The following is a 259,173-nucleotide window of genomic DNA, read 5'->3' as shown; positions in this document are numbered from 1 at the left end:
TCACCCTTGAATGGGTTTAGAGAAATGGAAGGGCTAAGTGTAACTTTGTGTCAAAGCTCCTGAAAATTAAGGTTACTCTTCAACCTAAAGCTAGGGCCCAACAAATAGTTTCTGTAAAAAGACTTAATTTTCCATATGGCCATCCATGCAGTGTAAGGGTCCAGTGAACCTCGGAGGAAGAGACCACCAAGAGACCAACTCATGCAACAGCAAAAGGGGGTTTATTGAGGATCCAGCGCACTGGGGCTCCGTGCTCACTCAAGAAGGGAGAGCGGCCCAGAGCCCCGAGCAGGGGTTGAGCAGTGCTTAAGTACACTTTTTGGGGAGGGCGGGGGCTTTGCATACATCAGAGCAAATCATCATGAGGCACAGGAAAATCAAACAACTCTCAAACGTGATTAGCACATTCATTGGCAGGAACAGGTCGGGCAGGAGTGATAGGGCAGTCCTAAGGAGGGGGATACATTCAAACTGATTGGTTTGGGCCCTGAGATGCCTACGTGCCAAGCTGCACAGGGTCTAGGTTATTAAACAACTAAATGGTCAGGGGGAGTATCTACTGGGCAGTCCCGGGAATTGTCCTAACAGCTACAGGAATTTCAGGTTTTGAGTGTAGCATAGGAACTTAACAATACCTGGTCCTTTACATTTTAACTCAGGCTTTGCAGCTTAGAAACTTTACAATACCCAGTCTTTTACACTTTAACTTCAATTTCTTTTACTCTTTCAGCAGCTGTATCCAACATGATTCATGATATTTAGGAATAATACATGACTCCATCTTAACACCCATTTATCAACCAATACTAAGTGTTGACTTAGCACCCAAATTAAATATTGAGGTGAAAATGCTAAATTTCTGGGTCAAGAAGTATATGTATTTTCATCTTAAAACATTATAAAATCAAAGGTTTAATTATGCTATAAGGGATATAATGCTATCAGAAGACTAAAAAGAAAGGTGTAATGAGATTTTGTGGAATGTGTGACAGTAGCACTCATGAAATAACAGCCAGCTTAAAAGTGCTTCCATTGTGGGATAGAACTATTAGGATGAGATGGATTGTGGAACATGACAGATCTAAACTGCTTTACCAAAACAAAGGGACCTGGTGTGGATTAATGGGAAAGTCCATTAGTCAACTTTTTGTTACTAACAAAATACCTGAGACTATGTACAAAGAAAAGAGGTTTATTTAGCTTATGATTCTGGAAGTTCAAGAGGGAAGAGGTTAGTACTTCATGGAAAAGCAAAAATCTTATAAAGAAACAAGGAAAGAGGGAAGTGGTATAGCAAGTTACTAAAAAGTGGGAAAGCAGCATCTAAAAATAATAAATCAGGCTTTGGTATCCTGTGACCCAGAAGATCTGTTTGGTTCAGATTTCATTCTTGCAGATATTCAAGAACATTGTGCCTTGGGGCTGGGGATGTGGCTCAAGCGGTAGCAGTGCTCGCCTGGCATGCGAGCGGTTCTGGGTTCGATCCTCAGCACCACAACAAATAAAGATATTGTGTCTGCCGAAAACTAAAAAATAAATATAAAAAAAAAATAACATTGTGTCTTCCCTTAGGGAGAGCCCTCTCACCTGTGTCAAATCATGGTGGATGATAATTGTAGGGGCACATTCAGGGGCAGGCAAATACATCACCAAAAAGGAGAGCTGAGTGGAGCCTGGCTTGGCTTGAACTTTTTTTTTTTTTTTTTTTTTTGGTAATGGGGAGCAAACCACTGAGTCATATCCCCAGCCCTATTTTGTACTTAAATAGAGTCTTGCTTAACACCTTGCTTTTGCTGAGGCTAGCTTTGAACTCTTGATCCTCCTGCCTCAGCCTTCCAAGCCGCTGGAATTACAAGTGTGTGCCATTGCACCTGGCTGTCTTGGGATTTTATAATAATCCTCTGTGGAAATTACCAAAAGGTTGCATTGGAAATATCTTATTTCCTTCAGAGGCTAGCACTCCCAATGACCCAAACTTCCCTACTTTTCTCAAAGTTCTTACCATTTCCACATCACCACACTGAAACAGTTGGGGTTTCTCTAAATTTGAGAGTGACTTCTACATGCTGAGAGTAAAGGCTAAGTGGCTGCCTTCTTGGCCTGATGTGCTCCAAGCAAGCTGAGAGTAGAGACGGTGCCTGTCTAGCACAGGCTAAATAAATCTGCATATCTTCATTTTTCTGCCACTTGCCTCGCTTTGCCACCTGTTGAGAGCCATAGTTTAGTCGGAATGACGCCTGGCATTTTGCCAGAGGGAATGTTTTAAAGGTGACCCTGCTCTGGGAATAGGGCGGCTCAGGGATTAGGGCGGATCCTGCTGGGAATAGGGCGGATCCTGCTGCCTTGGGTGCCCACTACTTTGGAGTTCCCATGGAGTTCTCTCCGGGTTCTGTGAGAATTGGTGCGCGGAGCCCGGTGGAGGAAGTGTGTTCCCGGGAAGTGTGGGTAGAGTGCCGTGAGAATTCGGGAATAAAGAGCTGCTGTTTGAACCTACAAGGCTTTGTGGCGGCTCAATTATTTTGTGCCCAGCCAGACTGCGGCAGCCACCTCTTCTCTTTTAGAAGCCCTCCTTGCCCTTAGAGGATATGAAGGTGGAATGTTTAAAACAGAAAATTTCTTCTATCTTCCTTTAAATCTGCCTTTGAATATAACCTATTTTCTACCAATATTTCTGAAGCAGTGAATTGTGGAGTTTAGCTGACAATAGTGTCACCCAGTAATAGGACCAAGCATAGCATAATGGAAAAAGGACAAAATAGTTTGTGCCTGGTCACAGAGAACCCAACAGAATTACCTTATGCCCATTTCCAGGCAATCCCTTCTATAAGAGGCAAGACTGGCCTTTCTGATGTTTACGTCTATAGATTCATTTTTCCTATTGTTAAAGCAAAATTACTCACGTCTCTACTTGAAGATGATGAGGAAGACTTTATGGGGGTGGGGGACTTCTATCATGCATGGGTTTTGCAGTTGGGAAGAGAGATTGGAGTCAACTCTGAATAAAAAAAGGACAACCAAGAATTTACAACCAAGGAGCAGGGTGGGGCTTGGTAGATGGGAAACACCTAGACAAGGAACTCAAGAGGAATATAGATGAAGGCAGGCCAAGATGATAAGATATAGGTAGGGAATGAGGAATTTGATCAAGTATCAATGGAGGGAATTTTTGCTAAACTGACCCAGCAGGATTTTAGCAAACCAAAACTGGCCTAAGTGGGTCAGGAGAGACCCCAAGATGGGGACCTGAGCGCTTAGGGGCCTTAGGATGCCTTTTGCTAAAAGCAATCACTTCATTTAGGCCTGCAGGTACCCTGAGGGTAACTAAAAGCAGGATAAAGCTTGACATCTCTGCCTCATTTTGTATCAGTCTTCATTAAACTTAAACTTTGGGTTGATCTGCTAGCTCTGCACTTAGGCATGTTAATCATTTAAGGAGTGTTTATCTAAAAACTGGTAATATGAGGCTTATTAGTCCTAAATTTACCTAATCTATCTCATCCTCCTTCAAGACTGAGACAAGATTTGCAGACATTCAGCCAATTTTACAGCATCAGACCCTTCTAGGATTCACAATTGCTCCCTTCCAGGATCACAGGTCTGATAGCTAAACATCCTGAGCAACAAGTGCAAAGTGTCCCCTTTGAGTGATAGACTTCTCCAGCACCACCTCACAGATCCCAAAGTGAAATAATAATCAAACAGAGCAGTTTGACCAAAACTGTTTAATTATGTAAACCTCTCACACATATCCAATTCCCTTGAACCCCCTACCACCTTCCCAATTCTTCCACCATTTAAACCTAGCACCCCTGAAGACAGGGCTGAATCTCACTTTGTTTTCCTAATATGGCCGTATCAATTAGTTCCCTTTCCTGCTTTTCATTATTTCTTTTTCTGTTTGTTTTTGGAGCAAGTGGAGGGACCTGTTTTGTTGGGAGCCCCACAGTCAGGCCACTGGTTCAGGACTCTAGTAACATTAGGCCAAGGACAGTATATATTCTTCCAAATTTGATTGTTGGCATGTAGGGAATTTGGGAAATTCACATTGTTGCATGTATTTTAAATTTATTCTTTTTTATTGTCAAGTAGTACTCCATTATATGAATTAACTACTTTATTATATGAATTAATTATATAAATTAACACATCTCCATGGTTTAGTCTTTTATGAATAAAACTACAATAAACATTTATGTGAATGTGTATTATCATATCACATAATGTGGGTAAATACACAGAAGTTGAACCATCTACATTAAAAGGCAGGTATAAGATTATGTTTTTACTATATTGCCAGTTTTCCAAAATGATTCTATTTTACCCTCCCACCAGGACTGGAGGAGAATGCTGGTTGCTCCATGTCCTTACTAGAACTTGGTATTGGGTGTCTTTTTAATTTTGAGAATTCTTAAAATCAGGTAGTACTATCACATTTGGTTTAATTAGCATTTCCCTAATGATTGATAATGTTGAGTACATTTTTATGCAGACTGACTTTTGTTAAGTGTTAGTTCCATTCAATGCCCATTTAAAATAGATTTAGCTGTCTTTAAAATTATTGAATTGTGTAAGGGTCTGGCAAATGTCAGAGGAAGAAACCACCAAGAGACCTCGGCTCATGCAACAGCAAAAGGGGTTTATTGAGGATCCAATCCAGCATGCTGGGGCTCCGTGCTCACTCAAGAAGGGAGAGCAGCCCAGAGCCCAGAGCAGGAGTTGTGCAATGCTCAAGTACACTTTTGGGGAGGGCGGGGACTTTACATACATCACAGTCTCCTTTAACAAATCATCATACACTGCGGGAAAATCAAACAACAACTCCTAAACATGATTAGCACATTCATTGGTGGGAACAGGTTGGGCAGGAGTGATAGGTCAGTTCTAAGGCGGGAGGTACATTCAAACTGATTGGTTTAGGCCCTGCGATGTCTACATGCAAAGTCACACAGAGTCCTAGGTTATCAAACAACCAGATGGTCAGGGGAAATATTTACTGGGCGGTTCCAAGTATTGTCTTAACAGCTACAGGAATTTCAGGTTTTACATGTAGCATAGGAACTTAACAATACCTGGTCCTTTACATTTTAACTCAGGCCTTGCAGCTTAGAAACTTTACAATGCCCGGTCTTTTACACTTTAACTTCAATTTCTTTTACCCTTACATTGTTAGAGCTGTTTATATAGTTTGTGTATTATGTGTGTGTGCACCTACACCCCATGCTCCATCTATATCTTGCCTTTTCATTAAGTTACATTTGCTGAGCACAACTCTTACATTTTTTGGCTGAGGTTCTGTTGTCCTGTTGTAGTGTCACAGAGCAAAAGTTACATGTAGAGAAGACTTTCCAATGTGTCCTCTAAGGACATGAAACTAAGGAGTAGAGCAAAGCCCACTACTGGGCAGGGATTAAAATGTTAACCAAATGCACAGTAACTACCAAGCACGTGCTGATTTGTTTTAACACAGAAGTTTGTAAGTAAGATATTATCTGTATGTGTATGGAAGTGATTGTTAGTTGACAAAACTGAGGTGAAGCTTTCAAGAGTGCCCCCTCCCCCAACCTGTTGTAACTTCTGCCTGGAAGGTCGGGGAATGTGTAATTTACTGCTGGGAAAAAAAGAGAAACATGACTTATTTTGAGGGAGTCCCAGTATCCTTGGAACTTCTGATTCTTGTTGGTCAGCTGTGTTCTTGTCAGTCAGACTACATTTTGCATAAGTCCTGTGGAACTGGGTCACCTGGGACAGTGAGCAGGTTTCTAGTTTGACCTAATGGAAGAGCTTACACCAAGGCTCAGGGTCAGAACCTTCCAGGAGACTAGAAGGGAGGGTGTGCAGCCGTTCCTAGTCAAGAACTTGAGAACAGATAAGCTAAATATGCCCCGAAGCCATCAGTTAACTGAGTGCCTGAATATGACAACTTCATTAAACATGGAGCAGGAAGAAAAATGGAAGAAGGCTGGGCATGGCGGCCCACACCTGTAATCTCAGCAACTCTGTGGGCTGGGGGAGGAGAATCACATGTTCCAGGCCAGTCTCAGAAATTTAATGAGGCTCTAACTGTTATGAGGAGCCGCTTCAATTCACTCTAAGTCTGAATTTAAATCAAAGAGAGCTTCATTTACCTGGCCAGGGACTGTCACCCACCCTAGAACCTGAAGCTCTATGGGAGAACAGCAATTTTCAGGCCCGTGTCTTGAAAATTGAAGGACAAAAGCCACAGCTCAAGGACTTTTCCTGGCGTCACTCGAGTAAGCCAATCATAGAAGCTAGGGAAATAGTTAACTAGCAGGACCTTCAAGCCCTAAGCAGGACTGGAATTTTCCAGTTAGTAAGCAAGCAAGTTACAAAAGCAAAAAAAAAAAGCAATCAGCTTGCAACTCAGTTAACCGCATCTTGGGTCGGAGCAGGTGTTAGACAACTGTATCCTCAGTTCGAGCAGGTGGTTAGCAAGGACGAGAGTCTACTTCAAAGTCTTGGTCACCAAGACCACCATATCCTGGGTTGAGTACATTGTGTAGGGTACAAAGTACAGAAAATAATATAAGAAATCAGCTTTCATTTCAGTTTCTCAGAAACTGCTCTTGTAAACTTTTTTTATATAGAAGATAGCAATATAGATAAGACATTGCTTTATAATGTCTTATCTTACTTATCGAAATCTTATATATATAATCTATATATATATGTATTTACTAATCTATAACCTATAACTTATACTCTTATTGATTGTGTTTCTCAGTTCACTCCTCAACATTACCAACTTAGGGAGCTCCTGTCTCAAAATAAAAAATAAAAAAGGCTGGGGCTGCTGCTCAGTTGTAAAACACCCCTGGGTTTCATTCCCAGATACCCTCACCCGCCACATAAAATGGAACAGGGCAGGAACCTGCACCATGGGATGCCAATTTCCATTACCCTTCAAACCTATCAATTGGATCCATCAAAACAGAAAAAGGATGGGTGCATCAGCTTGGTTATCACCCAGGGGCTGTTCTGTGAGCCCAAAGTCAGGACCCATATTCCTGGGGGATTGCTATATCCCTATACCAAAAAGCTATATTTATATGGGGTGCCCCAGGCAGAGACTCAAAAAGAGGTGGTTGATCCACAAACAACCACTGAAGCACTAATAAAGACAAGGAGGCCCTTTGAGCTGTTAAAGGACAGATCCAGACCCACAGGGCTAGCACCCATGTTTAGGACAACTAGTGAGGATGGTGTCCACACCTGAAAGAAACCTGAGAAATGTGCCACACCTCCCTTGCCACACCCAGCCAGACTGAGGTCCTGCTCCCAGTCTAGAACCAGGCTGCAGGTGTCTGGTTCTAGATTTTAGAGGCCCCTCACCCTCCAGCCCTACCCTTTAGGTAGGGGGGCAATCTGAAGAACCTCTGTCCCCTATGTCTTCTGAATTCCAACAATAACATGACTTTACAACAGCCATGACAACACACTGCAGCCACCCCTCAGCGCAGCTCAGACTGCCTTAACTGCTTGATCTGAAACAGAATTAAAACCCTCAGCTGCCTCTGGTGACAACAGCAAAATGAAGGTATCTGAAAGGAAAGTGAGAAAGCAATGAAAGGAAAGTGACCACAACACTCGGAGCGACCAAGAGATCTTTATTACAGCAGTGAGAAAGAGGAGAAAAGAGAGGGGGGAGCCCAGCAGGAGAAGGTGTTTATAGCCTTTTGCTGCGCTGCCTAAATCTAACAGGGTCTCTGGGTTTGCAAGCTGCCTTGTTGGCATAAGGGGGGTTAAGTGTTCAGCCTTGAACGGTGGAGTTGAGTGTTCAGCCTTGTGGGGGGGGGGTGGGTTTGAACATTAGGACTTGAGGCAAACAGGCGATAAAGAACCAGACAGAGGGGGGTTTGAGTGCCCGGGTTATCCTGCAGCTAACATTAGCTCAGCCTGCCCTGCACCTAACATTCCTCCCTTTTTGTTTTTCTAAGTGATGTGGGGGAGGCGTGGGACCTGCCTGGGAGAGTGGAGGAATGTTCTGGGACAGGCCTGGGAACACCAGGGCAGCTAGAAATAACACCCAGTGGCTATAGACAGTTATCTCAGCAGGGGTCAAGTCCACAAAAGTTCCTTGAAGCCATAAGTCATCAATGGCATCAAACCATTCCTGAGCGGAGGAGATCCTTGGTATCAGCCACTGGTCCTGTCGTAGGGACTCTAGGAAGTATTGAAAGCGTTGTCTCCACATGGCGTCACCAGCACCTGAAGAGGATCAGAGCGAGTAAAAACAGAATGAGGATTAAAGCAAAGGTCAGTTGGGGCAGGAGTTCCACACTGGGGGGACTAACAGGGAAGAGGCCAAGGGCCATGAGGAGGTTTAAAAGGGCATAAAGTTTCAAAAATCGGGGATGACAGGCTAAGAGGTCTCTGGGTGCATTGTCTCTCATTGTCCGATGGCCGTTGTTTTGAGCTCGTGGGTTTTGGAGAACCACCTGAGCCAGCAAGGTGACCTGTCTCTGGAGGGAGGAGAGTGACTCCACCTTAGCATCTAGAGCCGCTTGAAGCTTTTTGAGAAGGTCATCTTTAGTCCAGATAGAGCGCCCTATAGCTCCTCCTGGTACTCCAGCCACTGCTACAGTTACAGCTATGGAGATTCCTATCAAAATAGGCAGAAAGGCTGCACGCTTACTGCGTGGGGAATTAGGGTGAGGGAGTAAGAGTTCAAACTCTGCGGTGGTATATAAAGTAAGTTGGGGGGTTACTTGGACAATGAAATAGGGAGCAGTTACATTGTCAGAGATGGAGGTCATTAAGGTGCCTTTACACCAAAGAAGGTCAGTCTCCAGGGTTTGTGTATTTGTTTGTAGAAGCAATGGTGTAACGTGAGCATCTGTCGTGTTGGGTGTGTGATGAAGGGCTAATGCAGAGCCATCAGGGCAAGGGAGAGGAACTGGTGTTACTGGGTGTGGGTTCCCACAAAGGGACATTTGAGGCAGGTTGCATTTTAGTGCCGGTGGAGGAGAGATCATATGAGAAGTTGAGGGGGAGTGCGGCCAGGAGGGGCCTTTCCAGGGAGGCACAAAGAAAACAGTTTTGGGGATTTAGGGTGGGGACTATCGTGTTTAGAAATGTCAGTTTGTCTTGGATGATTTTGATGCAAGTATGCATCTGAGAACCGGGTTTGGAGGGGTCTGAGGAGGAGGGACCTTGGAGTTCCTCTATCTGCCTAGTTAGGACCTTTTCAGAGTGCTATATCTGAGGTTAAGATTGTTGACCTGGATGGGGCCTGTGCTACTATGCTTCTCCCTATCCATAAATATCCAGAGGGTTTGGTCTGGTAGTTAGCCCAAAAGGCAGCGCCTGTGACTCCTGAGGCCCATCGTGGGTGGGCCGGATCATAGATTTTTAGTGCAAATGGTATTTTCACCATCTGCCCTGTGCTCTAGCCTCTTGCCAAGTCTCCTTAGGTACTATATGGAGCATACTGGTATCCTGTCATAGTGATGGATTTTACATGACCAGTAAGGACAGCCTTTATAAGTGTCTGGCCACCATTTGCAGTAATCTTGGTTCTGATCAAATAGAAAGCAGAGATGGGTCCTATTGAGGCCATTTTGTAGAACTGAGAATTTGCAAGATAAATGATAATGGGGGCAGTTGAGTTGAGGAGCATATCATAAGTGGCAATTTGTTCAGTTTTTGATATGAATCCATCCTTCCATTGATCAACTACTGTGACTCTCCATATGTAGGATCCGAAGGAAATATGGAAAAAGGAGGTATAGGCTAAGAGGAGGTGAGGGAGGTGGACCCGGATCTGGAAGTTATTCATCGCTTTGGGGGGACCTGGTGAAACAGAGTTTCAGTGGGTTGATGGGAGAAAGGCTGCAGGCATATGCTGGTGAAGAAAAAGAAGAACAGGTGTCCGCAGACTCAGGTTCAGGAACTGATGCAGGTTTTAACCTGGAAACGTGAATCCAGAGGGTTAGCTTTGTTGGAGACTCCTGAAGCCTCGTGGCAGTGGGGGTACATAGGGTAACTTGTAGGGGGCCTTCCCATTTTGGTGACAAGGGAGAACCTTGGTGTTGTGGGGGAGAGAAAAATACCCAGGCTCTTGGCATCAGGGGAAAAGAAGCATGGGACCTCTGTGGGTAAAAGAGAGAAGAGGGAAAGAGAGACTTTCTGGTAGAGTCCATGGAGAAGCTATGACACCAGAGGGAAGGGCAGGATGGCCATACATGACCTCAAATGGGGTGAGAAGGGTGGGTTTCCTTGGTAATACTCTGAGTCGAAATAAAGCAAGGGGAAGGAGTTTGGTCCAATCTAGGTGAATCTCAAGGGTAAGTTTGGTTAAAATTTCTTTTATTGTTCAGTTGGTACGCTCCACCTTTCCAGATGATTGTGGGTGATAAGGAATGTGTAGGTGCCATGGGATGTTAAGGGCTTTAGTAATATGCTGTGTAATCTGAGAAATTAATTCGGGTCTGTTGTCAGACTGAAAAGAGGTGGGTATTCCAAATCTGGGTATAATCTCAGAGACAAGGATAGAGGCGACTGTGGTAGCCACTTGTTGGCAGTGGGGAAGGCTTCAACCCATCCTGAGAAAGTATCTACTAGAATTAGTAGGTATGTAAGTTTGCAGACTGCTGGCATGTTGGTAACATCTAGCTGCCAGTCGGCTGCTGGAATGTGGCCCCGTGCTTGATGTGTGGGGAAGGTTCCAGGTTTCAAAGGAGTTTGAGGATTTGTTCTTTTACAGATGGAGCAGTTAGAAGTTAGCTGTTGCAGAAAGTGAATATCCTGGGGCTGAGTGTGAGAAACGAGCTTGTAAAAGCTCTGAGGCTTTGGGAGTTAGTGTGAAAGATGGAATAGAGGTATGAGAGCAAGGATCGGGCTGACACTGGGGATTTGGGTTGTGGGATAACAGGTGCTAGGGTACAATATGGGGCAAGGGCTGCTAGTCGGGCTTCCAGATCATCCCTTGAATTGACTCTTGTGACAGGTGAAGAGTCATGTTGGTGTGAGCGACAGTGTGTGATTCTGATTTCAGTGGGAAGGAGTGAAGCTCTAAGGAGATCAGTGATGAGCTTAGCATTGGTGATTATGGAGTCCCCAGTTGTAAGGAGTCCTCTCTCTTTCCATATGGCAGAATGAGAAAGGATTATGTGATAGACATATTTAGAGTCTATGGATAAATTTAGGGAATGGTCAGCTGTCAGGTGGAATGCCCTAGAGACAGCTATTAATTCAGCTTGCTGGTTGGTGGTATGCGGAGGCAGGGATTGTGCCTCCATTGTAGAAAATTTTGTGCCAAGTGGGTCAGTCAGGGAGATACTAGCATGATCCTGGTTGGTGATGGCCATCTAGTGTGAAGGTGCTGCCATCACCAAACCAGGTGTAAGTGGCATCAGGCAAAGGCCCTTCATGGATATGAGTGGGGCAGGGCATACGGTTTCCAAGGCAGTGGTGGGAGGAAGGTGCTTTAGTCTTGGGAAGAAGAGTGGCTAGGTTTAAGGCTGAGCAGGCCTTAAAGGAAATGGAGGGATCGTGGAGGAATGAGACCAGAGGGGAAAGGATGCGGCAAGGGGGAAGGGTCTGTAAGCCTTTGTAAGTGAGAAGATCCTCTAGAGTGTGAGGGGAAATGATAATAGTTTGTGCTCCAAAAGTCAGTTTTTTTGTTTCCTGTAGTAAAATGTGTGCTGCATCTGGAGCACGCAGGCATGGAGCCTGCCCCCTAACAGTCAGATCCAGCTGTTTGGATCCTAAGCAACAGGAGGGAGGGTGGGCCCTTTATTCTGACCTAATGCTCCAAGGGCTAAGCCTGTTTTTTCATGAACATAAAGAATAAAGGTTTGTTGGAAGTCCTGGAGATGTAGGGCTGGTGCTTCAAGGAGGGCTTGTTGTATGGAGAGAAAATGAGATTTAGGTGATGAGTGAAGGGCTCTTGTTTGGCCCCCTTGGCCATTTCATAAAATAGTTTGGCCAGGAGTGAGAAGTTGGGAATCAAGTCCTAAAATATCCTGCTAGACTCAGGAAGGATAGGATTTCCTCTTTAGTTTTTGGGATGGGGTAGTCATGAATTAGGGCCTTTCGATCTAGAGTGATTGCCTTGGAATCTTGGGAGAGTTGGACTCCAAGGTAGGAGATCTGGGGTTGTGATAATTGTACCTTTTGGGGAGACACTCAGTAACCCTTGTCAGCCAGAAAGTTAAGAAGTGTGTTGGTATCAGTCTTGGAAATATTGAGGGAGGGACTGCAGAGGAGTAAGTCATCTACATATTGGAGGAGAGTTGAAAGAGAGAGGTTGAGGCCCTTTAGATCAGCAGATAATGGCCGACCAAAGATGTGTGGGCTGTCTCTAAAGCCTTGAGGGAGAACAGTCCACGTTAATTGCTGAGATTGTTGAGTATCTGGATCTGTCCAGTTAAAGGCAAAGAGGTCTTGGGAAATTGGGGCCAAAGGAATGGTGAAAAAGGCATCCTTTAAGTCTATAACAGAAAAATAGGAAGTTGAGCCTGGAATAAGGGACAGGAGAGTATATGGGTTTGGAACTAGTGGGTGGATGGGTTTGACTGCCTCCATCACGAGATGAAGATCCTGGACCAAGCACTAAGTCCCATTGGGTTTCTTGACTGCAAGAATGGGAATGTTATATGGTGAATGTGTGGGTCTAAGAAAACCCTTTTGGAAGGCTAGAAATGATGGGTTGTAGTCCCTTTTTGACTGGACATTGGTAGGGGACATTGAGGCTTGTTTGGAATGTGCTGGATGTTTTTTAAGTGGATCTCAACTGGGGAGCATGGAGCCAAGGATGGAGTCTTGGTGTCCCAGACAAATGGGTTTACTTGATCTTGTGGAAGTGGAAGGTAATGGTTTGATGTAGCCTGTAGGGCAGCCATGGCTATAATTGAGGGGAGGGAGGATGATGAAGACAGTGGAAAGGGAATCATGGCTTAAACTTAGAAAGAATATCTCTGCCCAAAAGGGGGATGGGGCATTGGGGCATCACCAGGAAGGAGTGTGAGAATGGGTGGCCTGAAAGTAAGCAGGGTAGGGATGGGATGGTTCTGGGATATATTGTTTGTCCACCTACTCCAACAATAGGGGACTGAGAGGGAAGTAAGGATCTCCAAAACTCCTGTAAGACCGAGAATGTTGCTCCGGTGTCTATTTAAAAAGGATTTTGTGACCATCAACGGTCATTTGGACCCTGGGTTCCAGCATGGTGATCGGACTTGTTGGGACAGGAGTCTTGAGGCCCCATCAATCATCGATAGCCAGTCCCACGAGGTTATGGGGGCTCGGGCCTGGCCGTGCACCCTTTCAGGTACTGGGACAGTCTGAAGCCCAGTGGCCCATCATGGAACATTTTGGGCAGGGTCTGGTAGGTGGCCTTGGATTGGGGAAGCCCTGCTCCAATGTCCTTCTTGTCCACACTTAAAGCAGGCCCCAGGAGGTTCTGACCTCGGGGGATGGTCTCACGACATAGGAGATGAGTTTTGGGGGCCCACGGAGGGCCTGAGCCAGCATTTGGCACTTTAGGCGTTTAGCCTTTTCATCTCGGTTATGATAGACCTTGAAAGCAGTAGCAAGAATCTAGTTCTGGGGAGAGAGGGGGCCACGTTCTAATTTTTTAAGTTTGATCTGAATGTCAGGAAAACTTTGGGCAAAGAAATAAGTCATCAATAACTGTCGGCCGTCAGGGGTTTCTGGGTCCAAATTAGTGTACTGCAGGAGAGCCTTAGTTAGGCAGTCCAGAAAGGCTGATAGGTTCTCATGTTTATCTTGGATAATTTCCTGAAGTTTTTCAAAACTGACTGCTTTCTGGGATGCTCTTTTTAGGCCTGATAGAATACAAGTGGTGAAATGATCTCGGTTTGTGATGCCGTTGCTGGTGTTGTAATCCCGGGGGGATCTTGGTCTGGGACTGCTTGGGGCCCAATGAGATGTGCCGGATTGGTCTGATGGATCTCATCTGCATGAGTGTAAGCCTGTTCCCAAACCTGTCTCCACTCCTTAGGAAGTAAAGTATTGGAGAGGATCATATAGACATCATGGAAGGTGAGGCTGTAGGCTTGTGTTAAATATTGGAATTCTTTGGCATATAGGACTGGGTTGGTAGTATATAAGCCTAGTTGTTTTTCAATTTGGGAAAGGTCAGCCATAGAGAAGGGGACATATACTCTGACAATACCTTCAGTACCTGCTACCTCATGCAAGGGGGCAATGATCTGAGGAAGGGTGGTGGTTTGGGTTTTTGATCTAGTAATTGGAAGGGAGAAAGCAGGTTGTTGAGGCAGGAGTGACGGTGGAGGGGCTGGGGCAGAGGGTGAGGGTGAGGACCTATTCGAAGGAGGCTACAGGGTGGGGGTTCATCAGCAGGGTCAAAAACACTGGATGAGTCCCGAGGAGGAGAAGGTTGGGGATCTGTGGTTGGGGCGGGGGGTTGGTTTGTAAGCTAAAAGAATTTGTGAGGTTTGCAAGAGGTGCAGAGAGCAGGATTGGATCAGAGTAAGAAGAAAGCTTGAACATAAGAGATTTCTACCCATTTTTTCGAACCCTCACAGTAGTTGTAAAGATCCCTTAGAATAGAGGGATCTAAAGACCCAAATGGGGGCCATTTGCTTTGGTTGTCTAGGGGATAAGTGGGCCAAGCCTAGGTGCTATATTTGATCAGTTTTGGGAGTTTGATATCTGGTGCCAAGGAGACGGTCTTGAAGTTGTCTAAAAGGCATTGTAAGGGAGAGTCTACCAGTAGAAAGGACACATTACCCATGTAGTATAAGGGAGAGGGAAGGAACTGATTTATTGGCAAAAGGGGCGTCCCCACTAGAGCCAAAAATCAGACAGTGCCTAGTGGCAGGTTTGAGCTGCAGAGATTGGTCGTTACAGAATCCTGACAGACGAGGCTCCCGTCCTGGATGGGGCCAGAGCCATGGGAGACCTTGGCCAAGGCTTTTTGGGACCCCTCTTGGAGGGGCTGGAGTCTCCCAGGGCAGGAGAGAGGAGGGAGGAAGGGGGGAGGAAGGGGAGAGGAAGCGTATCTCTAGCGGCCGAGTCTTAAGGTGAGAGGACTTTATGAGGGCCACCGAGACCATGAAGGTCTGGGTGGGGTGTGATCTTTGGTTCCCGTTATGTGTCCCCTAAGGTTACACAGTCCTTTGAGAGTGCCCTATAAAGTCTATGCTGGGGAAGGGGAAGGGAAATAATTTTGAACCCAAGAGTCAAATCTGCCAGAGGAGGGAGTCCCTGAGGACCACCGTGGCCTTGAAAGCTGTGGTGGGGTGCTTTCCTCCCCACAGGTGGGCAGAGAGGTTTGCCGGACAATCAACGGTCAAATCCTCCTGACACCACCATTGGGTTTAGGACTCCAGGAAGGGGAAACTCACCAATCGAAGGCCGTGGTGGATGGAGTTCTGGCAGTTGAGAAAATGGGTTCAGGTTGTCCAGTGAGTGGCACTTCCGAAGGGAAAGGGACCCAAAAGTGGGTTTTCACCCACTTCCTGGGTTTTGGCACCAGATGAAAGCAAAGTGACGACACTCGGAGCGACCAAGAGATCTTAACTGAAGCAGCGAGAAAGAGGAGAAAAGAGAGAGAGGGAGCCTGGCAGGAGGAGGTTTTTATAGCCTTTCTGCTGCGCTGCCTAAATCTAACAGGGTCTCTGGGTTTGCAAGCTGCCTTGTTGGCATCTGGGGGGTTAAGTGTTCAGCCTTGAGCGGGAGGTTGACTGTTCAGCCTTGAGCAGGGGGGTGAAGCGTTCAGCCTTGAGCAGGGGGGGTTGAGCATTCGGACTTGAGGCAAACAGGCGATAAAGAACCAGACAGAGGGGGGTTTGAGTGCCCAGGTTATCCTGCAGCTAACATTCATCAACCTGCCCTGCACCTAACAAGCAAGAGATGGGGGAGCGAGAAATGAAGGACAGAGACCAGGCAGAGATCCACACGAAAGTTTATTTGTCGAAGTTGACAAACTGTATCTCTCTATAGGAGAGAGAGGCTTGAGATGCTCTGGTGTTGAGCTTTTGGGGAGTGGGGGTTTGGAGTTGTAGCTGTGGTACTACGGGATGGGCTTGGGTGCTTGCATCAGAGCTAGGCGGGTGGGAATAGCATGGCATTAGCTCTTAGGGTTATGGGACCATGGGGTAGGTCACTAATGGGGGTGGGGGGAGTTCAGGGAAAGGAAGTACAGGGAAGTGAAACTTATAAGATGGCCACTCGAATGTTAAATCAATACCCTAAAGTATCTATAATTAAAGATGGAGCTACTGAGGAGGCAGAAGGTGATGGTCTCAATAGCTAGGCACAATGGCACTCGCCTAAAATCCCAGTGACTTTGGAGCCAGAGGATCACAAATTCAAAGCCAGCCTCAGCAGCCTGGTTAGGTCCTAAGCAACTTGGCAAGATCCTAATTCAAAAAATTAAAAGGGCTGGGGATGTAGCTCACTGGTAGAATGCCCCTGGGTTCAATCCACAGTAGCAAAAAAAAAAAAAAAAAAAACAAGTGACAGTCTAAATGTTTAAAAGTGCTCTCATTCACATGTAGAATCTAAAATGGTTGGTCTCTCAGGATTCGAGAACAGAATTGTGGTCCTAGAGGGTGGGAGGGAGGCTGGTCCACTTACTAAGTTACAGGTACACAGGAAGAGTAAGTTCTGGTGTTCTGTTTATTTCTAAGATATTGGTTGTGGAACTGGTGCCCTCTAAAGCAAAGAGGGTATGTGAGAGTGACAATAGCTAACAATGATGTGTATTTCAAAATATATGAAAAAGAGGATTTTGAATATTTTCACTGCAAAGAAACGATGTTTATAGTGATGACTATGCTAATTGCCCTGATTAGATCATTACACAGTGTAAACATGTATTGAAACATTATACCGCATCTCATAAATATGTATGATTTTTATGTACCAAGCAAGAATAAAACTTTAAAAAGCTTCAAGTCAAAAGAATCTGGCCATGTCTCTGTTTGCATTACCTCTTAGAACTCGATCACATGGTAATTATTTCTAAGATGTTGGTTGTGCAACTGGTGCCCTCTAAAGCAAAGCATTGAAAGAATTATGAAACCCGAAAAATAGCATCCACAATCTTGTTAAGCCTCAGATTTTAAATTTGTGAATTCACTATTAATAATGATATGGTCTTATTGATTTGGGGACTTCTTTATGAAAATTGTTATGTGATTGAATTGGTGCTCTGTGTGGTATGGAGTAAGACAAAGAAAAGCCCCTGATATCTAAGGTCATCAGTTATGCCCGAGGACAGGCCTGCAGCTCCACAGTGCTAAAAAATAATGTTACAAGATGGAAGGGCAATCATTTAAATGAATTATCCTTAGGTACAAGTTCATATATGAGAGTGCACATATGTTTGTTACCTAAGAAAGTTGCAAAATAAATTGCAGACACCTGTAAGATTTATTAAAAATCTCAGCATGCATACTATTCATTGCCTGAAGTTCAATATTTTTGTATTATTTGCAGATTTTTTTCTTCAGAGGTGACATTTACACATAAGGAAATGTATAAATCTTAATTAAACACTCACTGAGTTTTGATAAAAGCATACATCTAAAATCCTACTAAAATATTGAACAATACTGTTCTATGAAAATATAACGTGAGCTACAAATATAATGTTAAATCTTCTAGTAGCCAAGTAAAGGGAAACTGATGAATTTTATTAACTAATATATTAGCTAAGCAAAAAAAAAAAAATATTAGCATTCAACATGTAGCCGATAGTAAAATGTTTTAATGAGACATTTTACATTTTTTCTTCTCCATGAAGGCTTCAAAACCTGGTGTGTATTTAACACTTAGAACTCATCTGCTTTCAGGCTGGTCACGTTTCAAATGCTCAGGAGGACTTGGGGCTGGCGGTCCAGTGTTGGACAGGGCAGATGTAGAATGTTGCCATTCCCTAGGGAGGGCCCTCATGCCCATTTCGGTCATTCCCCATTCCCACTGTATGCAGAGAGATTTTCATGACTCCCCCCAACCATGGTTCAGTTCTGCTTGTCCCAGCATTTCATATAAATGGAACGATACTGTACAGAGGTAGTCTTTTTGGCCTGGCTTCTTTCACTCTGCATTCTATTTCTGAAATCTGAATTTCATGTTCTTGTCTCTATCCATTTATTCTTTTTTTAATGTTAATGATTTTTTTAAATTGACATATAGTAATGGCTCATATTTATAGGGTACTGTGTGATCATTCAGTATTGGCCTATCTCATGCTATGCTGCTATTGACAATGTCTAAGAGCTCAGCTTCTTCGATGCTTGTCATGATTGGGCTTTTTAATTTGAACTCTTTTGATGAGCCTATACATTGGCATCACACGTTTCAGCATGCATTGTCCTAGTGACTCAATATATTGCATACCATTTCACATGGTTGTTGTATCTCTTTTAAGAAGGGTCTGTTCCTAAGCGTTACACTCATTTTTTTGAAAATTGGGCTGTTTGCCTTTTTATTAATGAGTTCTTTACATGTCCTAGATCCCAGCTCTTGGTTAAACATGCTTTACAAATATACTTTTCCCAAGCTGTGGTTTGCTTATTGATTTCTTCATGCTCTTTTTTGGATAACAGTGGTTTTAAATTTTGTTGAAGTCTCACTTATTAATCTTGTACATGTGTTGCATTTTGTTCCTAAGAAATCTTTGCCTACTTCTAGCTTCAAAGCTACCATAATTTTTTTTTTTTAAATGAAAGTCTCGTGAATTTGGATTCTATGACTCATTCTGGATGAATTTTTGTGTGTTATGGGAAGGGGTCCACTCCTGTCCTTTCTGTGTTCCTGCCTGCCTGCCTCTTTCTGTATGGCTATCCATCCAGTTGTTCCAGGACTATCTGTTGAAGTTTGTTTTCCTACTGGGTTGCTGTGTTGAAAATCAAATGGACGCCTATATCTGTGTGATTCTGTTTCACTGATGATCTCATGGCTATTTATTCTGAATCACAGTGTTTTAATAGCTATAATTTCGTAGTAAACCTTAAAATAATTCATTCTAAGAATGTGGCTCCTTTTTGGTAAGATTAGATATTCTAGATCCTTTGTATCTTTATATATATTTCATAATTAGTTTGTCAATTTCTACCAATAAAAACCTACTTGATGATTAGGATTGTATTGAATCAATAGATCTGCTTGTAGGGAATTAATATCCTGCCAATTCTTTTTCATCCAGAAACATGATAAAATTTATATATTTGTTTACCTATATCTTATACTCCTAGAGAAACATTTGCACTGTTTAGCATATATGTTTTGCAAATACTCTGTTAAATATAGTTGTAGATATTTTACAAGTTTTGATACTGTAGTAAATGGAAGTTTAAAAACGTATTTCCCAATTGATTTTTGCTAACATAAAAGCAAACTGATTTTTATACAGTGATCATATGTGCCATGATCTTGATACATTATCTCATTAATATGAATAGTTGAAGATGCCTGAGGGTTTTCTATACAAATAATACTACAATTAATCATACCATTTAAAAATATAGACCATTTTATAGTTTTCATATCTTTATGCCTTATATTTCTTTGTTTTGCTTCTTGGACAGGATATATGATAATAAACTGATGAATTAAAATTCACAAATTGGTTTTAAATTTTGTCAAAAATATTTTCTGTATTTATGGAAAAGATTGTGTATGCATGTATGTGTATAAATCATGTGTCTACAAATCATTATATTTAAATCATTCGTTAAAAACCTGCATAGACAAAGCACTAATGAACAAATTTAGGAAACGGTTGCTTATTCAATTTACCTTTAACCCACCACCATTCCCATGATGCCAAGCAGCTTTTGCACAAGATCATCTTGTTCCTGAGAGAGATGGGCTCAGACACAAAACTTCTGACTTTAAACTCCTGTTCTTTCAGTGGCCCCTGTGTCCTCAGACTAGTCAAACAAAGATTTTTTGTGAGAATATTTTTGGTTTTTTTTCTTTATTTTTAGGGGTTAAAATGCAACATACTCATGCTACACGACAATGAAAACTGAAGAGACAAGAGTCAATATGAACTTTTGAGATGGGAAGAAACATACATTGGCATTTTCCAGCAACATAAGATTTCTCAATTTACACAATTTGAGAAAATAGTTGGAAAGTCCCTGAAAGAAAATATGTTATTTTTAAAATTAGGTATGTATATATAAAACTGTTAAAATCCTTGAAAGGAATGCTTTAAACCCAAGTTATTTTATTTTTTAGTGTGACATATTTATGGAAAACAGTTGAAAAAAATGTCTGTCAGGGGACTCTTTAATCTCATAATATATTGACTATTTAGGCAAGTAATATCTATGTGAAAAAATGAAGGGACATCTTATTCTCATGTTACTTTTCAGCCAAATGAATTATGCGGACAACAGTTGTAAATGTCTGAAAGAAAAGATGGACATTCCTGCTTCTGAAAACCTGCATTTCCACCTGATTAGAAACACAAGATAATCAGTGAGGGACCATGGATGATCTCAGAGTATACCACAGGTCACAGTTACAGAGTAGTTGGTTTTAAACTTTGCTAAAAATATTTTACATCATTAAATGCATATTAATAAATGCACATTTAAAGCTAACTGAAGTGACTTAAATAATATGACTAAGACAGTTTGTAACAAAAATTGTTAAAGTCTATTAGTTTTTTCCCCAAGAAAAGCAAGTGAGGTAGTTTATACTGTATATACATCGTAAAGAACTGACATTCCAGTTTGTTCAAAGATCATGTTCCCAAGTGAGCTTTTACAGAATGAAGGAAACAATGAGCCAGATCTAAGAATAAGTGCTCCTAAACATTAACTTCCTGTAATTACTTTCCTGGACGATATTATTTTCCTTACTGTGTACCAAGAACATTTGGGATGGGGTGAGGGTCAGAACGGTATTTACAAGCCAGTCATCTGACTTTCCTTTGGTTTTGACTATTCTTTTTTACACACTGTTTACTGAACTTTTCTAAAAACAACTTTTGCTAAGGCAAAAGATTTTTCAATACTTAAGATGATAGGCATTTTTGAATTTAAGGATGGTTATAAGTTGGGATAAATCTGAACACATTTAGAATCTTTGTGTGAGACCTAATGTACTTTCAGTCAAAAGACATGAAAACTTCAAAATAAGACATTAAATGAATAGATCTGTGAATTCTCTATATAAACACAACAGAATTTAACTGTTCTAATGAGAGGAAATACAATGAAAAAGATCAGTTTTCAGGTATATAGATGTGTAGGGAAGCTACTGGAAGTTTCTTCCATGTGTGGGCATAAATTACTTCTATCTGATGTCTTGGGATTTGGCAATTACCTAAGGTGAAACGTTTACTTTTGTTATTTGAATTGCAAAAATGATAAAATTATTTTTCCAGACTCTGGAAATTCGTTATGTAAACTCACATACCATTAGCCATACATTGAAAACTTTGAAATGTAGGAATGAATAGAAACCACATATACGGTTTAGTTTCTAATGGTTTTCAGATAAAGAAAATAAAAATTAAAGTCAAATGAATGGATCATTGTTTCTCCTATAAAAGCATAACAAAATTCTGCAGGTTAGAAATGCAATTATCTACACGCTGAGTATAAATAATGTTTTTTGTAGACGTCAAGGCATAATGTAGCATATAAAAGATTTCTTCCATATATGCACTTTGAATGTTACAACATTATGTTTGAGACTTGATAAATAAATAACAAACGTTTTTCTGTATTTGTGATTCAGCTTTGAATCATGAGAATGTGGCTTGGGCCTTAAATCTTATTTAATCTGATACAAATCCATCAAAACCTCAATCTGAATTCTGAGTTAGAGTATGTGTCTGGGATAAATGAGAACTCTGTCCCCATTTCAGGCTTATCCCTAAGAGGACCCTATCTGCAATCTCAAGATGAAAGGCAGCACTATCCAATCCCTCAGCACATTTCAGATTTGTTCTAAATTAGAAACACGAGGACTGTGTGTTCTGGCCAATCTCGAGTCTGGAAAATAGCTCTGTGAGATCTTGATAGCGGGGGAGTTCTCAGCGCACCATCTGATCATCCGATTCTATGGCCCTATGCTAACCCACAGTGCTTAGCCATGTCTATGATTAATAAATAAAAGCAAAGTCTTTTGCAGCTTATAAAACTGGATCTAATAGTATTTTTCAGCACTCTTGGATAAAGGCAGGTCTGTGTTTTTAGGTTGTTTGATCAAAAAAGGAAATTGTTGCCTGGCATATGAGAGGATTTCATTGAGCACCATAACCATGATGAGAAAAGACTCTGTGCCTGCTGACAAAAACAAAGGCTTTTGTTTTATGCTCTTGCAGAGCAGAAGATACTCTTTGTCAAGTTGAGCTTTACAATGGGGATCTGTGCTCATAAGACAATAAACTACAAAATATTTATTTTGGAGCCAGGTGCAGTGGCACACTCCTATAATCTCAGTTATTCAGGAGGCTGAGGCAGGAGGATGGCAAGTTAGAGGCCAGCCTAGTCAACTGAGCAGAACCCTGTCTTAGGATAAAATTTAAAAAAGGGGGTGGGGGTATAGCTCAGTTGTAGAGCAAATACCTAACATGTGAGGTCCTGAGTTCAAGCCCCAGTACCAGAAATAAAAAGACAAAAAAATACCAATTTTCAATATTCAGTAACAGAGAATTGTTCATTTGCACCAGGAAGTTAAGGGTTATCAGGTAGCATGGCACAACATATTTAACACCACAGTTTTCTTTAGACCAAAGGTCCTCCTCCCCCAATTCAGAGACAAGTCAGAGCATTGATAAAATGTGTCACTTTATAAACCGATTCTCTTTGGAAAGTAGATCTAGATTATTTTGTAGGGCAGAAAGTAAGGCTATTTCTGGCATTCTCGCTTAAAAGAGGTCAATATATGTATAAACACAAATATAAAAAAGGGTCTTTTTCACTTCTTATGCTTGGTAGCATTGGCTACATCAAGAAGTGTTGCTGATCCCCAGGTACAGGACCAAGTTCATTTCTGCTGCAAAGTTGAATACTAGAAATGATTAGAGTTCTGTATTCTCCATTGACCTTTCTTCTGGAAGCATCACATCTGCTTTCCTTTTATCAAGGAAACGTGATGAAGGTCAGCTTAAGTGGTGAACCAGCTCCTCTTCCATAGTTCAAGCGGACAAAGCTGGAGATACCACTCCTTGAGAAACACAACAGGGTTATGGGAACAAACATGTCAAGGCAATCTTATTTTCCCCCACAAAATGTAGGATCTTCTTGGCATAGAACACAGAATAGCAGCCATCTTCAAAGACTCGCTTGGGGCTTAATCACCCATTCTGCATGAGGATTTACATGATATACATCCAAAATATATGCATCTGGATCCAAGCAATGCTGTCCTAAAGATAAAGAGAAAGTCAAAGAATGTTTTCAAGAGGGCAACTTCTATCTGTGTACACGCATGCACATTCATATGTGAGTAAGGTTCAAATCAGGCCAATAGTTCTCAGCCCGAAGTGTATATATTTCGAAGTTTCATAGCAATGCTTCCCTCCTCTTCCCTCCTTCCCTCCATTTCTAAGACTGAAATAATTCAAAAGGATCTCATATAGATTGTGGAGAAACAGACATACCCTCCAGAGGCACACTTTCTCTAGCTTCAACATGCACATTAGAAAAACCAGGCAAGAACTCCTTTCAGGTATAAGCTGACCATTTATATGCTAATATATATCCTCTAATGCTTTTACGGACAGTAACTTGAGAAGGGCAGAGAAGATTCAAGGCAAGCTTATTTTAGGAACTGGACATTTTGTTGCTTTGTGGAAGTCATGCCCAAAAGCAAGAGAGGAGTGGAGTGCCGGGCACTATTCTAAGGCTGGGGCAGTGCACTGGATGTTCACAAACACTTGCCCTTGGGTGCTTATGTAGCAGATAAACATGTAAAATATAAAGTCAATCCAGTGGTGATAAGAATATTAGAGGAAAACAAAGCAAGGCAGGCACAGGGAGAGGGTACAGGAGCCAGGAAGACCTCACTAGAAGAGTCACCAGCCTAGACACGGAAGAAGCGAGAGGGAGAGGAGGATGTCTGAAATGGGGCATCCTGGGTAAAGCCACAGCAAGGACAGAGTGCCAGGCAAAGTGAGCCTGGTGACTCAAGTTTGGGGGCCAAGGAAACACCTGGTCAGATGAATCAGCCCTCAGGTGTATTTAAAGCCATGAGGTGGGCTGAGAGTACTGTGTGAGAATGCTGAGGATTCTAAGGAAGTTTGTCAAAGAGAAAGAAGACTTCGGGCAGTCCAAAAGACAGAAGGGACGACTGGATCTCATGGCCTAAGAGTTCTCTGGTGGCCTTGACAAGACGGCGATTTTGGAGAAGTACTGGGGAGGTGGGGGGAGGCTTGACAGGAGTGGTTTCAAGAGAAAACAGAAGAAATAGGAGTGCAGAGGACTGACTGATGGAAGGGGTTCGCTGTACGTGGAACAGAGAAACGGGAGTGGACCCGAGGGGGGTCAAGAGAGAATTCCATAGACGTGAGAGAAATGACCGACCATTTTTTAATTCCAACAGAAACGATGCCATTGGGAAGGAAAAGTGGAAGATGCAGGATAGAACCGAGGCTGACTGGAACAAGGCCCTGACCAGACAGGACCCCCTCAGGAAAGCCAGGAGGAGGCACGCAGGCCACAAGTCAGGGCACAGACAGGTGCATGGAGCTCAGAGGACGTGGACAAAGGCACAAGGAGAAGGGATTTTCTTTGGATCCAGTCCTATCAGGGAAATCAGTAAGTGAAAGATCCTGGGCTCTGAGCTAAAATGGGAAAATTGAAGAAAAAGGGTGTCATGCTTCTTCTCTCAGTTCTCAGTGCCCTTTGTTTTGCATGAACCTCAAGAGAGACTAGACCTAAGTCTGTTCCACATCCACACTAAAATAGTCTCACTTAAATTTTAGAATACTGTAGACAGGTCATGCACCTGTTTTTTTACATACGATTAAAAAAATGAAAACTGATTTTGACTTCTTATCCAAAATAAATAGACATAACACATAAAATATACCTTTATAATAACAATATTTCTTTTAGGATAGTCAGAGAATTTAGAAGCAGAAATTATTAAAGAATGCTTACCTATATTTCCTCCAATTTCATATAATCTTTGGTTCTGAATCTTAATACACTCTGATGAACCATGACTAAAAATAGAGAAAGCAATATAATTTTAACTCTCTTTCTTGATTTGAGGTAAATTTGCATATTAGAAACATGAAAACAAACAATTCATTCTGTCTTGATGAAATAAACTCCATAAAATCATATGACAGCTAGAGTCATGACAAAAATAATTTTTTTTTCCCTTTTTGACACAGATAAAGAAGTTGAAGTCCAGATAATTTGGGATGATTCCAAACCAAGATGGCATGCTCAGTGGCCTACACCAGAGAGAGCCCATTCTAGCCACAACTGTCAGCATGCTATTAGGGAGAGAACGGATGCTGACACATCGAGGCTGGCCAGGGAGCAGCTGCGTGTTTAATAATCATTTGTTGGCCACAATTCAAAAGTCAAGTTTCATTTCTATATTTGCCCAAAATTGAATGACATTCTCTGCTCAGCCCATGTCACATTTCTACATTTTGCAAAGTAAGGTTGACTTCTTTGTAAGTCTGCCTATAATAAAAGCAAATCAGAAAAAAAACAATTGCCCAATTCAATTTTTCTATCCCAGACTTGAATGCTGGGATAGAATAGCCCAAAAGACCAGGGCTGGTCTCCATGCGCTCCAGGAACCACCTGGGGCATGGCTACTTCTGATTGCCCTCGCCTCTCTGTTGTGAGGAAGGAGGATGAGTGCCCTCTTCTATTTAATTAACTTTATTTGAGATAATTGTACATTTTCATTTAGCTGTGAAAAAAATAATAAAGACAGATCCAGTGCACCCTTTGCCCAATTTCTCCCAATAGTACCGTGTTGCAAAATTTGAGGGCAATTCCACAACCAGAATGTTGACCGTGGTTCAGTCAAAGCACAGAACATTCCCATCATCACAGGCTTCCCTCCTGTTGCCTTTTTATAGTAACATTCACTTTCCTCTCCCTATTCTACCCTATCCCCACCTCACCCCTGGCAACCACTATTCTAGTCAGCATTTCTACAAATTCACAATTTCATAAATGTTGTCCAAATGGAAATATACAGCATGAAACCTTTTTGTATTGTTTTTTTTTTTTTTTTTCCTCCCACTCGGCATAAATCCTGAGATTCACCAAGTTGTTACATTTTCCTTGCTGAGTCATATGCCCTCCCTCGTGTGCATGTATCACAATTTGTTTGGTCATCCACCTCTTGAAGGACATCTGGGTTTTATCCAGTTTTGACTATATCAGTAAATCTGCTGTAAGTATGTGTGTACAGGCTTTTGTACGAAAACAAGACTTCATTTCTTTGGGATAAATGTTCAGAAGTATAAATGCTGGATATTCAGCTGAATATTTAGTTTTATAAGAAATTGCCAAACTGTTTTATGGTGTTACTGAACTATTTTACATGCCTGCCAGCAATGTAGGGGTGATCCACTTTCTATCTTTGTCAGTATTTGGTGTTGACACTATATGTTAGCCATCTTCACAGGTATGTAAGAATGTCACTGTTGTTCTAATTTGTGAGCATCTTTTCACATGTGTATCACCTGTATGTCTCTACCATGGTTCCAGGTGTACCCAAATGCCCCTGTGTTAGAGGCTTAGTCTCCAGCGTGGTGCTATTGGGAGGTGAAGGAAACTTAAGAGGTAGGGGCTAGTGGGAGGTCCTTAGGTAATCCCTTGAAGAGATTATGGGACCCCAGTTTCTTCCTCTTCTTTTTGATTGCAGACCAACAGTTTTGCTCTGCCATTGGCCACTGATATGTGCTGTCATGGGCCTAAAAGCAATGGGGCCAATCAGTCATGGACCAGAACTTCCAAACTATGGGCCAAAAGAAACCTTTTCTTTCTGTATGTTGATTTTTCTCAGGTGTTTGTGACGGCAACAGGAAGCTGACTTCAAAATTGGTTTGATAAAATGTATGTTCATGTTTTTTCTGCCTTTTCAAATTGGATTGTTTGGGGTTTTTACTGTTTTGAGAGTTTATGTATTCTAGGTACTAGTCCTTTGTGGAATATGTAGTTTGCACATATTTTCTCCCAGTCTTTTGCATGTCTTTTCATCCTATTCCTAGGGTCTCTCAGAGAATAAGTTTTCAATTTTGATGAGGTCTAATTTATCAATTTTATTTCTTGTATATCATAGTTTTGGTGTCAAGTCTAAGAACTCTTCACAGTCCTGGGTCACAAACACTTTCTCCTATGTAATTTTTTTTTTTTGTGTGTGTGTGTGTGTGATGCTGGGGATTGAACCCAGGGACTTATGCATGCAAGGCAAGAACTCTACCAACTGAGCTATATCCCCAGCCCTCCTATGTAATTTTCTAAAAGTTTTATAATTTTACATCACATATTTAACTGATCCATTTTGAGTTAATGTTTGTATGATGGGTGAGTTTTAGTTCAAGGGTTTTTTTGTTTTGTTTTTAACTTTTGCCTATGGATGTCTAATTGTACCATTTGTTGACAAGGCAATCCTTTCTCTCTTGAGTTACATTTGTACTAGTTTCTAGAATAGTCAAATTCATAGAGACTTAAAGTAGAAGATTGGCTACCAGTGGCTAGGAGCAGAGTGTACCAGTTCAGTGGTATTAAATATATTCATAATGTTGTGCTACAACTACCATCTACAGTAATCATTTCATCATATAAAACTGAAAATCTATGTCCATTAAACAATAACTTCCCATTGCCCCCTCCCCCTAGCAACTGTGATTCTACTTTCTTTCTCTATGATTTTGAACACTAACTAGCTCATAAAAGTAAATCATATAGTCTATGTCTTTTTTATATTTATTTTTTAGTTTTAGGTGGACATAATATCTTTATTTTATTTTTATGTGGTGCTTAGGATTGAACCCACTGCTCCACACATACTAGGTGAGCACTCTACCACTGAGCCACAACCCCAGTCCCACTATATGTCTTTTTGTGACTGGCTCATTTCACTTAGCATAAGGTCCTTAAGCTTCATTCATATTGTAGTATTTGTCAAAACTTCCTTAAATTTAAGGTTATTTATATAACATCGAATAGTAAATAAAGTGCTATTTTCATCATACATCTTAAAGGGTGACTTAAACATGACTAATCACTGTTTATCTTCATTATGTGCCTTAAAGCAGATTTGTAAATTGAAGAATTGCTTTTTCCCTCCTTATGTATTGTACACTTTAGAAGGAAATCATTTTAAGTAGACCATTTTAAAGTTGTGGAATCCCATCATTTTAAAATATAATTGTCTTATATGCATTCTGTACACATATTGAATACCATATTAGATGGTATGAGCTTTGCCTCCACCATCACACAATTTAAGAAATACATGAGAAGTTGGATAGTTTATTATATTTAGCACTATTTTTTATCCATTGTGATGTTCTCCTTTCCTTTCTTATGTTTCAAGCCTTGTTATCATTTCTTTTCTGTTTAAAGAACTTTATGAGTAGGCTTGTTGAGAAAAAACTATTAAGTTTTCTTTCATTGGAGAAAGTCCATCTTTCCTCCTTTCTTGAACAATATTTTTGAATATAGAATTGAAAATTGATGGATCTTTTCTTTCAGTACTTGAAAAATGTTATTACATGTCTGACTTTCAATGGTTTTAGATGAGAAATTCACTGTGATCTGAGTTGACATCTCCCTACAAGAAATCATTTCTCTTTGATACTTTCAAGATTAACACTTGGTCTTTAATTTTTACAAGTTTAATTATGCTGTGTTGGCATGAATTTCTATAGCTTACCCTTTTGGTTCACTCAGCTTCTTGAGTATATAGGTTTATGTCTTTGCTGATTTGGGAAGCTTCCTATCATTACTCCAAATACTTTTCTGGTCTCACTTTGTGTCCTCTTCTTTTGGAATAATGACCATAGGAAATTTAGCTCTCATTATAGTCCTGGGCAGGTTCTTGGGGCTATTTTTTCCCTCAGTATATTTTCTTTTTGTTGTTCAAAATAAATATGCTTTATTGATATGTTCTTAAGTTTTCTAATTCCATCTTCTGTTACCTCACTCCACTACTGAGCCTATCCAGCATATTTTTATTTCAGTTATTGCATTTTTCAGTTCTATAATTTCCATTTGGTTCTTTATGTTACAACATCTATTTCTTTGCTCAAATTTTCTGTTTTTTCATATGTTCTAAGAGAATTCATTAATTGCTTGTTGAAGCGTTTGTGACAGTTGCTCTAAAACCCTTGTCAGATAATTCTAAAAGCTAATTGTTTAATGTTGGCATCTATTGTCTTTTCTCATTCACCTTGTGATTTCCCCTGTAGTAATGGTTTTGTATTGTATTTGGGATATTACATTGTGAAACTCTGATCTCCGTTTTCCAGTAGGCAATCTTCCTGTTGAGGTTTAGCATGGATCTAGGTGGACACATGTATGTATGGCCTCTTGCTGCGCTCCATTTGGGGTGTAGATGAGCTTCCTGCCAGGCTTTGCTGACATTAGGGCAGGAGTAAATAGACGCTGACAGACCACTTTGTTGCTGTGGTGGAGGGTGAAGCTCAGTTTGTCACAGGTGTCCAGTGACAACAAAGGAGAGGGGGTTGGAAGCAGAGTATCTGCCATTCCTATTTCTTACCACCGTTTTACCAGATGTTAGATGGAGACTCAACTTCCCACTGGGCCTGGCAGATATCAGTAGGGGCAGGAGAGAACAGGGATGCTTGACTCAACCTGTCTGGTTCCATTCTTTTGATTGGGGGTGGGGGGAAGCTCAGCTCCCCACTGGGCACTACTGACACTGAGGAAGGGAATGGAGATAACCTGCCTAGTGCTGCCTCATTGTTGTTCCTCCCTAAGACTCACTGCTGCTGCAGGGAGGTGGATGTTCGGCTTACTACAAGACCTTGATGGTGCAGACACTATCCTGAATCAGGAATTGGAATTACTCTCTGGTTCTGTTGAACAGGGGATGGGAGAGCTGTTTCCCTCTTGGTCCCACTGAAACCACAAGTGGCAGTGGTATGACTCTTCTGATGATGTTTGGTTGGAGTAGAGGAGGTATTGCCCAAAAGGCTCTCTGTGGTTAGGCACCCCATTCCAGGTCCTTTGGTTATGGGAACAAGCTCTTCTTGGAGTCCTATCAACTGCTTGAGGTGAGATCTAGGCTGCAGGCTTCTGCAGGGCCTGTCTGGCATATGTGGGAGGCAATAAGGAAGCTCTCAAAACCATGTTGTTCTTCTGGACCTCTTCTTTCCACCTTTCAGAGTCCTTCTCTGATTGCTGTGTTAGTTTAAGAGGGAGGTCCTAGGAGGAACAGCACTCCTTCCCACTTTTGGTGTATAAGCACAAGGAGGAATGAATAGAGAGAAAATAAGCCTCTGGTATAATAGACCAAATGGCATCAGTTTGCAGTTTTTAAATGGAGATATCCATAGCTCTAATGGAAGAACAGACAAGACAAGATCTTTTGAAGAAGTTGTTTCAAAGGATTTGAGTCTATTTGTAGTCATTGGTTCTCACTTGTTTTTATTAGAAACATTTTTTTTCCACAAAAAGTCTACTTGAGAGTACTGAGGCAGTTTTGTAATATATGAAAGAAAGTAGGAACCTATTGGATGCTCAAGTACCTGGAATGCTATTTCAAGTCTTTGTATGACTTCACAGGAGGTAATTCTATGGTATCTTAAGTGCCTGGAACCGCAACAGAGAGAAGTAAACATTCAGGACTCTTGTTAACTTCTGTCTACTCCTCTTCTCCTTTTTAGTATAAGCTTTTACATATATGTGTGAGTCTGTATGTGTGTGTGTGTGCAAGCATGCACATGCATACATAGAGTGCACAAGTCACAAATATGACCTGATGAATTTTCAAAGTGAGCGTACCATGAAGCCAACACCCATGTCTAAAAAAAGGATTGGAGGCCTCCCACTTTCTTTCTCATTATGCCTTTGCACTGCCACCATCCTAACTTCTAATATCACAGATGACTTTCACTGGCTAGCTACTCTTGTTTATTCTTTTAACTGAAATTTTTATTGAAATAATTATAGCTTCACATATAGTTGTAAGAAATGATGGATTCTTTGTACTCCTGCCCAGTTTTCACCAATGGTAACATTCTGCAAAACTACAATAAAGATATTAATGTTGATAAAATACATCTATCTCATTCAGATCTAGCAGCTTGACTTGTGCTCATTTTGTGTGAATTAAGTTCAATACAATGTTATAGAGGTTTGTTGACCCACCAACACCACAGTGGAGTCCAACAGCACAGTTCCAATTCCACCAGCATCCTTCATGATGCCCTTTCCCTCCTATGCCCATCTTCCTCCCACAATCATCCCAAGTTAATGGCAGCTATTAATTTATCCTCCATTTGTACAATTTTTCATTTCAAAAATGCTATATAAACGGAATCATACAACATGCACACTTTTAGAATTGGCTCTTTCTGGTCAGCACAGCTACTCCTTTGAAATATAAGTGAAATGCTTTTTAAGGATATCCATGAGTTTTAGTAGAGACCAACAAACGATATATATGCTACTTATCATTCGAAAATCTCAAGGCAAATGTTTATACTTGAGTAAGCATTCCTATACAAAAAGGATTATGATTTATGCTCTTTTATGGTTATTGATGGCAGATACCTAAATCTAAATATCATTCTTAGTCTAAAGATTATTCGTAATATATTTGTATGTTTTCAGGAAAGAAACAACTGTGATGCCCATGAGGAAGTCTAAAGTAATGATATTCCTGTAAAACTATCAAGAGAGCTACAAAACTAGCTTGCTGTATTTTTTTTCATTCTAATAAAATGTACAATTCCACTAAATAAATGAAGTGACTAAGATAAAGAGTACCTCGCAAGAATCCCATTTGTAGAATTCCTTTAAAAAACGACTTTTGTATTTGCCTTTTCTCTGCTTTTAACTTTTATAGTCTTCTGGTAAAATTCCCAAAATAACAGTTCTAATTTTTCAAAAGGCAAAGGTTATAGGTGCCTAGAAATTTACTCATCTGATGCAAATCCCTCTTCCTTGTGAAGTGACCTTCCTTCACACTCACTCACCTGTTTTCATATTGAAATTTCGCCAATATGTCTTTGGCTTTAGTTTCACTATTCAGTTGAATGGCCATGGACACTTTAGAGAGAAGAGGAGCATGGACCCTTATGACTCCTTCTGGCACGTCAGACTGTCAATGAGGGAAAATTCAGTACATTGTGTCAAATTAGGATGAATTATTAGTTCAATGACTGCATTTAAGAAACATTAATTAGAAATCAAGTAATCAGAATTAGAAATTCATGTCAATATGACCAACATTTAATCAGAATAGAGCACTGTTTTCTTTTTAACCAAGAGAATAACTAATGACCAAACTTAGTCTGGGATTTTACTTTCATTAATTACACACATAGATGTCAAAATCATGAAAAGAGGGTTGGGGCTGTAGCTCAGTGGTAGAGCACCCGCCTCACACGTGTGAGGCACTGGGTTTGATCCTCAGCACCACAGAAAAATAAAGATTATTGTGTCCAACTACAACTAAAAAAATATGAAAATAAAAATAAAACATTTTAAAAAATAATGAAAAGAGTAAAACTGGCTTTTGACAAAAAAACTAATGTTTCCATCAATGTCTTTATTGAACAATGACCTAAATAAGCCTATTTTAAGTACAATTCAACATTTAAAATACTTTAAGAAGCCAAATTTCTGAAAATTTTAGTAATAAATTCTCAAATACCCTCTTTTCTTAAGTGGCCATGAATGGCCAGCTCAAATAAAATTCTACGTGGGCACTTGAAACTAGCCTGCAAAGCATGTAGCTAACCCTGTACAGAACAGAATGTGACTATGTTGAGGAAGAAGGTGTCTTTGCTTTTGAAGGATGTGATTAGCAGATCTTGGGGCTTTCAGCTAAATGAAATATTCAAAGGGTTGTGCTGCTGTTTGATTAACAGAAATTTCTGTCTTGTCAGAGTGGAAAATTCCATTTGCTTCAAAAAATTTTTACTCTTTTAATAATTATGTAGCTGAAGAGAAATAAATTTCCACTTGCAAATCTATTCCTCGGGTAATTGTTCTAAATTTCTAACTTCTTAAAGGATGGTACTATTGATAAAAGAAAGTGCATAGGAATTGACTCATTACATACCCTAGAATAACAACATAATAGGCTGAACTATTTCCCTAGAAATCATATTTGAAGTCCCAGATCCAAGACCCTCAGAATGTGATCTTACTTGGAAATAGGGTTATTGAAGATGTAATTAGTTAAGATGAAGTCAAACTGAAGTAGGTGGGCTTGTAGTCCAATATGACTTATGTCCTTTTCAAGAGTGGAAGAGATTTGTTCCTGTTAACCCTAGCCACATCAATGTTTATACAATTCACAATAACTAAACTGGGGAACCAAACTAGGTAACCTTCAAGTAGATGAATGAATAAAGAAACTGTGTGTATAATATTACTCAGCATTAAAAGAGAATAAAATGGCATTTTCAGGTAAATGGCTGGAGTTAGAGCTAAGCAAAGTAAGCCAATCCCAAAAAAACAAAAGCCAAATATTTTCTCTGATTATATGAATACTGATCCATAATGGGGATGGAGTAGGGAGCAGGGGAGGGATGGAGCAACTTTAGATAGGGCAAAGAGGAGAGAGGGGAGGAGAGGGAGGAGGGGCATAGGAAAGATGGTGGAATGAGATGGACTTCATTACCTTAAGTACATGTATGAAGACATGAATGGTGTGACTCTACTTTGTGAACAACCAGGGACATGAAAATTTGTGCTCTATATGTGTACTATGAATTGAAATGCATTCTGCTGTCATGTATAACATATTAGAATAAATAAATAAATTTAATAGAAAAATTACCAGCTCACGTTTTAAGAATTAAAATATTTCATCCAACAGTTACAAGATACTTAATATGTTTAGACAAAAGGATATTTCTGTTGCTTAAAGACGCTTGAGTCTAAAAGAATCAAATAAACAGTCTTCAATTTTTAAATTTAAAAAAAAAGGAGTGGAAGAAAGACGGGCAAATATAGTGAGAATGCTACGTGGAGATTGAAGCAGAGATTGAAGTAGTGCATCTATGAGCTAAGAAATGCCAAGGACTGCTGGCATCACCAAAAACTAGAAAAGAGGCCTGGAACAAGACTTTCCTCACATCCCTCAGAAGAAACTGGCCTTACTGACATCTTGATTTGGACTTTTAGCCTCTAGAACTATAAGAGCATGAATTTCTATTATTTTAAGCCACCCTGTTTGTGGCACCTTATTATGGCAGACCTGGGAAACTATAACACTGGTTTTAAAAAGGGTCAGTTCTTATAACACTTTCCTAGTATTAGCAGCAAGAACTGAGGGAACATGCCAGAAAATGGATGGTGAGGGATGTGGATTTGAGAGGGGGCAGAGTCCCTGGCTCACTGCAGCCAAGACTGTACTCTTAAAATACTCCTTGATTATCTCATGTCCTTCCCCTCCCAGCTCTGCAGCCAGAAGCCTCTATAAGATAAATTTCATGCTTTGGTATTATTGGGCTTATGATCATAACAACCCCACTTCCCCTATAACTTTCAGTGGCATTCATACTTGTATATAGGATGCCTAACCACACACCTCACAATCATCAGTTAGTTGAGTCTCTGTACAACTGTTTTATGTTCCATGCCATAAATGCCAAGTTTGAAGGATAGATCATGATCAAAATTATACAAGAATGTGGTAGATGCAGCCAGATTGTATGTAGGTAGTTAATGGGGAAAAGGAAACTATTTGTTTTCTTACCATTCTTCTAGAAGAGGGTGATTTTTGTAGTACCTTTGAAGTCTTGGGGCTTGTACCCTAAAGAAAACATGGTTAGTCGTCAGGATTCATGTTGGGAAACCAAGCATGAGCTGCTTATGGAATCTGGTACAATCTTTATGGTTTTAAGTATTTATCATTTAAGTATTTATTCATATATAATGAATATGAATTTTGACCACACACTTCCCCATCTATAAATTTATACTATAAATGACTTCATTTGTGAACAATGACATAAACAAGTTTATTCACTGTCCCACAAATTGTAATATCAAAAGATTGGATACCATCTAACTAGTTGTAGTTGGACAGAATACTTTTATTTTACTTATTTATTTTTACGCGGTGCTGAGCATCAAACTCAGTTCCTTGCACATGCTAGGCGAGCACTCTACCGCTGAGCCACAACCCCCAATATTGTAAAAATAAATATTGTATTTTTAAGAGAATATTAACAAGAAAAAAGTCTACATATTCAGTACTAATGTTATTTTTTTCCTGAATATTTTAAATCAGATCAGAAGCAGTGGACACTGATACAGAAGGTCAGTTGTATTCATATTTGCTAATCTGTGCATACAGCATATGTGGAAATATACATATTTATATGCTCCTGTGTAGACATATTCTGTCATTGGTGAAATTATTTGTCTTCAGGAGGGGAAGTCAAGACTGGCTAATTTTTTTCCAGTCTTTTCTAGCTTTTGAATTTGTAATTCAGTAAAGAACTGCCTATTCAACCAAAATTAAGAATTATAAGCACAATACTGCCAGGTGGTAGCACATACTTGTAATCCAGTGGCTTAGGAGACTGAGGCAAGAGGGTCACACATTCAAAGCCAGCCTCAGCACTTAGCAAGGCCCTGCCTCAAAATAAAATATAAAAGGGCTGGGGATGTGGCTTAGTGGTTAAGTGCCCCTGGGTTCAATCCCTGACACCAAAAATAAACAATTCTCCTACACAATATATTATAATAGAGCTAAAGAAAGACCATTGCTTCCATGGTATTTATAAACTTTAAGTTCAACCTTGGTGCTACATATAACCAATCCACATATATAATCCAGACATTAAAATAACTGACATTCATATAGCAATATAAAGTTTACAAAGTGCTTTACCTATATAGTATATGACTCAAACATCGTGATAAGTCTGTAAAATAGATATTACTTTACTTCCAATTTATAAGATAAAAAAAAATTGAGGCTCAAAGAGCAAATGAAATTTCCCCAAGCTCATATAGGTAGTAACTGGCAACCAGGCCTCTGCTTCAGCTCCACATGTATCATATTTATGCCATTAATATTTTCCTGAGTAAAAAGGACAGCACAAGAAACCCTAAAGTCCACCCCTCCATAAAAAAAAATGGCAAGCACTATCAGTATCAACTTTTTCAGAACTCTGGATGCTAACCTAAAGGTTGCAACCAGGGGGTTGTCTGAATAAGAACAACAACCAAATCTCAGTAAAAAAGCAAGCTTTGTGGTGTTTCCACTTACACTCTTCCCATCCTGTCTCCCTAGCTCTGCAAAACCTTGAAGGCATCAGCCTGCGTTCCTGGTATAGGTAAGAAGGGAACAAAATGGACCTTATTCACAAAGAATCCTAAAACTTGTTTTGACCTGTCTGGGTGATCCCTGGAAGACTGGCTCAAAAGACTTGCTTTATGTCGTCTAACTTGGAACCTGACCTGTGCTAAGAAGTGTAATATTGAAAATATTTATAGGCAAATGTTGTAGTCTCAGCTGCCTGATGCAGTGGATAAGAGCTGGGAAAAACAGATAACTGAAAATCTTGGGAGTCAAGGCTGGGTACTGCATTAGGGAATAAGGGTTTGAAAACCTTTGACATTTCTAAGAATTTAAAGGGCTAAGTACTCAGCCACTACTAAGCACAGGACTGGAAAAGACCTGAAAAAGGCATAAATTCTAGGCTGATCTCCAGGTTCTGTGCAAGCAGGAGGCAGAAGGCTCAGGAAGAGTTAGAAACTGCCTGGTTGAGGAGGGAAAGGGGACCCCAACACTCACACAGCTCATCTGCAAAGACTGTGAGGATGGTTTTTTTCTAGGCATTGAACAAAGCCCCCATTAAGGCAACAGCTAACCATTAAGCTCACGGAACAGAGATTTTAGTAGCCACACAAAACAGACATTACAAACTTAGTTCAGCAAAAAAGTGACTAAACAGGTACAACAAGCAGTGGCGACCAACTCTGAATAGGGATCTGGTAGGAGGGTTCCGATTTCTAAAGTTGCCACATTATAATATTCAGAATGTTCAGTCTTCAACAAAAAGTTAGCAGACATTCAAAACAGGAAAGAAAATATGTCTTATCCACACAACTACTGAAAAAAGAAGTTTCAACTTTGTGAATATACTAAAAACCAGTGAACTTTAAATGGTTAAAATGATGAATTTAATATTGTTTGAATTTTTTATAGATTAAAATTTTTTTTCCTTCAAATGCAAGTGTTGGTTTTCCTTATATGAAATCACTTTGCTTACAATCTACAAGGGACCACAGCCCTTCATCACTATTGTGCTGTGGTGAATCAGGTAGCAATACTGCCTCCTGCTTCCTGCCTCCCGCCTCCCTGCCTCCCTACCTCCCTGCTCTTTCTCTGAACAAACATCCCTTCCTTTCTTTCTTTTCAGTGCTACCCATCTTTCCTGATGTAACTTGCACACTACTTCCTCCATCAAGTCATCCACAATTCCTCAAGCTGACGCACATATCTTTATTCTCTGCACAGTCCTGGGACATTGTCTGCACAACTGGTCTGTCACTCAGGCATATCCTGGGTATTCATGCACTTAGACACATTTGCTTCTCACATTAGATGCAAGTTCCTTAAAGATGAAGTGAGTTTCAAGTATCTGGATCCTCCTTAAGGTTGAATGAAATCAATGCTTGACATTCATGGATCACCCCCAAGTTTAACTGAAGCAATGAAGATATTTCTTCTAAAACCTGTTTCCATGACATACCTCTACACAAATAATTTTGCTACAGGAAAAATTCCTGGGAATGCAATAAATTTACCAAAAGCCATTTGATGATTATCTCTCATATAATTCCATCTCTAAAGAGATCTTTTTCCCTACTTATTTGACTTACTGGATATGGGATTGCCCTTAAATCCAGTTCACAAGGATGGAAATGTCAACTTGCAGCTTTTTTGAGATTCCTTAACTGTTCCAGTAATTCCTTAACAGAATTTTAAATTATCTTCATGAGATAGATATCTCAAGAACTTTAGTCAAAATTCAACAAAATGGAAAGGCCACAGTCATAATCACAAGACCATGTAAAATTGTTGATTCTAAATTATTAAAAAGTTACTTTGGCCTTAACTTGAGAATAAGTCTAGAAGGCGAACAGTGTGCGCTTTCCCTGTTCTCACCTCCCGTTCTATAGTCTTCCTCCGGAGCAGCTTTTTCACACTTGGGAGCTGCTTCTTTAACAGCATGGTGGCTTCATTCATCCTCCTTACTTGGGTGATTAAGAAAGATGGAACCTGGAGAAGAAAAATAGCTTGATTAGATGGAAACCACTTGAAATAAACCTCCCTCAGTTATATTAGCTTCTCCCTGTGCCACTCAGCATCTTGGAATGAGGAACTGTGGCATCTGACTTGTAAAAGGGAAATTTAAAAAATAAGAATTTCTGTTTAATAGGGAAAACATGCTAAAGAGGAGCTCTCAAAGAATGTATAGTCATCCCTCAATACACAAGGCAGGCTGACTGGTTCCTGAAACACCCTCAGATACCAAAATCTGAGGATGCTCAAGCCCCTTCTACAAATGGTCTAGTATTTGCACATGACCTATGCATATACCTCCATGTTCTTTAATACATTTCTAGATTACTTATAATACCCAGTACAATGTAAATACTATGTAAAAAGCATACTGTATACTGTATTATTGAGGGAATAATGGTAAAAAATGATCTGTGCATATTCAGTACTGATGAAAAATATTTTGGAAATATTTCCAAAATTTTTTCAGAATTTCATTCCGTGGTTGGCTGAATATGGAGCTACAGAACCTGTGGATATGGAAAGACAGCTTAAGTGGATGGCATAACAGGCATAGCTTCTATGTTCTCATATTTCCTCCTTCTAACTAAGGGGATTGCTTCATCATGGAATCCTTACATCTCCTGGTGCTGGTGGACTTTGGAGGGGAGCCTGACAGTCATCTCATTGTTACTTACCTTCCATAGAATTTTCTGGTACTTAAGCATTAGGCGGATGATGTGGGCTGCAGTGTTTGCTAACAGTAATTCTTCATAGTCAGAATGTTTGCTTCTGCTGAAGAAAAGGTTTGGTGCCATTACAGTGGAAATGTTCCACAAACTCATTCGGTTTTTTGATTCATTGGCAATCACTTTATTGAAGAATGTCATGAGGGCCTAACAAGAAATAGCATTGTGTCATACTATTGTAAACCGTCCATGGTTCCAGCGGCTGTGACCACTCATTTCTATACCCATTCACTGTGACACTGGGAAATGTCAGAAGTGTAGAATGCATAAATGTGTCATATTTCCCCTTAATCTGCTTAAAAGTTCTAAGAAGAAAATTTTATTTGATTGTTTGATAAAATAACTACATTTTAGAGAATTTATTATTTGTGGGGTCTCTATAAATTATAGCTTATATCTTCTTATTTCTTTTGTTTCAAACAATCTGACAAATATTAAAATTAAACATAAATCAGGGATAGAAAACTCTGCAGCTCAAATAAACATGAAATGCAGTCTATAGTGAAAGAAGTACTTCTTTAAAATAAACCTTTAATTTGAAGAATTACTGTTAAAAATGAGTTACTTCTTCCTTCAGAAATAAAACAAATTTAAACAATATAAATATTTCATTCATCTGCACAAATGTAAACTCAATTGAAAAAGTTTTAAAATTTTACTATTGGGTGATATTTTTCTATTGCTTTTCATTTCTGAAATCTTCAACTGCCCACAGGAAAATAATGCTTACATACAACTGTTCTAAGCAGATGAGGAGGAAGGAGGAAGAAGAAATAATTAGAAAAATCTTGTAGAGCCACCAAAGTATAGATAGATTCTCACCTTTAGAAATTCATCAAGAATAATTAGAAATTATTTTGAATCCTTATACTCCAATAAATTAGAAGATAGTGAAGGCATTGATAAATTTCTTAAGTCATATGATCTGCCCAGATTGAGTCAGGAGGATATAGACAACCTAAACAGACCAATATCAATTGAGGAAATAGAAGAAACCATCAAAAGACTACCAACTAAGAAAAGCCCAGGACCGGATGGGTATACAGCAGAGTTTTACAAAACCTTTAAAGAGGAACTAATACCAATACTTTTCAAGCTACTTCAGGAAATAGAAAAAGAGGGAGAACTTCCAAATTCATTCTATGAGGCCAACATCACCCTGATTCCTAAACCAGACAAAGACACTTCAAAGAAAGAAAACTACAGACCAATATCTCTAATGAACCTAGATGCAAAAATCCTCAATAAAATTCTGGCAAATCGGATGCAAAAACATATCAAAAAAATTGTGCACCATGATCAAGTAGGATTCATCCCTGGGATGCAAGGCTGGTTCAATATACGGAAATCAATCAATGTTATTCACCACATCAATAGACTTAAAAATAAGAACCATATGATCATCTCCATAGATGCAGAAAAAGCATTCGACAAAGTACAGCATCCCTTTATGTTCAAAACTCTAGAAAAACTAGGGATAACAGGAACATACCTCAATATTGTAAAAGCAATCTATGCTAAGCCTCAGGCTAGCATCATTCTGAATGGAGAAAAACTGAAGGCATTCCCTCTAAAATCTGGAACAAGACAGGGATGCCCTCTCTCACCACTTCTGTTCAACATAGTTCTCGAAACACTGGCCAGAGCAATTAGACGAAAGAAATTAAAGGCACAAAAATAGGAAAAGAAGAAGTTAAATTATCACTATTTGCAGGTGACATGATTCTATACCTAGCAGACCCAAAAAGGTCTACAAAGAAACTATTAGAGCTAATAAATGAATTCAGCAAAGTGGAAGGCTATAAAATCAACATGCATAAATCAAAGGCATTCCTGTATATCAGCGACAAATCCTCTGAAATGGAAATGAGGACAACCACTCCATTCACAATATCCTCAAAAAAAATAAAATACTTGGGAATCAACCTAACAAAAGAGGTGAAAGACTTATACAATGAAAACTACAGAACCCTAAAGAGAGAAATAGAAGAAGATCTTAGAAGATGGAAAAATATACCCTGTTCGTGGATAGGCAGAACTAACATGATCAAAATGGCGATATTACCAAAAGTTCTCTATAGGTTTAATGCAATCCCAATCAAAATCCCAACGGCATTTCTTGTAGAAATAGAGAAAGCAATCATGAAATTCATATGGAAAAATAAAAGACCCAGAATAGCAAAAACAATGCTAAGCAGGAAGTGTGAATCAGGCGGTATAGCGATACCAGACTTCAAACTATACTACAGAGCAATAGTAACAAAAACAGCATGGTACTGGTACCAAAACAGGCGGGTGGACCAATGGTACAGAATAGAGGACACAGAAACCAATCCACAAAACTACAACTATCTTATATTTGATAAAGGGGCTAAAAGCATGCAATGGAGGAAGGATAGCATCTTCAACAAATGGTGCTGGGAAAACTGGAAATCCATATGCAACAAAATGAAACTGAATCCCTTTCTCTCGCCATGCACAAAAGTTAATTCAAAATGGATCAAGGAGCTTGATATCAAATCAGAGACACGCCGTCTGATAGAAGAAAAAGTTGGCTACGATCTACATACTGTGGGGTCAGGCTCCAAATTCCTCAATAGGACACCCATAGCACAAAAGTTAATAACTAGAATCAACAAATGGGACTTACTCAAACTAAAAAGTTTTTTCTCAGCAAAAGAAACAATAAGAGAGGTAAATAGGGAGCCTACATCCTGGGAACAAATCTTTACTCCTCACACTTCAGATAGAGCCCTAATATCCAGAGTATACAAAGAGCTCAAAAAATTAGACAATAAGATAACAAATAACCCAATCAACAAATGGGCCAAGGACCTGAACAGACACTTCTCAGAGGAGGACATACAATCAATCAACAAGTACATGAAAAAATGCTCACCATCTCTAGCAGTCAGAGAAATGCAAATCAAAACCACCCTAAGATACCATCTCACTCCAGTAAGATTGGCAGCCATTATGAAGTCAAACAACAACAAGTGCTGGCGAGGATGTGGGGAAAAGGGTACACTTGTACATTTCTGGTGGGACTGCAAATTGGTGCAGCCAATTTGGAAAGCAGTATGGAGATTTCTTGGAAAGCTGGGAATGGAACCACCATTTGACCCAGCTATTCCCCTTCTAAGTCTATTCCCTAAAGACCTAAAAAGAGCATGCTACAGGGACACTGCTACATCGATGTTCATAGCAGCACAATTCACAATAGCAAGACTGTGGAACCAACCTAGATGCCCTTCAATAGATGAATGGATAAAAAAAATGTGGCATTTATACACAATGGAGTATTACTCTGCATTAAAAAATGACAAAATCATAGAATTTGCAGGGAAATGGACGGCATTAGAGCAGATTATGCTAAGTGAAGCTAGCCAATCCCTAAAAAACAAATGCCAAATGTCTTCTTTGATATAAGGAGAGTAACTAAGAACAGAGTAGGGACGAAGAGCATGAGAAGAAGATTAACATTAAACTGGGATGAGAGGTGGGAGGGAAAGGGAGAAAGAAGGGAAATTGCATGGAAATGGAAGGAGACCCTCAGGGTTATACAAAATTTCATACAAGAGGAAGTGAGGGTAAAGGGGAAAATAATACAAGGGGGAGAAATGAATGACAGTAGAGGGGGTAGAGAGAGAAGAGGGGAGGGGAGGGGAGGGGAGGGGGGATAGTAGAGGATAGGAAAGGCAGCAGAATACAACAGACACTAGTATGGCAATATGTAAATCAATGGATGTGTAACTGATGTGATTCTGCAATTTGTATACGGGGTAAAAATGGGAGTTCATAACCCACTTGAATCAAAGTGTATAATATGATATATCAAGAACTATGTAATGTTTTGAACAACCAACAATAAAAAATTAAAAAAAAAAGAAATTCATCAAGAAGACTGAAATCTCAAAAGGAACTAATATTTGGTTTTGCAATTTCAATTCTACTACAGATATTTGTCATGAGAAAATGCATAGCATATGGTAGTAATAATAGCTTATTATTTATGTGAATAGTTTATTATTTATCTGAAGATTAACATAGGACAGGCATTATTCTTAATGATTTATACTTATTTATATCCTTCTAAACCCTAAAAGGTTTCTATTTTACAGATGAGGAAACAGAGGTGAAGAAGGGCCCAGTGGCTTTTCCTAGCACCAATGAATTAACTAGCAGAGCCAGGATCTAAACCAAGGAAACCAGTTCTTGAGCTAGCATTCTTTTTTTTTTATATATATATATTTTAGTTGTCATGCACCTTTATTTATTTATATGTGGTGGTTAGAATGGAACCCAGTGCCTCATACACGCTAGGCAAGCGCTCTACCACTGAGCTACATACAACCCTATAGTTAGCATTCTTCCAGCTTAAATCTTAGATCCAGGCACAATTAAGAATGGAAACAAAAAACAACAACAAAAAAATGTGTGTGTGTGCGCACAAGCATATTGAGTGTGTGCGCACAAGCATGTTGAGTATGTGCATATATAACATCACCAGTTTCATGAACTTTTTGGGGGATCTTTTGTTAGAAATGTATTGGATTTCTTGACAACTGCTGCATCCTCAGTTATATGAAAGGGTAGATGACATTTTGACTCAGATATATATATATAAATAAATTTAAAAATCAACTGGGCACAGTGGTGCATGCCTGTAATCCGAGAAACTTGGGAGGCTAAAGCAGGAGGATCACAAGTTGGAAACCAGCCTCAGTAACTTAGTGAGACCCTGTCACAAAATAAAAACTAAAAGGGCTAGGGATCATTGCTCAATGGTAGAGCACCTCTTGGTCCAATCCCCAGTACCACAAAAATAAAATAAAACTATGTTTTAAAAAATTGAGTATTCAATACTTAGTCGATCATTTATTTAAATCTCCTTTTATATATACTTTTAATTTAATTTCAGTCTTTAGGTCCTAAATTTGAATATAAAATTTATATGTTAATGAACTAACTTTATAGTCAATGCCAAATATGTTTATTCAACTATTGATTCAATCAAAATAACACAGCTATAAAACTAAAGAATCCATTATGTAGAGTGTCCTTTTAAATTTCCACTTTTCTTTTTAGAGCTTGACTAATAACTTATTTGGAAACTGCCTAAAATAATTATGAACTCAGATATTGGGCACCAGATAGACTTTTGATTTCGATAAAATACGATGGTTTAGACAAACACCCAAAACAAGCTAACAAATTTCTATCTTTTAAAAAATTACTGAATTATATTAGAGACTGACATTGTTATGGTTCAGTAATCCCATCCTTATGTTGAAGATATAATCAACACATAATTGACATAAGTGTTTTTACTGTGTAGGGGGGAAAGGTCCTCACCACACAGAGAGTCTGATAAGATGTGACACAGTTTTGTTTTCAGCATATGTTTACTGGGTTCAAAATTATGGGCTTTTTCAAAGATTCCAAATACCTGTATACTTAAAACAAATCTTCTATTGTATACAGAATTACTACGGAAATGGCAAGAGAAACTTTTTCTTTTCTTTCTTTTCTTGTTTTTTTTTACCAACACACAACAAAGCAATGAATTTGAAATAAAGGGAGGGATATCTGAGATAAAGAACTATGAAATATGATTCTATCAAATGTTCTGTTATATGTTAATGAACAAATTGTTTCTTTCAGCTTCATTTTCCTAATCTGCAAAATGACCAGATTTTATCAAGTAATGTCTAAAATTCTAAACTTATTTAATTTGTATTATTTTCACACATTTTAAAACACAAAACATTTTAGAAGTTTCACTTAATCCAATGACTTCAAGTTTCCTCTCCAAAATCTACCCATTAAATTTTTTTTTTTGCCACTAAAGTGAGCAGCTGAGGAACTAACAATTACAGTCATTCATATATATATATATATATATGAGAGAGAGAGAGAGAGAGAGAGAGAGAGAGAGAGAGAGAGAATTTTTTAATATTTATTTTTTAGTTTTTCGGCGGACACAACATCTTTGTTTGTATGTGGTGCTGAGGATCGAACCCGGGCTGCACGCATGCCAGGCGAGCGCGCTACTGCTTGAGCCACATCCCCAGCACCCAGTCTTATATTTTACAGGTTATAAAATGGTCTCATTTACTTCTAACATTGTTCCATTTAAGGCTTTCATCTTTGTCTCTTCTCCTACTTCTAATACCTAGCCCAATGCCCAGCATCAAAGTAAACAATATCCCTTGAATGAATTAAATGAATGGAATTTATATGTTCAAAGAAGATTCCAGACCTTCTCTTTCCTCAGCACAGTGGCAGTGGGGCAGGGGTGTGCAAAGGCAGTCAGTTTGCAGCATGCTCAGTGGGATCTTAAGTTGTCATCAGTTTTCAACTTTTTCTAGAGGAGTCATTTCCTCTGAGCAATATGACCCCCATGACAAACCCTGAGGTCAACCCAACATACCTGGGCCGTATCCCTGTTGGCGTCAGGAAGTGCCATGACCATCAGGTGTAAGGCTTGAAACTGCACTTTGATGTGAGGCCCTCCTAACAAGAAAACAGAAATAATCACACATTTGAAACAACACTGATGTATTCTGACAGCATTTCTTGCTAACATCTGGTGGCACAGGAGGGCTCCTGACAGTTTTTAGTGGTAAGGACTCAGGTTCTGTGCTCAACAATGTAAATTTGTTCACTTGGACAGAAGCCTCCGTCTATCAACCTCCCTTCACATCCCATCATGCCACTGTAAAAGCAGGTGGCCAACCAAATACTTAAAATAATCCCAGATTTGTATAGCATCTCTATTTTCAAAGGATTTTCACAGACCTCGCCTTACTTTTATACTAAAAGTCTATTTGCTCAATTTTGCTTCTGCAAAATGAGGCAGCAAGATATAGTTATTATGAACATTTATTCTAGAACCAGATTCAAATTCAAAATTTAAAGTCTACTACTAAATCACTGTGTGAGTTTGGGCAGGTTATATAAGACCTTATTGCTTTCTTTTTATCTACAAAATGGGAATAGTCATCCTACCTACCTTACAGGACTGATGTGAGGACTAAATGAGCTGATAAATGCACAGTGTTTAAGTTAGTGCCTAAATACAATCATGGCTACATATGCATGCTCTTGTGATCAATGTCACCTGTTCTAGCTTGTACAGGGACATTTAGGGACGATGTTTGTGGTTTGCTCTTTGGAGACTGTTGAGGCATTTTATTCCTTAAAGACACAAGATGGCGCCAGAGGGTTAGCATTTATATAGAGGGAGTCCATCCACACAAGATAATCCACAAGCAGCCGTGCTGAAATTTTAAAGTACACTAGAGAATCCAGACTTTCCTTCATCTTTCTGTATTCTCCTCAAAATGGTCTCTTGGTGAGGAGTTCCTGCAGGAAAGCATTATGTTCTGGAATCCCTCAGGAGTTCTCAAGTTCAAGAGAACTTCAACTTGAGAATATTATATTCAATGGCTGAAAAGCAGGCAGTTTGTTATAAAGTTACTGAGCTTCATAGCAGTGGAAATGCTCACGTGACGAGCCACTAGGCTAGCAGAGGTTGTGAGTAAGGTAAGGATGGATGACAAGTGTATACAATCATGAACAAGGCAGCAGTGAGAGGCATGTTTATAAGGATCATACCACATGCTCTCAGCACAACCCATATGTGAAGTTTAGATATTTATGTCAAATTCATAAACAAAATATGACCTAAGTTCAGAATGTAACTGAAAACCACCAATGCACATTGACGTGAGCTTGCCTGAATAAGAACCATCAGGAGAATGTCTCTGTACAGAGCATTTAGGGACAGAGAGACATTATTTTAATACATGAACTGCAGATTGCAGACTGTCTCTAATCTTCCAATGTAATACAAAAACACCTCTGGGTGGGGTAAACAAGATGCAGATGTAGGCTTGGGAGCTCTCTATTTCCATCCATTTCAGAGAAATTATGAAGTTCTCTTTACAATTAAAAGTTTCACGTGGCAAATAATCCATTTTCATTTTACTTAGGAAGCTTGGTCCTAAACTGTTCTGTGGTTAATAGTTTTGCAGTTAATTCGTTTAATGCATCTTAGTAGAGAACATTCTTTTTCCTGAGGTCATTATTCTCCCAGAAAGTTATTAACACTTCAAGAAAGCATATGAGGCTCAATTGATGAGTTTTTTAATTGTACGGGCAATTTGGGGGCCAAGATTGAAAAGAGAAAGTAATTACACAACTGGGAAAGAATCTGTGTTCTCTGAACTTCAGTATCAAGAGGGTTGCTTAAACACGCACGCGCATGTGTTCACAATTCTCCCCTTCAGAAAATCTCGTTAAAACGAGAGCTTTCTTCAGGTGGCAAAAAGGCCATTATTTCCTGCTGCTCATAGGCCAGAACTCTGGGCTTCCTGCAGGGTTAGCTGGTATCAAATCAATCACCTGCAATATAGTATTTTTCACTTTCAAAGTCCTACAGGAAGTGTGGACTCCTTTGTAAACCTTTTCAGGATATTTTTCAAATTATCCCCCGTCAGTGAAGTGCACTGGCTGCAGTCAGAGAGGAAGCGATGATGGGAAGAGAAATTCATTTATTCATGTGCCTTTCTTAATATGATTCTCAGGATGGCTCTAAAACCTTTGGAGGTCTGAATCCTCCTTGCATAATTCATAATTCCAAATCACACAAACAAGCAAACAAAAACACAAACCCTCTGTGGCATGGTTTCTTTTGATGACTTCTTTGGCATATGAACCACAAAGCAAAGGGAAACTAATAATTTTGCAGTCCATTTTCTAGGACAGCAAACAAAAATAGGAAGTCCTGAAAAAAAATTTAAACTTAAAAATAGGAAATTCTGTTTCTGGTTTGGCTGAGTAAGCTCCTTTTACAAAAATCAACCATTCTGAATAATCTTCAGACAAAGTACAAAATCCAACTACCTGAGACAGTGGAAAGGGAACAAAAGAGGCCCGCTCAGGAGGGGCTGGGCACCTGGAAGAGGAGAGGGCACAGGGAGAGTGTCACGTGTTCCTGGCTTCTAACTTGAGGCCAGGCCATAGTCAGGGTTGTCTAGGATGGCCAAAAATGCAATAAGTAAATAAATAATCCTACTCTTTCTGACCTGAATCATAAAATAGGGTTCAAGGCAACCACAGCTCCCAGAAAGTTATGGAGCCATCATAAAAAGGAGGGATCCAGAGATGGAAGACCCTCTTTGTAGAATAAACTCCACCCACATCATTGGCTGACCCAAAAGCCACTCAGGACAGCATAGCAGAGGGTTAAATAACAGAACTGAGCCTTGCTGAGCTGCTGTCCAAAAGACACTAGCAACTAGAGTCCAGCCAAGCAAATTACCAGCTTAAAACAGCACAAACAAACAAATACTTTTTGGAGGACTACTGCAGAAACCAGTCTCCAAACACAACATTCATGATGTTCAGAAGACAATTTAAACTGACTTGACATACAGAAGTAACAGGGACATGTAATCTATTCTCAAAGGTAAAGACAGAGACCAAACCTGAGATAACCCACACAGCAGAACTAGCCGACAGGTTTTTTTCATGTGTGTTTTGTTGTAGTTGTTTTACAGTACTGAGGATCAAATCCAGGGTGCTTTACCACTGAGTGACATCTCCAGCCCTTTTTTATTTTCAGACAGGTTCTCACAAAGAGACTGAAGACTGGCCTTGAACTTGTAGTCCTCCTGCCTCAGCCTCTCCAGTTGCTGGGATTACAGGTACGTGTTACATACCCAGTCAAATAGCGGTTTTGAAGCAGCTATAAAAATTATGACCAATGAAGTGAAGGAAACGATAGGGTATCTTAGCATATGAATAAAAAATATTTAAAAAGCACCAACTGAAAATCCTAGAATTGAAAAAAAAATCCCACAATTATCTGAAATAAAAATGAAAGAATGGAAGTCACTTTTCCTTCTTTCTTAGCAATTTTTTCTTTCTAAAATACTGACTGGATCCTAGTGGGGGAAAAAAAAGGTACTGGTCACAGACTACATATGTAAATTAAAGCTTAGAAAAGGGTCGCCTTGACTCTAATAGTCTCTTATTAAAAGACACAAAGGATTATTCTGTGAATCTGGTTCAGTTAAAAATTTTAAAGATAGGAAACTTCTATTTTTTTTAGGACAAATTTTTTAGATAACTTAGGATCTATGTTATTTTGTTTCATTAATATTTTAATGACTTTATAGTTCTAGTAAACCTGCAGAAGGTTGCAGACTATCAGATATAAATATCATGTGTTAAACTCACAGAGCATTTTAAAATTTGAATTTCTGGCTGACATTTTCAAATGAAAATTTTTCCCATTAAAGCCTGAATTTGGCTCTCAGTCCTGCAGGGCAACTATTACCCAGAGCTGAGCAGCGACCAGTGTCTGTAAATGGGAAGTGTCCTCTCAGTTTGGTCATAGCCCTTTTCTGTTCATGTAGAACTACCATTTATTTAACATGCTCATATAGTCTTAGGCTTGTGACCCCTGACTTCACCATGTCAGTAGGCAAAGCCCCCAATATCTAACCCATTCCACTTTTATAAATTTTTCTGTTTTCATATCCTCTAACAATACTCAACCCTTACAACCAACCATTCAAAGTATTCCCTGACTGCCAAATACAGCCACACAGTCCAACTTTGTGCATTCTGTCAAGTACCTCATTTAAGATCTAATCTATGAGACTGTGATTTTCAGAAACACTGTGTGGTATTATGATTTTCAGAAACAAAATGTTTCACACTTGTTACATATTGCATCGTCAGACCCAGGACTTCAAATTTAAGAAGGGAGGGATCTCATGTTTTTGAAGGGCTTTTCTTGATGCTTTCATTCAATCCCCACAATAACCCTGACAAGTGATTATTATTTGCAATTTATAGGTACAGCAGTTGAAGCTCATAAAGTTTGCATGGCTAAAAGATGGTTACACAGGAATTCAAAGCTGAAGAGTCCCATCCTCCTATGAACCCCTCTGCCCTTTAAACTATCACAGAGCCCTCAAAATCATACATACCAGACTTAAACACGTTAGTATGTAAATGGATAACTGTTTACAATCAAACTTAATATTTCAACCAAGCATCATCAGGAAACAGCAAATCGACACATGTGGTCACATGTCATTAGGCACCTCTCTTCGGCTCTATCACTTTATTGACCTCATATCTTAGTCCATTCACATTTAACATCTTCTACCTACTTTCCATTAGGGTGATGAAGGCAGGTATATATTCCACAGGGAAGAGAGAGGTGGGCAGTTCTCTGAAAAATGCTTTCAACATTACTGCAGCTTCTCTATGGCACATTTTGTCCCATTTAAATTTATCAGTATTAAACTTGGCATCCAGTTCTTCACGGTATTGCTGCAAATCAAGGAAGACAGCAATGAGATTTAGTGTGTTTTTACCATCTTTTATCCCCTTTGAAAACTATCATTAATTAAATTAGTTTTGTACATAGAGTGATAAAGCACTATATACTAAGCCTTTTTTTCAACATGATTAATAGATCTGAAGTGACTGATTATGAATAAAATTTTAAAAATGTATTTGAGAATATTTAAAAAATAATGTTAATCTTGAACTAGACAAATATAAAAATTTTTTAGTTAGATCATAGTTTCCTTTCTGTGGTTTTGGCAGGAAACCACTATTCCCACATGATAAATGCACTGCTAGATTTTGACAAAGTCCCTATTCCCTTCTTTTCTTAATCCCTTCTGCCATCGTCACTTGTATTTCTAAAGTAGATCAGGAATGTGCACCTCTCAGCTAGTCCACATACAGAAGGAAAAATGTCCCAATAAAGTAACTCTGACCTCACTACACCATGCAGGCCAATGACATCTTCCTGGAGCAGTTACAGCAAAGTTTTATGCCAAGACACACACATGTCCTCCACATGTCTGCATGCCTGCCAAATCCTTCATAAGGTTTGGAGCACTGTGCAAATACTTCAAAAAACAAACAAAAAAGCACTAAGCCCTCAAAGGTTCTACTTGCCTTACAAGTTTTACATTATCAATTCATCTGATTATCAGTGCCACCGGTTCTCCATGTTTCTTTTCTAAAGTCAAACTCATCCTCTCCTGCTCCTTTGAACTACAAGGTTTACCTACTGTAACAGGCAATTAGTCTCCTGACTGACACTAACTTCTCCAAAAGGAATACTTTGAAAGAAACACTGAAAACCCTTAGAAGCCTAATTCTTCCAGCTTTGAACACACTCAGCCAAAGTCAGTTCACACATCTCACCTTTTCCTATCAAGAGCAGCTCATTAATATGCCAGGTACAGATGCTCTCATGGCTCCCAGAGTCTGTAAAATGGAGATCCTTCACATAACAAGTTACTTACAGAGATACATGGGATTGAGATCCACCCTCCAGTCCCTGCAAATGAGTCAAAGGAGATTTCTTATCCTGAAATCTAATAGGAATACTACAGCTAACCAAGTGGTCCTTTGATGATAAATACAATTATTCCAGTTGTCCTGGAATAAAGGATATCATGCAGCAGACTGGTTCTGGAAAAGAAAGATACAAGAAATCCACTCTTTGTCTTTAGGTGTCTTGTAGTACAGTGAAGGGGACCATTTCATGAACTGATAGTACTAATTCAGAATGTAAATGCTTTCATAAAGGTCACATATTGGCACCATAACAGTCATCAGAGAAAGTAAACCAAACTGCTAGGGCCAAATCTTGAGAAACCTGATAGCAGAAGAGGACACAGAAGGACATGCTGGGTAGAAAGAATAGCTCAAGCGGTGACAGGTACTCATAGAGATCCAGTGTGCATGGAGAGTTGCAGATAGGTTAATGTTGCTGGAGTAAGGAATGAACCTGGGAAGCAGCCATGGCCACTCGGAAGGGGACAGGACTGCTTCCTGCAGTCAGTGAGGCAACTTGGGACATCTCTAAGCTGGAGAATGTCAAGGTGAAATTCATTGTTGATGACATCCAGACTGAAAAAATTATTTGAGGAATGAGGGGTTTGGTACAGGTTAGGAGAAGGCAAAGGAAGTAAAGAGTCCAGTTATGAGGCCATACACCAAAGGACAATTACCAAGCAATTGTAATTAGAAAGAACAGAGGCTATTAAAGAAATGCCTAGGAGGGGAAACGTAGGCAGGTGCAAATATTGTTAAAAGAAAAAACAAGAGGAAGAGCAAGAGTTTTCCATCAGTTGCCTAGTACTCCTACTGTAATGCAAGGGGCAACTGTTCTTCAAGAACAGAACAATTCGGATTCGTTTTCCACAAATCTCTGCAAAAGGAACCCATCTAATGTGACTCTCCTAACCTGCAAGTGTTCTCAGGTCACCTAAGAGGCAATAATGCACCAAGGCCAAGGGCATTATAATAAGATCTCTGAAGTTCTTATTCCAACAACCCCACCAACTGATCTGTATGGCCTATGCTTCAAGATTCTCACTAATATGATAGGGGTATTAAAATGATCTTCCTACCTCAAATAGCCAGAACTATCTTGAATGGAAAGAACAAAGTTGGCATTACACTAACTGACTTCAAAATAACTGCAAAGCTATAGTTATTAAAACAGTACAGCAAGACAAAAGAAATCCCAAAAACAGCACAGCATTGAAATAAAATAAACATATGGACCAATGGAACAGAGAGCCTAGAAGTAAGCCACATACCTACAGCCAACTGATGATCAGCAAAGGAGCCAAGAACATGCACTGAAGAAATGACAGTCTTCTAATATATGGTGCTGGGAAAATTGGGTATCCACATGCTGAAGAATGGAATTGGATTTCTACCTTTCATCGGTTACAATAATCAACTCAAAAATGAATGAAAACTGAAATGTGAGAAACGAAACTACTGAAAGAAAGCATAGGAGAAATGCTTTGGGACACTGGAATGGGTAAGGATTTTGTGGACAAGACCCAGGAAAAAAAGCAAAAATAGACAAATGAAATTACACAAACTAATAATGCTTCTTCTCAGCAAAGGAAACAATCAACAGAGTGAAGACCACAACCTACAGAATGGGAAAAAAATATTTGAAAACTATACTTCTGACAAGGGGTTAATATTCAGAATATATTATGTAAGAAGTCTAAAGACTCATAACAAAAAACAAACAAAATCCAAGCCAATTAAAAAATGGGCAATAGACCAAAATGGACATTTCTCAAAAGAAGACATACAAATGGCCATAATATATATATTAAGAAAAAAAGTTCAATGTCACTAATCATCAGGGAAAGGCAAAAAACCATGGTGAGGTATCACCTCATTCCAATAAGAATAGCTGCTATCAAAAAGACAAAAGATAAGAAGTGATCTAGTCTGTTGGTGACACTTTCCTTTCAACAATAGAATGGAGAGAGACCCTGTGCCTAATAGAAGAAAAAGTAGGCCCCAATCTTCATCATGTTGGCTTAGGACCTGACTTTCCTAACCAGATTCCTAAAGTGCAAGAAGTAAAATTAAGAATTATTTTTTTATTCCAGTCTGGAATCAATAAATGGGATGGATTCAAACAGAAAAGCTTCTTCTTAGCAAAGGAAACAATCAATAATGTGAAGAGAGAGCCTACAGAATGGGAGAAAATCTTTACCATATGCATCTCAGATGGAGCACTAATCTCCAGGATATATAAAGAACTCAAAAAACTTACCACCAAAAAACAAATAACCCAATCAATAAATGGGCCAAGGAACTGAACAGACACTTCTCAGAAGAGATACAATCAGTCAACAAATATATGAAAAAATGTTCAACATCTCTATCAATTAGAGAAATGCAAATCAAAACTACTCTAAGATTTCATCTTACTTCAGTTAGAATGGCAATTATCAAGAAAACAAGCAACAGTAATTGTTGGCGAGGATGTGGGGAAAAACGTACACCCATACCTTCCTGGGGGGACTGCAAATTGGTGCAACCATTCTGAAAAGCAGTATGGAGATTCCTTAGCAAACATGGAATGGAACCACCATTTGACCCAGATATACCTCACCTTGGTTTATACCCAAAGGACTTAAAATAAGCATACTACAGTGACAAAGCCAAATCAATGTTTATAGCAACTCAATTCACAATAACTAAACTATGGAACCAACCTAAATGCTCTCTAACAGATGAACGGGTAAAGAAAATATGGTATATATACACAATGAAATATTACTCAGCCTTAAAGAAGAATGAAAGTATGGCATTTGCAGGTAAATGGATGGAGCTGGAGAATATCATGCTACGTGAAATAAGCCAAACCTAGAAAATCAAATGATGAATGTTTTGTTTGATAAGGGGATGTTGGATGCTGATCCCTAATGGGTGAGGGGTTGCTAAAGAAGAATGGAGAAACTCTGGATTGAGCAGAGGGGAAGGGAGGGAGTAGGGGGATGGGAAGGATTGTGGAATGAGATGGACATTATTACCCTATATAAATGTATGACTGACTGCATGACTGGTGTGACTCTGCACTTTGTACAACCAGAGGAATGAAAATTGCTCTATCTGTGTACAATGTGTCCAAATGCATTCTGCTGTCATGAATTAGAAGAAATTTTTAAAAAGAACCAAGTAGGAGGTAGTTTTAAAAAAAACAAGATAAGAGGCATTGGCAAAGACGTGAAAAGAAAGGAAACCCTCCTGCACTGTTGGTGGGAATGCAAACTAGTACAGCTGTTATGGAAAACAGTGTGGAGCTTCCTTGAAAATTTTAAAAATACAACCACCATATGATCCAGCCATCCCACTATGGGTATGTGTCCAAGGGAAAGGAAATAAGTTTTTCAAAGAGACAGTGGCAAGCCATTCATTGCAGCACTATACACAACAACCAAGAAAGGGAAACTAACTAAAGTGTCCACCGACTGATGAACGGATAAGAAAATGCAGTTCAGACCCACCATGGAATACGATTCAACCATAAAAAGAATGGTTGCTCCCTCCTCCTAGGTCTATTCCAGTCTTCAGGGTCAGTCCTACAGGAATCTATGCATATAAAGCGTGATTGTTTGGGCAACAACACCACATGATCTATTGTCTAGATGGCTAGTGTAAAATAACACCAAGAGAAAGATCGTCCTCTTCCGATTTTGACCAGAGCAGGCTAGAGGGTATATGACATTTCCACGGTAGCCCTAAATATGAAACCACATAAACCAGATGTGAGTTTACTTGGCCTCAAACAGGCAGGGAGCACCTGGAGGGTGTAGAAGTCAATTTTCCTGTCAACTGTTAATGAGACCAGAGGCAAGGGTTGGAATTCAGGTTCTTAAATCTCCTTGGAGCAGAAATACAACCTGCTAAAATTTAGTTTTCATACAAATGCCAATGACTAGCCTGCAGCCACCAGCTCAGGAAGAGAAACTAACAGGCCAGGTAATGTAACTATAGAGCATTTAGTGCTGCCAGGGAATAATGGAAATGAGTCAAAAAAAAAAAAAGAGAACCTCACATGTCAAACTGTCTGCCTTCTTCCATAAAAAAATATACTCCCCAGTGTTTGGCTCAGATTTCTGCCGTGTTTTTAAAAGAAAATCACTGAACACACCAAAGCAATAAATTGGATCCAAATGACCTGCAGCCTCCAACAGGGGAACTGGCCTTGCATTTTTGTCTCTGTTTGGCTAAAGCCTTGCAACTTCTCAAGGCTGCCTCCCTGTCAGTCTTATTAAGTGTTTAAAACACAAAGCCAGGCTGGGTGTTCAATAGTGAAGCCTCAAATAGTTGCTGTCTTTTACTGGCACAAGGTGAGGCTCATTACAGTAGAATTAAAAAAAAAAAAAAAAAAAAAAACTTTCTCCAAAGCACATTCCTAGAAAATGTAGTACAGTGGCTGAAGAAGGAAGGAAGGAAGGAAAAAAGGAAGGAAGGAAGAAAGGAAGGGAAGAAAGAGGTAGTTTGAGGTTTGAATTGAGGAGAAAGAATAAAAGCCTCTGTAGTAAGTCAAGTTTCAATGCCTTTCTAACTGCAGAACTTTCCTTTTTTTGCTCACTGGCCCAGATTCCTTTTGCATTGGTTTCTTGGAGCCTGAACCATGAAAACATCTGGATTACATTTTTCGGACTAACAAGCAGTAGAATAAATAGGCTGACACTACATAAAACCGATTAGGATAGAAAAGGGACTTTGACCTAAATGTGGTTCAGGAATGCATTTGCCTGTAAGAACACTCTGAAGGAACGATTAGCCTTTGATAAACATTTTTCAGTCAAAGACTAGCTCAAGAAAAATATCTTTTGCTATAAGGTTAAACTTGTTGCACATAAGAGATATCCTATATTTTCTTCCATTGGTTATTGAGGAAAAAGAAAAGTAGATCTTATCCATTGTGCTTCTCACAAACTCACCTGTGTATGCACGCGCGCGCGCACACACACACACACACACACACACACAGCAGCCAGAATATATGTAAACGTAGCTTTCCAATGGGAGTCTGATTTTGTTGAGGAAATTCATTTTGTTGACTTTATTTCAGGTCTCTAACTCTGCTGGTAACCACAGATTTAACCAAAACTAGTAACAGTTTCCACCTTCAGATACAGGATACATTTATTCAGAAGTGAATCTAAGAATCAGTCATTTGAGAAACAAAGGCAAGAAGTAGATGGAACTTGGAAAGCATAACCCTAAGGAGCCATTAGAAACTCACCTGCCTTCCACGTGAAGCTATATTTAGCCAACTCCAACAGGGAAGTCAAAACTCCCAATGTACTTTAATCCCTGACATCACTGTCAATGGCCTGGTACTGGGCTCAGATCTCCCTTCAAAAGAGAATTGGCCACATGCATCTGCAAAACATTCAAGCAGCTGACTCTCCAGGCGGTTGGCCCCTTCTCTGCAGGAAGCCCAGTCCATGGCGGGGCAGGGCACCTAACAGGAGGAACTGCCAGGCCTGCACTGTGGCCTGAGGCTCACCCTGCCCAATCCTGCTTCCTGCCCTCTATAAAGGATAACCTTCAGAAGCACTATCCCTTAGTACAACTCTCTTCCACTGCTAATCCCTCTTAGCATCTGCTCTCTAGAGGATCAAAAAGACATGCTATTTACTCTGTTTCCACTTAAAAAAATCTTGTAACACTTCTTTATAAAAAGTCCTGAGACTTCTGGATACAAAACAGAATTTCCCCAAACAGGTACCAAAATGAATTAATGAAGACACACCTTTCTGTTTCTATGCATTTCCTTGGAATAATTCTAACCACAACTAAATTCATTTTTGCCTTCCCCTGAGACTTTTTTCTCAGAGGTTCATTATTTAATATCCACCAACCAGGGCTGATCCCAGCACAAGGATGAATTCTTCATCGTGTGTGCCCATCAGAAGATGCAGTGGGATACTTTACTGGAAATTAATGACAAAAGCTTTTTCTTTTCAATGATTCTTCCCCTTACTCTTTTGTAGAGTTCCCACTTTTATAGAAGTAAGAAGGCAAGGTAAAAGGATGCACATGGCTTGAGGGGTGTTGTGCGTGGACACTGACATTACCATAAGTGGAACTGGGTTTTAGAACTGCAGTGTTATGACCATGGCTACAAATTTTCACAAGAAATTCAACTAAAAGGAAAACCAGTGAATGTCTCTAAGCTTAAAGTAACTGGAAATGGAAAGAAGGGCAGGCTCCCACGTTGTTGGCTTAGTGACTTTCATGACAAAAAGGAACCCAGCAAGCTGACGTGGCTAACTCAAAACAGGGATGAGCATTTTGACTTTTCAAACTGAAAATAGGCAGTGTTTTTTGATGTATTGTTTTGTTGTTACAGTTTATTATTATTAATGTTGTTTAATTTAAAAGGATCATGAAACAAACACATAATCATAGGTACCAAGGAATATTAGGAAGAGCCAAATGATCGTATCAAGTAAATAACGACATCAACAAAGACTAAATTCCCAAAGCTCCTTTGGGCTGGATCTAACTAGCTTTGATTTCTAACAAGGAACAGAAAATGTTAGGTACCTTGACTTTGGCAGTACATCCTGAAAGTCGAAAAATTCCTTCAGATTCCAGACCTGATTCCTCGACTTTCTCAAAAAACTAGAAAGCAATGATATATTACAAAAATAAGCACCTCTATAGGATTATAAACATCTGAAATAGTGATGATAGCAATAATCAACATATTGAGCATGTACATGCAACTGGTACTTGACTACTGTGTTAACTATTCTTGACCACTCTAAAAGGTCAAAATAATCCTCCAATTAGCAAATGAGCAAATGGTGATTTTGAGTCCTTACATAACTTTCCCAAGATCAAGCTCCAAGAGATGGCACTGGCTCTCCCAAGCTTTGTTTCTTAACCAGTATAATATGTTGTCACTTAACCATTTTAAGATTGAACTTCTACTATATCTCCTCTTCTGAAGACTGATCAGTGAGAAAAGATTCTAAATCTTTGTAATCACCCTGGCTAAGACCCTATGGGACTTGCAGATATCTGACCAAGAAGTTAGGGATTTCAAAGGTTAATCACTCTCATGAGTTCTCTCAGTGGTGATGGTTGCTTTAAAAAAAAAAAAAGTTATAGGATCACTACTTATTGTGTATTGCAGCTCAGATACTAATCTCAGCATTTTACATATATTACTTTATTTAATTCTGGCAATAATTATATAAGGTAGATACTATTATTTTCTTCATTTTACTACTGAGAAAACTGAGGTACAGAAAAGTGAAACTTCACACAGTGAAAGGAGAATCCAGTGTCTTTATCTCCTTTAAAGAAAGGATGGCACTTGGAACTAAAGTAGTTCTTTTAGGTACAAAGAGAAACAGATATTCAGGAAGAAAAAACCCGAGAAAGAAACGACGCTCCTATAGGAGTGAAAGAGGGCAACCTCAAATTGTCTTAAATGAGAAATACTTAACATCAACAGTAATAACATTTATTGAGTGACTAATGTGATAAAATTCCAGACTGCCTTTAACTAGCACTTCTTGAGCGCCTTTTGTTTGCTACCATTTGCTAAGTTCTGTGCTAGGTTTTTGTGCTTACATAACAACATAAATTTAAGTGTTGAGTCTTCTCAGATTTCCATGAATTTTTCTTTGAACTCTTTCCTTTACATAGAGGAAAAAGGGCATCATATAGTTTTCATTCAAAGCAGGGAAGAAAATCGTAAGAGTCACCATGAACTATGGGCCTGAATCCATACTGTGTTCCTTCTTTTCCACGCTGCTCTTGCTGGCTGTGTGATCTTGGGTAAGTTATTTCACCTTCCTATGCCTCAGTGGCCTCAATTGCAAAAAGGAGATTAACAACACTGATCTCCTTAGGTTGCTTTGGGCTGACTCAAAGGATATTATGTGGATAACAATGGTGCAGCCCTGCCGGGGAGAGGTGGTTGTAGATGGGCCCTGTGCACAGAGGTGTCACCAGTGTACTCTGGCTATCTATCTGACTGTTCCCAAACTCAAATTTAAGTCCCCAGATTTAAGAGAGAATCTCAATTTGTGGTATTGGTAGCAAAATATAGGAAGACAAGAAGAGGGATGAAGAATTGTTAGTGTGAGTAAAGTAACTATAATTCTTCAGTTTTATATATATATCATTCAAAAACATCTTAAAATTCAACAAGGTTTGTGTTGAGGGCTTGGAATTTTAATTGTGCCACTGGATGTCACTGTTGAATAAATGCATACTTAGGTAAATCAGTGTGAATTGCTGCCTATTAGACAAGAACATAACTTAAAAGTAAATCAGCTATTTAGCAAGGGTAGTTACAGCAGAGATACTTGCATAATAATCTAGAGATCAAGTATCTTCTTCTACCAAAATTCTTCTCATTGTCTAAAAGTATCCTATCTGCCCAGTCATACCTGGAAAACCACTAGAACAAGATGATTTTTAAAGTCTATTAAACTTTGTTTGAAAAATTTATAAAATGATCACATACACAGTAATTCTTAAAAATCTAGTCTATGATATATCTTAGCAAATATTCCATAAATATACTAAAATAGTAATTAATTATCAGCTTTATCTGACAGAATGAATATACACACACATACATATGGACAATTTACATTTGAAAAAATATTGGAAAAAACAAAACTGTGTCCATCCTCTGATGTTCTGTGGTCAGACAGTGTCTAACAGGCAAGGCTGCTGGTGGTGGATGTGGTTTATTCCCCAAGGGTTTAGTACTAGAAGCGTGGTCCTTAGTGTGGTGATCTTGAGGTGGAGGAACCTGTAAGAGGCAGAGCCTAGTGGGAGGTCATGACTGCCCCTCCCCCTCCCTGGCTTCTGCTCTGACCATGTGAGCTCTCCTTCTCACACACGCTGCCACCAGTGTGGTACCACCCTCCACAAGGTCAGGCAGCTCCGGGGAACTTCCCTAGAGCTGGTCTTTCAGCCTCCAAAATACTAAACTAAATAAACTTCTTTTCTTACAAGTACCCAGCTTCAGATATTTTGTTACAGTAATGGAAAGCAGATAATAGGAAGACCAACTGTTCTCAATGCTTACAGGCCATTGTGAGGCTACCTGGAACAAGTAAAAAATTGCCAAGGGTCTCATTCCTAATAGGGTTCAGTGTCTTTCAACCTAAAGGAAAATTCATTAGTGGGTTTACAAAGTCCTCAACCATAAGCACAAGGCTCTCTTCCCTCCTCATTCATTCATTTGCGTTCTACTCACTTTTTGTAATACAAGGGGAACTTTCACTTCAGGGTCTTTCTTTCTGTCATTGTCCAGGAGGACTGTAAGTGGAACTCCAAAAATCCCATTGTCTTCAATGTCACACAGTCACGAGAGAAAGAAAAATAAATAAATAAATAAAATCAGAAAAGTACTGTCTTATTCTAGCATGTCAGTATTAAAAACCAAAGCCATCTGTCTCCTAAGTTACCTCGTCCTTTTACTTTCTCTGTTTTGTTTCTTTTCAGTTGAATTCCAAATGCATCAAAAAAGGCAGTCAATTCAATCAGAGAGAGATGGCGAATTTTCTTCATGTCCTCAGCAGATAGGTCTCCTGCTTCGGTTAAGCCAAGTCTGGTTTTCTGAACAGTGAGTTTCTGAAATAACACAGTGAAGATATTTATTTTTAATGGCAAAGGAAAATTATACTTTCACTCAGATACCACCCAGACACTCTAAACCTATAGAAGAAAACATGCAAAAAGCTCTGAAGAGCATACTGCATCATAAAAATATTATGAGTATGTTTTGAGAACATTTGCAGATCACTATTATGCTAACTAGAAGCAAAACAGTAGTCTGAAGTCCATGATAACAGTGCTATCATAACTGTGGAAATGGCCCTTTAAAGGCAACATGCTGTATTGTCAAGCAACACACATGTCAAGCATCACATGGAATGTACCCACTGTGGGTCCTTAATCTGGATTACATGTGCCACACACAAGCAAAGAACACAACTAAGTGTAGCACAGGAGAGATCTGGATTTTTTTTTTTTGACAATAAATCTCCTTGATTTAGGATTCGTGTATGCTATACTGCATACTTAAAAAGAATTAATAGTCTCCTAATCAAGTTTTGCTTAAAAACCATATTTAGATGATTCCAAATTCTTAAAAAAGAAAAAATTCACAGAAAATACAACTAATCTTACTATGTCTTACTTTTGAAGACAATGATACTGTTATGTTATTCATTTCTACACTAAGAGAGGAAATACACTAAATTAATAACCACAAATCTTAATAACCTAGAAATGTTGTGAAGACTCTAAGGAGCAAGCAAAAGATCATTCATATATAACATCCACAGGTATGCTTTGCTCTCAGAAAATCTGGTATTGAAAAGTATGGTGAAGTAGAAAAATCCTACAGTTATTTAAATTATAAAGCCTCAAGAACACAGTTTCAGGTTCCCTATATTGGAGCTTTTGGGGGTTATTAAACTATATACCCATTCATTCATTCATCAACAATTTTTTCACTCGAACCCCAAGTTTATGTTTGCATGTATTTATATTGTGGTGCTGAGGGTTGAACCCAGGGCCTCATACATGCTAGGCAAGTACCACCACTTATATCCTCACCCAGAACTTCAAGCATTTAAAAGTAAAACCATATGTAGGATGTGCTTTAGGGCATATCTTGTGCTATTAGCAGTTGGTTATTTCACCTTCTTCTTGAAACCAAGGAAGGTCTGGTAGGCTTAGGAGGCTGAATCAGGAGGATCACAAGTTCAAAATCAGCCTCAGCAACTTAGCAAGATCCTGTCTTCAAATAAAATATATTAAAAAAAAAAGAGACTGGGGATGTGGCTCAGTGGTTAAGTGCCCTTGGGTTCAATTCCTGGTACAACAAAACAAAACAAAAAAGTAGTAATACATAATAACAACAATATAAATAAGAACTGCACTCATTTATTGAGCAACTACTGTGTATTAAACCCTATGTCAAGTTCTTCCTAGGGGTCTGACCTATACCCTGAATGAGCCAGACCTCAGAAAGAGACAACTTTGATGAGGAAACCTAGGAGCAATATTCTCTCTTGGAGACCCTTCTGTAACAAAAAGGAAGGACTGTCCTTGAAATCGGACTACTACATAGGCTTCCTTTTCTGTTGCATTCTGCCCTCCCTTATGAAGATTGCTTAGGGACCAGAAAGGGTTTGGAGTTTGACACATTTTAGGCTTTAAATATGTTCTTACAGGGCTTTGGGCATGTTACTTAGCCTCCCTGGGCCTCAGTGTTCTCATTTGTAAAATAGGAGTAATCAATAGGGTCCACTATACAACTAGAACACGTGGCGCAGTGTCAAGCCTGTGGAGGTTGCTCAGGGAGTCTTAGAGCGTTTCCCGTTCCTCTTCTTCTCTCCCTCATGGGCCAGTTGTCTGGGTATGGTCCAGGCTGACTGGTCCAAAAAAAATCTATTTCCAGATGACATTCCTTTAGTCCTGAAACTGCCCAAGTCCTGCTCATCATGCCTCTATCCCTGATAAAAAGAGAATATTCAGGACGCCACATCATGAACTCTTCATATAGGCATTATTTATTGAACAGTGAATACATCAATGTAATATAGCTCTGTGGTAGGTTTTCAGGATAGACCACTCTAGGTGTGTGTGTGTGTGTGTGTGTGTGTGTATGTGTTATCAGTTCTGTCTATCATGTAGTAATATAAATTCCTGAATTGGGTTTGGTAAGCTTCAGTGTCTGTCCTATGAGCTCTACTTCTTATTGTTATGACTATAACTTTCTGCTGTACTCACACCCCCTTTTTTTGTAGTTATATATGGACAGCATACCTTTATTTTATTTGCTTATTTTTAAGTGGTGCTAAGGACTGAACCCAGTACCTCACACATACTAGACAAATGCTCTGCAACACAGCTACAGCCCCAGCCCTGTGCCCCCTTGTGATATGTGATTTATAGAGATAAAAACACATATAGTTAAGGTGTGCACTGACTTATATGTGAATTAAGAATATGAAGTGCAAGAAAACTCACAAACCAGGTGAAAAATCCACTTCATCTGTGCTATAGTATGGATTTTGAATCTACCCCCAAAGTCCCATGAATTAAAGGTCCCCAGCCTGTGGTGCTATTGATGTGTGGTGGAAACAGTAGGAGGTGGAGCCTAGTGGAAGAAAAGTAGGTCATTGGGGGGAGGGTGTCCTTGAAAGGGACATTAGAGCCCTGGCCCTTGCTCTTTGATCTTTGCTTCTTGAACAGCATGGAGTGAGCAGCTCACTCTACCGTGTGCTTCTGCCACGATGGTCTGCCTACCCACAGGCCCCAAAGCAATGGGCCTTCTAACCACAAACTGAAACCTCCCAAACTGTGAGCCAAAATAAATCTTTCTTATTAAGTTGATTTGTCTCAGACATTTATCACAGTTATGGAAAGCTGACTAAAAACAACCTGTCAAGCAGTATTCAAGCATATGTATTCATAACTTTTTTCAACCCAGGACTGCTAGGTACACCCAGGCGAACTGTGCACTACATAATAAATAGTCCCCAAAATGGTGGTATGCAATGCTGAAGCCCACTCTTCCCAGTCTCCTTGAGCATATTCAGACATTAAAAAGAAAATAATCCTTGTTTGGGCTCATGGAACAGAAACAGGAAGTTACTAGAATAACCATGAAAGGTTTGACTTACAGTTAAAGCATAGTCTTCATTCTTAATCTCTGACTTCTTAGATCTATTTCTTTTTGGAGCCTCTGTAACCATTTCTGAATAAGATACTTCAAAGGACACCTCTTCAGTCTCTGCTGGAATGTCCTTTTCCAGATAATCATCTAGAGAAACAAAAGATACAGAATATTTAATATGCCACTTAATCAAGCAGTACCATGTACTGGAAAATAAGCACAAAATATTCACAAAACTACCCACAGCACATCAGTTAAGTAATGCTGTGGTGTCATCAGCTTCCACATGAACAGATTTCTATTGTTATCCAAATGAACTTTCAATATAATCTTATTTTTCAAATTTTAGACTTTTATGTCTCATGAAAGTTTTTGAGGATTAGTCCCCAAGCAGGGTATTTCTATATATTCCTGTGATATTGAAATTAAGCCCATCCAGACCCACTGTCACTTACTGGAGAGTCAGAAGCTTGAAGCAGAGGAAGAAAGAAGAGATTCTGGAATTCCTCTCTACTTTTACTTCTTCCTCTTCTTATTTTTTTTTTTAACTGTGAAATATTTGCCTCTTAAGATGTGTTCAAATTGAATTTTGACTTCACTGCAAGGTGTGTTCAGATGAAATAATCTGAATTTCTTTATTTGATGCTGGTTACCTGACTTTGTATGATACACATTAAGAAGAAGTCTGCTGAGTAATATATATATATATATATATATATATATATATATATATATATATATATATATATATATATATATATAATGCCCTACAGAATTGCTTTTCTCCAGCTAGTCTGAAAATTAGGACAGAAGATTCCTTGACCCAGAACAAAGGAATCCATAAATTATGTGAGCAATCCCATCCTCTGATTATTGATTGATTTTGGCTTGTCATCTTGTTTCACTACCTGGCAAAACTGTTTATGTGCAAAGTAATGATTTATTTGATTACAAAAAGAACTCATTCTCTTTTGCCCTCTTCTATAGACACTGACAATTTGACAAACTGGAACAAAAAGGAACAAAAGGCAGAATTAATGGAAGACCTGATTAATTTTACATTAAAATTTTACATTAAAATTTGGAAACCCAGTAAATGGGTGTGCCATGAATTTCAAAAATGACAAAGTTGTGAGTTTTTATTTGTCATATGGAGGCTTGCCCTCAAAATAGAGGTAGAAAAAATATTAAATAATACTCTAACTTCTTAAGGATAAATGGACAAAGTCTTTGGAGAGCAGCAATTAAACAGGCCAATTCCCCAAAACCAGAGGACCACTGCATACTGATGTTTCTTTTAGAGGCATAATTTGAGCTAGGTTACCATATGGCATTATATACAAATAAATAATAACAAATAAATAATTTCTGGAAATACCTTCTCCTTGATTTGTTTTGTGACAGCTTTATTGAGATACTATTCATGTGCCATGAAATACATCACTTAAAGTGTACAAACCAATGGTTTTTAGCACATTAGTGTTGGACAATCATCATCGAGTCAGTTTTGGAACATTTCATCAACTCTATTTCTTTGAATTGTGATGGGAATGCTGAAAGTACAGGCTGTTTTTAGAAGATGATTGCACATACTTCCGGAAAACTTTGAGCAATCACAAAAGTACATGGCCCTCAAGAGCCTGTTTCCATCTATCAGGTGGATTTGAGATTCCATTCTGAGCCATGTAGGGAGCCCACCTCTCAGAAAGAAAAGACCCAGATAAAAGCTACCGCTGTAATCCTGTATGTTGCTAGCTGCTCAAAAAACGTGTTCCTGAGCAGTAATTAGGGAGTCTTGGAAGTGGCCTGCTTCCTGGTTTTCCTGCAACTGCTGGGCAGAGGCCTCAAGTCAAAGACACTGCTTAAGTGAGGAGTTTCTAAATTGGTGATAATTGGCTGGTGATAGAGGAGGAAGAAACTCTGCTTCCAGCATGGCTATTAGTTTTGTCTTCTGTGACAGAATCAAGTGTTGGAAGGTGAGAGGAAAGAGAGAATACTGGAAGCAATAGAATAATAATGGGGAGAAAAACATACTTTTTTGCTTTTAAAAATTCACTACTGGGAGGAAGAGGGATGGGGAAAGTTGGTCGATGGGTACTAAGTTGCAGTCAGGAGCAGGGAGTTCTGGTGTGCTATCATATGGTAAGGTTTCTAGAAAAGATGATAATGAACTGTAAATTCCAAAAAAATTTTAAGAAAGGAGTTTGAAAGTTTTCACCACAAAGAAATGATGTTTGGGTGACAGTCTATTTAACCTGATGGAACCATTACCCCATGTATGCATATATTGAAACATCACATGGTAACCCACTAATAAGTATACTGTTTTATGTATTTATATATTGGTATAAAAATAAATGTATTAAAAGTAACAGTTAAAAAAGGAAACTCATTACTGTGTCAAGTTCCCAAACACAAGTGAGAAGACACAGCTTAAGTTCAATAGGTGATCATGTTACTCACCACTCAATGCACTATGAGCTGACTGCCCCGCATCTGCAGACCCATTGGAATGAACTGGTACATCTGGAATAGCCTCCAGTATGGACTGCTAAGCAAGGGAAAATGAGCACAGAACATTATACCACAAATATAGGCTACCCATAATTTCACTCTGACTCACGTAAGAGTTCTTTTCACACACACAAAGTTCTTGATTTCATAGCTGGTCTGCATTAATTTTCATTGTCACTGCATTCAGTTTAGATGTGTTCCATTTGGGTTTCTCAAAATGGAACAGTGTCAAGGTCAATATAAGCCTGCTTTCTTAGCTCTTCAATATTTGCTATTTAACCTTTGCTAAGATATACAAATTATAAAACTTGATGTCATACAACTTGGAAATTATTTGATTTGCTAATCTTGATGCATTTGTCTTTATTAAGTATATTACAAATATTAACAGGTTAATTCTCTCACTGCAAAACACACAGACAATAACAAAAATTAAGTATCTTTTCTAATTTTGTTTCTCTTCTTAATCAACTTAGTACTTTCTTCACTGAAATCCTGTCAAAGCATTTAACTTGGCTGCAATGTCATCAGAAGTTGAGTATCTCTTTGTTCAGGTCCAGTTGGATATGTGAAAAATTTACACAGAAATTCTAACAAATTCTATAAATTTTCATGTGAGAGTTATCTGTGAATTATGTGTGACAATGAAAATCTCCTATTTGGTCAAGAATTTTTTGTATGATATTCACACATAAAATCTGTTCTTTTTGTCCCCTAGAGCTTGATGTTGTTTCTTTTATTCTCATATTTATTTGGCAATAACTGAACATCTGTTTCATAAAAGATCCTTTATCATGTTTTCTACAAATCACACAAGGGAGTCTCAAATTCTGAGCCTGATATTCTCTTTCATTTCAAAGGAGCTTATATACTTTTAATTGTATAAATAGATTGCCAATTATTAAAACACAGGTGCCCAAATACTGTAATGAACGGGAATAAAGACAAAAAAGTCCAAAGGCTATATAAGAGCTATGTAGTTCACTGTCAGATTTGTAGTGGCTCTAAAATCTACAACATAGAATAAAGCTTATTTACTGTTATAGTTTAGATCTGGAATCTCCCCCTAAAGTCCCAAGTATTAAAGGCTTGGTCCCCAGCTTAGAGCAATTAGGGGTAGTGGAACCTTTAAGAAGTGAAGCCAAAATAGAGGGCCATAGGTCAATGGGGGAGTGCCCATGAAGGGGATATTAGGAACTTGATCCCTCCTCTTCCTCTCTTCTCTGCTTCCAGCTGCCAAGAGGGAAGTGCCTTGCTCTTCTGCGCACTCCAGCCAGGATGTGTTGCCTTGCCACAGGCCCCAAAGCACTGGGACTGACAGACTGTGGACTAAAACCTCTAAAATTGTAAGCTAAATAGACCTTTCCTCCTTCTAAGTTGATAATCTCAGGATTTTGTTGTCATAATAGAAAGCTGACTAATGTATCCACATATGAATATCCTTGAAAAGATGGGGACAACTTTTCAGTGGTTTCCTAAAGTTTTCCAACAAAGAAATGCTTTGTCAGCCTTAAAATGACTCCCTGGTGGGAGGGAAGACTCTTTGGAAAATTGAGAAACGTTTAATTTATTGATGCATTTGAGAATTTATTGAGAATTTAAAGCTGAAGGCTTAGGATGCTTAAACTCACTGAATTGTTAGTTTCTTAATCTGTGGAGAAGAGTCCATCTACTCAGTGTAATCGGCCTCTAGCCAGCCTATTGTACTGATGACTGTCTGTTCTTTGTAATATAAATTACTGTGGGGCAGAAGTTTGAGTCATAATGCCTCCTCTTGGACCACTTACAATGAGGAGGACAGAATAACACATAGGGAACACTATTAGAAGACACACAATCCACTGTTAAGAACTTATTTCTATAAAGTATAAGTATTATTGGAAAATGATTCAGAGGGAAGAGGAGCTGCCCAGAAGGTTTTTGTGGATGAAGTGGTTGAACCTGAGCTTGAACCAAGGGACAAAGAAAAGGACTTACAGAGGCAGAGGACAGGGAAAATATTCAGGCCAGAAACAGAAGAATAAATTTCAGACATGGACAAAGCTGAAGTGTTTCAGCACAAGGATCATGGAGAGCAGGGTACTCCAGGAGTTGAGTCATAGTATTAGATAAATATAAGAGAGAAATTAATCAAGAGGATCAGCTCCAATTATGGAAGGGGCTAAAAGCCAAATAGAAACCCTGGGACTTAGAATCATAAGAGTTAAAAATAAAACAGAAAAAACAAAGGAGCTCTCTGCTATTTATTTATTCATTCATTCATTCATTTTTGCACTGGGGATTGAACTTAGGGGTACTTAGCCACCGAGCCACATCCCTACCCCTTTTTCATATTTTATTTAGAGACAGGTCTTGCTAAGTTGCTTAGGGCCTTGCTAAGTTGCTGAGGCTGACTTTGAACTTACAATCCTCCTGCCTCAGTTTTCTCAGCTGCTGGGATTATAAGTGTGCACCACCACAACCAGCAGCCCTCTCCTTTTAAAATCACTCAGTGAAAATGGAGAAGGAAGATGAGCCTGCCCACAAAGGGTCCTTGAGTTTTGAAATAGGTCAAGTAGAGAGGCTAGATGCTTAGCATTTATATGGTTATCCCTCAAGATTCACGGGGGACTGGTTCCAGGAGCCCCTATGGATATAAAAAAATCGTGGATACTCAAGTCTTTTCTATAAAATAACCTACATACCTCTTTCTGTATACTTAAAATCATCTCTAGATTGCTTGTATATTTGTACTAGTACAATATAGGTGCTATGAAAACAGATGCTATGCTATATGTCTTATGGAACAATGAAAATGGAAAAACATTTGGACATGTTCAAGATAAATGCAACTTAAAAAATATATCTGATCTGCAGTTGGTGGAATCTGCTGTTACATCTATTTATTTTAATAGACGCTAGATGATCATTTGATATAATGCACACTCCATTCCAGATTAAACAATTGCAAGTTTTAAAACCAAGAAATATTTTACTTAGTGATGAGACATTAGAAGAAAAGTTCTAATTTTTTTAAGAGGTAGGCATGGCCTTTGGTGAGCTGATCTGGAAGAAAAAAATTTCTAAAGAAAAAGAAATCTTGCATGTAGATTTTTATGAGTGTGAACTCACTGTAACAGATTTTTAAAACAAACCATAGAAATAGACCCTTAAAAAAGTGGGGATTTTACTTATCTTAATAAAGGTGGCATCTCAAATATGTAAAGAAGATTACAGATTGAGGGAAAAAAAAGGTACTAGTCAAGTTGAGGCATAGTTTTGGGAAAGATAAAGTCAGATTACATACTTTATGCCATTTCATAACATAAATTCAAATAGGGCAATTCTTGGGGCCTCCTGAAGTCTTGAAGAGACAGTAAGGTGTCTTTCAGAATTCATCCTGGCAGGATAGACCCCCAACCCTTAATCCTACTTCACTCAATTACTAAAAATCCCACCATCTCAAGAGACCTGGGAGTCAAACTGGGGTGCCTGTAGTTCTTTTATAAGCAAGAACCATGTGGCTTACAAAAGTAGTTACCTCATGGTAAGAAGGCCTAGGATCCTTTCAGGACAAGTACAGTGGGGGTGAAGTCAGTATCTGAGGGCTACTCTAGCAACAAACCATTTTGTATAGCATTTCTAAATAAAGATATCCTCAGTAACAAAGAATCCAAAGTAAGTCAAGAGATTGATGCCAATGAGACAGTTTTAGGCCCAGCAGTGCTCTATTTATGTCATTATTGGTATCAAATTTGTTTTCTGAAAAACAAAAATGAAATCTGAGTGTTTAATTTGCTGTGGACAGCTCTACCTGTAAGTGCCATGCAAGATCATTTTCTTTCTTTCACATCCTCAAACTTCCAAGCACCCTATTTTAGACAATAGGTTCTCTTTCTTTTTTCCTTTTTAAATTTTCTATGTTTGTTTTATGTGTGTGTGTGTGTGACATTTTTGAAAAGCTTTTTCTTTTCTTTTTGCTTAAATTTTTTTTTGTTTTGCTTTGTAGACAATATGTTCTCAATAATGATTGTCAAATGAATGAATGAATCAATCATATGGAAAGTTAGCAGAAAAAAATGAAGAAATGGAAAAACATAACTAGCACCAGTCTTATTAGTAATAAAATTGTGGTCATATCTCCTATAGAAACTTAAAACACAAGGATTATCTGCCTCTTCTTCAGCACCCAATTATGCAATCACCCTACTCCAAGTTATGCTCAGTACATACATGGAACCACCCACCTGCAGACCTTTGTTGCTGGCTTGAACAAGACACTGAGCTTATTAAAGTCAGCTAGAGATGCAGACAGGGGTAGGACTATGTCAGGAGCTTTCAAGTTAACTGCAGGGTGCTGGATAAACACTGTAGCCTTAAAGCAAGTCTTGCATTTTATATTGGTGACTTGCAGCTATGGGAAGGATGGGCTGGAAGGGTACAAAGCTAAGGACTGGGAGATGCCTTATGTGGCTACTTCAGCAATGCAGAAAGTAGTTTCCACACTAAAGAAGTAGTTTTCACACTAAAGAAGTAGTTTTAAGAAAGGCAGAGGGTAGAAATATTCTACAGCCATTCACATGATAAATCCACAGGTCTCAGAGATGGACAGGAAAAAGTGAGAAGGCAAAGTTACAGTTGATGCAAAGGGATAATTCGTGGGCATATGGGTGCTACCAGCTAAGGTGGAAGATAAAGGATCCTGGGAAAGGGCTAGATCAGGAAGCCTCAGTTCCAGGGATACAATATAATTGTGTTAGATCTACTACCGGGAACTCCTTCTGATAGTTACCAGAGTTTGTGAATGATTTACTTTGTTTTCATTAATAAATAGGGTGAATTTGAGATGATATCTAAAATAGAGACATTCTAGTTTATTTTCATTCCAATGCAAGGTCTCACATGAGAAAAGAAAATACAAACTTTCATCTAGTAGGTCAGAAATTGTGGGTATCCTTCAGCCTATCTGTGACATAGCTTACAGAGTTACTGATTATTCATGGTAAAAACAATTCACATTATTTTATTCTTCTTAAATGGGGATATCTTGGGAGTGTGTCATGTAAGTGAATGTCAGCTATCTTGTTTTCAAAATGGGCAATGATTGACAAACTATTGCCCAAAGGAACATTTGAGGGTGTTACCTCCATCTGACTGTCATTGACTAGCTGCTACCACTGAAGAGGCCTTTCTAATGGGGTCTTTCACTGTCTTTTGAGGAGTCCATCACATCTACCCTGTCAGAGCACAAGCTCTGAGACACTGAGCAGAAGTTCTTGGTAGAGGGAACTGGAGGGGGAGTGACAAGAATTTCTAACAAATAAAAGTACACATTCTGTTACTTAAGGTCAAGTAAGATCAGGAGCCCTCAGTCACGGGGATAAAGAGAAAGAGTCTGCATGAGTGAGCCCTGAAAACTAAGGCTGGAAATGTATGCAAAATCCGAGAGTCTTCAAAATCAGGAGGAAGGTTTTAAATTTATCCTGTGGATAAAGAGACTTCTAGGTTAAGGTGGCGAAGGTAAGCCAGATCATTGAGCCTCTGGTATTTTTTTTATGTGAGGAGGACCAAAATTAACAAGTTCCACTAGGCCTGCAAAGAACACCTTTTGGTTTCTGGACACAGTGGTATTAGTTTTTGCAGTCACCTTTCATTTCATCATTCCTAAGTTTTGAGTCACGTTCCTGATTGTTACAAGGTTGGGTGGGGGGGTCTGCCAGCAGCTGTGGCTTCTTTGAAATCCTAGGTCAAGTTCTGCTTTTTAATTTGTCTTGGAGAAATCACTTCTTCTTACCTTTCTTCATTAATTGCCTAGACTTATGATTTTTGCCTTCACATGCAATTATATTAGCATGAAAGAACTTACCATGGAGCCGATCCTAGGATCTACAAAACTCCCTTCTTCATTCCGGGACCCATTGGGCAGGGTAGTACTGCTGAGAGAAGCATCATCTGGCTAAATGGAGAAATGAAAGTACCGTTCTTATTCAGGCAAATGCTTTCTAATGTGGTTGTGCATTCCACTGTATCTACATATTGAGACATGTGTGGAATATATGAATCAATGACTGCCTGGGCACTGACAGGTACAGCCTTGCTGTGAGCCATTTGAATGCCAGTCCCTCTCACAGAAACTGATCTCTGTGGCAAACAGTGCTGTTATCTGCCACAAACTTCATTTGCTTCAATACTACCTTGGTTTAATTCCAGAGAGCTAGATGATAAATTCAAAACCTTGATCTCTAGGTTCATTTGCAGCTAAGAGAGATCATGTGACTAGTGTGGCCAATAAAATGTAACAATAAACTTACCAAGAGAGCTTCTGGGAAAGCTAAGGCTTTCCTGATCAAAACCAAACCAACCAACAAACAAAAAATCTCAGCTGGTATATGCTCGTGACAGGACCACAGCCTAGAGTTGTCAGGTATTTTGTACAAATAAGGATCATAGGGATGATGATTCTGTAGATCTGGTTGTGTCTATGAGAAGAGGGCATCACATGGCTGCCCCATCAGACCTGGTCCACCTATGCTAAGTATCTCCATGGGAAGCAAAACAACTGCTTTTTTTTTTTTTATTACATGCACCCAAATGCAAACTTAATTGATCTAATACTTTTTGGTTCATTTTTGCAAATTCTATGACTGTTTTTTTTTTTTTAGTGAATAGAATTCAGTAGCAATGGTACCAACTCTTTTTTTCTTTGTCATTCATAAAGCTCGTACTGTTTTTTTTCCTGTAATGTACAATGATTATACTGAAATTAAAAGATAACATTATTTTCTTTGCCAAAGGAAACATCACAAAATTGAATATATTTGATACTTATGAAAACATACAATGTTTTCTTTTTAAATAACCGTCAATCTTCAATTCATTTGACCAATTTTCTCAACTCATTTGACCATATTTTCTCAATTCTCATATAGATGGCCTGTATTTCTTTTATAAAATGAATAAAGAACTTTTCTTTAAAGAAACAAATAAAACCCAAGACCTAGCACAAGAAATTTGAACCAAGATGGAAAACATCTACCTCCCTGTCCTCCCCATATCACTACAAATGGCAGGAAAAACATACATACATACACACACACACACACACACACACGAACAGATTTTTAACAGCACTGGATTATCAGCAGAGAATTCTGTAGCAGAAAACTTGAAGAAATTTCTGGATGTAATACAAATGGGATTAGTTTGGGAGGATAAAAACCTCTGCCTAAAAGTAGCATAAAAGAAAATTTCTCAGGACAGAAGAGAAAAATAAATAATAAAGAAGAGAACACAGGCAAATTATTAAGAAATGTTTGCAAAAACGGAAGCCACATAGACCTTCCCTTCCTTAAAAATGTAGATAATCCTTAAATATAATCCTAGGAAAATGCAAAAAAATACAATCTAAACAAAATGATCTAAGTGTTTGGGGTGGATGGGTTTCTAGTGTGGGCCCAAAGGTCTAAAGGAAAAGGAACTCCAGAAGTCACAATGAAGACATGGAGGGGAGAACAAAAGCAGAAATCAGCTTTGCCCAGAAGTAAAAAACTAAGAGTTCTTCATCTCCCTCATTGGTTTTGCAATGAGAGTGTGTAACCAATTTACCCACTCTACACACCTTAAAGTTTAGCATATTCCAATATTCACTTAGATGAACTCACAATCGACAATATTCGCATTTTGGAAAAATAAATCTACCTAACAGTACAGGAAACATCAAATAATTTCCTACACCAATCAAAAAAAAAAAAAAATCAATGAAGTCTAGCTCTGCAGAAAACTTCAGAAATTCAGAGAGCTGTTATGTCCATCTGCAAATGTGCTCAAATCTTCTGCCCTGTGGAACACCTTTCCACTGTGTTTCCTTGGATGGAATCTTTGGGTGGATCTACCACCCTCCTTTGTGACAGGGTGCTCATAGGCTAGGGAAGGGCCTGGGGAACTGAACAGGAAGAAAAACTCCTAGGACCCACAGTCTTGATCAGAAGTTCTCCATCCACTGGAGGACATTCGCTGCCACTCAATAGGAGGTGTGCAGTTTCCGGACCAGATGGTGCTTATGTTCCAGCAGATACGTCACTGTTTACATCAATACTGCTACATATTGCAAAAGCTACCATGTTCTCTCCACGGAATATTTACATTTGGAAAATCACTGGAAAACACTAAATGTTTATATCTTAGTCAATACTGAAAATACTGCAAAGAATTTTACAGGGTTGTCCGTAAAGCTTACCCATGAAGACCAAGCTTTAGTTGACAACAACCAACACACAGGATGTACATAAACTATTTTTGCTATTGTTATGTCTGCCTATAGATTATTTTAAAGATAGAATTTAGTTATTTTGGATTTACCCATAAAATTATTACTTGCTGAATTTAAGAACCAAGAATGATGAGGCTGTATTTGTGTTTATCAAAAATCTCAATTATGTGGCATCAATACCCAGGAGAAATAAAAATACACATTCTTTATATTGTATTAATGTTCATGGCAGCATTGCTTACAATAGCTCCAAACTGGAAATAATCCTAATGTCCATCAGTAGGTGAATAAATATGCCAATAGTGTCATATTGGTACAATGGATTACTATTAGTTATAATAGGACTACATAAAATATATCTTAAAATTATGATCATTAATTTAAAAAGCAGATTCAAAAGAGTATTTTATGATTCCATCTATGTGGAAGGGGAAACCAACCTAATATGTTAGGAATCACAGCAGGGTTTACCTCTAAGGGAGAGAAGGAACACTGACCAAGAGGAACACTGCTCCTAACAGAAACATCAGCACAATTTCTAGAGTTTCCTAGCTATCTTGTAAGAATAAGGGTTAACTCCACATGCTAAGGTGGCATTGTTCAAAGGAAAAGGCCAGAGGTCCATGGTAAAGTTGCCACTGCACCCTGCTCCAGCTGAACCAGCTTTGGTTTATCCACCATCGGTTTGATGGTGGGATGAAAATATTCTACATTTTGGTAGATTAACACATTTGTTAACATTAATTGAATTATGTACCAAAAGTATATGCACTTATTATGTGTAAATTATGCCTCAACATCAAAAAGCTTAAAAATTTTTGACTCTGAAAAATAATTTAATTCTTATCTTCAGAGATAAGATATCTTATCTTCAGAAATAAGATAAGTAGCTATGGGTAATCTGAAATAGAACATACTACTATAACAGTGAGTAAATCAGAGAGAAACATGTTTTTCTTAGGAAATAAGAATATGTTTGCTGATATTTACAAATAGAGTGAGGCAAGAAAAATAATAACAACCAAGAAAAATATTAAATCTAGAATATAAGGATGAAAAAAATCTAGAAGACAGAATGAACAGACATACATGAGAGAAAGTTTAGGAAATAACAATAATAATAAATTTTAATAATTCAGGCAAAGCAACAATGATGTATTCTAAAAGGATGGGACTTAGAAAATGGGGAGAAAAAAATAATTGTAGACATAATGAAAGACAATGTCTAGAAACTGAAGAAAACAATTCTCAGATGGAAAGTATCCACTGAGCGTTGATAAGAAATGAAGGAAATGAAGAACAAATCTTTGTGGAAGTTCAGAACTGCTGGTGGAAGAGGAAGCACATCCTTAACATTTTTCAAATTCATAAAATTGAAACAGTTGCAAGAGAGGGTAAACAAATAAAAATCCTAGAGAAGCTTATATAAAAAGAAACAAGGTTCCGGCAACTAAAATAAGAAAAACAGAAAACAAAAGCAAATGTCTTGTGAAAAGTGTCAAAATCTGTTAATGAAAAATAAAAGAAATTCTACTGTGCAGGTTTTCCACAGAACTAAGATTTTGTGTTAAAAATGAACAGTTAGTTGCACATGGTCCTAACAGAAACATCAGCACAGTTTCTAGAGTTTCCTAGCCATCTTGTAAGAATAAGGGTTAACTCCACATGCTAAGGTGGCACTGTGCACAGGAAAAGGCCAGAGGTCCATGGGAAAGTTGCCACTGCACCCTGCTGCAGCTGTACCAGCTTTGGTTCATCCACCATCGGTTTCTTACTTTGTGATTAAAACAAACTCCTACTTGTTTAAATCAAGGTTCCTTAGATTTTCTTTTATAGGAAGCAAACACAGATGCAACTGATGATTTTTAACAGATGGTGTGATTGTATTTTGCAGTGAATTATGAAACAATAGCAAGTGTAGCTATTTGATTTTCACTTAAGACACTGGAAATAAACAAGATTGATTACTTTGCCTTTTCAATAAACTAACATCTCCACTGAATATTTCATTTATCTTGGCTGAACATAAGGGAAATGTCTTCTTTTAACTATATAAGAAGTGATTTGTAGATGAGGTTTCGGATGCTGGCAGACTGGATTGTAAATCTTTTATAAATGCAGATTTAGGGGCATTTGTGGAAGAGTCAAGGGTCAGCCACATCTAATACATGAATAGACTACTCATTTATTTATTGTAAGTAGTTTACTTCAAAATAAATGTTGACTATAAATAAAATCATAGTCCTTTATGAGGACTCCTTTGAACACTTGTTCAAAGTTCAAAAGATTTTCTCAATAAACTTATTATCAAGATACTGCCAATATACAATTAAGTGCATATTTAAAACACAATTAAGTGAAAATTTAAACTGCAATATTTAAGGAGTACACATCATACAATCTGATAATATTTGACAAAAATTATAGTCAAGATAATAATAATGAACAAGATCTCTCCTCTCCTCCCCTCCCCCCTTCACCTTCCCCAGATCGCTGGCAATTCACTGAGCTTTCTGTCACTCTATGTTAGTTCCACTTTCTATAATTTTATATATATTGAATATTTTTTGGTCTGGCTTCCTTTACATGGCATGATTATTTTGAGGTCCATCCATGCTAAATGTAGACAGTTCATTGCTTTTTACTGCTGAGTAGTATTCCACTGTGTGGACATACTATAGTTGTTTATCCATTTACCAGTAGGTGGACATCCGGGCTGTTTTCAGTTTGGGGCTATTACAAATATAACTACATTTAAACAGTCTTTGTATGGATATGTACCACCTGCTGGTGGAAGGGTAAGTACATCCTTAACACTTTAAGAAGCTGCTAAATCATCTTTCAAAGTGGGTGAGTCACCTACATTCTCAGCGTAAAAAAGGTCCAGTTGCTCTGAATTCTTGGCACTGCTCAATGAGGTCAGTCTTTTCCATTTGAGCCATTCCACAGGGAATCTAGAGAGATCTCGCTATGGCTTTATTTGCGTTTCTATGATCATTAATGATAGTACATTTTCGTGAACTTATGGGCCATCTAGGTGCTTTCTTTGAAGAAGTGCCTGCTGCCCATTCTAAAAGGCAAGAAAAGACCTAACAAATGTTGACACTGGAAGACTTAGGGTATGTGCCTGGGAGAGAAAGTTGATTTGTTTTTAGAAGTAGATGGTTCCTGAGGTTAATTCAAGGGAACCAAGGGTTGGAAATACCAGCAAAGAGCAGATGGTGAAGCACTTTCAGTATCCAAAGGAGTTTTTATATTTTTTCTGTAAATGAGAGGGATTATAATCTGGGAAACAATGGTAGTTAGCCAGCTGACCAACCCTCCCTTCTCCTAAAACCTAACAGAAGCAACAAGATGTAGCTAAAAGACAGGAAAGAATAAGCATAGCAGCATTCATATAAGTCAGAGAGAGAGATTTCAGAAATAATGTGGATTCTTTCCCCAAATCTACCTCTTGCCTCATTAACACAAGCACAAGGATGAAGCAAATGCAGAAAATTCTGGAAATGATTACACAGTAGTATCTCCTCTGAAGCAGGAAACATAATAACTAGAGGTATGAGTAGCCACGGGTACGTTTAATCTGTGACTACCCTTTCAAACTAAAAGTCTCTGCTCAACATCATCTCTGCAGAGAAGAAAGGACCTATTGGGATTTGCCAGTTTGCTTTTTTTCTATCTGGGAAGAAGTCGGGAGAGGGGCTAAGAAGATGGAAAAATAAAAGGGAAAATAAATTACATAAACTCTAGACTGGGAGAGAAAAGATAGCTTAGGCTAGGCTACAAGTAGAAACAGATGAGAAAAATCAGTGGATGAGGGATAAATACAGCAACCTTTCCCCACTGTACTTTAATAGAGGCCTGATCATTGTCCTTGGCTGGCCTGACTTTGCCCTGCTCTGGTTAACCCCAAAGAGAAGTGGCTTTCTGGGGAAGGTGAGGGAATAGGGAAGAGAGAGGGGAACTGGACACCTCAGGTGAAGTGCTGTCCTCATAAGGGGACGGATATCTACCTGCAGCGGGGAACAAAAAGAACATGCAGAAACAAGAGCCTGTTGCAGCAGGCAGACTTGTAACTCAGTGGTACTAAGACTCCTAAGAGAATTTTTATAAATTAAAGAAAAAAAATGTAAGGACATTAACTGTATCAAAAAAGAAATGCTTTCAAATCATAGAGTTCCTCCGTGTATGTCTATTTTCATAAAATAATGGATTTATTTGTGGATTTACGTATTAAACTTGACCTTATTTGCTGCTGAATATTTTTCTTACAAATTGATCAAGGGTAGACAGATATGTTGAAAGCTGTGGTTGTCCAACCATCTTAATCACACCACAATTTTTCCAAGGCTTGCATGATTGTCTTGAAGAAATGGCTGCTTCTTTCATTCCTACTCGCAGTTCCCATTCTGTAACTTACCACAGGACCACTCATTTGGATAACTTCTGGTACCTCTTTTTCTTCCTCAGTGCCACCCAACTGAGCAGTATGGTTGTCACAAGCATCATCTGGCTAATAAAAAAAAAAAAGAAGAAGAAGAAGAAGAAGAAGAAAGAAAGTCGTTTTTATCCAGGCATTTATCTTTCCAAATGTGACAGTGCATTCCATTATGCATTCCACCAGCATTTGTATGTATCTGTGCAGTTGTGTGGAGATAGATAATGACTACCTGTGGTTTGATAATAGCACTTACCAATTTTCCCATAACCATATTGATTCTCATAAATGCCATGCACTATAATAGAATTGGTCTCAAAAATAAAGACACTGCCAACTGCCTGCCAAAATCCCCTTTTGTTTAATAACTTATGAATATCATGATTTTGTTCCATGGACAAAAAGACTTAAGTGTCATCCTGTGATGGCTACATCCAATTAGATAAGAATGAAATTCTACTTGGTAGAGCATCCAACAGTGTTTTCTTATTGGAATGGAAGAATTCAGTTGACTAGTGCTTCTTCCAGGAACATAGACAGGGAACCGAGATGCCCAGACATCCTGTCCTATAAGTAAAAGCTATTAGCCTGTATGCTAAGGGAACAGAATGAAACCATAAAAGAATTGGTAGATTCATTCTACCACAGCCATTCCAGCCTTGACCTTCCTACCTCGAACTACTTATTTTAAAATAAAAGTAAGCCTCTAATTGTCTAATGATTCACCTCACTGACTAATACCATGTGGTTTTAAAAGCAGACTTTATGGCTACATTTTGCAGTGGTTTATAAATCCATAGCAAAAAATAGTCCATCTTTTTTCTATTACGAGAGTGAAAATATATTAGAACAAGTACTTTATGAATACATAGGACTGAACTAAATATTTTATTCCCATTCACTGAATATTGGAAAAGCTCTAATTTTCATTATGCAGGAAGTGTATTTAGAAACTAGGTTTCTGATTGTGATGGACTGCACTGCAGGCCTGTGCATGAGCTCTAAGATTTAGCAGCATCTGTAATAGAGGAATTCTTCCCAATAAAATGCAAATATTACATTCCATGGTTGAAGCAACTTTTTGCAAAATTAAACATACTGGATATTACTAAAATCATGTATACATGAAACTTTAGAAGGTGTTATTTTTCATCTTGTTTCTCTGTGTTATCTAACTTTCCCCCAAAGTGCACATATTATATAAATAGAAAAGCATCTGTTTTTAGTGGCAAACAATGCTTAAGAAGAAGCAGAAGCAGTTTTGGTCAGAAGACTGAGCACATACCACCTACCCTCCTCCACCCAATCACTCATTATTAAGAAGGTGTGTATTTTGATAAGAACAGGTTCAGAATGGCACTAGAAACAACAAAGTGTTCTAATGACAGATCAGAATTTTTGTTAGAGATACCTGGAAAATCACAAGTAAATAATTTGAAAATTGTGGGGCTATTCTCAGCCTAAGAACAACATAAGGCCATATTTCTGGCATGGAGAGGACAGATCCATAGGAAACTGCAAACAACAAATAAACAGCTCAAATGAAAAATACAAAGGGCAAGGCTAGGGTAGTTTATTATAAGTATTTCTCAGGAAATGGCAGGAGAGACCTCTACCTAGCCCCCATGAATAGCTTGGAATAGCTATATATGAATTTAAGAGAAGCACTCTAAACAAAGTGTACTTTGGGGGGAAGAATTCCAGGACAGATGTTCAGACTTGGGACCAAAACAGACCTCAATATCAGGTTGCTCTGGACCTTTACGGAAGGGAGAATAAAAGGAAAACATCAATTCTGTGTGGAACAGAAAGAATTCATGAAATTATTCACCCCTCCCTTTAGGCATTCAGGTGTGTGCTTGTGCTATGGTTTGAATGGTCCCTCAAAAAAGCATGTGTTGGAAATACAATTTCCAATGTAGCAGTATTAAGAGGTAGAGCTTTAAAGAGTGGAATGGGACACAAAGGCACCTGTGAGAATGCCCTCCGACTCTTTGTCTTCCACCTTCAACTGTGGGATGATGGAGCCCAAAGGCCCTCCCTAGATGCCAGCCCAGCTCCCAAAGTTTGGAGTTTCCCCAGTTTTGGAGAATGGTAAGAAATCAATCTGTGTTGTTGATACATTACCCAGGCTGTGATATTCTATGATAGAGGAAATGGATTAAGATTGTGTGTGTGTGTGTGTGTGTGTCTACTTTTGCATGTGTGCTATCAAACTAATTCCCATTTATACACTGCACACATACTGTATTGATTTACCCAAGACCCATAGTCAGTTTTTCAAATCAACATTCAGTAAAAGAAATACAGTGTGATATATATCCTGATAGAAACAGATAGTTGAGAGAAGAAAGTTTGTAATGACTTAATATTTTCAGAAATTTGAAAGGATATTGCAATCATAAATCAGCACTGTAACAAAAAAAAGGAAATCAGTGAAAATGGAGGAGTTCTTGTGTATTAATAGTATGACTGCTGAATTAAAAATATCAAGGGGCTAAGTTATATCCATTCATGGCAAAAAAAAAATAGAAATAGGGACCCAATTTTGTGGACAAAATCTACTTGCACACAGAGAAAAAAAAGATATGGAAAAATATAAGAAACAATTTAAGAAATATGTGAGTTTAATCTAAGCAAGTAAAGGAAGAACATAAAAAATGGGAAGAAATAAGAAACAAAAGGAGGAGAATGTTCGAAATTGAAAGGAATCATTTTTAAAAACAAAAATACTTGAGTGCTGACCACGAGGAAAAACAAAAACATTTTCTATCTGGATGATATTTCAGGTCTCAGAAATAAAGCTATACCCCAAAAGCTCCCAGAACTCTAAAAAATGAAAGTAGAAAATAAATAAAGGAGTAAAACTTAACTTCTCAACAATAAGGCAAATGGGCTAATATCTAGAAACTTCTACAGGAGCCAAATTTAGGCTCTAGGATCTTGATATTCACCAATTTAGGATTTATGTTTTTTGGATCTGAAAATTTAGTATCCAGAGACATTTGCTGCCAGATATGCTCAAAAGTTAGAAGGTAAAGTCTGCTAAAATGTAATAATTTATAATACATGTGATTATGTAATTGATATTTTTATTATTCTCTGTAGTGACTTCATTATCTAGCTAGCCTTCATCATGTGCCTGTATGAAAAACCAAGACAGATGGTCCCTGATATCAATGGGTCCACTCACAATTTTTCAACTTTAGGATGGACGTGAAAGATATACATGCTTGGTAGAAACTGTACATTGAGTCTTGAATTTGGATCTTTTCCTGAGCTAACTATATGAAGTCCGAACCTCTCTCAAGGCTGGGCAGGAGTTATCCAGGGCCTGAGGGGAAACTCTCTGAGATGGAGCTCAAGATGGAACTCCTTCACTTACACCTAAGCTACAGCCAAAAGGTCAGCATGACTGGCTTGTAATGTTCAGGTTAGGTGTAATATGTGAAATTTTTTAAAAAATATTTTTAAATTGTTGATAGACCTTTATTTATTTATTTGTTTGTTTGTTTATATGTGGTGCTGAGAATTGAACCCAGTGCCTCCCACACGCCAGACAAATATACTACCATGGAGCCCCAGCCGCAGCCCTACATACCCGGGGCCTTACCCATGTTAGGTGAGCATCTTGCTACTGCACTCCACCCCAGCCCTTCAGTGCATTTGTGTGTGTGTGTGTGTGTGTGTATGTATGTGTGGTGTTGGGGATCAAACCCCCTTTGATGCATTTTTGACTTAATATTTTCAACTTATGATGGTTTTATCAGACCTAGCCCCAGGAGCCCCATCATAAGACTGGAACATCTCTCCTTGCTTTCTCATTCTAGAAACTGACCAGCAGTGCAGGGGTGAGGCTGGAATTAAAACTTAAATACTCTCTTCCATCTCAGTGAGAAGTTTATACATATATTTGGCACTATCGTTGCCCCATGACTAACCTTTCAAAGGTGACCTTCAAGGGTTTAAACAAAAGGAATAGTGAAAGACAACTGGCAGAAGAGTGTGCTGGCAGTAAGAGACTGGGACGGAAAGGGACGCTGGAGCTTTGCTGCAGTCCTGTGTCATTGTGGCTACCTTTGGGCCTTTTGGCACTTAATGATTCACTCTCTGAGATGGAGCTCAAGATGGAACCCCTTCACTTACACCAAAGCTACAGCCAAAAGGTCAGCATGACTTAGCAGGGAGGGGTGGACACAGCAGATGAAGGGCAAATGGAGGGTGGGTTAATGTCCCCATAAGACTGATAAAAAATTATTTCATGGACTTTCAGTTCAAAGGCCAGCCGTTCCCCTACTGAGTAACTGAACTACCATGTCTTGCCTTCTAACCATTATCACTGCTTTTGATTGTGCATTAAATTAATTTTTAGGCTAGAACTCAGATCATGTAGGACTTTAATTGTTGAACAAATGAACCATTAATAGCAGTTACAGCATTTGGGGATCCTGATACAACATCGAGGTCATAAACCTACTGTTGATATGAACCATAAAGCAGCTCTGCACTGTTATGCCCAGAATAACTGGTTCTGTTCACCAGTTACTCGGTCAATTAATGATTTGATAACTTTAACTTTGTTTGGGTGAATTTTATCCTTCAAACATTTGTTTAAGCTCCAAGGTCACTCAACCAAAATTTTTAACCCATAGTTTATTAGCTCTAGTAGAGATTATAAATAAATATATTCTGTGGATTAATTAATTAAGCTCCATAGAGTCTTCTCAACTTATTTTAAAATCCCTGCTTCTTCATGGGGAGGTCAATTTCATGATCACAAGTAATAGGCTTAAAACCTCAGTCACTCATACAAGTCTCTATCTAAGAAACAAATGATTTTGCCTCCTTTGCAGAGTCAGGATACTGTACCTGTTAAACAGATAGCACTGGGTAGGCAATGACTCTAATACTTTTAATGCTAGATGTTTTGGGCAAGCAGGCAGGGTTTTTGTTCCTTTTAATTTTAAAATATTTCCCTGAGTACAGACCTGTGTTGGGTTAATAATATAATTAATAAAAAATCTGGTAGTTCAAGTTAAACGTGTGCAAATTCTGTGTGCAAGGGCCATGTCTTCTCATTGTGCCGCTATTGCCTAGTGTGCTGGGCAATTACTGAGTATTCAGTAAGCACCTGCAATTGCTTCATTCTGATTAACTGACAAAGCTTATTCTGATCTTCAGTTTTTAAGGGAAGCAGAGAAAATAAAAGGCAAATGGAAGAAGTTGTATTCTCCCTCACCCAGAAATATATTTCTTTCTACTGGGAGCTCTTCAGGAAAGGGTGGTTCCCATGGCAGGCCTGAGGTGCTGTATTTACAGAGGCCTGTTTGCAAAGCTGGCTTTTGTCTAGGAACTTGTATTTCAGGAGGTTCACATCATTCCCTAAATGTCAGCACTGGCTCCATGATCCTAAGCTGTTTGAGCAAACAATACAGTTTGTGCTGATCACCTACCTGCATTCCCCCTGGGAGTCTGGAATTTTGCTATATACTAAGCCAAGGGTACATATGTGATTGGCTTCCCCAGTGAAAATCTGGGGCTCTGGGGCTCAGATGTCCTGGCAGACAGCACTTCACATCATGAAACCACGTTGCCATGGTTTGTTGCTGGAGGAAATAGTCCTATCTCCTGGGTGATTCCAATGAGAGGACTCTGGGATGCTTATACCTAATTTCCCAGGACTCTACCCAGGCACCTTCTCTTTGATGCTTTTGCATGAGTATGACTATATACTGGGTCCTATGAGTTCTAGAAAAATCATTATACCTAGAGTAGTCTTGGGAACACTCAACATAGGAGCAAACAAGGATATAAATATATATGTGATATTTATATCAATACATTTAAAAATCCAGTTTAAGCCAGGACAAGCATTGGTACATGCCTGTAATCCCAGCTACTAAGGAGACTGAGGCAGGAGGATCTCAAGTTTAAGACTAGCCTCAGCAATTAGCAGAGACCTATCTCAAAATGAATAAAAGGCTAGTGCTGTAGATAAATAGAGTGCCTCTGGGTTCAGTCTATAGTACCACAAAAAATAAACCAGTTTATAAGTGTTTCAACAGAAGCACTTATCTAATCTATCTATCTATCCACCCATGCATATGTGCATATATGTGTGTGTACATATATATAAACATACATGCATATATACATACACATATACATAATTACCCACATTGTTTTCTTCTATTTCAGATGCTCAGATCTAAAAATGATGGCAATAAATGCATTTTTCCAGCCTCTCTGCTGGTCTGTTATCCAGTTAGAAAACTGACTCTTAGAGCAAAATATAAAACATACCTTTCTAATGTAGAAGTTCCTCTCCAATATCATACTGAGAGAGAAGAAAATCTAAAAATCTACCATTTGGTTCTCTCTCGTTTGAAAGAAAGTAAAAGACGCATATGAGGATGAAAAGAGGAGAAATAAAACAAGCCCTGGCCAACGAGAGTCAGGACAGTGGGAGTCAGGCATGGAGGTTCCATACTATTCACTGCCTTGACATCTGGTAAAACCTGGAGGCCACGAATGGCTCCACAGCAAGTTCTTCTCCCTGCTCCGCTTCTGCAGGCAAGGTCCCCTCCCTGTCAATCCTCCTAATCCACGGGACCAGACAGAATTCCTGCTTATTCCTGAGTAGTGGATTCCAGTTCCCTGATGGCCTGTGGAATTCTTTCCACAAGCCAATCCATATTCCTATTGGAACCTGGGGTACCACACCCCTTGATTCTACAAAGCCTGCAGTCTCTGGTTGGTCACTTTTAAGAGCATCCCACACGTGGCCCTTTGTAGTATGCACTGGGATGGGAATATCTGTAATTAATAAACTGCTGTTGACTTCCTGTGTAGTATGTGGGGTGTTCAGCTAGCCTCATAAGTGTAGGATGGGAATGTCGTTCTGATCAGTGGGGCAAAGAGGAAAATAATCAAAACAAGGGACACAGAGAGACGTGCAGTAACAGAACCACAGAATCCAGTATGTGGATGACTCCAGGAGTGTCTATTCTCACTTGCCCCTCCTCTTGCTTCCCTAGGGGAATGAAGAAAGCAGAGAGGAGAAAATACCCCAGATCAAGTGGTCTGATTGGACACAAGGACTTTAAGCACCCGTCTACTGCGGGAATAATCCGAAACCAGAGGACACCTGCTACCATTTTCATAGAAAACATAAAGGACTCTAAAATTAATATTCTCATGAAACATTTTTTAAAAATTTAGAGATGAAATCTGCAAAATAGGATTGCTCAGGGCACCAGTGCCTCTACTTTCCCTCCAGACCTCAGCCTGCAATAGAAGAGAAGCCAGGACACTAACTAGCTACATTCAAACCACTCAGCAGAATCCTGGAAGGACCTTCAGCCAGTTGGAATTGGGACAACTGTAAGATCCAGATACATAGTCTCGTAAAATTTAATGTAATGAAATAAATCATTTAGAAATAAACATGATCACCATCCTCACTGAGTTAATGGGGTAGAGGGATTATTCTTGGAGTAGTTTTCTATACTTTTGCATCCCTCTTCCTCTGACAAAAGAGAAAGAAATAATACATGGAGCCAAAGAGAAGGAAACAAGCTGAAGTATAAGGGAGGAAAGGCATTCACTGCAACTTGTCTGCTGCTGTCAATCCAAGAGGAGGTAGATGTTGGCCCACCATGTTTTCCATGGCTCTGACCCACAGTGCACAAACTCAAAAAGAGGACCAAAATGAATTTAGCTCATAAAAGTAAAACCTTCTATTCAGATATCTTTATAGGAAGTTTGAACTCAGATTAGCATTTCTTAAAACTGTAGTAAGATGGACATTTATGGTTCAGATAAGAGGTACCCCCAAAAGCTCTCATGCTAGATGATACAGGAATGTTCAGGGGTGAAATGGTTAGACTTTGTGGAAGTTGTAACCTAATCAGTACGTTAATCCACTGATATGAATTAACTGGGTGGTAACTGAGCAGGTGGGGTGTGGCTAGATGAAGTGGGTCACTGGGGATGTGACTTTGGGGTTTTATATTTTGTCCCTGGACGAGGATCTCTCTCTTCTTCCTGGCTGGCATGAACTGAGTAGCTTTCCTCCACCATGCCCTTTCACCATAATTTTCTGCCTCACCTAGAGCCCAGAGCTATGGAGTCAGCCAGCCAAGGACTGAACCTCTTGATACTGTGAGCCAACATAAACTTTTCTTCCTTTAAGTTATTCGTGTCAGGTCTTTTGGTCACAGCAATGCAAAGCTAACTAAAACTAAGTGGTAGGCAAAGGGTGTAACTTAATGGTAAAGCACATGCTTAGCATGCATGAGGCCCTGGGTCTAGCCTGGCACCAGAACAACCCAACAAACAAAAGATACATAAAATGAACATGGTGGGTTCTAATGAAATCATATTTACTGTCTATGCTTGATAATACATTTTCCAAATTATTGATACATATTTAAGATGATCCATCACTGTTTCCCAAAAGATATTTGTACTTAAAATGACATAGCACTGCTTCCCACAAGATATTAACATAATAGAAAATAAATGAAATGATAAAATATGTCTTATGGTAAGAATTAAATTAATATTGAAAAATACATGGAAGGCAGCAAAATATTTTCTATTATGAGCTCATTTAGAGAACAAAAGTGGAGCTAACAGCCTCCTCCATGTTTTGGCCTCTGGCTGTGGCTATAATCACAGCTGTTGTCATTTTGTTATTAAAGGTAGAGGTAGTGTATATAGTTACTTGTGGATTTAACTACTTAATTATTCATGCCTGAGTTTAAAAGCCTCCTTTCTCATCATTGTTTCCAGGTAAATATGCATTTTCCATTCCAAGTTTTCCTGACTGCCTTGAAATAATTACTTTTCCTAACCTCCTTACACTCAATATTGGTTGACAAATAGCTAAATGCAATGAACACTGCATAGGCAGTAATAGCTATGACGATCTCAATTCCCCTCACTTTATCTTACCAGTTGGCTATTTCCGTAGGGGATTATTGATAGCCCTTCCTCATCCAGGGTTGCATACAAAGGAGGAGTTGGGATACAACAAATATCACTTGGCTGTTAAGAAAAATGAAAGTGCATTTTATTCAGAAATAGTCTCCTAAGTTCAAATATGCAATTAATCACATATTATGCACAACATATGTACATTCATACAGATTTTTGGATTTTTGTGTGACTGCCTATGCACTGATCATTGCATTTACCATTTGTCAGCCAATACTGAGAGCTCTCTAAATGTCAGGGACATAAGGAACCTTGTTCTCTGTACAAGATACTTTTAACTGTGGAGATCAAATCCATTCTGCCATCTTCCTTAACAGTATTCTGATTTTGTTTCAGGAAGTTATGTGTCCAAACTAAAACAAACAAAAAAAAAAACCCCAATATTTCACATACTCCTCTGTAGCTAAAGATCATGTAGTTCTGAACAATAACAGGTAACTGGAATTCTACTGAGTGGGATTTCCAGGAAAGAAGTTGCTATGGTTTAGGTATGAGGTGGATCCCCAAGGCTCCTGTGTTAACACAGGACTCTCTGAGAGCTGTAACCTAATCAGTCCATCCTAGTTCAAATGGACTAACTAGATAGTAACTATAAACAGGTAGGGCATGGCTGGAGGAGGTGGGTCACTGGGGTTGTATCCTAGAAAAGCTGTTGTTCTTGTGGCTCTTTCCCTTTCCTCTGATTTGTTGCTACCACAAACAGAACAGAAGTCTTCCACCATGCCCTTCTGCCATGATGCTCCACCTCACCTTGGGCCCAGAGCAATAAAGTTGGTCCATCATGGACTAAACCTCTGAAATTGTGAATCAAAATAAACATTTCCTCTTCTAAGCTCTTCTTGTCAGGTACTTTGATCACAGTACTAAAAAAAAGCTGACTAATATATGAGATCAGAGGGATGGAATCCATTGGTACAATTTCCAGAAACTGCCAAGAACATGCATATGTCTGGAGTGGCCCACCTAACTTGTAAGCAAAATGATGAAGGTTGCGTGCAAAAGACAAAATAGGAAGATGGAAAGAAGCTGGTTCATGTTAAGAAATATGACAATTTACCTTCAGCTTATTCTTGAGAGAAAAAAGCAATTCCCTATTTGTATGATTCTTGGGTTTTCTGTCCCATGCAGTCAATATCAATGTAAGAGATATGATCATGTTTTTATGCATATCATATGACTATATAGTCAATATAGATAGTTCTACCTTTAGATAGTTGCTTATTATGAAATTAGATACAAATGAGGTTGACTATATTTCCCAATTGAATGTGTTACTGAAAGGAACATTTAATCACATCCTCTGAATAATAGAAAATGCATTTGGGTCTGCTCATGATGAATAGGACTGTAGACCATGTGTTATGTATCCAGAGATTGATTAAGCATTTTTTATTAAATATACAATGGCTCTAATAAAACAAGTGTTAAATATTCTAGTCCCTCATTGTAAGAACTCCATTGAAAAATTAAATGTATTGGATATTTAACGAAATCAGAAAATTTATTTAGACTCCCAGAAATTGTTATGCTTTACCATACTTTCTGTTTCCAGTAAAGTTATGTATTACTTTCATGGTAAGAGGAAAAAACCCAGACTTACTCCTTGAAAAGAACAAATACTATTGAAAAACCAGTACAAGAAAATTGGACCAAGACAGCAAAATGCACATACCACTTTCTCCTTTCTTTGCAAATCACTCTTAAGTGTCAAAAGAGATATCTTTTTAAAGGAGTATATCTAAAAACCACTCAACATTTCCATTAGTAGAACAGAAATTGTTGGAAGTTCCTGGAAGATAAAATGCAGGCAAGAATGATTTGATCAAGGCAGAAGATAACTGAGCCTGAAAAAAAAGGCACAAGAGGAAAATGAGTAGAAGGTAAATGTTTATTCAGAGAAAGCTCATATCCAGAAGGAAATAAAAATATCAGAGAGGCACCTCCAACTCAGAAAATGACCAAAGGAACTGAAAAATGGTTTTCCTTCTTGGAACACTGATGGTGAATTCTCAGTGACACAATGACTGCCTTCATTGTTGGTGGAGGCTGTCCTGGTAAGGGTGTGGTAGTGGAAAACAAAAGGAAGACTGAATTACACTTCACTGGGCTTTCTAAAAGGATAAGGACAGGAGTATATAAAGGGAAGTTGGTTTATTTATTCCTGAAAAGGAAATAAATGGCAGTTCTTGGGGACTTTTGTTACTTTGGCATTGATGCCGTATTATGTCTTAAAGTGAAGTGTGATAACCGATAGATCTCACCACTAACATGGGCCCTCAATTCTACTCACAGGAGCGTTCATGGAGAAAAGAGGTCTACACAATTGTATAGAAAGCATGCAGTCTTACCTAAACAAACGGAGCAAACAATCTAGTCCTCCATTAAGAAAGACATTTACGCTGGGCAAGGTGGCTCACACCTGTAACCGCAGCGGCTCAGAGGCTGACACAGGAGGATCACAAGTTCAAAGCCAGCCTCAGCAATTTAGCAAGGCCCTAAGCAACTCAGTGAGACCCTATTTCTAAATAAAATACAAAAAAATAGGGTCAGGGATGTAGCTCAGTGGTCAAATGCACCTGAGTTCAATCCCCAGTTCCCACCCGCCACCCCCAAAAGAAAGACATCAGCACCCATAGATCAAAATCAATTAAACAATGGCAATAAGAAATAAATGCTGCTAAAACATAAATGCATCACTCTGAAGGAAACAGATATTTCAAGGAAAGGGAGAGTACTTTAGAATTAAAGGTTTAGTTATTAATACCTTCAGAGTGCTAGGAGACTATTGTAGCCAAGAAAGAGAAACAGATTGCTATAATAAAAGGAGAAAGATGGAACTTCAGTAAATTGGAAATATGAATGTTGCATTTTTTAAAAAAATTAATGAAAATCACAAGTTAATATAACCATAGCCAAATTACTAACATAATAAATGAAGAGATATCGAAGAACGCAGAACAAACCCTGGGAAAATTTAGGAAATAAAAGAGAACAATGAAGACACACAAAGGTTCCACTCAATCAATGCAAAATAAGGATATCAGAAGGAGATCACAGAGAAAGTAAAATGAATAAATACTTGTTTTAAATGTTTTAGACAAAAATATATAGAACCTAGGGGCTGGGGTTATAGCTCAGTATTTGCCTTGCATGTGTAAGGCACTGGGTTTGATCCTCAGCACCACATAAAAACAAATAAATAAAAAAGATATTGTGTCTGTCTACAACAAAAACAATATTTTTAAAAAAAGCATATAGAACCTAAAGAAAGAATCAGCTCTCAAATTGAAAGGGCACATTCCAGTACTGATTAGGAAGATTTTTTTTTAAAGGTAAAACTGGTAATATTTCAAGATTCTAATAGTAAAAATAAAATTCGAAAAGTTTCCACTCCATCAAAAGACTGAGACATTGTTCTTTGCCATAGTGATCATGCATGAGAGAAGATTATAGAAAGTATCTTTGAAATTCTGAAGGAAAGTGATTTTGAGAATGGAATTCTATGAGTAAAAGAAAAAATTAATAACTAGAGTAATCTATATATCTATTTTTCAAATTATTAAATTTATATGCTCACTGGGTCAAATTCATATATGTAAAATTAATGCAAAGTCTTATCATTCTTCACTAAGAAAGTGAAATGGGAAAATTTAGTTATATTCAATTAATGTAGGTAAATGATTCCATAGAAAGGCCATAAAGAGTAGGAAGGGGAGAGGAAGAGAAAGGAGAGGAGGAGGGCAGAGGGAGGAGATCTGGACAGAGACACAGGAAAGAGGAAGGAAGATGGAATTGTCATTTATGCTTCAATTTCAAATAGAAAACTGAAAAGGCTGAGGTCAACACTTAGAAACATCCAACTTTCTTTTACTTGCAGAAACAGATGCTGATTTTTTTAGGGAAAAAAAAAAGCAAATCTGCAAAGGTGTTATTTAGACCTTATATATTAGAATTACACAACTTTTTTCCCCCCAAAGGCTAGGTTTATATGGCTTTTTACGGTTTTAACAAGAAAAGATCTGAATTATTTTAAGCAGTCTAGACAATGTCAGGCATTTACTGACTCTCATTTCTCTGATTCCCCCATTTTCAAGTTCAGCACAAGAATTCTCTACTCCCTGGAATGGATAATATATGGTCTTTCCTCTGTTTTCAATGCCTGCCCCTCCCCCTCGTTGCCCTCCATCTTAGTTACCATTCTCAATTCATTCTAGACCTGGGGCTTTAATAACAAGAGAGAAAGGAAAGCAAACCCAAGGAAGAGCCCTGGGGCCAACCTCCCCTCCACAGATACATCAACTAGACCCTTTCTGTCCTTCCCAGAGTTGATGCTGAACAGTAGGTGGCCCAAATGTATATCAGAGAAGGAAGACTCATTTCTTTTGACACTCTGGACCCAATGAGCAATTTCCCATTTTATCTTTCTCTTCATGGAGGGTTAAAGTAAATGAAGAGGGAGGTACACAATAAAGGAACTCTATGTTACTAGAAGTCCAGAGAAAGTAAATGAATAAATACTCGTTTTAAATGTTTTAGACAAAAGTATATAGAACCTAGGGGCTGGGGTTTATAGCTCAGTCTTAGGAAACCTGAAAGGGTAGTTACACATTTCCTGAGCAACTGGAGGATTTAGGAGAAATCTACAGACCTTTTTCTATTTCATAGTTTGATAGAGTAGAACCAAAAATTTAGTCTCAAGTAGCTGGAAACAGATGTGAGAAAGGAAACATGTAAACAAAGTGTATAGGACCCTCACAACTATGATCCTGAAAGTAACTAAAAAAATGACCCAGGGAATTTTAAACATTAGGACAAACCTTTTTTTTTTTCCTTGATAGGCATCTTGGCCAGACACCTGTGTTTCAGGTTTTGGCCTCAAGTTGTAGGATCCATCTTTACTCAATTACAGACATAGAAAAATCCCACCATCCAGAAAGACATGGGTTTCAACTAAGTTGAACGTTCGGATATCACAGAACCTAGAATGCACTTACTTCAAGGTGTATCTGCTATCACAATAGACAGAAGATTCTAGAACTGTGCTGTTAAATACATAAGCTATAAGCCACAGGTGACTGTTTAGATTTAAATCAGTTAAGATTAGAAAAACTTAAAAATTCAGTTCCTTCTTTTACTCTAGCCACATTTCAGTTGCCAGTTGCCACATAGACTGGAGACTACAACAATGGATAGAGAGATATTTCTATCAATGTAGAAAGTCTAAAGGGTAGTATTATTCTAAGACACCATTACCACAAATGGAAAGGTCAACTATGCAGATGTGAGCTTCCCTGGCAACTATCCTTGATGATTAATATATGTAAGTGAGAAGATGACTTACAGACAACCTAAAGTCATTCAAATTGATGACTAAGTCTTCAAGCATGATTTCCACTAGAGATCCTTGAAGTTTTAATTTATGTCATTATTGATATTAAAACAAAACAGATGAGAAACCTAAATCAGAATGATTAACTAAACTGTCCCAGGCAACTTTTCTGTCACTGCAGAAGAATATCAAATTTCCTTTTTTCTATATACTAATTACCTCAAAAGTTCCAAGAATCTTATCTGCATAGAACCTAATATAGGACCTTATACAGAGCATGTATTAATAAAGTATTTGTTAAATCAATGAAGCAGTTACTGCAATATAACACTGCAGTGGTGCAATGAATGAATTAAATAATTGTAAGACAGAAATAGCGGGAGGAGAAAAATGACAAACTAGGAAGCAAAATCATAGCCTTGGAACTTCTAAGGGTAAGCTGGAATTTCAGTCATTTCTCATAAAACATGGGATGCTTCCTTTTTATGGTGTACTGAATCAATCTCTTGCCCACTTAACTAGTGCTGTTATCCTTCACTTTAATTTTTTTTAGTTGTAGATGGATACAATACCCTTATTCTATTTATTTATATTTTTTATGTGGTGCTGAGGATTGAACCCAGTGCCTCACATGTGCTAGGCAAGTGCTCTACCACTGAGCCCTAACCCCAGCCCCATCTTTCACTTTTTAGCCATGTTAATTTTTCTGAACATACAGTCTACTCTACCATCTTCCCCCAACTTCCATGTAAAATAACCCACCCACTTTCTCACAAAGTCTGACCACAGAATTCTCATTCAGTGCTTAGATTTAAGTAAGGCACTGTGTATCCACACATAAATACCCACTTCACTACCAAAGAAGTTACTTTCAAACTTCAACATAGAAGAAAATAAATTTGGTTTGGAGGGAGAATGAAGTTATGAGAAATGAGGAATGATCATTCAAGTTCAAATTTATAAAATGCTGCATTATGGTGTCTGTGTTAGTTTTCTCTGACAACTGATATGGAACCAGCCTTTTCTGATATTTTTTTCTCTTCTTACCATCTCCTCTTGCCGCCCATCCCCCCTCAAAATCTAAGTAACACTTTTTAAGCCATATTCATTACTTACAGGAGATTCACTAACTCCAAAGATGTCTCTGACATCCCTGACAGACTGCTTATTCTTTTTTCTCAGGGTTTGGGTATAGGTATTATATCTCTTTTTCACCGCAGCTGCTTGGGTTCGAGTCAATGTAGAGAGCAGGGCTTTCCCATCTTCCTCTTCGTTGCCTGAGATCAAAGTTGATAAACCCACATCTTGCAGCCACTCAGCTTCAAGTTCTCCTTCTGTAACACAACATGACCAAGAGGAGATTAGGACCTTTTCCATATGTGTGTAACTATAGGTCTATGGACATAAGACAATAAGAAATATCAGTAAGCAATATGAGATGTCTCATTTTATTAAAGTAATTATGGGAAAGGATTATAAGAATAAATGAAAAGTCTTAATTTTAAAATGCAATACAAAGTCCAATTATAAAATATTGTCCAGTAGAGCAAAGTTGACTGGCCAATTTAGAAAGATAATTTTCCTTGCCAGAGGGTTAAACATAAGCCATAGGTTAACTGCCAATTTCAAAAATATGATAAAATATAACTATTAAGACTAAAAAAATAACAGAAAAAGTATGGCTTAGTGGAGCACAAAGGGTTTGTAAATCACTCAAATCCAAGGACAAATCCTAGTACTACCACTGATTTTAGTAAATTGATTAAATACCTCCAGCAGTGTCCCCTCAGCAAAATGGGTGTAGTGATTGATGTTGCCTTGGGATTCATTTTCATGGGCTTAACTTCTCCATGCCACAAGCAGGGCTCAGTCACCTTGGAGAGCTTCCAGTTTTCCACCTCTTCCCAGTTCCTCCAGATACCTGCCTTGTACAACTTTTTCCTGGTTACCACCTGCCTATCGGATAACAAGATGCAACCTACTTCACTGGCCCTGCTGGCCTTACCCCGCTCACGGCCTGTGTGGAGACACCTTTCAGTGACGACCTTTCAGTCACAGCCTCAATCCATGTTGCTCTGTGCCTGCTTTTCTCAATCTACCAATAGAACTCACCCTGGAACATTCTACTTGGGTGACATCCTGGACTCCAATAAGGGCTTCAGCCCCCTGGTACCATGCTCCTTCTTTCTTGCTCCCCCTTCACTGGCTGAACATATGGGTCCTGGATGACTTCCCCTCTTCCTTTTGTCCCTGTCAGGCGTAGCCCTCTCCTCTCTAGGACCTGTTAGTAATACACTGCTTCTGTTACTTCATGTGTCTTGAGTTGCCTCTTCTGATCTCATCTGACCAACACATGCCAACCTAATTTCCTTCCCAGTCAGGGGTCTCCTGAAATGGCTATCTTGGTAGGAATAAACCGGACGCAGGTCAGACAAGAGCCACAAGGGCACCTGCCATATAAACAAGTTTCCTTTAAAAAGGTCAACTCGTCATAGTGTGGTAGAGAATCATCTCATGAATAAGCACCTTGTAAACATTTATAATCATGTGCCTTGGAGTTTCATCAGGGCAGGGCTTGATTAATAGCCACCATTTTGTGAGTGACCACAATACCAATAACAAGAGTATCAACAATGGGGACAATAATAGCAAATTAGGTAGACTTGATGATTTTTTTTAAAGCAATGCATTTATAAAGACGGCAAAGAACCTGGAATAAGATATTCAATAAGTATTTATTTTCCTATTTCTCTCCTTACTCTGAGCATGGGGCAATAATTCTACCCTTTTCAGAAGGTGATTTAAAAATGTAAGATTCATCCATGAGCATTAGCTGCTATTATAAACCAGAGGTATAGAAATGAAAGAAATTCAGGATAATGACGTCCCATAAAAGCAAATCTATTATATGCACATTTCTAGGTACCAGGCAAAACAGGCATTGCCTGAATAAAGCTTGTTTAAAGAGCAGATTAGACTGATGTGTAAACACATGTCAAAGCAGCAGTCTAGGAGTCCTGGACTCTGCGTACATGATTGCATCATTGATATATAAACAAAGTCTTCTAATGTGCTTTACAGGCCCAATTTCTTAACTAGGCAAATATTTTATTTGCTATCTTGTTTTTATTGTTTGTTTGCTTTGTAAACTGTCCCTTTAACAAAAAAAAAAAAAAATGAGGTGCATTTATGGTTAGCAGCTCTACTCTAACATAATAATCCTTTTAAATCAGTGAGTTGTGACTTGGAAGTTTCTCATAAGCCTTAGGTAAGATTTTCATTTCTGAAGACAAAAATTATACATATAGTTTAATATGAAAGCTTTAAATTGTATGTTTTCTCTTCAACTCTGTAAGGAGAGATGACACAGTAGGAGGAAGGAATAACTGGTAGGTTAGGGTTAACATAAACTCGAGGTGGAAATGGTATATGTAGAATGTTTTCCTAGGTAAGAAACATCTACAGCAGATATCAGCATGTCTCCTGCTTGCTAAATTACATACTAGGCAATCCTATTCTCATTACTCCAGTTGTTAAATGTGTAACTGCAGCCTAGAGCACGCCTTTGAATTTCAGCTCCATGTACCAACATCCCCTTGGCTGTATCAATCACAACATATTCAACACGTTCAAACCTGAACCCATCCATCATTCAACTCTAGGCCTCTTTCACTATTGCATGTTTCAATAAATAGAATTTCTATTCTAGTAATTAGGCAAATGAGTAACTTGGGAGACATTCCTGACATCTCCTTCTTTATGGACCAACTAGAGCACATAAACAAGAACCTTTTTATTTTCCTTTTTACAGTATTGAGGATAGAACCCAGGGGTACTTTACCTCTTAGAGATACCCCTACACCTCACCCCCACCACTCTTTTAAAAAAGAATTGAGATAGGGTTTCACTAAGTTTTCCAGGCTGGTTTCAAATTTTCAATCCTCTTGCCTCAACCTTTTAAGTCATTGGAGTCATAGGCATGTACCATGGCACCAGGCTTCACCAAGACCTTTTGATACTACTTCCTCATTTTATCTCAAAAGTACTTACCTTCCTTAATCTCTTCTGCCATGACCCTGGTCAAAGCAGCCATCATCTCTCATCTAGACTGCTAGGTCAGAATCTTGATAGTTCTTCCTACAGCCATTCTTGATACTCTTCCAACTTCTTTTCCATATTGTAACTAAATTAGTCCTTTCACATGTAAACAAAAATCATGCTATGACTTTTCCTTTCTTCAACGTGGTCTACAACATATAAGGCTGCTTCATTTTCTGGACACATTCATACAATCCTCTTCTAACCCTCAGCTCCCCAGAAATACCAACTACTTTAAAGTCCTCAAAAGTTCCATGTTCAATCAACAGATATATGAAAAAATGCTCATCATCTCTAGTAATTAGAGAAACGCAAATCAAAACTACTCTTAAGACTTCATCTTACTCCAGTTAGAATGGCAACTATTAAGAAGTCAAACAACAATAAGTGTTAGTGAGGGGGTAGGGGAAAAGGTATACTCATACACTGAGATGGGACTGAAAATTGGTGTAGCCAATATGGAAAACAGTATGGAGAATCCTTAGAAAACTGGGAATGAAACCACTATTTGACCCAGCTATCCCTCTCCTTAGTCTATACCCAAAGGACTTAAAAACAGCATACTACAGGGACACAGCCACATCAATGTTTATAGCAGCACAATTCACAATAGCTAAACTGTGGAGCCAACCTAGATGCCCTTCAGTAGATGAATGAATAACAAAAATATGTGGCATATATACACAATGGAATATTACTCAGCAATAAAAGAGAATAAACTCATGGCATTTGCAGGTAAATGGATGGAGCTGGAAAAGATAATGCTAAGTGAAGTTAGCCAATCCCAAGAAAACAAATGCCGAATGTTTTCTCTGATATAAGGAGGCTGATTCATAGTGGGGTAGAGAGGGGGTACATGGGAGGAATAGATGAACTATTCATAGTGGGGTGGGAGGGGAAGGGAGAAGGCATGGGATTAGAAATGATGGTGGAATGTGATGGACATCATTATCCAAAGTACATGTATAATGACACAAATTGGCGTGAATATACTTTGTATGCAACCAGAGATATGAAAAATTGTGCTCTATATTTGTAATAAGAATTGTAATGCATTCCACCATCACATATAAATAAAAAATTAATTTAAAAAAGTTCCATGCTCTATTTTGTTAGCAAGGCCTTTTGTGTGGCAGTCTACTTGACCCTTTAATCACTGGTCACTCAAACTGCCAGGTCTGTTTGTACATCTCTCCCTCAATAAAGTCTGAAGCCATCAGACAGGGCCACATCCTACTAATATCAATTCCAATACTACCATTCTTTTTTCCTTCAAGTAATCCCCTCCCCCCAATAGATCAACTTATAGTATTTCATTAATTACTTTATCTTCCCCTACATTACTAATTTCATGAGAAAGAGAAACATGTCTGTTTTGTGTATAGTCTATCACCAACACCTTTCATTCTACTTAGTACAGAGCAGGGAGACATATGTGTTGAATTAATTAAATGAAAAAATAAGTTTCTGTTGAAGAACATAACTAAAAAATATATTCTAAGAAGTCATAAAACAATGAATAAAAAATTTCAACTTTTAAAAATAAACCCAGCTGGGGCTGGGGCTGGGGATGTGGCTCAAGCGGTAGCGCTCTCACCTGGCATGCGCAGGGTGCTGGGTTCGATTCTCAGCACCACATAAAAATAAAATAAAGATGTTGTGTCCACCGAAAACTAAAAAATGAATATTAAAAAATTCTCTCTCTCTCTTTAAAACAATAAAAAAATAAACCCAGCTATCATATATATCATTCCATACTGAAAGTCCCAGCTATCATATACACCCTTCCATACTGAAATTCTATCAGCTTAGAAAGTTTGATGGAGAAACATATCAAACAAAATAAAATCTTCTAGTAAAATGGAGTAGCTTATACTGACATAATTGTATTGTATTTAACTGTTACAAATTCTGAAAAAAATACACAAAATAACTACATGAAGATACTAGAAAAGAATCAAATACAGGAACTAAAAAATACCAAATTTTTATAAAAGAAAATGTACTGGGTAGGACTTGCACTTATACTGATCTTCAGCTAGGGTCATTTTCCAATCTCTACAGTACAAGGTGACTAGAACTCAAAAGAGAAAGACACATTTTTATTTATTTGAGGAGTTACAGAATAAAGTATAGGATTACATAAACAGCTGAAAAGTGAGGAGCACATTCCTGTTAGTAGGGAACCACATAGGATAGAGTTCCAAAATCTGTGCATAAATTCTGACCAAATTCTTGACTAAACCTTGAACTAAAAAGTTGTATGGGAGACTCCAAGCATGGGGTGAAAGAGTGAGGGAAGCAGATGAAGACAAACATAACTGACCAAGATTACCCAGCCTGCACTGAGTAGGGAAGAAGAGTTAGAAGGATGAATCCAGTCAAGTTAACTGCTAGAACCAAAATGAACTTGGTTTAGAGAATATAACAGAAAACAGTCTCTGAAACATATTGATCACGTAGAACAGAATATCTCAGAAAAGCAAGCAAACAACAAAGTAGATCAATTTAACAAGAGACAGGTAGGCAATAGAAAGTAACTCTGAAGATTCTAATATTGAATAAGCACATGAAAGTAGCTCTCCTACCTATGCTCAAGGACTTAAAGGAGAAAATGCTTGTGATATGTGTGAGCAGACAGGGAAACTCAGCAAAGATCATAAAATAAATGAATTTCAAATTATGAAACTATGGTCCCTAACCACAACACAATTAACTTAAAAATAGATAACAAGATGTCTAGAAAATCCCCAGTTATTTGGAAATTAAGAAATATACAATAAAAATGAGAAAACATCTGAAACAAAACTATAATGAAAGTACAACATATTCAAAATTGGTAGGGTGCAGTGAAAGCAATGTTTACCAGAAATGTTCATACATGCTTGAAGTTGCTATCTTAAAGAGAAAAAAAAAATGAGCAAATACTCCAGTTGCCAAATGTGTAACATAATTTAGAAGAAACACAGATTTTATTAATCTTTTAATGAATCATGTAGAAAAAGCAAATAACAAAATTCAATACCCATTCATATTATTTTCAGAAAATAGGACTAGAATGCTATCTTGTAAGAGCATCGTTAAGAAGTTCACAGATACCATCATGTTTAACAGAGAATACTGAACCCTTTTCCTGTAAAGCTGGGAATACAGCAAGCATATGTGTTGCTACCACTTCTATTCAACTTGTGCTGGAATCCCTCATCAGTACAAAAAGACATGATTTTTAAAAAAAGTATAAATATTAGCTAGAAAAACAAAGTTGTTTTTCTATAAAAATCCTAAGAAATACAGAAGACAATCACTAGAATTTAGAAAGGTAATGGGATATAAAATCAAGATACAGAAGTTGTTATTTCTGTATACCTGCAGCAAAATATTGGAGAGAGAGAGAGGGAGAAGGAGAAGGAGAAAGAGAGAGACTGACTCAATTAAAAGACCCTATTTAAGAATATGAATAGGCAAGACCAAGAGAGAGTGAGAAAATATTTATAGTACATCCGTCTGGGAGACTTGTATCGAGAACATATCAAGAAGTCATGCAAATCAGTAATTTAAAAAAAGGCAGTTTTTTAAAAGAGCCAAAATATTTTTATGAAACAAGACAAATGAAAGGATAATAAGTACAGAAAAAAGTTAAACATCATTTGTTACCAGTGAAATGTAATTAGAACTATAATGAAATAGTTCCATGCATCTCCTAGAATCCCTAATATATAGAAAACTGATGACATCAAATGTTGCAAAATGTGGAAATGGAACTGTCTGTCATAAATTGCTGAAAGAGGTGTAAAATGGTAAAGTTACTTGGGAAAATTGCTGGCACTTTCTTACATAGTTTAATATATCCTATACAAAATACATGTATCTAAGAGAAATAAAAACATATGTCCACAAAAGATTTCTTACAAAATTACTCATAGAAGTCTTATTTATAATAGCCAAACTGAAACAAGAAAACCAAACCAAACCCAGAAGTCCATTTGCAGCTAAAAAGGATTTTTTAAAATGTGGTATATTGGGGCTGGAGTTGTGGCTCAGTGGTAGAGCATTGCCTAGCATGCGTGAGGCACTGGGTTCAATCCTTAGCACCACAAGGAAATAAAATAAAGGTATTGTGTCCACCTACACCTAAAAATATACATATATTTTAAAAATAAGGTACATTCATTCAATGGAATAATACTACTACAGGTGAATTGTGCCTCCAAGAAAGATATGTTGAAGCCTTAACCACCAGGGTATCAGAAAATGTGACTTTTCTTAGAAATAGTCTTTACAGATATAATTAGGATATAAATGAATGCACATATTAAAATATCATGATGTATACTATAAAATACCAAGTTTTCTGGTACTTTGTTAAGGTAGCCCTAGTAACTAATACAAACTACCCACTAATAAAAAGGAAGTAACCAGTAATACACTAGCTGAATCTTTAAAACATTATGCTCAGTGAAATTAGCCAATCCCAACAAACCAGTCATGCACAAACACAGGAACCATAGGACAGTGAATCACTAAGTGGGATAAGACTGTGACAAAGCATGAGATTTCTGGGTTGAATGAAATATTGTCTATCTTGATCCGTGTGAAGTTACAAGTGCATCCTTTTGTCAAAGCTCAATGAACCACACACTGAAGAGCTGTGAAAATACTTCAAGGACATTTGAAGTAAATATTAAACTATAAATATTAAACTCTAGTTAATACACCTGCAGTTTATAGTGGTTTAGGCTAGCAGACCTGAAAATATTTTCCATTATTCTAGGCAGGAACCAAAGAGTAAATATACAGTAGAGAGTGGGAGCCAGGTTTCTCATTATCGGAGAAGGGAGTTATGAATAAAGAAAAAGAGAAGACAGCAATAGACCCTGTGGCTCTAGATTTGAATTGGAGGTTATGACTGTGAGCTCACGGTTTGTAATTTGATCACATAGGAATTAATGTATTAAATTGACGTATTTCTGAAAATACAAAATGTCAGGAAATAAGTAAAGGGGGTAAAAATAGCCTTCCCTGATAGAGGACAGTTCCCTAGAAGAGATTCTCATGGTCTATGTGGTGAAGCTTTTTATTACTAACTGTGGGATGTATACTAATTGTGCTGCATCTCAGTGATCACTTCCTAGTGCTGAGAAAAGCAGACTTTTTAGAAAAGGGAATGAAAAATGAAAATATATATTTTTTTAACTTCAGTTTATCTTGACAGTTGTCTTGAGGCTACTCACAGGCTTATGAAAGCATTTTTAGGTGCATATTTACTAATCTAGCTTCAGTCTTTCTTGGATATTTATGTATTTACCTGGTGATTGCTAGGGCTTAGAAGAAAGGGCCTATACTTTTAATCCCAGGTAAGCAATGCAATTTTGCTTTTTGCAAACTAAGAAAAATTAGACCCTTTTTTTTTCTTTGTTTTCATGTTTTGATCTTCAACCTTCTTCGGTTTTGTTTCACTAAAAATCAGGAGGCTAAACTTGACTTTTATTTTTTGTGGAATACCAGACAATCTAATACACTAATACAAGTACTGAAAAAAAAAAGAAGAAAGAAATGATTCAAAATGAATATTTTTCTCCAAAATTATACTAGCAAATTTCCTTTCCTCTTTTCATAACTAATAGTCATGTATACAAAGTAAAAGCCATCAAAACTAGAATACTCATTCTGCTTGATGGTAAGGTACCAAATCAACAGAGAGGTACAGCATCTAAGTAGTGAAATACAAGGACTCAACTGGTTCAGCTGAGGCTCAGCCTCCTTCATGGATGAAAAGCCAATCTGAGCCAATTCAGCAGATAAAAATCAATGGGAACAGGGAACTGATATGCCAAGTTCTACTGATTTTTAAGCTACAAGTGGAGTGTCCCCTTACCATCCACAGGCTTGACCTCGGCCGGCAGCTGCTCTTCCTGCCCTCCCACGCTGTTCTCTTTAATGCTTTCTATTTCCCGCCAGAAATCCTCCATGGAGGTGCTGTCTATGGAGGCTTGTGAGTTGGAGCGGCAGAATGCAGGAGAATGTAGGGATTCATTGGAGAGCATCCTGTTGATTCTTCGGCAGCGAGGAATGGATTTTCTAAGGAAAGAATAATATTTGTAAATGCAAATTGGTGTACTTATGTTACAAAGTCACAAAAATTTAAGTTTAAATACAATTTGTGTGGAAGAGAGGGATTCCAGGTAATCATCTCCATTCAGCAGCAACCCTATTTTATTCTCAATACTTCATTATGACTCTGTGGCCATATAGGAATCAATGCCAAAATATATTTTGTGATTCTCACACTTTCATAAAATCGGAAGTTAAGCATATATATCAGTCAAAACATGTATGGAAAAGGCTCGTTTCTGTAAAGTATCTAAGACATTGATTGCAAAAGCAGTGACAAAGTACTTGTTCTCACATCCATTAGTACAAGAAATGTTGGCAAGGAGGTGAAGAAATTGGCACGTTTGTGCACTCTTGGTGTGAATGTAAAATGGTACAGCCTCTCTGGAACACACTGTGGTGTTTCTTCAAAAAATTTAAAAAGGTTATTCCATATGATCAGCAATTCCACTTCTGGATATATACCCAAAAGAATTGAAAGCAACGACTCAAAAAAGATATTTGTACAACCATGCTCACAACAGTACTATTCACAATAGTCAAAAGGTGGTACAATGCAATAGATCAGCAAATTATAGTGTACATGCACAGTAGAATATTATTCAGCTAGAAACAGGAGGAGCATTTTGACAAATGTTTTGACGTGGATGAGACTCAAGGACATTATGCTAAGTGAAGTGAGCTAGTCACAAAGGAACAAAGACTGTATGATCCTATTTGTGAGGAACCAAGAGTAGTCAAATCCATAAAGACAGAAAGTAGAATAGTGATTGTTAGGGGGTGGAAGAGGGAAAAGAACAGCAGTGTTTAATGGGTAGTGTTTCAGATCAAGATGAGAAGTGTTCTGGAGAAGGCTGGTGGTGATAGCTGCACAGCATCAGGAGTGCATCCAGTGCAGCTGAACTACACCCTTAAAATGGTAAATTATATGTTATGTCCACTTCTCATATTTTAAAGTTGAAAAAACCCACAAATCTATTACAAAAATTAACTGCTAAGATTATAAGAGAGTGAGAAAGAAGAAATAATCTGTAACATTAAGTGGAAAAACCTATGACTCAGAATGGAGACCCTTGGTCACTTGGTAAGAATAATTTCCCCACCCTAAGAATAGAGTACAGCTGTTAAGAGTGACAGTGTCGGCTCCTATGGTCACTCACTACCTGACAGTATCACTGCCAATCTAGAAGTAAAACAGCTTGAGTAACTTCATGGGGTACTCTCCTTATGGAGTTGCTGCCAGGACTAAATGAATTAGCACACGTAAAGCATTGAGAACATAAAGTTTCCAATAAATGCTTATTTTAAAAAGTAAGAGGCACATTAAGGTAGACATATGTCAAAATGTTGAAATCCTGAGAGATTATGATGAATTATATAAAAATAAAATGTTACTCTGTGATACATGATTGACAAATATTATATTTCCTAAGAGCAGAATGTCTGATTAACGGAAACACTCTGGTCCCCAGCCATGAAGACTGAGTTCAGTTGTACCTCCTGTTGTTGTTCTCACATGATTTGTTTTTGCTTGTTTAATTTTCAAATTTGGGGGCTGAGGATGTGGCTCAAGCGGTAGCGTGCTCACCTGGCATGCGTGCGGCCCGGGTTCGATCCTCAGCACCACATACAAACAAAGATGTTGTCTCCGCTGAGAACTAAACAATAAATATTTAAAAATTCTCTCTCTCTCTTTCTTTCTCTCTCTCACTCTCTCTTTAAAAAAATAATAATAATTTTCAAATTTGGTGCATTTTTGCAACTTCTTTCAAAGAATCTCTTCCTAGCTGGGTACAGCAGCTCATGCCTGTAATCCCAGCAGCTTGAGAGGTTGAGGCAGGAGGATCATGAGTTCAAAGCCAGCCTCAGCAAAAGCAAGGTGCTAAGCACCTCAGTTAGATCCTGTCTCTAAATAAAATACAAAATAGGTCTGAGGATGTGGCTCAGTGATTGAGTGCCTCTGAGTTCAATTCCCAATACCAAAAAAAAGAGAATATCCTCCAAGTTCACTTTTATTTCTGGCTGAGATTACTGCTTAACCAATGTATGGTCTGAGCTATTTCACCCTAAATAAGAAAGAGATAACTACAGCAAAGACACAGTAATGTCAACTGTGGGCATTATGACTCCCTTAAGACAAACTAAATTTTGATATGCAGACCCGCAGTGGATTATTATCAAGTGTAGTGTTGTAGTTTAGATATGACTATCACCCAAAAGTTCATGTGTTAGACAATGCAAGAAAGTTCAGTGGTGAAAGGATTAGATTATGAGAGACTTAACCTAATCAGTGGATCAATCCACTGATATGGATTAACTTGGTGGTAACTGTAGGCAGGTGAGGTGTGGCTGGAGGATGGATCGTGCACTGGGGGCCTGTCTTTGGGGTTTATCTTTTGTCCCTGCTGAGTGGAGATCAATCTCACACTCCCTGTCCCCCCTCTCCTTCCTGATTGCCATGTTCTGAGCTGCTTCCCTTTGCCAAAACCCTTTGCCATGATGTTCTCTTCCTTATGTAGGCCAAGATCTATGAAGTGAGCCCCCTGTGGACTGAACCTCGGAAACTGTGAGCCAAAATGAACTCTTCCTCCTCTAAGTTGTTCTTGTCAATTCTTCCTCCTACAGGTTGTTCTTTTTGGGTCTTATAGTCACAGCATGCAGAGGCTAACTAAACATTAAGCCATGGCCCATGGCATATGTAAAACACAGAGATATGCATGAGAGTACATAAGGAGGGAGGAAATAATGTTTCCATAAATAGGACCAAAAAATCCTATTTGCATCATATTCTCTACCCCTGGGGATCCTTCCCAGATTTCTAAATCACCTTTGGTAGAAAATTCTAGAATTTTATCATTGATCCTTTGATGTATGGTACCTGATTGTAAGTAGTTCTAGTTTTGAAGTTAATTGACAGTAACAGAGACAATTTATGTTTTTAAAATTAAAGCATTCAAGAAAAATATAAAATGTATTTTATGATAAAAAGAATTTTAGGCATCTGTATTTGATAATTTGGTGGTAAGAGATTTTTCACTGAATTCTTTATAATTGGACAAGATGGACCCATTCTAGTGGTTGAAATACATATGAAATCAACAAGATAATGAGACAGTTATTGCTCCCTGTATTATTCTTAAGGTTTTTAAGATTTTTTTTTTCCTTTTGCAACAGATGAGTGATATCAGTCATGACCAGCTGAGTAACACACTGGTTCATCTAAAACAATCCACCAAAGAATTCTTTAATTGCAATGATCAAGTATTTTTTTGGCAAAGAAGTCAGACAGCATTTTTGAGACAAGCACCCTTGGAAGAGCTTTCACTTTCTTAGTTAGGGATCCAAGTATTTCCCCTTCATCCCAGGGTGGAGAACAGGTCCTGACCTTCCACTCCCAATATATTATATAACTCTGGCCCTCAAGCCCATCCAGCCAGGAGCCTTAATCTGCAGCTTCATTCCTCACCATATTAGGAGAAAATCCAGTTTAGGCTTTATCAGCTGTTTGTATTTTTTTTTTTATTCCAAAACAATACCAGGAAAATGTTACATGGAAAATAGAATGCAACTCTGTGGCACAGCTACTTTTGTTGGGAAAACACCACTGGGTTTAAAATTAGACCTTAAGTGTATGGTAATTACTACATATTCAAAGAGGCAATTATAAAAAATGGGAAAGATATTATTACTCCATGTTTTCTTCCCTTGTCTTTTAGCTGTACCTTGTGTTATATTTTAATGGTTTCTAGAGATCTATAAATCATTGCTACCCATATTGGATTTATATTTAATAACGTCCCCAAAATGTAAAGACCTTGCAAAGTACAGTTCTCCCTCCCCCTTTATAGGCCTATGTGGTGCTTCTTCACATTTTTATACTTCCAATAATTATGGATGTTACTTTAAAATACTTTTTTTCAAAATTAAATAGTCTTGGATCGCGTGTGGAAACATGAAGCTGTTCACCTACGATCTGCGGAGCTCACATGTGCCGGGGGTGGGTCCTCGTGTCCCAGCCACCGAAGTTGGAGTCGGAATCAACCCGGTGGAGTTCAACCTCCACTACGTGGCGAGGATGATACCCATGTGGAGTGGGTGGTGCTTCTGGAGGCGTCTTATGCCTTGCACCTGGTGGAGGTGCCAAAAGAGCTGATTGAGGGCTACGTGAAGGAGGAGACATTTCTGAGAAAGATGTATCACCTGTTGCTGGAGGTGGACGTGCTGGAGGGCACACTGCAATGCCTAGAGTCTGGACGTGTGTTCCCCATCAGCCGCGGGATCCCCAACATGCTGCTGAATGAATAGGAAACCGAGACTTAACTGTGTCAGGCACCAGTTTTACGTTTTGTGACCGTGTGTATTTTTGTTACATATATTCTGTTTGCTAGTTTGGCAGTGTGTATTCCCAGTCCTTGACCCAGTGACAAACTGGCTACAGTGTTTTTGAGCTCCACAGTATATAATTTTTTTTTCCTCATTAAAGTTTCAAAACCAAAAAAAAGAAAGAAAGAAAGAAAAACAAAAATGAAACAGTCTTGTAAGTTATCCTTTTTGGTACTCTTCATTCTTTCCTGTGTGTCTGTATATCCATAATGGGTCACTTCAGCTTTGAGAACTTCCTCTAGAGTTTCCTGTCTCATTCGTTAGCATTTCCTGTACTATAGATCTGTTAGTGATATATTCCCTTAGCTTTCTTTCTGACTTTAATTTATTTTCATTTTTGGCAAATATTTTTTTACTGGCCATAGAACTCTAAGCTGGCAATGTCTGTTGTTGTTGTGTTCAAATCCTTTTAAGAAAGCCATTCGACTTTATTGGTTCTGATGAGAAGGCGTTCAATTCTTGTTGATGTTCTTCTTAAATATGAAGTCTCTTTTCTCTGGCTGTTCTCAGTGCATTTTTTCCTTTATAGTTTGTGCTGAGTAGTCTCAATATGATACGCCTAGACTAGTTTTCCTCTTCATTCTGCATGAGATTTACTTAGTTGCAATCTATAGGCTGATGTCATCCATCATTTGGGGGGGCTCTAATCCATTTCCTTTCTGATATTTCTTCTGTCCCATTCTTTCTACTCTTTCTGGAACTCTAATTACATGATGGTTAGAAATTTGATATCCAAAATGTCCTTCATTTGATATCCAAAATTTGATATCCAAAATGTCCTTCATTTTCTCCTCATTCTTTTCTCCGCTGGAATTCAGTCAAAGAATTTCTATTTTTCTGAGGGGCTGAGGGGTAGCTCAGTGGGCGAACACTTCCCAGCATGTGCTGGGCCCTAGGTTAGACTTCCAGCACTGCAAAATTTAAATAAAATAAAAAAGAATTTCTATTGCTGTTTCAAGTTCATTTTTCTATCTTCTACTTGTTAAGCCATCCAATGAATGCTTCAATTCTCATATTGTGTTTTTCATATCAGGACCATCCAATTACTTTTGAAAGACTCCATTTCTCTGTTGACATTATCAATATTTCTATCCCCTTTCATCCACCTTTTCCTCTACTTTATCTAAAACATTTGCCATTGTCATTTGAAAGTTCTTAATGCCACCCTCTGGGTTGCCAACATACTGGGTCACAGTGATTTAAAAAAAGTCAATTGTTCATGAGTCACACTTTCCTTTTTCTTCACATATCTATAACCTTACTGTCTGGCAGACATTGTTTTCAAAAGAACTCTAGAAAATTGTAGTAAATAAGGATTCCCTAAGAAAGGGCAAGCTTTTCCCCTACTTGGTAATTGGAGTGAGGGGTAGATCACTTCAGTCTAATTAAGAGTGGAGCTGGGTCTGGGATGGATTACACTTAATAGTAATTAATTTCCTCTGGTTTCAAATATGTCAAGGGGGAAATCTGTCCCATGGGTACCTTTTGCTAGGAGGGCTTTGGGTAAACACCATGGGACTATAGAACTCTCTCTGCTTTGCAGTTCAGTCTCCAGACCAACTGTGTTGCTGCTGGGTTCTTAACAAAAATCCCACTGTAGACAATTATCAGGGAGGGGGATCTAACTCTGCATCTGTGACTTCTGCAAATTTCTCTCTGTTTTGCTAAGGCAGGCAGCCATCAACAGCTCCTGGCACCTCCATGTCTCAGAAGAATCCTCCTACCTGTGTAAGGGTGACCTTCTTCCCAGCAGGGGAGAGACTCATGGAACATTCCTGCCCAGAGAGGGAGGAGACCACTGGGCTCTGCTCACCTAGAAAGAGGTCTTCTTTTCCAGGAACTCTGCTCCTTTCTACACCTTAGTATCCACAACTCTCCAATAGAGTTTTTAAGAGATGTTTTTTATATTTATCCTTTTTCTCTTTAGCTGTTGCAATGGGAACAGTAGTCTGTCCCAAACTAGAATTCTACACACTACAAATTACTCTCATATGCATCATTTGATCCTTACATTAGCCTAATGAAGTAGTCAAAGCCAGCACTATGTGTCTCATTATTCGATAAGGGAGTTACTGAGAGTAACTAGAGTAAGTAGGGGCATGGAGCTTCCATTGCAATTATAATTCATGCAAATTCTTCTCTGTGACTTCAGGGCTCAGTATGTTCTGTTTAAAACTTCAATCTCACCTTCCCTGGGAGTTAGCATTAAGCATGCTAATCTTTTCAGTTTTCTAAAAAGCCACACTCTTTCTTCCCTAAGGAAACTGGCTCTTTCAGTTCTTTTCCGCCTGGAACATTCTCCCACTGCAACAAGATGCTTCTCACCATTCAGCTCCCAACCCACATGCCGCCTCTGCAGGGCACCCTTTCCTGGCCGCCAGAATGCATCCTTCCCCCAGTTACCCACTATCTTCGCCCCGGGCTTCCTCCTCATTCATCAGCAGTAACCACTTCACTTACGGGATTTGCTTACTTCATGTTTGAGGGTCTCTTTCCACCACTAGAATATAGATAAAGCATATCTGTTTTTACCCAGTGTCTGACAAACAATAGGAATTCAGAAATACTTGCTGAAAGAGTGCCTAGGTACAAGGGAGCTAGGATATGAATTCAAACCTTTTCAATCCTGTCCAAATGGTCTCCTGGCAGTAATTTTAGTAATATTTCTCAATCTCAAAAGACAGGTAATTGTGTATCTGTTTATAATAATATGTATTTTTTTAATACCAGAGAAGGAATATTGTGTAGTGATTTAGAGTAAAATTGAAGCCAGTTGGCCCAGGTTTGAATATAGGCTCTGTGGCTTCCTAGCTTTGTAACCCTGAGCAAGCTATTGAACCTCTGTTCCTTCATTCCCCATTCTGTGAAATGGGGATATTAATTGTGTATTTTTCATGGAGTTGATACAAGGATTGAATTAATATGTGTGAAATGACTGGCACATAGTAAACCCATGGCTGGATTATTGCTATAATTTGTTAGCATGCTCAGAGAAAACAAATTAGGGTTGGGTCCTAAGAGCACGAAAATGCTGCCAGAAATGAAAAGAGACAAATAAACTATCAGAGCTCCTCTCTAACCCAATTCTATTTCCAAGTCTTATTTGCCCACTTTCCTTATCCTAAACCCAATTCTGGCCAAAGTCATCTAAGTAAAAGTCATCTCCAATGTTTCAGATAAATATTTTCTTTTCCTAACATAAGTGCTTCCTTTTTCTCTTCCTCCTTCTCCCTTCTCGGAATGTGGATAAGATGACTAGTGCTTCAGCAGTCATCTTGCAACTATGAGAGGAAACAATGAAATTATAATGATCAGCTCCAATAATACAGAGTCTCAGAAATAATACCAGATGTTGCCTATCTCTGGACTTACAGAAATGTGAGAAAAATAAATGCCTATTTTTAAAAAACATTCTAACTGTTGTTATTTTTTTTACTGTTATTTGCAGCCAAAATCTTTTTTAACTGATGTAACTGGAAGAAAAACTGTAATAAGTCATTTGGGGTAGGGTGAGATGAGACACCCACTCCACCTCACTAAGGGGAATGACCAAGTAATGACAGATGGAAAACAACCTGGCTTCTAAGCAAAGAGGGGTATGACAATGACTGTCACTTGTAAGGGTAACCAAGTTATTAGCCTAACCCTGAGTCTTGATCTGGCACTGATCAACATAGCATGGAGTTATATTCCATGTAGGCTAATTGAGAAGGAAGAGTTTCACATTTCTATCAAATTAACATATTCTAAGAGTTTTAGGAAGAATACAGCAAAACTAGAGATTTTGCCCCTTAGGAGGAGGACTGAATTTACCTTGTCATTTTGAATGATCCTTGGAGGATCTCAGCATGGATATCTAGAGAAATCACCCCCGCCATGCAGACTGCAGGGAGCCTGCCGCAGGCCTCACTCTGGAGAAGTCACTGCTCTCTGTGACAGACCTTGGGCACAGTCCCAGTTGGTTACACAGCTGTCCACCCCCTCGGTTTCCTCAGGAGGCCATTCAGATAAAGCAAGAGGACAAATGCCTTGTTTTTCATGTCTGGCTTCTCAGTAATCTTTGGATTCTAACATAATTATAAACAAGCTCAGCTTGGATGTCTTGCAAAAAGCACTTGAAAGGCAATGACTATAAAAAGCAGCTATAGTTTCAGAGTAATAAAAGCAAGAACCCAGAGAAGGTCCCGGCTTACTTTCTCAGGCTCCCTGACTCTGTCTTCTGGTATCCTCACATTCTCATTCTGCCATTCCAGTTTTCTGGTTTTCTGGCCTGCCTCACCCCACTTGGAGTAAACAGGAGAGAACCCAGGAAGCTTTTTGTCAAAGGGTAAACATCTGAGCCTCTCTGTTGGCAGTGAGGACACAGACAAAAACTCTTCAGAGACTGGGGGAGGCGTAAAACAGCAAATAACTCCAAGGTCACACAGCAGGGAATATTAGCAAGTTGGACTCAAAAAAAAAAGTAACCATGAGGTTCATATCAGCAACTCAATTCTTAGGTTTTCACATATTGCCTGAGTACAGGCACTGTGCTAGGAACAAGTGTAGTGGCCATGGCAGAAAGAACAACGTCAAACCACTACACACCAATACCCCAGGGATGCACAAGAGTGAAGAGCATGACAGAAACTGTGTGGAGGGATGGGTGGGGTGGCAGGCAACATGTTTTTCTGTACTTTAGCTGTGAACGTGGAGCCAGTCCACATGGTTGATATTGAAAGTGACCTACACTATGCTCTATCAACTTGTCTACCAAGGATATAGGAAAGGCCACTGACCAGAACCAAAAGTTGTATATTCACCACATAACTGAAATACATATCTTATGGCTGTGTGTGTAAGTATATTCGTACAGATGGAATGTTTTTAAAATGACTCGACTTAGCTTTTTGTTTGTTTTAACTTTACAATGGTATAAAAGCTACATTCAGTAAAAATCCTATTTCAGATTTTGAATTTTTATCTTTTCCTGGGCTAACCAGATATGGTGTGGTACTTTGTGCTAGGCTGTATCAGTGGTAAACTACCCCTGGGTTTAATCCCTAGTACCTAAATAAATAAATAATTATTTTTATGTGAATTATATCTCCATAAAAATATATGTGAAAAAAGTTACCTCTACTTTAATTCTTTTTGAATTGATAATTAAAATACTTTGAGATTTCAAAAAACTTCAAGGTGAGAGGGGGTAGGAGAGGGGTGTAGAGAAATGGAAATTTCCAAAAGGCCCTTGGTTTAGAAAGATTGAAAAACATTTCTGCAAAGGGCTACTGCTTGCTTTTGGCAAAGAACAGCAGTCACAAATAGGAAATGGTCTTGCTCCCTGTTTGGTTAATAATCATTTAAACTAGTGACAGCTAAGATGTCAGTTTTGCAGGCAAAGCAAATCACCAAATGTGAATGTTTTATGTTCTGGCTGTGTTAAAACTAATATGCTATTTATGAGCTTGACATACACATTGATTTTGGTGAAGCTCAGTCAATCCCACAAGTGACTCTTATCACATTATCCTCTGAGATAAATTAAAGTTATGAGCAGAGAACTAGTTCAGTGACACCTAATCATTGCTCAGAGGATATATTTTTTATCCAACTAGAGGATACTCAGGAAAGAATCTATAAAGCGGAATGTAAGCAAAAAGAAGCTTTCTCTTGCTCTTTAATAAAATTCCGTCCTTTAGCCAAGTAGCAATTATGTTTTGTGCTTCTGAAATTATACTTCACCAAGCAGTCTGGATAAATACTTTTTTTAAAGATTGTCTTTTTATTTGAAAGAAGTGACATTTTCTCTCAATGGCTTATTACCAACTGCAATGCATATCTTTATTATGCGCTTTTGAGGTGCCCGCTGCAGCTGGCACTACTCTGTATGGAGTTATCAAAATGATGAAGCTCCCTTTCTGGCATTATCCATTGATTTATTTCCTAGCTCCCTGTCTGCCTCTCTGGTGCAGTGATGTATTTGGTGGCATGCAGCCACTTCTTCCACATGTCTGGTCTCTATGGTTATCATCACCCAGTCATGAAAGCCAAATTGTGAAAACTCGGCTCTATTGTATCCTTGTATTGTTTTACCATTGTTTTATCTGTCATTCCTTTTCAGCTCCAAAAATTCAATCATAACAGGATAGAATCACAAAGAAGGCCAAGGGATCATCAGGCAGTGTCTGCGGGTATCCCAGATGGACATTCTCATACTTATGGGCTGACAGTGCCCTGCAGTCCACCTCCACGAGGCTTTCCCTGAGTGGGACTGGCCTTCTTCCTCAAGGGGCACTCAGATCAGCTCAGCTTCAAACTGTTTAGCATAAAATGCACAGGGGGATATGAGTCCAACTATTAGATTCTGGCTGGCTGAGGTGGCCATTTGAATGAACATACATCAACATTTCCTGATGTGGCTTCTTTCACAGTATCCTTTGTCCATACTCAGACTCACTCCATGATGATTTTAATTCTACAGCATCCCCTTAGGCAATAACCATTCATGTTCCATTTGTTTCCATAGTTAATCCTGAGATGGCTCCTTGCTAACATACACACAAATGGGTTTGAGTCAGAAAGCCATAAATAGGGTTTCTAATGAAGCAGAGTATCCTAGAATTAAAGCGCTAAAAGGAAATCTGAAAAATGACCAAATAGACCATCACATTTTATAGACAAGAAAAATGATGCTCAGAGAGGTTAGAGAACTAGTTCAGGATCACACAATTAAATTTTGAAAACTAGAACTACAAACTTGGTCTCTGGTTGCCTAATTCCATGCTTTCTACCCCTGATGGGCAGTTTATTTATATTTTATTCTGCATTCTCTAAAAATATTAAATCTTAACATATTTACATTAGATATTTTCTTCTTTTTTCCCTGAATGTAAAAGGTCATGATTAAACAATCAAGTTGATTATATTTGTAATCAAAAAATTTGTGGAAAGTAATGTCCTTGGTCAAAATCTTTATTAAAGAATAAAAAGAGTTACATGCAAAAGGGTCACACAAGATAAAATATTTTAAAAACAAATAAAATTCTTTAAGAATTTGGAAGTGAACTAATGAAACTGGCAAGAGTAGCAGACCAAATACACTGGATAGAGGAATTGTATCACAAAATACAGAAAGATGTCATACATTAAAAAAACAATAGCTGTGTTGAGTACAGTGGCTCATGTCTATAATCCCACTGTTCAGGAGGCTGAGACAGGAAGATTGCAACTTAAAGGCCAGCCTGGAAAATTTAGCGAGGCCCTCAGCAACTTAGTAAGACCCTGTCTGTCTCAAAATAAAAAATAAAATAGACTAGGAATATGGTTCAATGGTACAGTACCCCTGGGTTTGTTCTAAAATGCTTCTTAAAAAAAAAGAAAAAAGAAAAGATCAAAGAAAACAACAAAACCCTATGGTATAGCTGATTTAAAAGGAATAGACTAGCACAATTTGCTATTAACATTAGCCATATTTTAAATTCATTCTTTAATTGACATTTTAGAATGTATATTACTTGAAATAGTGGCAATAATTCATGTCTTCTATTTTATAGTCATTTGAGGAAGTGAGAGCTAAGATTTCTAAATAACTCAGCTTTCCTTGTGATTTGTAGAAATAGTCCCAAAGTATCATAACCAGGTTAAAATAAAATAATAAATTTTAAAATTCACATATGTATTATTGACACTTGATAATAGCAATAATCCAACTAAAAGCATTGAAATTAGTTTTCTACCCACTCTCCCCAGTTTACTCAAAACACTGCTAATCATATAAATTCCCAGAGAAAACCCTAAGAGTAGCAGTCAGAGTAATTCATGCTCTCTAAAAATGTCATAAAAATAACTATTGGAATTACAGTCCTCAAAGTTCCTCTCACAGGATGATAAAGAAAGAGACCACAGTAAACATGAATTTCATAAAGACAAGCGCTATAAGGTCCATCAAAAGAGAAATGCGTAATTTTATACTGGCTGACACTTCACACACTGGGGACTCCTGTCACAATTTCTCTAAGCTATCCCTCAGCTGAGATGAATGGCTTTGGTAGTTCAGTATTTAATCCTTGACAGCAAACAGGAAACTATAAATCCCTGATCAATAGTTCATGCCATAGGGGATGGAGAGTTATTTCTTTTCTGTCATCTTAGTTGAAGGTTTTTATTTATAAGAGGAGTAACTCAACCTGAGAAGTTTTACCTCCTTTAAAGCTTCCTGTCCACTTATTTTCTTATTTTCCAATAATGTTGTCATCTTTCTTTACCACTACCCAGAATTAACTATGATCACCAGTAATGCCTTGAATGGACTCTATTATGAGCAAATGTGTTGAGATTCATCCAATTTAAAACACACACACACACACACACACACACAAATGATGCAGAGAAATTAGGTCTTGAATTTCACTATATTTACTTTTGTTTATTTTAAAAAGATGATATCAATAAATATTTTGGTTTTGAAGAACAGATAAGTAATGTTTGAAGAGTTTCCATTTTTGTTTTCATTTTTCATTCTCAAGCTCTCCATTTAAAATAAAAATTGCCCATATTCTGCTTAACAAAATATTTGTACTTCAGTAGAATTATAAAAGGAAATGGTACTAGGGCTCATACTCGCTAATATAGGATCTCTGTATAAATTCATTAAAGACAATCCTTTCTAAAAGCATGTGATTTGGCTAGGGACCAAGAGTGATTTTCAGCCCCTATTTGTTCCCTTGCATTCTTAGTCAATAAAAAATTGGTACAATTATAGGAATTGATCCTGAAATCTAAGAAATGACTCATTGTTTCCCATTTATTTTCATTACAGGAAAATGTCTCCAGCAAAATTTTAGAATTACATGGTTAGGAGAAAAAAACATTTTCTTAAAAGATTGATACTAATTCCTTGATGAAAAACTAATAATTATGGGAAAGACTATGAATATTAGTTATGGAAATTTGAGTAACTTCAGAAAAATAATCTCTTTTATGAAATTGTTTTTAATTTTATTATCTTATACAGAAAAAAGTAATACTTAACAGAAAATTCAAAAATCAATATACTGTAATAGAAAAAAAAATGTATTGTTAACAACAATAGAAGGAAGGTAAATGAAAGCTTCCAAAATCCTCCCCACCCCTTTGTACCACTGGTTATAGTGACCATTGACAATAAAGTCCCATTGTACTTGGAAACATATTTTCATGTACTTAGAAGACACATAGTTGGTGACTTCTATGTAGCAAACTCTTAGAAAATGTTTACTGAATGAACTGAGTTCATTCATTCATTTTCAGGTCCATTTCCAATTTTGAGAAAAGTATGCATGACAATCAGCACTCCTGGTAAGGCTGGTTCAATGATAGCTCTTGTACTACCTTCCCTGCCCCAACCAGCCTTGTCGTCTCTCTAATATACCAAATTAGTTATTAATGAAGTTCATAGAAATCATATTTTAAGTGATCTATACATTTAGTCAAGGAACATTTGTTATATTAATGTATCATTAAGTGTTTTAGAAACTTGGCAAGAGGTAATCAGTAGCAGAAAGATTCAGAATCCAGGAGCATCCTTTGAATGACAGATGCTATGGGTACTTTTACGGTCCAATTGGATTAGAACTTTAATGCTGTATATGACTCAGCTAATGGAAGTTCTTTCTTGAAACAACTTCAGTGACTTGTAGTATTTATTTTGCTAATTTTTTTTTAGAAAATCTTTTAAATTGCAGATCACTGGGGCTTTCTAACAGAAATTTCTGTTCAGAGGATTTGGGGGAGTATATATATTTTTGCAAGCATTTCACCCTCTGTCTACTTCCCAAACACTCTTCACTCAATAATCTTTATGTATTAGTGTCTCTTAAAGTTCCACTCTTGGTACACTCTCCATTCTACCTGGACACTCTCTCCCAAAACCTCTTCCTACCTCTCAGTTTAGCTTTAACCTATATGCTGGTTGGACCTAGTATGAGCATAACCCAGTCCCTTGCCACAGTTAATAACCTATTCTTGACTCACTCTCAGACTCAGGTCCACAGTGTACTGGACATCTCAGTGGGGATGGCGCACTGAGACCTCAAGACAACAGTATATTGCTCCTCAAGACACACCCTGGAGACTGATGCTTGGTTCCCTGCTCCTGAGAGCATTCCTATGCTTGAAATCCTCCCTCCAGCTCCAATCTGAATTAAGATTCATTTTAGACAGTCTCTCCTGAAGGGAAGAACTCTTCAAACCCATCCTGCATTCTTCTAAACACGGGCTGATAGAATTTAGAGCATACTTCAGCCAATGCACTTACTAGTATCTCAAGAAAAATATAAAAATAATCTGTAAGTGAATGCATTAAAATACATTCAAAGATATAGGCTAAGACATTTCTTCTAGTTAACTCCAACTTTCTCAATAATCAGCTGAGATCTGGCTTGGTAGCAAAAGAGAGAACACTAGATTTCTGGAAAGTATCTACAATTTAGAATTCAATCTGTAGGTAACTTACAGGAAAAGATGCTTTAGGGAACATATGCAAAGAGAACAAAACAAATTTATTTCTGAAGAACGTTATTGACTGCAATACGATAAAGATGATGATTAGTTTAACAAATATTTATTGAGTATCCATGAATACTAGGTACAAGTTTCAAGATGCCAGACACTATTTTAGGTACAGAAAACACAGCTACAAACAAAAGGGTCTGCTGTCACTCTAATAAGGGTAAAAGGAGTCAAAACAAATACTGTATGTGGTCATGTGGGCAGATGTGTATGTTAATAACACAACAAATAAACTTCTGTTTCCATTCTCGACAGAGCCATGGGGTTCAGCATTATCATTCCACTGTAAACAACTGGAAAAATAAAGGAAGAAATTGTTTTTAACTGAGCAACAGTCAGTATAGGATAATGATTCCATGCAGAAAGGAAACATGCAGTCATCCCTTCAGTCAATGTAGCTTTCTATTTGAGGGTAATTTCCAGAACATGGGACAGAGAAGGAATTCCTGTTCAGAGCCCAGAAGTCTCACAGATGAAGGAACAGAGATCAAAGCTCAGGAAGGCTGAATCAGCTAGAATATGCTGATCAGAGCATCAGAAGGGCAAGATTGACAAGAGAAATAGCTCAAGGAACGGGTCCAATGGGTCCAATGGGGATCCCCTGGACTCTGGCTGAATACGGATCAGGGCTGCATGAGTTGAAATTTCACAAGATCAGAAAAAAAATGAACTTTTGGGAAAAGAACCAAGGAGGTATAGTAAAAATATTCTCCTGTAAGAGAATAATAATAAGTTCTCCTGCAGGAGAATAACAATTTTCATACAGGGCAAAGAATATGAATACACCAGTGTGTACACTAAAAACACAGCAGGTGGACTTCGTTTTTCAATCATGACTGAGTAACAACTCTCCCAACAGCCAGAGTAAAGAGACATGATCAACCTTAGGATTCTCATGTCTTACTAGTAAGGCAAAATTTGTACTAGCTAGAGTGTTCTCACCCACTTCCTAAAAAAACCCACAACAACTATTTGCCAAAATAAAACTATACACTGTTTAAAGAAATACAACAAAATCCAGCACACACCTGAAACTCACAAGTTCCAGAATCCAGTGAAAATCAATAGATATATGAAGAAGGAAGGAAAAAGTGAACTATAGCCAAAAGAAAAATCAGCCAATTAAAAAAAAAAAAAAACAGAAATGGGATTAACAGAAAATGTTAAGATGTATATAATAAAAATATTCAAAATACTTGAGGACTTAAAATACAACATGAACATAATGAAGACAGAAATTAAAAATTACTAAAGGTGAGATTTCCATATATGAAAGTACAAAACATAAAGTAAAACATTCATTAGGTAGAATTACCAACAGATTAGATACTGGAGAAAAAATATTAGTGAACCTAAATGCATATCAATAGAAACAATATAAACAGAAGCATACAAAGGAAATGCAGTGAAAAATAAATAAAGTCCCTGTGACCAATAGGAGGATGGCAGGAGGCCTAATAAATGTGTGAACTTCTTGCCAAGATGGAGTGAATAGGAACCAAAAACACATACATGCACATTAAATAAATGTCACAATCGCAAAATACTGAATGTCAGGAAACTAAAAACAGTGATTCTTCAGAGGCAGGAAACAAACAGGCTGAGCTCCACCATGGCCCTGGCTTAAGAAAGCTTCTGGTTCAGGAACAAGGAACCCACCGGAGGCTCCTGCTCTTGAGTTTAGGAAGCCCTGGAGCTCAGACAACAGGGTAATGGTGAGGAGAGATCCACAAAGAGAGAGAACTCCAGAGATGCTCAGAGATTCCCTTAAGTCTTCAGCAGAACACTTGAGCAAATTCCTGTATGGAAACTACCAGAGGCCAGGCAAAAAACACAGGAAGGATTAGATAACAGGATCCCAGTAATCACTGATGGCTGGGGATAGTTTGTATTCCCACCAGCCACACTAGTAAAGTTCATAATTACAGGAGCTTGGAGAGAGCAGTACTCTGTAGAGTTGTACTGGAGTGGGGAAAACTCTTCTTAGCCTAAATAATGCTCTGGTGCCACCCAACAAATTTTAAAGACAAGATATAAAAGGACCAGTTTTCAAGTGCCTGAAGAGAGCTCATAAATATTTACAAAAAATAAAAATATTCAGCCCCTAGCAAGATAAAGTTCACACTGAAGTTCAATTAAAAAATCACCAAGAATTCTTTGAAGCAGAACATGCTTTGCAATAAGGAGGAAACTCAACCAAATACAGACATTGAAATGACAAAGATGATAGAATTAATAGACAAGGACATGGAAAGAGTTATTATAACTTTGTATGTTAAAAACATAGAGGAAATACTGACATCTTAAATAAATACATGGAAGGCTTTTAAACACCCAAATAGAAAGTTGTAATTTGAGAAAATGCAAAGGCCATACATCCAGGAATTCAAAAAACTCAAAGCATAAGAAACATGAAAACACAATACCAATGCACATCACAATCATATTGTTTGGACTAGTGATAAAGAATCATAAAATCAGAGGAGAGCACAAAAACATGCACAGAGGAATAAAGAAAAGGACATCAATCCCAAAGACAACAGGACTTCTTTTAAGTGCTCAAAGTAAAAATTGTCAACCTGGAATTATATATTCAGTGCAAATACCGTTCAAATATGAAAGGGAAATAAAGTTTTTTCTAACATAAAAAAAGATATAAGATTAAGCAGATCTTCCCTATAAAGAAATGTTACAGGAAAACCTTCAAACAGAAGATAAAGGAGAACAGATATAAATATGCATCTATTTGAAGGGATGAAGATGAATGGTAACTATAAGATTGTATGTAAAAATTTTTTCTTATTAGTTAAATATCCTTAAGGGCTAATTATTTAAAACAAAAATAATAAAGATGTAGGATAATAGCAGAAAGGCTTAGAAGTAAATTTTAGAAATAAACTGTTGTCAGCTTTTGTATAGTTTTTTTAACCTTTTGAAACAGTTTAACTGTTGTACATATTTATGGAGGACAGGGTGATTTGCTTGTTTATTTTGTGATGGTGTCTTTCTATGTTGCCCTGGCTTGGAATTCCTGGATTCAAGTAATCTTCCTGCCCTTTCTGTGTGGTGGGAATACAGGTTTATAACATGGCACTCAGAATACAGTGCAACATTTTTAAATTTCATCTTTTATTGGTGCATTATAATTATACATAATAGTAGGACTCATTTTGCTGTATTTGTATATACACATAACATAATTTGATCAATCTCATTCCCTGATATCTGGCCTTTCCCTCCCTTCCTCCCCAATGATCTGTTTCAAATTGTATACATTTGATAAATATATACAATGTTTAATGATCAAATCTGAGCACCTCAGATATTTATCATTTCTTTGTGTTGGGAACATTTAAAATCCTTTCTTCTAGCTTTTTAAAAAATATATAATAAACAATTGTAGGGTGACTGCATTATAGAACACAAGAACTTAAAACCATAGATTTTACAGATATTAAAAGAACAATATTAGAATATTACAAGCAAATTTATGCCAAAAAGTTCAACAATTCAGATGTAAGGGATAAATTCCTTATAACACTCAATTATTAGAAATAGAAAAAGAAATAGAAAACTTTATCTATTAAAATTGAATTTGTAGGTAAAAACTTGGGCTCAAGGCCCTGGATTCAATCCAGAGTTAAAAACAACAACAACTAAAAAAAAAAAACAAAAAAAAAACAGCAGGAGTTTTTTCCTAGAAATTGGCAAGCTTCCTAAAGTTCATGTGGGAATGTGAAAAACCTGGAATAGCCAAAACAACTGTGAAAAAGAAGAAAGAGCACCTGTACAACCTATATTCAAATGCAGTGTGGCATTATCATCAAATAGACTCAAAGAATAGAACAGAGTCCAAAAAATATACCCACACATAATGCTGTCAATTCATTTGAAAAAAAGGTGCAAAGGCAATTCACTGGGGAAAAAATCCTTTTAATACATGGTATTGAAACAATTCAATACTCACACGCAAAAAAACAAAAACAAAATGCCCTTTATCCATACCTCAGATCATATGCAACAATAATTCAAAAAGGAATCCTAGATGTAAATATAAACACTACAATCTTATAAAACTTCAAGGGGCTGGGGTTATGGTTCAGCAGTAGAGTGCTCGCCTCGAAAGTGCAAGGCCCTGGGTTCCATCCTTAGCACCACATAAAAATAAATAAATAAATAAAGTTAAGGTATTGTGTCCAACTACAACTACAAAAAGTAAATAAAAAAAGAAAAAACCCTTCTAGAAGAAAACACGGGAAAAAATAAATATCATGTGGCAAAGATTTCAAGGATGGGACACAAGAGGCATAATCCATAAAATAAAACATTCATCATGTAGACTTAAATTCTTCTGTTCTTCTAAGGACACTCTGAAAAGATAATCCACAAACAACAAGATAACATTTGCAAATCACAAGAACTTTCGGAAACTCGATTACAAGACAATTTAATTTTTTTAATGAGCTAAAGATTTGAAGCACAAAAAAAGAAAACAATGAGGAGGTAGTGTATAAAACCAGGAACCAAAATAAGTATCACTTTCTCTAGTTATTTTCCCAAAAGAAAATGACCTGCCAAGGAATGCCACTTATCTCTGCGATTCCACTGACTTGAAGAAACGATTCATCTTAACTATTTGAATTTAAACCACTTGAGAATATAAACATATTAGATTTATTCTGACACCCTCAGTGTGTCATAGGGCCTGGCACGATGGACCTAAAATCCTTCATATAAGTAAATATTAAGTGCATTAACATGAATTAATATGTGGGTTAATATGTAAATGATTTTTAAAGTGAATTTTGTATGGAGGAAACATTACAGAAATAAATTTTGATAGGTTTAATAATTGACCATTAGTTTCCTTTTTACATCTTCCAAAACAATTTGAATTTTATTAAATAAAATAAAGATGAATCTTCTTTTTCCTTCCATATTTAATCCTTTTCCTTCAAAAGTTTCATTTTTAAAAACTTGTTTTTTAAAACATTATCTAAAGTTTATCAACTGTACTCTAGTTTCCCTTCTCTCAGAGGCCTCAAATTGTAGAAACCTGTTCCAGGCAGCACCAACTCCAAAAAGATAAGGAAGGAAGGTACGCTTCTAGGGAAGAGCAAAGGAAACAGAACACTGGGGGAAAGGAGGGGAAATACCATATAAATTTTCATAGAAATCCAGAGCCCTTAAGTTATCTCTATTGTCCCAGAGACAACTGCCAGGATCATTCCAGCCTCAAACAACATTCTCAAGGGAAGGCAGACTTGGCCATGAGAGCACCAGAAGGCAGAGATGCTTGAAGTGGCAGCCATCTTTTCTTTTCCTGTCTCAAAGAAACAGAGGACAAACTCGAAAATGCATCAAAGGGATCTAGGCTTTTTCCATTTCTGAAGTCTTGTTTCAGGTGGGGCTTCTACTGACGTCAAAGGGGTTGGGGTGGGAGTGGGGCTCTCTTCCACAAAGCAGGACAGATTTCATTTCAGATATAATTTACCACAAAAAGTGAATGTGTTACATAACACCTGAATGACGACAAACAGACAAGGAACAATTAGGCCCCTAGAGTATATTTACTTTCAATAAATATTTTTGATCAAATACATATAAATTTGCCCCTCTGGTAAGTTGTGTGGTCTGACAACCTTATTTTATTGTCATCCCCAATTCATAGAGTGCCCCACCTATCAGACACATGGCTAATGTTTCTCATTTTTTCATCGATTCTGTTCTTGTTAATTATTGTTGTTAATGATTCATGTAAACTTAGGAATCATTTTAAACTTTTCAATTATTTTGACTGAAATATAAAACCATAAATGTGTGTGTGTGTGTGTGTGTAGACACACACAAAGGAGAAAGAAAAGAAATAAGGCATTTTAAACTGATGTGGAAATTTGCTTCTTTAACTCACCAAAGTCTGGTGGAACTTTGCCAAACAGATTAATTTGCCAGTCTCACTATTTATAAGACCTCGATGATGTTGCAATTATATATATTTTTGGAAAATGACAACAAAGCTGAACTTAATGGGATTCAAAAGAAAAAAAATTAACTACAAAATAAGCGCAGTAAGCTGGTTAAGATGGTACATGCCCATAATATCAGCTACTCAGGAGGCTGAGGAAGGAGGATTGCAAGTTCAAGGCCAGCCTTGGCAACTTACCCAGACCCTATCTCAAGATAAAAAAAAAAAAAAATGCTAGGGGTATATCTCAGTGGCTGAGCATTCCTGGGCTCAATCCCCAGTAAAAGGATGGGGATATGTACAGTAAATTGATTACCAATGAGTTTCTTAGCCTGAACAATAACCTACTTTTTTTTAAAGGTTTATTTATTTATTTTTTAGACCTTTATTTTATTCATTTATTTATATGCAGTGCTGAGAATCGAACCCAATGCCTCACACATGCTAGGCAAGCGCTCTACCACTGAGCCCCAACCCCAGCCCTAACAACTACCTACGTTTTATAAAGAAAATGATTAATACTGTGAGTGGAAAAATAAATAAATAAATAGTTACTGACACAGAATGAGAAAGTCTCAGCGTCTTTGAAGGCAGTGGGTAGGAAGCTTTTAGAAAATGATTGATTGATTTATAGGGAAAGGGGAGGGACCTAGCAAGGCTGCCAGGAGACAGGAAGGTATAGATCCAAGTGTCCCAGAGGAAGTTCCATTTTTCTTAGCCAGGGATAAAGACAGGGAAGGTAAAGGTCTGACTGGAGAGATGCATGATGGAGAGTTTGTGATTCTCTGGGGGGAAAAAAAAAGTTTGCATATACGACCTGGGAGGCCTTGCATTCAATATTGAGCACTGAAAAGAAAATGTATGTATATGTACATTTTTATATTTATGGGCATGTGTGTGTGAGCCTTGATAATAATCTTTAATGAATGAATGCTCACCAGTACGGGCATCATGTCTATCACTGAATCTGCTGCTCTTGGTAGATACCCGTGTCTTACTAAGAAGTTATCAAATATTTGGAATATCATCCTTGCATGTTGCTATAGTTTTTTAAGCATATACACTCACCCTTCTTTCAGACTTCCTCCAAAATCAAAAGCCCTAGGCTTTAGATATACCAGTCTAGCCATAATTTGAATTTAGACTCCAGTGTTACCTACAAACTATTAAGGTACACCTGTTCTGCGGTTGTGTACTTCCCTTGGGATATCCCAGGCAGTGATCTGGATCCCACAAGCACTAAGGGAAGCCAAATCTCCAACTATCCAGTTATTCTTTCTGTAAATGAGAACTGGTATGTTCACTCTCATGAGGGGCTAAATCCAGTTTGTCCAACAAACTGAAAAAATCCAGCCTGCTACTGGTGTTTTGAAAAGATAGATTTATTGACATATAGTCACTTCTATTGGTATGTGTATATAGTCTATGGAGGGGCTGGGGATATGGCTTAAGCGGTAGCGTGCTCGCCTGCCATGCGTGCGGCCTGGGTTCGATCCTCAGCACCACATACAAACAAAGATGTTGTGTCTGCCGAGAACTGAAAAATAAATATTAAAAAAAATTCTCTCTCTCTCTGTCTCTCTCTCTCTCTCTCTCCTCTTTCTTTAAAAAAAAATCCTTTATAGTCTATGGATTCATTTGATACAATGACAATATTGAAGAGTTCCAAAGATCCAATGGCTAAAAAATAGAAAATATTTACAACTGTTTTTTTTTTTTTTCCTCCAGGAAAAATCTACCAACCCTTGATCTAGAGCAAAAGAATACGAGTGGGGCACAAGCAGCTGCTATGTTCCATTTAAGATACTCCAAAAGAAACCCTCTGTTGTCGCTTCGCTCCGGGCAGAAAAGGTGAATGTGTAATCAGCACTTGATTGTAAGTACCCGAGGCAAAGAAAGCTCAGTGCGCCCCGCCTTTTTTTTCTTTTTTCTTTTTTTTTTCTTCTTTTTTTTTTTTAATATTTTTTATACAGGGAGAGTTTGTGGATTGGGATCCTTGGCTGGGCTGCGGTTTCTGTGCCGAAAATCCACTCCGTGGGAGCTGCCATTTGCTTTCTGCCGGCTGTCTTGATGGCTATGGCTACATTGTTCGGCAGCCGCACCTAGAGGTTGGAGCTGGGCTGCGTGCCGAGCCCTGTCCTCCAAAGGCTGGACCACAGCCTTGAGCGCCTGGGTCGCCTGTTCGCCGCTGCACCCTCGGGCAGAGCCTGCTCTGGGGTCGTTCTGCATGCCCCTGTGAGGGGACCCGTGCTTCAGAGGAGGGAGCCAGAGAGCCGCGGCGGCAGCCGCTTGGGCCCTGGGGGCTGGGCACCGGTTCTTTGGCGCAGCTACGGTCGCAGACGAGTGCGGCGCCCCTGAGCATGGCCCCGGGGAAGAGGCGACGGCGGCAGGGTTTAATTTCTAGAAATCTGGACTGGAAACAGAAGCAGCAGTTTGTATAATCTCAAGAACTTGCTTATGCCAGGAAGCTGTAAGGGCAACATGAATATCATTGAGGAGATCTAACATGGCAGCGGGTGGGGAGAGATCAAGTCTCTGACCTCTTCAACTGCGCGGGCATAGGGAGTCGTAAATTGTCTAAATGCTGTTTGCTCAGGATCACTAGGCAATGCTGAGCTGACGTGGATCTGGGGTGTATAGTCTGGGCCCCTCAGAACACACACACCGAGCCCGGATCGGCTGCATCCAAGCTCCAGTTCGCCTGCTTCTCGTGACTCAGCACCAACAATCCCGCTGAAATAACTGGTTGGCCCTTAGGAACTTTCAGAGGTAAAAACCAACCGAGCCTTCATAGGCAGTGGCCACAGGATTGAAACGGGGATTGGGAGAGAAGTCAGGACCCACCCGTTGCACTGGTCACCCGGCAAAGGGAAAGAACGGTCACCATTTACATGTGATACCACCTTGGCAGAGAACTGACGTCACGGGCGGAGGAGATAACTGCATTGAAACCAGCGCAACAGGGCTCCCAGGAGCAGCAGACATGGCGTGTAGCCAGTATTGTGGTGAGCATCACAGGTGAGCGCGGCCTGGCTTGAGGAAACACAAGAGAAGGCCCTAGGCACTCAGGATTGGAGACCCGCCCAGTCTGTGAGGAAGAGCTGCTACACAATGATTGGTTCCCACTTAGTGAGAGGAGAAGCTTGACCCAGTGGGCACAGCTCCACCTACTGGAAGAGAAATTAATCGAACTCTATGACTGCATTTATTATTATTATTATTATTATCATTTTTTTCTTTTTCTTTCATTTTCAATTTTTTATTATTGTTGTTCTTTAACTTTTTTTAATGTTTCTAATTTTTTTTAAATTTTTTTATCATTATTATAATTTTTTTAATTTTAATTTTCATTATTTTTATTATCATTATTATTTTTGCAAAAAAAATTTTTTTTCTTTTCTTTCTTTATTTTCTAACTTTTTTGTGTGTGTTTTGTTTTTGTTTCTTTTGTCTTTTCATTTCTTTTCAATTTTCTTATTCCCCCTTCCTTGAATTCTACCTGCCTACTCTCATTCTCTTTAGTGACTTCTTCCCTTCCCTTCTAATATCTTTCCTCCCAAGCATCAAATAAATTTATAAGAGTAAACAGTAACTCAGCAGTCAAGCAGAACAAGAAGTAACATGAGCAGCATAAAAAAGCAAGGAAGAAAAGGGGTACAAACAATGAAGGACAGCCTAAATATTCAGGAGGACCTAGACTCAGCAGAAAAATGGTCATATAAAGAACTCAAGGAACACCTTAGACAGATGGAATGGAACCTTAAAGAGGACACGAGACAGCAAATCCAAACAGTGAAAGAAAACTTTGAAAATCAATTACATAAACAGATAAAAGAAGAAGTTAAGCATCTTTATCAGGAGATAGAGATTATAAAAAAAAATGAAACAATAATTCTAGACATGAAGGAAACGATAAACCAAATTAAAAACTCAATTGAGAGTATCACTAACAGAGTGGAGCAAGTAGAAGCCAGAACGTCAGATAATGAAGACAAAATATATCATCTTGAAAAGAGCCTAGCCAACTCAGAAAGGCTGGTTAAAAATCACGAGAAAAACATCCAAGAGATATGGGATAACATAAAAAAACCAAACCTACGAGTCATCGGGATAGAAGAAGGTACAGAGATTCAAACCAAGGGAATGAGTAGCCTGCTGAATGAAATAATTACAGAAAACTTTCCAGAAATAAAAAAGGGAATGGATATACAAATTTTAGATGCATACAGGACACCAAGCACACAAAATCACAGTAGACCAACGCCAAGACACATTGTTATGAAGATATCGAATATACAGAACAAAGAGAAAATATTAAAAGCTACAAGAGAAAGGAGGCAGATTACATTCAGGGGTAAACCAATAAGGTTAACAACGGATTTTTCATCACAGATGCTGAAAGCGAGAAGATCCTGGAACAACGTATTTCAAACACTGAAAGACAATGGATGCCAACCAAGAATTTTTTATCCAGCAAAATTAAGCTTCAGGTACGACAACGAAATAAAAATCTTTCATGATAAACAAAAGCTAAAAGAATTTGCAGCCAGAAAACCAGCATTGCAAAGCGTCTTGAGCAAAACATTACACGAGGAAGAAATGAAAAACAATAACCAAAACCATCAGTGGGAAGTGCCTCTATAAAAATAGAGGGCGGGGTGAAAGCTAACCATGGAGAAACAAATTAAATTAAATTAAAAAAAAAGAAGATAAATAATCAAACATGGCTGGAAGTACAAACCATACATCAATAGTAACTCTAAACGTTAATGGCTTAAACTCTCCAATAAAGCGACATAGGCTGGTAACATGGATTAAAAAAACAAATCCAACAATATGCTGCCTCCAGGAGACACATCTGATTGCAAAAGACATACACAGGCTGAAGGTGAAAGGTTGGGAAAAATATACCACGCACACGGTCCTCGTAAGCAAGCAGGGGTGGCCATCCTCATATCGAATAAAATCGACTTCAAGACTAAGTTAATCAAAAGGGATAAGGAAGGACATTATATACTGTTAAAAGGAACCATTCACCAACAAGACATAACAATTATCAATATTTATGCACCAAATAATGGTGCTGCGACGTTCATAAAACAAATTCTCCTCAAGTTCAAGAATCAAATAGACCACAACACAATAATTATGGGTGACTTCAACACACCTCTCTCACCATTTGACAGATCCTTCAAACAAAAGTTGAATAAAGAAACTATAGAACTCAATATCACAATCAACAACCTAGACTTAACTGACGTATATAGAATATATCAACCATCATCAAGTGGATATACTTTTTTCTCAGCGGCACATGGATCCTTCTCAAAAATAGACCATATATTATGCCATAGGGCAACCCTCAGTAAATATACAGGGGTGGAGATAATCCCATGCATTTTATCTGATCATAATGGAATGAAACTGGAAATCAATGATAAAAGAAGGAAGGAAAAATCCTACATCACATGGAAAATGAACAATATGTTACTGAATGATCAATGGGTTACAGAAGACATAAAGGAAGAAATCAAAAAATTCTTAGAGATAAATGAAAATACAGACACAACATATCGGAATCTATGGGACACAATGAAAGCAGTTTTAAGAGGGAAATTCATCGCCTGGAGGTCATTCCTCAAAAAAAGGAAAAACCAACAAATAAATGAGCTCACACTTCATCTCAAAGCCCTAGAAAAGGAAGAGCAAAACAACAGCAAATGTAGCAGAAGGCAAGAAATAATTAAAATCAGAGCAGAAATCAACGAAATTGAAACAAAAGAAACTATTGAAAAAATTAACAAAACTAAAAGTTGGTTCTTTGAAAAAATAAATAAGATCGACAGACCCTTAGCCATGCTAACGAAGAGAAGAAGAGAGAAAACTCAAATTACTAACATACGGGATGAAAAAGGCAATATCACAACAGACACTACAGAAATACAGAAGACAATTAGAAATTATTTTGAAAACCTATATTCCAATAAAATAGAAGATAGTGAAGACATCGATAAATTCCTTAAGTCATATGATTTGCCCAGACTGAGTCAGGAGGATACTCACAACTTAAACAGACCAATGTCAATAGATGAAATAGAAGAAGCAATCAAAAGACTTCCAACCAAGAAAAGCCCAGGACCGGATGGGTATACAGCGGAGTTTTACAAAACCTTTAAGGAAGAATTAATACCAATACTTTTCAAGCTATTTCAGGAAATAGAAAAAGAGGGAGCTCTGCCAAATTCATTCTATGAGGCCAACATCACCCTGATTCTGAAACCAGACAAAGACACCTCAAAGAAAGAAAACTACAGACCAATATCTCTGATGAACCTAGATGCAAAAATCCTCAATAAAATTCTGGCGAATCGGATACAAAGGCACATCAAAAAAATTGTGCACCATGATCAAGTAGGATTCATCCCTGGGATGCAAGGATGGTTCAATATACGGAAATCAATAAATGTTATTCACCACATCAATAGACTTAAAGATAAGAACCGTATGATCATCTCAATAGACGCAGAAAAAGCATCCGACAAAGTACAGCATCCCTTTATGTTCAAAACCTTAGAAAAACTAAGAATAACAGGAACTTACATCGACATAGTAAAAGCTATCTATGCTAAGCCTCAGGCTAGCATCATTCTCAATGGAGAAAAATTGAAGGCATTCCCCCTAAAATCTGGAACAAGACAGGGATGCCCTCTATCACCACTTCTATTCAATATAGTTCTCGAAACACTGGCCAGAGCAATTAGACAGACGAAAGAAATTAAAGGCATAAAAATAGGAAAGGAAGAACTTAAATTATCACTATTTGCAGGTGACATGATTCTATACCTAGAAGACCCAAAAGGGTCTACAAAAAAACTACCAAAACTAATAAATGAATTCTGCAAAGTGGCAGGATATAAAATCAACATGCATAAATCAAAGGCATTTCTGTATATCAGCGACAAAACTTCTGAAACGGAAATGAGGAAAAACACTCCATTCACAATATCCTCAAAAAAAAATAAAATACTTGGGAATCAACCTAACAAAAGAGGTGAAGGACTTATACAATGAAAACTACAAAACCCTAAAAAGAGAAGTAGAAGAAGATATTAGAAGATGGAAAAATATACCCTGTTCATGGATAGGCAGAACTAACATCATCAAAATGGCGATATTACCAAAAGTTCTCTATAGGTTTAATGCAATGCCAATCAAAATCCCAATGGCATTTCTTGTAGAAATAGATAAAGCAATCATGAAATTCATATGGAAAAATAAAAGACCAAGAATAGCAAAAGCAATTCTAAGCAGGAAGTGTGAATCAGGTGGTATAGCGATACCGGATTTAAAACTATATTACAGAGCAATAGTAACAAAAACAGCATGGTACTGGTACCAAAACAGGCGGGTGGACCAATGGTACAGAATAGAGGACACAGAGACTAATCCACAAAGCTACAGCTATCTTATATTTGATAAAGGAGCTAAAAGCATGCAATGGAGGAAGGATAGCTTCTTCAACAAATGGTGCTGGGAAAACTGGAAATCCATATGCAACAAAATGAAACTGAATCCCCTCCTCTCGCCATGCACAAAAGTTAACTCAAAGTGGATCAAGGAGCTAGATATCAAATCAGAGACTCTGCGTCTGATAGAAGAAAAAGTTGGCTACGATCTACATATTGTGGGGTCAGGCTCCAAATTCCTTAATAGGACACCCATAGCACAAAAGTTAATAACTAGAATCAACAAATGGGACCTACTTAAACTGAAAAGTTTTTTCTCAGCAAGAGAAACAATAAGAGAGGTAAATAGGGAGCCTACATCATGGGAACAAATTTTTACTCCTCACACTTCAGATAGAGCCCTAATATCCAGAGTATACAAAGAACTCAAAAAATTAAACAATAAGAAAACAAATAACCCAATCAACAAATGGGCCAAGGACCTGAACAGACACTTCTCAGAGGAGGACATACAATCAGTCAACAAGTACATGAAAAAATGCTCACCATCACTAGCAGTCAGAGAAATGCAAATCAAAACCACCCTAAGATACCATCTCACTCCAGTAAGATTAGCAGCCATTATGAAGTCAAACAACAACAAGTGCTGGCGAGGATGTGGGGAAAAGGGTACACTTGTACATTGCTGGTGGGACTGCAAACTGGTGAGGCCAATTTGGAAAGCAGTATGGAGATTCCTGGGAAAGCTGGGAATGGAACCACCATTTGACCCAGCTATTGCCCTTCTCGGACTATTCCCTGAAGACCTTAAAAGAGCGTACTACAGGGATACTGCTACATCGATGTTCATAGCAGCACAATTCACAACCGCTAGACTGTGGAACCAACCCAGATGCCCTTCAATAGATGAATGGATAAAAAAAATGTGGCATTTATACACCATGGAGTATTACGCAGCACTAAAAAATGACAAAATCATGGAATTTGCAGGGAAATGGATGGCACTAGAGCAGATTATGCTTAGTGAAGCTAGCCAATCCCTAAAAAACAAATACCAAATGTCTTCTTTGATATAATGAGAGCAACTAAGAACAGAGCAGGGAGGAAGAGCAGGAAGAAAAGATTAACATTAAACAGATACATGAGGTGGGAGGGAAAGGGAGAGAAAAGTGAAATTGCATGGAAATGGAAGGAGACCCTCAGGGTTATACAAAATTACATACAAGAGGAAGTGAGGGGAAAGGGAAAAATAATACAAGGGGGAGAAATGAATGACAGTAGAGGGTGTAGAGAGAGAAGATGGGAGGGGAGGGGAGGGGAGATAGTAGAGGATAGGAAAGGTAGCAGAATACAACAGTTACTAATATGGCATTATGTAAAAATGTAGATGTGTAACCGACGTGATTCTGCAATCTGTATTTGGGGTAAAATTGGGAGTTCAAAACCCACCTGAATCAAATGTATGAAATATGATATGTCAAGAGCTTTGTAATGTTTTGTACAACCAACTAAAAAAAAAAAAAAATACCCTCTGTTTTCCCCAGCCTAAGAAAACAGACAGATCCCCAAGAATCCTGGCTATTAGGATGATATTCTCCCCAGTTCTCCATCACCCATCTCACAGGCTGGGCCATCCTGAAGCTGAGATTTTATTCTCCTTTCTGAAAAGAATCACTCTGCTTTTCTTCCTCCCTGGATCTTAGGAAAGATGGGAAGCTCAATTAAAACATGCTTTTAGGGCTGAGGCTGTAGTTCAGTGGCAGAGCACTTGCTCAGCATGTGTGAGGCACTGGGTTGAATACTCAGCACTTTGTAAAAATAAAAATTAAAAAAATTATTTTAAAAAACCCATGATTTTATTTGTTTGTTTGTTTGTTTATACTCTAAGTATTGCTTCATGTAAAATTCCTTTTACCTAGAGAGAGAGAAGTACTCTAAAATCTACTCCTGGATTGAGAATGGAAAGTAAATCTAACAACCATCTATATATGAAAATAAAATTTCAGTGTTTCCATTGATTTCACCAGAAACTCTGCTTACACCTATTTAGCCTTTCTTCATGCATCTAAGGGAACACAGCAATTGAAAAATCAAATTGATCGTTGATTTTAGAATTCAGAGGCTTGTGTTCTGTTAAACAGAAAACAAGATCTAGAATTAAGGCTTTAGATCCTTAAAGTGTATCTAAAGCATTTACAAGAAAAACTGAAAACCAGTGGGAATTTTTTAAATCACAAGTTACAGAAGGCAATATACTCTAAAACAAAATTACTGGAGACTTGCTCTGTCCTCCTGCAAGGATACACCAAGGGATTACAGGGACCCTTGCCCCATTTTCCTACTACATGACGAAGGTCAGAGAGCCAATTTTACAAAGTGACAATTTCTCTAGTGTTTTTCAAGTCAGACAAAAGCATAAATCAAAAGTCACTGCAATTTACTTACTGCATTTGGAAGGAAAGAAAGATTGAAACTTTCAAGCCTAAAAAGAAAGTGAGTTTTGGGGAAGATCAAAAGAGGGTGGGGGTATTCATCAAGTTTATTGAGATATGCTGTAGAAAGTAATAGCAAACTTGGCTACAATTTTAAGAATTTTTTTCTGTGTATGTATTTTATAACACAATAAGCCTAGACTTGCATACCATACACATTTTATTAATGAGAAATACTGCTGATCTATATCTCGAAAAACAGATTAACAGTGTTTGTTCTCTAAATTTTTATTATTTTCTTACTGGAAATGAGCAGAACATTAATTTTATCATCATAAAGAATTTATAAAGTGGGCTGGGGATATAGCTCCGTTGGTAGAGTGCTTACCTTGCATGCACAAGGCCCTGGGTTCAATCCCCAGCACCACAAAAAAAAAAAAAAAAAGAAGAAGAAGAAGAATTTACGAAGTATAATCTCTCCCCTTTTCCCTTGGTATCCACTCTGTGAATGACCTAACAGAGCCTTTGGCAAGTAACCAGCACATGTTGATGAATAATAAGTCTGAGTGTAAAATTTTCCATTCATATTGTGAATTTTCTAATGTCCTTGACTCGACTTAACATTATGGGTCCCTCTGAATGAATGACAAATCTAAATCAAATCCTTAGCATATTGTAAGCCAATATTCACCCTTTCCTGATGAAAACAGAGGATGACCTACCTACCATCTTCTAAATGCCACTGTCAAGATTTCCCAATTCACAGTATCACTTCATGGTGTGAAGGTGGAAGGCAGACATTTAAATAGTTCCCTGAAAATCAGCCACAATTCTCTAGTTCTTTTTCACTCAGAACACAATCTCTAAAGTCCTCAATTTACTTCTCTTCTTTCATTCTATTTCCACATAACCCAAATTTGTCTGTGAGATGATAGGATAAAGAAGAGAAATAAACATGAAATGAAATAGAGGTATACATAGAAGAGATTCATGGCTTGAATACTTAAATAACAGTCCAAAGTAATACTGGAGGAGTAATTTCCTCTTTTTCCCCTTATTTCAAACATAAGAAGACCTTCCCCACCCTTACATGCCCATCATGGACCACAGCAATGATGAAACGCGTGCATTTATAATACTTCAAAGTTTTTCATTTTTCACTTCTTATAAATATTTTAACTGGAAAGAAAAAGGTGCTCTAGATGTTAGGTAATTTGCTAAAGGTCAAGTTGAATGGACTTTTAGGAAGAAATGTGTTACGTTTTTGTACCTATTATGATCAGTATTAATGTCACACAAAGTACCCAGAAAAATGAGGGTATGTCTTTCCAGGTCCTCATTATATTCTGCTTAATGTTTAGAATACAAGTTTGAGCCACATAAATGTGAGCATAAGGCTGGCGGCACTTTGGGGGATAGACTTCATTTGTAAGTGGGTTGGCAACTGGCCAGATGACAGCCATTACCAAGGGGAATGGGACATCCCTGTCCCTGATGGGTTCACCTAACAATCTATAGTTCAGAAAGGAAGAGACTTAAATCATTTATGCAGATACAGTGGAAAAAGTCCCTGATCCCATTCGAGAGGGAGAACTACAGACTTCGACAATGGTCATGATTACTACACCTTTATGCTATTTCCCCCACTTTTCACTTAACCAGGATTGTAAAATTGAAGAATTAAGGGGGAGCATTTGATGTAGTGAACTTGTGCTTCTCCCCCGCAGGGTGTCATTCCGTAGGGAGTGTTTTGGAATGCTGTGGGAGAGCTTTTGCATGTTGCAATGACTGGCATTTAATCAGCAGAGCCAGGAATGTTAGGAGTCCTACAGTGCAGTGGACAGTCCTGCACAAGAAACAATGGTCCTGTGTCACAAATAACTCAGATTCCTTCGAACCTTCACCATAGGTGAAAATCCTGTTGATGATGATAAACAATTGTCTGATCCTAGAGCTTGATTTGGTTTTACACATAAATACAAAGTATTTTTTAAACAAAATTTTCTAGCAACACAATCTTAGTGTAAAGTGAAGGAAAACTATACTTCGTTTTGTTCAAACATTCCCCATTCTGAAAATTCAGGTTATTTGTGGTATAGGTCATATAGACTGCACTCTTTTGATAACTATCCTCTGCATGGTAATTCTACACCTCAGAACAACTGCCTGGGGCTGGGGTTGTAGCTCAGTGGGTAGAGTGCTTGTCTAGCAAGCTTGAGGCACTAGGTTCAATCCTCAGCACCACATAAAAATAACTAAAATGAAAGTTTTGTGTCCATCTACACCTAAACAAACATTTAAAAGAAGAACAAGAGTCTGACTCTTTTGATGTGTCCTCCAGCTCATTCATATCCCAATGTTTATATCCTGAAATGCTTATTATGTAAAATATATTTTCTTGATTTTTTGCTTTTGTATTACTGCTGTGACATTAGATTAATCTTTTAAATTATGTGCATAGGCATACTCAGTAATCTTTTAATTTCATTTTGGAATGGTAGAAGAGGGCAATATGTTTGGTAGGCCTGGGAATCAGGGCTGTAGACCACTCACTCTTTTCTGAAAAATCACAATGCTATTGCCTGGTTTTCTTGACTACTCTTTCTTAGTATATTTCCCCAGCTCCTCTTATACCCAACCTTGAAAAGCATCAGAGTTACTCAGAGTTTCACCTCCCACCCACTTCTTCTTACCAACTTTTCTAACGCACTTATTTCCATAATTGTGACAAGCACGATTCACCAAACTGCTCTGAAATCTAGGCTTTGAGTTTCCCACTTCTTTCGTTGATTCTATAGCACATTTCCATTTACCTGTTATACACAACTGAATTTTCTACCAGTGCAGTATTCAAATGCAGCAAGTCTGAAACAGATCTTGTTATCTCCTATGCAAACTCTGCTCTCCCTATATTATTCTTTATTCTATGTGTGTGTCATTTACTAAGACTTCTGAATTAGAAAACTGGAATGGTTTTAAAAGACTAATTCATCACTTTTCATTCTCCTAAAGCAAATATTCACCAAATCCAACCAAACTATATCTTATCTATTTCTGAAGTCTAAAACACAAGCTTTGAACTTTCACTGAAAGATAATATAGGCCATGTATGGATTACATGCCTATAATCCCAGGGACTCAGGAAACTGAGGCAGGAGGATTTCAAGTTCGAGTCCAGCCTTAGCAACTTAGCAAGACCTTGTCGAAGAAGAAGAAAGAAGAAAGAAGAAAGAAGAAAGAAGAAGAAGAAGAAGAAGGAGAAGAAGAAAGAAAAAAAAAAAACCCAAAGGGCTGGGAATGTGGCTCAGTGATTAGGCACCTCTGGGTTCAATCCCCGATGCTAAAAAAAAAAAAAAAAAAAAAACAGTAGTAATAAAATCTTAATGTCAAATATGATTTAATTTAGTTCTACTTAAGGTAACAAAAATAATATTATACGAATTTATATACAAATTAGTTAAATAAAAGGTTATTTATGAAAATATAGAAACAAATAAGAAAAGGATGTTTTTATACGCCTCCATACAAAAATGATCTTGAAGCCATTAAACTTAGGAATAACTTTATTACAATAAAAATGGAATATCTTTATTACAATAAAAAATGTTTTTCATAGTGTTATATAAAAAATCGGGATAAACCAGGCACAAGCCTATAATCCAGGCAATTTGGGAGGCTGAAGCAGAAGGATTGCAAGTTTTAGGCCAGCCTGAGCAACTTAGTGAGACTCTGTCTCAAAATAAAAAATAAAAAGATATGGGGGATACAGCTCAGTGTTTAAGAACCCCTGGGTTCAACACCTAGCACTGCAAAAAAATAAATAAATAAATAAAAATAAAAAAAAAATATATATATATATATATATATATATGGATTTGAAATTTTCCTAAGTAAATAAAATAAACAGGGAAAAAATGGCTGTAATGAATTGTTACTGGCGGTCATCTTTGGAAAAAAAAAAGAGAGAGAGAGATTATAGACTATTTGTATTTTCCTCTTATATTTTTTGTGTTCTTACTAATTTTCACAGTGATCATGCTTTTCTCATAAGTAATTATTTAAGTCCTTCTCAAGTCCTGTTAATTGTGCCACCATCATAGTTCAGTCACCTGTCAGAATAGCCTTCTAATCCCCTTTATCTGCTTTCTGTATCTTTCTTCTCCCTTTGGACTGAAGTCAATGCTTCCATTAGACCATGAGATTAAACCTGCAGCTCTGTTGCCTGGAGTTTGCCTCCTAGCTCCCTGCTATGCAAGAGCTGTCAGAGAAAGGTCCAGTACCCCTCTCAAGTCTGTTTACTAGCCTCGTCCCTGCAATTCCTCACCAACACACACCTTCCCACCTTTGCTTCAACAAGCCATGGACTGTGGTGTTTTTCACAACTGTTTCCTTTGACAAGAATGTCCTTTTCCCTGGGCTGTCAGGACAAGTAACATACCCATCCTTTAAGACCCAATTCACATGTCATGACTTCTGCGAAGCCTTCGCTGACCATATTAAGAGCCACTCACACTGTGTTGTGGATACTCCACTTTCATACTTCTCTCTTCACAGAAGTGAGAGGTACCACAGGAATTCCTCTTACTGACTTAGTCTTCTTTGTATCCCAAGCCTTTGATGGAAAATTTGGCAAAACTCATGGAACACCTATAGAAACCCAAGCTACCAGATGAACCCACAGGGATTGAAGAACCGAGGGCACTTAACCACTGAGTCACATCCCCAGCCCTTTTTATTTTTTATTTCAAAACAGGGCCTCACTAAGTTCCTTAGGGCCTCACTAAGTTGCTGAGGCTGGCTTTGAATTTATATCCTCCTGCCTCAGCCTCTGGAGCCGATGGGATTACAGGCATGCACCACCATGCCTGGACAGATATCAGTAATTTTTAAGTTTCCCCACTATTTAGGGCCATGAAAACAGCTTCCCCACTGTTAGCTTACATGAGAATAGTTTCCGAAATTATAGACCACATCCCTGAAAAAAATAAGTATTTTCATTGATAATCTCATACTCAGAAATGAAAAGTGACAGTATAAAGGGAAAATAAATAACAGTGTTACTCAAAGAACCTTCTCCACTTATAGGGTGTCAATTTTTATTTTAGCTTCTTTTCTATTCTCAAAATACATTTTCAACACAAAATTCATATATGAATAAGTGATCAAATGCGAATATTTCAAAAATCTTAGAAAACAGGAAAAATTCTGTAGTATAAATAACTTTGTTGATAAGAAACCGAGTGAAAACTTGCTAATTTTAGGGATTTTTTTTTCCCCACAGAAAATAGCTTTATAGTTATTAATGTTAACATATTAGCAGCTATAACAAATAGCTTTAGTAGCTTTGAATGTCAGTTCTTCCTGTAGGGAGAATATGTTTCAATCCTTTTCATCAAATTTTAAGTGAAATTATGTTAAATCAACTTTCTTAAGGGATCCACCTATCAATGTCAAGGACACTGCAACAATGGTTTTTAGGAACAAAATGGCCAATGCAGTCCAACAAGGCATCCTGGTGGGTGTGTGGCAGGAAGGTTACAGTGAGGTGATGGTGGAGGTGGGGCTGGCAGATGAGAATGCAAAGTAAAATGGTTCCAACTCTCCTCCAGAGGGCCGCTTTCCTTCTTTGGTGTCACACATTATTATTCTCGGTCACATTATTCTGATCTGGGTATACATTCGTCCTTTTTTCTCTGATAAGGGAAAATTCTCTTAAATTTTTTCCTTCTGCATATGTGACAAGAAAATTTTTCAAAAACTTCTTTGCCGAAAATGTAAGAAATCAAGGGAAAGAAAATAAAATGGGGAATATGTAATATATAAGCCTATAACCCAATAGTGGCTATTGTCTATTTGCCTCTAGCTAGTATATATTAACAGCTCCGGACAGCATTACCTTGGCCACTTGATGTCAAAATACCATTTCGCTCAACTAACTTTGGCCCCTACATTTAAAAGTAAGTACCTCCCTCTCAATTTCTTCCACTTCAAACTTCTACTTATTCTGAACACTATGTATTTCCTAGGGAAATGTTTTCAAAAAAATGTTCAACCTCAACCCATATCAATTAAAATATAATTTCTATCTCTACTTAATATACACATGTATCATATATATATAACAAAAATTTCATGTAAGAGTCTCATCATATATGCTATACTTTGATCTGTTTCCTCTTCTATGCCACTTTTTCAAATGTTGATAATCAAATTGATTTCTCCAGCAACTTCTGGGTCACTGGAAAACTAAGTAAAGGCTGCAAATGTCCATCTCAGCCTAGTGCTCATATTTACATGGAAGCTCATTTATATGTGATGGATACTGTAAATGAACTCTTTTTCAGTTTCTCAACTCCACCCATTTCTTTGAATTCTCAGAACGAACTGGTTGGGTCGGTCATTTTCCACACAACAAGAATTACAACATACCCCAGGTCTAAGAATAGGGCCATCAGGGTATCAACTCCTGCAAGTATGCATAGGAGTTAATCAAAATCCTAGCTTCTCAAAAACAGAGGAAATCAGAGAGGAAGAAGCAACATATATAGTTCAATGTAGTCTTGGGCCAAGGAAGAAGGAGGTGGCAGGAGAAGGGAAACTCAAGAATCCAGAATGAAAGAAATATCTTTATTTCTCAGTTCTACTGCCAGGAAAGGTAGTGAAAGGGATCCATAATGAGTGACACACCTGGTCCTCTTGAGTGAATGGATGGAAGTTTTAATCAATATTTATAAGTTCTAAGCCAATACTTCTTTGAAAATGCCATAATGATATGAAATAGTACCCCTCCATTTCAACTTGGATAATTTAGAATCTGTGTTATGCAGGAATTTGAATAGGGGTGTTGCTTACAGGATTTTCTTCTGGGGGAAAAAAATCAATCCTTTAATTTTTTAGGCGCCAGCTGCCCACAGTCATTTGCTGCTCAGCAGCTGTCTTCATATGAACAACTTTCACTCCACAGATTGCTAAATATTCCTAGTAGAGACCTTGATATTAGTCAAAAATGACGTTAGAATGAAGTTTGAGGACAAGGAATCTGTGCTAGCCAGCTTTCCACTGCTAGGACAAAATACCCCAGGTCCTCCAATTAATAAGGAGGTAAGATAATCTTGGTAAGGTTTCAGTCCAGTTGATGGGCCCCATTGTTTTGACCTCTAGTGAGACAGAACATCATGGAGGTGGCATGTGAAAGAGCAAAGTTTCTTACCTCGTGGTAGCCTAGAAGCAAAGAGGAAGGAATGGGGGGTTCCCTTCAAAGAAATGCCTGTCCCCCCAGTAACCTATGTCTTCCAAATATGCCCCACCTCCTAAAGGTTCTACCACCTTCCAACAGCACCTTCAATACATGAGCTTTAGGGAGACATTTAAGATCCAAATCATAACATAATACGTTTACTCAAGATTTTCAAATGTGACTGAACTTAGAAAACACAACCCTTTTCAAAGGTTTTATAGAGACTTCCTCACATTCATCCAAGTAACTCTCATGTGGATAACTTTGGCCTGTGGTTCACATAATTTTGTTCCTCTCTCTGATTTAGCAGGTATTACACAGTTACTTCTGTACCTGTGCAGTACAAGTGCTCTCTGTACTGAAACTCAGTATGAACATGTCCTCACTTTTTCACTAAGATGAGCTGAGGGAAAAGTCACCTTATTCTTCTTTGTATTTCTAGTACCTACCACAGAGCCTGGAGTTTAGAATGGGTTCAATAAGTTTGTGTAATAGAAAAACAAGGAAAGAGGTGTGAGGAACCTGAGATTGGAGGCAGGGCAGGAGAAGCAAGAGAAGTTATAGGCTTTCCCCAGAAAGAGATAACATTCAGAATGGAAAGTTTAAACCTAATAAGGCTACTGCCTAATTCCACCCTGAGAAGGGAGTTGAACTCCAAAGCCATGCATCTTTATCTCTCAAGTGCATATAAATCATCTGGAAATCTGTTAAAACACAGGCTCTGATTCAAGAAGTCTGGAGCACAACCTGAGACCCGCATTTCTAACAAAGCTCCCACAGGTTACAAGGACTACTGTTCTCCAGTTCAGATATACCTCTAGTAACAAACAGCATCCAAAAGTGCCTGTGCTCTAAGTATCTAGAACTGCATGGACATGATTGGGGTCCTGGGAGCAAGTAGACAATAGACTTAAACCTGGGTTTCCCAGGAGAATTTAGTAGGAGGCTATTTAGCTCTTTTAAAATGGTGATTAGCATGAGCAGAAGCCAACAATAAAAAATTAAGTAACTTAAGGGTAGCAATTGGAAGGATGCGGCAACACAGCCCTAGTTCAGAAGACCAGAGGGACAGAGTCATCAGAATCAAAGAACTTCCCAGTAAGAAGGGGAGGAATAGGAGAGGGTCAAGTAAAAAGCTGGTCTTGGGTGTCCTGGGAAAAGGTTCTTTTTATGGAGGGAGGGTGGGGGTAAAAACACCCAGTCTCACTTTCACTCCACCCTCTGGTCTCCCAGCTAGACTCAACAAGGAACCACAGGGCAAGAGGAGGCCTGTGGATGAGCCCTGGAGAGCCAAAGGAGAGTGAAAAGTGCACTGGAGGGCACAGAGAGCAATCTAATATAGACACTTTGGACTCATTTAGCAATTCATTATTTCCTGGGGTCAAAAGTAAATGCCCTTAAGACAGAAATGGTCTGGATTTGTCTAAAAGGGTTGCAAAATTACAGCCTAGATGAGCCTGTGTTCATTTCTGCAGGCAAACTGTAGGAAGTAAAGAACCTCAAGGGGTTTGGTAAGTAGGGCTAGCTTTAAAGAACAACAAGCTGAATGCCTGAGGCAAAGGCATAAAGAAGCCATTAGAAGCCCAGCTGGGGGAAATTTAGAACCCAGAAGCCTCTACTGGATCTCCAGGAGAAAAGGCAAGCAGGTTAGGGCCAGGATGGTCAAGGAGAGAAGCAGTCACTTTGGTCTCAGAGGCACTTTGCCTGAAACCCTCTTACTCCCTTTTGCAATTTAAATGTAATATCACTGGTAGATTTCCCAGATTTGAGGAAGAAAACAACCTAAGAAACATACAAGACAGTAAGCACCATAACTGAAGAGCCAACTCCTAAAAAGATCCAACCAAAAATTAGAGAAATGTGTATGCACACACACTGTGTGTAGTAGGTATGTGTGTGTGTATATGCAAGGTGTATGTAAATGTTATATATAATTAATCCAATGATACACACACAAACACACAGAGAGTGTCATCCTCAGATGTCCACAGTGAGGGAATGACTCCAGGACCTCCTGTTGATACCAAAATTCCAGAGTTGCTCAAGTCTCCTATACTAAATAGAATAGTATTTGCAAAGAACCTCCCTTCCTTATATACTTTAAATCATTTCTAGATTACTTATAATACCTAATACAAAGTAACTGCTATGTGATAGTTGTTCTAGTATATCGTTAAGAGAAAAATGACAAAAAAGTCTGTGCCTATGTAGTAAGTGTGCAATTTTTTTTCCTGAATATTTTTAACCTCAGGTTCGTTGATCCAGGATGAGGAACCCACATAGTCAGAGGGTCATTGGTATATGTCTCAAGCAATCCTTCATTGATGCTTTAATCAGTCTTAGGAAAACATTTTAAAATGAAGATTGACATTGTGAGCATGCCTGCCGACCCAGTTACTCAGAAGGCTGAGACGGAAGGATCACTTGAGCCCAGGAGTTGAAAGCCAGCTTGGGCAACATAGTGACACTATGTCTCAATAAAGAGGGGAAAAAAATGGTTGGGGAGAATATTCAATTGGAATCTTCAACACGTTAAAAAACAGTGATGAGGGTGGGGTTGTGGCTCAGCGGTAGAGCGCACGCCTAGTATGTGCGAGGCCCTGGGTTCGATCCTCAACACCACATAAAAATAAATAAATAAATAAAATAAAGGTATTGTGTCTAACCAAAAAATAAATATTAAAAAAAAAAACCCAGTGATGAACATGCCAGGTATGGTGGCGCACTCCTGTAATCCCGCAGCATGGAGGCTGAGGCAGGAGTATTGCAAGTTCAAAGCCAGCCTCAACAACTCAGTGAGGCCCTAAGAAACTCAGTGAGACCCTGTCTCTAAATAAAACATTCTTAAAAAGGGCTGGGGATATGGCTCAGTGATTAAGCATCCCTGGGTTCAATTCCCAGTACCAAAAAAAGAAAAAACAGTGAAGATTCTTTCACCCTAAAAACTAATGCTCTCAACCCTGAAAAGAAGGTGTCCTGCTCCAAACCTGTAACAGAGGTGCTTAGCAAGCAGTCCTTGCCTAGAAAGAGGGATAGGGTCCTAAAAATGGCTGGAATTTTAAGGAAGTGAGGAATCGCTCTGGTCCTGGATGGTGGGTCACATCTGGAGGCTCTGTGCTAGGAAGACGGGGCAGGATGTTGTCAGACTTGAGTAACTCCTTTCTCCCCTTCCCTCTTCCCTGAATCCACATTCCAAGAGATAGGAGACTACCACTTGCCTCAGGGACAGGTGCTAGGAGAAAAAAACAAAAGACACAACAGCAACCACTCCAAATTCTTGGCTCCAGTTCAAATGAGAGACAAAAAGTTTTGAGAAGAGACATGAACTGGCAAAACAAGTTTTTACACCACACCACTCCAATCTGAAGACAAGGGGAAAAAATGGAGAGCAAAAGATCACTCTAAGAAATTAGAGGTCATGCTCTCAGTGCCCCACCCCCAGAATAAAGCCAGATGTATTGGGGTGAGAACTGGGGTCTTCCAGCGTGTCCCCATAAACTTCAGGAGGATATGGGAAGACAAGGAGCCTGCCTCCCTTCTTTCGAGTCGAAGGGACACACCTTGGAGACATAGCCCAAGTTGTCACAGAAGCAAGAAGAATAAGTAGGGATGGCAGCCAAAGCTAAGCTTAATGGGGTCAGGAGTTCCCTGAATTGCCTAAGGGGATGTTCATTTTAACTAAGAGGAGTCAGAGATTGATTGATTCTCAATCAGAGAGACACACCTGGCTGGAGATAAGGGTCCAGATGGCAGAGGTTGTGACAGTGTCTATCAGAAACCAGAGGAGGCTAAAGGCTCATCTGAGAACAAGGAATGGGGCAGGTGCCAAGCTCCTGGTCCCAGACACCAGCTTCTAACCCAGGGGAACTATATCCAATTCCACTGGGTCAGGACTCGGTAAAGTCAGCAAAGGGTCCTGGAGGACGTCCTCCTGGCTGCCCATATGAAAGCAATGACTTCAAGCAACAAAAAGGAGAGAGGAAGGAGGAGGATAAAGGGGGGGAAATTGTTAATATGAATTTTACCCAGAAGCAATTTCAAAAGCACTAAATTGGATGGAACTTATTGGCTTTCGGCTGTGACTAGATTAAGTTTTTCTGCAATCTGTCCAAAATGTGGACTCAGAATTAGAATATAAATTTTATTACAGAAAATAAATAAAATTACATTCTGTGACTGTGAAATTCATGTATATTACAAGACTGATTGATTTTTCTCAGCCTCCATTGCTTATGTGCTATAAGTGAATGTTCAGTTAAGGTCAAATTCTACCCAGAAGCAGCAGCCTGGTGGTCTGGCTTCTACATACAACCTGCTGATTCTGGCCAGCCATCTGGCCTTGTCACTGATCTTCCCTAAGCTCTGATTTAGAGTTGGGATGGGCCAGGCTCAACAGGGGCAGCCCTTCGTGAAAGTATGTGGGCCTACTGAAGTCCATGGCCCTGCCTGAGAGGTGAGACATGCTGCCACGCCATGAGCAGGCTCAGCATGCCTGTTCTGCCACTTGGAAAGGGTGTGACCCTTTCTGCTCACCTCTCTTTTCCAGTGTCTTATTGCGGCCAATGTATTTGCTGCAGTTTCCCAAGCCATCCCAGTTCATGGTGATCTCTCTTATATGGCTAAAGACCCTGAGGTTGAATGTTAGTGACATTTTGCATTCTCTTCTATTTATTTTTGTAGCTGGATGATTGGATTCCTGCCAGAATTTTGTTAGAAAGACACACATGGGTCAGGGTAATTTTGAAGCTATAAAGAATTGTCTGAGGCCTCTGCAACTCTTGAGGAGTAGATCTGCACAATTACCTCCTAACAATGGAGAAGATGTTTAAAACGCTCCACAAGAACAGACAGACATTTCTTCTGTCCATAAGACTGGCAATTAATTGAAATTGACCTCCACCCTAGAACCAGGGTAGACAGTCTTCATAAAAATGCTTTTTAGGAGACTGTGGAAAACTGTACTTGGGAGTAAACTTTAAAGAATCCCGATGAAAACAAAATTGAAAGCCTGGAATATAAACACAGTGCTCATATTTAGCAGGAGAAACCAAATAGATGCAATGATGAAGCTTCCTGCTAACTTGTTCTCCCCAAAGAAATGTGACAAACATATGTAATTCCTGAAACTGACTATTTTGCCCACACTATTATTCATTTCTTAAATCATGTAAATTTCATAACTCTCATCAGTAGTCCAAGAAGAACACCACTACTTATTTTGGAGAACTTTAATATCTATCTTAATATTGCAATTTGGGGTAATTTCGCAGGTAACATTATGCAGGATTGCTTTTAAATACAGTGCAAGAATATCTGGACCCAAACTAAATTGATATTTATAATATCCTAAAAAAAAAAAAGATAGGCTGGTATGCCTTTGTGATTCTATATCACAGACAATACAGACTGGTAAAATACTCAGGCAAGTATTCTTTCCAACCTAATCTGGGGAACAAAAGAAATGAAAATAGCAGAATATCTGACTTCAGGTGTTCTGACTCCTGCCTTAAGCAGCAGAGTTAGGCCAGCACTCTGCTTAAAATGTGAGATTCTGTAAGAGGAAGGGAGAGAGGGATAGCCTGACAATGTACAGTCTCCCAGATCCATTAGAACGAACTGTATTGACAGCCCAACATTCCCAAATAACAGAAAATCTGTTATTCATAGTATCATCTAGCTAGGGACTGCAGTATATTCAAGAAAGTCTCATAAAAATATTTCCAGATAGTTCTACAATCACAAAGGTATTGAAGACAGAACAAAAGGAAGGAATAGACTCTGGTCAAGATGTGTTGATGTTCAGTAATATCTGTAACCTTCCTAGTTCCCTAGATTGGGTAATATACATGCTGAACATCCTCAACAATTCCATGAGAAATCCTATAGGGACTTTTGTAGTTTCTTTTATAGAAGAGGAAACAAAGTTTTAAAGAGAATTTGACACTGGCCTGAAGAGGCATTGCTGGATAGGAAGAAAAGCTAAGATTCAAACTCACACAGCCTCAGAGCCAGGACTTTGTCACATCTTGGATATTTTCAGGCAGGCTACTTGCAGTACTTTTGCTTTTCAGGAAGTGACCACAGCCAAAAAGCTGCTTAGGGATGGGCAATACAGTTTCTTTTTGTTCATTACTGAAAGAGGGCACCACCACAGAATCAGAGAGCTCAAGCATTTTGAGGACATAGGAAGCTGCCAGTAAACTTTTCAAGACTTTTCACAAGAAATTTGAAAGCTCATTAAGGGACTTTCAGTCATTTCATATGATTTCATCACTGCACTAATTTACTTTAAAACTAGAAATGTAATGTGCCAACTTTATGAAAAAGAAGTCCCAAAGAAAAGCTGACCTGTCTAATTAAACAGTGATTTATGGAAGAGTTATCCCCATCTCTAGACTGGGAGTGCTTAGTTGATTTGTGGAGGGCAAGCCCCTCCCAAGGGTGGAGACTCATGGGAGTGATGCCGGTGAGAATCAAGTGCTAATGGCTTAGTTGCTGTTTGAGGAAACCATCCTAAAGAGTGACTGGTAATCATGTTGCTGCTTGGAAGACATCCATATCCAATTAGATCCCCTAGTGTGGCCACCCAGATCTGAACAATGCTTAGGAGAGTCAACCTCAAAATTATGGCTCTCTTGGCATTTTCCCACTTCATTTTCTTTCATTATCTTTCTATTTGCAGAAACCTCAGGCCCTCCCCATGACCTTATCTATTCCCATGAAGTCATTTACAGGCTGAGAATTCCCAAATTGTGGGCCTGATCACACTTGGGCTCTGACTCTTTAGGACATCAAATTGCCCCTCCTGGATATTCTTCACTTGAAACTCTTCTGGTCCAGAACCCACCTCCCTCCTAACTGTAATAATAACTCTCCTATTATTAACAATCATGTGGTGAGGCTTCCCTGATTGCTGAGAGGATGTTCCAAGCATGTTAGCTTGTATGAATGTTCTTGCACAATCTGCCTTAGCTTACCTTTTCACACTCATCTCTGTCTTCAACTTCAATAAAATATACTAAAACTCATCCATAATTATCTCATCATGGATCCTACAAGTAGGCTGCTAAACAGGAATTCCTGGGCACGAGATATTACAGATGTTTAGAAAAACATCTAAACATTTGATGTTAGACTGATGTGAATTGAATCACAGATATACCATTTAGTGATGGACTAATCTATGATAATGTAAGGCTCTCATCAGAACTAAATGATATGTAAGTCATCATAATCCTCTTCTTCAGATATACTTAGTCCACTATATAATATAGAGCAAATTTTCAGAGAAGAAATACTCTATACAATATATTATTGTTAGCTAATTGGTGATTGTTAGCTAATTTAAGGTTGTATCCTTTGGTCTCTAAAGCTTCTGGAATTGATAGCTGGTGAAGATGATTGTAATAGGTTTGTAACAATTAAGAATTAACCTAGCCAGGTGCAATGGTGCACACCTGTAATCCCTAGCAACTCAGGAGGCTGAGGCAGGAGGATCAGGAGTTCAAACCCAGGCTCAGCAGATTAGTTAGGCACTTAGCAATTCAGTGAGAACCTGTTTCTAAATTAAAAAAAAAAAAGGCTGGGGATGTGGCTCAGTGGTTAAGCGCCCTGGGTTCAATCCCTGGTACCAAAAAAAAAAAAAAAAAAAGAATTAATCCAATGAGGTCCTCATTGTACCTAGTTTTCTACACCACTGACTTAGTAATTAACTGAGTACAGAACTTCCTTCTAGTACATCTTAAATTACTACTTTATTTACTGTGTATTATATCTCCAAATAAGTTTGTGAGTACAGAGATTTCACTTTATTCTTTTTAACATCTCTACAACTAGCCTAAGGCAAGATTTTTAGTAGGCCTTCAATAAATACCAAGGTCTAAGTCAGATAAGCTAAACACTGCCAGTTTTCATGATAAATGTCAAAAGTTAAACACATGAGAGACAATCATGTTTTCAAGGAATAAGGATTATATTTTATAAAAGGGAAAAATCTTTTTACCATTTCTTTTGTCAAACTACACAAAGCAAAATGCAAATGAGCATGATACCATGGGCATATAAATTAAATTAAGCTTTAAGCAAGTATTTTAATTACAATATTCATACAGATTTACTCTCCTTTATCTGAAACACTTGGGACCAGAAGTGTTTTGGATTTTTCTTTTAGGATTCTGAAATATTTGCATATACATGAGAGATCTTGGAGATGAGACTCAAGCGTAAACATCAAAATTGCTTATGTTTCATATATACCATTAACTCACAGCCTAAAGGTAATGCTATACAATATTTTCAGAGCACCTGCATTTTAGCTGTAACCGTCACATGAGATCAAGTGTAGTTTTTTTCCACTTGCAGCGTCACATTGATGCTTAAGAAGTTTTGGATACTGGAATGTTTCATATTTTGGATTTTCAGAATAAAGATGCTTGACCTAATTTATCTGTTCTATTTTATCTGTTCATGATAACACCATTGGTAAAGGGTACAGCTATGATTTGCCTACAGGCTGCCCATTCCCAGAGCACTCAACCATGATACCATCATGTAGGCTCACATAAAGTAGAACACAGTAAGTGTTAAGAGCTAAGAATGTTTTAAGAATTCAAAAGAAGGAGGAAAAGTATTTCCTTCTTAGAAAGGTTCAGGATCTCAACAAGAAGGATGGGCGGGATCCTGAGGGGCAGGGATGGTGCAAACATGACACACTGCAGGCAGAGAGGTCTTGGGGCGAGCAAAACTGGGCAGTCAGGGAAAGCTGACTAAAAGTCGGCTCTTAGGTAATATGTGGGAGAGGGGAATGTTACTGAGGGGGAAAAAAAAAAGTTCTGTATTCAGTGGTTCAGTGGGGGTCTACAGGCTAGCCAAGGAGACAAAAGAATGCATTTTAAAAGAAGAGTCACCTTGCTGCATAGAAAGTGTATGAATATTAAAGGAAAGATATTGACAAGGTCCTTAGAATTTTGGAGAAAATACTAGTGGGAGAGTTAGCAAGAGAGTGCTTGGGGGAAAGGGGTGGGGTGGAATTTGAATTGACCTTTAACAGATCAGCTGACAAATCCAAAGTGGTCAAGTAACAACCCAAAAGGCAAATCTTCAGTAAACACTATGTAAGCAGATTAGGGAAAATAGTGAATCCACTTAAGGCTCAAGAATATCCAGTCATTCTCTGTAATACATTCCTTCTCAAACTGTAGCTCCTTTCCTTTATCTCACAACAGACCCCTACATACATACACACAAATACACACACACAGTGCTGAGAGCCATAGCCAAGTAGGAATGACGCATGGCATTTTTGGTTGTAAGGTGACCCCAGCAAGCCATTGAGATGATAATGATTATGTTAGATGTGCATTCAATTGGAGATTAGACCCCTGCTGTCTGCCTAGGCCTGCTACTTTGGAGCTCTCCTGGGACTCCCGGAAAGTTCCCATTGGTTGGGGAAGTTCGGTAGGAGGGAATTCCGGAGGAGGGATTTCCTTTTGGTGTGGTGTGTCCCTGGAGAAGGCCGCGTGCGTGGCATTCGCGGGAGTTTTGGAAATAAAGTTTGTTCCTGCTTGAGTGGCTCGTGATTTTGTGCCCAGCCAGACTGCGGCAACACAGCCCAAGATTCACATGTTAGTGGGAAAGAGGACTAGAGATCATATTCTCCTTCAGAAGAGTAGTCAGAGAAGGAATTAAAAATGGACTGATTGGGGAAGGTGGTGGGCAGGCCTGTAATCCCAGCAGCTCAGGAGGCTGAGGCAGGAGGATCACAGTTCAAAGCCAGCTTCAGTAAAAGCGAGGCACTAAGCAACTCAGTGAGACCCTGTCTCTAAATAAAATACAAGATAGGCCTGCGGATGTGGCTCAGTGGTTGAGGCCCCCTGAGTTCAATCCCCAGTACCCAACCCCTCCCCCCCAAAAAAAAATGGACTGAAGGGTTGACTAGCATGTGTGAGGTCCTGGGTTCCATTCCCAGAACCAAAAACACAAACAAAAACAGAGAGGTACAGAACAGTTCTGGGGAAACCAAACATGGAGGTCCAGAGGCTTCTTAGGTTTTTTCCTCCTTCCACCCTCCCTGCAATTCCTATTTCCAGCACTTCCCAAAAGTCAAGTTTAAAAACTCCTGTACCAAGTTTCCTTCTCACCCCAGCATTCTTAGCTACAATGCCACTCCTATCACTGTCACAAAAACCTAGATTTCCAGTCACACCATGTTTTGATGCCTTAGGCACTTCTTACAATTTGGAAATTACACCATTTCTCAAAAAATTCCAGGATAGGTTTGCCCAAGGCTGACTTCTGCTTTCTTCTATTCCATGGATTAGAAAGCAGTTTCAAGAGGATTGTTAATTCTTATTGGTAAAAGATAGCCATAAACTAACCTAATTAAACAAAATAGATTATTTTAGGGTTGTTGTCTTTTTTTTTAAGCTTCCAGGGATGGATCATATGATAAACCCCATAATATTTTTTAACAAAATACACAATAAGATCCATACCTACTAAATAATTCATGGTTGACAAAGCATGAAATGAAAGACAAGGTGCAATATACTGTTATTATTATAAAAGACTCTTTCAACATGAAGTCATCAGTGAGTGTCTATCTTCATTTTATCTCCTACAAAGTAACCCACTGGAATATTCATAAAGTTACTGTGGGTTCTCTCCACACTACATTGGGTAGGCAGGACTGCCATGTGGTTAGAGCTGCCACATCTCTAGCCTTCCTTCCAAGTTTACTGAAACTCTAATGGGAAGGAGATCTCCACATTGTGGAACAGAATGAAAAGCAGGGCAAAGGCCTCTCCATTATTGTCTACTTAATTTGGAAGACTCAGATAGTCAAATATCACTTTGGTACACAAATAACTGAAATACTATGCCTTCCAGCTGTCTTTCAAAGCAAAATAGATGGACCATTCCTGTCCCAAATAGTGACTTTTGCGTGGCACTAAGTTGGATTCTTGGATTCTAAACTAGTACGCTCTTCAGTCAAGCTGGGACCTGTTTGATCCCAGTTTTCCCATGTATAGTCATAAGAGAAAGGGAAAAGTTTAAATCTTTGTGTTCATTTAATCAAATATATTTTGGGAATGGAGAATTGTTCATGCTTATCTTCATAGCTAACAGAGACCGGGCCGGGCCTATTTACTCTGCTTACTTCCCAAAGTTTGTTTGGTAAATGAGCTTTGGAAACCTATCACTTATTTGTCACTAAAGTCACCTAACAATGAGTATCCATCTAATCAGTTCTTAAGTTGCTCAAACATTCCTCTCAATGGCTTATTTGAACCAGTAAATACTCTGCAGGCTTTTATATTGCTAAGAAACAATTCCCTTTTTCTCAAACCTTCCATCGGTTTAGATAAGTGCTGGGGTGATTGTTCTTGGTTCAATCTCCCATCTATGTCCAGTCTTATCATCAAGCTACACTACCTGGGGACAGCACAGTGGCTGCTCTCCTCTGTCTCCCAAGACAGTGGTAAATTGCTGCTCCGTGCCTGGACTGTAATAACACTGTACATCTTGCTTGAACTGTTTTCACCCTCTACTTTTGGAATATATCCAGGCACGGTCTATGTTTACGTCAGCAGGACCCACTCAAAACACCACTCTGGGGTTTAAAACAGGCATTAAAACACATTCCTAAGCTCACTCCACTGGAGTCAGCAGGAGGCCTTCCTGTAAATCTCGAGTTCGCTTTGTCATACTAATTATCAAGAGACATTGATTTCCTTTTAGCTCATCTCCTAGGCTATTTTGTTATTGTTATTCTTTTTTTTAATTCTGGCAGAACCTTGGCTAACAGACCCTTGCTTTACTGTGCCCAGGGTCTTCAGAATTCCTTAGCTACCTAAGCAAGCAGAAAGCTTGCAGATAAGCGTTATTCTGTTTTCCAACTGATATTTTTTTTCCTTTGGTTTGTTTGAACATAAAAAATAAAGTCCTTTATATTTTCCAATCTAAATATAAGTCTTATCATATTAAACTTGGTTTTGATTAACTCATCTGCTATTCAATTAAACACCTGGCTTGGAGTTAAACAAGGGACTTTAAAAATTCTGTCTATAAAAGCAGGCAGTAGTGGGAGGAGCCATTATATGCAGAACTGTGGGGATTATCAAAAGAAACAGTGGAAATGTCAAACTTCAAAACAAGCTCTAAATGTAATGCAAATTTGCTATTATTTAGGAAATTTAAAGTTTAAAAAAGTCACCCCAATTAGTAATAATCATCAAAGCACATGTTAAATGACTATTTTCACAAATAAGCACATCCAGCTAATGTCACATCGTGGACGTGCATCATGCTGAAAATGTATACCCTACCACAGACCTTGGCTGGTTTCATTTACACCTCCTGAAATCCGAGGTAGAACTTGGAAAAAAAAAAAAAAAGCCTTCCCTGTCTTCCATACACCAAACAATTTCATCAAGGTACAGTTCCTTACTAAACTCTAAAAAGAAGGCTTCATGGGGTCAGCATAGACTTTACTTTTTGATTATAGAATATATAAGTAAAACAATTTTAAGACAATAAAAAAACCATAAACACAGTTTTGAAAATATAAAGATAATACTACATATATAAAAATAATTCATAACACTCTGAAGCATAGGATTCAAATCTAATTTAAAGGAAATGAAACTCAAATCAACAGCAATACCACCTCTCTCAAAACTTCTCCTTTTCTCCCAAGTACAACAGACAAGACCCAGACAAGAAACAAAAGACAAATAGAAAGTCATTGACATGGAGCCCTGAGGATGACAATGCTCTGAAAATTAAACATGAAAGGTGGTAAATCCATGGAAGCCTTTCTGAGGAGAGAATGAATTCATGTTTCTCAAAGTGGAGATTAATTAAGTATGCCCTCGGTCAGGAGTACACAGGTGCCAATGAATCTGGAAGAAGGTACATAAGGGAGGAACAGGCTGAAGCCAAGGAAAGATCAGAAGAAATGGACAAATGCAGGTCACACTAATGCCGGGACATTACTCTTTCCTGCAGAGCAGCACAGAATGAGACCTCTTCCCCACTCACCTGTCCTCTGCAGGACAGGGCAGCAGCCACTTCTGGCTGGTCCCTTTTGTACGAGAGCTGAAAATAAAAAGACTTAAAAGCCTGACCAGAAAATTGCATTCATTCCATGGAAAGAGTGGAGTAACCGGATTGCGTAATACAGCTTACTTCAGTAGATGTTACTAAAATTAGATAATTATTTGGAAAGATTGGATTAGATAGTTTAAGCCCTCTAACATAAAAACAGGAACTGGAATCAAAAGATGTTTTTAAACCATTCATTTTAAGGCATCTATTAAGATCTCAGTGTAACTTGTCTTTTCAAATCAGGATTCATCTGCTTTTCTACTTTATTTGAGCTTTAGAAACTCACATCCATATCATAACAAAAATCTGCTTTTAAAGGTTAAAAAAACCACAGTTTACCATCATGTAACATGATGTGCCTGTAATCTACTAATAAAACTACAAGATCCACCAAAAAATAAATTTTTTAAAAAGCTATAACAGCAACAACAAAAGCTATAACAACCATTTGTGGTTTTCGCTTCTCTTTTAAGTAAAATAAAGAACCAGTCTGCAGAAAGAAGTCTGTCGCCCAAGTTATTGATCTAGGAAATGCTTGGAACCTTACCTTTTAGCAGGTTAAAAGTCTTGGGGATGATATTCTTAAGGGAAAAGCACAAAACATCTCTGCTAAGGTGTCTCCTCATGGCCCAGAGGCTGGGAGGCCATCTCCAGCCAGCCTTCACTGCCCCACACCCGCTGAGGGCTGTCCCAGCCTCCAGCAGGACAGTGCTGGCCACCTCCAGCCCTGCAGGGCCAGAACAAAGGGCAGTAGTTGCTAGTCTAAGTGGAGAACTAATTCCCAGTGCACGTAGCTATTTAAAGAGGTGGTGCCTGCCTGAGGGACAAATGCTGCCTCTGAGCCTTCCTGTTTGTGTCTCAGCTCAAACTTCCATCCATTTCCTAAGGAAGGCTGCACAGTGTAATCAGCCTGGAGACTTATGAAAACCCAGGCAGCGTGTGAGGCCAAGTTTTATAAGCAGTTTTCCTCTTTCTTCTATTTTCCACTAAGTAGACCTGAGGCATTATTAAAGCACTTTAAAAAGCAAAAGCAAAAACTGGATCTGTTGTGACTTGAAATTTTTCTTTTTTCCTTTTTTTTTTGTTACTGGGGATTGAACCAAGAACGCTTTACCACTGAGCTACATACCCAGCCCTCTTCATTTTTTTTTATTTTGAGACACGGGGTCTTGCTAAATTGCTGAGGGCCTCACTAAATTACTGAGGCTGGCCTTAAACTTGTGATCCTTCTGTCCAGAGCCACTGGGATTACAGGTTTGCACCTGCACTCAGCTCAATTTTTCTATTCTTGAAAGATTTATAATATGAAATAGGAAAGAATTTGTGGGTGATTAAGCCAATAGATATCAAGCAATAATACAAACAGTCAGAAGACCATAGTTTGACTAGAAAAAGCCTCTCCAGGCTGGCGTTAGCTCAGAGCTAAAGGGCTTGCCTAGCATTCCGGAGTTTCTGGGTTGAACCCCCAGTTTCATGGGGAAGAAGAGAAAAAGGTTTCCCACTGGCTAGCTCTGGGACTTCAGAAATACTCACACTCTCTTAAAGGCCTCAATTTTTTCATCTGAATAAATAGGAGGAATACAGCTACTGTGAGAGCTGTGAAGAATGACTGTAAGACCCCACACTTGATTTTAAGTACAAGCTAGATCAGTGGTAGAGCATGTGTTTAGCATGAGCAAGGTTCTGGGTTCAATTCCCAGCACTATAAAAAAAGTCGGATTGTGTTATCATTACATAGTGGTATTCAACTTCCCACTTATTAGACCTTAGTAGCTGGATAAAAAAGTTAATATAGTTCCTCTCCAAAATGATATTATGCATACACCTGTTTGCCTGTATATTGTCTGATTTCCCCAGGAGCACCTATGCTATAAGTGAGGTAGAAACCTCATTTGTTACACTGAAAAGAACTGTTCATGGCATCTATTAACATACAATAAATATTTGTTAAGAGATGAATGGATAAATGTGTAATTTCATTTTGTTTTGTTGTTTTTTTGATACCAGGGATTGAACCCAGGAGCGCTTAACCACTAAGCCACATCCCCAGTCCTTTTTTTTGTATTTTATTTAGAGACAGGGTCTAGTGGAGTTGCTTAGGGCCTCATTAAATTGCTGAGACTGGCTTTGAACTCATGATCCTTCTGCCTCAGCCTCCCAAGCCACTGTGATTAAAGATGTGCACCACTGTGCCCAGCTAAATGTGTAATTTCTTTTTTTTTTTTTTTTAAGAGAGAGAGAAAGAGAGAGAATTTTAATATTTATTTTTTAGTTTTCGGCGGACACAACATCTTTTGTTTGTATGTGGTGCTGAGGATCGAACCCGGGCCACACGCATGCCAGGCGAGCGTGCTACCGCTTGAGCCACATCCCCAGCCCTAAATGTGTAATTTCTAACAAAATCAAGCACAATGCTCTACACATAGTTAAGCCTGAAATAGAGATTAAACATCTATAATACAAAAATCCCAAATCTGAAATGTTCCAAAATCCGAAACATTTTGGGCATCACTCAAATCTCTATTCCCAATTTTGGATTTTCAGATTAGGAATGCCCAGTCAATAAAGTCTATGTCAAAATTCCAAAAATATGAAAAAGTGAATTCCCAAATCTGAAACACTTCTGGTCCCAAGCGCTCTAGATAAAGTATACTCATTCACTTGGATTAGAGAATGAATATGACTTTCTTCTATAAAGAAGAATCCCAGGGAAAATTCAATGTAATAAAATTTTAAAGTAAATTGGAGCTCTCAAAAAACAACTGCAATAAATGAGACTGCATGCTCTGTAGACTCATCCTGTTCAAACATATTTTTAAGATTAATGAACAAAGGAACTTCCCACATCATGAGTATTGGGTAGAATATTTAACATTAATTAATTCACTGAAAAAATCTTAACTTGGTTTAGAGTATACATAAAATCTTGAGCCTGCTTCTGTTAAAACACGAAATGCAACATCTTTTCTCTGTTGTCCTGAAGTGCTTGGTGGCAGTGGGACTCATTAATTTTTTTTTAAAGAGCATTACCCAGACAAGAAGGATAAAAACATATGTTCCCTTGTGGTTCTTCTGATCCAACTGCTAATGTTTACTATAACATAACGGCATGCTGGGAGACAGGATGACCTCAAGGAACTGAAACAATGCATTTAGTTTTTCACATTATTGCCCAAATTCAGTTTGGGCCGCTAGGAACTACAAATCAATTCCTGATGACTGTTCATTAATCTACTATGTGGAAGAAAGCGACCTCAATGGATATTTGTTCATTTTATCATCTTGCCCAGAAAGAAAGGATCCGAAACCTCAAAAGATCATGTGATCATAACTCCCTCCTGCATCTAAGGAGCTCTCTTGCTCTAATTGAGAAACAGAAATCTACATGTTTCTCTTCTTTTCCTTTCTAACCTATCTTAGTTCCCACTTTTTATATAGGACAAGAGCTATTCTACTGCAGATCTTTTGCAAATGTTAATAATGAAGACTAAAAATTTAAGGTTGCTTACTCTGAAAGTAGTTATTTTAGTTCCAAAATCCAAAAGATTTCCCTTATGTATAGAAACTGAACATTCTATAGGTTTTGGCCAATGAAAGTGATTCCCTGAAGAACAGAGAACAGTGGTCAAATAAAAATGGAAGTAACTGTAGCTATGGTAGAGCTCAGTGACAGAGCACTTACCTAGCCTGAGGCGTTGGGCTCCATCCCCCTGTTCCCCCAACACAAACAGAACTGACTGCCTTTAATCAGTATCTACTCTTTTTATGTTTTTCTGAATTAAACAATTCAGAGACTGGGAAAATGTTCCTCCCCAAAGCCCTCCTCCCACCTCTCCTCTCACTTAGCTGCCCAAATGCTGGAGGGATTTTTTAATTGAATAATGAAAGATTCTAAAGAAGTTCTGAAATAGAGTTTTAACAGCTTCCAGCAGGCAGGCTTCCTCACCTTACATTTAGCCTCTGGCCAGACAAATACCAGTCCACCTGGAGCTTGTGAGTTTAACTACAGAGGGTTATCAGACATGGCTTAAAGGCACACGCACATTTGACCCAGGGGAAGTAGGAGGAGTGATTGAGGGTGGAAAGGCTGTCCAGTAGGCGAGTTTTTGTTTCTGAATCTAATATAAGCACTCTTGTAAGGACCCAAAAGCTCTGACATCTTCTCCTGGGGATGTTAATGTACCGGCCAGCTATTTGTAGTTACTGCCCCAGTTATTGACAGCCTTATGGATAGCACCCTCTACTCTATTTGGTTAATAGATAAAAAGATATCTTCAAGTTACTAATCACAAGGTCTTGTTGTGCTATTTCTCTCATTATTTCAACCCATACATCTTACTTTAATAAAATTTATCTAACAGTTGCTAATTGTCTCAACACTGCTGATGTCTGTTAATAAACATTTGCCACAGAAAATATAAAAACCAATCTTGTAAGAGAAGATGATTTATAGGTACGACTAAAAGGAACAAGTATCATAGAACACATTACCCAAATCCTAGGATCCTACCTAGCAACAACAAGGTATGTATGATTCATAACTAAATTAGAATGATTTTTTCCTTATTGCCATCTGTTGTTCTATGGATGGATAGAGATTTTCTATCAGATGACTCCAGTAACTATGATTTGTGGGGAATAACATAAGTAAAACAAGGTTTCATTGGAATGCTAATCCTCTAGATAAGAAAGTATTTTGATAGCAAGTTAATTCCAAGAGGTTAGGGCTCTTTCTTTTCCAAAATAAGTAATAAAGGAGACAATATCTCTTCCTCTTTTTCTTCCTCCCAACTGGTTATGGGCAAAGAAGGGCTCTCTGCTGGATGCTATGAAGACACAAAATGTGCAGTACAGGTTTCCTCTTGTAATCAATTAAAAAACTGGTTAGATAAGCTCAGAAATCAGGATAGTAAAAAGGCAGCAAAGAGTAAAGAGGTGAAATATAACCTGATACTGGAATACAGAGCATGAAATGAAAAAGGCAGAGGCTCTAATTCTGGCTTTGCCACTGCCAAGCTGTGTGATCTTGGGCTAATTTCATAATCTCCCTAAATTTTACTTTCCTCCTGAATAAAAGAAAAGATCATTCTAGTACCTGCATCATGGGATCATGGTGAACATTAAATGAATTATGAATGCAAATCCCTTAACAGAGTGCCTGGTTTTGGAAGTCACAAATGATAACTCTCATGCAGAAGGAAAAGATTAAAGAAATAAAGTGCTATGGGTTTTCAAAGGAGAAAGAAAATGAGCTCCCACACATGAAATAAGAGATATGAAGTTTTCCAGCCTGGAAATTGCTTTGGAAGAGTGTGACTGTACAGGATATCCCTGATCTATGAAAAATGATTTGAGAAAGAGTGCCCGGAAAGAGAAGGAGCCACCTATCACCCCTTATCTCCCAGTTGTCCCACTCTCTTCCTTTCTGGGATGCCCCTACCATAGTTCTAATCTCAGCTTGAACTGATCCCACGCACAATAAATGGCCTTGGAGTCTCTTCCATCCCTCCCTCAAAACTGCTTCTTTCTGACTACCAAAGAAGGTCTCATTGGCTCTCTTAATGTCTAGGAGAAAACAATCAGAATATTCATAAAAATGGAAACTATTTCTGGCCATGATGGATTAACTAGTATAGGATTAGCATTTCCACCATAAATAACTAGAAAACTGGAGCAACTCTACCAAACACTGTTTACAGAGATTAGACAAAGAGAAGTGCAAGCTGTGATCCCAGAGAAAGGGAATGATGGAGTCCAGGCTTTTGCCTGCATGCCCCACCAGACTGGCAGGCAGTAGGAGCTCCAAGAACACTGGGTCTCACTGACTTAAGGAGAACAGAGTTCAGGGAGGCTCAGGCAGATGGGATTTTCTAGAAGTACCAGAGGGGAAGGGGCTAGGTAGACAAAGAGCTCAAGAAATCCACCTAGGGTTTTCTTGAGTTTGTTGTGGAATATTAAGTCCTACATGTGCAGGGTCAATTTCACAAAACTGGGCAAAAAAACAAATGAGGATCTCAAAGTTAAACAATTCTCAGAGCTTCTAAAAGGCAGGGAGTTGTCTGAATTTTGAGCAGTTAGACTAGAAAGTCTGTGTTGCCAGCCTTAACCTTTAGGTCACAACCCCAAATGTCTTCCACTTTTGTACAACTAAATCAATTCTTAACTAAAGGTTACTCTAGAACTTACCTAAGAAAACTTACAATGAAAGACAACAAAACTTTCTACTTGCCTTGTACCAAACAATTCCAAAATGACAGGTCTAACAATCAAAAATTACTATACATGTAAAGAAACAAGAGAATGAGACACAGAAACAGACTCAGAAATGAAAGCATGAAGGAAAATACACACAAGTACATTAAAGAGCATTCACAAATATGCTCAATTACTTGAGGATTTAAAAAAAAGATTTGGGAGGATAAGTGAAAACTATAATACATGAAATTTTCTGTAAATGAGAAAAACATCTGAAATAAAGAATTTACTAGATGCATTGTCAGCATATTTACTGGCTACAAAAGACCAAAAAAATTTTGAAGACAAAACAATATTAAAAACCACCCAAACTGAAACAAATAAAGGGGGAAAAACTGAAAAACTTGAACAGAACCCCTGTGCCCTCTGGGACAACATCAAGTGATCTAACATACATATTACTGGAGTCCTGGGATGGGACTCTATACATATTACTGGAATCCTGGGATGGGAGTTCATGTGGTGAGGGAGAGAACACTGATCTAAAGAAATAGTGGCTGAATTTTTTCCAAGTTTATTGAAAACTATAGATCACAGATTCAAGAAACTAAATGAACTCCAAAAAAGCGCTCTCGCTCTCTCTCTCTCTCTCTCTCTCTCTCACACACACACACACACACACACACACACACACACACACATACTCACACACACAGAGGCAGGCATATAATAAGTACTTGATAAAAATTGAGATAAAGAGAAAATATTAAACTAGCAGAAAGGGAAAAACAGTCATATACAGAAGAACAGTAAGAATGACTATAAATTTCTCATCAGAAAAATATAAGCAAAAAGCTTGACATCATTAAAGTGCTAAAAAACAAACAAAAAAAAAGCTCAACCTAGAATTCTATATCCAATGAAAGCATCCATCAAAAATGAAGAGTAGATAAATACTGTTTTAGAAAAACAAAAGTTCAGAGAATTCATGGAAAGCCGATCTGCACTGTAAGAAATGTTAGAGCAAGTTTTTCGAGCAGAAGGAAAATAATACCAGATAGAAATCTGGATTTATATAAAAGAATAAAAAGTATAGGAAACTAGGCTGGGGCTGGGGCTCAGTTGCAGAGTACTTGCCTGTCATGTGTGGGGCACTGGGTTAGATCCTCAGCACCACATACAAAAATAAGCAAATAAAATAAAGTCATCTATAACTACAAAACAATTTTTTAAAGTATAGGAAACTGTAAATCTGTGGACACATATACATGAAGTGATATCATTTGAAGGTGAAATATGATAAGATAAAATGACATATTGTAAACTTTGGAATGACCACTAAAAATAATAAGCAAAGAGCTGCAAGAGTGAAGAGAAAATGGAATTCTAAAACAAAACAAAATACCTCAAATAATCCAAAAAGAGACTAGATAAGAGGGAGAAAGGGGGGGAATAATAGATGGGATAAATAGAAAACATAAAAATAACAGACTAAACTCAAGCACATATGTTGTCTATATAAAACCTTTAACTCTAAAGGCATAGGTACTCTACAATAGAAATGAAAGTATGTTGTGTGCAGGTATGAATATGTTAACAAATCCTACCATTAATGTACGACTATAACGCACCAATAAAAAATGTGGAACAAAACAGAAGTCAATGTATGGCCTAAGTACATCATACAAACACTAATCATGAGAAAGCTGGGATGGCCATGTTAATTCAGACAAAACAGACTTCCATGTTAGTCTGGGGGCTATATGAAGTGGGTATTAAGACTGAATCGGTTTCAGAAGATTTACTAGGGAAAACTGTCATGAAAGACAAAATAGGGAGTAAAGTCAGGAATTGGACATGGAAAGGCCTCCAGATGTGAATGGAGAACTGACACCTGCGAATATAAATGGGGAGAAGATGATTTGAGTAGGAGGAGTCTCTATAGTGCAGGCCTCACAAAGCTCAGTCAGGCCCATGGAGAGCACCCAAGCAAAGACTGCCCTCTAAAAGTGCTGGAGACAGGCAGAAACAGCCCAGCTCTAATACCACATTGGGCTGGCGGCATCCTGGGAAGAGTACAGACTCTGTAGGAAGGCTGAGGCAGACCCCCAAATGTGAGAACTAAAGCTGGAAGCCAAGTATTCTACTTTTTGGAAAGAAAGTCTAAGCCTCATGACTCTGTGGCTGCTACAATTTCAGAACAAGGCATATGGTTAAGAACAAAGAGAAATATTTCTAAGTGATAAAATGCTAAATTCCTAAAGAGAACCCAATGACCCTAAATGTATATGTATACTGAACCACAGGTCTTCCAAATATTTAAAGCAAAATAAAGTATGCACTTTGACCACAATAAAATTAAATTTTAAGTTGACAGAACAGAAATACTCAGAAAACCCCCAAATGTTGGCAAACAACTCACTTTTAAAAAACCTGGAAGAAATCCCAAGGGAAATTAGAAAATACTTAAAACTGAATAGTAAGAAAACTACACATATCAATATATATGGGATGCAGGCAATGTAACATTTAGAAGGGATTTCATAGCAATAAAATACTTATATTAAAATGGAGAAGCTTGGGCTGGGGATGTGGCTCATGCGTGCCGCCCGGGTTCGATCCTCAGCACCACATGCAAAACAAAGATGTTGTGTCCGCCGAGAACTAAAAAATAAATATTAAAAAAAAATTCTCTCTCTCTCTCTCTCTCTCTCTCTCTCTCTCTCTCCCCTCTCTCTCTTTTTAAAAAAGAAAAAGAAAAAAAAATGGAGAAGCTGGGCGAAGTGGTACACACCTGAATCCCAGCAGCTTGGGAGACTGAGGCAGGAGGATCACAAGTCAAAGTCAACCTCAGCAAAAGTGAGGCACTAAGCAACTGAGTGAGACCCTGTCTCAAAATAAAATACAAAATAGGGCTGGGGATGTGGCTCAGTAACTGAGTGCCCCTGAGTTCAATCCCCAGTACTGCCCCCTCACACTAAGGCAGGAGGGTCACGAGTTCAAAGCCAGCCCAGGTAACATAGTGTACACTGTCTCAAAATAAGAAGTAAAAAGGGCTGGGGATGAAGCTCTGTGATAGAGCACCCTTGGATTCCATTCCCCATACCACAAAATAACAACAACAAAACCCTACAGATCAACATTGTTCAGCAAATCAAATCAGAACTAAATGATGACATTTGTGCCTAATTGCTAAAGCCTATATAGATAATTACTGTTGAGTCATATTTCTTTCTCTAATCACTGTAAGTCATCTGTTGCAGATGAAGACATATTTTTAAAATAATTTTTTACTTATATATGACAACGGAATGCATTACAATTCTTATTACACATATAGAGCACAATTTTTCATATCTCTGGTTGTATACAAAGTATATTCACACCAATTCATGTTTTCATACATGTACTAAGTGAAGTTAGCCATTCCAAAAAACCCAAATGTCAAATGTTTTCTCTGATATAAGGAGGCTAATTCATAGTGGGGTAGGGAGGGGGGAGCATAGGAGGAATAGAGGAACTCTAGATAGGGCAGAGGGGTGGGAGGCAGTGGGCATGGGGTTAGAAATGATGGTGGAATGTGAAGACTTATATTTTTATTGGTCACTTGGCTTAATTGATTTTGTTCCATCATCCCAGATGTAAAATACCTGTAAAAACTGAAATTGAGCAACAAAATATCACTTATGGTAACATTGAAATAATGTTTGAAGATTTATTATATTCACAGAATTGAAAACATGGGACTTAATGGGTCTTGGTTAAGCACACTCCAGACTACCTAAGTCAATGCAATAAAATGGCTGGTACACAGCAGCCACCTATGAATTCTAATGTTTGCACTTTTTTAGTACCTAGAACAGAGGATAACATGTAAGTGCAATTGTTTGCAGATTTGAATTGATTAAGCATGGAGACTGGATGTAGAATAACATTACAGAAGTTATGATTGATTTGAATCCTAAAGCAAGGTTAAAAACAGACTCTAACCATCTTAGTTAGTTTGCTTTGGGAATATAGCTCATCTCCAACTGGACTGCAGCCTCAAGTGGTAAGGCAGGCTTTAAGTACCTAGGAATGGGTTGTTCCATAAGGCCAGGGACAACACTGACTCTAGCTGAGGGTTTCACTGATTCTAGAGAAACCTCATTTTCCTCTGAACTCTTGTAGCACTTTAAGTCTCTTAACACATACTTTTATTATCTTGAGCTATTTTTGTAGTAATTAGGAATAGTTTAAGGACAATTTCTTTATCACATCTGTATACACAGTGGAAGTCTTGCTATTGTTTTCAATTGTCCCCCAGCATAGTTATAAACATTGCTACCACAGTGAATACATTTCCATTTGTGGATCATAACAATCACTTAGTTTTCCTTTTAAGTTGAACAATGGGGGATCATAGTAGATCTTACTTTTTTTTTTTTTTTGGTACTGAGAATTGAACCTAAGGGTGTTTTATCACTGAGCTATATCTCTAGTCCTTTTTAATTTTTTAAATTTGAGACAGGGTCTTTCTAAACTGCTTAGGGTTTCACAAAGCTACTGAGACTGGCCTCGAACTTTTGATCATCCTGCCTCAGCCTCCTCAGTCACCAGGATTACAGGCATGTACCAGCAGTCCTGGCTTTAGTAGGATCTTCTTCAGGCACATTCAGGAGATCTATCTGAATGCCCAAATTTTCCAAGATAAAAATTTTTACATGCTGATGACTATCTTACAACTTATACTTCTTTTTTGTGGTACCAGGGATTGAACCCAGGGGTACTTAACCACTGAGCCACATCCCCAGGCCTTTTTTATATTTTGAGACAGAGTCTCTCTACATTGCCTAAAGCTTCAATAAGTTGCCAAGACCAGCTTTGAACTTGTGATCCTCTGGCCTCAGCCTCCCAAGCCACTGAGATTTACAGGCATGTGCCATGGTACCCAGCTTACTTCTTTCTTAATCTAATATCACAAATTAATTGCCTTTTCAAGTTTCACACAAGTATTCTTTTTTACTTAATGAAAAAGTTACTGAAAGAAGCTTATCACTTTATTTTTTTTAATTTCACATTTGATTTGTTTATAGTGTATATATAGAGAGAGATTAACACAGAATTTGCATCCTTAGTTCTCTTTCCAAAATATTTTTTGACTGGGGAAAATTTCACTCCCTCTTAACCATTAGTCTCTTCACCTTTATTAGATATGGAAGTTTCTGCAAACTTAGGCAGAGAAACAGAAAGCTATGTTGGGATTCAGATTCCCAGCCAGTAGTCAAAGCCACTTTAAAGTTCAGTGATACCCATGAACCACCTGTTAACATATACCACACAGCGTCCATGATGGTGTATCTGCAAAATGAAAAAATAGCACATTTCATAATTTTCTAACAAATGGCAAAGTCACAATAAGTTCACAAATACCAATCTGACTTTATACACAAAGGGCATTTTAAGGGAAAAAATGGCAAAAGAGACTAATATTATTGAACATCAGGTAAAAAACAGTCCTATTTTTATACATTAGCTGTATGTCTTTATGTAAATGAGAAATCTATATTACACAACTATTCAGAAGGTAGTAATTTAATAATCCGTATCTCTGAAGATACTTTTCATATTACAGAGGCTTTCATCTCAATATCAGGTACTGTACTTGTCTTATCCAATAAAGCAAAGGCCCATATTATTTTAAACATAAAACAAAGTGAGTCTTGTATTTATAAATTGCTTTCCTTCTACAAAACTGAATACTTTGATTTCTGTATTTTCTTCTCTCTTTGGGGGCAGTACCAGAGATTGAAAACAGGATCTTGCCTATGCTAGGCAGGTGTTAAGCCAGTAAGCTACCTCCCTAGCCCTTTTATTTGTATTTCAATTTTTATTTGGAATCAGGATCTCACTAAGTTGTCCAGCCTGGCTTCAAACTCACAACTCTCCTGCTTTGGCCTCCTGAGTAGCTGGGATTACAGGTGTACACTAACATGCCCAGATAATTTCTATATTTTCTTGCTCCCTTATTTCTATTAACTGGTGATAAAAGCTATAGAGCGATAATGAAGGCAATTATTCAGTAAGCTTTACATGATGTGGATAGGGAATTCAGGGTGCCAGAGAAAGGACAAGGAGGAAGAAACAAGAGGGTGCAGCAAATTATCCCAAGTGAGTACGAATCTCTGCAGCACATGGCACACTTTGTTTTGACTCAGGCTAGTGCTGAGATATAAGAAGTGATTCCTTCATTCAACAAACATTTTTGAATGCCTGCCAGGTACCTTACCCTGTGTTGGAGATAAAAGGTATAATGGCGAGCAAAGACAGACATGTTCTCTGCCCTTATCATCAAGATTACTGTCTAAAAGATAACAAGTGCTGTTGAGGAGGTGGAGAAAAGAGAGAACGTGCACACTGGTGGTGGGAATGTAAACTAGTACAGCTGCTATGAACAAGAATGTGGAGATTCCTCAAAAAATTAAAAATATAACTACTGTAGGATCCAGCCATCCCACTTCTGGGTTTACATCCAAAGGAAATGCCATTAATTTGTCAAAGAGGTACCTCTACTTCCATGTTTACTGAGGTACTATTCACAAGTAAAGAAACAGAAACAACTGATGGGTCCATCAACTAATGAAGAAAATGTGGTTCTTATATACAATGGCGTGCTGTTCACCCGTAACAAAGAAAGAAATCCTGTCATTTGTGACAACATGGATAGAACTGGGGATCATTATGTTAAATGAAATAAGTCAGGCATAGAAAGACAAGCACTACATGTTCTCACTCACATGTGGAATATAAAGAAGTTGATCTCATAGAAGTTAAAGGAGAACAGTGGCTTCCAGAAGCCAGGGACAGAGGGAGGGATGGAGAGAGGTTGATCAGTGGGACTAAGTCATGGTTAGAAGTAGGAAGTACCGGTGTTGTGCTATTGCACTTAATGTGACTATAGATAACAATAGCAAACTGTGTATTTCAAAAAGATAGTGGAAAGGATCTTGAATGTTTTCACCTTAAAAAAATGATAAATGAGAAGACAGATATGCTTACCCTGAATGAACATTACATAACATGTACATGTATTGAAACATCACATGGTACATCATAAACATGTACTACATAAATGGGCCAAAAAATATTACTGTCTAAAGGGGACACCATTCCTGTGACTATAATTCCAAAATGGTAACATGTCATGAAAATTAAAAGCACAGCATGCAGGATGGCCTGACCGTAGGAGTGGTGGAGGCCTCCCTGAGCGGGAGCTGCTTGAGCTGGGAGTAGAGGACAGTGGTATGCAGTGACATGCAGAGGCAGGTGGCAAGGCTGACAGCCACAACAGCACAGGCAGGACAATTAGAGATGCCAGCAGTCCTGGGAAAGAGGGATATAGGGAATTTGAGTAACTTAGGAGAGGACAAGCTCACAGATGCCCCGCGCAGAGGAGGCGGAGGGGGCCAGAAGATGCCCAGCCTCGCAGCCGTGTTAAGGATCTCTTCTCTATCCGTAAACAATGGGAAGCCACTGGAAATGATTTAAGCAGAATTTTAGTACTGCCTTCTCAAACTTTTACTTATACAAAGTATATTAAGAAAAAGCATGGAAATATGAATGACAGTACTTCCATGGAGTCTCCAAATACAGTATAACATATAACATGGTCCCTTCAGATATGGTATAAATTATAATACAGTCCCTTCCAAATTGGTATAACATCTAACACAGTACCTTTCAATGTAGCATATAGTTCCTTCCAACATGGTACAATGTATAATTCCTTTTGATATGCAATAAAAACATCCTGACTTGATATGAAAACAGTCACAACTTTCCCTCATTAAACAAATATTTATTGATCTCTGATAGACATGAGTCTAGCCACTTGAGATCCTTCAGTGAACAATACAAAGACTCTTACCCTCATGAAGGTACTAGGGACCAACTGGGTAATAAATAAAATGAGCAAATCATGGAGCATTAGAGGAAATAATCGCCATGACAATAAGAAAAGGAACAGGGAGTTAAGTAGGGGAGGGAGAGAGTCAGTCAGGGACTTCAGTAGAGCTGTCATGCCTTGATTAGAAGATGAAATATGTACAGTTTTGTTTATAAAACCTTGACAATTTCTCCTCAAATAAAAGAATTCATCATTGCAGTTTCTATACACACTTCAAATTTAATGTCTGGGGCAAAAAAAATCAAAGGGAATATGAGATGTTGTTCACCTCAACACTTCTACACTTTGTCTTCTTGTGATGGTCCTTCTACTGATGAAAATGTTTTGAATATTCATTGATGATTTTATTGTGTTCCCACATGGTGATGACTTATCCAGGGACAAAACATTCCCAGAGGGACAATTGTTATAACTTCAGCTTCTTTCAGCTGGAAAATTCCCAGAGAATTTTGTTTTCAAAGTCCTTATGAGCCAGGTGTGCACCTGTAATCCCAGATACTCAGGAGGCTGAGGCAGGAGCATCCCAAGCCTAAGGCCAGCTTTAGCAACTTAGCAAGACCCTGTCTCAAAATAAAAGTTAAAGAATGGGCTGGGATGTGATTCAGTGTTAGAGTGCCCTTGAGTTCTATCCCCAGCACTGTAGGTAAAAAAAGTCCTTGTGTCATAAGAGGTACTTCATAGTACCAGAATGCAGAAGTGAGAAATGAAAGGTGAATATACATAACTAAATTTCCACTAACTAATATGCTTAATTAAAAGCCAGTTTTAATTAGGTTTTAATATAAGTATCAAGATCAAAGCCTCTTTTTTTTAATGAAAATGTCTGTAAGTAATAACTTAGCTTCTCTGACAATCAAGCAATTCCAAAATGGTTATCAGGAGCAAAACCAATAAGAAAGATTGTCAGGAGGAACTGTGCTCTGAATCCAAGCTGGCAAGTAGTTCTTGTTTAGTGAGCCCTGAACAGCCAGCTCTGACCATCAGCTGTTGAGTGCCAATGACCATTAACCCGACTATACACTGAAGGCTCTGAGTCACAGAATGACCATAGTGTTTACACTGTATTTCCACCAAGTCCTGATTTTACTGCCAATTTTCAACAGCTTAAGTTATAAACAACAATCTTTGGTAATTCTTCTGCAGGAAACAAGCAATACAGACCATGAGTGCAGATGTTATGATATAACCACATATGCATTCTACAAAGACAGAAACAACAAAAATCAAGCTTAACTATCTGTAGAGAGTCAGGCCAAACAAGTTTTTATCTTCACCGAATGGATTTTGCCTTTACTTTTGACAATGATCTTTAATATATGAAGCCATTTTCATTTTCCTCACGTGTAAGAAAGCCAAAGTGTAGTTTCCACTTTCAGAGAGCAACGTGTATAATCAAGATGTCATACTGGGCTTAAATGATGAAGACAGAACACTTCATGAATTGACTAGCTGATGAATAGTGTTCTAAGTGTCTTACAAATACTAACCTCATCCTCATTACCATATAATTATCACCATCATTTTACAAATGAGGAAATGAACAGAAAGGACCAGTAACTTGCCCAAGATGGCACAGCGACTTCTTTTATTTTTTTTCTTTACTGGGGACTGAACCCAGGGCTTAATGCATTTAGCTACATCTCCAGCCCCTTGTTATTTTATATTGAGAAAGGGTCTTGCTAAATTGCCGAGGTTGTCCTCAAACTCATGCTCTTCCAGTTTCAGTCTCCCAAGTAGCAAGAATAATAGGCACACACCACCTCACCTGCTTCACACCTAACCTTTTGAAGCCAAACAAGCTTGAAAGTAATGTATGCTAGTTACTGCCTTTGCTTTCACATGACTAGAATTTATATTTTTATAAGTCCTCTACTTCTGGGAATGATATTTTATATCTATGTGGAATTTTTTTTTTTGTGTGTGTGTGTGTCTACATGAGCATAAGCTAAATTAGAAACAACACAGCTCAGGGAAATAATAGCATGGTTCTTTTGTGACCTTTTCAGCAGCAGGTTGACTTGTGAGAACGAGAAGCCTATTTAATAACACAGTGAACTCCCAAGGATACAAGCACTTTTGCAAAAGGCATCACAATAGCAAGTGAGAAGAAGCTGTGGAATGCAGAGGTAAGCAGAGCTGAACCCAGCACAGACACCTGGCTTCCACCAGCCCAGAGGGAAAAGAAATCAATCTGGTTCTAAAAGCAAAACAAACTCCCCACATCTTGGAATTAGAAAAAGATGCTACGTTTAAGTACAGAAACTTGGTCTGTAAGCCCAACTCATAAGACAAGAAAAATCATACTCAATTGTTCTCTTTGAATAGAAGACCTGACAGGAAAATGTAATTACTGGGTGATTTTTATATGACTTGTGGGAAAAGAAAAGGAAAAAAACTGGCATTTATTAAACACCCAGGTTGGGCCAAGCACTGTGTTATGTTGTCCCCATTTCATGTTCTTAAATCTTGACTATACATTTATAAGGCATATTCTCCCCATTTCTAGAGATTAAAAGAATGAAGATTGAAAGAGGTAATATAAATTACCCAGGTAAATATGAGAAGTGGCCAGAGTGTGACATCAGAGCCATTGCACTCCAAAGATTGTGTCGCATATACCTACTGCTCTCCCATGTCAGGGGCTGTCTTTGTAACAGCTGGTCTATTTTATTTGAGAAGCCAGATTGTATCAGGTCAAAAGCTGAGCTCTGGGGTGAGACTCCCTAAATGTGAATCCTAGTTCTGATAATGACCAACTAAGCAGCCCTAGGCAAGTTGCTGGCCTCATTGGGTGTCAGTTTCCCCAGACATGGCTAATGGGACTCATCCAGAAAGATGCTGTGAATATTAAACTAGTTAATCAACATGTGAATCCTTAAGGTAATGTCTAGCACATAATCCTCAACACATGTTCTTGTTTGTACTATAATTAAGGCAATTCTCTGCTATTACATAAACAATTTAAAGCAAGTGCGGTCACCCATCACTTAATGAATATGTTCTGAGAAATGTGTAATTAGGTGATTTTGTCACGGTGCCAACATCATAAAGTATACTTACACACACTAAGATATGTATGAAATCACTTAACGGTGTAATCTTAGGTGATCTCTGTAGTAGAAGTGGTCCAACATTGACAGAAACATTGTTACTTGGCATATATTACATGCAAGTACTACAAACATATTGTGTCCCCAGCTCTTCACATAATCCTTGAACTGAAATAAATGTTCATTGTAATAGTTTCAATGTTGAAATAAATGTCTAGTCTAGAGGACTGTAAATAAACACTCTCAGGATGGTGTACATGGCCTTAAGTATATGGCCTGCCATTACTTCTCCCACATTATCTCATACTTTAGGTCTAAGATCAATGTCTCTCTTTTTTTTTAGATGTCTTAATTTTATTTATTTATTTATTTATTTATTTATTTATTTTTATTAGTTGCTCATGACAATATAATGATCTCGACATGTCATACATTTGATTCAAATGGGGTATGATTTCTCATTTTTCCAAGTGTACAGATTGCAGAATCACATTGGTTATACAGCCATGTATATACATACAGCAATACTAGTGTCTATTTTATTCTGCTGCCCTTCCTATACCCCCTCCTCACTCCTCCCCTCCCATCACCTGTCTCTACCCAATCTAATGTGACACATTTCTCTCTCTTTTTTTTTTCTCTTCCCCCTCACATCATCATACATGTATTTTGTATAACGATGAGGGTCTCCTTCCATCTTCCGTGCAATTACCCTTCTCCCTCCCATTCCCTCCCACCTCTCTTCCCATTCTCTTCCTCCCTACTCTATTTTGAGTCACCCCCCCTTATATCAGAGAAGACATTCGGCATTTGTTTTTTAGGGATTGGCTAACTTCACTTAGCATAATCTGCTCTAATGCCATCCTCCGTTTCCCTGCAAATGCCATGATAAGATCAATGTCTCTTATGGAAGGATCCCTCCCTATCACTCCATTTTAAATTATGATGACACCCTCATCTAATTCTCTGACACCTCTGATCCCCTATTACTTCAATGCCCTTATCAGAATACAACATACACTAACTAAAAATTTAATTAATCTATTTCACAGATTACCTCCCTAGAAAAAGCTTCATGATGGTAGAAATTATTGCCTGATTTCTTTTGTACACTACTGCTTTTTCCACACCAAGAACAGGGCACTTAGTAAGTAGGTTCAATACATATCTGTTAAATGATAGATAAACTGAAGTACCCCCCACCCCCGCTTTTTGGTACCAGAGATTGAATCCAGGGACATTTAACCACTAAGCCACATCCCTAGCTCTTTTTACATTTTATTTTGAAACAGGGTCTTGCTAAGTTGCTTAGGGCCTCACTAAATTGCTGTGGCTGGCTTTGAACTTATAATCCTCCTGCCTCAACCTCCCAAGCTGCTGGGATTGCATATGTGTGCTTGTACCCACCAAGCCATTAATTTATTAAAGGTCATTATTTTAATTTCAATGTTGTGTGGGTGTTTTAGTTAGCTTTTTCATGGCTGTAACCAAAATACCCAACAAGAACAACTTAGAGGAGGGAAAATTTACTTGGGACATACTATTTCAAAGATCTTGATACATATTTCACAGACTTCATTGCTCTAGGGCCAATGTAGCACAATGGTGCAGCACCACATCTGGAGGAAGCAGAGGAAAGCTACTGGGGTGATGATAGTGTCAGGAAGCAGAGAAAGAAGTGGGAGAGGGATATGAAGAGAGAAAGAGGCCTCAAGAAAAACAACATGGCCCAGTGACACCAACCTGCCTATAGTTACTAACCAGTTTGTCCATTTAAAGTGGGATAGACTGATCAGGTAATATCTCTTGTTATCTAATCATTTTACCTCTGAATATTCCTGCATTAACAGGAGCTTTTGAGCACACCTCATATCTGAACCAAAACATTCTACCCCTGGCCCCTAAAACCTCATGCCTACATCTCACAATATAAAATGCCTTAAGTAGCTGGGCATAATGGTGCATGCCTATTATCCCAGAGGCTGGGGAGGCTGAGGAAGGAGGATCCCAAGTTCAAAGCTGGTGTCATCAACTTAGCAAGGCCATAAGCAACTTGGCAAAACCCTCTATCAAAATAATAAAAAGAGCAAGGGATGTGGCCCAGTGGTTGAGCACCCTGGGTTTAATCCAACAAACAAACAAAAACAAAAAAAGAAAATAAACAAAATGCTTTTAGTTAATCTCCAAAAGATCCATAGCTTTAACAGCTAAAAGCATTAGTGAAAAGTCCAAAGTCTCATCTGAGACTCAAGACAAACACTTTGCTATGAGCCTTTAAAAAAATCAAAAGCAAATTACAGATATCCAATATATAGTGGACAGAGTAAAACAGTCCCATTCCAAAAGGGATGAATAGGAAAACAGAAAGAAGGGATGCCACCAAAACAAGACCAAAACCCAGTCAGGCAAACAGGTCCCCTAATTGCTCATAGCTCCACATAGGACACATGGTGGCAAGATGTGCTCTCGAGACCAAGGGGTTGGGCAGACGGGTTCCTTTGGCCTTGCTGGTTGCAGTGCACATGGGCCCTCTTTTAGTCTGGCTCTCTCCACAGCCAGCTTTTCTCAGCAGACAGTCTGTGTTGCCGGCATCTCTTAATCCCTGGAATCTCCATTCCAGCTTAGGCTTCAGCTTCACAGTTTCATGAATTGCCCTCTCAGGGACAGTCCACAGGAACCCCAACCCTGCCTGGCCTCCTAGGCCTTCCCTGAAATCTTGATGGAAGGCTCCATGACTTCTTCATTTTAAGGTCCTGTATTCCTGCAGACATGGACGACACCAAGGTCTGCTCCCAGCTCAAAGAATACCTGGGCATCACAGCAACAGCAGCTTCTGAGTACCTTCATGACTCAGCAGGTGAAACAACTTCCTAGGCTTCCCTGTGCAAGTAGGGTGCCCCTTTTGATCTCTTATCAAAAGGCTACACAGGAGCATATAGTGGGAGTGATCATACAAATTCCTGAGATGCCCTCCAGCCAGCTTTCCTATTGTCTCTTTGCAAAGTGCTTCAGTGGCTGGAATCTCTTCCACAAGCACATCTTCCTTGGCACCAGCTTTATGTGTACTTTTCTGGCCAAACTGCAAGTTTTTAAAATCCTTTATCTCTGTTTTCTGTACCCAATTCTCACAGCAAACTTAGCTAAAAACTTTCAGCAATATCCATGACACTAATTTAATGCTGTTCCACCTTGAATTTTCCTTCATCAGAATAATCAGTCCATCACCTTTTTTTTTTTTTTTTTTTTTTTTTTTTTGATATCAGGAATTAGACCCAGGGTGCTTAGCCACTGAGCCACATCCCCATCCTGATTTATATTTTATTTTTGAGAAGGTCTAGCTAAGTTGCTCAGAGCCTCACTAAGCTGCTGAGGCTGGCTTTGAACTTGCAATCCTCCCGGCTCAGCCCCCCAAGCCACTGAGATTACACGCATACACCACCACACCTGGCAATTAGTCCATCACTTTAAAATTTAGCTTCACACAAAACCTCAGGACATGGGCAAAATGACAAGTTCTTTACCAGAATATAACATGAGTGGTCTCTGGTCCAATTACCGACAGAGTCCTGATTTCTCTCTGAAACCTCATGAACTCAGTTTGATCTTCTGAGCTCCCACCAAAATATTGTCCATTAATCACCACTTACAACATCATAAAGCTTCTCCAGTCTGCACCCCTAAACTTTTCAAAATTCCTCCCACACAAACCAGTTCCAAATGATTCTGAACTACATCATCAAGTTAGTCACAGCAATGACCCTACTTCTCAATACCAATTTCTCTTGTAGTAAGCTTTCCCATCACTATATGATCAAAATACCCGACAAGAACAACTTGGAGGAGGGAAAGTTTATTTGGGGTTCACAGTTTCAGACGTCTTAGTCCATTGCCACAGGCCCAAGATGAAGACTCCATTGCCACAGGCCCAAGATGAAACAGCTCATCATGAAGAAAAGGGCCCAGCAGAGGAAAGCTGCTTACCGCATGGTGGGACCACCAAGTAAAGAGAGAAGAAAGAAGAGAGGAAGGGGCCATAGGAAGAATACTCCTTCCAGGTCATGTTTCCAGTGACCCACCTCTTCCAGCCATACCTCACCTGCCTAGAGTTACCACCCAGTCCATTCAAAGTAGGATAAACTGATTAGGTTAGAACTCTCATAATCTAATCATTTTTGCCTCTGAATATTCCTACATTATCAAGAGCTTTTGGGGAATACCTCATATTTAAAACATAAAAGTAAGTCTACATATTAGAAATTCATGATAATACATGATGGGAGAATAATAAAAGTTGATGTATGCATAATGATGGGGATGAGATAACTAGTGAAATATAAATTCTCCTTTTCTACTAAGCTATTAAATTTGTATGTAAATTAAACTAGAATTTCAATTCTTATATTTATTCATGGAAATTAGAGGAAGTTGTCTATATTTTATGGAAAATGAGAAGATATTCTTTCTTTCAGAAACATACATTGTAAGTAGATTCTGGTAAGTTTTCATTTTTGTCTGAAACTTAGGTTGACTCTTCATTTCATCTATGATAAATGTCCTTTATTTTTTCTTTAATCAGCAAAAGTATGTTACTATTAGTCTTTGCTTTCTTATCCTTAGTTCCTACTGGGAGCAACACATTTTCTGTGCCCTGCCCAGAAATTCCAAAAGTGAATTTAGAATGGGTACACAAAAATGCTTTGAAAGAGATGCATCCATTCCCATCCTCTATGGAAATAACGAAATCTTGCTCCTTTCCTGTATTGTTATTAATCTGGTTGTAAAAAAAAAAAGTTAGGACAGTACAGATCATCCTGCCTCAGCCTCCTGAGTCTGCGGGATTACAAGTGTGCATCGCCATGCCTGGTCAATCTTATTCTTTTACATCCATGATTAACCTAAAAGTGTATAGAATTTGATTTTATCTAATCTAAATTTCTGAAGAACAATGTCTTTATTTAAGGTTGTGATAAAACAAAGTAGCCAAGAGAGGGCCAACCTAATTACAGGGATAAAGATTGGAAATTATATATTTCTTGATAAAGATTTCTCTACTTTAATACTTTCTTTCTCTGATCCTGAATTAAACAGAACTTCAAAAACAGTGGGGAGAGAAGAGGGAGAAGATGGAGCTGCTGTACTCATGTGGGCCCTTTCACCTGGGGACCTTATACCTGGGCCCCTACCTATGGTTCTTCTCTTGTATCCTCCCTACTACAAAGCATTGCTCTGTTTTCCTTCCATACCACAGGCCAGACAGGATGGTCCCCTACAGCTCATCTTCCTCTGCACTGGAGCTGGAAGCACCCAGGAAATATTTGTAGGCCACATGCTATACTAGACACTAGCTGATAGGTGGATGGGGAAGAAAAATCCAGTTATAGACTTTATGCATCTGGAGCTTAAGAGACTAGTGGAGAAGAAAATTAAACAAGTGCTTGCAATAAAACTGGATGATGGCTATGCTATGGTAAATAAAGCTAGTATGAAGTAGAACTCTCATACTTGCATAAGAATATTCCACCTTGGCAGATGAGAACTGAAGAAAAAGAATGAGCTCATTTATACATGATCACAGTTTTTTTTCCCCCCCCAGGTTTCAGTAAATTTAGGATAATGAAACTACCTCCTTCATAAAACTGTGAGAATCAGATTGGATGACACAAGGCAACATGGTGACTAACACTTCTTTGGTGCTGTTATATTATTAGTCTCCTGGCCTAACTTGAGACTGTCCAGAAAGAATGGGACAGTCTCAAACAAGGCCTAAAGAATGACAGCGAATTCACTGCGGGTGTATCAGTCTTCTCAAGCTGCTATAACAAAATGTCACCGAGTAGGGAAATTAAGCAATAGAATCTTTTTTCTCATTGTTCTGGAAATTGAAATATAAGATCAAGGTCATCAGGGTTGGTTTAATTCTGAAGCCTCCATCTTTGGCTTGTTCTCCAGTCATCCCTCATACCTGTTTCTATCCTAATCTTCTCTCTAGGACACCAGTTCTACTGGATTAGACACCATTTACCTTAAATCTTTAAAGGTCCTATATTCAAATACAGTCATATTCTAAGGTACTGGGGTTTAAGCTTCAATATATGAATTCTGGGTGGACACCATTCAGCCCACAACAATGGGGAAGTCAGGGAAAGCCACAAAGAAGGACAACTGTGTCCAATGGAAGGTACAATATGTGAATTGAAAGAAGATTGTGAAGCTTGCTGAAGAGTGCATGAAATTAAACCCTTTACAATAACAGGAGTTGAAACTATAGAAGGGAAAGTAGATGTAAATCAAGCTATATAAGGCCTTTTATTTATTTATTTATTTGTATTTTTTTAGGGTTACACTAAACTTGCTGAGAGGCTATCATCAAACTTATGATCCTCCTCCCTCAGTTTCCCAAGAAGCTGCGATTACAGGAAGGCATCACAGTGCCTGGCTTCATGTAAGGTCTTATAAAAGAGAATAAAATATTAAGCAGTTGGAGATATTGTAAAAGAAATGGAAACCATTGTAGAATTTCAAGCAGGGTAAATGTGTCACAGGATTGAACTTGCATTTTCAAAAAATCACTCTGTCTGCATCATAGAGAATTACTGGAGCAGGGGGAGTATCTGGGAGGAATGTGAAGTAAGACAGGTAAGAAAGGATGATGGCTTGAGTCGTGCCATGGAGATCAAAGAAACCCATATAGAAAGCTAATCAATGTCTCAGTGATTGACAGGGCAGAGAAAAAATCAGAGTGAGATGTTCCCAGCATCAGGGCAGATCAAAGACAGGGAAGATGACAAAGTCAAGATCGGAACTTTTGAATTCAAGAAACACATAGAACTACCAGTATAACTCTGCATTTTGATAGCAACTACCACTTACCAAACACTTCCTAAACACCATGAAGTATGCTAATAATGCTATACATGCTTACTTGCACTTTTCCACAGGTGAGGAAGATGAACTTTAATGAGATAATATAACTTGGCCAAAGGCTCATAGATAAAAGGGGAATTTAAGTATTCCTAATAGAAAAGCCCAAGCTGAAAAACCACCAGTGCCTCAGTAGAGAATTCAAGAAGGAGGGAACACAGAAATACATATTTGGACATAATTAGGCCTTAAACAAAGCTAGTGGTAGAGCACTTTCCTAGCATGCCTGAGAAAAGAAAAACAAAAAAATAATGCTTGGCCTGCTGGCTTCACTTCCCAACTCCCCCACATACCATTGGCCCTGCTGACTCCAATCCCTGAACCTCATTCATACCCATTAGCAGATTATCAAATAGCTGGCAGGTTGGCGGTCCAAGCACAAGGCCTAGGAGCCCAGATTCATGCTGTGACCAACTGCAATAGCAAGCTCTGCTCTCTATGTAGACTCTTTCCTTTTCTTATCACCATGGGCCAGTCTCAGGATTTGTGAGATACATGTACAACATAAGTTGCACTTCCAACTTGTAATTGGGTGAGGCTCTGACTCAAGCTGGGAAACCAAAATACAATGTTTACTAATGCAATACCTTGCTGGGAAAAACAAAAATACTTTAATGTACTACATATGCAGAAAAGTGAACAGACCATAAGTGAGTAGCTTGGTGAGTTTTCAGACAAAACACATCTATGAAACAACACTGAAATTATAAAAAGAAGATCCCCCAAGTCCCTTGCATACTCTAACTGCCCCTGCCCCACCCTACCTCCAAGACACCACTATCCTAACTTCTGTTTTTGTATAGTATATGCATGGAATTGAACAATGGATGTGCCTTTTTGTGTATCTATATCTATTTAAAAGTCTGAAATGCAACTTGGAAATAAAAAGTTTGTCATAGACAAGATATAGATATAATCTTATGATCTCATTTTCCCATACTCAAGATAGAACCCTGACATACAATACCTGTACATTTATATTCTGAATTGCACCCAGGTAAAATCAGTCATGTGAAATGAATCCAGGAAAGTGCCTGGTCCATTTTGGTGCTGTGTTCTCACAGAGACTGAGTCAATGACCCAGACTAACTGAAACAAATTGTATGAATTGAGGATTAGAAGGTGCAGTAATATTAGTGGTGATGGGGTTTTAAAGGGAAAGTTCTATTGTAATAGCTACATTGGGATAAGCTTTAGATAATTAAAATTTTGAAGTTACTCTATTGCTTTATCAAAACAATCTCTTTTTCTAGTGAGACTCTATTACATTGCTAAGAAACTAATAGTTCCTTTAGTAAAGTGTTTTGAATATGGTGTAAAAAATATATAGAAATGTCAGTAGAAAAACTTTACTGAACAAAAAATTCTAAAACAATTTCCTAGAAGTCATGCGTTTAACTTTCAATATTTTACTGTTTGTTAAACTATCCAATTTTATGTGGTACTTGCTAAATTCTGAGTTTGGTTTCTTACGTGAATTCAGGAATTTCTTGGTGGGATGGGGATCATCTTATATTGAAGATAAGAAGACTTTGACAGTTCTATGATTCATATGAATTATATGATTTTTGTTTTCAACCACAGCATAAAAACCTTAAAATTAATTTTATTTGGAAAATGAAAACAATCATAGTTGCAAATCTACTGTTACCAATCTTTTGAAGTTGTTCCATGTTTCTAATGGAGAAGAAAACAAATCTATAATCATCCTGAACACATAGTCTCTCTGTGTTTAAACTTACATAGGCACAGTTGGAATGTAATTTCTTCATGGAGAAGATGTGCTTCATTATTAGCATAGTGAATTCTGTTTTTCAAAATGATTTTAATAAATTTATTTTTTCTTCCTTATACAAACCTAATGAAAACTTTTTCATCCATCTCTACAATTAATTTGAGAACATTTTCATTATCCCCCAAAACACAGGACTTCTCAGCTACTATTTCCCATCCTTCCCATTCCTGCAGTCCCAGAGCACAGTAAATTCTTTGTATGAGCTCCTTTTGTGCATGTTTGGATCATAATTTCCTCTTAAACCCCTGATATCCCTAATTACACCTCAGCATCCCTCTCTGAGAAAACAGCCAGCAATTAGTCCAGCCTTTTTGTTGAACCCAATAAGATTCTGATTCCTATCTTAATGAATTGCCTTGTCAAAGAGGAATCAACCACCTGTGACCACAATTTTGCCTGCAGGACACTAGGCCTTTAAATGTAGTGGGAAACAACTCAGGGTGAATTTAAAGTCAGATTATATTTTAGCAGAAGTCTACATCTGGGTATGAGAGCCTAGTTTCTGTTACTATTTAAGTTTTTTTCAAGGTAAGATAGGAACTTGAGTATTCAATTTAGCTACTTTTTACTTCTTGTGTTTGCAATTATAATTTTTGTGTGTGGATAAGCAGACTTCAGTTCCTTCATTCATGGAAGGCTCATGTTCCACTAGCATCTCTGACTTAGCTACAGTTGCTAGGCACAGAGGTCAAGCTCACAAGACACATTTCTAAAAATTAACCAACCAGGTTTTATACAACATGACTCTGGGTAAAATCAGTAGGATTTTTAAAAATACAGAATCATAGAAATGAAAATGTCATTGCAACATTATATACAGTTCATAAAATATTTTTTTAAATGATAAAGACTACACCTAAGCAGAAGTTTTCAATGAATAGGATGTTCTAAATGAAAAGTAGAATTCTTTATTCATTTCTAAGCACACTTATAATCCCAAAAGCTCAGGAGGCTGAGGCAAGAGGGAGTTCAAAACCAGCCTCAGAAAAAGTGAGGCACTAAACAACTCAGTGAGACTCTGACTCTAAATAAAATACAAAACAGGACTGGGGATGTGGCTCAGTGGTTGCGTGTCCCTGGTGCCTCTGAGGTTAATCCCCGTACTCACTCACCCCAAAAAATAAAATTGGAGAAAATTTTTTTGAAAAGCCCAATTTGCTCCAAATTTCCTCAGAACTCTTTAATAAAACTTTCTGAAACTTGAGTAAGTGTCTAAATGGATTTGAGATAAAAAACTAAATCCCCATCTACCAGTTTATCTGAATATGCTTCTTTGAAATTATTTGTAAAGCAGAACTGGTGAAATAAAGATTAGAAGAAAATGCAAGAAGCATTTAAAAGGAAAAATCCACTCCATACATGCTAAGTATTAAATTTAAATTGATTTTAGCCAATTGTTTTATTCAAACATACATTTTATTATGTGAAGTGAAATGAGTATGAGTTTAAAATCTCATTGATAAAAATTCATTTAATAAAGCAACAAGATCCACATTATTTTAGAACAAATCTAAAGCAACCTTGTATTCTTACCTAATTCCTAGAATAAATAACCACTATTTATTATTTCTTCTTGGATCTTTTTTGATTGAAAACCACAATTTTCATTTACCTGAGATAATAAGTAGATGGATAAAGGAAGAAAAAAAAAACACATACCATAAAACTTCACTTGTATATCTGTCTACCTACTTCTATCTTTAACTAGGTCTATCTTTAACTAGACAACCCAATCTGGATAATTTATATATAAATTGGATAATTTATATTTCCCGTCTTGCTCTCAGGTGCAATGCTTTAAAAAAACAAACAAGCAAACAGATCAGAGCAGAATTAATGCCCTAAACCAAAGAAGAAAAGGATAATCTTAGTTATATTCTATGGATATTAAGCTCCCTCTCCAGTTCTCATCTGATGCTTTAATTATAATCTCTGCCACCAAAATTTCTTACTTTGTATCTTCTAAGTAGTATTTTTTAACAAGCCTACAATTCCACTCAGTGACATATGTGAAAAGATGACTTCCTCAAGTGTCAATTTGTTTTTCTAACAGACTCCCCAATAAACTTGCAGAATAGGACTCAATAACACTTGGAAAAAGGTTCTCAAAGACAAAATGTACAGTCTCAGCATGGAAATGGTCCTATAGAAAAGATACTGAAGGCCTTTTGATTTGACGTGTTAGGCCACCTTAATCTTGGACTGAGGTAACTGAATTTCTGCTCTGAAATTCAGAAGTTCCTCTTCAGGTGGGCTGGCCAAAACTGGATCTAAGCTGGACACCAGAGTGACCCAAGGCAACCTCAACTTCATTATAATTCCATCTTCATGTTAAATGACACCCCCAACCCAGTGCATGACAGTTGACAATCACCATGATGACAACCAGAAGGAACCATGAAAAGAACAAAAGTTGGTAGCAAGGGAAGTCCAGAAAATCTCCTCCCATTCCCAGAAAAGACCTCTCCCCTTCATAGAAGGAGGCAGACAGATATACAAGCCCATCCTGCCCCCTCATTTCCTTTTCTTTTCTTTTTTTTTTTTTTTTTTTTAGTTGTTGGTGGACCTTAATTTTATTTATTTATATATGGTACTGAAAATCAAACCCAGTGCCTCACCCATGCTAGGCAAGTGCTCCACCATTGAGCTACAACCCCAGCCCCCGCCCCCTCATTTCTTCTTCCCCTGCATCCATAACTCCCTGGCTCCCAAAGGGCTGAGAAGTTGATTTGAGACTTTCTCCCTGCTTCTCCTATTCTTGGCTAAGAATAAACATTCCTTCAGTGTTCAATTGGCACTAGATCTTTTTATTGTTTCCATGATTCCAAGAGGGAAAAAGGACCCAGTTTGCAGCCAAAATTTGGCTAGAACAGGAATCCAAGATGCAGAGATCATGCATTGTCTTCTGGAGTAGCGCCCTGTGAGCTTGACACTGAGTCCTGCTTGCGTAGGTTGAAGGATGCTTTATTCTATTGAACTCTGGAAAGACTCTCGGCACCAGCTTTTAAGAATTTACCACAGTTGCTGAATGTATGTTCCTGTGTCTCTAATATCATGTGTCCTATTAACTTTGGAAAGATGGAGAGAAAGATGTAGGGAGAAAGAGATTACAAATTTTTGGGAAATTATACACACACTTGTCACTGCTTAATTCTTAATTCAAGAGAATGGATAGGTAGCTAGAACACTGACAGCCATTTACATACTTCTATTACTAATCTGTATGAACTGAATTTCCTGAACGTAGTAATATCACAATAATAGTAAAATCTAAGCATCATGTTATCCTCAATATATTACTATAATTCCTAATTCAAATTTATTCCTACCAATATGTAATGCTGGCCAAGTTTCTATTCTCGTTTGTCTCAGCCTCAGACCCATCATTCTAGAGACCTTTTGTTTCTTTAGGCTTTATGTCATTTCCCTTGCAGGGAATAAACTTGCAGAATAGGACTCAATGACACTTGGAAAAAGGTTCTCAAAGGCAAAATGTATAGTCTCAACATGGAAATGGTCCTATAGAAAAGATACTGAAGGCCTTTTGATTTGACGTGTTAGGCCACCTTAATCTTGGACTGAGGTAACTGAATTTCTACTCTGAAATTCAGAAGTTCCCCTTCAGGTGGCCTGGCCAAAACTGGATCTAAGCTGGATACTAGAGTGACCCAAGGCAACCTCAACTTCATTATAATTCCATCTTCATGTTAAATGACACCCCCAACCCAGTGCATGACAGTTGCACTGGGAAGTTTGCCCTGGCCCCTATTCTCTACTGTAATCTCTGCAGAATATGTAATAGGGTTTTCTCAAACTTCATCATGTTAAAGAATGGCTTATTCCAACAATTAGTGTCCATGTTTTAAAAAATACTGCCATTCCCCATTTCTGATCACTATTAAATTTGTTGTACTCCATACCAAGAGTTAGAAAGCATGTTCCTAAGGGATGCCTCCATGAAGAGTGTATTTTCATCACCTGCCTTAGATTTTCAACACCTTAAGGTGATGAAGGAAGAGCAGAAACCAGAAGAAATAATGACTCAAAGAACTGTGGGGAAAAAAATAGTGCTTCCTGGGAACATAATAAGGACAATTAATTTTTTATAGGTCATGTTCTGAGATCTTTATTTATGTTGCTGGAGCTTTTTGTGATTTGTTTGTTTGTTTGTTTCCAGGAATTGAAACCTGAGACACTTAACCACTGAGACACATTCCCAGCCCTTTTTATTGTTAAATTTAAGACAAGGTCTTGCAAAGTCACTGAGGCTGGTCTTAAACTTAGATCCTCCTGCCTCAGCCTCCCAATTCACTAGGATTACAGGCATTTGCCACAACACCCAGCTCTCTGATTCTTTTATGTTCTACATATGAAATGTAATAGTTGAGACAAATACTGATTTAATATTTTTGGTGCTTATTAACATGCAAAGAAATTACTCAAATCCTATTCAAGAGTGACATTCATTTTTGGAAATATGTAATTCATTTTCTGGTATTTAAATTGAGGAAAAGGATGACCATATATCCTAGTTTGCTCAGAAAAATCTCTGTCCAGGCAAAATTTCTAATGGCTTTTCCTTTAACTATCAAAATTTCCCATATCCTCCTGCCTCAAACTCCCAAATTGCTGGCATTATAGGCATGCGCCACCGTGCCTAGCACCAGATGATTCTTTATAGCAACTCAAGAAGCCCCTGACCTGTGCCAACAGCAACCAATGGCTATTCACTGTCCAGCATTTATCTTTTGTCTTCTTACGCATTTTTTCTTGTCTTGTGGTCCCATCCTCAATCTTTCTATATAACAAGAATCTTTTTCTTTGTTTTGTTCTGCCTATAAATCCACTGGGACTACTAATTAACCTTAATACTTCTAAAAACTTTCTGTGCATGCAAGCCTATATACGCTTACCTCCTAAATGTTAGTTTTTACTATAACACATGCTTTAAGGGAGGTGTCTATTGACCCTTTCTTCTCAAACACTTTTACAGGATTTGGTACATCACCACGTGAATTCTGAATGATCTTTCAGTCATCTTCTTAGAATCATTATCTGCACAAAAGCTGGAAAGTGCTGTAGTTGGCTTTAATAATTCTGATCTGTTCATTTTTCATTTTCATTTTTTCTTCTCCTCATCCTAAGATCAGTTGCTCTTACCATCATGAGCTCCCTGGGGCCTTTCCCCATTTCTCTATTCTGCCTCTTCCTGCCTTCTTTCCCTCTAGTGCTTCTGTTAAATCACTGCCTCTCCTCCTCCAATGCTTTTTAGTCTACATTAACCACCCTAATGCCATTCATATCCCTAAAGATTCCATTATCACTTTTTGAAAACAAGCCACTATTTAATTTCACTGCCATAATGCCCTTCCTATACTGCCTCCAACTCTGCTCTTACCTTAGAAGTCCTATATGTTTTTTTCATGTCAGTTCAAAATTAGGAAAAAACGAATTTCTTTTGGTTCTTTTACCCAAATCCTCTGATCTCCTTATCCTTGGATCAAATTTGTCAGCTGTATTGTCTCCTTAGGAAACAGCAAGCTAATTAGGCTCCCCTACTCCTAACCTTCATCTCACCATATTACTTATGAAGATCTTTGGGAAATCCCTGCCCCACCTCTGAAGACTAGCTTCAGCATACTCTGAAGCACTGGGTTCCATTTGTCCTAAGTGGGTCCACAGAGTTACAGATGTTGGAGACTAGAGTCAAGTGAGCTCTAATCCCAGAAAGTGGCTCTATGCCAAAGATGAATTAGTGTGAGGGAGACAACTGCCCACAGTATTCTGCTTAGTAATTTCAAAGTTTTGACAAAGTTCTTTCTTAAAATCTTAGTATCTAAACTTGTCCTGATGATGATACTCAATAAATAATGGCATTCATCTTCAACTTTCCTTCTTCTACTATGATTTCAAACACTAAATGATCTTAGTTATCCAAAGATAGGTTTCCTCTCACTAGGATAATGACATATCATTATTAGATTCTCAACAAAGTTTGCTTGGACATATGGTACCTTTCTGGAAGAACCTGTAATAAAGACTGAAGATCACATTTAATAGAAAGAAGTGAATTTCATTAAAGATTTTTTAAAAGTAATTACAACTTTGGAGTTGAATAACCAAAAAAAAATTTTTTTATTCCACTCCATAATAATGTTTTAAACAGTCACTTCTTCCTAATTACCTGTTACCTTATTCCTTAATGCAAATCTTGAGATAAGTAGATGCCAAGAATAAGGATGAAACCATTACAAACAGAGAATCAATGGTATTACATAGTTTAGAGTTGACGTCAATCTTCAGGACAAGTTTGTTAACATGGGCCAGAATTTGACCAAATCCTAGTCACAAAACAGTCAGCATGACTCTATGTCAGCTTCACAATTAGACTCATAAGAATTTCAGCAATCTCTTCTGTCTTTTATGGACAAAGAACGTATGTATTTACTACAATTAAAATTGGTATGCTTGGGGTAAAATGTTTGAAGATCAAACTGCTAGAAACTCAGAAACAAGCAGTTGGCATGCCTCAGAAGACCACAGAATTCAAATTTTTAAAACAGTAACAAAAAGAAAGAGGTCTCAACCACTCAGTCCCATTTCTCCAGACACATTATCCTCTCATTTAATTTACAAAATACCCAATTTACTAAAAATCATTTAAAAAAGTCAACCTCAAGTCATACTATGTGAGGTTGTCTGATTTTCAAACTGTGGCCTGTGTTTATAGAATAAGATTAAACCTTATTACATGATATAGAGCAAATCAAAAATACAGAGGGGGAAAGAGAAGAAAAAATATAATTAATCTCCAGTTGCTCTCAGGAAAACGTGAAATCTGTCCCTATTATCATTATGCATTAAATAGGAATATCTAAAAACACACACAGATTTTAAAAGGCTAATTTGAAGAAATTTATTTTCAGACAAGCACAGTGGCATACGTCTCAAATTAATGTTCTTGCTTTCAATTTTTAAAATTGCAATATTGCCCTAAAACTAAGCAGAAATATTTAATGATCTTTTTAAAGAACTCTACCTTTAAAAATGCCCATTAAAGTTGTCATTTCAAACTGTGTACCTAGATATTACAAATCCCTTATTTTTCTGTTTCCCAAAATATATCTTAGATTCAGAAACACTTAACTATGCAACATTTCTATAAAACATAATTATTGATTTTATTAGAAAAGTCTAGAGAGTATTTTTTTAACCATATCTAAACCCCTTACAAATAGTATTTATAGCAAAAGGGGAGGGGGGGAAGCATTGTCAATTAATAGGCCCAAAACAAAATTCAATAGAATGATTATAAGCATATAACAGAAAAAATGAAATTACCCCTTGTTGTATCCACACTGACTTACTTTCTTAGAAGTCTAACTTCTGAATTCCTGAATTGGGACAACATGTTGAGAGGAACAGGGACTTCATTGTTACCTATCTATACTTTTTAGTGGAGAGGAGGAAAAGCCTATTGTGTCATTACACAGTAACTCCTGGCTAAGAACTAACCTTGAGCCCAATGAGAAGATTCCAGAACCTATTCCACAGCAGTCCTTTACATGATCCTGTGTGCAGAAGCTAAGTGGTTCAGCAACTGGTGGTTTTGCTGAATAAGGAATCTTTGTTGGAGGACATGTGGTCTGTGTTACCTGAACACACAAATGGTCTTGAATGCAGAGAATAGAGGTTGGGAGAGCCAAGGTTAGAGAGAAGGATCAAAAATAAGCTTGTAAAAAAAAAAAAATGAAAGTTAAGCATTAGTCCTTTATTGACTTGTGACACCAGTGATACAGTCTTTTTTCCTTCATTATTTGGATTTGAGTTGGGAGACCCAGAATTTTATGACAATGCTCACATTTTGTTGAAACAATTCCAGAAACTGTGGTCAAGGAACTCAGGGAGAGAAAGAATTCCATTGGCCCTACTCAGATTTTTCTTCTTAGAGTGGTAATGAGAATTAATAAAAGCCATGCTGAACAGAAATCTCATTAGTCCACCAAAGGTGGATGGGCATTGGCCAATTTGTAGAGGGAGCTAAAATTAAATTCTTAATATAATCTAATGTCAATTAAATGAACATAATAAAGAATGACCACCCTGAAAATTAATCTACTTAATAGTTAAAATGTAATCAAATTGGTCTGTTCTACAACTATAGTTCTCCTTACTTTCTAATTAAACATTGGTTTATGAAGTTGAATTTTCCAGATGCCTGGAATTTTTTTTTTTTTTTTAAGTTTTGTAGGCAAGTCCTCAAAAATGGAAGGGACTTTGCTATTTCTTATAATAGGAAAAGTGGCTTCTTGTCTCAGCAATGGCCAATTGCATTTATAACCCCCGGAAATTTCAAGGACAGAAAATCAAACTAAAATCAGAAATAGAAATTACAGGGTAAATGTTATGTTTGTACAACTACAAAGAGACAGCACTACTGTATTTTGAAATCTATGATGTTGTTGGGGCCGGCAGCAGCTTCTGGGGGCTGGCAGTTCCCTCCATGGATAAAACAATGTATCAGGGGTTCACTTGATGCTTTGATATCCCTTGTGGCTTTGAAACTTATATGTTTTTTTTTTTTCTCCCAATCTTCTTTTCCCTAAACTTCTCCTTCCTGATCTCCTCCCAGATCTACTTTTCCCTGGTCTTCTCCTTCCAGATCTCTCCTCTCTAATCTCATTTTCTCTGAATCACATCTATAAAAGTGCCCTGTTTCTGCGGATGAACAGAATCACAGCCTTTGAGACAGGAGTCTCCTGTGTTTCTCCTCTACTAGCAAAGCAATAAACCTTTTTTAACTTTTTTCTCACAATCGTGTCATTATTGGATTTGCATTGGAAACAAGGACCAAATTTTCTGAAACAACACCATGTGTAGAACCAATCTGTGCATGCCCCCAGTTAGATGATTCTTTCTCATGGGCTCAACTGGCATAGATCATTCTACCTTTCTATGTTCCAGCCCCAACAGTCTAAAGTTTTGTACATATTTCTTTTGGCCATCATTTTCCAGCTTTTAAAATTATGTTCTCTGATTCCCTCTGAATCATCCCAAGTCACAGAGCTCTAAATTAGATGCTGAACTTTCACAGGAGACAAATTATCTCCAAGAAGAGCAACTGCCTCACAATGAGGTCATGGAAACTCCAGTTTCAGTTTGAAAACAAAAGCATTTCCCTTTCTCTTTCACCTCCCGGGGATATTTTTTTTTTCTTTACAAGAGATAAAATCTAACAAAGTAAAAATATAAGCAGTTGGCCTTGTGGAATCTGACCCACATTAGTATTACTCTTTGTTTCTCTACTGCCTTATTTTCTATTCTCAATGTAAAAATAAAAATAAAAAAGTCTTCTGTGATAAATTTTAACCAGAATCAATTATTTTGTTTCTCAATTTTGGAAAAGAAAATTTGTACACTGCCTGCCTCCATTTCATAAATATTTAAAGACATATTGCTAGGTACCAAGATCATAAAGATCAATGCTGACTCCTGCTCTCAGGGAGGCTGCAGTCCAGTGTTGGGCAGGGGGCTGCTACAGAGAAGTCACATCATAATTACCAGTGGGAATTTCAAGCTGCAATTGCCCCAGGGTTCATTGTAAGTATAAAGGAGATAAGCTGAGCCAGACTGGAAGAGAGTAGAAAAGGTATTAGAGAAGGTTTTCTAGAAAATATAACCTATGACCCGATGTACAGGGATAATGAAACTTAACCAAATGAAGACAGGTGGGCAAATGAAGCGGGATGTATATATTCAAAGGGGACCAAGTGTGATGGCGAAGGGGCATGAGTTCTGTCATGGTGTGGACATTCTACACAACTTAAAAAATAAATGATAGCACTGTGGGTTTGGGGTGAATTCTTCATAGTTTAGTTGGGTAAATGACCCTCTATGCCTTAGTTTTTAAATCTGTCAGAGAAGAAACAATATAGTGTTCACCTTGAAAGAGTAAGGCTCTTGGGGCTGCAACATGCATAAAGTAGTTGGAACCCTGTTTGCTTTATAGGAAGCACTCAATAAATATGAGCAATTATTAGCATGAACACAGACCAAGAAAGAGTTTGGGAAGAGAGCCTAGAAGGGCATGGTGCCCCCAAAAGGAAAAGCCCAATAGAAGAAAGGATCCCAGAAAAGAGAACTGAGCTGGAAGTCATTGGAAATGACATTGTGAAGGCATGCTTCTTTCCTCCTGGAGTCCTCAGTGAACTTTAAATGCATGCTGAAGGTACTTCCCTGAAACTACCTTCACTTTAATTACTACTTGGAAATAACCTGTCAGTGAGAATTATTTATATCTTAATTTTTAGTTATAAAAATCAAAATGCTCCTTTCCATTAAGTTACTTATTTTCATAAGACAGACTAATGATGGTGTTGTGAATATGCCATTTATCCCAAGATTGGAGAAGGAGTGCAGACCTGTATCTATGGATATTGTATTTGTGACTAAAAATCTTGAGGCAGATGACAGTCTGTGGATGGAGTAATATTATGTTCTGATGCCACATATCATATGAGAAGGAATGAGAAGAAGACAACATGAAAATGTAATGAGGAATTCTTCTATTTAAAATAAATGGTGTGGAAATTGCTATAGTTCGAATCTTAAATGTCCCACAAAAGCCCATATTTAAAAGGCGTGGTCCTTAGTTTGGTGCTACTGAAGTTGGTAGAAACTGGGAGAGGTAGGAACTAGCAAGAGGTCTTTAAGTCACTGGGATCATACTCTCAAAGGGGACTGTGGGATTCCCGTCTCTCGTTCTTTTCATATCCTGGCCAAGAGATCAGCAGCTTTGCTCTACCACATGCCCCTTGCCTTGATGTGCTGCCTCACCATAGGCCTGAAAGCAGTGTGGTCAACAGACCATGGACTGAAACCTTCAAAAAAGTGAGCCAAAATAAAACTTGTCTCTTTATAAGTTGATAATCTCAGGCAACTATTAAGCTAATGGAAAACATACTAATATAGAAATGTTAGAATATTAGAGACTTGAGTGGCTTAACATCTTAATCTTACTTGAAAATGAGGCTAGATATTTTCTGAGGAAACATGGGGCTCAAAAGTCCTATAAACTGATGAAAAAGCTATCTTGAATCAAAGCAGAAGACAAAATCCTGAATAAAGGGAAATATTTCTCCAGTCTATAACACTGTTGGACAGTATTACTATGGAATGTTGGTAGGAGAGAATGGGATCTGGCTTTTACATTTCTAACTTTTCTATAAAGATATATGACTAATTTGCTATCCATGAGCTTACCTAATCCTCTTGAACCCATATTTTATGAGTATTATGACCTACGGGATGGATAATGTGCCAACAGATCAGATTACTGGTTTGCTCCGATTGACTTTTAGCTCAAACATGTTTTTTTTTTTTTTTGCCATTATGCTTATATAGTTCAGAGATGTGCTGTAGCTCCATCCCCAATCTCAGAAATGCTTCATTTACATAAACTTTTTATTTCCATCCATGTTGGCACACAAAACTAGCAAATGATGGTCTCAAATGTGTATCATTCACTTGTTTAGACATCTAGGGAAAACACTAAAGCACTGAACAAATTCCCATTTAGGATTGTGCCCTGGACTGTGGGTATCAGGAAAAAAAAAATAAGATTGCTTTCCTTTGTTTTCCTATTAGGCAACAATTAACATTTTCCATTATGTTAAGTGAAATACTGAAGGACTATACTTTCCTTAAGAAATGTCTAGAACTTAGGTTCTTCTTAGGCCCTGACCTTGTTAAATGTTTATTGCAAAAATTTTCACTTCTGAGAACAAAAAAAGGTAGCCACGGGCCCTCCCAGCCTCTGCTCCGTCAGCTTTCTCACATTGGCCAGAATGTCCCAGCCACAGAAGTTATTCATCATGGTAATGATATCCAGAAACATCCTGATTATAGGGAGACAACACTGAACAGCACCATCCAACACAGCAGTCATTCCAGCCGGTCCCTATTTTAGCCATGTGCTATTTTTACATGAAACTTGTCCTACATTTGTTCAAAGCTAATCTCTAGGTACTAGAGAAACACTCTGAATGCCACAAGTGCTGTCTCTAGGTATAGAATATAGTCATGATAGCTATAAATGTAAAGATATTCTGGATGTTAAATTGTTTCCCTAAATGGGTACTGATGCATTGATGTAGTAAATGATTCGTTTGACTGAATATTTGCTGAATTTGAGGTTCATTCATGTTTGGGAATATGGAGAACTCTGTTCTAGGGTGGCATCATTCCAGGAAGGTGGAAAATCTTAAATGAAATATCTTTCACCACTTTCCCAAAACAAATAGGGGTGCATTCCATAATACCAGCAGCCATGGACTTTAACTGTACCTGACCTAGTTTGAGATGACCTCCAAAATATGCTCTCAGTAACATTTTGCCTTCATGGAATTCCCAAAGTCAGGGTTTCTTTAGAGTTGACTTAAAGCCTTTCCCCTCTGATTGCCCTATGTGTGTCTTTGGTGCATAATGCTAGGAAAACCCCATTACCCACAATACCCAGCTGGGTCACCCGACCGCAAACCAAGTCAAACACAGAGGTACCATGAGTCACTGGGACAAGAGCAATGTATGACTCCACTGAATATGGGACTCTGGCTGAACCACTAGGATTCCTGCATGTGTTTGTAATTTTCTATGGTATTAGCCATTAAGCCAGCTACTTCCAATGTGCAAACAAGTTTCTATCAGTCATTTGAGTTTTACTTTGGAGAGAAAGGGATAAACTCTTCAAGAGTTCTAATAGAAGTAAAGTTCTGCTTGAGTCTGATTCTTTAATAATTAACACTTTTCTTCAATAAACTATACATATAATATCTATGAAGATTTGAAGACACCCTCCTGAAGTGAGGAACTTTTAATAATTTAGTTGCTTTGGATGTTTAATTAACATATCTTTGACAACATGTTTGTTCAGCCATCCCCACCTTGAAAATAAAATCCCACCAAATTCATCTACAGAAAGTATTACCACTTTCCTTACTAATCCCTCACTATTTCTAACCTGAATTACTGGCCCTTCTTACCCCCTCTTCCTCCCCTTCACCCCCATTCATACACCAATATGCATAGGTCACCCAGGAGACCCACATGCCCATCTCAAAAATTATTTTCTCCCTGAAGCAAACCCTGTTTTCTCTCCATAGGCAGCAATACTGAAGGTGACATCATTCCCAGCCCTCATGGGCTCTGTCTGATCTCCTAAATCACAGGAAATGCATGTTGTTTAGGTTTAATCTTTCCCAGCATCTTCAAAAGAAGACACCCAACGGATATTTGTTAAAACAAAGATTTCAGAAAGAAAGATCAGATGGATGAATGAACAGAAAATCAGAGAATCTAGAGATTTCTATTTTCTTGGTTAAGATTATTATCCATTCCTCTCATACTCTTATAATTTTAAAACAATGATTTGGAAAACTGATCAGTATACTGTGCCTTTTTTGCCAGTAATTAATCTGCTTACTAAATGTATAGTTCCCATCCTTTCTTAAGATATCCCTTGCTTACATTTTCAGAATGCTATCATCTAAATTCCTTCATCTGTTTCTTTGTCTCTTGCTTTCTCTTTTACTACTTTAAAATATTTGAGCTAAGATAGTCTCTCCAACTGTCAATCCAATGGTATGTTTGGGTTAATGTGACTCACATCCATCATAAACAGAAAGAGCAATGAACACTGAAAGATAGGAGAGTGATTTATCTGGGTTCTCGAAAAGCTGCTATACTGATATTCAATGTTCACACTTTTAACAAGCATAGGTGATTAACAGGTGCAACCTCAGGTCCCTTTCAGCTTTCTATGTTCTGGAGAACTAATTCTCTGTATTTTGCTGTGACAGGCTTGCTATACAAGTTTCATGAATAGACAGAACAGGAAGCTGTCTGTAGTCTTCATTTTCCCAATACTAGGACCAAAAACCTGACAGAAACAACTTATAAGGAGAAGCCTGTTTTGGCTCATGGTTTCGGAGGTTTCAGTCCCTGATTTATTGGCCTGGTTGCTTTGGGCCTGCAGTGGCACCATATATCATGGTGGGAACACATCACAGAGGAAGTCTGCTCACTTCACAGTGGGTAGTAAAAAAGACAGGAAGCAACCAGCAACCAATATCCCTTTAAGGGTACAACCTAATGACCTAACTTCCTTCCATGAGAGCCTACCTTCTAGAGGAGCCACAGGCTGGTGACTAACCCTTAGCAGCTGGGTCTTTAGAGGACATTAAAGTTCCAAAATATGACAATGATTCAGTCAGTAGCTGGATATTATGGCCCATGGGCCAATCCAGCCTACTTCCTGTTTTAATAAAGGTGTATTCTTTATTTTTTCTTTCTCCCTTCATTTTTTTGGTAGGCGGGGGGATTACAGGGATTTAACACACATCTACCACTGAGATGCCTTATTTATTTTTTATTTTGAGACAGGATCTTGCTAAGTTGCTGAGGCTGGCCTTAAACTTGCAATCCTCTTGCCTCAGCCTCCTGAGTCACTGAGATTACAGGTGTGTGCCACCACATCTGGCTCAAATAAAGTTTTATTAGAACATAATCAAACTTACTGGTTTACATATTTGTCTATGTCTGTTCTGTGTTAATAACAACAGAGTTGTAACAGAGGTTATATAACAAGCAAAGCTCAAAATATTGGTCTTCTGCAGAAAAACTTCACCAATCCCTAGTGTAAATAATGTACATTAAGGTGTGTGACTTCCTGTCTAAAGAACTCTTCTCTGTTCCCTGAAAAAGACCTATAATTTCACCATCAGAAAAAGACCTATAATTTCACCATCAGAAGTTTTTGAAAAGTACACACACACACACACACACTTTGGAAAAGTAAAACACCTTAAACACTAAGGCAGGTAGTCAAATCATTTGATTCCCACCTTAGTGGAAGCCAATATCCCTTTGCTATACAAATGATCCCTACATGATGCACGGCAGGGTAAATAAAAGGGCTTCAGGACGCCAAAGCAAATTAATCAGGCACAAAAATAAACTTGATTCCATCCTAGTTTGGTCTGGGTCTACCATGGAGAAATAAGTCTCCAGATCCCACATCCTGAGAGCAGAATTGTGAGTTCAATTTTCTGACCCTGTAATGAGTTTTAATCTAAACCTACTTACTTTCCTACCCCACCTCCTTACATCCAACAACCAGTCCCTGAAAGATAGCTGGATGACAGGTACAATAATTAAATAAAACCAACAAATGGTCTGTCTACATTATTACCACTTTCAAGCTTTGATAAAATGATGTGCTTGAGTATAATTTCCCCTTCAGAGTAGCAGATAAGAAGGGAAGAGAAAGAGAGAGGAAAAGATGGAGGAAGGGGAGACAGTCCTTAGAGACAGTTCTCTAAGCCCATTTCCTTTATAGGCACATTCTTGTAACAAGGCCTCAGCGTAGGACCTAATGTGTCAGAAGAAGCTCAAAAGCAGACAATAAGGAAAACGTGAAGTGATTTTTTGCCTTAATTTGTGTGTGTGTGTGTGTGTGTGTGTATATATATGTTTTATTAGAAAATTAAGAACACAGAGAAAATATTCCACAATATGCTCACATGTTTTCTAGAAATCTCTACTTTGTTTAAATTATATTAAATTTATTCTAATTTTCTACCAAAATAACTATAAATTACATTATTTAAATTGGATTAAATATGATTAAATTAAATTATGTAAAGTATTAAATATTGCATTAATACAATATTAACAAAATTTGTCTTTCCAAAAAGAAGTCATTAGTGTATACTATCTAAAAATAACAATAGATAAATAAAACTAGATTAAAAAATAAATAAAGGGCCATGGTGTTCTTAAATAGCACACAACACTCCTACTAAATAAGCTCCCAATTTATAACTCCTGAAATATATAAATCACTTCTGCTTCTTGGATAGGCTACATTTTTCAAAGAGAAGTTTAAAGATAAGCACCTCACTGATATATTAATCCTCACTTAGGTTGCTTGGTTGTAGTAAAGCAAACTCAAACTAATCAAAAATTCATGCTACTGAGACAGCTCAAGGACCTGTGAGATCAATTGAATGAGCAAAGTTAAACTAGAGGGGGAAACATGTTATTCTAAAATTAGTATAGGTCTAGGATTATCTAGTTACTTTCCACCTTAATCATAGAGGAAAACTAGATTCACGCTTTAAAAGACCCTAGAGGTCAGCTAGTGGAATCCCTTCATTATCCAAATGAAGAAACGGCATGTCACTGAGTACAGTCTGACCCTAATCATTCCAGCCAGAGAGCACATTGAACAATTATGACCCTCTCCCACTTGTCTCATACTGAATGGCCTCAGCAAGACCAGCAACTGCAGCTACAGGTTGCAATACCCTTCTCTTATAATGGTTCGTCTGCCCAAAACTCTTCCAAGTCTTATAATTGCCCTGTTAACACATGCTCACTCTTTAAGATTTAATTGAATCTTAAATATTTAATTGAATCAACTCCTCCAAGAAGCATTTCTTGAACCTGAGCCTTGAGTGTTAGTTAAATCTTTTCTGTTCTTCCAGAATATCTCATGCATTTTCCTCATTCATTCATTCATTCATTCAACTGTTCAAATATTGAGTGTCCATTCAGGGACACTAGGCTGAATGTTTGGGATACTGAGATGACAAACACAGTTTCTGTTCTGGGGGAGCTCCAGTTTTGGTTGCTGCTGATACTGACCCTCAACACACCTATCTATTTTCTCTCAGGGATCAACTACGAGCCGCTTTTGTAGCACCAACATATATGGCATATAGGGGCTCAATAAATCTTTCTTCAATTGCACTTTTGTAAGAATTAGAATTTAAAATTTTCATGTTTTAATGAGTGAAATGATCCATAAGCAAATCTTAATCTTTAAAGCAATGGCAGATATATTCTAATAAGTATCTATGTATGCTGTACTTCTTTTACCAAGGAATGGGTGTTTATGAACTGTTACCAGTTTTGATATTTATTAATTATTCTTCAATTGATGGCATACTTGTAATAGTTTGTTATTCTGTGAATGAAGGTTAATTTAGAGGATCCTCTCTCTCTGAGAAAATTTCAGAAAGAAAGAGATGTTCATATTTCAGAAGGTATACCCAATAGCTTCTCATCAAGAGACAGTCATATTTCCACATTTCAGCTTCCACTGTGTTCATTCAGAAACCATTTGTTAAGACTCTAAGTATCAGGCCCTTTGATGGTGGGGAGCAGACAATAGGTAAGGACTCAGTGATGAGGAAAATAGACAATGCTCTTATCCTAATGATACTTCCATACTACTGTAGGGTTATGGATAAAATTTCATCCTATAAACAAAAATAATAAATGTATTGTGATAGTCCACTTTGTGTTACTATAACAAAATACCTGACATTGGGTACTTTATAACAAAAAAGCTAAAATGGCTCATGATTCTGGTGTCTAGAGGGTCTAAATGGCATGATGCCAGGATTCTCATGAGGGTCCCCTGGCTGCATCACAATGTGGGAGAGAAGAGGGAAAAGGATTGATTGCATTCAGAAATGCATGGGGTGATCTCATTTTATAACAATCTACTCTAAAGAGAACTAATTCAGCCTTCAAGAACTACATTAGTCCTTGTAATGCTGAAGGTGGGGTGCCAATAACCTAATTACTTTTCAGTAGGCCCTACCTCTGATTTCTTTTTGTTCTTTTTTGGTACTGGGGATTGAACCCAGGGCTGCTTTACCACTAAACTACATCCTCAGTCCTTTTTATTTTGAGATATGGTCTTACTAAATTGCTGACAATAGTCTTGAACTTGCAATCCTCCTGTCTCAGCCTTCCCAGTCACTGGGATTACAGGCATGTGTCATCAGGCAGGCTAGGCCTTACCTCTTAAAGATCCACCATCTCTCAATATTATTACATTGAGGGGCCAAACTTCTGCACAGCAAGTTTGAGGGAACACACTCAAAGCAAACATGACGTGCATTAGCAAAAGATTTTAAGAATGGAAAGACATGTGTTAAGCCCTAAATTTTAGAATTGCTAGGTTTCTTTCTTGACTTCTATCTGATTTTCACCTTTTTTTGGTAAGTTTTAAAACCTCCCAAATTCAGTCTGCCACCATTCTCTCTTTTCTTCTCAAAAGTAAGCTTTTAGAAGGAATCACTTCTTCTTGCTGCCTCCATTTGTTTCCTTGACCTTCACTTTTCAACCTGTAGCAAACTGGCCTCCAACTCTACAACTCTATTAAACCCACTGCAACAAAGAGTATCACTAATATCCACACTAATATCCACACTAAAAGTCCAGAAGATGATTTTCAGCTTTCACCCTTATTGGCCATTTTGCTACTCTTGATGTAGCTGTCGGATCATTCTGAGTCCAATACCATGGCTTCCAGACTGTTCCAATCTTTCTGGTCTCTGTTACAGACTCTCAGGCCCTGCTTTTCCCAACTTGGCACTGCTGCTCGGATTTCCATCTTTGTTCTCCCACTGTCTCTATGGAGACTCTACTCTCTCCTGCCAAAGCTCATCCTATCCCAGCCTGGACTATCCCCCAGCACTAAAGTCTCTCATAAATATTTTTTAAAACTTTTGGCCATAATCTCCCTCCTAAAATTCTGACTTATACAGACAACTGTCTGCTAGACATATATGCTTCATGATCTCACAGGATCCTAGAGGTCACGTTCCCATGTGAAACCCATCATCATACCATCTATAATCTACTCATCCACCAGAATTCACAATTTCAGCTAGTAACACCCCCAGACAGAAACCTAAGTCATTTTTTCCTAGTCCTCATTATGCATTTAATCACTAAATCATATTAATTTAGTTGCTGGTTTTCCCATAGAATCTACTAGTCCCTTTCATCCGTATTCCCATAACCTGAATGTAGATTATCATCTTTCCTTGAACAAATGCATGAGCCTTCTAAGCCATTTCTCCACCCCTTCCTGGTCTACTTTAAACCCATGATTTATGATCCAAAGGAACAAATAGACTGAGAGATCCTGAGCCGAATGAACAAACAGCTAGAGATTACACTTTTGATTATATGGATTTTAACCCAATAGCTCTTAAATCAGATTAAAACAGAATGACCCAGATTGGTTTGAGCAGGGTATGAGCAGGAGTGTGAAAGAGACAGAAGAGTGGGTGAATAGGGGTAAGATTTGGCTAACTGAAAAGAACTCCCTTTTCCAACACATTTTAAAAACTTCTCAGTAGCAAAGCACTTCCACAAACTATTAGAGAATTGGTGCTAGTTTTTTAAACTCCCATGAGAACTTTGGAAGCCTCTGGAAAAAAAGAGCATCATGCTTAAGATTGATATAATCAACATTTGGGCTTCCCACAAGCGATGCCTCGTGTTGTTTTAGCTGGTATTGACTCACTGTCTCACCAAGCATGACACAGCTTTAGATTCTCAGGACATGGCCTGCTTTTCTCTATTACATGTGCCAGCAACTGGCAGAGTGGGAGTCCTCCAGTGTGGAGCTGTCTGCAACTAAGCACAATTCAGACATTATAAAAAAAAAAAAAAAAAAACAGTTGTCAAGTCGACCTTGTAATCCTGGAGCTTTATAAAAGAGGCAGAGAGGACTTGAGTGTGTTAAAAATCACAGACCTAGGCATCCTCTGTTTTCCAAAACAGAAACTGCGGAAAACTTTTAGTCAGCTCTTTTCCCCATTAATTGCTTATTCTATTGAGGTCAGTAAATGTTTTTCTTTAAGATGCCAATGAAAAGGCAAAGCAAGTTATGTTTTCAAGCCTCTCAGAGATACTCTTGGTGAGATAACATACAGAGCTATAGCAGCTCTGGAAAGGAAGCAAAGGAAATGCCATTCTCAAAATCCACCTCAACCCTTCTCTAGTTCTACCCTTTCATGCTTCCCAGTCTGGAGGCCCATCTTCCTCCCTCTGAGTGGCCCTTGCTGTTGGCCTGACTGAGCAAGGTAGGCCAAGGCACCAGCAGCTGGAGTGGATGCTGCTGTGATTGGAGCAGGTGACTGAAATCAGTAGAATAAAATTCAGAACCTGCCTCAACAGGTTCCTTTTTCCTGCTTCTCCCTAGTTCACCTCCCAGTTGAACCACAGAGATTGCTACTTGCTGTCCTCATTCATGACTGGTCTTCATGAAGCCTAGTCCTCTCAGCAACACACTCTGAACTCCCCAGCTGGTTAAGAAGAGGGAGAAAACACGCCTAGAGATGTGACAGTTGGCCCAGACCACTGTTTACATGTGACTAACATGACTGTATGGTATCTATAGTTCTTGTGTACTAGGAACTGAAATTTACCAAAGTGAATACCTAGAAAATAAACACAAGCAACCGGAGACTAGAGGCCATTCCAATTTCTGGCCTCTACCAAAACTTCAAGGCCAGGTCAGGAAGGACTCAGGATTAGTTGTATAAATGGAAATCTTTGAAGCTCATTTTAGGTCAGCATCATCTGTGACCCTAAGATCACTGATGGGTAAGGGTTGTGCAATGCTCTGGGGTCCAGATTTCTATAACCTATCCTATTTTTTATTTCCCCCAGGACAGGTTCTCACTATGTGACCCAGGCTGGCCCTGAAGTTCTGGGCTTAAGTGATCCTCTCACCTCAGCCTTCTAAGTAGCTAAGACTACAGATCCACACACAGCACCCTACATCACCCTATATTTTTGAGCAAGATTTAGAATAGAATTGATCTCCACAAGGTCATAGTGTAGAACCTAACTTGGTCCCTTGGTTGGTTCCAAATCAGGATGAAGTAGAAACCTGAGAAGGAAGGCCCCATTTATTCTCATAGAATACTGCCTCTCAACTCGCATTAAAATTTCTTATGTTATTAATCATATGGGAAGGAATTAAATGAAAAATATGTTTTAATCACAGAAGTTTGTCCTAAAACCTAATAAAGCAATTAATAAAACTAAAGGGAGAAATCCTAAAATCTTGTTACTAGGAACATGAACCTAAGGATTACAGGATAAAAATTGCCCTTCCCCCTTCTACAACTGGGGAAAAAGAGCCACAGAAAGATTTCCATTTGCTGATTGCTTAGATCTTACTTTCTTAGTCATTCTTGCTTGGATCTTACATTCTTGGTCAATCTGAAGGACTTGAGCAAATTTTGTGTAAAAAATATTGTTACCTAAGTAAGACTGCATGAAGGGCAAGAATATAGCTTTGAAACAGGGAGGGGTGGTATAATCCTATTACTGAAGTTCCTTCAAGTGATAACAAAATTGCACAATGAGCTATTTATATACATGCATATGTAACCCATTCTATGCTTATTCCATCAAAATAGAATAGAAAGTTTTGCAAAAGGAAAGACTAAATCAAAACTGAGTATTTATAAAATCTATTATGTGAAAGTTGGTATTGCTGGTGGTAATGGGGATATGAGATGAAACTGTACATGCTCTTAATAAACCTATAATAAAATTAAAGCATAAAAACAATAAGTCTATAATATATTAAACAATGTTACAATTTAATAATGGGTTAAAAGCACCAGTTTGGGCAGAAGGCTGAGTAGGATTTATGGCTCTCTCATTATCTTGCTGTGTGGTCATGGGCTACTTTTCTATGCCTGAGCTTCTTCTCATGCCACAGGACTGTTGTAAGGATTAATGGGATAATGCGTGTCAGGCTGGTAGCATAGCGTTTGGCCCCTAGTAAGCTCAGTAAAATCAGGTATGTCTGTCTGTCTGTTTTTAAATGACATCACAGGACAATGATGACTAATTGCCAAATTATAATTATATTGGTAGATTGTAGTTTATTACGATAGCTAATAACTGTTCTGAGTAGTACTGTTGTCAAGGAAACCTTTGGAAAATAAGGTTAGCCTTACTTCTAGGATTGCATTTATTTTCTCTTATTTTGTTTTTCATCTCTTGCCCCTTAAAGATGGATTTAATCTAACCACTGATATATTAACTTGGGTCACTGTATGAATTCTTTAAATGTGGTAGTGAGAGTGAGGGGAGAAGTGGGAAGAAAAGGTATCATCATATAATTAGATATAACTTAAAGATTAGTTATAATTTAAACATGTTTAAGATTTTTTCCAGATTTTTCTACTGATGTGCAAAACATAAATGTATGGATGGATCTTTATATAAATGCAAATACATTAGTGGGTATTTCTTTAGTGGCAAATGCAAGGGTCAGTGTTTTCTACATTGAGTTTCATAAATGAATAATTATCAGGAAACTTCAAAGGAATCTCTACCTTACACATTACAGATATACAAAAGAAAAATTTTGTGGATGACCACAGAGTTTACCATAGATTTAAAGATTTGTCTTCATATATAAAAGATAATCAATACCACAACTTAGAATGACTGAAATAGTACAAATAAATCTCAAGTGTTTGAAAATTTAAAAATCACTACACACTACTTTATCCTTGGTGTCTGGTGTCTCCTTACTGTCTTTTGTGTTGTGTTTGTGTGCGTTCATCATCTATTCATCTGAGGGATTGGAAATGGAATGCACAGACTTAATTAGTTTTTAAGAGTAATATGAGCCACACAGCTGGTTCTCTAAGTACGCTGAGTATGTGCTCTCCCACCCTTGGAATTATAGGGCACCTCATCCTGTCAAATGGATGGTTTATCCATAATATTCATTTATTCAAGAGTGATATAATTGACACTCAAAGAATGCATCAAAACTCTTTTTTAAAAGATGAATATATAATAAAATTATTTGCTATTTTCTTTACTTCACATTATAGAGACTAAAGCACCTTTAAGATTTTGGATATATTGTTATTTTGTTTTGATACACATCCTCCAGGAATCACAAAGAAATGGATAATTTGAACTTCATGTGATAATGATGAGTTACACAAAACTCATCAACTCCAATAACCAGAAATCCGCAAGAAAATCAAAGCAAGCAAACCAAAAATATCTCCAAGAAACCAAAATAAATAAATTCTATCAAATTCTTCAACAAAGATTATACACTGTAGCCCTTTGAACAGCATTATCTTTACCTACAAGCTTGGCTATCTGATTAAAAGTAAATTCCAAGTTAAAAGTAATAATATTAGAAATTTTTTAAAAAAGCAAGTTAAAGAGTTTCAGGGATGCCTAAAATAAGGAGGAAATAACAACAAAAATAAAAAATAAATTATATAAGAGAAAAAACAATATGCCAATATAGGATATTTACTAGTAAGGCAAGCAAACAATGTCTTAATAAGTATCTTTACTATTGCACTTTAATCATGCTCTTTATGATGACAAGTCTCTAAGGTTAATGTCTACACTATTTAAAGGTATGCCTGACTTTGTATTTTCATTCAAAGTGGCTTAAAAACAATACAAAGCTAACAACTGAGCCAGATATAATTTATTCCCAAAATTTCCTTCTGAGAAACATTCTACCCACCTCTTATGTTTTGCTACAATAACAGTTTACTTTTATTCTTGGCTAGAATTCATTGAAGTAAGAGTATGTCAATTATTTCAGAAATGAAATTGTTTGGTTTGAGGATGGAATGAGAAGAAATTCTGATTATATGTAAATCAGAATGCTTACTTTAGTCAAAATACATTTTCAGATGTTCATGTAACATCTCAAGAAAGTGTTTTCCATCAGCTACCAAAATACTTGTAAGAAAATAAGATAGTCTCGGTAATACTCTCCAGGAAAAGTGGGATTTAAGAACAACCACACTCTCTTAACAAAATATTTAATTTATTAACTTTCTGATTCTTTCTTTCTCTTAATCCTCTAATAAAATTTTGCTTCCAAGAATTCATGGAACTTTGAAAATTAGGGAATTTACTTTTATAGTTTTCATGCATCAGACCAGGCAAAATTAAGTCATTTTATTGTCCCTTGTATCTGAACTGTAAAGAACTTTAGATTTAAATAACTACTGGTGCCCATTTACATTTAGTTTACTTTCTAAAGGTGAAGAACATAAAAACAATAAAATCTTAAGGAATGCTGATTGTATATTTTATTGTATGTAAAATAAGTCAAACTAAAAGAAAATTTTAAAAGTCATTAGCCTGGGCAGTGGTGCACTCCTGTAATCCCAGTGGCTCTGGAGGCTGAGGCAGGAGTATCATAAGTTCAAGGCCAGCCTGACCTATCTAGCGAGACCCTATTTAAAAAAAAAAAATTAGAAAGATCTGGGGTTGTAGCTCAGTGGTAAAGCTACTAGGGTTCAACCATGAGCACACATATACCCCCCCAAAAAAACACCCTTAAGAAACGACAGTAATAAATTTTACTGGCAAGATCCATAGATGGTTGCTAAAATTAGAAGAGGAAAATTTGAGAAGAAGATATTTGCATAGTCTCAAAGTATGAAGATAATTATAAATTATAAAGGGGGAAATAGTAATTTCATAGCATAGAACCTGGCAGACACCACCTTAACAAGGTAACCAAACTTACAATCAACATTAAGACACATTATCATCATGTACCCACTGATATGATGGGCCAACATCACTTCTGCAGAATTTTCATCAAAAATGCATAACTTCAATCTAATCATGAGTAGACATCAGACCAACCCAAATTAAAGGACTAGGTCCTGCAAAATCAGCAACCAGTCCTCAAAAAGTGCCAGAGTCACAAATGACAAGAACAAACTGTTACAGATTGGAGGACACTCAGGAAACATACCTAAATTCAGTTTGGTATATTGAATTTAGCTCTACAACATTTTGAAAATTCTATTCTAGGAAAAAAAAAATCTGGCAAAATCAGAACACAGTCTGTACTAATATTATTATGCCAGAAGTAGTTTGTTTAGTTTTGACAATGGTAACTCCAGCTATGTAAGCCATTGATATTCAGGAATCCAGGTTAAGGTTACTTTTGCAAGTTTTCTACAAGACTAAAATTATATCAAAATAAAAAAAGTTAAGAAAAAGTTGTCATCTTCATCCACATGAAGGTGATTCCACAACACTCTGAATTCTCTGGATTTTTTGTTAATACGTTAGTGATTAATGAGCAGGGAGAAATGAGCAGGTTAAAAATGGATAGTGCAACTGACCAAATGTTTAGTCAAATGGCAAGATCAAAGGAAATGTACCAGATGTTTCCCAATAGCTCTACACATGGAGGTACCTAGGCTCAGCAGGGATCCCACTGTAAAAAGAAACCAGAGACTCCAACTCTGGTTTCAACCACAACATAAAGAATGACCTATAAATTCCTATTCTCTCCCAAGAATACCATTTCTATTACTATTTCTCAATACTCTAGAACAAATATACCTATAATCCCCCGGAATTTAGTTTCTCTTTATATGTATGCATAAATTCACAGAGATTTAAAGTTTAATGTAGCAAAAGTTTGCATCTTGAAATAAATATCTTTCTTAATGAATTAATTTCAACACAGAAAGTTACCAAAAAATACATCACTAAAAGTTTCTAAATGTAGTTCTTCCTCAAAATAAGATATTTGCTTCCTAATCATCATTGGTTACATTTTTCATCAAATTATTATCATATAAATAGCTACACTATTAAAACACAACATCCCCTTCACAAAGTTGAAACACTGCTGTAGAGGGAGAATTCCAAGGATGACCTTGGTTAGTGTTTAAATTTGTTTTTGAGGAAGAATTGCTTTTTTTCCTCCTCTATTTTTGTCCTCTACCAGGAAGTTTATGGGATAACTAGATAAACATCAGAATAATCATGACCATTTTATACTATACATTCCTCAAAAACTGTTGTACACTCTTATTTGTATATAATTAAGGAAATCTTTGGAAAAAAACCAAATACAGCTTTATTTTTAGCCACTGCTTCTAAGTGAAATTATCTTGAATATATGACAATATTCTCGGATTTTAAGTAGAAGTTCTGCCTTTCTAAAATCCTTAAAATTCAGGAATCCAGGTTAAGCACACTTTTGCAAGTTTTCTACAAGACTAAAATTATATCAAAATAAAAAGTTAAGAAAAAGTTGCCATCTTCATCCACATGAAGGTGATTCCACAATTCTCTGAATTCTCTGGATTTTTTGTAAATACATTAGTGATTACTTTAAAGGCAATTTCAACCATTTATTTTAGCAAAACTGAGAATTCATAAAATCTTGATGGCTCTCTTGCCTGCTCCAAAGAAACAACTTGAAATTCAATGTTACAAGTATTCAATGTCACAAGCACTCTCTATGAAGAGTAACAACAAAAGTAGACTTTGGAGAGTTCCTTTGAATTAATTCCTAAGAAAATTTCAAAAGGCAAAAATAATGTGAGGATAAGAATTAATTATGAGAATTAACCAAATCTATCCATCCTTGAGCACTATCAGAATCAAGGAATATGATGATAGAGATTGTAAGAAATAAATTAGAATTCTTAAAGAAACACAGGGAAGAACAGCCCAAAGGCTCAAAGGAAATATAACAGTCTTTAAATGATCCAACGGATTTCCAAGCAAATACAAATAGCAAAAACAGAAGAACAAAGAAGCATTAACTGTTCTTATTTACTGGCACAATGTATCCTCAACTTATCTGAGACTGCATCAGGATGAGATGCGCAAAGTATAATCTGAATATTAAAAATCAAGATATTGGGGCTGGGGATATAGCTTAGTTGGTAGAGTGCTTGCCTTGCATGTACAAGGTCCTGGGATCGAACCCAGGACCACAAAAAAAAAATCAAGTTATTAACTTATCCACATTAAATATTGATTTTTTTAATTTTTATTTTTTAGTTGTAGTTGGACACAATACCTTTGTTTTATTTATTCATTTTTATGAGGATAGAACCCAGGGCCTTGCAAGCGCTAGGCAAGCACTATACCGCTGAGCCACAAATCCAACCCTGAATATTCATTTTTAAAAAAGAATTTAAACCTGGAGAGGACTATTGTCAATCTAGCCCAACCTAAAATCAATTAGGTACCCATAACTCCCTCTAAAAGCCATGCATTCACATGACTGGAGATGATTTCACTTGTTATATCCCATATAGTTTGAACCATTGATCAAATGAGGTAAGAATGAGTGATCCTTTGAATCCTTCCTAATTCTGAAATGGGAGACATAAAACTAAGATATTTGAGTTTTAAATGGCCAACTTTTTTTGAAAAACCAGGCTCTCAACCCTGTTTTATTTTCCCATTTCCCTGATACGGATACAAATACCAAAAATGTTTTACTTTTCCCCTTTACATACATTAACACTGTAATTAACAGGATAGCAGTCATAATGCAACTAATAAGTACATCTGGGGCTTCCTTTGGGTGGATTCATATTCTAAGCAGCTTAAATAAACTGCCAAAAGCCACAGGGTAGTAATTGGTATAGTTGATGGTCAAAATCTGGCAATCTGATCCTAAGCCAAAGTAAATGACAAGTACAATTTACTGGCTGACTTCATTGAAATATAATAGGCAGCCCCAGGAGAAACTAAAAAAGACACTCCACCTTCAGTGATGAAGAGCAATCTGGACAGCGTAACAAACAGGAGCTCCAACAGCCCATATAGTGGAACAGCTGTTACTATTACTCAGCCTCAGACAGGCTGGAGTTCCTAAATCCTTTGATGAGTTTTTCAATGGAAGTTGGAAATACAGATTTATAACTGAAGCCTATTGATTTATAAATGTTGCCACTTATTTCAACTTTTTTCCTAAAAATCCCACTGGTCTGCCCACATTTAGGGGGAGGGCAGGAATTATATCTCATTTTTCTTGGTATCTCCAATGTCTAATATGTTGCTGGCACACAGTACATGCAAATAGGTTGAGTTCAGCTGTTAAAACTCCCACCATTTTATCTTGGCCATTTTTTTTAATCTTAGTTGGAATTCATTAATTTATTCAAGAAATATTTATTGAGTACTATAATGTATAGAAACTGCTCTAGACATTTGGAACACAACAATGGGGGGGAACAGACAAAATCAGAGAGAGAGACAATATATTGTATTTTAGTGAAAGAAACAGGCAAAAAGTATGGAAAAAAAAAAAGAAAAAGAAAAAAAATCACATAAACTGAGGTGTTGTGAAGGCCTGGAAAAGGTTAACTTTGATTTGAACTTATGCTACAGAGAGCTAAAGAATGATGATACTTAGAAAGTCAGATACAATAGTATGCTTTTAGGGACATACTGGTTATTACTCCACAAATAGGTTACAAATATGTAAGCAATTTAAAGGAAAGAGTGTTCTTGAAAGAGAGAGTGCTTTCTTCAGAAGTAGAACAATACCATCTTGCTTCTTGGCTTGAAAGGAAGTATTGATCAGTAGTTAGTGAGTCAAAGGTTAATAACTTGGGGCTGATTATTTCTGTTATCAGACTCATGATTAATGATGAGATGTCCTCTGGCTCCTTGTAAATACAGGAACCTCTTTTTTAGTGCTTTTACTAGGGACCAAGGAATTATGTTATCCTCTTTTGATTCCACTGTAGGGGGAAGGGTCCTGTAGAAAGTACAGGGCAATCATCAAAACTGCAAACTTAGAACAACATAAATCTAATTGGCAACCTATGGTAAAACACTAGCTATGACATGCAACTCTCTTGCTCTCATGTATTATCATTCCAAAACACTACATGCTGAGCTAATAAAACTTCTCCCTCCAATTTGCTTTGGAAACGGATGTAGTTTCAGATATCTGGCTGGTGCTGCTAGACAGCTGCTGGCACTTACAAATAGGACAGTTACACCATAGCCATTTAAAAATGCACAGACTTGACCCATGCCTCTCACCAAATCACTTATATCTATATCTATTTCATAACTTGTAATCTAAGTAAAAATAGTCCATGTTGACGCTTCTGAAAATAAAATATGCTAAAACAATTGCATCTTTGTATCTTCAAGTAGGCTTTAAAATAATGCACTATTCCTAAAGCTGGAAAGAATACATTAATTTCTCATTGTCTTTATATAAAAATGAGATTTTACTCAACCTGCTCTTTTTGAAAGAAACAATACTTTCTTTGTTAGCCAAGCCAAACACAGATCTCATGCCAATGTAGTTAGTTTCTCTCATGGATATCAGCCAAAAGTATATTTTGAGAAATAAAGTTGCAAATCAATGAAATTAGGAAACAGAAGTAATTATTATCAGGTAACTAAAGATAAAAATGTGGAAAAAATCAATGAAAATCAATGTGATGAAATAAAAGCACACCACTCAAACTGTGCCCGTGAAAGAAAAACATTCATCAACTCATCTACAGCAGATAGTCATATTTAGACTAAATCTTCCCTAAATGTGTAGCTATCAAACCATATGATTCACTCAAATACTTTAGTCTATCCATCTAAACATTTTTGGTTTAATCAATGGAAGTCTAATTGGCCTTGATCTTGTATCAAATAGATGAACACTGATAAAGCAATTTAACACAGATCCTTGATTTATTAAATCTAAAATGCACATCGTGAGATGGTTGCAGATCTCTTTTGACCCAAAGAAATAAGTAATAATTGCATTTACAGTATAAAGTGGACATCAGCAATAATCAACTGCTGACACCAATATATTTATATAATTGTATAAATATATTTATTTATAATCTATGTTAAAGGTTTTTAACATCTAGAAATGAAAATTTTTTTAAAAGTCTACTGAAATTTACTTTTTAAAGTGTCTCTCAACCTACTCTTTAATTCAGTTGGCGTGCAGTTACTAAAGAAGCTTTCAATAGTTATTCTGAGGATTTAGGATAATGTCATTCAGTATGGGTTTTTTTTTTCTTTTTTGTGTGTTTAGTTTTAAATTATATTTTTAAAATCTTCCATACTTTATAGGTAACTTTGGCAGAAATGATATATATGTCTTACTTATCATAAAATTGCATCAAGCCTATATATAACTCCACTGCTAACCCCTGCTGGACAAGCTTAAGCCCTGGGTGGGGAGATTCTTGCATTTCGCACTTCCAGTCAGGACAATACAAAGAACAGTCTCACTCATCTAGTCCACCAAAACTTAAAACAACAATCAAGCCACGAGTGGTGTGTCCCAGCAAATAAGTGCTGCAGAATACAACCTCTGCACCAGCCCAGCCGGAGTGGGCAGCCCTCCAGTGTGTAGTTCCCCTTACCTGATGAGCGGGTGACTGGCGGCTGACCGGGACGCGCAGCGCTGTTCGCCGCTGGGCTGCTGGGAGCGCGCGTACGAGTGATAGGCGGTCAGCACCACGCCGCCGGAGTCCTCCACCTCCATCGTCAGCCGCGCATGTCTCGGCGATGGCCCCAGAACAAAGACCGGGACTAGCATGGACCAGCGCGCCGGGAGCCTGTCACCAGCCCTGCCGCGCGTCCTTGCGCCCAGAGGCTCTCTCCGCGCTGTCAGGCCGCCGGGGCACTGTGGCCCCTCCCGCGGGGCACGCAAATTAGCATACTCTGGGAACCACGCCCACTGGCGCGGGGCGGGCAAATTCGCATACATTGAAAGCCACACCCACCGGGCACCCGGCAGACTATTTAACACACACTGGGAACCACGCCCACGGGCGCAGGCGGTCTGGGGGAGGGGGATCCCTGCTTCTAGGAAACTGGAAACCTGCCTGATACTTCGGGGCTCTTGCCAGCTGCTCTAGTAAAGTTTGTGTTTTTCTTTCTTTGTTTCTTTTTTTCCTTGTCTCCCCCTCCCCCTTTCCCCTTCAAAGGAGAGGCTTATCCTGTGGCTAGGAACATTTCCTGCCTGGCAGCCAGAAGTAAGAGAAATCATGCTTTAGGCGGAGAAGGAGAGGCCAGGTCTAAAATGTGTGCTCCTGGAAGAAAGGGAGAAAATGTGACACGCTCTCATTTTAAAGCATGCACATCAAAAATTGAAGAACCGGGTTACATTACTGTTTACTTAGTCGAGTTACAATAAACTTGATTTCCTATCGGGTCAGGTAATTCTCTCTACAGCAAAGGAACACTTCCCTCCCACGCCCTCAGTGCCACAACAGACCCTTACCTCACCTTTTTCTCCATCCAATCTTGATCTTATTCACAGATTCTGTTTCCAACTTGCCTGAAAGTTAGACCTGACTATTAGGGGAGACTGGATGTTATTTCCAAGGGTGTTTTTTTGTTGTTGTTGTTTTGGTTTGGTTTTGTTTGTTTGTTTTTTGAGAGGGGAGAGGGTAGGAGCTAGTATAAACATATATATAGCACAAACAGAAACACGAAATTATTAAAACAAAAAGATAATTGGAAGTTTGCTAGAAAGAGACCACGTGACTTGGTGTTTCACACACAGAATGCATGTTTTATCCATTGTCTTCGGTACACCTCTCAGGTAAGGTGAAGTGGAAAGAGAAGTTAATTTGCTCTTTAATGGAGGGTGGCCTGGATCATGCCACTTAACAATCTCAGAATCTGTTCCTTCATCTGTAAAACAGGGAAGTACCATTCATTTCATGGGGTCAGAAGCACCAGGTACATGTTAAGTTTCCATTGAAACGTTCCTTCTCTCCACTACTTCTTAAATTTGTCAAGAAAGAAGACATTTATTTAGGCTGCACTTTCAGAAGCTGGGAAATGTTAGTTTCATCCAAAATGCTTTTTTAAACCCATTTTGTTGATTTAAAAGATGGGATAATAATGACAAACATTTACTAAAATATTTATAATATGGAAAATCCAATACATTAGTCCTTTACACATAATGCGCTGGGTAGTAGTATTATCGCAAATGTATAAATACAGGCATTAATCAAGCATCAGTGCATGGAAAGGGCATAAAAAATGCTTCATTCTCTAAAATTTTCCTGTAAAAAGAAGACATCTGTTTGCCTACTGTCCTTTCAAAGATAGAAAAAATTTTACAATGTTTCTTAAAACATATAATAGAGGGTTGGGGGTTGTGGCTCAATGGTAGAGCGCTTGCCTAGCATGTGTGAGGCGCTGAGTTCCATCCTCAGCACCACATGATAATAAATAATAAAATAAAGATACTGTGTCCAACTACAACTTTAATTAAAAAAAAAAAAAAACCACATATAATGGAGAAATAGTATTAAGTCCACAATCCTTCATCCTTCACCTAAAACCTTGGGGTCAGATGTATTTCAAAATTAAGCCCCACCCCCCTTTCAAAATGCTGTTTGAGTGATTTTCCTGGAACACAGGCCATTCTCTTTTCAAAAGCCCTCATTTCTAACCCACTTGCTGCAAATAAAGTCCAAACATCTTAGTGTGACCTCTCATTAATCTGTATCCATCTCCTAATACTGCATCCCCCTTCTAGTCCCTGCACCAGCCTGTCATGTGCTCTTGCTTTGCCTTTCTCCCTCCCTACATGTTCCTGCCTGGAAATACTTACAGCCTCTATCACCCTAAAGCCTCTCAGGTATTCCTAATTCAAAGTAACCCCTCCTCTGGAAATTGCTCTTATTTTTGTTACAGGAATAATTTCATTCTTTGCTCACATGTCTACATGAGACACTGCTAATAGGTCATAGTAGTTTTGGTTTTTTTTTTTTTTCCTACTGAGCCCAGATAGAGCCAAGAAATCATTCTCAAAACAGAACCCCAAGCAGCAAGAAAGCTTCAAGATGAAAACTCTTTGCTAACCCAAGACCATGTTATAATTTTCCAACAAGTCAGTGTTTGGTTTTTGTTTTGTTTTGTTTTGTTTTGGATTTGGTTTTTACTAAATCTGTAAGCTACTAGAAGGGCTGGTGTCTTTATATTGTATATTTATATTTTTGTCTTTATGTCCCAGAGCTCATAGTGTTTTGCAGGGTAGGTACTCTGCAAAAGGAATATTTGTTGAATGAATGAATGTATAAATCAATGAGTGAACTGATGAACATGAGATGACACTTTTCTGTGCAGTAGTTCCAATCTTTAAGGGTCACCAAAGAATGCTGATGATTGGCTCTAAAGTCTATAGATTTTTTAGCATCAAGACTGCCAAACAAAACACACACCAAAAAATGTTGCGTAGATATTTGTCAATATTTTTCAAAGGTATGCATATGCTGTGTGTTGACAATAAAATAAAACTTTTGTGAGCATTCTTGGGTTTTCTGTTTTCAGAAAGATAATGGAATGCACATATTGGAGATGATGGAATATAATGTATGAAATATTTCCATTTGCCCTCCAGGTCCACTTGTCACCCCCAGTAGCCTCCTAGGTGCCCCATCTAGGGACTCCTTGCCTCTAGTTTCAGGTAATCTACAGCCAAAGATAGAACCAGCAGAGAGCTGGAGGGAGGGGAAAAGCAGGCTTTTTTTTTTTCCCTAGGACTTCCTTCACTGTTACGTGCTGCTGCTTGGATCCTTTTACAGGAAGCCATAGTTCCTGACTGGAGCCCTCTCCTCTCCTGCTGTCTCTGGATTCTCATAAGTACCATCTCAACCAGGCCCTTCTGATCTAGGAGTGGTAATGGCTCCTGATACAGCAAATAACTGTTGTACACCATACCTCTTTGCTTCCTTCACTCCCACCACACATTTATTCATAGTTCCTTTACTAAATTCTCCTCATTCACCTTGGCTGAATGCTCCATTTCCTTCTTCAAGATCCTTACTGATATATATTCCTCTGCCCTGAGATTCAGGGCAGTATCTAAGAAGTGAAATCATTAAGATGGCTGCAGTAAACTGCAAGATTCCACACACCAGGGACAAGGGCAAACTGTAAATAGCCGAATGTCAGTTCAGGTGTTTTGTCACTGAACAGATTCAAGTCTGAGCAGGTTTTTCAATCAAGTGAGTCATGGAAAATGCTTTCAGGTTTGAGAGTCTTTGGATTTCAGAACTACACATATGGCAATGTGTACCTGTTAGAATCTTTTGACATTTTGTTGTACTAAACACTGTTGGGAACCAGTGGCTAGGGATGACAGCACATGGCAGTGACAGGCAGCCAAGCAGTGAAGCAAGTTGGGAAGGGAACCCCAGGGAAGATAAACTTTACGTACAGTAAACAGTGGAAATTTAGGGCACAGAAATAGCACTTTCAGTTTATTTGAAATAGGGAAAAATTCTAGCCTACTATGCTGTTCTTCTCTGGATACCCCTGCAGTGACCAGCACTGAACTGAGAATTGAGACCTGGGTTGTCAGGACCAACCCCACCACTGGCAGAGTAGGGTTCCCTAAGCAAGTTGCTGAGCTGCTGCCCTGTTTCTTAGCATGTCAAAGAAATACACCAGTCAGCATTTATGGAATACTTAGCACGTGCTGATTCTGTTCTTGATGTCAGAACATCCACTCAGGAAATGCTCACAGCAACCTTCCAAGATGAGATAAATATCACCATTCACCACTCCATTTTACAGTAAAGACAGTTGGGTTGCAGTAACTTGCCCAAGAACAGCCAGGCCAGGATGTGGCAAACCTGGGATTCAAAGGCAGGCAGTCTGGCTCTTGAATCTAGTCTCTTAAGTATTATATTTCTCTTTCCTGAAAGACTTGCTCAGACTCAAAATATAGTCCTTTTAATATAATGTAATGAAAAGAGTAGGATTTGATTAATGTTTCTAATAGCTTTTCATAAATCTGCTTAGTATACTGGAGGATAAATATCATAGCATACAATAACGATAATGAAAATAATGATAAATGAAGTGGAATTACATGTATTTTTAATGTACAACACTTTTTATATGTGTGTGGGTGTATGTGGCTAATTACTTTCATTAGCTGCTCTTAGAATGAGTTGAAGTCTAATTTTACTTTCATTCTGCCTTGTAAAATTACTACTGGATATACATAAATAAGGCTTTAGAGAGTAGTAGAATATGTGAACCACAGGTGCACAAAGACTGCACTTTTCTAAATGAACAGAGCAGGCAGAGTGGAAGACAAAAGAAGGTCAGACAGTGGAGTCTGAGTCTGAATTATGAATTTACTTCTTACTGGCAATGTCACTTTAATTTCTGCTTCAATTTTTCAAATGAGGACTAATAATATCCCCTCCAAGAGTTGATGGGAAGATAAAGTAAGATCACATCTTTAAAACATGATCATAGTGCTAAGCATATCACACATACTCAATAGATATTGGTTCCCTTTGCTCTTTTTCACTATTCTCTTGTCACCAGGCCTCCATTTGGGCCCTTCTGGAAGCACTGTTTTGAGTTCCATCCTCAAGAATAAACAACCTGGACCTAGAGATTCCACAGGGATTTTACAACCTTTACTGGGAGATGAGTCAGACTCAATTAACACAATGAAACCTACTTGGGGAAGCCTCACTGGCCCCCAATACCTGCCAGTTCTAAGGACTACAAGGAATGGAGATTCCAAAATATTCAACCCTACCAGGAAAGGCCAGAAAACAGAATGCTTATGCAAAACCTTAACATGACAAAAGAAAACTGCCTCTCAAGGCCTTGGTTGTTTATCTGGCAGAACTGTTGCTTGGATAATCATTTAATACTAGAACAGGAAAACAGCTGCCACTGCATGAGATTTTATAGCCACTGGCTGGCCATCTCTTAGCAAGAGATTTGGAAGCAACAGAGTCACTGGCCCTAACTTGCAGGAAATGAAGGCACAGTTCTTACCAACTGAGAGTATCATGAAATTCCACTCAAATTCACTTTCCATATATTCTGTTTAGACTTTATCACTGCTCCCAAATCCTCTAGAAAGACTGGGTAGAATTTGGGGGGATGAATTCATGATTGCATTTATATAAAAAGGAATTACTTTAACAAGACAAGTATTTTTAAAAGTATCTGAAAAGGTAGCATATAAATCCTTCATCCTTGGTTCAGCAAATAATCCTGAATTCTTACCCTGAAATATTTTTTAAAATATAGTGGTCTTACTTGAATTATATAAATTTATTTTGAGTGGTCTCATGATGACACAGAAGCTTCAGGCCATGCTGATTTTTATAAAGCTTTCTTAGCATCTATTTTGAAAGGAAAATCAGGGTTATTTTTCTTCATTAACTGTTTTGGGCTCTATGATCAATTTGGCAATTGGGTTAAGCAGATTATGTCACCAAGAGAGCCAGTCAGCCAGGTCAAGACTTGTATTATTTACGTGGTGGACATAACTGAGTCACATAAGTGACTTCTATAAATAAATTGAATTGTTACTGATTGGAAATGAATCACTGCTAACAGACTAGGCAGGGTGGGGGAAGGGAATAGTGGGCCATAGGCATGAAGCTTTAGTCTAAAAATACTTGTATTATGGAATACTTCCTGCAATGCTACAGTTTGCAATTATATAAGAGCATTATTCATTGATTCTTTCTTTCTTCCATGTAACTGTCCAACTAGCCAACCAGTCACCTCAAAAACCTACAATTATCATTAGTACCTTTAAAATAAGGAGGAGGGATAACAAAGATGAATAAGAATTTGAAAGCACAGTTTAACCTGATCTCTGCAGGAGGGAACTGAAGAAGGAAATCATGAAAGAATGCACTTCTAAGAGGAGGTAAGGCTAATCTTAAAAGATGAATAACAATTGGGTAGCTCACAAATAGGCATGGGTGGTTGGGAGCATGAGAGGAAGAGGGGTCCAGGGAGAGGTAATAAACTGAAAAAAAAAATGGTACAAAGAAACAAATGAAATGTTCAGAAAGTATCTTTAGTTTTGCTGGAGAATAAGGTATAAAGGAGAGAATACTAGAGACTAAGCTATAGAGACAGTTGACAGCCAAACCTTTGGTGGACCGAAATGCCTTATGAGGAGTTTAAACTTTATCCCTGAGTTCAGATGGGGAAATCTACTGAAGGTTTCAAACCAGGTAGTACAGGGATCACTTAGGGCTTTAGATCACTCCCGTCTAGCCCCAAGTCCCTGCACAACCTGGTCTTCACTCCTCTTCTGTCACATCTCTTATGCTTCCCAACCTACTTTGGAAGCCTCTACTGGAATGTGGGAAAGAATAGAGCCCACTATCAATGGCCCGATGCTGAGTCCCAAACTGAAACCTAAGACAAAGCCCAAGATTTAAATAATTGTTGAAAAGAAATTTAGTTTAAAGAATCACACAGATCTCAGGGGTAGGAGTGGGGGTGAAGACTGAAAAAAGGACTTTGGCAATCCCTCTCTGTGTCACTAGCTCATTGTTGCAGATCAGCTACTTGCCAGAGTGGTTAGCAGTCACCTGGGTGGGACAGGCCACCTGACCTGTGGTCTGTTAGTGAGGGGAGAACAAGAGAGTGAGCAGCTCAGGGAGAGAGGAGTTGCACACAATCTACCAAAAAGGAGGAGAGTTCTTAAGTTGCAAATCACAGAAACATTTCTGATTAAGACAGGAAGAATGTTTCAGAACAATCTGGGGAGCTGCACAGGATCAAAAGTCAAAGCTGAAGAATGAGGCTTGGGGCAGGAATAAGAACATGATATTGCCAGAACATAATCTTGCCAGGATTGTTCTTACAAAATTAATCAATTTTAACTTTTCCTTCCATCCTTGCTTCTTTCTTCCCAGGACACATAGTACCAGAATACTGCATAATCAGCTGTACTTGGACTTATCCTCCACCTGTCAATCCCTGGGTATTAAGAGAGGGCTCTTCAGGGATTCTCCCCCACCAATTGCCTGCTGTAATGGTAAAGTGGTGTCCAAGATCTCACATCCCATGGAGGGACATCCCTAAATCGACACTTGGGTCCTTTTAGATAGCAGAATTGGATGACAAACAATTGTTTGCTACAGCATAAATTGGTGAAGCCTTCGGGAGGCAGGTCTGGTCTAGCAGCACTGGCCAAGTGCATGTGAAAACATGGATGGTAAAGATTCCCAAGTCCTGGGAAGGGAAAGGAGCTTACAGAAAGTGAGAAGAAGAAGTGAAGCCCAGAAAAAGGATACACTGCTTTGCCTCGATGTGGCCCTGAACAAGGAAGGTGTCATTTCTTGTTGTGACCTGGAAATTTGAAATGAGGACAGGAAGGTTCAAATCCATATTGGCTAAATTGGTCCTCAACCAGGGCACAGACTACATCACATGACCTAAGAAGAATCTTCTGGATCTGGAGCATTGAAAGAGTAAATTTATGCAAGGGTGATTAAAATAGCGTGGTGGAAGGAAGACAGGGTTTGGAGCAAGACAGAGTAAACTCCCTTTTTCACCTTAGTGTTTGTAACTCTGACTTGTATCTTAATCTTTCTGGGACTTGATTTTTCTCATCTGTAAAATAAGATAACACTTATCATGCAGAGTTGTTGGCCAGGATCTCAAAAGGATAACTGGTAAAAATTGCAGTATACATAATGATCAACAAACAGAGGTTTATTTTTATTATGCTATGCATTTAAGGATTGTTATTTTAGACCAGGTGCAGAGGCACACTTCTGTAATCTCAGGGCCTTGGAGGCTGAGGTGAATTCAAAGTCAGCCTCAGCAACTTAGTGAAACGTTCCCTCAAAATAAAAAATAAAAAGTACTAGGGATATGACTAAGTGGTTAAGTGCCTCTGGGTTCAGTTCCTGGAACCCCGCCCCCCCAATTTTTTTTTAATTGTCATTTTACCTTTTACTTTGTTAGAAATGCCCATTTGAGATTCAGGGAATTTAACAAACTCAAACCACCATTAGCCAGTCAGTAAAGAGATTTCAATGTACTTTGAAGACTCCAAATACTTCTACAGAAAGGAGAGTCATTGTGTTAACAGAAAAATACTTAGAAAATGAGCAGCAATAAGTAGATAGCAGGAAATAGCTATTTGTGTGTCAGCTGAAACATTACAGAGTGATGTATCTAGTTCTTACTGATTATTATCCAACTTAAAAAAAAAAATCCCTGGGAAGCTTGAATGCCTTGGTGTCATTCAGGTGGAATACTGGCATGCCCCTGAAGGGGATCTCTCAACTCATCATATTGGCATTTCAGATCAGACATTTGTGTTTGAGAGATCTCAGAAGGTACCGGCACAACATTGAGTGTAGTATCTGGTACATAGGCTGAAATAGAAACTTAGTGAAAGAAGGAGCCCACTTCTATTCAATCCTGTTTCTATAAATGCAAATGTAGAGTTTAACTATAGTACTGTTTATTACTAGGAAATCAAACCACTGGACTGATACTTTACTGTGGCTTTCTCAAAAAGTGTAAGGACTCAAAAGTCCCTGAAGAGCAGTGCCCACAGCCCTCAAAACTAAAGAAGGTGATACTGTGTAAATTTTGCTCCAGGGCTGTGTGAGCAGCTGGGCTACAGTGGCTATGAGGACAGGAATGTAAGGCTACATTAAACAGCAGTTGTAGTAATGAGCCTCCTAATAGAGAGTTCAACTGTTCAACTGTCCTCTAGTAGAGGACAACTGCTCTGTCACCTGCTAGCCACGAGCAGTCTGTCTGTAATTCCTTCCTCTGGAAAATCCACCTAAAGGTATTGTAACCCCTGGCTGAATAAGAATAATGTTATATTAAGAAATATAACAAAGAAACCACAGGAATAAATTTCATGTATTTCACTGAAGTTGTATCCCCAGAACACTGAAAGCTGTCTGGCGTGTGTCCTCTCAAGTAGCATATATGTTTATAAAAGAATGATTAGTAAGCAGATCAAGGAGTAAATGAATCCACTACGAATAGAATGGCATGGAGAATTGTATGTTATCTTTCCACTCCCAATATTATAGTCTTATAGTAGGGAAATAATTAGGGTGATTTTTCCATTCAATAACTGCAGCCAAATGATTCTGCCTGGGAATGTCCCAGCTCTGAGCATTCTTTTTCTACCAGGACCTTCAGGAGCAAATAAGCCAAGAGGAGGGAAGTAGCTAGTCTGTACTGGATCTGTAGAGACAGATCCAAATAAGAATAGGGCAGCTGTAGGAAAAGAAAAAAATCATAAAAGAAGTACACTTTAAATGGCTGCTGTTGCCTGACAGTAAATTCCTACTAACCAAATTACTTTTAGAATTATATTTCACGATCTGTAGATAACAGGTATTCCTCTAATTTAGAAAATGTACCCTTTTTCTACCACTGGCAGCTGAAGTGAATTCAGAACAAAGGGATTCTAAATTCTTTGAAGTGCTGTGGTAAAAGGTATAATAATTCTTTCTCAAGTATATCATCACCTTAAGCCTCTTTTTCAGTCACTTTGAGAGAAGTCTTTAAAAATAGCCAAGCCTCAAGTGACCATTTATTCCTACATGTGATGGTGACAGAGACAGACACAATCAAGTCATCAGTTGCAAACTGCAGTTCATTCTTCCTTTGTTCCTTTGCAGAGAGGAACACAACTGTTTCTTGTTTTTAAGGAACAATCATCATCCTTAGTATCCAGCTTTCAACCCAAATCCTCAGAGTTGTTTGTAAACATAAAATCACTCGTTTATTCCCACCCATCGCACCACTCAGAATGAAGAAAATGAAGTACTAAAATAAGTACAAATATTGTCATCATTTCTATTTACTGAGAGCCTCCTATGATACAATGTATCATTTATTTCTTATTTGGAAGTTCATAAATGTTTAGTCTTGTCCAGGTTCACAGTATCAGTCTAGGTGACTAAAAGGCAGCATGGCATAGTTGTTAATTCCTTGATGCTGGTGCCAGACTTCCTAGGTTGAATCTAACCTACACCTCTTTCTAGGTGTATGACTTTGAGCACCATCCCCTCAATGTTAATGTCCCCAGACACCATCTCAGTAGATCAAGTAGGAAAAGGAGAACAACTGTGATAAGAAGATGGAATATTGATGGGTTGAGCTTAAACTCTGAATTGAGTGATTTCTTGAAAAAGGCTTTTTTTTTTTTCAATCAAAAAGACTATCTTTGAAATGGTAGGAACAGAGTGGAGTTGAATTCAAGAATAGTTGAATAAAGGTGTACATTTTATTCATCTGACCGTGGCTATGTTGAAAATGTAAAACCCAATGCATGAATATGAATAAGATAAAATTTCTGTGATAAGAAGCTTATAATCCAGGGTTATGCTAAAAGGTGAGGCAAGGAAGTCAGAAGTTTTCTACCTTATAATTTTGCATATGATTGGTCTTGATACCTTATGAATAAATACATTTAATCTTATACATTAGGCTTATGGGGCTAAAGCCTAGGGCCAGAAATACTAATGTTCTAGTATGGAACTGTGATGGCAACTGAGAAAAACAATAGAGTGGGATAAAAGCCCTCTGAAGGGCAATCTAAATAAGTTGAGAATGATCTTTATGAAAAGAAATATTAAGGTGACAAATCAATCAAGAAATGCAAATGCTGAGAGGATACAGATTGAATTGTCTCGGTTTAAAAAAATATTAAAATTTCCATGAGCCATTATTTGATCCCACTCCACAAAAAAATTTAAAAATGAATTTCCATGACTCACAGATCTGATTCACTATGGCAATTTTTTTTTGACCCAATAAAATCCACACAATAGATGATACCTGACATGCTCACTGGTATTTGTACTGTATGTGCCATAAAGGTGGGCAAATTTCAGAAAGGATGTTTACTGATGGTGCCCAAGAAATGCCCCAGCAATGGAGCCCCTCTTTTCAGACCAGACCACATTCTAAAATGGGATTTTCCTCCAAAATGCTTTACTACCAGATACTGAGAAAACCCAGATCCTGCAGTAGAATACTCATTCCCCAGAGAAATCACAGGTGCCGACAGTGCCCACACTAAGCACATATTCACCAGAAGCCTCTAAGTGCTACCCAGTTGCCCAGTTACTCCTCAGGAAGACAAGGCTTGGGACTCAGAGAAGGTTGTGGACAAATGTTGTAAGAAATGGCCTGTACATTTATACATCTGATTTGTTCCCAGGACTTGGGAACACCAAGCAGGTATCTCACAACAGACCAGATATGGACTCATGGGAGCACAAGCAGTGCTGGGGCTGGCAAGGCCATTCAATCACAGTGGATAAAACACTGTCATCAATTCCTCACTGAGGAAGAACCAGACACTGTATAAAAACACTCTGACTCCTTTACAGTTCATTTCCCATATATTCAACTGTATAGAGATCTTATTACAGAGTACAGGTTTAGTCATTTTCAACACATGCTTTTGATGCTTCCATAGAAGTCCAAGTTAAATATACCTTTCTGTGTATATCCTGACTGGTTATTAAAATCAAAATTCTGGTCAAGGGGCTCTAGTAAATTTTTTTTTTTGAGAGTGCTAAATGGACTATATTTACTGATGCCTACAAAGATCTAGTTCCCTATCATCTTTCCAAGCATACAATCTCTTTGTAGTTTAATCTCATGTATCTAGACTAGGGGATGTGATTTCCTCCATGTACTGCTTTATAAATCAGTGTATAAACTCCCTGTATTTATGCCAATGATATGCTAGAGCTGGTTTGTGCTGACTCCTAAGAGTTGATTATTAAATTTCTAGGAATTTTGTGAGACAGTTGTTAAACACAACTGTAAAAAACTGAATTATAAGCCAGACATGGTGGCACAAACCTGTAATCCCAGCTACTCCAGAGGCTGAGGAAGGAGGATCACAAGTTTAAGGCCAGGCTGGGCAATTTAGTGAGACCCTGTCTCAAAATATAATTTAAAAATGGGACAGGGATGTAGCCTAGTGGTAGAGTGCTTACCCAGCATGTGTGAGGCCCTGGGCTCAATCCCCAGTAATACAAGAAAGAAAACTGAATTGTTTCAAAGTATAATTAAGTTAATTATATTAAAAGAAAAGGAAGAAATGCTTTCTAATGATCTTATTTTACTATTTATTATGCCTTTGAGTAGAAATACAATACAATGACATGCTACAACACATCTCTTACAAACTCTGCATTCAGTGACATCACAGTAGCTTGAGATTGCCTCCCTGGCATTTATACCAAGGAAATCAGCAAACTGCTTACAAAAAAAGGAGGGCCTGATTTTGTTGTTGTTCTTGTCAGATTAACAAGTACAGTCTTCATTGTACATGTCCTTTCCACAGTGACAAAGCCCTTTTATTTCTTAGCTTAACAACATATGTTTTTATCTACAATACTACCTGGCAAAAATAAAACAGTATTTATTTGACCAATACATTTGCGTATTTGGCATGCCTTTTGGCAGCTTAAAACTATACAGTTAAAAATTTTACATGTTGCTTACAAATCTTTTTTTATGTTTACTTTTGTTACCCTAGCATGTAACAACTAAAATACGATGCTTTTTAACTAGTTTTAATGCTTACCATTAATTTATAAAATTTCCTCCCTATTTATTTTACATATTCTCTATTGGCTACAGTAAATCAGCAAGATTTTCAGAGCAGATTCTTGGTTGATATATTTTCTTAATCTCTGTATATCTATCTTCCAGTTGCCTGTAGAAAAAAATAACTTGGCAGGGCATATAATTCTCCGTTCAAAATGATTTATCCTTAAAACTTTGTAGATACTGTTCCATTGTCTTCTGGAATTTAGAATTGCAAAAGAAAAATCTAAGGGCAGACTGAGTTTTGATGCTTTAATGGTAACCTGCTTTCTCTATCTGGATACCTGTAAAAGTTTCTTTTTATTCTTGAAAATCTAAAAAGTCATCAGAAAATGTCTAGGCATTGCTTCATTAAATTTTATAGGTGTCTTGTTTTGAAAATTGTCTACACTTTGAAAAATGACGGCTAAAAGTGTTTACAACGCAGATTAAACCTAAGAGTATTTTGTATCTGTGACTATTACATTATAAATAGCTCAGATAAATGGGGAAATATTCTTCCATTATTCGAAAACAATTTTCTGATTCAGCAAAATGACTCATATTATCTACCAAAGAGTGACATTCTAACATATGTCTTCATTGTTTCACTGTTGTCTTACTTGTTAACAAATGCAAACAACAACCAATATTCATGTGGGAACTATACTCATTCATCAGTTCCTACCTTAGATTACCTTCAGAGTCAAGGGTTCAGCAAAAACAAAAAAGCATTGTGTAAGACTCAATGATTATATGGAGTATATGGAGTTTATAAGATATAGCATATTTTTATTTTTAAATTGTGTAGTATAAACTGGGAGTGGCAGCACACACCTGTAATCCCAGTGATTGGGAGGCTAAATCAGGAAGATTGCAAGTCCAAGAGTCTCAAAAAAAAAAAAAATATTACATGGTGGTACAGTCCCCAGGTTCAATCCCCAGTACCAAAATAACAACAACCAAAAAATTATATAATAAACATCTTATTTGTAACATTATAATAAACATAGATACAACACGTACATTTTTTTCTAAAGAGACAGCTGTTAAACATTAGTCCATGTACCTCTTCTTATGAACTTTCTTACACAGAAGGGACAGGAATAGGGACAGACAGACCCAATCTGTTTGTTTTGTTTTTACTCTTAGAAAGGGTTCTTTCTAAGCTGGGGATATAGCTCAGTTGGTAGAGTGCATACACAGGACCTGGGTTCAATCCCTAGCATCACCACCAAAATAAGAAAGGGCTCTATTCTCTTTGTTTAAGAAATATCCTTTTTCAGATTTCTGCCTATTAGCACTTTGTTCTCTCATGGTGTTTAAAGAAGCTGGTCTTAAAGGCTGCAATAATGACTAAGAAGGCAGCACTCATCCATTTTCCTTTTACTTAAAAGGATTTTTAAGGATAAAAATGAGCATACTCTGTTCTCTGTGCTAACCAAGGGAATTAGTATGTTCATTCAAAACTTATTTGCCATGGCTTTGAAACTATCTTTACATTTTTGAAGAAATTTGAGTCTGATGTTTGAAAGAAAATAACAGCTCCCCACCATGTACCTGTGCTTTTTTTTTCTTTTCTTTCTTTCACGTGGGATTAAATACAGGGCCATTTTACCACCAAGCTACATCCTCAGCGCTTTTATTTTTTATTTTGAAACAGTGTCATGCTAAGTTGCGTATGGCCTCACTTTGTTTATTTTTAAATTGTGTAGTATAAACTGGGAGTGGTGACACACACCTGTAATCCCAGCCTCAAACTTGCAATCCTCCTGCCTCAACTCTGGAATTGCTGATCGCTGGGATTATAGGTCTATACCATCATGCCCAGCTGGGATTTTTTCCCACTCATTTTTTTTTTTTTTCAAGAAAATGGTATACTACAGTAGTTTAGTGATTGAGGGCATGGATGGAAGAAGCAGGGTACCACTGTTTTAAATCCCAAAATGCATCCTCTCTATAAACTCTCTGCCCTCCAGTTTACTGATCTGTGAAATGAGCATGATAATGGACCACTGCACAGGATTGTGATAATTAGATTAGTTAATATATGTAAAACACTTAATACAGTGCTTGGCACAGAATGAGTGTTGTGTAAGGTTTGCAATTATCATTACTTCTACTACTGCTACCATTATAATTGCTGTAGCTGCAGCATGACATGGTCACTACATTAATTTAGAGACATTAAAAGAAAACTCTTCAAGAGTCTTAACCTTAGTTTTACTCCAGTGCAGAAAAATTAACTTATGAAAGATCACACAACTTTTAGCCTTAGAACTCAAAGCAGAACTTTATCTTCCAGTAATATAGTCTCTTGTTAAGCTGCATGGCTTTTTCCCCAACTATACTCGAGCATTTATCTTAATTAGTTGATTTTTAGAAGTTATATGATTCTTTCATGAAAAAGAATGCATTTCTCAGGCTTAGGATGTGGCTCAGTGGTACAGTACTTGCTTAATAAGTGTAAGACCAAGTGTTCCATTCCCAGTACTGAAGGGGAAAAAAAATGCTTTTCTTTATCTATATCAGGAGGTTCTATAGGTACATTGCCCACTATGGTAGCCACTAGACATGGTCAGTTGAGCATCTAAATGTGACTAGTGCATAATGAATATGCTTTAAATATAAAAGATACACCAGATTTCATAGACTTCACATGAACATAAAATGTAAAATGCTCCATTAATAATTTTTATATTACAAGCTTTGATGACAATATTTTGGCTATATTGAGTTTGATAAAATAGATTAAAATTATTCTCTTTCTTTTTACCTACTTTAACATGACTTCCAGAAAACTTAAAATTACCATTGGCTTGCTTTTGTATCTTGTATTTTATTTCTGTGGGTCAGAGTTGCTCTATACAAGATAAATCTTCAAATCCAACTGTGAAAGCAGAAAATATTGTTATTCTTAATATATTAAGAAGTGGTATTTGCCTTAGTTAAGGCACTATCATGCACCTAGTTGTTTTAGTCAGCTTTTTCCTGCCATGACTGAAAGACCCAATCAGCACAATTGTAGAAGAGGAAAAAATTTTATTTGAGGGCTCACAATTTCAGAGTTCTCAGTCCTTATACAGCCAGCTCCATTCCCCAGCGCTCCAGGTGAGGCAGAACATCATGGAGGAAGAGTGTGGCAGAGGAAAGCAGCTCACAAGATGATCAGGAAGCACACAAAGAGGTCTTCACTTGCCATATACAAATGTACACCCCAAAGCCCCCCAGCGCCCATCCCCTCCAGCCACACCCCACCACTTCAGTTACCGCTCAGTTAATCCCTATTGGGGATTAATTCACTGATTGGGTTAAGATTGTCACAACCCAATCATTTATCCTCTGGACTTTCTTGCATTGTCTTACACGTGAGATTTTGGTGGACACTCTCATCCAAAAACTATAACACTAGGCATCCAAGTCAGAATCTGAAAGGTATTGTTCATTCCTCCTTCTTCCTTGGACTGAACACTCAACAATAGTTGGTTCATTTTCAAGTCTCTCTCTCTTCCCCCATATCTTATCAGCACAGGCCTCACCATTGCTGATATGGTTACTGGAAGATTTGTTGTACTGGTCTTCCTGGCCATTGGTTTCAGCTCCCAAAAATTCATCAACCATATTACTGTTACAGTAATAAATACATCTAAAACACAAGTCAAATCATGCCACTTGTTATTTTTTTTTTAAAGAGAGAGAGAGAGAGAGAGAATTTTTTATTTTTTTTTTTGGCAGACAACATCTTTGTTTGTATGTGGTGTGAGGATCGAACCCAGGCCTCATGCATGCCAGGCGAGTGCGCTACCGCTTGAGCCACATTCCCAGCCCACTTGTTATTATTTAAATATGAAGTGTCCTTTGAAAGTTCATATTTGACAATGCAGGAATGTTCACTAAAAAGATTAGAGTATGAGAGTTGTAGCCTAATCAGTGTACTAATCCATTTGATGAACTAATCCATTTGAAAAATTAATAATATGAAAGAACTGCTCTACTGGGTGGTGACTTTAGGAAGGTAGGGTTTGGCTAGAGGAAATCAGTCACTGGGGGAATACTTTTTGGGTTTATATTTTGTCCCTGGCAAGTAGAGTTCTCTCTCCCAGCTATATCCTGGGCTGCTTTCCTCTGCCACACCCTTCTACCATGATATTCTGCCTCACTTTGGGTCCAGAGCTATTGAGTCAGCCAACCATGGAATGAACCTCTAAAACCATCAGACAACATAAACATTTCTTCCTCTAAATTGTTCTTTTCAACAAAAAGATGACTGAAACACCATTCCACTGAGAAAAACCATTTCATTGGTCCCTATCTCCAAGTTCACTTGTAGGTACACTTTTTATACACACACACACACACACACACACACACACAATCAGCCAAGACATACACTAATCACTTGTCGAACATCCTTTCATCCCCCTTTTACATGAAATAAATTATTAAGTAGGTATATTTTGTTAGGTGTTGGGTTGTGGTAGGGTATGGAGATTGGAAGAGAATGGAGAGAGTCTTAGGCAATGGCATGAAATGATTAGTGATTATATTTCTAAACTCATTAGTAATTTCTTGAATGAAATATAAAACAGATTCAACATCCTCTGGATGTCCTGGGGAAACAATCTATATGGTCACTACAGACACATCTTAATGTTCCTCTTCTAATTTGCTCAGAATAGTGACCTCCTTAACTAACACAGGAGGACAATTTTTCTTAATTTATAAAGAAATTTATTAAATGATATCATATATGAAAAGAGTATAACACCATGCCAGGGACATACTTGATATTCAATGCACAATCACTGTTAGAAAATGAACTGAGTCACATTAAAACAAAAAAAGTTTATTTGTGCTAAGAGCAAAGCATGAAGAGGACTGCTCCAGACCATAAACAGGTCAGGACTCCAGGGGGAAGGCTTTTTTAGGGTGAGCTCAAAAGTAAGGCAATGAAAACATCGGTTAAAGTGGAGCAGTAGCCTTATTTGGGTCATCCCAGTGGAAAGGCCCTAGTTAGAAGTTGGTGGTTTTGGGCTGGTTAAGTATTAGTTTCATTTTACTGTTTTCCTTGTGTTAGCTTTCAGTTTGCTTATGTAGGAACTTAGGCACTTGGGCCACCTCAGTCCAATGGCTCCCAATTCTTTAATATCCCTTTGGCCCTTTACTCATACCTCATCCTTACTCTCTAGCATCATAGGTCTTTAAATAGCAATCCAGGGGGTGAATTCTAAACTTTCAAAAACAACAGACTATTTAATCAAGAGATCACTTTCAAATCCTTTATCCAGGTCACAGACCACTGATTTCTGTGGAGCTTAAATACGTGTTATTATATGAAAACAAATTTGGTGAGAATAACAAAGGCAAAGAAAACCAGAAAAGCCCACGAAACAGAGTGAAAAATTATTGCAAAAAAAGGAAAAACACATTTCATGCCTGCCTCTTTTCTGACAAATTAAACAAGAAAGAAGAAATAGTGTGAATTGCCTATTCTCTCTCTCTCTATTCCAAAAATAATATATCATAAAGTAGGGGACACATTGGAGAATCTCATTTAGTATTAACGTGAAATTTTCATCTTGTTGAAAGATAATTTGCTTTCTGGATAACATTCTCAAAAACTATCCTGCTCAAAAATCATCTTCACAGTGTCTAGTGAATTCTAAAAATTAAAATGTAATTATATATGGACTGACTTAAACCCTCATGTGAAAAACAATTATGAAAACATTATGAGCTCCTTGAAAAAACTGCCAGTTTTCACTTTAATAATTCCTAGATGGTGTTCCTTCAGAGATACAGAATTAATTTTTTATTGGAAATTACAAGTACTATACCAAAATAAAGATGCATTTACTCAATGGTATGTCTCCATTCTTTGATGAACAATCAAAAACAAACATTGTGGGCTGGGCATGGTGGCACATACCCATAGTCCTAGCTACACAGGAGGCTGAGGAGGGAGGATGGCTTGAGCCCAGGAGTAGAACACCAATAGTCTGAACAAGATAGTAAGACCCTCATGTCAAAAAAATTTCTTTTTGTTATTAAGCTGTCAATACTTGTGGAATCTGAAAGTCTAATCTACTTTTAGATAAAATTTAGCCATCCCATTCAACTCATCAAAAGATTTTCCCTCTGTTCTCAGATCTAATTCATCAGACTTTAATACAATGCTTGAATAGCCTTTAAGCTTCCCCTAAGTTTAACCATCAAAATGACAATAATGACATATTACCACACTAGCAGACTGATTTCTGAAGTCAAAATTCCCACTCTGGAAGAGTTCTTCTGCATAGGGTGGTACTTACTTGTAACTGGATGAAGATTACCCAAATTTGTGGAAGACTTATCTTAACTGCTCCCACTTGGGCAAGGCAAAAATGAAATCATCACTTCTTTCTTGTTCCTGCAACTCATGTTGTTCAATATTATAGGTCAAGAGGATTCTGATCCCTGACATACTATATAAACTATAAACTTACACTGTGATAACAGCCATACTGAAAGCCTTAGCTCTTTGATGGCATTAAAAAAAAAGAAACATGATGTTACTTTGACTTTTACCTTTACTTCCTAGACTTCTCTGTATTTCCAACACCCCATATCCTCACATGTCCTTCAACCCCAATCCTTTAATCCAGGGGTTGGTAAACCATGGCACATGGGCTAAATCCAGACTGCCACCTATTTTTTAAATAAAATTCCATAGGAACACAAACATGCTTATGTGCTTATATATCTTCTGTTGCTGCTTTATGGCACAACAATACAAATAAGTGACTGACAAGATCATGTGGTCTGCAAATTTCACATGACAACTTTAAGAAAACATTTCCTGACCTGGGTCTAGGGGGATCTAAGGCCGTCCCTCATCCTTTCCTCCCTGAAACACATATGTGGTAAATGTCCAGCCAAGGGAACTCTTCCACTTTTTCATGAACATGGCAAGTACTTTCATGTCAGGCAAATGATTGCTTTGGTAGGAATGTCCTCCTTCTTCACCTACTCTTTGTTTGGGGTCCTATTCATGCTTTAAAACCCTGCTCTTGTGTCATTTCATCTGAGAATCTTAACTGTCCTGTGAAATAACACTCTTTTTTTTATCATCTTACTGTATAAAGGCATTTATATAAATTTATCTCATCTTTCTCTGTGTGTGTGTGTTTTATTCATCTCTGTGTTCTCAAGTAATCCATAAATTCATTTAGAGAGAACTGATTATTTTATTTTATTTTCTTCCCATACATTTACTTGATTGTTCCTTGGAAGCTATTTTGATTCTTCTAGTATAAGCACTTTATACAGTGATGATGCCTTATACCTTATTGCACACAAATTCTAACCCCAATCCATCCCTGCTACTCCATAGCAAGATCAAGTCACAGTGCCTGGCCTATAGTGTAAGATAAATTCCAAAAGGATCAGAAATTAAATATAAAAGTTAAGTCATATAAATATTTTAAAACTAAGTAAATTTCTTTATAATTTGTTAATGGTAAAAACTTTCCTAACAATAAGTCAAAATTCAGAAGCAAATAGAGAAAACATTGATAAATTTTTTTTTAATTTTTTATTGTTGGCTGTTCAAAACATTACATAGTTCTTGATATATCATATTTCACACTTTGATTCAAGTGGGTTATGAGCTCCCATTTTTACCCCATATACACATTGCAGAATCACATCAGTTACACATCCATTGATTTACATATTGCCATACTAGTGTCTGTTGTGTTCTGCTGCCTAAATTTTATGTATATAAAAATTTAGAATAAGGCTGGGGATTGTTGCTCAGGGGTTGAGTGCTTGCCTAGCACATGTGAGGCACTGGGTTCAATCCTCAGCACCACATACAAAAATAAATAAAATAAAGTTATTATAAAAAATTTTTAGAATAAAAGCTTTTACATAAACTGGGGAAAATATGCTATGTAAGCACAAATCAAAAGAAAACTAGAGTGGCTATCAGGCAGAATAGACTTTAGAACAAAGAATATTTCCCAGAATTAAGAAGAGTTTACAATTATATAAAGTTAATTCATCAAAAGGACATAACCTCAATGTGTATCTACCTAAAAACCAAGCTTCAGAATACACAAAACCAAAATATAGAGAACCAAAAGAAGAAACAGACAAGTCCATAATTATAGTCAGATATTTAAATGCTAATCTATCAGTAATTGACTGAATAAGAAGACAGAAATTAGGAAAAACATAAAGTACTTGAATTAACACTACACACCAACCTGACTTAACTGATACTGGGACACAATATCACAGTAATTTTATTATATATTATTAATATATATTAATATATTACATATATATGTCCTACGTAATAGGACAAAATATTATTTAAAAATCTTTTTAGTAATCCAATTGTTGACGGTAATATGAAACTAGTGGCAAACAATAACTATTGGATTTTATCAAAAGATGGATTCAGGAGTCAACCAGCAAAATCTCCTACTCCATGAAGATAAAACAATCTTACATGAATAAGTATAATAACTGCAACACATTAAATATATCAAATACCTTTGCATCTATGAATTTTTAAAAATCTTCATTGTGAAAAAATTGGTAAATGAAGGAAAATAATTTGATGCTATTTTTTTCTTTATTATAAGAACTATACTCAGTGTATCTTTTCTTATTCAAGTATTCCAAATAATGACTTAAGAAGGAATTAAAATTTCACCTCTTTACAATCTCTAATGAAATAATGATTCTACATAATGAGCTTCAGCGGCTACTAACATTCCCAGAAGAGAGAATCCAAACATGTATTTCTTGGTAAAGGTAAACATTATCAACTATGAAGAATTCCTGTAAAAATAAAATCTAACCTAAAAAGATCATTTTGTATTAAACTCCTCACTTTATGAATAGAAGACCTATATAGTAAATGGCACAAATGTCATGTAGTCACTGATCCTCAGGTGAAGGGAAACCTGCTTTCTTTAATAACAAGAAAGAAATGGGTGGAGAAACATAACATATGGGATGACTATTGATTTAAAGGACTATGATGATGGAATTGGGATAAGACTTAAAAATTTCAGAGTCTGTCTTAAGAGATACATGTAGAAATATTTAGAGAGAAAATGACAAGGTATCTGGTATTTTCATCAAAATAACATGGAGGTAGAGAGAATATAGTTAAACAGAAGAAGCAAAATTAGCTATGGGGTGATTTTTTTGAAAGGTGGAATTAAGTTCTTCATTATGCACATCCCTCTACTTAGTATATCTTTTAGATTTCCCACAATAAAAAAATATGCTAAAAGATGCTTGTTGTCATAAAATAGTAGAATACTGACTAAATGTAAGGAAGTATAACTGTAAATGATTTTAAAATGTTTTTAGGAAGCCATCATACAGCTATAATTTATAGAATAAATTCTTCAAATATGCCCATAAATAACAAACCATACTCCCAGATCCAGATATTTGAAGAGTAAAATTTAAATTACAGAATCAGAATTGCTTGTGAAACTAAGATGGTATGCAGAATAAAATCAATTTCTAACTTGAAAATAAGATCATTAAAAACGTAGATAGATTCCAAACAAGTTTTCATAAAGCCAGTCACTAATCTTGATGTTTCCAAAATAAGATTTATTTTCTCATAATGCTGTAGAGAAGAAATCATCAGTTTGCAGTACAAGTGAGGCAGAACATCAAAGCTGAGGCAAATGAGCATTACTGTGTTCTTAGGAAGCACACCATTGAAAAAACAAAGAATGTGCTCTACAATGAGTATGTTAAACTGAGCTTTGCTAAGTAAGGTCACCTGAAATTAATATTTGTAGGCAGTTGAGACCTTACCTGTGCAATCAGTGCTATCTGATTGATGTAAGCAGCTGATGTAAACTTCAACCTCTCTCATTATCATGGCTTCTGAAGCTGCATTCCTAAATGTGCAACCCAATTATTCCATTAAATTCAGCAGAGTAGGAGAGTTTTGCTAAATTTATGCCAGATTAGAGCCATGATGGAACATCAAAACAAACATTAATAGTTTGCTTCATAAAATTGCTGAGTTCCATATAATAGTACTGTTTTGTATTGTCAGCTCTTTTTCACAGATAGTTGTGTTTCTTATATCCACATCCCTACCAATATGTACATATGTCAACAACAGTAAATGATTTCAGGAAGTTCATCTTGATGCTTTAATTCACTTTGAGTCACAAAAGCAGAAGTAATATGTTCTCACACTCCTGTCTATCATTCAGAACTTTCCCAATAGTACTCAGAAACTTTTCAGGTAACAAGGATCTGCATCACTTGAGCCTTACTTGAGGCTGACACCAGAAATAAAAAGGGCTTTTTAGACTATATGGGTTTAGTTATTTTCACAATTTACAATTGATCAGGACCCAAAACAAGGTACAGAATTTTCATAATAAAAAGCCAAATGATAAGTTATCTATTTAACATTTATCCAAAGGTATACACAGCTGAAATTGCATCCAAAGCTTTTATTAATTGTGGAAAAGTTTTTCTCAATTTGTACCTACTAAGAAATAAGCACTGTTCTCAGTACTTCATAGATGTTAACTAATTAAATCTCATAAACCAAAGAGGTAGCTACTACGGCAACAACTTCACTAAAGAAGAATTTGAGACACAGATTAAGAAATTTGTCCAAGGTCACATAGCTAAGAAGTGGCAGAGTATAAACTCAGGTTTGGGTTTTTCCAAAGTCACATACCTATCTACAATAACAATATAGTACCTATCTGCTGTCTCTCTATGAAACTCTGACACCCTAGCTATGTTACAACTCACAAGATAGGCTCCCTTTCTCATTATAGTCAAATCCCATATTTTGAAAAGTTGTACTAACTAAATATATGGCAATTTACAAAATATCTCTGAACATGTTTTTAAAATTCATGTAAAAGAGGATAGTCTTTACAGCAAAGGTCAAGGGAAAGCTAACAATCATCAAATGAAGATAAATATGCAACTCTTTGCCGTCAGTGGTTCTCAGATGGGACCTTAACTGTACATTTACGAAAAAAAAGAAAGAAAGAAAGAAGAAGAAGAATCAGGGCAAGAAGAGAAGAGAAATTTTCTCAATCTGTTACTTATTTTGATGGCAAAACCCTGTCTAAAATAATAGAAGTTGCATGTTTACTGACATTTTTCTTTCATTAAGATGACTATTCATTTTATTTGCCAAAAGCTCACACAAGCTGGCTTCTACTCCTCTGACTCTCAATTGGCTGCCCTCCTCCTAATGACTAGAGATGCCTAAAAATGAAAATATATTGCAGTTCATTTACATTTCGGGGATCAGTAATAGGGCAATTCTTACACTATATAAAAGTATACAAAGAGATAAATGTCTTTACAAATCCCATTCATTTAGACATTATAAGAAGGATGGAAGAGGAAAGTAAAATTTCTTGGGCCACTGAGACAGATATAGGGTGTTTTCAAGCAAAGTATAAATTCTCAAGGCCTTGGAAAGCACTAGAAGGGAGTTTAAATGGTTTTATAAGGAGAATCTTAGAGGAAGGATAGAAACTTTAAATAATGTGGGAAAAAGTCCTTTAAGGGCCATAGACAACCAATAATTGACTTTTTAAGAAAGAAAAATATAAAAATTACTTCACCTGCTGGTAAGACAAAACATAATAATAAAAATGTTTTCAGTTCAGTATTCAAGCCAGGTAAAGGGAAAAGATGACAGAAGTTAGGAGAAAGCAAGGACCATCAGTCTCAAGCGTATGCCATTAAAACATTTCTATAATGACTAAACCCATCTATGGCAATTTTCTTAAACCATTCCAATTTCAAATATTCTGTATTATTGTTCACATACATTCATCTTTTTTAAAGTTGTTTTTTAGTTATAGATGGACACAATACCTTTATCTATCTATCTATCTATCTATTTATTTTTATGTGGTGCTAAGGATCAAACCCGGTGCCTCACATGTGCTAAGCAAGCACTCCACCACTGAGCCACAACCCCAGCCCCCACATATATTCATTTTTATTTATCCACATTTCTGATGTTTGGTTTGGAAAATGGGGCTGTCAATTAATCTACTTCTATCCCAGCCTCAGGTTCACTTCTATTGTAGTTCCAGTTCCTCCTGTCTGACCATAGCCAGACAAAAGCAACTCTCTGGTTCCCTTTTTTATCATTCTCCATTTCTCTTCCCAAAGAGCCAAAAAAAAAAAAAAATGCCAGCTCTTGTTGGTTTGGCATGATAATCATACTTTTCTTCCTTTTGTGATAGCCATGATTCCTAATCCAACCAACTTTCATACTCTAGCCCTGAAGAACTCTCAAAGCTATAAATCCAATCCCATTCCCTCCTCAACTAGACAAATTAGTTTGCTTGGCTCTGTGCCCTGGACTCCCCTAATACACCCAGGTTGACTTTTTCCCCACAAGTTCCCTTTCTATAAACCTCAACAACAACAAAGATCATTTCTTGGGTACTTACCTTTAGTCATCCAAACTAATTTTAGTTCCTCTTTTTCTGAAAGGTTCTCTTTCAGTACAGTAAAGATGGTACAGTTACAATGAGGAAATATCAATTTTAAAAATCAGTTCAATGAACTATCTCAAATATTTTCTGAACATCCACTACATGTGTTCCATGCAAGCACTGTCTCTGCACCAGCTGGTGGGAGATGGAACCAACGCTTCCCAAGTAAATAATACATGCCTTGCCTTCAAAACCCTTAGAATTGAGTGGGTGGGGACAGTAATAAAAAATTAACTAAGCTATAAGAGCAAGATTAAATAAGAGTAAGTAAAATTTATCTGGTTTCAATGGCAGAAAGGACTGTGGAGGAAAGGATGAGCACAGTAGATGAAATGAGTGATTCTGACCACAAGACTGGGAAAGTCTTTGTGGTGAAAATGGCCTATGGACTAGGCCTGGAAGGACAAGGGTTTCAATAGTGGACAATGCAAATAGAGGAGAATGCTCTTTGTATTCCTTCCTACATTGTGGTGCCCTGCACTATCTGGCTACATTTCTTATTTTCCAGAGGGCAAGTGAATTTGTTTGCTAGGACTGACATAATGTAACTATAGTCTTCCCCTACTCATGGGGAATACATTCCAAGACTGCCAGAGATGCCTAAACCAGTTAATACCAAATCATAGATGTTACATATAGGTAAATACAGAAAGATTTTCATAAACATGCATTTACATATTATTTCCTTACAGTTACTCATATGTAAATGCATGTGTACAAGAACACTGTACTTAGTGAAGTATGTTTTTTTTTTCCCTACAGTATGCACACATGCCAATGATAAAATATATTATTTTTAAGTCTGGATCTGAAATGTTCCCCAAATTCTCATATATTAAAGGCTTGCTCCCCAGTTCAGGCATGCTCAGAGGTGATGCTTTGGAAAAGTGATTGACTCATGAGGGCTTTGATCTCATCAGGGTAATAACCCATTGATAGCTAAATGAACTACTGAGAGGTATTTGGAAACTGTAGGAAGTGGGTTATGGTTGGAGGAAGTAGATCAATGGGGTCATGCCCTAGAAGGCTATTTCTTATCCCTATCCCCTTTTCCTTCTCCATTACTGTGCTTCCTGGCTGTCATAAGCTGAGAACCATCTCTCAGCCATATCTTGCCACAATGTTCTGCCTCATCTCAGCCCCCAAGCAAGGGAGACAGCCAACCATAGACTAAAACCTCTGAAACTATGAGCCAAAAATAAAGCATTTTTTGTTTAAATTGTTCATGTCATGCATTTTAGTTATAGCAAGAAAAAGCTAAATAAATCAGAACACTGGTACCAGGAGTGGGGTTCTTTCTGTGAATACCCTGACCATGGAAATGGTTTGTGGGAAGAATATGGAAAAGTTTCAAGAGGCAGACTGGATAAATCACAGAATGTCATAAGGAAGAATGCAAAACAATGGAGTTACAGGGTCACAGATGTTTCCACCCAGATTTCAAAGAAATGCTTGGGAGGATAAGCACTGAGTGTCAGGGCGGGGATACCTGCAGTGCGATCATGCAGTAAGTAAGTGGAAGACCAGAATGCCAACAGTAATGCAAACAGTAAACACTGTGCTCATGAGGTTTCAGATGGGAATGAGGACTCTATTGGGAATTGGATTTGAGGCCACATGTACTATATTCTGGCAATGATTTTGTCCATGTCCTGAGGTGTTATGTGAGACTGAATTTAAAGATGATAGACTAATCTGGTGGAGCAGCATTCAGGCACTGGAATCACTGGTGGCTTTTAGCCAGGTTTACTGTGATAATCAGGCATAGAACACAGAATAGAAGGGTTAGAAAAACTTGCAGTTTGTCCAGAAAATGCCATTTAAAGTTGAGGGTAAGGAAGTTCTGGTTGTTGAAAAGATTAGCACCACTAAAAAGAAATCAAGTACTTTGCACTGCAAGGAAGATGCCCTGAGGGCATCTCAGGAATTGACAAGACCATCTATTACCAGCTCAAGATTCAGCTACCATGTCCACTGGTGGCAGACTTTGGTGTTGTCCATGTGGTGCTGGTATTTCAGGAATGCGAAATTCTGGAGTTACAGGTCATGGAGGCTTCAACCCAGATTTTAAAGGAAAACCTGTGAAACCAGATGTCAGGGTTTGAATCCCTGTAGGCATTCCCTGAGGACAGTGTGTAAAGCTCTGAGAATGAAGCCAGATCTGCAATGGAGATCCTAGGAAGTTAAAGATGCCTGTACCATGAAATGCCTGCTGAGGCAATCTTCATGGAATAAGAAGACAGCCCAAGGGAGAGGTTATGTGAATTGCAGTCACCAGGGTCTAGGTATGGGCCTGTCCAAACCCTTTGGTACTTTCAGCTTACCACCATATGCTTCAGATGCCAGATTCAGGGCTGCAGGACTTAATGATTGCCCTGATAGGTTCACATCTTGCTTTGGTCCCAATCCTCCTATGACACTCTGTCATGCTTTATTTTGGTTCATGATTTCAGTCCATTCACAGTTGTAGATAGCAAATGTATAGCAAAATGTTTGTATCTCTGTAGCCTATACTTTAATAACTGCAGTAACTATGGCATTAATGAGCATAGGCATTTACAAAGGGATAGCTATGAAGTAATAAAACAGATTCTTCTGTATAGCTAGTGAAAATCTTTCTATATTTACTATGTTATTACATAGATAGTACAAAGGCATTTTAATATTTATAGTTTTTAGTTAAGTGAAATATTGGTTACCTCAAATTCCATAGCAGTTTAAAGAAATATTTAAATTTCATGTTTTTAGGTTCTCTATTCCTGAATAGAAAGAAGGGCACACTTCTTGCCTACATATCCAAGTCCACAAACAACTTGTTTTCTCCCCATGAAAGGCAAATGAACAAAGGAAACAGACAGGATCCAAATAAACACATGAGGGAGACTGGCTCCTGGACAAGTGATAAGGTTTAAGGCCATCTACTCTTACTGTAGGTGAGGGTATTTTTCATCTTTCCATTAAGATAACAGGAGTTATACGAAAAAGGAATCACAATGAAAACAATAGTTTAGATTTTCATGGTGCTTTAGAATTTTCAAACTGTTTTCACATATTTTATTTCATTTGAGCATGCATAACAATCCTGTTTGGTGGGTAAATAAGTATAATGACCTCCCTCCATTTTACAGATAAGGACATTGAGGCCCATAGAGTTCAAGTGGTCTCCTGTCACTCAGCTGATAACAGGAAGCTCAAATAATGTATTCTAGACCTTCAGAACAGCTTTTTGTTGGCCTTTGGGAATGCTAGCCTTTGGGAACAGCATGAAGCTTCTCAAGAATCAAAACTGAACAGACCTATGAAATCCTGTCTCAAGATAAAATTTAGGAAAAAAGGGTGTGTAGATCAGTGGTAGACACATGCTAAGCTTTCAGGAAGCCTTGGGTCCAATCTCTAGCACCAAAAAAAAGAGAACAAATTATTGATTCTTCAGAGGACCCTCACTTCTGGGTGTATACTAAAAAAAAAAAAAATCAACTAAATTCAAGTACCTAACCTGCTGCATTGTGGAGATGAGCTCAGTCTTAGAACTTCCTAAAGGTTCTCAAAGTGGGACTCTTTCAGGCAACAAGCAAAGCCAAAACTATTTTCCTAATAATGCCAATTTATTTTATAATGCCATTTATTTTTTTAGAAGTTGGTTACTATTTTAAATACTTCTTGTTTTAATTTTTTCTTTTTTTTTTTTTTTGGTACTGAGGATTGAACCCAAAGACACTCAACCACTGGGTTCAGCCCTTTTTAAATTTTTATTTTGGGACTGGATCTTGCTGAGATGCTTAGGGCCTTGAGAAGTTGCTGATGCTAGTCTCAAACTTGGGATCCTCCTGCCTCAGCCTCTGGAGTGGATGGGTTACAGGAATACACCACTGCACCCAGCTCCTGCTCTAATTCCTGAGACAGTAAATGCTGACAGACAAAAATCCATACAAACAAAGTTCTTTTGGGCCCTCAGTAATTTTTAGGAATGTTGTGATGTCCTGAAACCAAAGTTTACAACACACTGTCCTAAACAACCTCAAGGAGGGTTCTGAAAACTGGAAAGAGGGACAGCAGATTTCCCTTCCCTAGTTAGTACTCATAGTCATCTCCTCCCTTCGACCAGCAAATGCTCATCTGCACTTAACTGTGGGATTTTTCCCTCTAACCTTGATGCAGACTCCAAATCTTACCTGAAAACCTTGGTTGCCTGGTACCTGGTCTGCATCTGAGTCCGCAGCTCAGCTTATGCCCTGGGCATGGGCCTCCACCCAGCCTGAATGTCTGCACACAATTTCAGTCATTTTTATGGGGTGGACGTAGGTGTCCGTTTACTCTTGGAAGGCCTGGTACGGATGGGGGTGGGGGGACATTCTGGACATCTGCTACAAGAGCCGAGGGGTAAGGAGCCTGAGAGGCCTCCAGGGAGTGACGGCCCTGGGCTTTCTCCCAAGGCCAGACACAAGCGAGGCTTGATGTATCGCTGGCTCACTGGGTCACAGGGCTCAGGAGCCTCCGGAGGGAGCCTGTGTTGGCTAGCTGCCCTCCGCACGACCGCAGGAACACAGGTTCCCGGGCCTGCCTTGGCCCTTGCTTGGCTTTCCCGGGATCTGGGGGTAACAGAAGCAGGTTCAACAGCTTTGAGGCTCTCTCAGCCTTTCCCTCTCATCAGTCCAGGCCAGAAAATATAGCCCTGGTTCTTCAAAGTCCCAAGGTCTGGGCCTCCGTGGTGAGGCTGAAGCAGAAGCTGCGCAGGATCCTTCCAATTCCAGCCCGGCTGACGGCGGTGAATGGCAGCCTCTGAGTCTGCGCAGTAGAGGACACGGGGCCGGTAGCTGCCAGTGCGGCTGCGCAGAGGCCTTGGGGCCGGTGGTGTCTTCTGACAGTGGTGGAGTACCTCGAATGGGGCAGGGACAGGAATGTGGGCTGTGCCAGGCACAGATAAGATTTGGTTGATAATAACTGGGAGTATTTTTTTTTTTTTTTTGTAGAGGGTGAAAATGTGTTGTAAGCATTGGCAACAAATACTCAAAGGAGCAGAGCCTGACATGTCTGTATAAACAATAGTTTGAAAGAGAATAGAGCTAGACTACACCTATGTATTTCAGATGGTGAGGAGGGAGATCAGTGAGTCACCCTTCCCTTGGACAAGAACTGCCAGGAATATCAATACTCAGTTCAGCCTTTGCCAAGCAAGTCTTGGGAATTGCCTGAGGCCACCCAGTGCCCACTGTCTGCCAGCACCTGAGTGGCCACCACAGTTTCCTATACTGCAGTGCCACAAAGCAGTCTTCCGTCTAGCAGGAAAGGTTTCTATCTGCTCTTTGTGACTTTCCTTTACTCTTGAACCACCATAGGCGAAATGGAGACCATTTCCACAATCCTCTGAACACCTGAGTGACTGGGGTTGTGGATATGGAAAGCCCGTACAACCTGTGTGTCTTAAGGACTTAGCTCAAGATTTATACATCTCAAGCCAAGCTAGAAGAGTGGCAAAATCCCTTTCTAGGCCCTTTCTCAGGCAAAGGGCCTGAGACTGTGAGGATTTGATCACAGGCCAAGGAAAGAACTTTAAATTCAAAGGAGCTAGTCAGGACTAGGCTGGGCATTCCTCCCTGGGAATTTGAATTTAAAAGACAATGGAACAGAACAGGGATGCCCTCTTTCACCATTTCAATTTAATGAAGTTCTTGAAACACTGGCCAGAGCAATTAGACAGACAAAGAAATTAAAGGGATACACATAGGAAAAGAAGAATTCAAATTAGCACTATTTGCTGAAGATATGATTCTATACCTAGAAGACCCAAAAAGTTCCACCAGAAAACTTCTAGAACTAGTAAATGAATTCAGTAAAGTAGCAGATATAAACTCAATACTCATAAATCAAAGGCATTTATATAAGTGACAAATCCTCTGAAAGGGAAATGAGGAAAACTACTCCCATTTACGATAGCCTCAAAAAATAAATTAATTAATTAAATACTTGGTAATCAACTTAATGAAAGAGGTAAAAGATCTATATAATGAAAACTACAGAACCCTAAAGAAAGAAATCAAAGAAGACCTTAGAAGATAGAAAGATCTTCCTTGCTCTTGGACAGGCAGAATTAATATTATCAAAATGACCATACTACCAAAAGCACTATATAGATTTAATGCAATTCCAATCAAAATCCCAATGGCATTCTTCATTGAAAAAGCAATTATGAAATTCATCTGAAAAAATAAGAGACTCCAAATAGCTAAAGCAATCCTTAGCAGGAAGTGTGAAGAAGGTGGCATCACTATATCAGACCTTAAACTATACTACAGAGTAATAGTAACAAAAAACATCCTGGTATTAGTACCAAAACAGACTTGTAGACCAATGGTACAGAATACAGGACACAGAGACAAATCCACAAAATTACAATTATCTTATACTAGACAAAGGTGCCAAAAACATACATTGGAGAAAAGATAGCATCTTCAACAAATGGTGCTGGGAAAACTGGAAATCCATAAGCAACAAAATGAAATTAAACCCCTCTCTCTCATTATGGACAGAACTCAAATCAAAGTGGATCAAGGACCTAGGATTTAAACCAGAGACCCTGCGTCTAATAGAAGAAAAAGTAAGCCCTAATCTTCATCATGTCAGATTAGGCCTCAGCTTCCTTAACAAGACTCCTATAGCACAAGAATTAAAATCAAGAAACAAATAAATGGAAGGGATTCAAACTAAAAAATTTCTTCTCAGCAAAAGAAACAATCTGTGAGGTGAATAGAGAACCTACATCTTGGGATCAAATTTTTGCCCCTCACACATCAGATAGAGCACTAATCTCTAGGGTATATAAAGAACTCAAAAAACTAAACACCAAAAAAACAAATAACCCAATCAATAAATGGACCAAGGACCTGAACAGACACTTCTCAGAGGATGATATACAATCAATCAACAAATATATGAAAAAATGTTCATCATTGCTAGCAGTTAGAGAAACGCAAATCTAGACTACTCTAAGATTTCTTTTCACTTGAGTCAAATGGCAGCTATCATGAAGACAAACAACAATAAGTGTTGGCGAGGATGTAGGGAAAAGGGTACACTCATACTCTGCTGATGGGACTGCAATTGGTGCAGCCAATCTGGAAAGCAGTATGGAGATTCCTTGGAAAATTGGGAATGGAACCACCATTTGACCCAGCTATCCCTCTCCTCAGTCTACATCCAAAGGACTTAAAAACAGCATACTACAGGGACACAGTCACATCAATGTTTATAGCAGCAAAATTCACAATAGCTAAACTATGGAACCAACCTAGATGCCCTTCAGTAGATGAATGGATTAAAAAAACTGTGGCATATATACACAATGGAATATTACTCAGCAATAAAAGAGAATAAACTCATGGCATTTTCAGGTAAATGGATGGAGTTGGAGAAGGTAATGCTAAATGAAGTTAGCCAATCCCCAAAAAACAAATGCCAAATGTTTTCTCTAATATAAGGAGGCTGATTCATAGTGGGGTAGGGAGGGTGAGCATGGGAGGATTAGACAACTCTAGATAGGGCAGAGGGGTGGGAGGGGAAGAGAGGGGGCATGGGGTGGAATGTGATGGACATCATCATCCAAAGTACATTTATGAAGGTAGGAATTAGTGTGAATATACTTTGTATGCAACCAAAGATATGAAAAATTGTGCTCTATCTGTTTAATATGAATTGTAATACATTCTGCAGTCATATATAAAAAAATTAAAAAAAAAAAAAACAACAAGACAGTGGAAGCCTGGCATGGTGGTGCTTGCCCAGAATCCCAGAGACCGGGGGGCTAAGGTGGGAGGATTCCAGGTTAATGAGACAATCCAGGCAATTAAGTTAGACTCTCTCTCTCTCAAAAATCAATAAATAATAATAAAATTTTAAAAATTAAAAGGACTGGGGATGTAATTCAGTGGTAAAGCACCCTGTGTTCAATCCCTAGTAATGGGAGAAGGCAACAAAAACAAACAAAAACCACAGGCAATGACAACCTCCAATAATAACTCTCAAAGCTCCAGGTACTGACTCACAGACTCCCACAAAACTCAGAGATATGTCTATTTCCATCCTTTACAGTCTTATAGATATTGTCGGTACATCTCTCTGATTCAGAAAAAAGTCCTTCTTTTTACAACTTGGCTTTCCAATGTCCAGTCTAGATTGCTTAACTATTATTTTTTTATGTATGTTTTAATGCCAAAGTAATCTTAACGAACCACACTGAATTCAAAAAAATACAGCAAATTAACAAATTAACAAACAATTTGTTTAAATCTAATGATTTTGTGTAAGCAAGACTATTGACAGATTTATACACATAAAAGTACATTCAATTTCTGGCTCCACAAAGTGACATTTAAATTTGTAGAAATTTACATTTTCATGTATCTGTGGTCACTTGTAGTGCTAATCGATGCTACATATGTTAGATTAAACAAAGTACTAACCAATTTAAACAATAACCTTTGCATTGAAGATTCTAGTTAGAATCTCCCAGGTCAACTATTGAGAAGACTTATATTTACCATCAAGGCTCATTTATGATACATTTAGTTTTAATGCACAGGAATGGTGAAGGAAATAGCATAAGAATCTCTAAAGTATATTTCTTGATCTCATAAGAAGCAGTTGGCCACAACTGGAAGAACTGTATTCTGGCAACTCTTTGGTAAGGTTAGTGACTGAAAAGTTGACCAATTCTCCATGCCCATCAAAAATTGAGTGAAGTCCTATTATGTGCTATGTTCAGATCTGTTCAACTCTTTCTATGCAGTTGTATTTGAGAATGTAACTAGAGATTTAGAAAGCTGTGGCACAATATGTATTTTGACACCTGGGAGACTCTTTCACCTTACCAGATTACAAACATTATCAGACATTGTTGACAATGACACAGAAATTGTGGGATGTAGACAGATGACTGTGCTCTTAAAGCACAGAAGCTGAAAGATCAGGCAATTTATCATACACTGCTTTGCCAAGTCAGCACCATGTTGGGGGCTGACAGTGAGCTTCAAGGGGCCTGAGATCAAATACCAGTTTATATAAGGGAAATGTTGTACCAGCTCCACAGGGTTTCTTAGAAAATGAGAACTGTCACTGGGTCCTGCCTCCTAGGTTAAACATTATCTGGAGATGATTGATGTAAAAGGAGAGAACTAAACCAAAAGGAAGTGAGAAAGATGAAAAAGATATGAACCAGAAGAGAAAGCAGCATTCTTTTAATTTAGAGATGGGCAAATAGACAAAATTGGCAATCACTTGGCTTCAAGGTAAAGACAAAAAGGTAAGTGACCTGGTGATTCAGGATTAGAGGGTAAAATTGTCTGGGTTTGAATTTGTCATTCCCAAGTTTATAAATTGGGCAAGTTAATTTTAATCTGTACAGTAGGGTTGATGATAGTGTCAAGAGCATTAAATGAGGAGCTGCATATAAGTACTTAGCATGGAGCCTGGCACACAGTACATGCTCAAAAAGGTATTTAGCATGGAGTGGAAGGACAAGGCCCCTTGGACCAAGGTTCTAGACTTAGCCCAGCTACAAGTATTACTCTGGGCTCATCTTAGCCCCATGATGGGATAAATATGAAAAGAACACTATTGATACACAGACTGCTGTTTCCATGGAAGGAGTAATGTGATCACAAACAGGTAAGCATTAGAAGCTAGGATTCACTGATCACAGCCTCACATATAAGTCCAAGTGGTAGATGGTCATAGGTTATTTGGAGTCCCTGGGTAAAGGAAGTTTGGCCATGCATGATGTTCTCAATTTTACCCACAAACCAGTGGTAAGGTATGCGGAACTGAGGACAGCATCAGGAGACCTGTCTCTTTGGCTCCGTGTTATCTTTTTGCTCATTTGACGTCAGACTCGTCATTTAACTTTTTGGTCATTTGATGTCAGACACGTCATTTAACCTTTTGGTTCCCCAGCTGATAAAAGAAGATAATAGAATTGTGACCACTTGTTTAATACATTTTGTTAAGAATATAGAGAATGATATGAAAGTATTTGAGGGAAAATGAATTTAAGAGATACAGGGTCAGAATAACAATTCTAAAGATTGAGATCAATAACTGTTCTTTGAATTGAACTGAATGATTTGTTGTAATAATTTATAGATATACATAACACATGAGTGTGAGTAGAAGGTATATATTTTTATGCAATCAGGGCTACAGATTCAGAAATACTTGCCCTGAGTTCCAATCTGAATTCTGACACGAGATCGGTGACTTGAAATAAGTCAGTTAACCTTTCTTCTCCTTAGTTTTCTTATCTGAAGTTCATGGATAATAAACAATACTATTTTGAAAATCAATATACATGAATTAGCAGTTTAAAATGTCCTTAAAATGATACACATGTGGGCTGAAGTTGTGGCTCAGTGGTAGAGCACTTGCCTCACATGTGTGAGGCACTGGGTTTGATCATCAGGACCACATTAAAAACAAATAAATAAAGGCATGCTGTCCATCTACAAACAAAAGAATTTTTTAATATACATGTCATTAATTAGTATTACCAATAGATTAATGTGAATATTTTTTTCTTCTTCTGGTTTTTTTTTTTGTGTGCTTATTATTTGGAACTAATTGCCCTTCCCCCTAGAGATATTTTAAGCTTCACCCTCTACCAGCATTTACATCTTTCAGTGTGGTTCTTTTCATCACAACCAGCGTGCTAAATTTTTTCCTTTCATGTCAAATGCTACTCCGCTTTCTTCTAAAAAATCTGGTTTTAAAAAAATGAGAAGCATGACAGTAAGTACAATAGGTTAGTGCTTTAACAACCTCGCATAAAGAGCATTTCAACAAATTCAACATGATTGATGATGGAGTCTCTTAATTTAGCTGTGCAGAGAGAGATTGCAATGACTTAGTGCGTCTGTCATTGTCTTCAAAGAAAAGCCATTTTTTATAAGAGCTATTGTGCCTGTTATTATAATTGATAATGTGGTCTAATGCTAAAGTTTACTATCCCTGTTTTTACCAGAAGAGAAGTTTTTCTAAACTAGAAAGCATATATTAAGTATATCTATATCTATATTTGCAACTGCATATTAAACAAAATTCTCCAAACACATACATTTATGTCATTTATAGAATATCTCTCCATGGAGATCAGTTACTAAGTGCTTTATTTCAAGAGTTTTAAGAAATATCTTTTCTTTTATTATTTCCTTTTTGTTAGTGGAAATACTTTTATAAAGCTTTCAATCTTTCTGGGGAGAAAATATTTAAAGTCACCTCAAATCTTCCAAATCATTTCTTAAAATTATTTGTATTTTTAAAACTTCTCCATAAGCAAATGCCACTATTTCTTTCTCAGTTTGCATTTGCATGTGGTTTGCACTATTTTCTCAAAGGTGAACATATGGATAAACAGAGGGCGAAACGAATTTGAGATGAGGATTAAAGTTCTTCTAGGGAGAAGTTAGGCTCATTGTTTCCCATAGCAATGTTCTTTCTCAGCCGGCAGAAATGATTTTCTCTGCATATTTTAGCAAACTGCCGTGAATGCTGCAAAGCATAGCATTAATTAATAGTCTGGAAGGAATATTTTCTCGTGTATAGTTTATCTTGTGCTGAGAGTAGGATAATTTACTCCCTTGGTGGGGGATTCCCAGGGTTCTTTCTCTAGGTTGAGCCAGTGACGGGAACAGCTTGACCACACTCACCATATTGGCCGCAGTGTTGTTTAGAGGTTACACCTTAAAAATGGCCTCTTTTTTCAAAGATACTTTTATCTACTGTGCCATATCATCCCTCTAGGGAGAGCAGAGCAGAATATCTTCTTCAGCAGAAGGGCAAAAGTAGTGTTCCCTGCGGAATCACCCTAGATTAGGAATGAACATTGCATACAGTTTTCTTCCTTGCTACCAAGATTTTCTTAAGCCTATCACCTTCCTCTCCAAGACAAAGGAAGATGGTTTAGACTGCCCATCTGTATCAGTTGTTGGCCTCTTTCCTTAAATACAGCAGGCCTGGCCTCTGATGAGGGAAAGATGGACCATATTTCCCCAAAACCTAGTGGTGCCAGCCGATGCTTTGCACGTCTTTTTGACCATATTGTAGGTTGATGCTTTTAATGTAACATATATTTTTTTCTGATTATGAATGTAATCCACATCCCACTCCTTGTCATCTGTTCCAGGGAAATAATTTGACATTTGGTTTAATATCTACTCAACTTTAGTCATCACATCATTGATCTTTTTGATATTTATAATGTCAAAAAGCTGGAGAGAATCGTCATTTTGAGCTGTAGGGAAGTGTACTATAATTTCCTGCCTTTGTTAAAAATGGAGTTTCAAAAATTAAGAATAAGTGAAAAAGTTCACCACACGATGTTAAAAAACAAACATAACAAACAAAGAAAACAAAGCTAGATACATCACTGAATACCCAATATCAACATGAACATCCATAGTTAAGTGTGCAGAAAAAAAAATACACCAAAATGTTAACAGCTATTTTCTATAGGTGATGGGGTGATAGGGTGATCTTTCCTTTCTCTCATATACTTCCTTGCATTTTTCAATTTCCCCACAAGGGTTATGCATTGCTTTTAAAATCAGAAAGAAAAAAAGCTTTTAAAAATGTATGCTTGTTATAAGAAAAATTGGAAATTATCAAAAGGAGTCATAAAAATAAAATTAAAGTATTCATATTCTCACTATCCAGAGCTAAGAGCCCTTTTAAAAATGTATCTGTTTTCTTCTGATCTCTTTCCCATATACACAGCAGACTCACACTGTACATTTATTTGACGTGTTTATTTTAGCTGAAACATAAATAGTTGACTCTTCTGACATCACTGAGCATATGCTACAGCATGAGGAAAGGAGAGATATAAATCTGTAGCTCCTTCAGCTTCCCATAGCTCCCCAAGCACTTATGTAGGAAGAGCTCCTCATTATGCTAGAGGTGACTTTAGAGTAAAAAGAGCTAATTTTGTGTTGCCATTCTTTTAATTCAGCATAACCCCTAAACAGGGATTGTTTTGTTCAGCATTTTTCAATGCTAGGGATTGAACCCAGGGCCTCTTGCACTCTAGGCAGATGCACAACCACTGAGCTATACCTGGGCCCAAGGAGTTGACTAATTTAATTACTGTTCAACCAAGGAACAAGAATGCTATGCTTACTGGTGGTATATTTACTTTGCAGTACACTTAAATAATATGAATTTTCAAAGGTTAATTTGTTTTTAAGTGATTTTCACCTTGGCTTCTGAATATGGTGATGAACTCCACATGAGCTACAATCCATCACATGGGAAGAGGTCTCTGATGTGGACTGGGAAAGCCAGGGATGTGGTGGCATTGGGCAGCACTTTCTTCCAGGAGATTTTGTACTCTGCCACCTTCATTGAAGATTTAATTCTGTAATAGAGTTATAGCTAGAAAGCCTGGATTTCTAAAAACTCCATCAAGGAAAAAAAAAAAAACTGAACCCTGATTAGGATTCAAGATCAGACACCCACAGACCTGTCTACTACACCAGAGGGATCAGTGAAAGCCTGATTTAAGAGGCACCTTGAAGAAGCTATCAATGAGGAAGAAACCTACCAGGTGGGTCAGACTGGGGAACAGGCACTAGTATTGGAGAGAGCCTCATGCATGCAAATAAAAAGTGTGTGTGTGTGAAAATTCACAAAATCAGTACTTCTCCCTTCTCCTCATGTGGCCTTGATGACTATGAAGAAGAGGAATTTGATGTAAAAAGAGACTACTAGGAGCACAAACCTTGTCCTGTCAGACTCCTCTCTCCTGGATCAAGAGTTTCAGTGTCAGTACTGACAACAGGGAGACAAGACCACTGAAAACCCTGAGGTGGGGAGAAGGGAGAAGCGAGTTCAAGGACCAGGAATGGTAGACATCAGAGGTCAAGAGCAGATGACTGTCACTGATTTGTGGGTATATGGGAAGATGCGCTTCTGATCCCCGAATGACAGGAGGCAGTGGGTAATGTCAGGGAAGCAGACTATAAACCGTGTGGCACCAGCAGGGCCACACCAGAAAAGGGACCTAGAGATACCAAGACAAGGACACCAGAAAGGATGGATGGGGCAGGGGACTTCAGATCAGCAGGTGACAGGTGCAATCACACATCACATACCCTCTCACCCGCACTCTCTTGCATACACCATGCAGGCTTATACATGCACACACCACCTACATACCACACACAGCACAGTATGTGTCCACATTATACACCACACACTACACACTCACCACTCTACACACACACACCACCCACACTCACAAACTCCTGAAAATACAGGGGGAAAGGAAGTACTGTTTCTCTTCCTTAACAGGAGGGCAGTTAATGTTCCAGCAAAATAAACTTAGATCTAAGATACAGATACAGCTCCTAAGATGCCATGATGGTAGAAAATAGGAGGAAAACCACAATAAACCCTTCAAAACTGGACTGCATTCTTAGGTGGGACTTTATGACATTTCTACTTTGAAAAAGTTACTGTCAGTGTGTCTATACTGATACTCATTCACTGGTGCAGCCCAGGACATTCTTAATACCTTTATCCACAGCCTACCTCTACCCTCAAAGGACATATGGCCCAGGATACCCCATCCACCTTTAAGGCAGAACTCAGCACTTATTCCCCAGCTGCGGAGAGTATCGGTGGCTGCCAGTTCTTGGTTGTGTTCCTCTAGGGGTGGTGCCCTCCTGCTGAAGAGAGCCAAGCCTATGATCCTGCTATGGCCTCAATGTTAATGTCTCCCAAAACTTCACTGGCGAAACACTAACCTCTAAAGGGATGGCATTAAGAGGTGGGACCTTTGAGAAGTGATTAGATACAAGCATGGCCCTCAGGAATGGGGTTAGTGCCTTCATAAAAGGAGCCTGGGGGACCTTGTTTGACTTTCTGCCATGTGAGGATAAAAGGAGAATGAATGCTCCCTTTTTGAGGAAAGGGCCCTCACCAGAAGTGAAACCATCTGGCAACTTCTTCTTGGGCTTTCCAGCCTCCAAACTGTGAGAAATAAATTTCTGTTGTTTATGACCGATCGAGTTTGTAATGTTTTTAGCATCCTGAATGGACCAAGACAGCCCCCTTCCCAGGCAACCCAAACGCAGTGACTTGTTGGTGGAGAGAGAGACAGTCTGGTGCTCTGGCCTGTCTTGGGAATGATTCTCAAGGGCCATTCAAGCTGGAAAGCTCCCCTCCATCAACAGTGTGGCTGCATTCTGACTCCTATTCTGCTTCTTTTCATTCCTCCTTTCTTGACTCCCCACAATTGTTAATCCCCAGGGGCTCTCCACAGTACATTTCATGTGTACAAATCTCAGCATGTTTCCTGAGGCACCTGCCCCTCCATGGTTGCTGCCAGAAGTGGTCCAAGGCAACAGACACCAAAATGGGATTTGGGAGATGGACATGTGCTGAGTAGCTGGCCATGCAGTCCCCCAATTACTGTTGATAGTAGTCATTGGCATGTGACAGCAGTGTCGCTTAAACTTTCAGTGATGGTGAACTTGGATGGGATTTTGGTGGAAGGAAATGAATTATCAGCTATCTAATTAGCATTTGAGAGACTGGGGCAAGTGCTCATCATAAGGACCAGGGAAATGGACAGCTGTTGTTGAGGGCAATCAAAGAAAAATTTGTAGAAAGACTGTGAAAAGTGATTGTATTTATCTTTTATTGCTGCTGTAATATGTTGCTACAAATTCAGTGGTTTAAAACGACACAGATTCATTACCTTACAGTTCTGGAACTTAGAAGTCCAAAAAGGCTTTCTGTGGACTAAAATCAAGGTGTTAGCAGAAATGTGCTCTTTCTGGAGACTCCAGGGTCTTCACCATTCTTTGACTTTTCTGGTTTCCAGAGGCCACAGGCATTCCTTGATTTGTGGCCTCTCGACAGCAATCATATCACTTCAACCTCCCTTTCATCATCCAATCTCTTTCTATGACTCTGACCTTCCCACTTCCCTTTTATAAGGACTGTTGGGTGTACATGGGTCCCACCCAAATAATCCAGTCTAATCATCCATCTCAAAATATTCAACATCTCAACACCTGTATAAATCTCTTTTCACAAGTTTCAGGGATTAGAACGTGGACATCTTTTTGGAGCCATTATTCTGCCTGCTATGGTGATTAATCATCAGTTCATGCAGACTGTGAAAACCATCAAGCCTCCAGGGAAGCATATAAAGAGAATCTCATCTCCTGCAGCTGGAAGACAGAAAAAACTGATAATTAAATCCAGACCAGTAATTAAAAAACTACCAAAGCTCCAAAGGAGGTTGACATCTCAGCCCTGACAGATCAGCTATACCCAGGTTGGGACCTAAGTTGGAAAGGAGTGTGGCATGTTATGGGGATATCGAGTTGATGATTTGATAATCTTGATTTCTAAGATTCCTCTAAACTTCCTGAGGCTGCACAATGGCCACTCCCCTCTGTTAAAGGCTAATGCTATCACTTTGCCTGAAGATGGAGCAGAGGTTTCTTCCCAACAAAACAGCAGAAGTTGCCCTTAGTGCCTAACCCCATTCTCCTTCCTGGCCACCAGTGACCTAACTCGAGTTAGTAACAGTATAACCTTAATAGAGAAAGGTTGTGTCTGTTAAGAAAGAAAAGGAATTATACCTCATGATGCCTCAAAGGAGCTACAGGATGGAGTGAACACAGACCATTTAGAGCCCAGAGAATTCTGTCCTGAGGATGCTTGATGAAGATGCCACCCTTATCTAAGATAGATAAGGAGCAGTTTATTCAGAGATGGTGCTAAACTGCTCATGCTGCTTGGGTAGCACTTGAAAGGCTAGGGAAATAATGTGTACATCAAGTGAACTCGAAATGCCAGAATCATCATGGCAGACAGAGTGAGGAAGAAGGGATCCAAAGTCTTGGAGAAGTGCCAATCTGGAGCAAATGTGCTATGTAAGTCTGAAGACACACCAGATAGCTTTGCCCCAAGGAAGAGTCTAGAGGACACTCCATACACTAAAATGATGAGGAATGAACATCAAAAAGAAGCTCAGAGAAGCCCCATGTGGTTGTATCTGTTAAGCCTGTAATCCCAGCACCTTGGGAGGCTGAGGCAGGAGGATTGCAGTTCAAAGCCAGCCTTAGCAACTTAGACTCTGTTTCAAAATAAAAAAATAAAATAGGCTGAGAATGTGGCTTACTGGTTAAGCACCCCTGGGTTCAAACCCTGGGACCAAAAACAAATAAACAAATAAATAAATCAGCTCAGAGATGGCCATCCTCTGAAGGCCAGAGTAATGACAGAGATGCTGTTATAGGCTGTGTTCCTTGAGAGCAATGGAGATGACAGGACCTTGAAATGAAAGGTGGTAGTTCTTCAATGTGAGAAGAAAGTGGGTACCGATTTCCTAGGTAACAACTTGTTATTGCAGAGGTGGTTAACACCATGGTGTCCCCCAGGATATACTAAGTGGTAAAATATCAGGGTTTTCCCTCAATCTATACAACTAAAAGAAACCAAGGATTATGATGAAGAGACTGAAGGCAGCCATTAAAATAAAAATTCATAATCCTTTTCCCAATTTCCAGACTCATCAAGGTTTGGACTCACAGTCCATTGACTGACTTAGGTCCCCAGGAGAAATGACTCTGTATAACAGGCATACACAGTTGTGAGATTCCTGGTTCTTCTCCAAAGAGACATATAGTCATTACTCAAATAACTATGCATAGTGAATGGGAATGTCAAATATTTCAGATCCATCAGGCACAGGATCTGAGTTGACCTTTAGATAGGAAGACTCATCATGGACCTCCTATTAGGGTAGAATATAAGACATGGAGTCCTGGCCAAGGTCCAGCTACTGCAGTTTTATCCATAGACCTAGCCACTAGTCAAGACACCAGTCTCAGATCGTTTAATGGGAATAGACAGAAGATAGATGGCAAGAACCTTATAGTGGTTCTTTAGCTTGTAGGGTAAGGAGTGCAAAGCTAAGCGGAAGCCTCTGAAGCAATCCCTGCCCATACCCCTATCCACCACCATCCCCTCCATCTCTACCTCTTACATACACACACACACACACACATACACACACACAAACAAACACACGCTCCCTCTCTAGCCAAAACGATATCAAATTTTGCAGAAAAAGCAAAGATTAGTGCCACACTTAAAGATGTAAAGGATACAGGGGACTCCTTAACATATATACATATATATACATTTATATATTCACAACATACACACAAAACATACTCTCCCACATGCCCCTACGTATGCCATGCATACCCTTGTGAACTCCTAAAAGGACAAGGAAAAAAGAAGGACCAAGTTTCCTTAGTACAGAACACATCAGTTTAATCAATGGTAACTTTGACTCCTTTTATTAGCTTTCCATTACTGTAACAAACGCCTGAAATAAATCAACTTCTAAGGGGAGGAAAAGGCTTATTCTGGCTCACAGCTTTGGAGGTTTCGGTCTTTGATTGATTAGTCCTGCTGTTTTGGGCTGGTGGAGTCATAGTACACCATGGTGGGAGCATGTTACAGAGAAAGCCAATAGCTTGACCTCATAGCTTGACACAAATTTCAGAGGAGAGGAATAGGAAGAGGCTGGGGTTCTATTAGCCCCTTTGAGGGCACACCCTCAATGAACAAAGACCTCCCACTAGGCTACACCTACTCAACTCATCACTCCCATTAGTGACAAACTGGGAACTAGGCCTTGAACACCTGGGGACAGTCCAGACCCAAACTACATCACTCCTCTAGCTATCAGTTCCTTTCTACAGGCGAAATAACATTGTCACATATTCTGTACATGAATTATTAATGTTAACTAAATTCTGGTTGATAGACCACTGAATTTAAGACTATCCAGAAATTGAGTCACTTTTTTTCACCAGAATCAAATTTGATGTGCCATCTCCATGTCAACTAGAAAGATAGATTCATCAGGTCACTTTGCTGTCGTCTACTCTAACTTCACATATAACTAAAAGAAATTTCCCATTTCTTCTAGGTTGCTATTTCCAATTTCACTTACAGTTATAAACACTAATCTATATTCTAGGAAAAGCTATCTGACCAGATATTTTGCTACTTATGGAAAGGAAACAATAGGAGTAAAAAATTGATAAAAAACATGAACTCAGGAAGAGTGGGGGGATCTAAGAACTATGGAGAAGAAAATATGACCCATCAGATTTTAATTTTTTAAAATTTTACTTTCAATTTTGCCTTTTTGAGGAAAGCACCTAAAAAATCATTAATGATCTAATATAGTTTCTAATGATTTGGTATCAATTTTCTTACAGCTTGTGCAGGACTTAAATCAGTGATTTTTGTGTAATCACTTTGGAGTCAAACAGACCTGAATTTGAATCTTAGTTTTCTTACTTAGTAGATATTTTACACTGGGAAAGAGACTCAAATTTTATGGTTCACAATTTTCTCATTTACAAAAATGGAAATGACTAATCACTCTATCTACCTCAGGATTTTAGGATTAAATGAGGTAATGTTTGTAAATGCTCAGCATGATGTCTGGATATAATAACCATTCAATAAAGGTTATTAATGATGGATGAAATGATTCTGATGATGACAATGATTTTTCCTAATCAGGTGAAGAGTTTCCAGTTCAAGTATATTTGGGCTGAATTTAGGGACTCAAGCTTTTGATTGTAATTATTAAAAAACATATTGTTACTTTTTTATCTACAGTGAATTTTCAGTAAGTGAACTTCGTAATATAAAATTTAATGCACTTATGTGAGAGAAACAGGAATTCCTCAAATCATAATTGTGGAGTAGAAACATTAGGCATTATTCTCTTATAAATTATTCTAATTGGCCAAGTCATACTCTTTTCTAGAAAAAAATTTCCAGGGAAATATTTTCAAGTTAGATCCTGCAGCTTTTGGTTTTATATTTAAAATCACTGGAATCCCTAGGAAGTGGGTTTGGAAAAAGTGATAATAAATAAAAGTAATAAAGAAGATATTATTTCTATTTGCAGATAATTGAAATAGATCTTGAGTGATCAAAATCTTTCTGCTTGAAGGTTAAGGGTTGAATTAGGTAATTAAAAAAATATTGTGATTTACAATTCCCGTACAAAACAATGCAAAAACAAGTAACCACCACCCACACCAACCATACCATGAGATGTAATTATTACCTAGGAAACCGCAGTTTAAGGAAGCCAGCCCCCAGATCCTTTATTTGTCCCCATCTTGGGGCATTTTCTCTTTGAGAAAATTTCTGATTTTCATGGTTTTTAGCAGCTGGGTGGATCTCAATAATCCAGTTAGCCATCTCTGGAAATGGAAGTTCTGGGTGACTTTGAAAAGACTCCTAATGTCCCTATTCAGTAATGATAAATAGAGGTCAATGTGAGGATGCTCCTGCAGGAGCTCCTAAGGGACAAGAGAGAGAGCCATGATGGCCAGTGATCTCCACTTCACATTAGGCAGAGCTTAGCTGACCTGAAGGAAGGGAAAAGAACCTCCAACACACATTACAGAATACTCACATGCGTTCCCATGATAAAGTCTACTTGTTTGGGGAATTACCCACCACCCCTCTTTCCTTGAAACTGGTATGAACCACACCTCTTTCCATCCTCTCCTCTCCTTTGCCTCCTCAAATCCCTCTCACTCATCATTCACTCACTCACTCGGCAATTCTTCAGAGAGCACTGGAGTCTCACCAAATTTTACTTCTGCATTTCAAATTCCATTATAAACAAAGACCCCTTTCCTATTGATTTTGTCCCAGTTTTCTGGGAGCTCTAAATGATTCTTGGCTTCTCTACATCAATCTCAAAGTAATCTCTTTCTTTTCCCTTTGGAACCTCTTCAAACAAATCAGCATAATTGTGTCAACTTACTTCTCTAGCAGAAAGCCTTCATTCTAGTATTTAAAACCACCAATGATCTTAGAAATGTTTTCTTTAGATTTTTGTTGACTCTTTAAAGCAAGTAAAAGCAAGCAATCCAAATATTTAATTTATTTTTACTAGCAAGAAAACCCAGAAAAAGCTCTTTCTTCTTGAGAGGCGAAGATCTACCTGGCAATAACATTGTTGCTTCAAGCATAATTTCTTAAGATATAAGACTGCTGTCTTTTTATTTTTATTTAATTTTTTTTAGGAGGTAAGCACATTCAAACCTGTCATTATTCAGCTGAGCTATATTAGTTGAAATGAATCTCTTCTTTTCTCCAAGATCAATATAATACCATGCACAAAAGGAAAACTCTACCCATGTAAACAAAAATGGGATTTTCATAAGGAATGTTGAAACGTCCTGTGTTGCTTCTTCTAAGTATATACTTTCCACTCTGGAAAGGGCCGTATAGATCCTTGCAGGAGTTGCTTAAGGTCATAGCCAATGGTCAATGATTGTCAATTTTTCTTTCCAGGAGAAAAAAGAAATCATCACTTCAATATGTCCAAGGGTTTCTGGCTCATAAAGGGAACTTCTCAAGCCTCCCATAAGATAAGTGATCAGTTTTGCAAAGGCACAGTGATATTCACCATAGCATTGTTTTAAAAAATAAGTCCTAGAGGCAATTAAAGACCTATTAGTACAGGATTGTTTAAATAAACTGTAATCTAGACATACATTAGAAAAAAGATTCCCCTCAACTCACAATGGGGCTGCATCCTGATGAACCCATTTTTAATTAAAAAGGTGTTTAAATGTGCCTACCTTACCAAACATCCAAGCTCACCCTAGATAACATTTTTTTAACTGTACAGAGGAAAGAGGTTTATTTAGCTGTTAGAGACTGGAAGTCAGATCAGCTTAGGGTAGGATCTGGTGAAGACCCTATTGTCTGCATAACCTTATGGCAGAAGCATGCCTCTTTGTCTGGTCTCTCTGCCTCTCCTTAGAAAGCCACCAAGATTCAATAATGGGAGCTCCACCTTAATGACATAATCTAATCATTTCCCAAAGGCCTCACCTCTTAATACCACCATCAGTTTAAGTTTCCACCCTCTTTTTTTTCTTTCCATATTTTTAAATTGGTGCATTATAGTTAGTCATAAAGTGGATGTTTTAATTAGATTTTTCTTCATGGTAACCAAAAGACCTGATGAGAACAACTTAGAGGTGGAAAACATTATTTTGGTTCATGGTTTCAGAGATTCAGTCCATGGTCGACCAACTCCATAGCTGTGGGCCTGAAGTGAGGCATTACATCATGGTGGAAGGGTGTGACTGAGGAAAGCTCTTTAGGACATGGAAGCCAGGAAGTAGAGTGTGCTCTGCTCACCAGGGATAAAATATGAATCCCAAAGTGACACCTCCAGTGAATACTACCTCCAGTTACCACCTGTTAGTCTATTAATCCACCAATTAGGTTACAACCCTCATAATCTAATCATTTTACTTCTGAACATTTTTGCATTGTCTCACACATAAGCTTTAGGAGGTCACCTCATATCTAACCCATAACAGTAGGATTCATTATTAAATATTTGTACATGCACACAGTATCACCATATGATTTGTCCAATATAACCCCTCAGTATTTCCCCTTTGACTCCCCTCCTCTCTCTCAGGTCCCTTTCCCCTATTCCACTGATCTCCCTGAGATTTTCATGAGATCCACCCCTATCTTTTCTGTTTTCTA

At 38.1% G+C, this 259,173-nt stretch overlaps 1 protein-coding gene and 1 pseudogene across 3 annotated transcripts; one reads left to right on the top strand and one right to left on the bottom strand.

Moving 5' to 3' along the window:
* Window positions 1–19,917: 19,917 nt before the first annotated feature.
* On the bottom strand, window positions 19,918–211,295 carry Arhgap28 (Rho GTPase activating protein 28). Of its 3 annotated transcripts, none has more exons than XM_046467442.2 (18): window positions 211,042–211,295; window positions 103,721–103,923; window positions 94,864–95,081; window positions 79,401–79,493; window positions 72,578–72,667; window positions 66,682–66,769; window positions 64,226–64,365; window positions 60,995–61,160; window positions 60,784–60,875; window positions 58,101–58,178; window positions 50,354–50,516; window positions 45,595–45,677; window positions 39,111–39,308; window positions 38,296–38,409; window positions 34,867–34,923; window positions 32,132–32,256; window positions 25,086–25,150; window positions 19,918–23,350 (listed from the first exon to the last, which is right to left on the bottom strand). In XM_046467442.2, the coding sequence occupies exons 1-18, from the start codon at window positions 211,215–211,217 to the stop codon at window positions 23,256–23,258; spliced, it is 2,244 nt and encodes a 747-aa protein (XP_046323398.1). In that variant the 5' UTR covers window positions 211,218–211,295; the 3' UTR covers window positions 19,918–23,255. The 3 variants fall into 3 exon arrangements, with proteins under 3 accessions (XP_046323398.1, XP_046323400.1, XP_046323399.1); XM_046467444.2 differs by lacking the exon at window positions 211,042–211,295 and adding an exon at window positions 155,624–156,297; XM_046467443.2 differs by lacking the exon at window positions 58,101–58,178.
* Window positions 107,909–108,276, top strand: LOC124108911 (multifunctional methyltransferase subunit TRM112-like protein; annotated as a pseudogene).
* Window positions 211,296–259,173: the final 47,878 nt, after the last annotated feature.

This window comes from Marmota monax, unplaced genomic scaffold (assembly GCF_021218885.2).
Source record: "Marmota monax isolate L192 unplaced genomic scaffold, Marmota_monax_Labrador192_F-V1.1 WCK01_AAM20220418_F8-fsc00103, whole genome shotgun sequence".
Lineage (NCBI taxonomy): Eukaryota > Metazoa > Chordata > Mammalia > Rodentia > Sciuridae > Marmota > Marmota monax.
Note: the sequence above shows the minus strand (reverse complement) of the source record. Positions and strands in the feature narration are given on the sequence as shown.

What these genes read in the sequence shown, in the direction of transcription:
- Arhgap28 (XM_046467442.2), bottom strand. Translation starts at nt 211,217, where the DNA reads ATGCTAGTCCCGGTCTTTGTTCTGGGGCCATCGCCGAGACATGCGCGG. An exon ending in TCCAAATGAGTGGTCCTGTG is followed by an intron (nt 72,668 to 79,400) that starts GTAAGTTACAGA and finishes TTCTCCATTTAG; the next exon opens with CCAGATGATGCTTCTCTCAG. An exon ending in ATCCTAGGATCGGCTCCATG is followed by an intron (nt 66,770 to 72,577) that starts GTAAGTTCTTTC and finishes TCCCTTGCTTAG; the next exon opens with CAGTCCATACTGGAGGCTAT.